The sequence below is a fragment of the Panicum virgatum genome, chromosome 2N (genome assembly GCF_016808335.1).
Source record: "Panicum virgatum strain AP13 chromosome 2N, P.virgatum_v5, whole genome shotgun sequence".
NCBI lineage: Eukaryota > Viridiplantae > Streptophyta > Magnoliopsida > Poales > Poaceae > Panicum > Panicum virgatum.
In genome coordinates, this window is record NC_053146.1 from 50,829,414 (window position 1) to 51,055,273 (window position 225,860).

Consider the following 225,860-nt stretch of genomic DNA (forward strand, 5'->3'; position numbering starts at 1 on the left):
TTTGCGAAAGTATTTGGATCTCGCCACAAAACCACAATGCAAAGCATGTACACGTAGGCCCTAGAGGCTAGAGGTACAGTACCTTCTATAAATTCGGTGAGCACTCTTCTCACAATGCATGTCCGCCGCGTACACGGATCGGACTTCATCCTCTGAGCTCGAGGGTTTTGCTTTGGCTCTCGATCTTCCAGCTCTCCGCTCTGCAACTCGATCCCATGGCGCGCCTTCTCGTCCTCGCCATCGCCGCCCTAGCAGTAATCACGGTGCGGCTCGACGCCATATCTCAGATCACCGGAAACACAGCTAACAACCTTAGATATTTCTGGCCAGCAAAAATTGAAGCACGCGTCTGCGTCTGTGTTTCTTGATCGTCAGGCTCCTCCGGGGAAGCAGCTGATGATGGCTCGTGTGTGTGACAAAACCGTCAAGTGAAATCGGCTTAATTAAATGTAATGGTCATTATTTGAACACATCAGACACATTAACTTAATTAAACGTAACTTGATAGCCTGTTTCAATCCACGGCCCGATAGAAAAATCACCAGTACTCTCGCATAATGGCAAGCACAGACCCAACATGACACAATTTTACAAAATAAGTAACAACATAAATATTTACAAAACAGCTTTAAATTTCGAATTTACATAAAATAATTGACAGCAGCGGAAGAGAATATAACCGTACCTAAGAGGAGAAAATTTGATTGAGAACCAATAAAACAAAACGTAACTACGAAAACATGAGGACGTCACATCAAACCCACCGATATTAATCCTGATTAGCTTCTATACCTGAAACAGGGTAAACAACAAACCATGAGCAACTACTGCTCAGCAAGACTTACCCGACTATGGGTATACTTGGCCCATTATCAATACATGCAAGATTTTTGGCTGGTGGGTTTGTTTTGCCAAAAAACGACTAATAGTGGATCCTTATTTTCAACATTTTAGCTCAAGATTCTATATAGATAACTCATCAACTAAGATTTGCATAACTAAAGCAAACATGGTAAACATTGAATATTAATTCAGAATAAGCATTTCTATATATCATTCATGTTTCATTTCATTACAAGGATGCGGTGCTGCGATCAAGGTGCTCATATCTGAGAGCGACTGACGACGAATCGATCCGATTTAATCTTTCAAGGTGGACCTAACCAATATGGTATGTATTTGCCGCGTCGGACTATACAAACCAATCATGTCCCTCCCCGCCTCGAACTACAGAACCGCCCCACTTGCATATAGTCAGCCGAGCCCCCACGAGAGACCACCAAAAGTAAACAATGCATCCCAATTCTCCGCGGCCACTCGACTACCCTAAGGGGTAGGTAGAAGTCCTGTACTTTCGAAGTGAGGCAGTACTCAGCTTATCGGTTTCGACTACCTCCTACTCCCAGCATGTGGTTAGTACAATATCAAACTCGATCAGCAGTGCCAGACAAAGAACGGTCCTTAGCCGACACAGACGGGACTAGACACCAGGAACCCTGTCCTGTTGTCATATCCTACAGCTCATCATTATTTCCCGCCTGGTCTCAAATTTCCATTCTTTCCATCTTGATTCCAATAACTCATATGCTAAAATATAAAAACATCCTATGTCTCGCGAGTAATCAGAAATTACTCGACTTCTACCCTATAGCTCGCGAGTGACAGGAAATCACTCGACTTCTACCAAGACATATTAAGCATAGCAGTGCTATTGACCTACACATACTAGTATAAGACTCAGGAAACCTAGGGATCATGCAACTAAGATTCCAAACAATTCATAAAAATATAATGCACAAGTAATAAATATATAATGATTCATAATTTAAAACAATAGGTTATGCTCCGGCGCTTGCCTGAGGTAACACTAAGCTAGTGTTAATGCTATAAAGGCCTTGGACCCTTCCGACCTCGGGCCGGTTCCTCGCGAGTCTCCTGTTGAGTTTGTCCAGCTGCACTTGCGGCTCCGCGATCACTTCGGACATGATTTTCTCGGTCGTGATTTCTACACGTATGTATATGATATGAGAAATGCCGACATAATTTTATAATTACAAAATAGCCAACGCCCAAATATAAATACTAACGACTTATATCAATGCACGTCCAACAGTTCCAATGAAAACCGGTAGTACCGGGTTACCAAACTAGTGGCACTGGTTTTGGCACTAGTCAAGCAAAAACTGGCGGTACCGGTTTCGGCCAGCGGCGCGCAGCTTGGCGTGCGGCGTCCGGAATGGAAGAAGGAAGGGCTGGAAAGGTCGAGGGGGATGCCGTGATGCTTACCCCCATGCTCAGTTTGCACGGAGAAAGGCCGGAGGACGAAGCACGACGCTTGAGGCGGAGCTTCAAGCGATGGCAGCCGTGGAGAAGTGATTTCGGCCAGAGAACTCCTCAAATGGGCTCATGGATGGGTGGAGGATGAGGTGTGGCAGGCTCTCGGGGGAGGAATTGAAGAACGGCGGCCGGAGACGGCCGGGATGGCGGTGGGGGCGGCTCCGCTCGAGCTAGGGCATGGTAGGAGGAGGAGGAAGAAGAAGGTAAGTCGAGGACGGCAGCGCGTGGGGATAAGAAAGGCGAGGGATGGCAACCGTAGCCCAACCCAGATGCGCTCGCTGGCGCCAGTGCTCGATGCGCGGACGCCAAGATGCATGCCCTGCACTGCAGATTGGCGGCGAAATCCAGTGGCACTAGATTTCAAAACCGGCGGTACCGGTTTTAGCCGGATCCAATCTAATCTAAGCCAATTTTATATTTTTTTATTACAGTACCTGTCAGACCGGTCAGGCTAAGCCAAATCAAGTTTTTGACAATATTTTAAAAAGTTTTGTAAATTCAAATTTCTATTTTTACTTACAAACCATAGTGTTTTAAAAGAGAATTTATCGTCATATGTGTTAAAAATACTCAAAAAATTTAGCTGATGGTTTTATTTATGCAAACTTAATGCTAAAGATCATGTTAATTATGTGGTTAATCTAAACTACAGGTGATTAACGGTGTTACAGCGTGCTGCCCGGCCGTCGCCGGCTGAGTCCTTCTGGCGCGCCGCCAGTCCCGACGCGCTCATGCCGGAGGCCATCTGCGACTCCTACACCCTAGTGCCGCTGCCGCAGGTGATCAAACAAGATAGGCATCGCCGGCTATGTGCCCTGCACTTCGAGAGGGTGTCGGGGCTGGCAGTACACATGCTCGACTGTGATTTCTAACATTCAACTTTTTCTAACATCCAGAGAATTCCTGAGGGATTGGGACTACTAGCTGGTTTTACTGTGCGACGGACCCGTACACCAAAAAAAGGCCGCTAGCAGGGTGGAGCCAGCATGGGAGCAGGGGGGCTCAAGCCCCACTACACCATGTTATCCATTGAAGCCCCCACAAGCGCCCCCCCCCCCCCAAAAAAAAGAAATTTTGGCATAGTGAAGAGGAGGAAGTAGGAGAAAAGAGGAAGAGGAAGGGAAAGAGAGAAGAGAGAAGGAAGAAGAAGAAAATGAAACCCCCTCGGTCCAAATTCTGGCTCTGCCCCTGGCCGCCAGGGTGGTTGGAAGCGTCGGCGTCTTCGTGGCCAAAACACGAGATGCTAATGTTGGTGAGAATTTGTGGGGAATTCGATAGAAAGTTCAAGGATCTTTTGTGGAATGAGGTTGCCAATCTCCATCTGTGGAAAGAGGTTGCCAGGTAAAACTGCTGCTCATTTGTAGAGTTGTCTCTCTGGCATAGGGGCCCAATGCTCATTTGTGTTGCTGCATTTATGAACTGAATAACTAATAATGATTGATTGTGAATTTCAGGAGACACGCGGTTTGCATGAACAGTGCTCATGGTGCCAGGAGGACCGCTGACGATTGCCGCGCCAAAATGGACTTTCTAAATTGGCGCTACCGGGTTTGCGACTTCGCGCAACTCAAGCACTTGGTGGCTGTACCGGATGAAAAAGCATAATTGGAAACGCCCGTGGAGATAGCTTGGGGACGCACATTGATGAGTCGATTAAGAGAGACCTTAAGGATTGGAATATCTCTAAAGAAATAGTTTTGGATAGGAGCGCTTGGAGACTAGCTATCAATGTGCCTGAATTTTGAACTTATTTCTTTCGGATTTCATCTCTAGCTTACCCCAACTTGCTTGGAAAAAAAAGTTATGTTGTTGTTATTGTTGTTTAGAGACGCCCGTGGAGGTCCCCGAGCTGCTTGTCTCAGCGGCGCTGGACGGAGCATCAGCGGGCAACTCACCATTTCACCAAACAAATTAAATACCCTTCTCTCCCTCCGCATGGTACATGTCTTTTTATGTCTATAGCCTTCTCCTGGCATTTGTTTTCTCATGTCTCAACACTACTAAAAAACGAGCCATGGGAACCGGTTGGAAACAGCCTTAGGCACCGGTTTTCCAACCGGTTCCCCCAAACCGAGACCAATGGCGTCTTTCTAAGACCCCGGGTATTTAATCCGGTGCCTTAGGCATCCATTGGCACCGGTTGGAAAGACCAACCGGTGCTAAAGAGGCTGCCATACTGACGCAAGGTGGCAGTCCCTTTGGTACCGATTGGTCTTTCCAACCGGTACTAATGACTTTTTTCTTTTTTTCCCGAATTCCAATTTTATATGTTATATTTATTACTATTTATTCTTTTATAATTGCTAAACGCACTCGAGCTATACAATACTATATGTTCATTGGTTGTACGTACGTGTTCATTTTCAGAGAATATTAGAAACTAATTAAAGGTGAATTGCGAGCATATAATTAAGCTAATTAGATGAACTAATATATTTACAAATATATAAACATCAAGGCATCACGTTTAGAAATATTTACAAATGTACAAGTCATGTTTGTAGTCCAACTACTGGGCCCCTCAGGAGGTCGATGGAAGTCCTCTATGGATGTGACCGTCGTGGTAGAACTCGTCTCTAGGATCCAGGATCTCGTTCAAAATGAATCCGGCGAGCTGCTCGTACATGGCATTGATCTGATCAGTAGAGTAACATTCATCCCCCATTTGAGACATCTATCATTTAGGAAAAAAGGTATGATATATTAACATCATGTGCGTTAGTATAATTTTGAAAATGTACTAGTGAACGGTTTGGACGTACTCTCATGTCCTCCGTAGTAGGCTTCCCGCAAGTAGTCGCATACGTAGTACCCGCACCAATCAGTTCATTGTTGTTGTCTCGCACACTTAAGGAGAAATAAATAAATTACTCAATTTAGAACAATTTGAGATTACTTAACTAGACAAATCTTTATGAATCAACATACCGGATAATCCATTTTAACGTTCAGTTCGGACCTCCATTGACCACATCCTTTGTTCTTTTTCACAAATTTTTTCTAAACCCTCCGCTCAAAATTAAGTTTGATATTCAGGAATTGTTATTAATAGAAAAAAGATTTGATTGTGCAAACTGAACTTACCTGTTTAAGGGGTCTATGATATGTTGGATTGCGGACTTTGGATTTCTCATTGAGTCAAAGACTATAAAATTGCCGGTCTCTACGAAAAGTATGAGTAAAATCTAATGATAACAGTAGATATAGATAGGATATATATATATATACATACATTAGACGATTTAGTATTTATTTCGGCCAAGGCTTACCCAAAGTTGTATAGTATGAATATATAGGATTTGTAATTTTGCCTAGTCAACGAATCGTACATGTTTTGGCACGTTTCCGTGTAATTTTCGTTGAGCATTTTCTGGTTGACTAGCAAAGGAGACATGAAGCCGATCTGATGGTGCCATCCATATTTTTGGCTTCTTTGGGTCTCCTGTCTAAATGATACAATAGAAATTTTATGATGCATATATATAATTATGCTCTTGTTAACAAAAAGTATTAATATAGAGGTAAGTGATATTTACAAAACCCAAATTGTGATGATAGAGGCGTCGAGGGCTTGTCGATGGTAAATGTGATATAAATCTTCGAAGTACACCCAGAAGTCGTCCTCCCCGTGGAAGAAATTATGGTCACGATACTTGACTCCAAACATTTTCCCTTCGTCATTCGACATTCACAGGTACTATCTATGCAAATTGAACATCTGTGTGCCTAGACTTTTTTCCTCTTTCTCAGTGATAAAAGGTTTTCCATGCTGGAATGGAGTAAGAACGGGAGCGACAGGGATTTCCGTCTCCACTTTCCCCATTGCCTGCTCTAGTGTTAATCCAGTTTCAGAAAAAAAAATATTGCGGCCTGTAGGTCCGCCTGGAGTTGTATGTCCGTCGGGTGTAGGATTTGCAACCCTGGCACCCGGAGGGGCTCGAGTTCTTTTTGTTGTGTGCCAAGCTGAGGAACGGTCTTGCCACATTTTTTCTTCACATTTCTCACCTTGTGTGCCTTTGTCAGAGTACGTTCATAGTCCGAGGGTAAACTTTTCGGTTGTGGTGGATTATCTAGGCTCGCGAGAAGCTGTTTCCCTAATTCTAGAGGTACCTTTTCCCTCAGCGGGGGGACTTTAGGCTTCAACTGTTCTTTTATATATCGAACAGTGTCCTCTTCCAACTCCTCAGCGGTCTTCTCGTAGGTCAATTTTCTTTCTACCGTTTTCTGCTTCTTCTTTGAGGGTCCAGCCGCTGGGAGGGATGCAGTCTTTTTCTTTCCTTTTTCTGGTGCAGGAGGAGTTGGAGTACTCGTGGCCCTTTGTGCTGGCGGAGACAGTGGTGAGGGAGGTGGTTGTGGGGACGGCGATGAGGGAGGCCGCCGAGACGGACGATCGGTCAGCACGGGAGCCGTTGTGCTTGCAGTAAGTTTGATGTCAGCCTTGCGCCATAGGACGATCTCGTGCATTGCGTCTCCCAATGTCTTCTCTCCATCCCCTCCAATGAAGCCGAGCTCAAGATCCTCATTGTTTCCAACTATCTGCTCGATTGTGACGGAGGTGTAGCCAGGGGGTATCGGCCTTCCATGAATTGTAGTACAAGGATTCAGGGGCAGGGCTGACCCGTATGCGACATGAATGGATATATTCTTTGCTCGCACATGAAGCTCACATGGTGTCGGCCTGGTGACATCATCCACTGGATACCTCTGGTCATCTACCGCCGTTGGCTCAATCTGGAGTTGATGTTCAGCTTGTATGTTGGGTGCCGCCGTGGATGCACAGCTGCTGCGTCGCTGAGAGGCCGGGCATATCACAACATCCGGGTGCGACCCAGCAGTGCCCCTTTGGCTCAGAGCTTGCGCAATTGCCTTATTGACCCTGGCGTCCATCTGAGATTTCAAGGACGCAACCTTCCTATTCATCTCTTCTTGTATGGCACGGAGTTTCTCTTCTTGTTCGGCTTTGCTCTTTCGGTGAGTCTTGTAAAAGGAATCTCCGGCCCAAGCAACTTTCTATGGGACCACGCCGATGCCACTGCGAATGTTGGGAATATTCTGTCCACCTTTCTCCACTGCGACCCATCAGCGGTGTGTCTCAACATATTGTCTTGCTTACGTTCTTCTTTGTGCCATCGCATCAATTTAGCATTTGTTTTGTTCATGAACAAACGTTTCAGACGTGGTATTAGAAGGAAATACCACATCACCTTGGCAGACACTATCTTCTTGACACGCATCCCCTCAACGTCGCCTGGATCATCTCGAGGGATCTTATACCGGCATGCGTTGCATACAGGGCATGAATCCAAATTTTCATACTCACCTCGATATAGGATGCAGTCATTAGGACAAGTATGTATCTTCTGTGCCTCTAATCCTAAAGGACAAACAACCTTTTTTGCCTCGTATGTTGTCTCCGGCAAGGTGTTACCCTCAGGGAGTAAGTTTTTTATAAGTTTCAGCAACTCCTCGAATCCCTTGTCAGACAAACCATTTGATGCCTTCCATTGCAACAATTCCAATGTGGTACCCAATTTCTTTTGGCCTTGTTTGCAATCTGGGTACAACAATGTTCTGTAGTCCTCTAACATACGCTTCAGATCTCTTGATTCCTTTTCTGTTTCGCAAACTTCCTCAGCTTCGCACAACATCTGACCCAGATCGTCTTCTACAACATGTCCTTCAGCATCTTCTTCAGGCTCACCCATTGCAGTGTCATCGAAAAATGCATCATAATTGGCTTCAAAATTAGGAATCCTGTCCTCTTCTTCATTATTATCCAGCATAATTCCTCTTTCTTCATGCTTGGTCCAAATATAGTAGTTCCGCATGAAGTCACTATTGAACAAGTTACTATGGATGGTTCTTGATGATGAGTAATCCTTCTCATTCTTACAGAATTTGCATGGATAACGAACGAAACCGCCATACTTGTGTTTCTCGGCCGTTTCTATGAATTCATGCACGCCATCAATGAACTCCTTTGAACGCCGGTCGGCCATGTACATCCATTGCCGACTCATCTGGGTCCACAATATATTTATATACATCATTGTAGTGTACAAATAGTTCATTAATATTACCAATTTATAACTAACATTGAATACGCTATTAATAAAACTTAACTACAAAATTATGACTAACATAATTAGAATGTAAAAATAATTAATTAAATAACAATATGTGTTCACAATTCATTTATATACATCATTAAAGTGTCAAAATAAATCATTCATTACAAAATATAAATTTTAAACACCATCATATTTCCATACAAAATTTGAATTCAAATATATAATTGATAATGCATATAACTATAATAAATAGATACTATTCACTTATCAAATAAATTGATAAAACATATAAATACAATAATTTGATAGTATTCACATAGCAAATAAATTGATAACGCATATAACTACAATCAGGTGCTACAACTAAAAATAATTATCATATGTATAAACTAAATTAAGTGATAACTTCTTCTAAAAACCAATTGCTAAGTTATGGAGAAAAATAACTAACCTTTTTTGAAAGAAAAAAACAAAAATTCGTCTCTCCTCCCCTCACTCAGCTGCCATGAACAGTGAGTTCACGGCAGCTAGGAGGGGGAAGGGGTTGGGGTATTTATAGGCGTGGGCCAAAGGCACTGGTTGTTGCTCAACAACCGGTGCCAAACACTAGGTATAAGCACCAGTTGAAGTTATCAACCGGTGACTTTGTGGTGGGCACGTGGCGGCACCGGATCATGACAAAACCCGGTGCTATTGTCCGCTCTTTAGGCACCGGTTGGTGGCACCAACCGGTGCCTATATTGGGATTTTGGTACCGGGTGATGCTTTAATCAGGTACCAAACTCTTTATCTTTGAGCGCCGCTGGCCAAAGGTACCAGCTGCATCAGTACCGGACTTTTGGCCCGTTTTCTAGTAGTGCAAAGGTAGGATTTTTTTTTCTTTAAAAACAGCTTCGTCTCTTCTGTATGCAAATCAATGCTTGGAACTAGTTTGTCCTTAACCAAGCATTGTTTTTTCAACACTATAGATTCTCTTAGCCACGGGCAAAAAACCAGACTCGTGCAACCTATACTACCTATACAATCCATGAATAATGATAGAAGTACATCAACGGCAATGGCGTGCAAGGAGGAGGTAGCTTGGGGTTCTGTTTCGTGTCGGTTTCAGCCATGCAATGCCATTGGAGTTCGCAGCATCTCCAAGATTTTATTCCAAGACACAGCTGTTTCGTGCTAGGGGCTAGAGGTACAGTACCTTCTATAAATTCGGTGAGCACACTCTTGTCTTCTCACAATGCAAGTCCGCCGCGTACACGGATCGGACTTCATCCTATTCCAAGACACAGCTGTTTCGTGCTAGGGGCTAGAGGTACAGTACCTTCTATAAATTCGGTGAGCACACTCTTGTCTTCTCACAATGCAAGTCCGCCGCGTACACGGATCGGACTTCATCCTCTGAGGTCGAGGGTTGTGCATGCTTTGGCTCTCGATCTTCCAGCTGTCAGCTCTGCAACTCGATCCCATGGCGCGCCTTCTCGTCCTTGCCATCGCCGCCCTGGCAGTACTCACGGTGCGGCTACTACAGGGACATTTGTCCCGGTTCCATTTTTGACTGACACATGGCTTTCTTGCCAACTCATCTAAGTAGTATATGTGACTCAGTAAAGAATAACTTTCTTTTGAACTATCATATGGAGGGGCTTTTTGTCCGGGTTGGTAACACCAACCGGGACAAAAGGGTCCTTTAGTCCGGGTTGGTGCCAACAAAAGGGTCACCCTTTAGTCCGGATTGGTGTTACTAACCGGGACAAAAGGGTTGGACCTTTTATTCCGGATGGAGCCACCAACCGGGACAAAAGACCTCTGTCCCCCTGCTGGCCTGGCTAGCCGTTGGACCCGGGACAAAAGCTCAGTTGGACCCGGGACAAAAGCCACATTTTGTCCCGAGCCCAAAATCAGTCGGAACAAATGGCTTGAAACAAAGACATGTTCTGTACTAGGGATCGTGGGCGGTGGAAAAGGTCAGCCCAAATGCGAACTGGACGGAAATGTGAGTCCAGTCACTGCGATTACTAGCGATTCATGCTTGATGCCGACGAGTTGCAGGTTTGCAGCTTAGATTTCCTGGAACCACAAGAATCCTCTTATAATGGGATTCCATGTGCCTCCATGGGCCTCCGGCGACGACTGTGGTTATAAACTTATAAATCTTTAAATCCGGGAAAAAACATTGAGATTGGTAATTGCAAAGCCCTCTCTCCCAGTAAAAAGGGGGATGCCGGATGCATGTGCAGGTAGCAGAATGCCTTTCAGAGCTGGAGGTCTGAGTACACCACAGTCCACAGGTTTGGTAGGTGCACGCAGAGCATTGGGACTTGGAACTTGGAAGCAATGCATACCCGGGCAGGCCACCGGCGGTGCCGATGGCCAGGCGCACCTCGCGTCGCCGGAACCGACCGCGCGCCCTGGCCGGCCGGCCTCGGATGATGGATCCGTCCGTCCGGCGCAAAAGGAGACGCCAGGAATGTGGTCGTACGTTCGCCGGCTTGGCAGGAGGCCCCGGCCGGTAGTCGCGTACGCCGCCGGCCGGCAACCTGCTCGATCGATCGCGCGCGCGCCGGATGGAACATGCATGTCATTGGCATCCGATGTGAATGTGATTGCACGCATGCACAGTCGGAGCTGCTAACACCTGCCCGGCTGCCCTTGTGCGAGGGCGACTACGGAGTACGGAGTACCTCTACCTGCTGTGGGCGCCCGGGCATGGCATGTGGCCTCACATGGCCGCCCTGACACCCGTGCCGTCCGCCCGCTGACTCACTCCCCCCGACCCTGACCGCCGGCCGGCCGGCCGGCCAGCGGTCACGCCACGCAGGCACAGCCCGCGCTCTGCCGCGCCGTGCATCAACGCTAGCTACACTACGGCGCGCGTACCGTACGGTCCACCGGCCGAGCCCCCATGGGCACCAGCACCGTGCTCGCACGAAGCACACATGCCTACACCGTGCTCTGCCGCGCGTAGTGGTAAGCGACCTGGCCTTAGCGGCTCAGCCGGCTCTCGTAGTTCCCTGCCGAGCGAGCTGGGAGCTACCAGCTACGCCGCTACGCGCCGAGACACACGTAGCAGCCTCTCAGGCTTTAGCGGCGGGCACGGCCGGCCGGCCCCCGCGCCACTGGCCGGTGAGGACCTGATGACTGATGAGGGACTCGCCAGTTGCCATGCCAAGTCTAATCCGTCCCCACGCCACGATCCTACCTACCTACCCGGCCGCCGGGGCGGCCAGAGCTGAGACGGCCGGCCAGCCGGCAAAAAGCCGCCGCGAGGCAGGAGGTCCTGCCTGCAGCAGGTTGCAGCACGGGGCGCTGCCGCCGCAGCAGCGGAGAGCGCGCGCGTGCAGCGAACCCCGAAAGCCGTTGCTCGTGCCGGCGGCCCCCGTCGGGCGCGGCAGGTTCTTCGCCTCGGACGTGCCTGCGATTGCGAGCCTGTGACTGTGAGCGGCCACGTACGGCTCGTGGTGGCCGCTGCCGCTGGGCATGGCGCGGCTGCAGGCCGCAGCGGCGCGCATTGGGATGGGCGCTGGGCGCTGGCGCGCACCGTACGCCTACGGGTACGGGAACGATACGAAACGAAGCGAAGCTGGCAGGGGAGGAGGCAACGCCGCGACGGGATGGCGACTTGGCGAGCAGGTGTACGTACGGTTGCTGTGCGATCGAGAGCGCCGTATCGCGTATCCTGCGGTCTGGGTGACGACACACCGAGTCACCGATATAGGACGCACGCAGCGTCTGCGTCATGTATTCATGTCGTACCATGAAATCGTGGTGAAATCTGGTTGTGGTGGCAAAACGATCGAATACTCCCTCAACTCTAAATTGTAGATCTTTTTTATTTTTAAAAGAGAGTTTTTGCAATGCATTCAGATATATTATATTATATTATATTATATTATATCTAGGTGCGAAATTAAAACCACGAAGTTAAAAAAAAGCAAAGTGACCTGTAATTTTAATTGATGGGGAGTGGGTTTTTTCTTTTGAAGAAACTCCGGGGCGCGTCTATACATCGTTGCAGATGATGGTTAGGTAAAGCACAGAGCGAACCAGTGTTTTGGACCTCAATTAGGCTAAAGAGAAAAGATTTTGTACATGCAAAGAGAACTGGGATGATAACATCAACCACATGCATACTATTTTGAAACTAAAAAAAGCTATAAGTATTAAACCGAGCATTCAGATTAAATTTGGATAGCACCATTATCTTTCTTATGACAAGAATTTGAAAATAGGACCAAACTTACCTATATTTGCATAATATTTTTTAAAAATATTTTCTTTTACACTAATTAATTAATTTTAGATCATGTAAACAAATTATTTAACAACACAAACAAACAATCATTTTGACGAACAAAAAATCAAGCTTAGGTTGCACTTACCTTATTGTTGGAGATGCTTTTGGTATTGTTTGCTTTCGCAGGTTTAGGTTGCACTTGGAGCAAAAGCAAGGTTTGATACCAAGATAGGGCTTACGGGCCTTAACAGAAGCCCAAATCAAGAGGAAACCTTGTCAGGATGGCCCATAGGGCCATAACAACCCCTCTGCTGCTGGCTGCTGCGACCGTTTGACCTCTCACCACCATGTACGAGTACGAGTATCTTCCTTGGAGAGAAACCGCCGGGCGCTGGAGCGTTCGGAGAGAGCAGCCGCTGCTGCATTGCCCACCAGGGCAGGGCCATCATCTTTCCGCAGCCACAGCCATAATTGGCGTCCTTGACTCCGGCCTCCGGCGCGTGGGTCCATCGGCAAGACGACAAGCAGTCGTGGCAGAGGCAGAGCTCAGGCCAACAGGCTATCCACAACGGCCGGAGCAAATTTGCTCCTCCTTCTCCTCGTTTCCCACACTCCCTCACATATTTACTGTCTACAGTGTGTCTACAGTACCAAACAGTACATTTGCTCCTTCGTTTACTCTCTCCACTGTGGACGGTGGCACCATGCGGCAGGCTCATCACGGCCGCAGCAAAGGGAGCATTCCAAACAGGAAGGCCACCTGCAAATCTGTCCACAGGCCGAACACGGAGCTCACCAACCAAGAGTCCAAGAGGCCGGGCTGGGGCGCCGGCGGGCGAGGTCCACGTCCAGCCCCAGCCCCCAGCACGGCCGTGGACGGTGGGACGCATGCCACCGGACCCGGCAAGTGCTAGCCGTGAGCACGTGCCGCTCTGCGCCCGTACTGAAGAGTCACATGCCCTGATGCTGATGCCCCAGCCCCCAGGTCTCGCATTGGCATTGCTCCATGCCCGGACTCCACGTTCTTCCCGATGCGAGAACATACGTACACAGGCAGCAGGTTACGTGAGATCTGAGGAGTAAAATAGAAATAGTCCGGCGCAGCGGGTCACTGCACAGTCACGGGGCAACAACGACAAGAGGTCATTTGGTATCCCTGTTACAGCGCCAGACAAAACGCTGGACCCTAGTTAATCCCTCCTACTGCGGGCCCCCCCCTCAGTCTAATACTACTGCCCTGCCAGTGCAATCAGCGAGTCGGGCCCACGCCAGCCGTGAGTTTGACTGGAACGCTAGGCACGCTCACGTCGTCGTCGGCCTCGGAAAGCACCGCCGGCACAGTCCCCCGGCTCCGTCGCACGCCAGCTAGCAAGCATGCTGCTAGTGCCTAGCGCCAGCCCGGTCCGCCCGACGCGTCTCGTCTCTTCCCCGACGACGGGACGAGACGGCAGGCCGTGCCGCTCTGCCTGTCCGCTGGGCGCTGCTCGCTCTCGATCTCCGTCGCTCGCATGTCGATGCGGATTCTCACTGTTCACTCCGTGGCTTCTCCCGCTCCTTTTCCTTTCGGCCTTGGGCCGGGGACGAGAGTCTAATCATTGGGGCCTGTTTAGTTCGCGAAAATTCTTGAGTTTGCTTACTGTAGCATTTTCATTTTTATTTATTAATTAGTGTCCCATCATTGACTAATTAGGCTCAAAAAATTCATCTCATCATTTCCGGCTAAACTGTGCAATTAGTTATTTTTTAAAACTATATTTAATGCTTCATGTGTCCAAAAATTTGATATGCTGGGAAATCTTACAAATTTTTGAGAACTAAACATGACCTTGTTCTGCCGATTGAGAGAGAATCTCTGCCAATTGGCTCTCCGGTTCCATCTGATCCACGTAAAAAACCTAAAAAGCAATGGTCTTGTTTGGAACGTGCTAAATTTCTAGTATACTAGTGAATAATGACATTTTGACCATTAATTATGGTGTCAAACAAAATCAATTTACAAAACCAACTTCAAAACCCCCGCGCTAGCGACCCTGAAGAAAATCTAATAAGGTTTTTGACCACACGATTAGAAGATGACGACTGTAGCAAATCATCGATTAATTACCGTCATTAGATTCGTCGCGAAAAATTACACACATTCCTGAAAAAAATTTGTAAATAAACATCATTTAGTACACTATACATGTGAGATTCTTTTTTCAAAAAAACATGCGCCCTAGAATTTTAAAATGGCAAACAAGGCCAATGTTGTTTCGTCACGATACCAGCAGTTCGACGTCGTCTGATCTGATGCTCTTCGAGCCTTTTCAGCCTCCGGGCGCATAAACAATTATGACACCGCGGCGTGGGTCGCCGTGCCGTGCCCGGCCCGTGAACGAGCGAGCGTGGCGTGGGCGGGTTGCAGTTGAGCTCGCCACGCCCATGCCCGTGGCGAGGACGCGACGCCCTCGACTTGAGACTTGAGAGGACACGGTTGGATCGACCGATGCGACAACGTCGCAAGCGAAGCGAGCAGGCGGCAGGCGGCAGGCGAGACACTTTTCCTAGCGCGAGCTCCGGCGCGGCGTGACGCTGAGGCGGTCCCGCCGGACACGTACGCCCGCGTGCGCACACGAGTCACCGCGCGCCGTACACGCCCGCACGCCGCCCACGTAACGGCGGTGCGGGTACTGGGTACATTACATACGGACTCATATAAACAAGTCGTGGGTCAGTGATCGGCGGCCACTTATCTGCCTTTCCGCTCTCGCAGTCGCCGGAGAGGGAGGGAGAGAAACGGAGAGGCCGCCGCCCGGACGGCCGGCCGAACCGCGGCTGCAGCTGCAACCGGAGGAGCTAGCAGAGGGCAGGTAAGCTGCTATCGCCGGCTGGATCGTCCTGTGGTTTTGGTGGTTGGATTCTGCGGTTGGTTTTACGGATTTGTGTGTGGTACTGAAATGGTAGTAATGGGTATGGGTGAGAGTTGGGCTGATTTTTCATGTATTTTCTTTGGGAGGTCCTAGGATGAATAAAGGGTTGTACAGCCAAATCCCTTTTCTTTGGAAGAGACTTTACAAACTTCTTTCTAGTGCTGTTTCCTTCAAAAAAAAAAACTTCTTTCTAGCAGTAGCAGCCAATGCAAGTCTTTCTCTAGCAAAGTTTGAACTGCAAACTCTATTTAGAGGTGGGAAAGAGCGCACCTGCCCCCAAGAATTTGTTCTTTTCCTCTACTCTGCTCCAGCTTTCAGCCTGTAAAAAGATGCCATTTTTGTAGTTCTTGCCGGTTGCCTCGGTTCCCTTTAAATAAGATACTACATTTCTCTCCTAGATACATTCAAGATTGGCCGGCCATTTGATCTCGAGAGCTCAGGTACTGCGCGCGAACACGAAATCGGACTCGGAATCACAGCAATGTCAGGTAACAGCCGCGATTCTTCTCCGCAAAGCTGGTATGTTTCTTGCGGTTCTTGGCTCAAGCAGTGGAACTGACGCCGCGCTGCGCGCTCTGCAGTGAGCCATGCCGACGAGCACGAGATTTCGCTGTGCGACCCCAACTCCGAGGACGACCGGCGCCGCCGGAAGATCGGGTCGTTCCGGCGGAAGGCCATCCACGCGCTCCGGAAGAAGCGCGGCAGGCGGCGCGTCACCGACTTCCGCTTCCCCGCCGCCATCTCCATCGAGGACGTCCGCGACGCCGAGGAGGAGCGCGCCGTGGCCGCGTTCCGCGACCGCCTCGCCGCGCACGGCCTCCTGCCCGACAAGCACGACGACTACCACATGATGCTGAGGTTCGATTAGAGAGGGGAGAAAGAGAAACCCTCGTTTTTGCAATTCCCTAATTTGCCACTAGTAAGTTCATGATCAATGCAGGTTTCTGAAGGCCAGGAAGTTCGATTCCGAGAAAGCGACGCAAATGTGGGCGGAGATGCTGAGATGGAGGAAAGAGTTTGGAGCCGACACAATCGTGGAGGTGATCAGAGACTTCGGAGTCACAATTTTGTTTCACAAGTTGACATACCTCTTTGATTTTTAGTCTGTTCATGTTCAATAACAGGGGTAAATTCTGTCAGGACTTTGAATTCGACGAGCTCGATGACGTGCTCCGGTACTACCCTCAGGGTTACCACGGCGTCGACCGGGAAGGCCGGCCGGTCTACATTGAGAGGCTTGGCAAGGTTGATCCAAACAAGCTCATGCAGATCACTTCGGTGGATCGATACATCAAGTACCATGTGCAGGAGTTCGAGAAGGCTTTTAGGGAGAAGTTCCCTGCTTGCACATTAGCAGCCAAGAGGCACATTGATTCCACTACTACCATATTGGACGTCCATGGCGTGGTATGCTAATGGCACAGTGATCAGTCCACAACATTCAGTTTTCATATGTCAGTGTTGTTGGTACTGTTGGATCGGACATCGATTTGGTTTCTTGCTGCGGTTTCAGGGCTTTAAGAATTTCTCGAAGACTGCAAGGGAGCTTGTTCAACGTATGCAGAGAATAGACAGTGACTACTATCCTGAGGTATATTTGCTTTTCAGTGGATGTGGCTTTTGTTTTTTTGTTAAGCAGCCTTTCTAACTGAAGATAATTTGCAGACACTACATCAGATGTATGTTGTGAATGCTGGTAGTGGATTCAAGTTGATCTGGAATAGTGTTAAAGGATTTCTTGACCCGAAAACTTCTTCCAAGATTCATGTAAGCTCCATAGCTCAACATCTAAGGTGATCCATGTTTCATGGACTATGCATGCTACAGGAAAAAGATTTTAGTTATTATTCATTTGTTCAGGTTCTTGGCTCAAACTACCAGAGCAGGCTAATTGAAGTTATTGACTCAAGGTCAGTGCCAACTTATTGTGCCCAGGGACATGTACGTTTAAATTCTTAAGACCCCGTGGTCAGTCTACAATTATTTGAGAATATATTTGTGTTCTGGCAGTGAACTGCCAGAGTTCCTTGGTGGTTCATGCACATGTAGTGAGAAGGGTGGTTGCCTCGGGTCTAACAAAGGGCCATGGAATGATCCTGCCATTTTGAAGGTACCTCAAAATTGCAAATCCATGTCTTATGTATGTGCCTGCTTTTTGAATACATTGTTAGGGCCTGCACAACATAACTAGTGAAATGTTTGGGACAATGCTTTGATCTGGCAGGGGATATGTTTTGTCTCAACATTCAAGTCCTCTTAGAGGACAAAATAGTATGATTGACGCAAGACTTACAAATATGAAATTCCCATTTGTAGCTGATACACAGTATGGGAGGCGGTGGTAGTACGAGAGAAACCAAGCAAATTTCTGACGGTTACGAAAGAAGTGGATCTTCCCTAAGGGCAGAAAACCTGAAGGCAAGGTTCTGAAATTCCAGTTTCTTACACCATACGACTTCTAAAGAGCTTACTACTTCTGAGTTTATGAGGACACTGATGTTAACATATAATTTCTTCTGGTAGCAGGGCTTGCTGAGTGACGTATCAAATGCTGAATCTGAGTCAGATGTTGATGATGTTGGTTTGTCAGCCATTGAGAATAGTACCGACCACAGCTTCCTTACCCCAGTTCATGAAGAAGTATGAGTCGTGCTAATTTATGGAATCGTTCTTTACCTTAACTAAAATGAGCTTTGTTTTATTTGTCCCGGTTGCTGTATTATCTTGTATCAACGGTACCTTCTGTGAGCTGATTTTGTTATCAAATGTTTTCTTAGGTTAAGGGATCAGATTCTTCAACCTCTTGTAGTTCTAATAGTAAGCATCTCCTGGATATGAATCCTGGATCTCCTCAGGGCAGCCAACAATTGGAGAGGGTGTCCATTCAGTTGACCTGTCAGAATCATTTTTCCACCTTTGGATGGCTGCATAACTTAGGTACCTGATCTCTTCTTTTGTACTTTGTGATATAAGGTTTGTGCCAGCCAAATATAATTGCTTGACAATAATGGTTGAACTTTTCACTTCATCTTTAGAACAGTAAAATTTGTCCATTTATTTGAACTAATGTTTCTTGATATAATTCATATCTGAACTTGTCATTTCTTCCCGCATGCTATTCTTACCTTTGTTTTATTCACTGCTGGTTTCTAACTTTGTTTGCAAACTGTCCTTCCTCTTAATTTCAGGGAACATTTTTCTTATTCTGCATGGCACATCTGCTGTAAGGACTTTGGAAGATCTTGCTAGAGGACTGGCCACAGTCTTGGTCAGGATATCATCCTTATTCCACTTTTTTGTCTGTAGACAAGAAACGATGACAGGAAATGTCCATTCTTATGCTGAAGGAGAGCAAGGAAACCCTCAAACTGTAAGAGACGGAGACATGAGTGCTTGTTTACAACGCCTTGAAAAACTGGAGTCACTGTGCAATCATATGATGAGCAAACCTCCAGATATGCCACAGGATAAAGAACTTGTACTGTTGCAGTCTTTGGATCGGATAAAATCCCTTGAAGCTGACCTGGAGAGGACAAAAGCAGTAAGTTCTTTCTCCTACTAGTTATCTGCAGATGTTTACGATATGAATGGCAGCAAATACACTAGGTCAGTAAAAACCTCATTCCTAGGCAAAACTGCTCTGTCACAACGATTCCCAATGCTTATGCTTTGTTAATCTTCTAGTTTTCACTGCGATCACTGTCAGTGTTAGTAATGATATCTCTATTACATTGGTGTATGATTGATAGGACATGCACATTAATTCATGTGCTTCAGAGGAACTGTTGTTTTTGGCTTGCGCCATTACTCAATGGAGCAAGAAATCTACCATCCCTGAGAGGCCCTCAACTAGCTATGCTTTTTCTTCCTTACTTCTAATAGCTTCTCAGCTTTCTCCACTGATCCTATCCTGTCTGCATCACCGGCAATTGCGTTACAGTCACCTTGTGCCTACAGAGAGATTTATTGAACTCATCAGGCTGCATACCATGGCTGAGGTTTCTCATCATCGGTGGTAGATGCAGTTACAATTCTAACTCCTGCTGTTTTGTTTGTCATCAGGCGTTGCAGGCCGCCATGGCAAAGCAAATCGAATTGGAGGAGACTCTTCAGCGCCGGTCATCTAGTGTTGTTAGGGTAATTCCCTTCTGAACTTAGATCCTTTCTTCTAATTTTGTTACCGCAACTTGCCTGATGTTATATTTGGTGAAAACTGAATATAGCATTCTGATTGCTTGCGCAGAGGAGATTTTGCTGTTCATAGGAGTAAGATCGCCGTTAAACCGTCTCGATTAACTGATGAGGCTGAAGCTGGCGACCCCATTTTTTTTTACTCGAGTTCTTGTCAGCTCTGTGCGCGAAAGATCAGGCGTGTTGGTGTTGCTGTCTGTGGACGCACATGATCGATCGGCTTCTGTAGTTGCTAGCACTAGCGTCTGATGCTACACTTGTGATCTCCATGGGCTGTAAGAACGAGCTGGATGACACAAAGCTTTTGCACATTCTCTGTAAACGCAGCAGTTGACGCCATTGGAGGACAGAAGCTTCTTCACGAACGTTTCTGACCGTCCAAAGACACCTGCTATTTTTGAAACGCTCCGTGCTAATTTGGACGCCCTCTGCGCGCCGGCGCCAAATTCTTGCACTCTTGCAGCGTGCCTCCGCATGTTCCTCCCTCCGCCTCCCGCACGCCCGCGTCGGTTAGCTCCTCGCGTCCTCCGGGCCCATCGCCACACCTTCCTCCTCTTCTGGCTTCTCCCTCCCTTCCTCTTCCACGGACACACCGGAGGAGGAGAAGGACCGACGATCCGGTCGGGGAGGAGGCGTGGCCAGCGATGGGTCTCCGCAGGGGTGTCGTGCTGCGCGCGGCCGTGCTCGCCGCCGTCCTCGGCTTCGCCGCCGCCGGATTCATCTCAAGTCGGTCGCATTCCGTTACGGCGTCGCTGATCTGATTCCGGTTCTCGGTTGATCCACTAATGCCACCGTCGTTTCGCCGTGGATGCAGATGACGCGCTGCTGGAGCACGGGCACGACACCACCGGGCGGAGCCTGCTGCAGGCCAAGAAAGGTGAAGACCGCGCTGCCATCTCTGGCGTCTCTCTCTTCTCGATCCGTGTTGGCTGGCCGTCCGTCCATCTGATCTCTGGGCTTCTATACCACGAACTGTTGATTCGCCACTGCAGATTGCCCGGTGAGCTTCGAGGACGCCAACTACACGATCATCACGAGCCGGTGCAAGGGCCCGCTGTACCAGCCGAGCCTGTGCTGCGACGCGCTCAAGGACTTCGCGTGCCCCTACTCCACCTACATCAACGACGTCACCACCAACTGCGCCGCCACCATGTTCAGCTACATCAACCTCTACGGCAAGTACCCGCCGGGCCTCTTCGCCAACACCTGCCACGAGGGCGACAAGGGCCTGTCGTGCCCGGAGGACACGCCGCAGGTGCAGCCGGGCCAGAAGGCCTCCGGCGCGGCCGCCGTCGCCGCGCCGGCTGCGGCCGTGGCGGTGGCGGTGGCGGCCGCACTGGCCGTGTCATTGATCATGTCGTGCAGCTCGTGCTGAGACGAGGAAGGCTGTGGAGGTGGTGACTGTGTAACCAACCGTGTGCTTCTGTACCCTTTTTCTGCTGGATGAATGGGTTTGCAGTTATATGCATGTGTGAATATCTGAATTTCGAGAAGGGTGGTAGACAGGTATTGCTAGTCCAACTCTTCTTGCACCTCCTGAACATGGTAAAATTCCTTCAAATGAATGATGCAACACGCGATGGTTACAAAGGCTGAAGATTTGTGTGGTCGTCCCTGAGGATTTACTTTTACAGGGGCTCATGCCTATGATTAGGCTTAATTTGCGAGTGCGGCCCCTTCTGAATTTTTTTTTGGCTTTATAGACTGCCAAATTTCACGTAAAGTCCATTTGCTTTTGTTGAAATAGATTAAGGACAGTTAATCCCAGCAAAACAATACTTCTCAAAATGGTCACTATATATCCAGAACATCTGGGCCATGAGCTTTCTGCTTCGTTTGAAGTTCTGAACAAGCTCAGCCAAGTAATAAATGCAGCGCTGCACAAATGCACAGGCACCGCACTCACCTCCCTGGCCACCCAAGTCGCTTGCCAAACGCAACGACGGTGACATTAAGGCTGTGCAAAAAAAATCGATAGAATCTTGCTAATTTGAAGTACTAAATGAAGTCTATTTACAAAACTTTTTGCACAGATGAGTTGTAAATCGCGAGACGAATCTAATGATGCTAATTCATCCATGATTAATCCATAATTAGCGGATGGTCAATGTAGTATCACTGTTGCAAACTATGAATTAAGTAGGCTCATTAAATTCGTCTCGCGATTTACTTCTCATCCATGCAAAAAGTTTTATAAATAGACTTCATTTAGTACTATATGCATGTGTCCAAACATTCGATGTGATGTTTTTTTCGTGTTTATAGGGTTTACGGGTTGTGATCTAAAAAGCCCTAAGTCATTGGCTACTGCAGACGAACAAGTTCTGGCTCGGATACCTTATCCGGCTTCCTCCAATGGCCACACGCCATGGCCACGCCGCAAAATCCTCGCCTCCTCCACCACTAACCTCGCATTCCCGCGCCCCTACCATATCTGCCAAGTCAGAACCCCGCTATATACCCAACTCCACTAACCAAGCAGCACGTTAGATCAAGGACACCGCCGCCCGAGCCCCTCCCCGATCCCCAAGAGCAGCAGCAGCAGCGAGCCATGGCCACCTCGACCGCCGCCGCCGTGCTGTCCCCGCCGTCCGTGGCGGGGCTCCTCCTGGCGCCCTCGCCCAGGGCGCGCGCGTCGTTCCGCGCGGCGCCGGCGAGGCGGTCCGTGGCGGCGCGGGCGGAGCTGAGCCCATCGCTGGTGATCAGCCTCAGCACGGGCGTCTCGCTCTTCCTGGGCCGCTTCGTCTTCTTCAACTTCCAGCGGGAGAACGTGGCGAAGCAGGTGCCCGAGCAGAACGGCAAGACGCACTTCGAGGCCGGCGACGAGCGCGCCAAGGAGTTCGCCGCCCTGCTCAAGTCCAACGACCCCGTCGGGTTCAACCTCGTCGACCTCCTCGCCTGGGGCTCGCTCGGCCACATCGTCGCCTACTACATCCTCGCCACCTCCAGCAACGGATACGACCCCAACTTCTTCTGAGCGCCGGGGCGGTGTTCCTGACAGGCCTGCTGTAATCTACGACTCGGTCACTGTGTTGGTGTTGCTGCTGCGTTTTGGTGATGTATCTGGTGCCGCGGAAAGATTGGTTAAATTTGGACAAGTAGTGCAACTGCGTGTGTACATTGCCGCATGAATTTGATCTTCATCTGTGTCTGTGAATTCAGCTACTTCCACGTTCCACCTTTCCAGTATGTTTGCCAAACTCAGTTAAGATTCATATGCATGACTTGCGAGAAACACACACGCCATGGAAAAACAGCGGAAGTAGCATTTCCAGAATCTGGAAAGCCAAAGGTGGATTTACATTTCCCTGTTAATCTGTAACAAAATTCCTAAAATGACTTGGTTTTTTTTTTCAGGACGGAGGGAGTAGAACATAGTCACAGGATTCGGGGTCGATGCCTCGTCCCTCGACCCGGGAACGTCGTTCCGATTCGAGGGTCGGGGTTGAAGAGGGTCAGTGTCCCATTCAAGGTTGGATCGTGTCCCGGTTTGAAAGGGGTCGCAGCCCCATTGCTAGCAGATTTAATTGGGATAAGGAGGTTAAGGATAGTGGATTGATGTGGTTTTTATTAGACAATGAGCTGAGTACGTATTGCATGATCTAAATGTACTTTTTTATATATTTCTTATATGCTTGTGCAGATTAGTTTCTTCATTAGTAGCATATATATAGTTTTTATCTTTATCGACCCGAAGTATCGACCCCGATGAATCAGGGTCGCGTCCCACGTAATAATTTATCGTTCCATAGATGTATACCCCTTCGTACCATAATTTTATAAAGTGACGACCCTCGACCCCGTTCCTCGACCCGGTCGACCCAGAAACTTTGTGACTATGGAGTAGAATACAACATAACAATAACGAAAATTGGTTAGGGGTTTGTACCCAATAAATTACAGTAAACAGTTCTTCATGACTGTGTGAAAATTTCAGGGCTGCCACATAAACCTATGTGTTTTTTTTTACTTTAGTCACTTTCAGCTTGGGGTGTCAATTGGTGACCCTTAGTTGCCTCTCCAACCCTCTTTAGTTCAAAGTTTTGTACTAATTTTCAAAACGAGATCTCAATTTGGAGAATTAGTACAAAATTATGAACTAAAAAGGATTGGAGGTGCACCTAAGGGTCACCAATTTGCAAACCTACTTTCACCATGTATATTGTATAGCAAAGTTATATTATGGAATATGACTGGCAAACAAAACATAAAAAAGAATGGTAGATGTCAGCATGAACCACCAGGGTGACGGGATCCCTTCGTGAACATTATGTAGGCCATGGAAAAGATGCACAAGTGGCATTTACAGAATCCACGGAACCCAGAAGAAGTACAGTAAATTCATACAGAGATTGCTAGCAAAATCAAGTTGATGTTACATAAACGAAAATTTGTAAGGGCGGTTGACGGCTAATAAATTACAGTAAACAATCTTTCAACAATGTCTACACAAAGGCTGACTGGCAGAATTTTCTAACCTCAAGTAGGTACAATCTCCGGAGAAGAGGGCAGGAAGCGAACGAGGAGGGTCCCCATGGCTATGCAGAGCAGCACAAACTGGACGGAGCAGAACAAGGATGCTCTGCTGGCTCTGGCCTGCAGCTTCAGGACTTCTGAAGTCTCAGAGAGCTCCTTGCACTGTGACTCTAGTTTATCCACCATCTCCTCGAGCATCATCGCTCTGTTCTCGGTGTGCCGCAGCTTAGTTTCTAAGGATTTGCGATCCCCTGTCAGGGATTTCTGCGTCTCGTAAAGAGAAAATTGATCCTTTATTGGGGGTACCCAATCCTGTGAAGCTCTTGTAAGGATAAAGCACTGAATCTCTGCCTCCATCTTCTCCAAGAGCAGTTGATCTACATCAGACTGCAGAGACAGCAGATCGCTGTTACATGCCACGGTATCCTGTGGTTGTATCTGGCTGAGTGTATCCAGTTTAAGTATTTTTGAATCCCGCTCATTGATGAGGATGGTCGCTTCTTCCAGTTTTGACTCGAGTATCTTTATCTTCTCACTTAATTCTTCTACAGATTCGTCAGGATGGGGTGAGTTGCTCCATTCTGTTTCACTGTGGTGAGTTGTGGAATTTTCGTCAGTTTCCTTCCTGATCTCCACGAACTTTTGGATCTCTGCAATATATATAGCAGCAAATAGTTATTGTAAAAACACTTGGCTGGGGCAATAGAAGATATTCTTAGGAGAATAAACAAGATTTTGAAAGAAATGAAAAAGAAGGTCTCAGAAGATCATAAAAAAAATATACTGATGGATTATAATCATACAGCAGTGACATGATTAGCTAGCATACACAAATTAGATTTCTCAGAACAGACACAATAAGAATGATTTGTTACTCTGTTATAAGACCTGCACAAGTGAGGACAGGTAATTTTTCAAAGTTATAAAGGGTTCTGGAATAGCTAACAGAAAAATGCTAGCTGAAGACAATAAATACCCCACTTCTCAGGAGTAGGAGATGAGGCAAGTCAGATATTCAGTGTCAGCTGAAAATTCTAAAGCGTGCAGTGTGGCACAGCACAAGTAAATTCAGAAGACTTGTCATAAAAATTGAGCAGGCCAATAATTGTGGTGATTAATTATCATTGCATTTGTATTCTTGAATAAGAAACAACATAGCCTTTGAATTAATTAACTGCTTGTTGGCTGTCATATGTCAAAATAGCAAAAGGTCTACATTTGCTTTTGAATAAAGCAAGCATCACGTTGATAAACTCATCTCACAGCTAAAGAAACCAGCAAACAAGGACCATTTGGCAGGATGTCCTCACAAAGTATATGTTACTTCCTACAACTGGTATGATAAACTCTTCTGCAGCATATTCATTCAACAGTGCTGACTTATTGAATTAACCACCACTGTTTATGAAAGTAGCATAGAGCAACGTGAAATAAATTTTTCAAAATATTATCCTTGGCAAGCACCATTCCATTATTTGTTGTCCCTTTCAATCAATGATCGATCAAGGACAATAGTAACTCGTTTCATCCCAACAAATAGAGTAGGCCAATTTACGAACCTGAACTAATGAATCTCAAAATGCAAGTGCTGACATAAATGCAGCTCATAGTATCTGAAGATGCAGAACTTAATCCCTAACTGAATTAAAAAGTGGACTTTTTGTCCTCCCAAAAGTACTAGTGAACAATTATGACAATTAGATCTTTTATTAAGCATGCATATCAAACAACAATTAATTCATCTCTTCAAAGTTAGGAGAAGTTCTACAAAAAGCAGAGTTCCAATACGATTTAATTATCTCCAATAGGAAACCTTTAAAGTAATGGCAAGTTCACAAGTTAAGCTGGTAGAGAGGAATCTGATAATACCATTCTCAAGTGCTTCCTGTGCTGATTGTAGCAATGCAATCGATTCAACATACGGATCAAGACCTGAATGAGTCCCTCCATTCTCAAACTTGCCGACATTGTTGGCATCGGAATCATAGTTCCCCAATCTCCCAACTACACTCCCGTTCTCCTTGTAGAAACTTCCTGTGGTGTACCGCACCCCCTCGCTTGGAGGCTCGTCGTCACTTTGATGGTCATCAGGGAACAGAACCTTGTGAACACCATTGCTGGTGATCCCTGTGCTGGATCGCCGTCCATGAGCAGCGCTGGAGCTGCGGAGGTTGGACTCAACGCTGGAGCGCGAATTCTCGGGTTCCCCAGGGGAGGCAGCAGCGCGCGCACTGGCGCCGCGCCCGCGTGCAGCCCGGAGGTTCTTGCCGTGAGCAGCGCCGCTGGGGGCACGAGATCGCGCCCTGTCGCGCTCCCGGCCGAAGCCGCCGGACGAGAAGTCGTGGCGAGGCGCGCTGGCAGCCGTGGAGAACTTGCTGGTGCGATCGTCGCTGTTGTCCGAGTCGGCGCCGCCCGCGCCCAGCGAGAATCCGGCGGTGGCGATGAGGAGGCCGAGATTCGGGTCCAACCGAGTCGGCGCCGGCGGCGGGGACGCCTCCAGCGGCACGAAGCTGGACTCCACGGACGCGACCGAGCTCTCCACTTCCTCGACGAAGGCGTCCTGCTTCCCCTTCGGCGCATCGGCGGGGGGGCCGAGGCGGCGCTTGTGGAGCTGCGCCGCCAAATCCTCACCCGCGCCCGTGGCAGCGCCGTTGCCGGTACCGGCGGTCCCGGGGCTCGCCGGGGACCCCTCGTGGTGCTGCTGCTCGCGCGGGATACGACGCCACCGGCGGAGCCCGCGGCCCTTGGTGACCGGCTCGGCCGGCCTCGCCTCCGGCTCCGGCGCCGGCGCCGGCGCCGGAGACTCGCCCATCGACTCGCCAACGCTGTTGGCGCCGGAATCCATACCGCCCGCCGCCGGGATTGGCGCCAGAGGCCGCGGCTTCAGAAGCCGGATGGGATCGGGTGCCGCATCGGAGGGCGGGAGGCACGAGGCCTTGGGATCGGTGCCAGCCCGTGGTGGCCGGTGGGGGCTCTTGGGATCGGAATTCTCCGGCCCAGGGCTTGGAGCTGGAGATCCAGGGAGCGGAAGGCGAGAGGAAACAGAGAGTATCAGTAAACAAACCGAAAAAGATTGATTTTTTTCGTTCCCCACCCCTTATCGTCGTCGTGAGTTCCGCCGTTCGCTGTACGTGGTCAGTATTTGGTGTGGGACCCGCGTCCTAGCTGGCGGGCCCTACAAGTACACCTAGCCTGCGTCATGTCAGAGTTCCCGGGTCGCCGGCCGCCGGCGCGACGCTGTCATCATATTCGGGCCGCAAAGCTCTAATGTAGGCCCAACTCCAGACGCGAACTCGTGGCCCAGGCGGAGTAAAGGGTGCATACCAAGATTTTTGATATACCTGTCGCAGGGAATCCAATCGGATTTGTTCTAGAATAATTTTTTATTGTTGGAACAATTAGCAACAAAAAATTGTTCCCACGATAAATGAAAAACAGAAATGTTCCACCTTGTATGATTATTTGACTACTAATTATATGTGTTTTTTTAGGGTCAACGGGGGGAGCATCTCCACCTGATTCATTTCATTCCATTATGGCCCCTAACGGCCCGCACCGTGAAGAAATTTTTTTTACATCATTTGATCTCTTTTACATTGCCAAACTAAGTACTGCACCCCAGGAGTCAGCGACCCTCACTAATTATACGTGTCGTGTGACTCATAACATTTGCCCTGTCGAACGCCACGCCACGCCACGCCACGCCACATGCCTACGCCCATTTCAAACGAGCTACAGCCCTAGAGCACACCTGCCACCGCCCACCGGCAAGAAGAAGCCGGGCTGGCATGTGCCGTCGCCCGGACAGCGGGGCAACAGACTGAACAAAGATTATACGAACAGATTGAACATGACGACGCACGCAAGCGCATCCGCGATTTGGAGGCTGTTTGGTTGCCAGGATCCAGCTGGGGCGGTCTCTCGGCATGCAATGTTTGGTTGCCTGCACCGGCAGCCGAGCCGAGCTCCCGCGGGAAATGTAGGAATGGAGCGTTTTCGTCGGACCAGGCTGGCGCGATGCACGCTGAGGCAGCGGTGCAAGAGCAATTCATGTGCCCAGGCAATCAAACAGGGCGTGTTTGGTTACCTTTTGGGTGCCGCCTGGCTCGGCTCTCGGGAAGCAGGCTCTCACAGGCCAGCAGCGAGCGAGCCAGGCTCCGGAGAAACAAAGTCCAGGTTCGTTTCCCGGGAGCCAGGCTGAGCGCCGATTTCTGCACGGGAAGGCACGAGTCAGATGGAGATGCAAGCAACCAATCTCCCGTCAGTTGCATGCGCCGAGCCTGGCTCGCAGTGTTGCAGCCAACCAATCACTCATCGGGTGCATGCGCCGAGCCTGGTCAGACCGCATACAAGCAAGCAAACACGCCCACAGCTTCCCCGCTCGGTCATGCTGCATGCGCCCAGGCTCGGCGGATGCGATGATGCAGGCTGGGATATGCGGAAACCAAACAACCCCTTATTTACACTGGCAATCAGTCCGTTATTCAAAACGACGACTATTTTCCAGTACAAGCAAGTGTCATCCCAAGCAGTCAGGCACAGCTCTTCGTCTCGGGGAGGGCAGCGGACGCTGGTGATCAGGCGACGCGGCGGCACAGCGTGAGCCCGTCGGCGATGGCGAGCTGGCAGACGCGGACGCGGCGGTCGGCGGCGATGGCCGCGTTGAACTGCCTGGTGGCGGCGGCGAGCGGCTCGTCGGGGGTTGCGACCACCGAGCCGCCCCACAGGGTGTTGTCGTAGGCGATGAGGCCCCCGACCCGGACCAGCAGCAGCAGCCGCTCGTGGTAGTTGAGGAAGTTCACCTTGTCCGCGTCCACGAACGCGAAGTCGAACGCGCCCTTGTTCCCCTCCTGCAAGTCCCAAACCTCAGCGGCATCATCTCAGGGGTCGCGTTCTGTGCGAAGGGAGACGAAGAGGGATTCCATCGATCTCACATCGGCGACCATCTGATCCAGCACCGGCAGCGCGAGCCCGACGCGGAAGTCGATCTTGTGCGCGACGCCGGCCTTCTCGATCACCGGCGATCCGATCCGGTCGTAGCTCTCGCGGGTAACGTCGATGGCCACGATCTGTCACCGAGCACGGAGATCGATCAACGACAGGCTCATGCCGTGGGCGCGCATGTTTGCAGACCGTGCACCAACCTTGCCATCGTCGGGGAGCGCCAGGGCGGTGGCAAGCAGCGAGTACCCGGTGAACACGCCGACCTCGATGGCGTTCCGGGCGCCCAGCATCTCGAGCAGGAGCCCGAACAGCTGCACCTCGTCCGGCGACGCCGCCATGGCAGCCCTGCAGGGCGGCTCAGCTCATGGGGGAAAAACGTCAAACACCTACTGTGCAAGAAGCGCTCAGAGGCACGCCAGCGCACGCACGGAAGGAGCGGCTGGCGAAACCGAGGACGGCGTGACTCACATGGGGTGGGAGGCGGTGGCGAGGCGGAGCTCCCGCAGGCAGTCGGGCTCGCGAGGGAACACGGTGGATTCCAGGATGTACTAGAGGGAGGTGATCGGTTGGGGACGAAAGGGAGATCAGAAGAGTTAGTCTCGTCGCGGGGTGGAGGATTGGTGCCGGTGATTTTAATGGATTGATTACCTGGTACAGGGGTTCGCTCTTGAGGAGGGTCTTGCTGTGGAGGTTGGCCGACCCGGCGGTCGCCTTGTTGCCTTCGCCGGCGCCGGTGGCGGCCATCCTGCGACCGCTGCTTTTGCTCGCCGGCGATGCTGTCGCCAGCAGGGTGCAGGCCGTCTGCTTCGTGCAACAGCCAACAAGGGATGTCTCAAATCTTGAATGCTTCACCTAACTTCCATTTAACTACGTATGGCCGGGATGCCACGTTAGAAAACTGGAAACTGACGCGTAAGCGGCAGGAATCAAGCACTGGTAGTGGTAGGGTTGTTTAGTTACCTCCCTAAAAATTTTACATCCATCACATTAACCATCACATTAAAAAAATTCTTGCTATTTAGGCGTATTAAATAAAATCTGTTTCGTACAAAATTTTAGAGAATCTTGCTATCAAAGAAAATTTTATTTTGAAGAATTAGTATGAGTTTGATCCTCAAACCGATCTTATTATTACTAACTGAAGGCTCCTTTGGAGCTTTCACATGAAGCCACCTAGAATCCTAGGTGGACACTCTGAAAAAACAGAAGCCACCTAGAATTTTAGGTGGACACTCTCAAAAAACAGAGAATTCCTATAAATTCTCATAAAAATCAGAAACATCCAGCCATCAATCCAACAACTATAATTATAATAACCATCGGATCTGTTATCTTTCATAATAAATTACTCACCTCTGCCATTATGAAAATGGACTAAAGTAACCCCCTAAACATGTATCTAAATTACCCACATCTGCCATTATAAAAAAATTTAAAATAACCCCCTAATCTTTGTGTAAATTACTCACCTATGCCATTATAAAAATAATATAAATACCCCATAAATTTGCATATAAATTATCAATTATGTCATTATTATTATAAGTTAAATTACTCATAAATCTAAATTTAAATTATATAATTGCAATAATATACTAAAGTGCACCAATATAAAATTCTAAAATTACTATTTATATCATTATTAATATATTATTTATATTATTATTTATATAAAAATACTACACACGATATATGTCACCATATATTCATGTATGATGGAAGAGATAAGAACACTAATTCACAAACAAATAGTTCAACTAAACATAAATTGAAGGTGCACAAAATAGAATCTATTGTAACTAAATAATAAATATATATATATTAGAGTATGTGTTAGAATATTTAATATATGAAAAGGACGTGAGATGAATAATTATAATTATTGATTTTATTTTTATATTAATTCTAATTAGCCCGTGCGGAAGCACGGATTGATAGACTAGTTCTTGTCTAATCTGAAAATGAAATATCACATATGGTTAAATGGAAAATCCTAGCTTCACCAAAGGGAGTTGGGGACTGGGCGTTACAGATACTAGAGCGATGAATATTAATGTTGGGCTAAACGCTAAACGGTAAATAATTTGGTTATCCAACGTTCGGCAAATAGGCAGAATGCATGACTGTTTAACAATCTTTTAAATGGTCGAAACGGCTTTACATAACTAATCGCCTACATGACTATCTATCGAGTAGTGTTTACATGTTGTGTAAAACGGTGTAAACGTAGGCGAACAATGATGAATATATGTTTGCTTGCAAATTGGATTTTTAAGATAGAGAGAGTGGTGAAACTAGCATGCGTTGCAGTCTGTTGATGAGATCACCCAAGCTCTTTCAACTGCCCAAATAGAGTATTAATCTATGTTATGCTTAGACTTGTAAGTTGTAATGATGCCGGTATGAGATGGTAACCCCATCGAAATATCCGTGGTTTCTAATAAACCAGGGCCAGGCAGGAATGGTCTTCACTCCGTCACCGTGATATTTGTCATTGAAAAAAAGTCTAATAATTACGAAATTGCTGTTGAAACCCCTCGCTCAGGTCTGTTTGCCATTGCTAACGTCGCCCAAGGACATGGCAGACGGCGGCGCCGCCGTCGGCGACCGAGACTCTCACACGCCCTCGGCCCTCGGTGCGCGGGTGCTAGCGGCGGTGACTAGCAGGCAGCGGCTGACACGGCGACACCCACCCAGGCACCCAGCTGACGAAGAAAGTGAAAAATGGACTGTACTTATTCGGCTCGGTAGGTCATGGGCCAGGGTTTACCTTACCGCCGGTAACCGATTTCCCGCCGTTCAGCGGTATCGGAAAATTTTAGCGGTAACCGGTGGTAACCGTCTTTTTTTATTTTAAATTTTTTTGAAAATTTTAAATTTCGGCGAAATTTTTTGAAATTTACCGTCGGTATGGGTTACCGCATAGTAGCGGTATCGGTAAATTTTGGCGGTAACCACCGGTTTACCGGCGGTAAGGTAAACCTGGTCATGGCATATGATGGGCTTCAAACGGGATGTGCCAAAAAGGTGACATTCACAGTTCCTATATACCTTCCCGAAATATTTTTCATCACTTTAAATATTTGAGATTCGTACAAACAATGGATGTGTGTGCGCCTCCCCAACCTTCCTCCTCTCTCCCGGCTGCCGTATGTGTGTGCGCCTCCCCGCCCGCCGCCCGCCACCATCGTGTGCTGCGTTGCTGCCTCCAGGGCGCGACTGCGCGCCGCCACGCGACGAGCTAGCTGGTGAAGAAGCGTCTTCAACATTTTGATTTTTGTTTTTTCAACATTTGGCGTTTCAAATTTTCAACATGTTTAAGGAAAATTGAGTTAATCTTATCAAAATGTTGAACATATTTGCATAGTATAATTGGGGTTAAAGTGGGCTTTAAAGATGAATAGATTATATATCTCCCATGAGATGGATAGGGACCCCCTTCGAGACTTCCCCTCTGGCTCTCAGCTCCACTCCACCTAAGGACCCCGAGAGTTCTCCCCCTCGCTCCTTCTCGAGCGTCCTTCCCCTCGCTACAGTCTTCAAGGTGAACAACAGATGATTTCTCAATTCTGGCCCGATCCTACCGATTCCTTCCGTCCGGTGCCCTCATCGACGTCGAAGGGAGTGGAATCGGTGAGGAATCGTGGCCACCTGTCCATATCTACTACATATATATAGCTGTAGTTTATAGTTTGATATGTTAGAGTTAGAATTCTTCATGACGATGTGTTCGTCTTGGAACATTTAGTCCTCTGTAGCAGCAGCATCTTCGATAAAACTACAGACGGAAGGCTGCTTACCTTTGCAGCGGCTTTGGTGGGCGACGCCGTCGATGTCAGAAGGACGGTATGACCTCCTTCGACATCTCTGGCAGCTTCACGGTCTTCGTTGGTAGTGGGTGCAACAAGTTCGTCCGCCAGCTCATCTCGGGTTGGTTTTTCGATCCCACCTTTTTTGGTGGTTTGTTTTCCCTCCAGGGAGTGCCTTTGCTCGGGTGTGATGGGGGTCCAGGTGACTCTTGTGGCCTTGGATCTCTATCCTTCCGGCAAGGTGGTGGCCTTGGGCGAGGTGACGACCTTTGGCATCTTTGGCGGCCTCGGCGTTCAACGGTGGTACGGTATGTCGCGAGTTTCGACATGCTACTCTTGGTGCCAACCAAAATCCTTTTGGTGTCTTGTCGAGATGGAGGTCGGCTTCAAGCTGTAGTAGGATGCTCCGGTCGCCGGTGACAAGCACGACCGGGGCTGCTCTTGCAAGGACCAGATTGTAATTTTTGTTCCTATCAAAGGTGTCTTTGTAAGGTTTGAAATGTACTATAAGGATAATATATGGTTTCTCCAAAAAAAAAAAGAAGGTCACGCCCGTCTGAAAATGGGAGTTGTGTTCTGTCACAACTTGCTCATGCGAAGCTTCTTCCTGCATGGGAGTACGATACTGCTGTACCAGCACTGTAGCAGCCTGAGCCATGCCCATTCTGTGAGGGTAGGTGGTGAGGACAGTGTCACAGCCGCCTCATTTTGCATGGCATCTGCAGGAGCAGTCCATTCACGAATCACGACTAGCTACAATCTCAAGGCCAATGGCCAATGGCGTCTCAGCGGCCAGTGCTCACTGGAAATTCTTGCGGGTAACCAACAGATCAATCGAGCAGACGGATCCATGTCACACGTAGTGCATTCCGGCCGTGGCAATGGCATATATGCCGTGCCATCTCCGTGGCCGCGACTAGCCTGCTGCTACTAGGATAGGAACTTAATTAGCTGGACATGGATGTGAGCTTCGTGTGCTCAGGGGAGGAGCCCTTCGAGATGGAGGTGGGCTTCTTCGACACCGTGCAGGACATCAAGGAGAAGCTCCAGAGCCGCCGGGCCTGGCCCGCCGCCGCCATGTCGCTCCTCCACAACGGCGACGTGCTCGCGGACGACGGCGGCGGCATCGAGCGGCACGGCATCGTGGAGGGCTCCGTCGTCCAGGGGCGTAGACAGGGGGCGGGCAGGGGCCTAGCCCCCTTATGGCTCCAAAATTTATATTGAAATTTTGAATTTTAATTAAATTATTATATAAATTAGTATAGTTGGTCCTCTTTAATAATAAAAAAATAAATTCCTAGCTCCGCTCCTGGCTCCGTCATCCACGTCTCCCTCGTCCTCGACGGGCCGCGACGGCAGCCGCACCGGGTGAAGCGGGGAAGACCGCCAAGCAGGAGGCGGGGCGAGGAGGAGGGCGCCGCGCCGCCGCGGGTGACCGTGGTGTCGCGGTGCGGCGCGGGGCGCGTGGAGGTGGCCGTGGCCGCGCGCGCCGTGGTGTCGGCGCTGCGGGCGGAGCTGGAGCGCGCGCGGGGCCGGGTTCCCGCTGCCGGCCAACGGCGCCTACTTTTTCATCCACCGGCAGAGCGTGATGGACGAGGCGCGCTCCTTCGAGTGGCACGGCGTGGCCGCCGGCGACGAGGTCGTCGTGTTCGACGGTTCCGTGACGAGGGCCCCAGTGTACTGAGCCGAAAGTACGGCATGGCACCGCCATTTAACTCGAGTTTACAGCCGAGACAGCACAGAATGGACGGCAACTTTAGCTGCTGTTAACTCGAGTTTAATTACAACTAACTGGGAGATCGATTCCTCATTTGCTTTCAGTTCTTGTGTACGCATGCATGGCTGCTGGACACACATGGAAGTCCACCTCGTGATAGGCGACGAGCTCAAAATGGGCGGCGCTTGCACACGTGCGCGCCGTCGCCGTTATCCGAAGCGAGCAGCCGTGCGACTTGCGAGGCTCCAGGTTCACTTCTGATTTGTGCCCCCAAGGAGACAACACAGTCTTCAGGCAGGCTTCAGTAGCTCTAGACTTCTAGGAACAAGGTCTTTCCTGAGTCATGATTGTTGGAGTAATGGGCTTGGCCCATTTATTCTAAACCATTAAAAGAATTTAAAGCCCACTATTAATGCTAGGGAATCAATGTTTAATTCCATACCGGGAATTGAGGAGGATCTCAACCGACTTAAAAGGTGGACTTCTTGTACACCACTTGTGAAGCCGGTAAGAGGAGGACGGTGAACCACACGCGCGCGCGCGCTCGCTCGCTCGCCGGGCCGGGCCGGGCCGGGCCGGGCCGTGCCGTGCCGTGCCGTGGCCGAGGCGCGGCGCGGCGCGGTGTGATGGCTATTTTGCCGTTGACAGCAATTAATCGTGCGATTAAACGTGCAATTAAATCTGTAATTAATGGCCATAACCGCATCACCTAAATGACTCTGATGGTGTCCAGGTTCAACGAACCTGAGCACCTGAGTCACTATATAAGGAGTGCCATTCCCCTCATCCATCCTGCACCAGAGCACTGAGGCAACTCGGCTCCTATATAAGGAGTGCCATTCCCCTCATCCATCCTGCACCAGAGCACTGAGGCAACTCGGCTCCTCTCTTCTCCCTCTCCAGTTGCAACAACTGAGTTCCCCAACGCTAATTTCTGCGCGCACAGAATTAGCGTGAGCAGGCGAAACCTTGCTCGCCTTGAGATCCTGCACGGGATAGGCGGGCAATCAGGTTTTTGGGTAACGCTTTGGCGTGACTGCTCAAAAATACTAAGGCTTTGCCCGATTGTACGACTACTTCCTGGTGGACGAGCCGAACGACTACGTCGACTACATTCTGGTGGCCGAACGACTACGTCGACTACATCTTGGTGACCGTTCGTGGGACTGCACTGCGAACTTCTTCCTGCACCGATTTAGTTCGACTACTTCGACTGAGGCCAACCGAGTAGATGTCTACTCCAGTTGGTAACAGCGCAGCCAATGCCTCCGGCAACGGCCCCGCTTTAGGGTACTCCCTGAAACTTTGGTTATTTATATTGTTTATGCTTATATGTGTGATAAGTATAAACATATTCACATGTTTTATTTTACTCCTTAAAGTCATAGAAATATTGCTAGTTTATACATTTAATTTTGGAATTAAAATATACCGAAAATTGCCTAGATTTCTAACAATCCAAAAACCTGATTATGTTAATAGGCTTTCGGTATCTAGCTTTGCTGCATCAATCAAACCATCACCTTTTGATGGTTCAAATTACAAACGTTGGCAAGAGCGGCTTATACTGTGGTTAACACTATCGAGAGTGATCCATGTGAAAGAGGGTAAGCCTGAACAATTCTCTCCAGAGGAAGGGAGTGCGTTCGATGAGGCTGATATCCTCTTTCGAGGCTTGATCATTAGTGTTCTCGGTGATAACCTGGTGGATTCTTATATCCGGCTGCCAACTGGCAAAGCTTTGTGGGATGCTCTTGAGGCTCAATATGGAGTATCTGACGCCGGGAGTGAGTTGTATATCATGGAGCAGTTCCTTGAGTACAGGATGGTCGAAGACCGTTCTGTAGTGGAACAGGCTCATGAAATACATACTCTGGCAAAAGATCTCAAAAATTGCAGCAAAGAGTCCCCATGTGTGTTACCCAATAAGTTTGTGGCTGGAGGTATAATCTCTAAGCTGCCACCTTCTTGGAGGGACTTTGCTACTTCTCTAAAACATAAGAGACAGGAGTTCACAATAGATGGACTCATAGGGACTCTTGATGTTGAGGAGAAGGCGAGAGCAAAGGACATACGTGGGAAAGGAGTTGTTGGTGCTTCAAGTGCCAATCTTGTTCAGAAGAACAACTCCAACAAGAACAAGAAAAAGCCACCGCAGAACCAACCAAAGACTAAGAAGACAACCACTTTTAAGAAGAAGAAGAAGACGGGAGCTTGCTATGTGTGCGCTAGTACGGATCACTTTGCTGCAAAGTGTCCGAACCGCAAAGGCAACAACTCCGCCAACATGGTTATTAGCGAGCCTGGAGGAACTTCGGGGTACGGTAATTTATTACCTACTGTTCTTTCAGTCTTTGGTTCACCCGAGTGGTGGGTTGATACTGGTGCTAATATTCATGTTTGTGCTGATGCTTCTTTGTTCTCTTCTTACCAGACCGGCGGGACTTCCTCCTTGCTGATGGGGAACGGATCACATGCGCGTGTTCTTGGTGTTGGTACGGTAAATCTGAAGTTTACTTCGGGGAAGACCGTGCAGCTGAAGAACGTGCAGCATGTCCCCACCATCAAGAAGAATTTAGTCAGCGGCTCTCTACTGTGTAGAGATGGTTTCAAATTAGTCTTTGAGTCCAATAAATGTATCTTGTCTAAGTTTGGTACTTTTGTTGGAAAAGGTTATGAAAGCGGAGGTTTGTTCCGTCTTTCTTTGTCAGATGTTTGTAATAAAATTGCATACAATGTTATTAACGTTGATGAAACAAATGTTTGGCATTCGAGGCTTTGTCACGTTAATTTTGGTTGTATGATGCGCTTAGCTAATTTGAGCTTAATTCCAAAGTTCACTTTTGTCAAAAATTCTAAGTGTCATGTATGTGTTGAATCAAAACAAACTCGTAAGCCTCATAAGATCGCGGAGGCAAGGAGCTTGGCACCCTTAGAATTAATTCATTCCGATTTGTGCGAAATGAATGGAGTGTTGACAAAAGGTGGTAAAAAATATTTCATGACTTTGATTGATGATAGTACTAGATTTTGTTACATCTATTTGTTGAATTCAAAAGATGAAGCTTTACACTACTTTAAAATCTATAAAGCTGAAGTAGAAAACCAACTTGAGAGAAAGATCAAAAGAGTTAGGTCAGATCGTGGTGGCGAGTATTTCTCAAATTTATTTACTTTATTCTGCGAGGAACATGGTATTATTCATGAGAGGACGCCTCCCTATTCACCTCAGTCAAATGGGGTTGCCGAAAGAAAGAACCGCACTCTAACGGATTTGGTTAACGCCATGTTAGATACAGCGGGACTTTCCAAGGAATGGTGGGGTGAGGCTATATTGACTGCATGTCATGTCCTAAACCGTGTTCCTACAAAGAATAAAGAGATAACTCCTTTCGAGGAATGGGAGAAGAAAAGGCCAACACTGTCATACTTACGTACATGGGGTTGTTTGGCAAAAGTGAGTGTGCCAATAACCAAGAAACGTAAGCTTGGACCTAAAACTGTGGATTGTATCTTTCTAGGTTATGCTATTCACAGCGTTGGATATAGATTTTTAATAGTGAAATCTGGAGTACCTGACATGCATGTTGGTACTATAATGGAGTCCAGAGATGCTACATTTTTTGAAAACATTTTTCCCATGAGAGATGAAACAAGTTCATCTAGGCAAGAGTTCATCAAGGATGATGGCTCTGCTGAGCCGATAGAACACAATGAACATACACTTGTAGAAAATTCTGAGGAGGATAACAATGATGCTCCGAGAAAGAGCAAGAGACAAAGGACTGTAAAGTCTTTTGGTGATGATTTCATTGTATACCTCATAGATGATACACCCAGAACCATTGAAGAGGCATATTCATCTCCTGATGCTGACTATTGGAAGGAAGCAGTAAGGAGTGAGATGGATTCTATTATGTCTAATGGAACCTGGGAGGTCGTTGAACGTCCTTATGGATGTAAACCGGTTGGATGCAAGTGGGTGTTCAAGAAAAAGCTTAGGCCAGATGGTACTATTGAAAAGTACAAGGCTAGGCTTGTGGCCAAGGGTTATACACAAAAAGAAGGAGAAGATTTCTTTGACACTTATTCACCAGTTGCCCGATTGACCACAATTCGAGTGTTACTTTCCTTGGCAGCCTCTTATGGTCTTCTCGTTCATCAGATGGACGTTAAGACGGCTTTCCTCAATGGAGAGTTAGAAGAGGAGATCTATATGGATCAGCCGGATGGGTTTGTATCAAAGGGTCAAGAAGGAATGGTTTATAAGTTGTTAAAATCTTTATATGGTCTCAAGCAAGCGCCTAAGCAGTGGCATGAAAAGTTTGATAGAACTTTGACCTCTGCCGGCTTTGTTGTGAACGAAGCTGACAGATGTGTGTACTATCGCTATGGTGGGGCTGAAGGAGTGATTTTGTGCTTGTATGTGGATGACATACTGATCTTTGGCACTAGCCTTAATGTGATTAAGGAAGTCAAAGAGTTTTTATCTCAAAATTTTGAGATGAAGGATCTGGGAGAAGCTGATGTTATCCTTAATATAAAGCTGGTAAAAGAGATCAATGGTGGGGTGATTCTTACACAGTCTCACTATGTGGAGAAGGTGTTAAGTCGCTTTGGTTATAGTGACTATAAACCTGTCTCAACACCATATGATGCCAGTTTAATTCTTAGAAAGAACAAAAGGATAATGCGAGATCAGCTGAGATATTCTCAGATCATTGGTTCATTAATGTATTTAGCGAGCGCTACAAGACCTGATATCTCGTTTGCTGTAAGCAAACTGAGCCGGTTTGTTTCAAACCCGGGAGATGATCATTGGAAGGGTCTTGAAAGAGTAATGCGCTATCTGAAGGGGACAATGAACTATGGAATTCACTACACCGGGTACCCAAGGGTACTAGAAGGGTATAGTGATTCAAATTGGATTTCTGATGCTGATGAGATAAAGGCCACAAGTGGATATGTGTTTACACTTGGTGGTGGAGCTGTTTCCTGGAAGTCTTGCAAGCAGACCATCTTAACGAGGTCAACTATGGAAGCAGAACTCACAGCATTAGATACCGCCACTGTTGAGGCTGAGTGGCTTCGTGAGCTCCTTATGGACTTGCCGATAGTTGAAAAACCGTTACCGGCAATCCTAATGAACTGTGACAATCAAACGGTAATTGTCAAGGTGAATAGTTCAAAGGATAACATGAAGTCATCTAGACATGTGAAAAGGCGGTTGAAATCTGTCAGAAAATTGAGAAACTCCGGAGTTATAGCCCTGGACTATGTTCAGACGGCTAAAAATCTGGCAGATCAGTTTACAAAGGGTCTTTCACGAAATGTGATAGACAATGCATCTATGGAATTGGGCTTGAGACCCACGTGAGTCATTCTATAGTGGAAACCTGTCCTATGTGATCGGAGATCCCGTGAATTAGGATGGTGAAACAAACTAAAGTCTGACTGTGAGAAGAGAACCTTTGTGAAAAGGGCTCATTCCGTGTATAAGGTGCATTTCTCTTCTAATCTGTATGGCAGGTTGGTCTATACCTTAATGTGTGCCAGGTGGTTTCTTTTAAACAAATGAGTTGTTTTCTTGAAACAAAGATGTTGTCCTACAGAACATCTGAAAGGAACACACCTATATGAGTTTGACCACTGGTCATGGTCTATGAGAATTGGGTATTCTCTAGAAACTCATGAAGGGCCTGGAGTATGACTTATAAGCTCCAAACCGCGGGGATGCTTTTGCAGCCTAGTACCAGTGTAGGGCTCTGGTCAAACTTGTTTGCACAAAACTGGCAATTCAAGGCATAGTCCATTGCACAGTTGTGAATAAGTGTAGCCTTTGTCCTAGATGGAAGTTCAACTTAACAGTCTCTGTCGAATACTGGTATATCAATGAGAGAATGAGGGTATTTCTAGTGTGGCTTGAATTTCTTGGTGGGGATTGTTGGAGTAATGGGCTTGGCCCATTTATTCTAAAGCATTAAAAGAATTTAAAGCCCACTATTAATGCTAGGGAATCAATGTTTAATTCCGTACCGGGAATTGAGGAGGATCTCAACCGACTTAAAAGGTGGACTTCTTGTACACCACTTGTGAAGCCGGTAAGAGGAGGACGGTGAACCACACGCGCGCGCGCGCTCGCTCGCCTCGCCGAGCCGGGCCGGGCCGGGCCATGGCCGTGGCCGTGGCCGAGGCCGAGGCCGAGGCCGAGGCGAGGCGCGGCGCGGCGCGGCGCGGCCGGCCGGACGGGCGGTGCGGTGCGGCGCGGCGCGGCGCGGCGCGGCGTGGCGCGGTGTGCTGCGCGCACAGAATTAGCGTGAGCAGGCCTCCGAAACCTTGCTCGCCTTGAGATCCTGCACGGGATAGGCGGGCAATCAGGTTTTTGGGTAACGCTTTGGCGTGACTGCTCAAAAATACTAAGGCTTTGCCCGATTGTACGACTACTTCCTGGTGGACGAGCCGAACGACTACGTCGACTACATTCTGGTGGCCGAACGACTACGTCGACTACATCTTGGTGACAGTTCGTGGGACTGCACTGCGAACTTCTTCCTGCACCGATTTAGTTCGACTACTTCGACTGAGGCCAACCGAGTAGATGTCTACTCCAGTTGGTAACAGCGCAGCCAATGCCTCCGGCAACGGCCCCGCTTTAGGGTACTCCCTGAAACTTTGGTTATTTATATTGTTTATGCTTATATGTGTGATAAGTATAAACATATTCACATGTTTTATTTTACTCCTTAAAGTCATAGAAATATTGCTAGTTTATACATTTAATTTTGGAATTAAAATATACCGAAAATTGCCTAGATTTCTAACAATGATATCAGAACGACGACCAGCCTGCCAGATCCAAAACTGCATTCAAAACCAGCGGCACGCCGGCACCTGATTTGTTGTGCACGAATTTTCTTTGCTGTTTCAGGCGCTTCGACTAATTCTGACCGCACCGCACAATTCCATCATCTAAAAAACGACTGACATCACAATTTGAGCACATAGCATTCACAACCAGAAGGTTTGATTGATTTCCAATTGTAGGACCGAGAAATGCGACCAGAGGGGGGGTGAATGGGAGCCTTCGAAAATAATCGCGATCAAAAACTTCGGCTCACAATTCTAGAGTGCACTCCAACCCCAGAGTTCTAGGCGATGTGCAGAGTAGCTACAAGGGAGCTACACTAACACAAAACAAGCCTAGGAACCAAAGCGATCAAGCACGGAAGCAATTGCACGAAAGCAGTGCAAGAACCAAGCAAGGTATATATCATCGGTTGATCCGACGCACACGTTTGAACGACGTCGGTTAAACCGGTGATACAGAGCCTGCAGCAAACAACCAGTGAGCACCGGTTGAACCGACGCTGGGTTTTGAACCTCGTCGGTTAAACCGGTGATCGAACGTCGGTTAAACCGACAAAATCGCAAACTCGCGTCGGTGCAGTTGTCCAGAGGATCAACAAAATGCACCAAACCAAGCAATGAACACCGGTTAAACCGATGCTCAAAAACCTCGAGCGTCGGTGCAGTTGTCCAGAGAGACAACAAAACCAAAGTAAATGAACGCCGGTTGATCCGACGTAGGCAAAACCCTATACGTCGGTCAAACGCCCAAAACTGCAAACCAAATTAGTAACGCCGGTTAAACCGACGTCGGGGAGATCAAAGCACCGGTGCAATCACACAAAACCCCAAAAACCCTAACCCGTGACAAAAGCACTCACCGGTTGATCCGAGGCACACGAAGGCTAGCATCGGTTCAACCGGTGTTAAGGAAAAATCTGCCCGAGCAGAGCAGAGTTTTTCAAGCCCGCGACCTGAGAGAGATTTGACGTTTGAAAGCCCAAATCAAGTCGAAATCTAACCAAATTTCGCAGGCACGCTCACAAAGACCTTGTGAACCTACCCACCAAAGGAATCGACGATCCACTCCATGGATTGTGAGGAATCGACGAAGAACGAGGCAAGAACGGGGTTTTTCAGAATTTTCCTAAAACTGAGTTCTTGAAGGCTTGCGATCTAGATGAATTCTAGTACTTGGTTAGGATGATTCTAGTCGCCAAGAAAAGCCTTAAGAACCACAGCAACAAGTAGTAGAAACACCAGAACAAGGAAATCAAGAACTAGGATGATTCATGCATGTAGAGCTCAGATGAACATGAAACGAACCTTGATTTCAAAGCCCCGAGGGCACAAGGAGGGATGGGCCTCCTTTCCCACAAGATCTCCTTACAAGTTCTTCAAAAATCCATTGCTAGAATCCTAGAGATGGAAGGGGATAAGAAGAACAGGGAGAAGGAAGGAGAGGGCGCCAGGGACATGTTCTTCTCTTTTCTCAGCGCAAAACAGCCCAGGGAGAGGCGCCTCCCTTTTTGTGTCCAGGCAGCCACCACCCCCTCCATCTCTCCCATCCTTTCTTCCACTCCAAGTCTCCCTTTAAAAGACTAAACTACCCCTAAGTGCTAGACTAAACTAGAAGGCCCTTAGGGGCAAAACCGGAAAAGATACATTGAAGACATCCGACGGCCGCGACGACTCGGAGAACCTTGCTTCATCTCGACGCAATCCCCTTGATGTCGCCACGCGTCCTTCTGGAATCTTTCGGGGGCAGTTTTTGGAAAACTGCCGAAACCGAGTTCGGTTGCGGTTTTGGAGGGAACCGCGAACCCTTCCCACACGATGTTTCCGGGCACACCCGCCAAGCCCGACGACGCCACGTGTCCGACCTCCCGCCGAAACCTCTTCGACTTGGCCGACGTCGACGCATCCCGCCGTTGGTTTTTCCCGAGGTACCAACAAACTCCACGCCGTCCCGCCTTGGCGCCAGGAGTGGATCGCCACGCGGCCCAGCAGTGGCCCAAGCATCTGGGCCGCCCTTCTCCACCGCACGGTCGTCCGGTTGGGCCTCCAACGCCACCGCAAGGTCTCCCGCCTCCGCATGGTCGTCGAGCTCCCACCACCGCAACGCCGCCGCATGGTACATCGGCACGCGCCTCGCTCTTGTCCAAACCATATCGCTGCCACCACGCCATCCGTGTACCTGCACACCACAGACCAAGAAATCGGCGCAATCTCCACAGAGTCGCGACTACACCACTGTCAGTCCACTCCACGTGTTGGCAATCACTCATCACACTAAGGAGCAGGCCTCCACTGCCTCTCACCAATTTCCATAGACGATTACATGGCGATAAGGTACCATCCTCAGCATTCTTTGCTTCAAAGAAATGTGCAAAGGGATGAAGAAAAAAACTAGAACAAAGCAATGTTGCAGCGTCGTCACTATCATGTATACAAGCTGAAGCAAATCTATCCCTTTTCCTCTTTCCTATTATTTACATCTGATGACCAAAAGGAGGCCTGCTCATCATCTGTTGGTAAGCTGATGGGGCTGCATTTGCTGTCGGGAAGCCCGGTTGCGACACTGGCTCTGCCTTCGGTTCTGCTGGCATCATGAGGCCTGGGTACCCCCCGCATAGCTGATGAATTTCCAACCATCTTTGTTGGAGCAAGAGATCCTAGAGAGGGCATCGGAATCGCCATGCCAGGTGGAACCATCCCGAAGCGGAAATTGCCTGTTGCTGGTCCCAAATGACCAAAGGAGCCGAAAGGAGGGCTAGCACCAAAATGAGCAAAGCTGGCTTGTGCTGGTTCGTGCCTACGGTGAGAGCTACTACCTTGTGAGGCAGATGGAGCATTGGCAGAACTAGAACCAGCTTGCCCACTGTTTCTGGCTGCCGGGACTTCATGGTTGTGCTTTCCCTCATATGTTGTGATGACTGATTTCAGATCATGAGATGCTCTTTCCACATGCTTGCGCACTGAACAGCCAGGGTGCGTACATTTGTAGTAGCTCCTGCAGACAAATTAAATGAAATGATGTTACTAATTTCTGGGGATGGAGGATACCATATACACAGTCCATTAGCATAAGAAATGGTAGTGAATGGGTGACCTCGGATTTGGATTTCCTTTAACGACCTTCTGACCATACTTACGCCACCGATAACCATCGTCAAGAATGTCGACCTCGCTTGTGGTCTGAACAACCACCCTAGGCTCCCGGACAGCTCTAGAGGCTGCAGCACCCATGTCAATGGCACTGGTGGCAACAGCAGTAGCAATAGTAGAAGTTCCTGAAGCATCCAGCTTCCTGAAAAAGTACCAGTGAGCTTAATATAACTGCCTGCAAGCTGTTTTAGGTAGTTAAGTGGTGGATAATATTAACCTTCTTTTGGATTCAGTCTCATCCTCATCACCCTCACATTCTATAGAAACGGTGCCATGAGTTGCCCTCTCATCCTCCTCGTTAGACAGCGTTGATGAGACATCAACTGCATCTTGAGAGCCCATTAGAGACGCATCACCATGAGTTGATACAGGGAGGCAAGCAGCTGTTCTAGCCTCAACACCTTCGCCTTGTGCATTTTGGTTTGTCTCATCATCTTGCTTTTGGTCAGCTGAATTGTGACTATTGCCAAACATGGAGTCAGATGCCTTCGCTTTAACAATTGTTGCATTAATGTTATCCTTAACTGCAGGAAAGCTTGACTGAAGACTGGATTCCTGCTGATGAATATTCGACACCGACTGGTTTTGATGGTAAACACCGTAATCCTGTAAAGCAAAGCTTTTTCAGGCGCATGAACTAATAAAAAGGTATTTTTATTGAAAGAAACAAAAAAAAGGAGATTTGGTGGTGAAGTTGGCAGCAAAAGGAAGCCAAATACTACCATAAAATTGCAAGGTAAAAGGAGGGAAAATGCTGATAGTATACATCAAAAGTCAAGAAAATAACCATTTCTGCAGTAGAGAAGCTTGGTTGTTTAGAACCCAAGTGTGGTTGGAAAGAAAAAACATCATTATCAAATGTAGAATCTTCAGTTATCTTAGCAGCTGGTGGTATTGTTGACTTATCACTCGTTGCCATAAAAAATGGCAATGTGCCAGTAGTTGGAGAAGGCTGTGCCTGCAATTGACCGTAAAAAAATCAGCTAAATTCACATGGCAAGCATAACAGGGCAAGCAAAGGTATGGGGTTGCAAGTGTTATCTAAAATTAGCAGCTATAGAATCAAAACAGAAGCCAAGCTTCTAAGACACCGATCAGAGATCTATTTCTAGTATGACAATGTTTTTGCACAGTAGGCAGAAATCAGTTTGTAGCCACATGCAGAAGTGAGTACTGCACAAACCCATGTTATACACAGTACAGTAGGCACCAATCAATGTTCTTATATAATGGACAAGGATCAGGAAATTTCACCCTAACCCCTAAGGTGAGACAAAAAAACAACATTCTCTCCCCCTTGTTGACAAGGCACACGTCAAGGAAACTCCCCCTGCCTAGATGCTCCCCCTGGAAATATGCCATGAAGTGCATGCGTGCCTAAAAGCTTCCAAGTACAGAACAAGAGCATTTGCAAGGGTCAAATCAGCACAGCATATGAGGGTGCATATACAAAGACAATGCATGGAGAAGCTCATAAGAATATATCTATACAGATCATGAGCAAGCATTTGTCATTTGTAAAAGAAAAGCATCACCATAAAGGACCTAGCATACTAGAAGGCAAGCAAGCATGCTAGAGCTAGCAAGAACATACAGGTGAGCTACCCAAACCATATCACAGCAACTACCACTCAAACAGCCTTGATACCAATTGAAAACTTTCAAATTTCGGTGCCAGGGGTTGAAAGCTTGCAAGCGCTTAACTTAGCGAATGTGCCAAGCCTAGGTCAAGGACCATCAGAAGCTTAAGACACCACTCTCAGTCATCCACAGCCTTGTCCAAGTTCTCCAGAGGAGCAGTCTCGATACAAGAACAGTGGTGCAAGCATTCCCACCTGGATCTTTTCACTCAAAGCAACCCAAGATAAACCAATTTGTTGGACTTTTTGAAATTAGATACCAATTAAACTATTCCAACAGAAAAGAGGGCATCTTGTTGCATGTGAGAGCAAGGGACCTAGCCACTAAGCATGATCAAGATAGCATAAGCATACAAACCTACACATGCTAGTAGCAGACCCTGAAGGTGACCATGTTTTATGATTTTCAGAGAAGAAAATAGCTAAGCTCAGAGCCAATATACAACATATTCAAAGGAGCTAGCTACTCATGGTCAAAGCATATATACAACTCATAGCATAGCACAAGGCACAAGCAAATGCAGATATCATACATGAGAAGCTTAGTACAACTCATAGCATAGCACAAGGCACAAACAAATCCTAAACTACAAAAATAACTACCCAACTCAAAATGGGTAGCACACGCCAAGCTCTCCCCGCAAGCGAGCATAGGTGGCTTGTTCTAGGGGCTTGGTCAAGATGTCGGCTACTTGATTTTCAGTGGAAACATGGGTCAGCTCAACATCACCCTTCTCATAATGATCTCTCAGGAAGTGGAACCTCACGTCTATATGCTTGGAGCGAGAGTGTAGGACGGGGTTCTTGGCTAAGCTAATGCCTGAGGTGCTGTCAATGAAAATGGGAACTCTGCCATAGGTTAGGCCATAATCACTGAGAGTGTGTCTCATCCAAAGGATCTGGGAGCAACAACTAGCAGCAGCTATGTATTCGGCTTCTGTGGTGGAAAGGGCTACACTAGTTTGCTTGCGGGCAGACCAAGACACAAGAGAAGTTCCAAGAAACTGGCAAGTGCCTGAAGTCGACTTGCGATCAATCCGACACCCACCATGATCAGCATCAGAGAAGCCAACCAACGCAAGAGAAGAGGAAGAGGAGTACCATAAGCCAAACTCAGGAGTGTATCGAAGGTACCTGAAAATCCTCTTCACAGCGTTCCTGTGAGAAGTGCGCGGAGAAGCCTGGAACCTCGCGCAGAGACAGACCGCGAACTGGATGTCGGGTCTGGTGGCCGTCAAGTACAGGAGCGAGCCGATCATGCTCCTATACTCCTTCTGGTCCACAACAACACCTTCAGTGTCCTCATCCAGCGCCGTAGAAGTGCTCATGGGAGTCGGCATGGGACTGAGGTCCCCGAAGTCGAACTTCTTGAGCATGTCCTTGGTGTACTTGGCCTGGTGGACGAAGGTGCCATCCCGGGTTTGCTTGATGTGCAACCCGAGGAAGAACTGAAGCTCACCCATCATAGACATCTCAAACTCCCTGCTCATGTCATCAGAAAAACTAGAAACAAGAGAGTGAGAGGAGCCACCAAAGATAATGTCATCCACGTAAATCTGAACCAACAGAAAATCAGCACCACGCCTGAGGAGAAACAAAGTCTTATCTACCGATCCCATGACAAACCCCTGTTTAAGCAAAAAGGCTCTCAATCTCGCATACCAGGCTCTAGGGGCTTGCTTCAGACCATACAAAGCCTTTTGAAGCTTGAAGACTCGGTCTGGAAACTTGGGACTCTCAAAGCCAGGAGGTTGCTTCACATAGACCTCCTCCTCTATAAACCCGTTCAAAAAGGCACTCTTAACATCCATCTGATACAGCTTGAACCCCTTCGAAGCTGCAAAGGCTAAAAAGATCCTGATGGCCTCTAAACGAGCTACAGGTGCAAAGGTCTCCTCATAATCTATCTCCTCCTGCTGGCTGTAACCCTGAGCTACTAACCTAGCCTTGTTCCTCACAACCATCCCATCCTCACCCTGTTTGTTCTTGAAAACCCATTTGGTACCTATAGGGTGGCAATCTGGTGGAGGCTCTACAAGGACCCAGACTTGGTTTCGCTCAAAGTTTTCTAGCTCCTCATGCATGGCATTGACCCAGTTAGAATCAGATAAAGCATGTCCAATATCTTTGGGCTCAAAGGAGGCAACAAACGCTGAATGAGCAAAGCCAGCGATACTTGTTACCTTGGACCTCGTGGTTCGTTCGTTGAGGTCACCTAACATTTGTTGAGGTGGATGACGACGCTGAATGTGTCGTGGTGCTTCTCTTGACGAAGTCGCCTCGCCACCGCCCTCAACATGGGTCCCGGAGGAAGAACCTTGAGCTGGACGTGGATCGGCCGTAGTCGAAGCTGTGGGGAGCGGGCCGCCATCGTCGTCAGAACTCGAATCTCCAGGAAGTGGGCCTGCAGCCGGCGCAGGGACACCACCATCATCCTCAAAGGCCTCAGGCTCATCCTCATCCTCAAAGATGTCCTGGCCAAACTCATCATCACCTGCACACTCCAAAGAGGCAAACAAAGAAGGAGTGGACTCGTCGAAGGTTACATTACAAGTTTCGACGATCCGGTTAGTCTCAAGAATAAGAACACGATAGCCTCTGGATTGAAGAGCATAGCCAAGAAGAATGCCATCAGAGCTCCTAGACTCGAACTTATCAAGATTTCCCTCCTTCAGAACAAAGCATCTGCAACCAAAAGCACGCAGGTGGGACACTCTGGGCTGTCGACCAAACCGCAACTCATACGAAGTCTTTTTCATGAATGAGCGAAGGAAGATGCGGTTGGCAACATAGCATGCGGTGTTGATCGCTTCGGCCCAAAAACGCCTAGGAGTCCTATGCTCATCGAGCATCGTCCTGGCCATTTCCACTAAGGTCCGATTTTTGCGTTCAACCACGCCATTCTGTGGAGGAACATAAGGAGAGGAGTATTGGTGATCAAGACCAAAGTCACGACAGAAGTCATCAAAACGAGCGTTCTTAAATTCAGTTCCATTATCACTGCGGATAGCCCTCATGGCATGTGGAAGCTCGTTCTGTAACCTCAAAGCAAGATCACGAAAGTGCTGAAAAGTCTCATCCTTAGTCTCCAAGAAGAAAACCCAAGTGTACCGAGAGAAGTCGTCAACGATCACAAGAATGTACCACTTCCCACCGACAGAGCGCACGCGAGCAGGACCAACGGTGTCCATGTGAAGAAGCTCGCCAGGGTGCGATGTCATCACCTGATTTACAGGTGGGTGCGGAAGGGAAACCATCTTCCCGTGACGACACGGGTGACACACAAGGTCCTTGTCCATCTTCAGCTTGGGCAATCCTCGGATCAGACCAAGTGAGCTGAGCCTAACTAGTAGATCAAAGCTCAAGTGACCAAGTCTCCTATGCCACCTCCAGAGCTCAGAGGACTGACCAGTCACCAGACAGTGAGAAGTGCTCGAAGAAGATCCAGAAAAGTCAATGCGAAACACACGACCAAAAGGAACAATGCCGCAAACAAAATCACCTCTGGAATCAAGAACACACGAGCAACCTCTCTTAAAGCTCACCTCAAACCCATCATCAAGAAGTTGCGAGACAGAAAGCAAATTAAAACCAAGTTTGTCAACCAAGGCAACCTCTCTCAAGGTGAAGTTATCAGAAATCCGAATAGCGCCAACTCCACGTACCTTTCCTCTGCTGTTGTCCCCGAATGTGATATATTCCTTGATCGTCATCGGGGTGAGGCTGGAGAACCATCTGTGACTCCCGGTCATGTGGCGCGAACAACCGGAGTCCATGAGCCATATGTCCTCCAGGCCTCGAGTGTTCTGCTCAGTAGGAAGAAGAGCGGGCAAATGGCCCGACACTGGGGTTAGCACAGTAAGAAGCAAACCAGTGTCGTGCCATCTACTCGAAAGCAGGGTAAGTATCCTCAAACGAAAACTGTGGCTGGCGACCACCACGCTGAGGAAAACGTGGTGCGCCTCCGCCACCAAAGCCTCGGCCTCGCTGACCACCACCGAAGGCACGGTGTGGAACAGGGCCGGCGAAACCACCAACAGGAGCGCGGTAACCACCACCGCCTCCGCCTCCTCCACCTACACGACGTGGCCTGGCTTCCCGCCTCTGCCCACGTCGAGCTGGAGTGTGTCCACCTGCAGACTGGTGGAACGCCTCCAAAGCGCGCCTCTCAGGCTGCCTGCGCTCAAACCTCAACCTCCGGAAGCAAAATTCTGCCAAGTGACCCTCCCTTTCGCACCACTCACACAGGTAAGGCTCTCTCTTGTGTGTAGGCTGTGGTGTAGAAGCTGGGGCTCTCTGAGGAACTCTGGGGGGCTGAGTCCTCACCTTGGGCTTAGGAATTGGCTTACCACTAGGAGGGAGTGTATCCAGTCGGTTCTTGAGATGGTTAGGCTTGGGAACCCACACTGGATTTTTAGGTGGAGCTTTAGGTGGCTCAGTGAGGATTCCGTCCTTAACTGGTGCTGGCTTAGGAACTGGTGAAGCTGTGGAAGAGAGTACATTCACACTCGGCTCAAGTATCTCACCAATCTTACCATAGGGTTGGACAAAATCAGCAGGAGTAAAAGCAAAACCAACCCCAACACCATCAGGACGCTTAAACTGCTGAACCATCATGCCCAACTGAGGCTCACGGGCGGACACCCAACTGAGAATCTCCCGAAGGTGGGAGTTCTCCTCCTCCATCCGGGTCTTGTCCTTCCGTGCCTCCTCAAGCTCAGAGATCAGGCTTGGGCACACAGTACAATCAGCAGAGCAAGAGCTAGAAACTGCGGATTTCTCCAACTTCCTCAAAGCAACATTCTTCTCCTTAAGCTCTTCTCTAAGTGCTGGGCACTCCTTGCAAGCACCCAAGAGGGTAGGCCGGGACTTGAGCTCATCCATGGCCTTCTTGCCCTCCTCGAGCTTGAGCAAGTTCTCATCATACTTGCTCCTGAGCTCGGACAGGTCAGACATCAAACCGATGCACTGACTGCACTCATCCTCCTCAACACACTCCTCCACAATAGGTGCAGACTGAGCAATTTCTAGAGCTAGCTTAGCTTCCTTCAGCTCCTGTCTCAAAGCTCTAAACTGCCTCTTTGCATCCTTAATGATCAGATCTTGATTATCTAGAGCAGTGTAAAGATCCTCCAACTCCTCAGGAGTGGGGTGCTCAGGACGTACCTCAGAGCTTGACTCTAGCTGAGGTGCAAGCTCTGCAGTAGTGGAAGGAGTTCCGTCGGCGTCGGAGTCGATGGCCATGGTGCAGAGACCGGCCGCCTTCCCAGCATGGAGGCAAAGGCCAGTGAAGCCCTCTGTGGCCTTCTTCTTGGAGCTCCGCTTCTTTTCACCGCGGTGGTGTGAGTCGGAGTCACTGGAGCTGGATGAGGACGAAGACGTCGAACTCTGGCTGGTGGAGGAGTGATCCTCGCTCTGGGCGACGAACGCCTGCTTGTCCTTGTACTTGCCGACATTCTTCTTCTTCCGCTCGTGGTGCCGCTTGGAGCGTCCGCCATTCTTCTTGTGGGAGTGCCCACTCTTGTGCTTGTGGCGGTGCTCGCGGTACTCCTCGTGCCTGGAGCGGCCGTCATCATCCCTGGAACTCTTCTTCTTGGGGCACTCGGCGGCGAAGTGGCCGGTCTTGCCGCAGTTGAAGCAGGTCTTCGCTCGTGCTTGTCTGTTGTTGAAGGCACGCTGGAACTTGTGGATGATCAATGCAAGCTCCTCGTTTCCCAGCACCTCCAGCTGCTCATCTATCACAGACACAAGAGAAGACAAGCAAAAACCTCCAAGAGAAGGGTCAGAGTTAGCTCCAGAGGTGCCTACCAGGGCCATAGACTTGGAGGCGGAGGCATCAGCATGATTGCCTTCCATCTTAGCTCGAGAGAGCTTCTCCACCTCCGAAGCCTTGAGCTTACTGAACAGCTCATCCACAGTGAGGGTCTCATAGCTAGCAGACTCTATGATAGTCTGGACCTTCACCTCCCAGACCTTGCGATCAAGAGCATAGAGAAGCTTCATAGCCTTCTCATGATCGGAGTAGGCCTGGGTGCCCTGTGGCTGGTTCGCACGCACCTTGTTCACAATCGACTGAAAACGACTGAACATGGTGTCGATGCTCTCACCCGGCAACTGAGAAAAGTTCTCGTACTCCCGCCGGTGAGTCTCATACAGCCTCGACTTGACATGGTTGGTTCCTTCATGGAAATTGGCCAACCGTGTCCAGATCTCCCGAGCTGTGAGAAGGTCGCTGACACGATCGAACTCAGGACGAGAGAGACAGGCTATGAGAGTGTTGTACGCCTTGCTATTGACCTCATGTCTCCTAACCTGAAGCTCGGTCGTGCGGACCGCAAGGTTCACATAATCAGGGTCCACGCAAATCTCCCAGACCTCGGAACCTAGACTCAAAAGATAGGCACGCATGCGCACCTTCCAATAGTCGTAATCGGATCCATCGAAGATCGGGGGTTTGCCCGGTGAACCCATGGTCGCACAACGGTTTCGAACCGAAGAAGGCTATAGAGAAACCGTCCCGGCTCTGATACCAATTGTAGGACCGAGAAATGCGACCAGAGGGGGGGTGAATGGGAGCCTTCGAAAATAATCGCGATCAAAAACTTCGGCTCACAATTCTAGAGTGCACCCCAACCCCAGAGTTCTAGGCGATGTGCAGAGTAGCTACAAGGGAGCTACACTAACACAAAACAAGCCTAGGAACCAAAGCGATCAAGCACGGAAGCAATTGCACGAAAGCAGTGCAAGAACCAAGCAAGGTATATATCATCGGTTGATCCGACACACACGTTTGAACGACGTCGGTTAAACCGGTGATACAGAGCCTGCAGCAAACAACCAGTGAGCACCGGTTGAACCGACGCTGGGTTTTGAACCTCGTCGGTTAAACCGGTGATCGAACGTCGGTTAAACCGACAAAATCGCAAACTCGCGTCGGTGCAGTTGTCCAGAGGATCAACAAAATGCACCAAACCAAGCAATGAACACCGGTTAAACCGATGCTCAAAAACCTCGAGTGTCGGTGCAGTTGTCCAGAGAGACAACAAAACCAAAGTAAATGAACGCCGGTTGATCCGACGTAGGCAAAACCCTATACGTCGGTCAAACGCCCAAAACTGCAAACCAAATTAGTAACGCCGGTTAAACCGACGTCGGGGAGATCAAAGCACCGGTGCAATCACACAAAACCCCAAAAACCCTAACCCGTGACAAAAGCACTCACCGGTTGATCCGAGGCACACGAAGGCTAGCATCGGTTCAACCGGTGTTAAGGAAAAATCTGCCCGAGCAGAGCAGAGTTTTTCAAGCCCGCGACCTGAGAGAGATTTGACGTTTGAAAGCCCAAATCAAGTCGAAATCTAACCAAATTTCGCAGGCACGCTCACAAAGACCTTGTGAACCTACCCACCAAAGGAATCGACGATCCACTCCATGGATTGTGAGGAATCGACGAAGAACGAGGCAAGAACGGGGTTTTTCAGAATTTTCCTAAAACTGAGTTCTTGAAGGCTTGCGATCTAGATGAATTCTAGTACTTGGTTAGGATGATTCTAGTCGCCAAGAAAAGCCTTAAGAACCACAGCAACAAGTAGTAGAAACACCAGAACAAGGAAATCAAGAACTAGGATGATTCATGCATGTAGAGCTCAGATGAACATGAAACGAACCTTGATTTCAAAGCCCCGAGGGCACAAGGAGGGATGGGCCTCCTTTCCCACAAGATCTCCTTACAAGTTCTTCAAAAATCCATTGCTAGAATCCTAGAGATGGAAGGGGATAAGAAGAACAGGGAGAAGGAAGGAGAGGGCGCCAGGGACATGTTCTTCTCTTTTCTCAGCGCAAAACAGCCCAGGGAGAGGCGCCTCCCTTTTTGTGTCCAGGCAGCCACCACCCCCTCCATCTCTCCCATCCTTTCTTCCACTCCAAGTCTCCCTTTAAAAGACTAAACTACCCCTAAGTGCTAGACTAAACTAGAAGGCCCTTAGGGGCAAAACCGGAAAAGATACATTGAAGACATCCGACGGCCGCGACGACTCGGAGAACCTTGCTTCATCTCGACGCAATCCCCTTGATGTCGCCACGCGTCCTTCTGGAATCTTCCGGGGGCAGTTTTTGGAAAACTGCCGAAACCGAGTTCGGTTGCGGTTTTGGAGGGAACCGCGAACCCTTCCCACGCGATGTTTCCGGGCACACCCGCCAAGCCCGACGACGCCACGTGTCCGACCTCCCGCCGAAACCTCTTCGACTTGGCCGACGTCGACGCATCCCGCCGTTGGTTTTTCCCGAGGTACCAACAAACTCCACGCCGTCCCGCCTTGGCGCCAGGAGTGGATCGCCACGCGGCCCAGCAGTGGCCCAAGCATCTGGGCCGCCCTTCTCCACCGCACGGTCGTCCGGTTGGGCCTCCAACGCCACCGCAAGGTCTCCCGCCTCCGCATGGTCGTCGAGCTCCCACCACCGCAACGCCGCCGCATGGTACATCGGCACGCACCTCGCTCTTGTCCAAACCATCTCGCTGCCACCACGCCATCCGTGTACCTGCACACCACAGACCAAGAAATCGGCGCAATCTCCACAGAGTCGCGACTACACCACTGTCAGTCCACTCCACGTGTTGGCAATCACTCATCACACTAAGGAGCAGGCCTCCACTGCCTCTCACCAATTTCCATAGACGATTACATGGCGATAAGGTACCATCCTCAGCATTCTTTGCTTCAAAGAAATGTGCAAAGGGATGAAGAAAAAAACTAGAACAAAGCAATGTTGCAGCGTCGTCACTATCATGTATACAAGCTGAAGCAAATCTATCCCTTTTCCTCTTTCCTATTATTTACATCTGATGACCAAAAGGAGGCCTGCTCATCATCTGTTGGTAAGCTGATGGGGCTGCATTTGCTGTCGGGAAGCCCGGTTGCGACACTGGCTCTGCCTTCGGTTCTGCTGGCATCATGAGGCCTGGGTACCCCCGCATAGCTGATGAATTTCCAACCATCTTTGTTGGAGCAAGAGATCCTAGAGAGGGCATCGGAATCGCCATGCCAGGTGGAACCATCCCGAAGCGGAAATTGCCTGTTGCTGGTCCCAAATGACCAAAGGAGCCGAAAGGAGGGCTAGCACCAAAATGAGCAAAGCTGGCTTGTGCTGGTTCGTGCCTACGGTGAGAGCTACTACCTTGTGAGGCAGATGGAGCATTGGCAGAACTAGAACCAGCTTGCCCACTGTTTCTGGCTGCCGGGACTTCATGGTTGTGCTTTCCCTCATATGTTGTGATGACTGATTTCAGATCATGAGATGCTCTTTCCACATGCTTGCGCACTGAACAGCCAGGGTGCGTACATTTGTAGTAGCTCCTGCAGACAAATTAAATGAAATGATGTTACTAATTTCTGGGGATGGAGGATACCATATACACAGTCCATTAGCATAAGAAATGGTAGTGAATGGGTGACCTCGGATTTGGATTTCCTTTAACGACCTTCTGACCATACTTACGCCACCGATAACCATCGTCAAGAATGTCGACCTCGCTTGTGGTCTGAACAACCACCCTAGGCTCCCGGACAGCTCTAGAGGCTGCAGCACCCATGTCAATGGCACTGGTGGCAACAGCAGTAGCAATAGTAGAAGTTCCTGAAGCATCCAGCTTCCTGAAAAAGTACCAGTGAGCTTAATATAACTGCCTGCAAGCTGTTTTAGGTAGTTAAGTGGTGGATAATATTAACCTTCTTTTGGATTCAGTCTCATCCTCATCACCCTCACATTCTATAGAAACGGTGCCATGAGTTGCCCTCTCATCCTCCTCGTTAGACAGCGTTGATGAGACATCAACTGCATCTTGAGAGCCCATTAGAGACGCATCACCATGAGTTGATACAGGGAGGCAAGCAGCTGTTCTAGCCTCAACACCTTCGCCTTGTGCATTTTGGTTTGTCTCATCATCTTGCTTTTGGTCAGCTGAATTGTGACTATTGCCAAACATGGAGTCAGATGCCTTCGCTTTAACAATTGTTGCATTAATGTTATCCTTAACTGCAGGAAAGCTTGACTGAAGACTGGATTCCTGCTGATGAATATTCGACACCGACTGGTTTTGATGGTAAACACCGTAATCCTGTAAAGCAAAGCTTTTTCAGGCGCATGAACTAATAAAAAGGTATTTTTATTGAAAGAAACAAAAAAAAGGAGATTTGGTGGTGAAGTTGGCAGCAAAAGGAAGCCAAATACTACCATAAAATTGCAAGGTAAAAGGAGGGAAAATGCTGATAGTATACATCAAAAGTCAAGAAAATAACCATTTCTGCAGTAGAGAAGCTTGGTTGTTTAGAACCCAAGTGTGGTTGGAAAGAAAAAACATCATTATCAAATGTAGAATCTTCAGTTATCTTAGCAGCTGGTGGTATTGTTGACTTATCACTCGTTGCCATAAAAAATGGCAATGTGCCAGTAGTTGGAGAAGGCTGTGCCTGCAATTGACCGTAAAAAAATCAGCTAAATTCACATGGCAAGCATAACAGGGCAAGCAAAGGTATGGGGTTGCAAGTGTTATCTAAAATTAGCAGCTATAGAATCAAAACAGAAGCCAAGCTTCTAAGACACCGATCAGAGATCTATTTCTAGTATGACAATGTTTTTGCACAGTAGGCAGAAATCAGTTTGTAGCCACATGCAGAAGTGAGTACTGCACAAACCCATGTTATACACAGTACAGTAGGCACCAATCAATGTTCTTATATAATGTACAAAACCCATGTCTGGAAACTGCAATATGCAAATCTTAAATGTTTTCAATTATGACTTATTGCAACCTAGACTAATAATCTAACATATAAATCCTGAGAGCACAAGCAAACTAATAAAGGAAATATTGCATACCATCTTATTGTAAAGAAAAACAGGTGACTCAAGAAGTGTAGTTGGACTAAGACCAGGTGGAATTGACACGGGTGACCGAATAACTGCAGATGAACCAACTCGAGAAGTATCAATTTTTGGAACACTGAAACCTGCTCTTGCAGCCCTGCGCTCCGCCAAACCACCATGTGAGTTTGATTTCTGAGTACCACTGAACAAATTTGGCTCCAGGGAAAAACCCTTTTGAAATCTGTCTTTGACAGCTTGAGCAGGCACCTCCTCGCTCAAACTCACAAGTTCTCTGCTCTTTTCGCATTGATCATGATGCTTGTTGGTGCCATGTTCACTGAAAAGATTAGAGAATGGACCAGAGCTGAATTCTTCGTTCAGGAAGTTTGGCATGAGTGTTCTTGGGCTTGGTGTGAGGGGCGGGAACCATTCCTCCATGAGGGATCCATGGTTGCCAGTGCCGGCCATGCTTGCCAGTAATCTATGTCAACTGAAATAATTGTTATGTAATACCACATTAGTCCTGTTGCAATATTAGATTGCTTGATAGTGGAATTGAGCAAAAGCCTTTTTATTCTTCCGCTCTTTACATAGGCAGAAAAGATAAACGTTGAAAACCAGTCAGGATTATACGGCAGAAGAAATAAGCCAAAGGCAGAGCACGTAAATGAATTAAATCATATATGGCGAGTAGTACTAGACTACTAGTAGTACACAGACCAACTTAACACAACAGTTTGTAGAGATGAGAAAAGTCAAACACGGGAGTCGAACAGTTGAAAAATCAACTAGAACAAACGGCACACTTTACAAATTTTCACCAAATTTTGACCCAAAACATAAACAAACAGATTGGAGAATCCAATCTACTGCTCAAGCAAGCAAATTGGAAACCAAGCTGCAAACTTTCCCCAACAAAGCACTCAATCCCCGCAACTGAAGAAAATTGAAATGACAAACAAATAAAAACCAAAGACGCGAACTTAACGATCCGAAAACGATCTCATCGAACATCAACAACTCTGAAACACGCAAATATTCGATGCCAACCTAGCCGCCTTCATCATAAATATAGACACAAGGAAAAAAGCACAATCAACAAAACTAAAGCAGGAATGAAATTCTAACTGGCACCTGAACTGGGCTGGACGACGTCTCCAAGACCAAATGATTTGCCTTCCTCTTCTCTCCCCAAAAAGCGAAGCAGCAGCAGGGTGGGCGGAATGGAGTAGAGCGCGACAACGCCGTCAGGAACAGACGCGGATCATGTGAACCGAAATTCCACCTGCAAGAACACGAAGAACTAAAAATTGGGACCAAACTCTGTAGGTTCCCTTTATCGATGTTCTTCGCACTTTCACCAACCTTCCAAAAGGCTACACACGAGGGGAACGACGAATATCTCGGGGGCACAAATGGGGATGCCGAGCTTCCATTCCACCCACCAAGAACCCTAAAAGAACAGAGGAAAGAATTCTCAACAAAGTGAGATTTTGCTGCCTCTTTCCGCCTCTCTTTCTGCAGCCTCTCGGTTCTCCGGGCGCTACTTTTTTTTAGAGAGGGAGAGGGAGAGCCGGAGAGGGAGGGGGAGAAGAGTAGGAGAGAGAAAGGCGGTTTGACCGAGGAGGCCGGAAGAGGTGGGAAGGGAGACTCGGAGGATTCTTTGTGCTTGTGCCAGCGATGGGCTCTGAAATGGGAAAATGCTGTCCTCTACTGGCTACAGCCTTCGGGCTTCAGTTTCAACTCTCTCTCTCTCTTTTCTTTTCATCTTCCGATGGACCATGGAGTTGGAAACAGTTCTCATTTTTTGCGGTAGTAACAAACTTATAATTTTTACAGTAGAGGTTTTTTTTTCTTTGTTTGTTTTTTTCTCAGTCGACTTAATCTACACCATTCTCTTCAGTAGACATCATTTAAAGTAGTCATAGGACTCGAAACCATGGATTTATTCGTGGCCATACAACCGTTGGCTCACTAGCTTTGATCCAAGCTGTGAGCTCATACTCGCCTTGACCACCATTGTTGCCTCACTTTTATCCCCATTGCGAGCTCGTACTCGCCTTGACCATCGCCTTGACCATCGTCGTTGCCCATAATTCGAGCACTTCAATAGATTCTCCGGCTGTCGTCACCGGCCAGACGTGGTAGCCAAAACTCAAAATCAATGTAACAAAACATTAGGAATTGACTCAATATATCTCAAGAATCATTGTAACTAACAATGTGTGAATATTTTTAGAAAAAAAGTATGCGATTTCTTATGGACAAAGAGAATAATTAAAAATCAAGTACGCTGATAAAAGCAAATAATTTAGAAATCTAACTAGCATTACTTTGGAAGCATCACTATTGATGGCTCCGTAATGTGAATAAATGAAAGGCGCGCTCAACATCATTTCTAAAAATGTCAAATAATGCATGCCCAATGCTACTTATTTACGAGCATACGCGAAGGTGTAAAATTTGACCGCACAAAAAACTGGAACCGTATTTTGTTGGCTTGGGTGAAAACATGTGGCGCCCAGAATAAGCTCAATTATCTCTGCAGGATAATAACCTCTTGTGAAGTCATAGTGATGTTTGCGAATGTGGAGGTCCCTTTCAGATATGTGTTTGTCCAAACGCGAAAGGAGCTCTCGTGATTCCGCGACAAGTTTCAGCAAATTAGGTGGGGAAAGTCCCTCTTTGGGTCCATGCCTATGCCTCCCTCTTTGGTATGGAAAATAAGTCTCTTGGCATGAGTACATGGTTGGTGTGACTTAGCAACTTTTTGCAGCAGGGAGTAGGTGTCATGTTTTGGGAAGACAAACACTAAAATGAAATTATGTACAAAGACATCGTTTTTCAGATTAGTTTAATACTTAAGGGGTGTTTTATTAGTGAAATTTTTTTGTCCAAGAGTCACATCGAATGTTTGACCAGATGCCGGGAGAGATTTTCGAGCACCAATTAAAAAACTAATTTCAGAACTCGTTTGGAAACCGCGAGATGAATCTTTTGAGGTCTTTGACCGCATCATTAGCATATGTGGGTTACTAGCACTTATGGCGAATCATGCACTAATTAGGCTCAAAAGATTCGTCTCATCGTGTACATCCAAACTGTGCAATTAATTTTGTTTTTAACTACATTTAATGTTTCATGCATGTGTCTAAAGGTGGCACAAAAATTTTTGGGTGAAATTTTTTTGTAACTAAACGGGACCTTAGTGAGCCGAACTCTCATTCTAGTTTCCTACTCTCCGTTTCCAATTGTAAGTCATTCCAACTTTCGAGAATAGTCAAACTATTTTTATATTTGACTACAATTATAGAAAAGATTTCAAAGATTGTAGCACCAAATAGATATACTACTATGAAAGTACATTTAATAAAGAATCTAATGATACTTATCTGATATCATAAATGTTAGTATTTTATTGTATAAATTTGATCAAATTTAAAATATTTTGACTCTCCAAAAAAGTTAGAATAACTTAAAATTTGGACGGAGGGAGTACCAACTAGGTTTTAGACATTTACCAGTCATTTAAAAATCTAATGCTCATGCGAAAATTCTATGAGCATGTAAAAACTAAGATATGGAGGATAAGTGTCACGATCTCTCAACCCTCACCCTATCCGTACACAGTGCCCGTGACCCGTGAGAATGGACGCGTCCCGCGCACACGGAGGGATTAGCTATCAGAGATGGACCCAACTATGCTTTGACCATGGGACGGGCTAGGGAATTTTTTTTGTGCAACACCAGGGTTCAAACCCGGTCGGCTGGCAGGGACGCTTGCCCAACCAAGCCCAGTTTGCACTAGTGGATTGTAACATGTTACATGCTGGCATGCCGCCCCGCCTTAATTAACCCTGCCCAAAGATCATTTGCCAAACTTCGAATGAGAGAGACAGAATCAGATGTCATGTACCGCCGGGCGCAGCTCCAGCTCGAGACCTGAAGCAGAGTTTCTCTGAGCTTGCAGCGTGGAATTATTCATGTCCAAGCAAAGTGCGCTGCCGCGGCCTGCACAGTCGGCCAGTCCCCAGCTCGACTACTCGAGCTGTTTGGCCTGTTTAGTTACCACTCCATAAACCCGGTAAACGAAAAAAAAATCTGTCATATCGAATGTTTGGATATATGTATGGAGTACTAAATGAAGTCTATTTACAAAATTTTTTACATAAATGGGATGTAAATCGCGAGACGAATCTAATGAGCCTACTTAATCCATGATTTGCAACAACAATGCTATAGTACCATCCGCTAATTATTGATTAATCCTGGATTAATTAGCATCATTAGATTCGTCTCGCGATTTACAACCCATCTATACAAAAAGTTTTGTAAATAAACTTCATTTAGTACTTCAAATTAGTAAGATTCCAACGCAAAATTTTTTTTGCGTTGGAACTAAACAGGGCCAGTCTCTGACCGTGATGACATTAAGGCCCTTTTTAATTCCCACCCCATAAACCCGTAAACGCAAAAAAACCGTCACATCGAATGTTTCGACACATGCATTGAGTACTAAATAAAGTCTATTTACAAAACTTTTTGCATAGATGGGCTGTAAATCACGAGACGGATCTAATGAGCCTACTTAATCCATGATTTGAAACAGTGATGCTACAGTATCATCCGCTAATTATTGATTAATCATGGATTAATTAGCATCATTAGATTCGTCTCGCGATTTACAATCCATCTGTGTAAAAAGTTTTGTAAATAGACTTCATTTAGTACTTCAAATTAGTAAGATTCTAACGAAAAAAATTTTGTGCTCCAACTAAACAGGGCCTAAAGCGCAAAGCCTGCAGCACATGTGATCTGACTGGGACAACTGAACTGAACTGAACCTGGGTTCCAATCTGTCACTCGGAGTTCAGAAAGAGCACAAAGGGAATAAATCGTACTGACAAGATAAAAGTGCTACTGGGTTTCAGTTGATGATAAAAACCCTTTGGCTTGCAGTCCAATTCAAACTACACCTCTGAAAACTCTGACAAATTTCTTATCCGATAGTAGCTATAAAGGATGTGTTTAGATCCGTAAAATAGTTGTAAAAAAGTCACATCGGACACTGTAGTATATTATAGTATTTTTCATTTGTTTGTGGTAATTGTTGTCCTACCATGACCAAACTATGCTCAAAAATTTCGTCTCGTCGTGTATATCAAAACTGTATGCAATTAATTTTTTTATTTACCTACATTTAATGCTCCATGTAATCGCAGCCGCTAGGTGGAGGACAGGTAGATGGAGCCGGACTCTTTCTTTCACCAATCGATGGACGCGCACCCCCCGCGCAAGGCAACAAGGATTTGCCGGAATCGCGACCCGGAATCCGGGCGCACGAGCGACAAAAAAGCTAAACAATTCGGCCTTGTAATCCACGCCTAATCTTCCTCGGAGGCGCCAACCCGATGGATCCTAGGAAGGGCAGGAACACGCACGCTGTCTGAGATTTCTTTCTCTTAGGTATCGCGCATCAGGGAATGAGAAGGAACTTCCTGCCGATACCTTGTCTGATGCGGCATGGATACTCCTCCATACGCATGTAGATGATCCACTCTGCAACTCTGAATCGGATCATTCCTCCATACGCATGTATATACGCGTCAGTAATCTGCAACTATGAAGGACCGTTTCGTACGGATTCACCCAAAACGGTTTTACAAGCGAAACTAAGGTCCTTTTTGGAGGGCTCCCGCCGGCTCCAGCACTGTGGCGCCACTGTAGCGCGAAGCTGTTGGAGCCGTCCAAACCCAGCTCCACAGCTTCAAATGAATAGTGCCGCGCATCATTGAGACAGGAGCCGCTATAGTATTTTCTACAGTCGAGTTGGAGCCGTTTGGAGCCCTCCCAAACGGGGGTTAAAGCTGATGAAGCTAAAAAAGACTGACTTCATTTTAGCACGAATTTATAAAAAAAAACAGGCTCACGTCTCGATTTGCGAGAAGCAGGCCAAGCCGAAGCAAAAAATAAGGGGGTGTTTAGTTGGTGAAAAAGTTTGGGTTTGGCTACTGTAGCATATTTCGTTGTTATTTGATAATTAATGTCCAATCATGAATTAATTAGCGTAATTTGATTCATCTTGTAGGAATCAGTTAGACTATGTAATTAATAATTTTTTTCAACTGCATTTAATGCTCCATGCATGTGTCCGAAAATTCGATTTGACATGTACTGTGCAAACTTTTTTTGGAAACTAAACGCCCCCTAAGACATACCAATCGGACCCTGAATAAGAGTTTCTCTGATATAAGGGTCTTGTTTGGTATGCTAGGCCACGCTAGAAATAGTAACATTTGACCGCTAATTACAGTGTCAAACAAAGCCAGTTTACGAAATCAACTTTAGAACCCCTGTGCTAGTAACCCTGAAGAATCTAATGAGGCATTTGACCGCGCGATTAGAGAATGGTTACTATAGCATCACGGTGGCAAATCATCAATTAATTACCGTCATTAGATTCGTCGCGAAAAATTACACTCATCTATGAAAAGATTTTGCAAATAGACTTCATTTAGTACACCATATATGCGAGATTTTCTTTTCCGAAAACGTGCACGCTAGAATTTGTAGAACCCCAATCGAGGCCAAGGATGATACGAGTTGTCTTGTAAAAGTCACGAGATCGCCCGATGTGACGGTTCCCTTTGGTCAGTCCAATTGGAGAGCGAACACATGGAGGGGCAGGCGCAATTACCTGGATAAAGCTGAGGGGAGAAAATCTTAGCTGATGACTTAACCATCGACTATAAAGATCATTATCTTGCGTTTCTTCCACCCGGACAACTCCGGTATCCGCCGAAGATGACGCGCTTAGGTTACACACAGGCATCGCCCTAAAAGCAGGCGATGATGCACTGAAGCAATTAAGCTAACCCTCCTTTTGGTCAAAGGGAGATGATCTCACGTCACAGGATATTCAGGAACTGAACACGACCGAGATGACCTGAACCCAACCATGCATAGATAGAGCAGTGAAAAATTATATTCATAACAAACCCAACCACTCGCAGCTCCTGAACCTGCTCTGGTCTTTGGAAGCACTGCGAGCAAGATATCGCCTCACGTGGTGTCACATGCGCGAGCAGAGACTTGAGGCGTGACCGTTTCAAACCGAGACCCTACTGTAATGGCGCCATTAGCGATGCTACCCCAACGGGGAGGAGGACCAGCCAAAAGCCGCGTCTCGTGGCGCCTCTCGTTGGTTATTCCCGCGGAATCTTGTTTTGGCCTGACATGGAACCGGATCCTCGCTAATCTGGCCGACAAACCGAGCCTAGCCTGAGTAAACAAGTGCATGCACTGGACCTGCAGTCCTGCACCGAATTATTCAGAAGCAACCTGACGAGAGGGAGAGCCCAACCGCAGCAATGATCCTCTATTCTCCTCCCCGTGCAAGGAATTCAGCTCAATGATGCGGTCGGGATCGCACGGCTAAACTTTTTTAAAAAAGGGGGGGGGGGGAGAGAGAGAGAGAGAGAGAGAGAGAGAGAGAGAGAGAGAGAGAGAGAGAGAGAGAGAGAGAGAGAGAGAGAGATAAGGGTCGTGATGGTACTTTGGGGGCGATTAAGTGAAGATTCCTTCCCTCAACACACCACTAACCGTATGATTAGCCGTGAGCCCAAGGCATCATCGAGCTCTGGAACTGGTGGCCTGGTTGAGAGCCGGAGAGAGAGGACCACAGCAACGTTGGACCCCGGACAACAGCGACGCGCCGCCGCTGACAGGACAGGTCCGGCCACCAGTAGTGCAGTCAGTGCACAGAGGGGTTATCATTGATCCCGAGAGCGATCATGGCGAGTTGGACCTTGCAGTTCCAGGCAGAGGCAGGCGAATCTGCGTGGCCCAGACAGAGACGGCGTCTGCTCCGTCCGTACCATCCGTCTGTCAGATGCCAGAGTTGCATTGCTGGATGTTCCTGCAGCGCCATGGCGGTGAAGTGAAGTCGGATCAGGTTCAGTTCAGTTCAGTCTAGTTGCGCGCCATGACAGTCAGGCAGCAGCCGAGGGATGTTCAGAAATGCCTTTGTTGCAGAGACTTTATGGTACCATCCCCGACTTCCTCTGATGTGCATGGCAATGGTGGTGGTGTCAAGGGGAGAAAAAGAGTACGGCATCCATGATCCACGCCGAGCAGTTTCAGTCCAAGATGTTGATTGACTATAGCAGATTTGAAATTTGTGTGGGCATCTCTTGTTTCTTGTGAGCAACTATAGCAGGCACAGAATCTTCAGCGGACGTGTCACTTCGGCGCCGAAATGCGCACTCGCTGTTCGGCACTCTGCAGCACCATTGCCAGAAAGTAAAAAGTTCACCAGTCTGGTCTGGGGACAGATTATTCTGCTAGCTGCGTGTACTTGATAACAGCAGATTCCAACTTCTCCGAACCAAACTGCTGCTTTCCCATTGGTTTTCTATATGCAAACCAGGAAAACAAGTAACTGAAATAGAAAGTGGCTAGGAGTTGTAAATATTTGCTCCTCAAATAGACCACTGATGCCTAGATATTTTACAAGAACGCTGAACGTTGGTAAGCCAAGTGGCAACCGAGATTCGCAATGCAAGTTATTTTTTGAGCTCAAGACAATGGGAACACATTTGCAGTTGTGTTCTCATGAGTGTGTTCATAGTAGGTCAGAAAGGATCCATATACATAAATACTCAACAGACAGGGTTTCTGGAGCTCAACACGGATTGAATTTATGAACAAAATCATGGAGTAGGTGCTGAAAAGGTGGGAGGGAATAGGATCAGAAGAGGCAAAAAAAAAATCAACGAATGCAGAAGAGCAAAATGTCGCATATTGATGTCAGTAGGAATGAAAACGGAATTACCATGACGCTTGACCGCTGAATTGCTGCTAATGCGCGAGTTGACTATATTTGCGGGCATATTCTCATCCTGCCAATTGTCTACCGACATCACTGGACAAAATCAACAAAGGACCGTAATGATGAAAACAGTATTTCAAACAATATATGATGATCACAAAAACTTCAGCATATCATTATTTTGCAAGACAGTGGTGACTTAAATATATAATCAGTGGCAAGAGTGCATCATAGCTAGACCCTTTTCAGACACAAGATGATGATCCTAGAAAGAAAAACCACTAAACTTCTCCAAAGGTAGGTCCCCGCAACAATACCAGGCAGCTGCTTCTTTGTAATACTACAGTAAGCACCTACAAATAATGGATATCTGCAATCAATGGTAGCTGGTATAAACCAAACCATATAGGAAACCACAAAACCTGAAACTGGAACTGTGACCATGAAAGAAAGACTGCAACAGTCAGGTCTAGTACATTTGGCTCTTCAAATTCACTTCGCAACTTCAGTTTTTTTAGGAGAGCTGCCCGTTGTATTAGTAGGAAGAGACTAAAGCCCAGCGGCTACAAAAATGAAAAAAAGAAACTTTACTAAGAGAGCCAGCACTCCAAGAAAAGACTCTAAAAAACTCAAGCTCTACCAATTAGGCACCCCAGGTGCTTTGCCCCAGCCAAAATCCATGCTGAAGCATCACTGCCTCACCCTTAATCATTGTGGTGTAACCCTTAGTCATGTGGCAAAGTTTGTTTGGAATGCTGTCTTTTTTACTTTTGGCATTGTTCCTCCTTGTAGTGTTACCAATCTGCTAGGACCTTGGCTAAGTGGTTTTTCTCTGAAATTTAGAATGCAACTGCTAATATGTGCATCAGCTATGTGCTGGGCCATTTGGTTAAGCCGAAATGAACTTGTGTTTCAACAAGGGTGTCCTAACTCGTATTTGCAAGTACTCTTTAGAGGGACATACTGGGCAAGATGGTGGTTGCAGCTATCTGAAGTGGAAACGGTGCAACTAATGAAGAGCAACTGTCAGCGTTTGGAAGAAGTGATAATGGAACTCTACAACAAGTGGGGATGGAATTTTAGAAACAGATTATAGTTATGGTTTCTCTTGCGCGGCGTTTGTTTGGGTCAGGTTAGTTCACCTCTGTTAAAGTTCAGCAAGTTTCTGTTGTGTGTGTTGGATTGTTCAGACCAGCAAGGTTTCGGTGTTTGAGCTGTTGCTCTGTAAGCCTACGTGCTGTAGTCCTATTTGTTGGTTGTAGTCATTCACTTGTGAATGATCAAGGCCGGAACTTTTCCTAAATCTAAAAAAAAATTCAGTTTTTGACATTGGCAATGGTGAATGTTCTTGTCACATGCGCCACAGTGATGCTTGAATTAAGCAGAGTTCATGTGTTTACAATTTTTAATTTTGGCATTACAAGATTAATTGTGCAGGAAAGGTAGCCTCCAAGAAGAGGGGAAAATGGTTAAGATAGGTTTTTCCTGAACATTGTAAGTGCTATAAAGTAGCCCTCATACGCTTCTTCTAGTACTAACTCTGAGGTCTGAAGACTGAAAGCTGTGTTCCTTTTTCAAGAACCTGAATTGGCAGATGCTGATAAATCACAGGACTGAACTAACTGTGATCATTTCATACCTCAGAAAGCAGCCGGGCTATCATCCAATTGTTTCTCGTCCTCTATCTCCACTTCCAATATTTCCTGCCCAAACAAATAACCTCATGATCACCAGCTTAATTAAAACTCTCCTAATCTCCAACACCGGCCCTCACTCCAGAATTGAGAAACCCTCACCGGGATGCGGTTCTTGAGGTAGTTGCCGATCCTCGCTACCACGGTGGCGCGGGTATGCCAGAACTTGCCCTTGAGCCGGAGCTTTACGAACGGCCCGTCCAACTCCGCGAGATCGACTTGCCCTGCAACCACCAACGAAACAATTCACCGAAAGGTGAAGTCACAATCACAATCGCAAACAAGATCTTGATTCAATTGGCACTGCGGCGTAGGATAAGCGCTTCACCTGTGATTCCCACCGACGTGTCGAACAGCTGCCCAAGCTGAAGCGCACAAGACCAGCGACGGCGTTAGCTCGAGGCTGCAACGGCATGTGATGTCCATGGGGGGTTTGAGGAGAGGGAAAGCAGTTCAGTTTCCTTGCCTCGGATTTGGCTTCTTCTAGGGCGAGCCTGACGTTGTCCTCGGTGAGGTCGAGCGACGCGGTGATCGCCGCGGCCGCGCGGCTCGGCCGGCCCCGTCGCCGGTACCGTACGGCGCGTGCAGCTGCTGTGAGGCGAGGTACACGGGCGTAGGACGAAGTGGCGAAGAATGGCGGCGGCGAGGAGGCGGATAGCCGAGGGGGCACCGCGAGGAGGCCGGCGCGGAGGACGGCGGCGAAGGCCATGGCCGTTCGGATCGAGGATGCGGAGAACATTCGCTGCCGGGTGGGGCCTCCTTATCTTCTTTTTGTCTCTCAAAGGGAATCGAAATTTGGGCTGGCCCAGGTTGGGGTGGACTGATGGTTGATGGGCCGTGCTTTTGAGGAAGCACGTGGGCTGGACTTTCGTTGGCCCAACCAAATTGTAAATATGTTTTCACTGGATTCTTGTCCGATTTTTCTTCTTCAGAGAAACTACGGAGTATATATACTATAGTATGTAGAGTAGAACCAAAATAAACATCTACAGATTTTTTTTTAAAAAAGAGAGAGATGTACACAGATAAGTTTCTGAACTTTTGGCATTTATATCTCCAGATCTTCCCATCGCATTGTTTTCTTGAAATTTATGCCAGTTTCACGAATCACGATTACAGCAACCCAGCAAGATTACGAAAGCTGCTCAATGTACAACGTCACACTCGGATAGAAACCTGCGTCTCCGAGAGTCATCCCCAGCTGCTGCTGACCGTACGTCTTCCTTGGGTAGCTCCTCACGAGCTGGTAGCGTCCGATGCCTGGTATGCCCAAGGAGTCCACATACCTGTAGACATCCTTGACGGTGTCCGTGTGATGGAAGCTCTGCTGCCTCCTCTCACCGTTGGGAAACCTTATCATGATCTGCACAAAAAATGCCACAGTTCATATCTGACAGCACAGGCCAGATGATCTGTAAACATAGTCAGGTACTCAGGTGTGACCGTACCTTGGTATTAGGTTCAGTTCTTTGTGAAGCTGCAGTTTCCTTCTGAGGGGATGCTCTGATCTGGGTCGGCTTGGTAGGTTGGCGTGCTGCCTGGCCAGGATGTCTTGCGCGAAGCTGGTTACCTGCCCTCGGCTTGGCAGCTCCCTCTTGCAGACTCTTGCGGGATCTTTCTTTCTCCTGCAGCCAACAGAGTTCAGAAGCTCATCCGGGGATGGATGGATCGATCATGGATGTTCAGAGCACTATGTTCGACCTCGGCCTGGCCTGGCCTGGCTGACTACCCTACCTGATCCCGCCGAAGCGACTCAAGGTAAGCTGCGTCCTGCTCTTGTCGCAGTCGCAGAGCCGACCTTCTCCTCTCTTCTTCCTCGGCCGTTCTGGCGGATCTGATGGCCGCAGCCTGCTCATCAGGCCTGGAGGCTCGGAAAGCCGCGCCCTGCTCGTCAATGGTGCGCTGCAAGATCTCCACCAGCTCTGACGGTGACACTGGTCCCTCCACCTGCACAGAGATCATAAGGTGCGTGGCAGTGCTTAGTGCAAACACAGAACAGGTTCAGTTCGCAAATGTTTAAAGGGGGAACAGAATCATGGTGGAAGATGTGTATTGCAAACGATCGATCAGGGAAGACAGAACGGGACGGTACTGACTACTGACTACTGAGATTCATAATACCTGCTGCAGGACTGCGATGCTTTCGTCGGAGACCGGAGCGACGATGGCACAGAAGGGGAAGCTACCGGGCTGCAGCGACGCCACCATGCCCGGCCCTTCCCCCGTGCCGCTGACGGCTCCCCAGGACACGAAGTTGGCGTCGAGGAACTCCACCACCACGTCGCTGCAGAGCGTCCGCCGGCAGAAGGGCTCGGTGTAGGGGTGGCCCGGGTCGTGGAGGTACACGAAGACGAGCTTGCCCTCCCTCCGCGCGGCCCTCAGGGCGTCGGCGAAGCGGCAGGCGTAGAAGAACGGGTGGTGCGCGCCGTACTGCTGCTCGAACACGCTGAAGAAGAAGAGCTCCTCGGGGACGAACGGCGGAGGAAGGAGCGGAGGCGCTTGCAGAGGTGGCTGGAGACGGTGGGGGATAGGGTGGTGGTGGCTCCGACGGCGAGGGATCGACCTCGACAGGCCTTCCATGATGCTGGCCGGCAGCCGCGCCAGGGTCCGGGCGAAGTCGTTGCAGGAGTTCCGGAGGCTCTCTCCCGCGCTGCTGCTGCCGCTTCCCCTCGCCGGACCTGAGGACATGGCTGGATTCTCCGGCGATGTCCGCCGGCCTCCGCAGGCGTTATGATCGGTCAGGTGGTGCGCTCATGCTGGGGAAGCATCTGCTTGATGTGCATTTGTTCTTGCAACTGGTTCGAGTGGCCGGCAGCCACGACACCGGGTTAAGAAATGGATTATGCTTTGCTTTTCTCAAAGCAGCAAGGAAATAAAAGGTGGGAAATCGGGATGCTTTGAGAGCTTTATGTCTTGTTCTTTGATGCAAAGAACATATGTTTCTTGGCAGACGTGTAGGAGTTTCTGCTTTGGAACAGTGGTGGTGAGCAAGCTATTGAGTGTACCAGAAGCTAGCTACAGACGCCACTGGCCCACTGCAGGCAGAGCTTCTGCCTTTGGTTTTTCTTTCTTTTGTAAAAAAATGTTTAGTGGTGAGAACTTTTGACTCACCATAGAAAAAAAAGTATATGGACTTACTCTCTGCGCGTTAACAAGAGGAAAGTATCAGAATTTACCTCGGGTAAGTTATTGCTGCTACTCATTTGTTCTTTGGGAGGGAAAGCACCACAAGTTAATGCTATTAAGCTCAAAGGCTCCCTCCATCCTAAAAAGAATATAATTCTAGCTTTCTATCAAGTCAATCTAATTCAGCTTTGATCAAATATAAAAAAGATATCTATTATCTTATTATTTGACCAACAAACTAAATTCCTACGTTAATCGGGGAAAATAACATAAATTTATATTACCCACCGTAGCCATTACAATAAAAATTAGCCTAAAATAACCGTGTGCCTAATTAAAAATCACCCACCAATGTTATTAAAAAAATTAAATATAAAATACCATTTAGCTATGTAGCAATTACAAACATATACTATTAATAAAAATTAAAGCTAACACCAATCAATTAAAATAAAAATAATGTCGGTGTCCTGACCCGGTGGCCCAGACCCAACCAGTAATGATGTTGTGTATTCCTCGTCCCAGATGTTGATGCAAGAGGCAACACAGTAACGCACGGGTTTATCCTGGTTCCGGCCGTGGGGCCGTACGTCTAGCAAAGGGGTGTGCCAGAGCACTGTACTGTCTTGCACCGGGGGTGCCTGTAGTAGGGGGTACAAGCGAAGCGAGAGAGGGAGGAAAGATCACAGGTCTCTGCTAGAGGAGGAGTTGATTGAGGTGAGTGCCAATATCGGGGCTCGGAAGAGCGTATGTGTTCTACCGAATGGGCCGACGACCCCCTTAAAGGAAAGCCCGCCTCCTCCTTTTATAGACACAAGGAGGGACGATGTACATGCACAGGGGATCACGGAAGTCGTCGTCTTCTCCCCGAATCGCGGGAGCGCAGTGGCCGAGCACTGTGGGAAATACACTGTGGGGCATGGCGCCGGGCGTGTCAGTCGTCCTGGGCGTTGTCCTTGATCTTGCGGATATAGTGCCGGCGTCCTGGTGGCTCCAGTGGGCGGCATGGTCGTCGCTGTGGGAGGTACCGTCCTCCTGGCGTAGCGTGGCGGCGTTCCGAGGGTCCTGCAGGCCAGGGTCTTGTCCTGGTCCAAGCCGGAGCCGCTTCCGAGGGTCGTGCCCATGCCGTTCGAGGGCTCCGCGGAAGGGAAAGTACGAAGGAGGTATGAGAAATTGGCAGTATAGTAGCTGGAGCAGAGCCGAGCATGTCTTGCACTGCGTCGCAGGTTCCCACAGTGTCGCCACAGCGTCCGGAATGGTGGAGCAGTGACCGGAGTTGGCGGACAAGACTCCGGTCACAGCACTGTGGGGAATGGCGGCCTGACGCCGCCTGACCCGGACGCTGTGGAGGAGTGGTTGGCATTAATGCCTCCGTACGGCAGGCGGGTGAGCGGAAGGGCCGTTTGTCCCTTCCGTCGAGGGGTGGCCTCCAGCGAGGCGGAGATGGTTCGCCCTGTCGAGGGTAGTTTCGCTACCCTCGAGCGAGGCGGAGATGATCGGCTCCTCCGAGGGTAGGCTCGCTACCCTCGAGCGAGGCAGAGGCGCGGGGCTCTATCGAGGGCTTCGGCGAGGAGCCCTTGAGCGAGGCGGAGATCACCCCGCGGGTCCGAGGGGGGTGCGGATGGGCTGCATTGCGTACGTGGGCCGCATGTTGGGCTTCTTTGAGTCATTTCCTTTCTTCCGGATTGGAAGGAGACTGTAGGCCTTTGTGGGCCCGGTTGTCCACCATGTGTTTGCGTTTTTCGGGCGGTTTTGGTCCCATGATTAGGGTGCCCCTAATCATGGTACCCGACAGTAGCCCTTGAGCCTTTGGTTGAGTCAGGGGATTCGGCCAAAGGGTATTTTGGAGATTTTTCCCCTTGATGTGATCGATTGGCGTTGCGCTCCCGCCAGGCGCATCCGAGTGCTGGTCTGGCGGATGCGACAACTCGTCGGTCGGGATAGTGCTTCTGCAGAAAAAGTGCTCCGAGGCGCGTGCCTTCTTCTTTTATTCCGGGGACGAGACGCGTCAGTGTGCTGGGCAGGCCAGGGTCATGATGGCGCCTGCTGCTCTGCAGCTGGTGTCATTGCCGCGCTGTCCCGCACTCAGGGCCTCAGCCCCGCTTTCCCTGGTCGCCTTGCGGCGCGCCCTTCGAGGGTAGTCGGCCATCGCCAATGCTGCGCTGCTCAGCGTCCAGGGGCTCGGCTTTGCGTTGTTTGGTCATGTCTCGACACGGTAACCGAGGGCATCTTTCGCTCGTGGAGTGCCGCGCCGTCACAGGCGGTCCAAACCTTCTCCCTGCGACAGGCTTGAAGCTTGGCGCCCGACGCGGCTATAGATAGGGGTCGTGGGACTCCCTTTCTTCTCCAACTTCCTTGCTCCTTCTAGCAACGCCTAAGTCTAGTAATGTTTCTCTTTGCCTTTCATGGTCGTCCCCCGAACGGGGTGGTCTGGCTTCTTTAGGCTTTGATGCTAGAAGAATGCTGGAGAGGGCGTGCTCACCATCCCTCGGCTTCAGTGGGATTAGCAGAAGAACATTGGGCCTGTGGGGCCCTGCCTCTGCGATGTCCCTCAGCCTGAAGGGGCGTTGAGACACCTGATCATGGCGTCGGCGCCAGGTTTGGTGGCCATTCTTCGCATTGACCCTCTTGGTGACAATGTCGCTTTCGGGGAGATGGTGCAGAGGGTGCTGTCCGCCAGCTTGCCCCCCGTAAGGTCTTCGGTGGAGGAGACGCTAGAAGAAAGCTTGCGATGAGGGCATCCCGCCAGACCCGTGCGGTCTGGGGGTTGCTCCTCGTAAGCCCGAGCATCCTAGTCATGATGTCGGCCAAGGACTCGGTGCTCTTCATCGGCGCTCACTCCTCCCCAAGACAGGGAAAATTGCCACGCAGGTGGCGATGCGTTTGTACTTTTCGACGGCTTCGAGCCGGTAACCCTTTGTAATCTTTGTTTGTAAAGAGCAATGAAGTCTCCTTCTCCTTCACGGAGAGGATGACCGAGGGTGTAAGGGTGTACATCAGCCCTGTAGAGGCTTAACCTTTCGAGGGCGTAACTCGGGTACTGACCGCGGTGGCCTTGGTTTGCCCGGTGGGGGCGCAACGGCGCACCGGGGAGCATAGTTGGAGAAGTGCAATCTAGGGCCAGGGTTTGTCGCTGGAGAAGCAGTGAGGTGGCCACTCCGAGTTGTCTATGCAGATCATAGTCGCCTCGAGCACCATGGTGCCGCTGCTGGGCACGTCGACGTCGTGCTGTCGAGGGCGTTCGAGCAAGCTTGTATAGGATTTTGGTCCTCGAATGTGTGAAGTTTCCTCCGTGGGGGCGCGCCAGCGCACCCGCGGGTGTAGCCCCCGAGGCCTTGGAGGAGTGTTTGCACTCGTACAAGGGCTATAAACGTCACCCTGCTTGGTTACTTTACTAGTGTGGCCGTCCAGCGTCTTTTTCAGCCGCCATCGGCATTCCTTTCAGCCGGCCTCGGTGTTTTTCGTGCTGGCGCAACGACTCAGAGTCCTGCTGAACCATCTGGCAGGCGCGCGTTAAGAGTGGCGGTTTTGGTTAGACACGTGGAACTTCACAATCGACGATCGTCGATCCATTCGAGGATGACGCCTGAGCCGCAATGTGCGAGGAGCCCCCGAGCCCCGGCCTACGTGAAGGCGTTTAGGGGACCCTCGACTTTTATTACGACCCTCGTCGCCCTTCCATAGGGAGGAGGGGTGAAGCGCACCATGCTACCCATGCCCGGGCCGCGAGCTATGGCTGCTTCAGTAAGCTGTTATTGGGTGGTTCAAGTGGACGCCCGTGCCCCGTTCGATAAGGGTCGGCTCGTGGTCCATGGACACATCACATAAAGTGCTCGCAAAGGTTCGCTAGGCGGGGCTCGGACCCGTTCGATAGGGTCCGAGGGCTCGATGCTCTCCCTCGATGTGATCCCCCAGCTAGGCACCCTCGACCGGCCTTGAACACTACGTAGGATGTCTCGAACTCCGCGTTCGAGGGTAGCTTGTATGACACATCCATGCAGTCCCTGACTCTGGTGATCTGGGGCGCCTGTCGAACCCTCGACGGGTCAGGCTTCGAACCCCTGATCAGTAAGGCCTCGTAATAAGATTCCTTCGAGGGTGAAGAGCCCCCGAAAGGAATATTCCGTCATGGTTCGCAAACGACGTGGAGTCGCAGGTCATGCGCGTGGGTCTTCCGCTGGTCGTGGGCGACGTGGCCCGGTACCTGCGGTGCACTGCGGGTGCGCCTTTTCAGGCGGCTGCCTCGGGTAGGAGAAGCGGCGTGGGCGGCGGCAGACGGATGGAATAGTGCCACAGTTGCGCCGTGCCCGCCGGTTACCGCGCCGTAATTATTGCCAAGTGCGCGCGTGGGAGACTCCGTGGTCGTGGGGCCCAGCCGTCAGCGATGGCAAAAATCTACCACATTCAATGCGGTGGATTCGGGCTGTGGCGGCGAATCCGCCCGTCTCGATGGATAAAAGCGGGGAAGGGGGATTGTTTGGGGCTTACCTGGCCACTTTGCCTTTGCCTTCCCTGACTTCTCCGCCTCCCCTGCATCCTGAGCCCAGAGTCGAGACTAAGAGGAGGAAGAAGGAGGGAGCGAGAGCGCACCTTAGCCACCATAGAGCTTGCCTTCCCGCATCCCCCTGTGGTTCGAAGCAATGTCGGATGTCCAGGAGCCGTTGTCGTGGAGGAAGTCCACCGCCACCGTGGCGGTTTTGGAGCAGCTGGTCGCCGACAGGCTGCTGCCGGTGAACATCAGCTCGGAACAGCCGGCGTGGATTTCCCCGCGGCCGGAGGAGCCTCGTACGACTCCACGAGTGGGGATTCGGTGTCCCCGTCGGAAGATTAATGAGGGCGTTGTGCAAGTACTACGGAGTGGAGCTGCACAACTTCGGCCCCAACTCCATCTCGCAGGCGGCGGTCTTCGTCGCTGTCTGCGAGGGGTATCTGGGGATTGAAGCACACTGGGATCTATGGATCCATCTGTTCCACGGCGAGCTCTTCATCGAGAACGTTCGGGGCCAGCCGAAGAGGTTCGCCCGCGTCGGCGGTCTGTTGCTTCACCTGCGCCCGTTTCGGAGGAACTAGTACATCCCCAACAGGAAGACAACGAACAACGCCGGGCTCGAGGTGCTCACCGACGCATTGCGGCATCTGGCGAGGAGGGGGTTGACAGCGGCGGCCATCATCACGAACTTTCACCGGCAGAGGGTGATTCCTCTCACGGAGAGGAGCCTGCCAATTTTTGACCTCACCCCCGAGGCCCCGGCCTCGGGCTCGAGGACGTCGCTCATGCTGCTCCCCCGTGACGTCGCTTCCCGAAGGGCGAGGAATGCGGTAGCGGAGTTCCCCGACAACCCGAGTGATCTCTAGGAGATCAAGATGTGCCCCGAGATGGGGTATATTTCCGTGGTAAGTTCTGGTTTCAATTCGTTGCCGATTTGTGCTTCTTCTCTCCCCACTCCCTGATTCTGATTTGGTTATGTTTTGCAGGGGGTGAGCCGCAAGTGCTTCATTTTGAGGCCTCCGTCCCGGAGGAACTCGAAGTCAACCGCCTGCACGCAGAGGCGGTGAAGAAGCAGAAGGACACGGCGGAGGCGGCTGCCGCCAGGAAGAGGAAGGTGAAGCACGATAAGGCGTGCAAAATTGCACACACGGAGGGAAAGCCGTAGCCCACCACGCCCGAGTCCACCGAGGAGGAGGAGGGCTCCTCGGATGCCGAGATCAAATTCTCGGATGACGACGAGGCGGCGACAGGCACGGGTTCCCCGCCGGTCTATCAAGGGGCTGCCGAATAGGATGTGCCCGTGACGCTGGGTGAGGCGAGGCTCATGCCAGGGTCGTTGGTGGATCCGCCCCTCGTAGAGGCAGAGCAAAGGTCGCCCACGCCAGTGGCGGGACGAAAGTCTCCCACGCCAGCGGCGGGCGGGACATCGTCTGCGCCCATGACAGGGCGGAGGTCGTCTCCACCGGCGATGGGTAGGAGGACACCTGCGCCCGCGGTGTCGACGGGTGGTGGCGGGTGCAGAGACAACTGCGCAGATAGCTACAAGGCTCCAGGCCGATCCGAGGACGACGCCCTCGGGTCAGTCGTCGAGAGGCATCAACGTGCTGCGGTCCCGATGGAGCGGCTCGGGCAAGCGCAGCATGAGCGCCCGGTCAGGGTAAGTGATTTTGACTTTAGTTTTTTCCTCGCGTTCGTTTAGTCGACCCCCCAATCCTGCTGACTTCAGCGTTTCTTCTCCGATTACCAGCTCCGGGACCATCACCAGGGATGCAGCCCCGCTTGCGCCGACCAAGGCCCTCAAGACCGGGGCATGCGCCACGCCACACACGGCACCGCAGCCCCTGCCCGTCGTGGACATCATGGCGGAGGCCGTGAAGCTCCAGGAGGCGATGGCTCGAGGGGTCCAGAGGGCCCAACAGGCTCGAGCGCTGGAGAGCAGGGGCAACGCCGGCCAGGGCGGCGCCGTAACGGCCGCTCAGGCTGACGCCGAGGGGGTGGTCGACCGGGGCGGCGCAAATGACGCCACCCGGCCGGGCGTCGGAGTCGAGGCCGGTCGGGGGGACGCGGGTAGTGCCGCCCGGCTGGTCGCAGGAGAAGGAGAAACTGACGGGGGCACGCAGGAGCGCCCCGCCAGCCAAATAGAGGTGGAGACCCTCGTCCTCGAACCCCAGAGGGCTGGGGTCGAGGGTGTCGCGGAGGAGGAGTCGGCGCCAAGGGCGCCGGCAGTGGAGGAAACCCGTGTCCCGGAGCCTGCAGAGGCCCGGGACGACGGTGCTGCAGTGGTGACGGCGCAGACGGCGCCGAAGAGCATGGTGCCGGTGGTGCAGCTGCCGGAGAGCAGCGAGGAGTACGGGGACTCAAGGGACATCGACCCTGCTGCTGCTGCCAGTGCCGCCGACCGGATTGCCGAGTTCACGTCGGCCTCCGAGGAGGTACTCAACGCTGGGATGTCCGAGGGGCCCCGTCACAGGACGATCATCCAGTCCGGGATCCCCTTGGAGTTTCTCCGCAACGAGCAGGAGGAGGAGGCCGTCTGGAAGGCACAGTTCGAGGCCGGCTCTCAGATTCTGAGCCACCTCGACCGTGCCTTGGAGATCCATAGGATGACGGATTTCCAGATCAGCCAGGTAAGTGGCTCCCTCCCCGGAATCGTTTGTATTTGGCCTTGATTTTGTGCGTTTCATTCACGCTCTTCCACTTGCAGTGGCTGAGGGAGATCTCGCGCAGAAAGAGCGACGAGTTGAACCGGCTGTACTCCCAAATGCGCTGGCTTGGGCAGCACAACGCCGACTTGGTGCTTCAGAACATCGACGCCAACACCAAGATGACAGATCTGGGGGCGCGTAAACGGGCACTGGAGGAAGAGCTGGCGCGGATCGCCGACGAGCGTGACATCCAGAGGGCCGCGGCGGAGCAGAAAGCTCAGGAAGCCGAGGCGCAGACTGCCGAGCTGCAGCGTTTTAGGACGGCACTCGAGCAGAAGGAAGCCGAGCTCCAGCACAAGGAGGCCGAGCTCCAAGGCAAGGAGGCCGAGTTCTAGCGCGAGAAGGAAACCATCGCCATGCTCTCCGGGACCCTCGAGGAAAAGGAGGTGGCCATCCGGAACGCGGAGGCCGCCCTCAAGGAGAAGGAGGACTCCTTGTCCTCGCTCGAGGAGGCCGCTCGAGTCCAGCAGGAGGAAGCGCGGAAGAACATCGCGGGTGAGTGCTCGATATTTTCGATGTTGTTGGATCCTAATTTATCGCAGCTTATCTTGATTCCTTTGATCAGAACTGAGGCAGAGAGTGGCAGACGAGACTGCGGCGAAGGAGGCAGTCAAAACCACGCTCATGGCGGCGCAGGCCGAATACGCTTACCTGGAGCGGACAGCTGTGAGCGTGTGCCAGGAGCTCGAGGGGGAGGGCGCCGTGTCTGGTAGATCGGTGATCAGCCGCCTCCGAGCGCTAGGTGGCCGGATCGCCGAGCACGCCAAGTGCACCTTCCGCCTTGGTGTCCTGCGAGCCCTCGCCGTGGCCTCGACGCACTACATCATGGACCTCCAGAGAGTGTCGTCGGGGTATGTGGTCCCCAACGACGCTGATGCGGATGCCGCGTCGGCCATCATGGATGACGCCGATGCATCCGCTGAGGAGTTCGCCACTGTCCTGGCCGGGAAGCTCGAAGCCGACATCCCCCCATAGCCGAATTCGATGCCGTAGGAGACCCGCAAAGGGGGGGATGATAACCTGTAGGTAGTCTGGGCCTCGGAGCCCATGTAATAAGTTAGTACTTTATCGTAACAGTACTCGTGGATGTAAAAAATTGGTAATTGTAAATCGGCAGTGTGGCCCATCGAGGCCTAATGCGTTCGAGCCCTCGTTTTTCTTACTCTATTTCTGTGTTCTCGTATGCGACTTTGGTAAACTTCTGCGAGGAATTTCGCGTTCATAAGCGACTTAAGCGTGAGGTGGTGAGGGGGGTGCCGTATCCCGGAGGCGTAGGCGGACCCACGACTCGGCCGGCCCGTACCGTAGTTGCTCATGCCTCGCGTCCGTTTTTCCCAAGTATACGAGAAACTTAGATACAAAATTTTTGGGGACATTCGGGGGTTCCCCCCTAGTAGCCCCCGAGGGAGGCTTGGCTTTGCCGAAGGTAAAGCCAGGCGTACCTTAGTGTTCGTGCGCATCCGTGCCCCCGAGGGTCCGGAAGGTTCCCAAAAAATAAACAAGTAAAGCGTACCCCTTTATTGTTTCGGGAAATCGTAAATGCGAGTATAAACGATGTACAAATAGTTTGGAATTCTAGGGATAGAAGCGACGTAGCTGCTGTATGTTCCAAGCATTGGTGAGGACTTCGACGTTTTTGTTCGCCAACTTGTACGTGCCGGGCTTGAGCACCTCGGCGATGATGTACGAACCTTCCCATGGTGGTGAGAGCTTGTGGCGGCCCCTGTTGTCCTGTCGAAGCCTCAGCACCAAGTCCCCTTTGTTGAGGTCTCGGTGCCGAACTTTCAACGCTTGGTATCTTCGCAGGGACTGCTGATAACGCGCAGAGTGTAGGAGCGCCACGTCTCGAGCCTCGAACACTTGATCCAGTGAGTCCTCGCGGACTTGTTGGTTCTGCTGCTCTTGATAGGCCTTGAGCCTCGGTGACCCGTACTCCAGGTCCGTGGGGAGCATGTCCTAGGCTCCATAGACGAGGAAGAACGAGGTAAAGCCCGTGGCTCTGCTTGGGGTCTTCCTTAGGCTCCAAATAACTGAGGGTAGCTCTGTGAGCCACCTCCGGCCAAACTTGTTTAGCTTGTTGAAGATCCTTGGCTTCAGTCCTTGGAGGATCATGCCGTTGGCACGCTCCACTTGCTCATTTATCTGTGGGTGCGCCACAGCCGACCAGTCCACGCGTATGTGGTATGTGCCTCACGGCGCAGGTTGCTCGATGAGTGCCTGTGCCTCGCGACACAGGTTGCGACACGGAGTCGTCGATGGCTTGGGCATTGCTTGGAGTAGGTAGGCCGCAGCGACGAGTTTTTCGCCGGCCGTTTTCAGTTTCGGAGGTTTGTCGACGTTGTCATAGGCAAGGATCCGCTCCCGGGCAATGCGTGCCGCCGCCTGGGCATGTGCGCCACGCGCGGTGCGCTGTTGCTCGGGTGCGGTTGATTGAGGCGAGTGCCAATATCGGGGCAGTTCCTGTGTCTGCCGACGATGCTCGTCGAGCTTGGCTTGAAGCTTCTTGAGCTGCGCTAGCTGTGCCTGCCGCGCCGCCGAGCTTGACGAAGAAGAAGGGGTCACGGCCGAAGCCCTCGAAGCAGGTGAGGCAGTAAGCCACCGCGAGCTGGAACGAGCAAAAAGCGTCGGGGTCGCGGACCCCGGAGTAGTCCTCGGCCGTGAAGTTTTTCATGAAGAAGCTGATGTCGTCGGCGATCGAGCTCGCCGTCTCGAGGTAAGAGTCATCACGAGATGATGCGATGAGGTTGCGGATCGACAGAAGGTGATGACCCGGCAGATCCTCATACTCGGTGAAGTTGGTGCTGGACGAAGAGGTGTAGGTGGTAGTGTTGCGCATCCCGAAGGGAAAGGGCGACGGCACAGTCGCCCCCCCGGGGGGGCGCTGGAGCTGCAGTCGATGATGGTGCCGGCGTAGATGACGCCGAGGCACGTGATAACGAAGCGGTGGCCCCGTCGGCCGCGACACTGAGCTGCGACATGGCAACCTCAATCCACGTGGGGGAGCTGAGGTGTGTCGCCCGGCGCCGCTCCATGCGCTCTTGCCGGGAGTGCTGGCCTGAGCGCCTGTTGCGCTAGGCTAGTGAAGTCGGAGCATCAGGGTTGCGTCTGGGCGAGAGGAGCTCCATGAGGTAACCGTTGCCGGTTGCTTTGAACTCAAGACCCCGAACCAAATCACGTATCCCGCTGGGAGCGGATCCGAGGCGCCCATGGGGAATGGGTTGGATCTGCTCGCCATCCCTGGAGATCAAATGGGAACAAAAGAGAAATGTCACGCAACGCCCCTACCTGGCGTGCCAACTATCGGTGTCCTGACCCGGTGGCCCGGACCCAACCAGTGATGATGTTGCATGTTTCTCGTCCCAGATGTTGATGCAAGAGGCAACACAATAACGTACGGGTTTATCCAGGTTCCGGCAGTGGGGCCGTACATCCAGCAAAGGGGTGTGCGAGAGTACTGTACTGTCTTGCACTGGGGGTGCCTGTAGTAGGGGGTACAAGCGAGGCGAGAGAGGGAAGCTCCCAGGTCTCTGCTAGAGGAGGAGTTGATTGAGGCAAGTGCCAATATCGGGGCTCGGAAGAGCGTATGTGTTCTACAGAATGGGCCGACGACCCCCTTAAAGGAAAGCCCGCCTCCTCCTTTTATAGACACAAGGAGGGACGGTGTACATGCACAGGGGATCGCGGAAGTCGTCGTCTTCTCCCCGAATCGCGGGAACGCAGTGGCCGAGCACTGTGGGAAATACACTGTGGGGGCATGGCGCCGGGCGTGTCAGTCATCCTGGGCGTCATCCTTGATCTTGCGGAGATAGCGCCGGCATCCTGGTGGCTCCAGCGGGCGGCATGGTCGTCGCTGTGGGAGGTACCATCCTCCTGGCGTAGCGTGGCGGCGTTCCGAGGGTCCTGCAGGTCAGGGTCTTGTCCTGGTCAAGGCCGGAGCCGCTTCCGAGGGTCGTGCCCGTGCCGTTCATGGGATCCGCGGACGGGAAAATACGAAGGAGGTATGGGGAGTTGGCAGTATAGTAGCTGGAGCAGTGCCGAGCATGTCTTGCACTACGTCGCAGGTTCCCACAGTGTCGCCACAGCGTCCGAAATGGTGGAGCAGTGACCGAAGTTGGCGGACAAGACTCCGGTCACAGCCACTGTGGGGAATGGTGGCCTGACGGCGTCTGACCTGGGCGCTGTGGAGGAGTGGTTGGCATTAATACCTCCGTACGGCGGGCGGGTGAGCGGAAGGGCCGTTTGTCCCTTCCGTCGAGGGGTGGCCTCGAGCTAGGCGGAGATGGTTCGCCCTGTCGAGGGTAGTTTCGCTACCCTCGAGCGAGGCGGAGATGATCGGCTCCCCCGAGGGTAGGCTCGCTACCCTCGAGCGAGGCGGAGGCGCGGGGCGCGATCGAGGGCTTCGGCGAGTAGCCCTCGAGCGAGGCGGAGATCACCCCGCGAGTCCGAGGGCGGTGGGGATGGGCCGCACTGCGTACGTGGGCTGCATGTTGGGCTTCTTTGAGTCATTTCCTTTCTTCCGGATTGGAAGAAGGTTGTAGGTCTTTGTGGGCCCGGTTGCCCAGCATGTGTTTGCGTTTTTCGGGCGGTTTTGGTCCCTGATTAGGGTGCCCCTAATCATGGTACCCGACAAATAACAAATCAAATTGTTATTATAGTAGATCATATTTGAATTGTTTTAATTAACAATAAGACATAATTTATGATAATGAACAGGGTGATGTATGATAATGAATAATATAATCTTTTTGAAACAGTAAGGATACAGTGATATGCAAATTTTTGAATTTTCGATACTAGTCGTGCACATGCGTGAACCATACGCCTAGTTATTCAAGATACTGAACGATTGTAATTAGGTTTACCATTGTATGTTTTAATAATTTACATATTTTGAGTCATAAACATTGACAGTAATTTTCTACAAATTAGTTGAACTCAAAAAAAGTTTAATTAAATCTAAAATTTCAATTTTCCTCGTGACAGATGTAGTAGGAGAGAATGTAAATCTTGTTACAATCGTCCTGCTGCGATTACATTTTTTTTGGAGGGTGCTGCCTGCTATTACTGTTAGGGTGTGTTTAGTTCGCGAAATTTTTTGAGTTCGGCAACTGTAATATTTTCGTTTTTATTTGGTAAAAAGTGTATCCAATTATGGATTAATTAGACTCAAAAGATTTATCTCATCATTTATAGCTAAACTGTGTAATTAATTATTTTTTAAATTATATTTAATACTTCATGTATGTGTCAAAAAATTCGATATGACGAAAAATCTTAAAATTTTTGGGAACAACATAGCCTTAGCGCCTCAGCCCGTGCTACCCGGCCGCGCTTGCCAGCCCAAGGTTGTTGGCGCCGGCGGGCTTGGCCCGGCTAAAGCAACCCGGGTTGGATTGGAACTGGGCCGAGCTGGGATTCTAGAGTGGACTAAAGATCGAGCCGACCGGTGTAGTAACTTGTTCGTCGCCGTCGGCACGTCGCCGCTGATCGAACGGTCCAGCTTTGCGTCTTGTCTGCTAGCGCGAAACGCCTAAACCCCACGGCAAGACTGCAATCCTATTATTCTTCGATCTCCAGCTGCAGGGTCGATCGTACGCCTGATCCCGTGCCCTCCCCGAACACACGGCACCAACCCAACCCTGCCTTGCTGCTAAGCCAGTAAGCCTCCCCCGCCGTAACAGAAGTTAGCTCAGGGGTGGCACTGGCGGAGTCGTCAGTCGTAGTCGCCCCCGCTTTTCCTTGGCTCCGTTTCATACCCGTAGTGGGGTCAGACTGTGCTTCCAACATCGGCCGTGCGCAGTCATCACTCACCAATCCGCACCGGTCGCGACAACGTGACACACAAGCTGGTCGTCCCTCGCCTGATGACCTCCCGACACCTTTAAACGGCATTTTGTCCCCCTCATCCGACTCGATCCGATCCAACCCGTCGTCGCTCGGGACCAATATAAGTCGCGTCAACAAAGTGACCGATAATCAAAATACAGGAGCTTTTATTTATTTATTTATTAGGGCGACCGACCAGACTTTACTTTGGCCGTGCCACTACCTAATGAGGTTGCAAAGGTTATTCCTCGCCATTTTTTAAACCAGATTTACTTTTTTTAAGGTGACTTATTTCTTGTAGTATTTGTGTAAGTCGATCGCGAGAGCCGTTCGATCTATGGCCAACCGGGTCTGGCTTTCTCTGTCCTGCGCTGTACACCGAGTGGGCTGGTGGTAAGTAGTTATCTGTTTGCTTGGTGTCCATTCAACTAGTGTGCCGATCCACTCTCTCATCCTCCCGTTCTTATCCATTCCCATTTGCCTCCATGCGCCCTTGCCGCTGAGCCGAGCCGAGACTCCACCCGGCGCCCCCTATGATGCCCCCGCGGTCCCTCCACTCGCAGCTCCTCATGGCTGCCTCCGCCTGTTCTGTCGCCGCCCCGGCCGGCGGGAACTCGGGCCTCCTCCTCGCCGCGGCCGGAGAGAAAAGGCCACGGCTACAAAGCCGCCCGCGCCGGCGGCGGCAGCGGCCGGAGCTTGGCGGAGTACTCCGGTGGGTGTACCACCTCGGTCTCAACTACATCGGCCATGCGTACCTTCCTCATCAACTTCTTCCTCTCCCCTGTTCTCTTGTTCCTCTCTCGTGAGGAGCAGTTAGACTGATGATTTGGGATTTGTTAGGGTTCAAATCGAGATTGTAGGTGTTCGATGTTGAATTGAGATGTATGTGGCTTGGATTTGAGGATTATCTATTGATTAGGGTTCCAAGTTCAGGGTCTTTGTAGTTGTTGAACTGAGATCGACGAGTGGGGTGTCAATCAGAGGCCTAGGCTGTTGTGTCATCGACCTCGATTGCAAATAATCTCCAGCAGTCAGGTTTTAGATGTTGGGGATTCTCTTCCCCTGTGTCTGTCCATTACCCCCCATATTATTTGACGAGTATAAGTCCTGTTGTTCTCTCAGCCCCCCTTGTTTTTGGAAATTTGATCTTTGTTTTTGGACGCTTACTTCAGAGTTGTTTTTTCACTGTTAATTCACACATTCGTGTGCTGTTTGTCTTATTTTCCATGCCTTTAAAATGGCATCACCGTGAGCATAAACCTATTTCTATGTGCATTTAAATATTATTTTACTTATGTTCAGGATGTGTATGGATCGTTTGCAAGATGTGCACACCTCTCATTGCGGTTTTGGTTAGTCTTACATGTGGTTTTGAATCCTGAACACCAGTAAACCCTAAACCAATGCTTGTGATGCGCTAACTGATCTTAAATATTGTATTTAATTTATCCAATTTCAATTTACATTTTGGCCACCTGATCACCTGTGCTTGTAATGAACCAACATTGGCCTCAAATATCTGCAGTCTGATAGATGTTGTCAAGGTTGTAGTTCTATTTGCCTTTTGTTTTCATCAGACTAGAAGTTGTCAAGGTCAGAGTTTTTATCTGCACTGTTACAGTTTTGGCTTAGAGAAAGTACCAGGTGAAGTATGTTTGCCATCTATTTATCTCATACCCCTACTTGCATTGGCTTGAAATATCTGAAGTGTTGTATTTAATCTGTCTAGTGGAATTTGATATTTTGCCAAGCTGCAAGCTGTGTGTAAGCTGTCTATTCTTATTCAACTGTTATCTGTGAGAAATGTTGTCAAATAGACCATGGAATTTGATGTTTTCTTTTGTTCAGCTATCAAGCTTCTTAAAAATACACTTGGTGTCTCTTGTTTTCTGACTGTATCTCACAATGTATTAAGTTAAGTAAAAGAGATTTTTTTGCAAAACTTCTTGCATAGCTATTACTATCGCTACTTTGCCACCGGAGAGTGTTCCTTTCGGCAGCTAGATTTTTCTTGTATATGCTAATTAGCAAGCTATATCTCTTAGATTGGGCCCCTCTGGATGACTTCAGGGTCTGTCACTTATCTAGACTAAACATTGTTTCATCCACCAAGCTACAAGGTAACATATATTTGATTGTTGGTCTAGTAGTTTATAAGCTGAGGAACTACCAGGTCCAGTTTTTTTATTTGGCATCTATGCTTGTGATGCTCCATCTTTTACTTGGATTATCTGCACTCTGATATGAAATGTTTCATTTAATCTGGTCAGTTGCAATCTATATATTTTTGCCATCCTTTTGCTTTCCGACTCTGAGTGGGGCTTCGTTAAATGTTGACAAATACAACAATGTTTACCTAGACTTGAATTGATGTGATATATATAGATTGCTTGCAACTTCACTTCTTTCTCAAATTGTAATTACATCCAGTGGATCGTTTACTCTATTTTGCAATATATAGTTTGTACATACAATTAACACTATAGTTTGCCCTGTCTGATTTCCTGAGTCATCTAGTACTACTGCAATTAGAAGTAGAGCATTTTGGTCCATGTGAACTCATTCAAATACGCTACTCTATGACTGAATGTTTTTCCTTTCTTGCCTGTCCTATCTCTTTTATTGGTTTACTCATTCCAGGTTGAAAGCGTCATTCATTGAAACTTTGAATTACAAATAGCTTATACTAGAATTACAACCTGACTCATTATTGTAGTTTTCTTGGTTGTTACTGTAAAATGATAGAGCAGCTTGTATTTTGGTTACTGTAATTTTCTCACATCAGTTCTTCATATAGCTGTATTTGGGATAGGTTGTGGAAACATGATTGTTGATATATCCAAATCACATTATGGGAGAATATTTGAAGTAGGGCCAATTACATTGCTAAATGTTCTTTCATATTAGCTTATTCAAATTGACTTTTTGCAACACTAATTTCCTATTTATTAGCAATCTGACCATTCTCTGTGTTCCATAACCTAACAGATTGGTTCCTCTTCCTATGTCCATTATATTTTTATGACAGTAACCCATGTCTCGTGTTAAGTATGTAGTGTCGAGTCTTTGTGTATCTTTCTATTTTAATTCAGTTAGCAGCTCCTAGTCTTTAGGGAGTGGAGTCAGGAGAGCTACTTGTTCTCCTCAGGATGTATCCTCAGTTTTTAGAGGCCATCATGGCCATTAGCATCTTCCACTAAGGCCTTCTTTTACCGTTCTATATGTAAGAGAACAAGATAATACCAAAGCTGTGGTTGCAACAAAAATACTAGCGTGTCTTACTCTTTTAGTTTGGTGAGTTGAGAGCTTAAGATTTATTGTGGACTCAATCTGCAAATACACCCTCCTTAGTGTTGTAATTCTGTAGTTTGTTACTATAAAATATAATAGTGAAATACTTCACTAGAATTTTAGATGCCAAATATACCCAAGTATTTTAGTTTCTCCCTGACCTGTTACTTTCTAGGATTGCAGGAATGGAGTTGATGAGATGAGGAGAACTCAGGTGAAGAACTCTCTTTCACTGCAAATATTCATCTTAGAATTTAGTATGTTTTTTAATATTATATGAACATACTTTGAGTTTAAAGTTTTTTCTGCACATACTTTAGTTTCAGAGTTTTGCATTTCTATTTTGGTTACCATAGAAGATTTTTTTAGAGGCTAGGGGATTATTAGTTTGATATATTTACTCTTACTTTTGTTAATGAGTAGTATGGTCTTACATACAGTATTTGTTCATTGTGGTTGCTGATTGGTTAGTTTTGTTTTTGGTTAATTAGCACTCCTGATCAATGTCTAGAAAACTACAAGTAACTTATACTATAATTACACTCACATTTAATAATATAATTTTCTAGTTTAATTATCAAAATTGTGAATTAATTAGGGAGCATTTCTGTCTTATGAAAGTACAAGTTACCCTTTATTGTACACTGATTTTCACACTATATTATATTTGTGAGATATAATGGCCAACCTTTATAGTAGATTCATTATTTTTCAAGTGTTGCAGCGCTCTTGTGTCTTTGGTTTGGGAGCTATCAGCTGTGCTTGCCAGGTGTTTGACGAAATTCCACATTTCCAAGGGGCAGGATAAAGATAGTCTACCATTGGTATGCCCATCATGCACGACTTGTTCTGTATGCTCTCATGGTCTTATTCTTGTCTTCTTTGTGAAAATAAAAACTAATAGCAGAATTGGCTGTCTATTTGTATTGAGAGGCATTGGTCTCTAGTATTCATAGGAATTTTTTCAGACAATGTTTATCCCCTTTATGATTCTTCAAAGTTGTCTGTGTTCATGTTTTACTTCGAAGGTACTCACTAAGTCTGTATATGTCTTGGCTAGCAATAATCTTTGTATTACTACACAAAGAATCTTCTCAAGTCGTAGCATTAATAATTATAGTCCAACTGAGAAAAAAAATTACTATAGTATGTTGTGCTGTAATTTCATAAATGCTTTTGTGTAACTGCAATATTTTTCTTTTCTTCATTAGTTTGATTGTTATTTTTTGTGCTTTATTTTTTCTAAATAAATTACTCATATTGCTTGTGCACTCTTTCCATGGTTATCAGTCCTTGCAATCATATAGGATAACTAATATATTATGGAACCAGGGATCTCAAGTTTTACCATTGGCACTGCAGAGCATTATTAGTGAGGTGAATTTTGATTTCTTAAATAATAGACAGTTTTTTTATGGTTGCTATAACTTCCCTTTTTGAGTAACATTTGTTATTATATTGCTTGCAGGGCTTTGCTGTGGATATACATCTAGGTATTCCATGAATTCAGAAGACTAAATTAGTTCTGTCATGTAAAAATCATATATGATTTTCAGTATAATTTTCTCATTTGTTACTGTAAATATGAAAGTCCAGGTATTTTGATAGGCATGTGAGATCTATATTTTTCTCATTTATTACTGTAAATATGAAAATCTAGGTAAAAATGATGTCCATGCGTGTGTGTGTTACTTATGTGCACTCATCAATGTAAATATGCTAGGTTTTTTTGTGCACAAGTTAGTGGGTGAGGTTTCTCATGTCTAGCTTTTTTATATCCAGAAACTAATTATTAAATGTTGAATTTTGTTACTTGTTATTTCCATAGGTGCTCGTACGGATATAGTCTAATATGACTGCTCCATTTCTCAGTGCTACCATGGCCGATGGTGTTGTCATTCTTGGTCATGGCCTTCCTATGTTGTGTGACAGTAAGGTGAGTGGTCACTTCATTTCTGTCCCAACTACTTTTGACCTAGACTTCTAGAGCTGGACAAGCTAGTATGGTAGTGTCTCTGTATTGTATAATTTTACTTGGTGTTCCTTTTTATTTCATTTTATCTCTGAATGCACAGACATAATTTTAGGCTCGTTTTTTATTCAAAAATACTATGTGTTAATAGTACCTGGTACTGACTGATTGGACCACAATTGGCCAGTCTATTATTTTTCAAATTTTCATTCAAAAGATATGAACTGCATTGCCCTTACACTATTGTTGGGTCTATTGCCAACAGATACTTCATAGCAGCCTGAATAAATCTAACGGGTGCAACACATTATATAGCGGACCTGTTAGGGACAGGCACACACTATAGGAATATTAAGACTTGTATGCGGAGGCAAGCACTCTACAGGAAAGATGGGTGACTTACAGGAAAATAATATATAAGTCATTTTATGCAAAAAAAGACAGTGACTTATACATAAGCAAAAGTAAGTCACTTGACAATGTTTTTGTCGATACTACTACTCTCATCTTCCTATCCTTCACTCCATATTTATTGTTCTAGAGTTATTGCGGGTGATCTCGAGTTGTCTGTGATCGGCTGAGGATTCTTGTTGATATAGAGTTTCAGATTGTGATCTCTCACACATACATCACTTTGAAATCCAGATGGGCCGCCGTTATTCATTTAACTGTAGATTTAGTTTTGCTTTATTGATTATTGGCTCTCTAGTGAGGATGATACACTTTTTGGAGTTTCTGTTGTAGCTTACTATTTTTGTTTCATATGACTAGATCTGATTACTTTCTGGGATTTGTAGGATTGGAGTTGATCAGTTGAGGGAAGGAGAACTCATGTGAGGAATTTTGTCTTTTCATGGAAATGTTCATTTTACAATTTAGTATGCTTATTTGTAGTTTGTTCAATACTGTTAATTAATGTTTACTTTGAATTTACAGTACATTTGTACTCTGTTTACATCAAATTGTCTTTGTGTAAATTATGTATGTAATGCATTTAATTTTTGGATGCGGTCTGTTCGTGCTCCGGAGAGGTTAGTTGGGTTTCGCAATGTTCGAGATTACTGTGTTGTTGTTGATCCAGATGGCAACTTTGCATTCATTCTATGCCCTGAACATGTTGATGCTGAGGAATTGAGGGCTAGGTATGTCATTGTTGGCGACACCAAGTTCTTCTTCGAGTTAGTGAAAAATGTTGTGAAGATGTCTTACTATGATGATACCAACCAGCACCCAAGGGCCTGCAACTGAGTCGGACAGTAGTTTAGTTGTATAGTAGTTTGATTGGTCTCTTATTTTGGATGGCATAATGTCAGAGTTGGTGAGGAAAACACCTGCTTTTGAAATGTAGTTGCAAACTGATATTCTACTATCTACTTTTGGCAAGCAACCATATGTGTAATATTTAAGTATGAATTGAAATCAAATCTGTTCAGATCCACTAAGTGTGGTTATTTTTATTGTTGGAATGTTTTTCTTTAGTCAATTATCATTTTTTTTTTGGTTTTTGGAAGCCTTTTATCTAACCAGATCCACTAACGATTGTGGTTCATGGTCTTCTATCTTGAGGCAAAATTGTTTCTGTTTTGTTTATATAACTTTTAGTTAACTTATAATGACATTAAATTTTTGTTATTTTGGCTGTCCATATTTGGGGATTACGGTTATTAATACACGTTTCTGCTCTGCTGTCTTGTAATTTGAATTCAACACTTACAAAACAAAGTGAAGTCCAGCTATATTTTACGGGGGCTACTCACTTGATTCAGAGCTGTTCCGCGCTTTTTTGTTGATTAAGACAGTCAACAGAGAGTTCATAGTCCAAAAATCAGTCCACCACAGACCAACAGCTAGCCTAGAGAGATCACAGTCCAAAAACAAGTTCATCTCGGACCAACAGCTAGTCCAAAATAGTTCAAAGAATTGTTAACGGGCACAGTACCAAACCAACAGTCAATAGAGCCCACAGGTCAATTAAGACCCACCAGAGACTAACGGCTAACCAAAAGCAGTTCAAATAATAGCCCACGACAGCACCCAATCTGGTTTTGTGCAGCCCAAGAAGTGACTTACACATAAGAACAAAAAATAAGTCAATCAAAGAAAGACAGTGACTTGCGCCTAACAAAAAATAAGTTACTGAAAAAAAAATATAGTGACTTATGCCTAACAAAAGACAGACCCTTTTTAAACAGATAAAGGTAATCATCCATTATTCCAGGATCCACATATATAATCAGCGTCCGGCGCGGCGTCGTCGTTTATGGGAGCATGGCTTCACCTTCACGGTCGTCGCGGTGCGCTCCGCCTCGCGGAAGCTGCCTCGCGGCTGTCCTCGCGGTAACAGCAGCGCTCGCTGCCTCTCCTTCCCGTCCCGGCGCGGCGGCGGCGGCGGAGGCCGGCGGGCCGGGCTGGCACGCCGTGAGCGCTCGCTCGCTGCGGCCGAGCACGGCCTGCACGCCTGCGGAAGGTAGGGTCACCCTGACTCTGCCTTATTTGCTCTCTCGCCTCTTATTAGAGCTGATAGCTTGGTCTTAAAAAAAAAACTGACATGGTGCGCGGCTAACATGGGACACCCAGAGTGCAAATCTTGAAGCACATTGTTTTTTTTAAGAAACAAGAGGCGTTGCCCCCCTACTGTCATCTTGAAGACACATCGTTGGGTGCTAATTTTGGGACTTTGGGAGGGAGAAGCATCCTAGTTCAATTTAGGGATGGTAAAAGGCCTTTAAAGTTTAGTATATACTCCCTCCATTTCAAAATATACATCGTTTGACTTTTTTATCATAAGTTTGACCACTTGTTTTATTCGAAAATTTATGTAAAGTATTGCTTTTTTTATTGTGGCTTGCTTTATCAATATCAGTTCTCCAATAATGATTTAAATTTGGCTGTGTTTGCATAAATCTATTAGCTTATCATTTGGCCAACAAACGGAGCCTCCACGTTCGCTCTCAAGGTTTAGAAATTCCCACGTTAATCGGAGAAAAAAAAACTAAAATTACCCACCACTGCCATTATAATAAAAATTAGCCTTAAATACCCCTGTGCTTAATTAAAAATCACCCACCAATGCCATTATGAAAAAATAAATATAAAATACCATTTAGCTATGTATAAATTACAAACATGTACTGTTAATAAAAATTAAAGCTAACAACAATAAATCAAAATAAAACGAAAATAAGAATAATTATATGCATAATATTATTAAAACTCAACAAATCAAATTTTTATTATAGGTAGATTATATTAGAATTGTTTTAACTAATAATAAGATATAATTTACGATAATGAACATGGTGATGTATGGTAAAAAATAGTATAATATTTAAATAAGAATACAACGAGATGTAATTTTTTGAATTTTTAATACTAGCCGCGCAAATGCGCGGGCTATACGTCTAGTTTTTCAAATAAGACGAGTCATTAAACTTGAGGTTAAAGAGGTCAAACATCCTATAATTTGAAACGGATGCAAGTGGGTATATACATGTACAAATAAATGAGCATCCAATTTGAAGTTTTGTGAATTACACGATGATGATCCAAAGAAATCAAAATATGCATCCCTGATCCGTTCACTTCGCATGTGGCCCGCAGGGGCCTCAAACTCGTCGGCTCTCAAGGTCGTGCACCGCCACGGCCCGTGCTCGCCGCTGCGTTCACGCGGCGCCGCACCGTCTCCTGTCGAGATCCTGCGCCGGGACCGGGACAGGGCCAACTCCATGCTCCGTAGGATCGCCGGCGCGTCCGCGACCAACGCAGCCCGAGCCTCGAATGGCGTGCGCATGCCCGCGCACTGGGCCACCGCAACCCTCGGCACCAACAACTACGTCGTCACGGTCGGCCTCGGGACGCCGGCGAGGTACTTCACGGTGGAGTTCGACACCGGCAGCGATCTGTCGTGGGTGCAGTGCAAGCCCTGCAAGGACTGCTACGAGCAGAACGACCCGCTCTTCGACCCGGCCAAGTCGCCGACGTTCTCCACCGTGCCCTGCGGCGCGCGGGAGTGCCGGGAGCTCCACCCGCAGAGCCAGAGCTGCTCGCCGGACAACAGGTGCCGGTTCGAGTGCGCGTACGCCGACGGCTCGCAGACCGACGGCGACCTCGCGCGCGACACGCTGACGCTGACGCCGTCCGACGCGATCAGGGGTTTCGTCTTCGGGTGCGGCCACCAGAACAGCGGGTTCTTCGGCACGGAGGACGGGCTCATCGGCCTCGGCCGCAAGAGCGTGTCGCTGTCCTCGCAGGCGGCGGGCAGGTACGGCCCGGGGTTCTCCTACTGCCTGCCGTCGCTGTCAAGCGGCACCGGGTACCTGGCCCTCGGCGGCGGCGCGCCCGCGAACGCGCAGTTCACGCCGATGGTGCCCAGCCGCGCCCTGCCGTCGCTGTACTTCCTCCGGCTCACCGGCATCATGGTCGCCGGCAAGGCGGTGAAGGTCCCCGCGGCCAGCATGCTGATCGACTCGGGCACCCAGCTCACCAGCCTCCCCGACGGCACCTTCGCCGCGCTCTGGTCGGCGTTCGCGCGCCTGATGACGGGCAGGTACAGGAGGGCACCGGGCCTGTCGTTCCTGGACACGTGCTACAACTTCACCGGCCACGCCGCGCTGCAGGTGCCGTCGGTGGCCCTGGTGTTCGCCGGCGGCGCCACGGTGAACCTCGATGTCAGCGGAGTTCTGGTGAAGTTGGGTTCGGATGAGCCAAACGTGGCGTGCCTGGCGTTCACGTCCTCCGGCGACGACACGCCCACCGGCATCCTCGGGAACCAGCAGCAGAAGACGTTCGCCGTGGTCTACGACGTAGCCAACCAGAGGGTCGGGTTCGGCGCCAAGGGCTGCGCCTGAATTTTCCCTGTGATTGATCCTGCACGATCACCGGCTGTAGTGTGATTTCAGAAATGGAAATTACATGGCACCTCTGCCAGAGATTATACGGAAGAGCAGCACGCAAAGGGTGGCTGGAGTGTGGAGTGGGTGACCCCGTTGCCGTTACCGTCACTCCGTCAGGCAATGAGGGCTTTGTGCTGCCACCGGGAACACTCCCAAAGAATGTCACCTCGCCGGGCGAATGTGGGGTGCCCGCTTGGCGCCCCTACATCATATGGCACAAGGGACTTAAAATATGCTGCCTTCTGAATAAAAAGTTATTACCTGTTTTAAAAGAATAAATTTTTGAGAGTAATCCATCTGAATAGGAGTGTCAATTGGGGAATAGATCCTATGCAGTCAGTTTCCATGACTACTCCGGGCAGTCAGCAACATCGTGCCATCCGCTGCGATCGAGCGGTGATGAGCTCTCACGCGCTACCCCCTATGCACACGTTATGGCCCAACAAGATGGCGTTTGTATATTTTTAGAACTAGACGCATAGCCTGCGCATTTGCGCGGCTAGTATTGAAAATTTAAAAATTTGCATGGCGTTGCATCCTTACTTAAAGATTGTACTATTTTTTACCATATATCACCATATTCATTATCATAAATTATGTCTTATTGTTGGTTAAAACATTTCAAATATAATCTATCTATAATACTAATGTGATTTGTTGAGCTTTAATAATATTATGCATATAATTATTCTTATTTTCATTTTGTTTTGATCGATTGTTGTTAGCTTTAGTTTTTAATAATAGTATATGTTTGTAATTGATACGATATTTTATATTTAATTTTTCATAATGACATTGGTGGGTGATTTTTAGTTAGGCGTAGGGGTATTTTAGGCTAATTTTATTGTAATGGCAATGGTGGGTAATTTTTATTTTTCTATTTTTCTCCGATTAATATAGGAATTTTTAGACATTGACAGCGAATGTGGAAGCTCTATTTGTTTGCCAAATAATAAAATAATAGATAAGGATAAAATCCAGCCTCGCATATCTAAGGGTGGACGGTCACAACCAAAGTTGCAGATACATAATGTAGCACGAAGACTAACTCGTCCTCTGATGAAAACAGAAAAAAAATTCAGATTACCAGCTGCCTATGCAGCCCAGGAAAGAGGGAACAAACCGGAGACACAGCATGATCCAGCATCATCCGGAGACACAGCATCATCCGCCTCGGCCCTCGGGACGCCGGCGAGAGACCTATGCGTGGAGTTCAATGCAAACCCTGCAAGGACTGCTACGAGCAGCACGACCCGCTCTTCGACCCCGAGGGGTGGTCGTCGACCTACGCCGCCGTATCCTGCGGCGCGCGGGAGTGCCGAGAGTTCTGCTCGCGGAATTGCTCCTCTTCATTTGACAAGTACTGCCGGTACGAGGTTTCTTACGGCGACCAGTCGCGGACCGTGGGCAGCCTCGCGCGGGACGCGCCGGCTCTGACGCCGACAGCAGCCGTCCCGGGCTTCATGTTCGGCTGCAGCCACAGGGACGCCGGGGTGTTCGGCGAGGTCGACGGACTCGTCGGCCTCGGCCGCGGGAAGGCATCCTTGATCTCGCAGGTGGTGGCCCGGTACGAAGCGGGCTTCTCCTACTGCCTCCCATCGTCGCCGAGCACCGTGGGGTACCTCACCTTCGGTGGAGCCGCATCCGCGCCAGAGAACGCGCAGTTCACGGCGATGGTGACCGGCCAGCAGGACGCGTCGTCCTACTACCTCAACCTCACCGGCGTAAAGGTCGCCGGGAGGGCGGTCAAGGCCCCCCCGGGCCGCGTTCGCGTCGGCGGCCGGTACGATAATCGACTCGGGCACGGCGTTCAGCCGCCTCCCGCCGCGCGCCTACGCCGTGTTCCGGCGCGCCATGGGCGGCCGGTACAGGAGGGCGCCCGCCCCGCCGCCCTTCGACACGTGCTACGACCTCGCCGGGCACGAGGCCGTGCGGGTGCCGTCGGTGCCGCTGGTGTTCGGCGACGGCGCCACCGTGGTCGACCTCGACCCCAGCGGCGTGGGACAGCGCGTCGCAAGCGTGCCTGGCTTTCGCGCCCAACCCCGACGAGGCGTCCCTGGGCGTGCTCGGGAACGTGCAGCAGCGGACGCTCGCCGTGGTCTACGACGTGGGCAACCAGAAGATCGGGTTCGGCGCCAGGGGCTGCGCCTAGTGGTTCATACTTCCATAGTCCGTCAGTGGCTGCGGTGTGACGCAGCGATGGAAACGAGCACTGTCCTTGATCCGGCCAACTCTGTAGCACCGCCGCGCCGCCGTGCGTGTCCGGCCACCGCATCTGCTTTGTTCGTGCAATTCTGTGGCCCGGGCGCAAAACGACGGCAGGCTTTGTCCCTGTCCGTGGCGCGGCACCTCCGCCTGAGAAGCGCAGCTCCTGCTCGGCGGACGGGCGCACGCGGTGGCGACGATCGCATCCCGCCGGCCTGGCCGGACTGATTTCAGCCATCCAATCACGCCGTAGAGCGACTCCGTGGCCCGTGAGCGCGTGCACCGCGGGAACCGAGGAGCATGGGGCCCCCGCGCACGGGTTCGGGCCGTCGTCGGGCTGCACTACAAGGCGGCCCAGCACGTTTTTTTTGTGCGTGTGTACTTGTACTGTACGACGAGCATGGCAACTTGCAGTAGCAACCTCTTTCGGATGCGCTTTTCTTCTGCACTGATCTCAACAGATACAAAAATTTCCGGCAACAAATCATATCGTACATTTTTTGTGGGTATAAATCAATGTTTTACAGTTATCCGACTAGTTGCGATAAATCATGGTTAGCCGGGCATATCGTTTCCATGGCACCGATGAGGAGCAACGACTAGGTTTGGGAGACTATAATTCTAGTCGTCCGATTAGTCATTGATTAAGCACGATTAGTCATCTAACTAGGTAAGAAAACAATCAAATTTGCAGTAACGGACCACGTTCACTATGATGTTGGCTACTGGGCTGGCAATCTGGCATTAGGCCCATTAGATTTTAGGAAAACGATCAAATTCTGTTTCAGCAGAGTAAGGTTATGGAGTATGGGAATGTAATAGGAACATGGAGCTCTGGACAGCTCACTCATCAAATATCACAAGTAAAGGACCAACTGACCATCATAGTGGTGTTCATGCTTGGTATATACTATGTAATGTATAATATGCATATTATATCGGTCCTGGTATGGTAGGACGACTATACTAACCACTAGGCTCGCCTAATCAACTTGATCGATGGCTAATCTCGACTAATCACCTTTATTGATGTCATGGTGACAAGGTTCGACTAGACGACTCTAAAACATTTGTATAAATCCTATCGTGCATGATCTTAATGATGTGAGCCTTTTTCAGGCTCGCTCCTCTGATCATGACATCATGCATGTCTCGGTTGCGTCGTTCACTAACCAAAAATACCAAATGATATACTAGTACGTACACAATGACAGGTTAGTACTAGAAGCTTGGAGCACCTTCCCCACCATATCCCTCAAGGTGCGATTACGAATCTAATCATCTCCAGATCTACTGGCCGTACAGTACTCCAGTGCTGGCTAGCTAGTCCAAGTAGGCCCTTTGGCGTTCCAAAAAAAAAAGTAGGCCCTTTGGCGGTTAGGTACAGTTGCTTTTTGTAGCCCGATTTGTTTTGGGCAACTGCAGCCTGATTGCCTGATTGGATGGCCCAGCCCCTGCCATGGCAACCACAAGCAGGCGCCGCTTTCCCTGCCCCACGCTGTCCATGACCATGTCTGACCTCTGACGGAACGCGTCAAACGCTCACGTGCTGATAATCCGGCTCCGCCCGATGATCACACAATCCTATTGTCAGGTTGTTACCGCACGGCTGCGTTCCGGCCGCCACGCGCGCGTAAACTGCACTCGCCTGTCAGGCAACCGATGGGCACCGGCACGCTCTCGTGTCCGGTCCGTCGTCCCGTTCTAGAAACGCATGCATCGCCGCATCATCAAGGTGCGGTTGCTCACAATCATCAGGTCGCTGTCGCCGCCGCCTATCATTTCGAGCTGTCGCGGGTCATGTCGTGGTCAATGGAACCGCTCTGCCTGCACTGCGCCAGGGACTGACACTGGCCCACTGCCCGTCGTCCCTCCCTCCGCAGTCTCGGAGCCATGACGATCTGCCTCGCCGCTGGATCCGTGCAAACACGGCGGCGCATCGGCGCTGGTAGAGCCGGCCGGCGGCCCCCGGCTGCCAGCGCTGCACGCACGCTAGCCCTTTTCCTACCTCGCGGTGCGCGACAAGGAAGAAAACTACCTCCATCATCGGCCCGCCCGGCCGTCCCACGCACCACTCGATCGCCACCGGCCGGTTGCACGACGGGCGGTACGTGGGCGGTAAGTGGTGTCATTTCCTCCTCCTACCCCGTTCCGATCTACCCAGATCCGGGCGGCGAAAGAGCGAGTGAGAACGGGCCGGGGCCGGCAGACTCGCCGTCAGGTGTGGTGGGGCGCGCGCGCGCGGACGACGACCGCGTCTGGTGCGTCTTCGTCGAGCCCCGCCGCCGCGCCGTCTCGTCCGGCCGGTTCGCCCTGCTGCGCGTCGGTCCGTCGTCGCACCGTGGCGCGGCGGCTGCTCCTGTGGCGCACTGCCTAATTTTTCCTCCACTTCCACGGCCGTAGACGTAGACTTTGACGCGGTGCGGGTCACGCCGCACGAACGCAACGCGCTGCCGGTCGCGCGGCTAGCCTAGCCTGGGCAGCGCTCCACCAGCCCACCACTATATAAGCAAGCAGCGGCGCGCCCGCTTCGTCCCTCTCAAGCGCGCTCTGATCACCATCATTGGAGCGGTTAGCGACCGAGCGAGCGCGTCAAAGCAGGTGTGCTCAGCTAGAGAGCAGGCTCCCATGGCGCCCGCGACGCGGCGCGCTGCTGCTCCGTCCCGTGGCGGCTGCCTGCTGGCGGCCGTGCTCGCGCTCGCGGCTCTCGCGTCTCCTGCCCGCCTCGGCGCGTCTGCGGAGCGGAGCAGCGGCGCCCCCGACTGGCACGTCGTGCGCGTCGGCTCGCTGCTGCCGAGCGCCGCCTGCACGGCCGCGGGCGCCAGAGGTAGGGTTCGTCTCGTCCGATTTGGTTGCGCTTTCGGGGTTGAGTGTTGACAAAACTGATGGCCGTGTTTCTCTCCTCCTTTCCCCGTCAATCCAAAGAATGGTAGGTTAGCAGCGGGATGATGCGTGGAAGGAAAAAGAAACAATAAAAAACAGGCTATACAGTTGACACGAGGACGCTTATCAGTCACACATCGACATCGGTGCTATCTTCTTACTCCTAGTCCAAAAGATTAACACACAGTAGTTTTTTTTTTGAAAAAAGGATAACCCTGCTTTTATAGAATGCCATAAAAGTAGTTTCGTACTAACTTAACATACAGTAGTTTTGATCACTAATTTTTGATACCAGGGTATCTTGCGACGGAAAGGTACTAAACTGTGGGTATATTGGTCCCGTGTTGACTGTTTTTAAGCTGGATTAGTGATCGACTTAGGATGTTTTCTTCGCATGACCATGTTCTCTGTGTTCCAGGTGGACACGTCAGGCATAAATGCTGTACTGTGGAATAGCAATCCTACACGGAATTCCTATAGAAACAGGTCAATCTAATACTCCCTCCGTCCCAGAATATAAACATTTATTGACTTTTGCTGATCACATTTGACCATTCGTTTTATTTAAAAAATTTATGAAAATATAAAAACAATTATAATATACTTAAAATATATACGATAATAAAATATGTCATAACAAAATAAATAATATTTTCATAAATTTTTCTAGTAAAACGAATGGTCAAACGTGAATCGCGGAAGTCGATAAATACTTATATTTTGGGACGGAGGGAATACGCAGGCCATACAGTTACTGGGAATACGCCGAAGTCAACAAAGGGTGGCATTTTGACGAGCTGTCTGTATGACACATTTGCGTTGGCGTTGCACTAACACTACCCACCGCTGTTCGGTACGCTAATAGTAAAAAGGAAACGCACAACAGTCGACCAGGGGAATTTCTTGATGTGACGACCAGCCAACCGTAGAACCTGCATGGACTCCCAAGGAATTTCAGACGCACGAATTTTATGCCGCTCGGTTGGGTGCCTTGTTTAGTTAGCTGAAACAATGACCACGATGCCCCTGATAAGCACCCCGAGCGTATCTTTTAACAGCTCAAAAATTCTCGTCTGATGAAGTGCACGATTGGAAATACAAAAATACTGGACTAGAAACATATTCAGATGTCACCCCAAACGTGCGCCGGCTAATTTTTGTCGTTCGTGGTATCTCGCAGCAGCGTCCAACTCGTCGGCTCTCAGCGTCGTGCACCGCCACGGGCCGTGCTCGCCGCTGCTGGCTCGGGCCGGCGGCGCGCCGTCCCACGTGGAGATCCTGGAGCGGGACCAGGACAGGGTGGACTCCATCCACCGCCGGGCCGCCGGCGCCGCGTCGTCGGCGGCGGCGGTCGACGCGGCACGCGCCTCCAAGGGCGTGTCCCTGCCGGCGCGCAGGGGCGTGTCCCTCGGCACGGGCAACTACATCGTCTCGGTCGGGCTCGGCACGCCCAAGCGGGACTTCTCGGTGGTGTTCGACACCGGCAGCGACCTGTCGTGGGTGCAGTGCAGGCCCTGCAACGGCTGCTACGAGCAGCAGGACCCGCTCTTCGACCCGGCGCAGTCGTCCACGTACGCCGCCGTGCCCTGCGGCGACCCGCAGTGCCGCGGGCTCGACTCGTGGACCTGCGCGTCGGGCAGCCGGTGCCGCTACGAGGTCGTCTACGGCGACCAGTCGCAGACCGACGGCAACCTCGTGCGCGACACGCTGGCGCTGGGGCCGTCCGACGCGCTCCAGGGCTTCGTCTTCGGGTGCGGCGACGACGACTCCGGGCTGTTCGGCAGGGCCGACGGGCTCGTCGGCCTCGGCCGCAACAAGGTCTCGCTGGCCTCGCAGGCGGCGCCCAAGTACGGCGCGGGGTTCCCCTACTGCCTGCCCTCGTCGTCGGGCGCCGTGGGGTACCTGTCCCTCGGCGGCGCCACGCCGCCCAACGCGCAGTTCACGGGGATGGTGTCCCGCGGCGACACGCCGTCGTTCTACTACCTCAACCTCGTCGGCATCAAGGTGGCCGGCCGGACGGTCGGGGTCCCCGAGGCCGTGTTCAGGGCGCCCGGCACGGTGATCGACTCGGGCACCGTGATCACCCGCCTCCCGGACACCGCCTACAGGGCGCTCCGGAGTGCGTTCGCGCGCTTCATGCTCAAGTACAAGCGGGCGCCGGCCCTGTCCATCCTGGACACCTGCTACGACTTCACGGGGTACACGACGGTGCAGATCCCGTCGGTGGCGCTGGTATTCTCCGGCGGCGCCACCGTGAGCCTCGACTTCAGCGGGGTGCTGTACGTGTCCAAGGTGTCGCAGGCGTGCCTGGCGTTCGCGTCCAACGGCGACGACACCAGCATCGGCATCCTCGGGAACACGCAGCAGAAGACGTTCGCCGTCGTCTACGACGTGGCCAACCAGAAGATCGGGTTCGCCGCCAAGGGCTGCGCCTGATCGAGCGAGGAGTCGCTACTCTTCTCTAGTCAGGTGGTTTGGTAGCACGATTCATACACGATACAGGGCAGATCGATGATCACGAGTTGTTATGTAATGTAATGCGATCCTGAAAGGAAATAAGCATCATCAAGCCGGAAAATCTGCAGGAAATCGCGTGTGTTCTCCTTCCTTTTCTTGCTCCCCATCTCTTGATCGTCCCTATAAACTTGCTCCCCGAAATGATCCCACTCCATCAGGCGTCAGCAAGCACACATCGATCTCAACCCAAACACAAAAATTCATCCTCATCATACCAATAATCCTCCTTTGCGCGACGACCGGGTCCTCCTTCCCGGTGCTGATGCCTTCCGCCGCCGCGGCCACTCCGAGGAGCTCCCTCGAGGCCATGCTGGAGACAATAAGGAAGCGCGACGTGCAAGCGGAGGATGCCGTGCCTTTCCTCCCGCCGCTGCCGGCGCGGCCGCGATGCCGTGGCCGGCCGGCCGCTTCAAGACGACGGTCGCTGCCTCCTGGGTTTAAGCTTGGAAATGGTGAGGAGGGCATAGGTGCGGGTACCGCGTCAGTTGATGAGGCAGCAGATGTCGCCACGGGCGGCGCCACCATCACCACGGACGGGGCGGCCGCCGGCGTCGTCCACCCGGCCGTCAAGATCGCCGTCGACGATCCCAGGTCGCGGAACTCTGAGCCTCCACTTGCGCGCGACCGCGAGATGTCGGGCACCGAGCTGGAGCCTGCCCGTGGCAGGTGGTGGAGGTGCTTCTGATGCGTGCCCTGCTTGCTACACGCTCTGACGCTCGGCGGCGGCCACCTAGCCTGCACGCCAGAGCAGAGCCAATCGCTCTGCAGCGAGGATCCTCATGTCTAGTCCAAGTTGAGAAGCGACGAGAAACAGTTTTTTGCCTTTTTGTTTTCTTGTTGATGTTGTTCTCGCCACGGGCGTTCAAGATTCAGGACAGGCTTAAGCATGATGTTGGGACAAAGAGGGTGGTTAACCGCTTATGCATTTCTCCGATGGATCTTCTATCTAGGATGAAGATCGTAATGCAACATGTGAAGAAATAATATCGAATAAAGAACAGTAATTTCTAAAGTGTTATGATTCGGTCAGAAGTTCAGTAAATCTTTTGCAAGTTTGGCCCATTATTTTCAGTCGCAAACCGGTTTATTCTTGCACACTGAAAAACACAGACACACGCTCATTCATGTACTATGCCGGGTGTGCATCACCCAAAGCCCGCACGCACTCGAGGCATCCAGCTGAAAGCTACGGCACGCCGTGGCGGTTGATGACGTACGTGGACGCGTCCCCGCCGTCATCCTTCCATGTCCCTCTCTGCGGCTGCGGCTGCGGCTGCGGCTGGACGTCGTCGCAGCCCTTCGGCCTCGCCACGGGGACGGCGGTGCCCGGGACGGTGGGCGCGTCGGTGCCGGAGCCGCCGTGGGGCACGTCGGAGACCGGGAGGCGGGAGGTGGCCCTGCGCGCCGTAGCCGCGCATCTTGTAGTCCTCCAGGTCCTCGTACCGCACGTACGGGCTCGTCTCCGTCGGCAGCTGCCCCGCGTCGCCCTCGTCGGCGGCCCTGCGCTCCCGCCGCTCCTTGGCCGCCTGCATCGCCATGGGCTGCTTTGCTGGCTGCCTGGCTCGTGGCTCGCCCCGCTTGCAGGCTTGTTTCTTCTCTCCACTCCTGTGGATTAGCTTCGCTCGCTCGCTCGCTCGCTCGACTGTGATCCCAATAAGACGGAGTCGCGCCACGATTTATAACGCGTCCGTCACGTGAGGTAGGAGCCTCGAGCTGCGCGCCACGGCCACCTCGCGAGTTCACGGAGCGACGTGCCGAGTGGGCTGGTGCGCTCCTTGCACACGTGCCCTGCAGCTATCCGGGACACGGCGCGTCATCGCATCCGCTCGAGGCTACGCTCGTCTCTTCCTTTTTCGGGTCTGGGAAGACCGGAAGAGTGCCTTCCGCCCGTCCCATCACAACGCTCGACCAGCGTTGTCAGGAGGTGTATATGCGTCACAACTCTGATTTTGACTTGGTTAAAACAGAGTGGTGATTTTGAACCCTTGATCAACTGAGAATAGAGCGCCTGACTATGTGAAAACACGAATGATCAGCTCAGCACCTTCGACAAGGTCAACTAAGAGCAGTGTTGAACGGTTGATCTGTTCCAAATTGTTTGGAACTTTGAATGGTGGAGAGCCTAGCTTGTTCTAACTTCTTGTAGTGTCGATGTGAAGATGTCGAAGTTCCGACGGTCGGCACAATGGGGCCATACTTACCTGTGGCAGCACGGACAAATGGACAAATAACTCTTCTTATCTGGCTTACAGTGACCGTACAACTATTTTTTGTAACTTGCACTTCATCCCATTCCTATCAAAATATAAATCCATCTAGATTTATCATAAGCCTAAGTTTTTAATTTTGTCATCAATATCTTTATTTAGCTTATAAAATTTAGGACCAATTCAATTGACGACTAACCTTCCGATGACTGCAACCCATTTTTTATTGATAGCATCCATGAGATGAATATCCTCTAAATATTGTTTGGCCTAGTATTGACACACCTCCTATTGTTCATCACCAAACTAGACTTCACCTGCCACTTCCTTCAGTTTTGCCTCTCACTTCGGCTCTTTTGGAACGCATAATTGTTTTTTGTCCAATCCAAACAAATTTCTGTTGGGTCCACTGTCGTCGTGGCCCCCGGCAAAGTGCTCCATCCAGTCCGTCAGGCCAGCAGAAAAACGCATCCGTGACCGTTCGTCTCCGCCTCCCCTCCTCGCCTCTCCTCCGTTCGGCCGTGTCCAGGTCTCTCTCCCCAGTCCGCAACGGAAGGAGAGGAGGCGTCGATCGCGTCACCGTAGACGTCGAGCGAGAATCGCACGATCCCGAGGCGACCGAATCGTCGGAGAGGGAGAGGGGGGCAGGCACGCGGGGAGGAGCTCGAGAAGGCGTGGGGGGGATGGCGATGGGGTTTGCCGCGGCGGCGGCGCCTCCCGTGGTGGCTTCGGTCACGGGATCGCCGGGGACGGTGGACGAGCAGAAGGCGGCGGGGGTGGGCATCCTGCTTCAGATATCGATGCTCGTGCTCTCGTTCGTGCTCGGGCACATACTCCGCCGCCGCAAGTTCTACTACCTCCCCGAGGCCAGCGGCTCCCTCCTCATCGGTGCGTACGCATATATTCCACCGCCCGCCACCTTGATCGATCCTCGGAGGTTTTGGCAAATGGCTTGTTAGGATTTCGAAATGCCGACCAGCACACTTGGAGCTAGGGATTCTAATTCCTATTCGTGCACGATCACAGTGGATGGTGCTAGTGCTACCGTGTTGTCTCAGTTCGCTGGTGGCAAGTTGCGATTGCGACGTGAAGCGTTCGGCCAAAGCCAATGTTCAGTTGGCATAGGAGAGGCTTTTTGTTTTTTTTCCCCCTTTTCGAGAGACAACTGGAAAGTGTTTTGGTTTGCCCCTCCAGTTCTACTGCCATGGCGTGTCACTGGCTGTAATTTGTCAGGGCTTGCAAAAGAGCCTGCACCTTGGCATTATATTGACTTAAATTTTTGAAGTATATGAATTTTGAGGACCTTTAGGCTGTAGGAGCTTTTGCTTCTATTTTGTTCTTTTGATAAAAACCAATGAACTCCAATAGTCATGTTATCTTAAATCAATATAATGAACTGTTATACTACACGTTTCTTTTGGTATACTGAAGCTTTCTGGATTTCACCGTGTCTGAGAAATGAGAAATCCAATATCTTATTGTGACAGGGATGATTGTTGGTGGGCTTGCTAACATATCAAACACTCAGAAAAGCACCAGGTCTATGCTACATCTCTTTTACCTTTTGGTCGACCCAATCGCCCCCACGAAGTGTCGTTCTTGTTATTTCTGAAAACCATATGATGTTTGTTTTCTTTCTTTGTTAATTCAGGAGATGGTTTAATTTTCGAGAGGACTTCTTCCTTCTCTTCTTACTGCCTCCAATTATATTATATCCTTGATTCTATTCTCTTCTGTTTCTTAATTATTACTTATTGTGAAGTTTGTCATGTTTTACTTGACTGCATCTTACCCAGTCCGGATTCAGCTTAGCACCAGTAAGTGTTGGATTCTTAAGCCCCTTAGTTGCCTACTATATTCAGTGTAGTTAATCATAATACAATTTTCTTTTCTTTTATAGAAACCATTTTTTTCGAACTTTGGTGCTATCATAACATTCGCAATCCTTGGGACCTTCATTGCCTCAATAGTTACAGGTCTTCTTGTGTAAGAACCGTTTCTATTTCCTTTATACATACTCCCTTCTATTCCCTCCATTGATTAATGAAAGTAATCTAATTTACACTTCTTGTGGCAGCTACCTTGGTGGGTTATTATACATTATCTACAGGCTCCCATTGGTTGAGTGTATGATGTTTGGCGCTCTTGTGTCAGCAACTGATCCTGTAACAGTTTTGTCAATATTTCAGGTTTTTGCCACTGCTTCTTAAATAATACTAAAAAAGAATGCTTGCATGCTTTACTTCTATATTGAAACAGATGACTACACATTGCTCATATCTGCTGCTATCTTAAAAAGGAACAATTACTCAGTGTTTGTGGTATTGCAGGAACTTGGCACGGATACAAATCTCTATGCACTGGTTTTTGGAGAATCAGTTTTAAATGATGCTGTACGCTGAAACTTTTCTTTACTTAATATCCTTTTTTTAAATTAATAAATTAGTTCTGCTCATGCTTACATAAGTCTTTTGCCCTTTTATGGTCTGTCAATTAAGGTGGCTATATCCTTATACAGGTGCGGATATAATTTCATCGATAAATTTGCCTTGTGCGTTCTTCTAAATCTTCCAATAATCATATTTTAAATAGCTTTAGCTTTCAGGACTATGGCATCTATGAGGACACACCCTTCTGGACAAAACTTTTTCCTTGTAATTCTAAGGTTTCTTGAGAATTTTGTCGGATCAATGTCATCAGGTATTTCATAACTCTTTATTCATCTTAGCTATATTATTCCCTCTTTATTATTTTTATGATTGTCTGTAAACATTTATATATTGCTTCGTTTCTTATATTTCAATGACATTTTTTTTCTCTTGTAGGCATTGGTGTTGGACTCATTTCTGCTCTCATATCCTTTAATCTAACTTTACTTCATGAAAACAAACATGATTAGTCATGAAAGTTGTGAGGGAGGTTTGGCTTCTTTCATAACCCTGGTTCAACCGTCATACTCATGGGGAAGCTGCAGCTTCCCTGTGAAATGGGCCGAGGGCTTGTACCCTGCCAAAATCTGCAGATCTTAAATGCCGCCACCTACCCCAACACCCACCCTTTTTGTAATTTTGTCAAGTCACACCTCAATATTGCTACTCCTTAATTCTGTCAAACCTCTTCAAGTATGCAGCACTGGGCGTTGAGAAGTAAGTAAAAGGTGTCACATGAAATTTGTTTAAAACCCGAGCTCATCACTTAGACAACTAAACTTTGTATCATTTTCAGCCTTCATAATCTGGAGAGTTGCTTGTTTGTGCTTTTCCCATACTTCTCGTAAGCGTTATTTGAACTTCCTTTAGTCTTACGTTTCATTTAAAAGTTTCTATTAGTTACCCCCATTTATACTAGGTACATGCTAGCTGAAGGCATTGGTCTATCCGGCATTGTTTCTATTCTCTTCACTGGTATTGTAAGTTCAACTCTCATAAGGTTTCCTTGAATTATTCGAAAAAAAATGTTGCCTTGAATCCTGTTTGACTCAGAAAACGCTTCCATTTATCTTCCAAGTTTGTAACTGCAAATTCAAGTTCAGTAACCAAAATTGACTAACTGGATTGCTTACTAAAGAATTTTACTTCCAGGTGATGAAGAGATACACATTCTCAAACTTATCAGAAGATTCTCAGCGTTTTACAGCTCGCTTTTTCCATCTTCTTTCATCACTGGCAGAAGCTTTTGTGTAGGACAAACTATAGTTCAGCTTGCATATGTAAACAACTCTAGATGATGAGTTGGTTGTGCTTCTATGCAGGTTCATATACATGGGATTTGATATTGCAATGGAACGCCAAAGCTGGTCACATGTTGGATTCATATTTTTCTCAATTGTATCCTTCCATTGGATTAAACCACCAAACCTCTACTATACACACTGTTTCATGAAATATGTTTACATTCTGTTGCTTCCTTAATCTCTTATTTGTCAATGACATGCAGATCTTCATACTACTTGCAAGGTACATGACCGACTGAAATATTCCTGCCATTATTTGGCTTGGTTTGGTTGTGTATCATCGCAGAAATTTTGAAAAATACTTTCCATTTTCTGTCTTTATGCTGCATAGCTATATTAAATTGTTAGTTTCTCATCTCCTTTCATTTTGAAGGGCTGCGAATGTCTTCTCTTGTGCATACATACTGAATTTGGCACGACCACCGCATTGCCAAATACCTAGGCAATATCAGCAGGCTCTTTGGTATAGTGGTATGTCTGCCGTAAAATATGTTCTCTTTTGATGAGTCTGCCATAAACTATCTCGTCTTAATTTTCACGCTTCTAACTACTGACTCTTGCTTATTAAGGGCTTAGAGGAGCTATGGCTTTTGCCCTCGCTCTTCAGTCTGTTCATGATCTTCCTGGTGGACATGGCGAGACAATTTTCACTGCTACCACATCTATTGTTGTTCTAACTGTAAGTTCCTGGATGTAAATCTCTCCACAGTATATCAAAATTAACTAATAATGTCCATGAAAACGATTTGGATGGTATGCCTCAGAATTATATGATCCTACAACATCACAAGGCCTTACCTCAAATGCAAGGATTTTTTGCTTGATACAGACCGAATTGATTCTTGTGGAGTTCTTTCAAAATTCCTGCTGAGAAACCTCCAGACCGGCCATAAATAACTCTCACATGGTAATATTTAAGGTACTACTTATTGGAGGCTCAACTGGAACGATGCTTGAAGCTCTACAAGTAGTTGGGGACAGCAACCGTTACCACCAGCTGTACGAGGTAAGTTCCTTTGCAGTGTGTAATAACAAAGATAAAGCAGTTTTGTTCTTCTGCAAAAGGTATACCCACATGGCAACATTGCAGTCCTTGGGTCTTTGCACCTCACCCCTTGTAGTTGGAAGTAGTGCAGAGGGACTCTACAAGGATGCACTTGTCATCTGTAGAGAAATTTACAAACATTTCAGGGGCTGTAATCACCATGGAGTGGATTTATTTTGGTGCTTACAAGTGGACCACATGGCCACTTGTATTTCATCTTTGTACACAGTACACCATGAGGGTTACTGATGGTTTGTGTATTATAATTGGCCTGCTTGCTGAATGCAGGAGAATTCTGACGGCAACGACGCTGGTTACATGGGACAAAATTACGATGAAGGACCATCCACTTCAAGCAAATTCAAATCGAAACTTAGAGATATAAGGAGAAGGTGAACTAATTAGTTCCTATCTTAATATATTGATTGATTGCGTGAACCTATCACCACAGACCAAGCGCTTCTTCTCACCCTGGTGCACTTCAATTTCTGTTTTGCAGCACCTCATCTTTCGCTTTACTGGACAAAAATTACCTTACTCCCATTTTCACCTCGCGAAATGGGGACCACAACGATGAGACACCGGATAATAGCCCCAGTAAGAGAATTTGTTCACTTTATTCACATTCCTTACTCTCCAGCATCTAGAAAGTCGACTTTACCTTTTTTTAAACGATAAGTGGATCTTAATTCATGTGTTCCTTGAGGACTAACTGTAACTCTTGGATGCAAGCGCAGATAAAGAATTGACGGTATCCAGAGGTCCCAGTGATTTGGAGGAACATGATTAATAGTTGCAGATATGAGAAGTGGTCATCTTCCAGGAATCTACACAGTACCTTCCTCCGATTACCAAAAGTCGGGATACAAAGTGGTTATTTTCGAGGAATCTACACAGTACCTTTCTCCGTGTCCGAAAGTCGAAAGTGCAACTAGACATTCGGAAAGAGCTGTATAAACTGAATTAGGATAGTTAAACATAGGATTCTGAACGTACGTAGAGTTAAACATCTGCGGAACCTACCATACTTGAAAATTCTGTTCTGGTTCGTTCCAAATGAGACTGTGCGTACGGATGCATCTATGTTCTGCAGGTTCCTCGAAACTGAATATGTCCAGATCTCTAATCATGCCGCGAACCCTTCCGTATCTTGTTGTATGTCCGCCAGTTGCAGGATGCGTCATTTTCTCTCTTTCCACAAATCCTGAGCGAACGAACCTTTTTCTCCTGCTCCCTCCCTCAAAAGAATACAACTCTTGCCTCTCGAGAAATCTAATAATTGTAAATTTGATCAAATTTGTAGAAAATTCCTACTATGTTTATGTCTTCAAATAAATTTAGTATGACAATATATTTATATGATTAATCTAATTTAATGATATTTAATTTGTGATATAAATTTTAATACTATTTTATATAAATTTGGTTAAATTTGAGATGGTTTGACTCCTCAGAAAATACTAGTTGTATTCTTTTTAGGATAGAGTACGTGTCCATAAACTTTGTTTTGAAAAATTCCGTATCTCGGAGAGTCCCTCAAAAGTCAGATCTAGATTTGTACAAGAAAATACCAAATACGTACGATTTTTTGCTTCAACATTCAACCAAAAAATGTTGAGAACCGGCGTATTTAGCACGCGAAATTATGTAAGCACAATACTGTGGTGGGCCAGAAAGAACGCAATGCAATGACCACCATCCAAAAAAGACGCGCGCAGCACATGGTCGCGCGATTTTTTCTTTTTTATATTAAAAAAAAATCAAAATTTCAAAAATATATGTCTGTTTTGAAAAATTTCAAAAATATACCCCGGTCGCCCTAGGGGGGTGACATGCCATAAATGTAATTTTTTTCTTCAAATTTGCAACGAGGTCCCTGGCCGGGGGCGCGCGGGTGCAAGGGGGGCCTGTCGCCCCCCCGGGCGACCGGGGGGCCATTCACAGGCGCGACAGGGGGGCCTATCGCCCCCCCCCGCGGGCGATCGGGTCTTACCACCCTATATAAGCATTCTACCCCCATTCCCTCCTCATTTGAGCCCAAAAATTCCACCAAAAATCCAGAAAAAAAGAGAGGGGTGAGGAGAAGGGAAGCGGCGAAGCCCTGCCGGATTGCGCACTTGTGATCTGCATGTTAGTATATTTAGCTTATGTATTTTTCCATTGGTATTGTAGAGTAATTTAATTTAATTAGTGCTATAGTATAACCATTTAAGTAGGAGTTTAATGATACTTTAGTTACGTAGTAGTAAATTAGTTTAGAAAATTAGTACTACACGTTTATTATTACAATTACAGTACTATTAGAGACGTGTTTATAAATTAATTACGATTTAGAATAGAATTTCGCATATGCAGTATAGAATTTGAGTGTCATCACGTAGTTATGAATACTTATATGTTGTAGTTGAAATGCATACTTAGTTTTTACGGATTATTGATTAATGTAGTGAAGTAAAGAGTATAACTCGATAAGTATTCTGTGATATACAGATATGTCGAGTTAGATGCAGTTTCAAGTATTTTATGGTGACTACAATGTTTTGTACGGGCCAAATGGAGTAGACATTTCTGCCTTTAAGTGCACATCTAGCGCCATAGATAAACCTCTGGAAAGGAGTTTTGGTTCCATATGTAAGTGGCTGCAACGTGGGTTCCGTGTTGATTCGTTGACACATGTGATGACCGTCCAGTCTCTTGTTAATTGGGAGGTAGAAAGTGATTTATGGGAATTGATGATGATACACAGCACTGATGACTGGCAGAAGTACATGCAAGCAGCTCTAGAGCGTGGGTGGCCTCTGGCCATTCTTGTTCAAATCCGGGAGAAGACACAAAATAAAATCTAACATGGTGCAGATCAAGCAACTCCGAGTATTCGAAGAGAGACCAACTATGTTGAGCAAGATGAGTCAGAAGAGATAGAGAACCAAAATATTGGACCACAGGGCCTTACTGATGAGGGAGAGAGGATACATAGTATTGTGGACGAGATGGAGGCAGAAGACCAAACCGCAATAGAGTTGGAAGAATATGAGGGCTCATCTGATGACGAGCAGTACTCATTGCCAAAAGAGTGGAAGGAGCATGGTTTTGGCAATCATGTCGCAGAAGACGTACGAAATCAGGAGTGGGAGTACAGAGGGAATGAGATAGTGCAAGGTGCAACATATCCAAACATTGAAGCCGTAAAAGATGCTGTGAGACTATGAGCAATATCATTGAAACGAGAATTTAGAGTCGTAAAGTCTGACAGTAAATAAATATGAGGTGAAGTGTGTGAATGATGGATGTCCATGGCGAATACATGCATTCAAGGGAAAATGGAAGTCGAACTGGAAATGTTCCATTGTGACAGAGCACACTTGTTTGCTGTCAAAAGTTCTTCTCTCGCATCGCAATATATCATGTGACTTCGTTGCAAAGCAAATATATGAGTTGATTATGGACAACCTAAATTATGAGCCAAAAATGATTGTTCGACACATTGAGCAGACTTACCAGTACACCATTAGTTATTTGAAGGCATGACGGGCTAAACAAAGGGTGTTCGAGATGCGGTTCGGCACATACGAGGCATCATATGATAACCTACCTCGTATGTTATCCCAGGTTGCTGCTAGAAATCCTGGAAGCTTTTATGACACATACCTCGTACCAGCCGTGACTAGGGGGCAAAGCATTCTGCAACGAGTCTTCTTTTGCCTAGGTGCCTGTGTTAGGGCATTTCAGTGTTGTCTTCCGGTGATCTGCATTGATGGCACATTTCTGACTGGAAGGTATAAAGGTCAGATACTCACCGCAATCGGGGTAGATTGCAACAACCAAATAGTTCCGCTCGCATTTGCATTTGTTGAGAATGAGAACTTAGACAGTTGGTATTGGTTCCTTGAACGAGTGAAGGTTCATGTTGTTGCTGAACGTCTAGATGTGTGCCTTATTAGTGATAGGCATGCAGGTCTGCTGCAATCAATACTGAAATTGCAACGTGGAACTGTGACAATGCCTCCATTGTGGCCCGATGTCCAAAACAGGTGGTGCGTTAGGCATATGGGTGCAAACTTCTATGACCACTTCAAGAACAAGGATCTTAAGAACATGTTTAAGAGGTTGTGCACCCAAAATCAATAGAGAAAATTTAATGCATTATGACAGATGCTTGATCATTTGACTACAGAGCTAGTGAAGGTAAGGGCATCAGGAGCAAGCACGAGTCAGGTTGCAGAGGCTAGAGATTCAATTGAGAAGCCATTTTCACACTGGATTCGAGGTGCACCTAAAGAGAAATGGTCATTCCTTTATGATACCAACGGAATACGGTATGGTATTCAGACAATGAACCATGCAGAGTGTTTCAATATGGTTATGCGTTCTTGTCGTGCATTTCCTCTTGTGGGAATTGTTGAGTTCATCATGTATGGGTGCATGAAGTATTTCAGAGAGCGTTACACGGCTGCAAGCATAAACATCAGCAACCCCCAAATTCAGTTTTGCACAAGAGTGACACAATATATGCAACAGAAGATTGAAAATGCCAAACTGCATCGCGTCATATCGACAGGTACAATGGAGCATAGATTTGAGGTTCTATGCAAGGATAGAACTGGTCGTGGTATCCGTAGAGATAGGGTGGTACACGAGAGTTTGATTACAGTAGATGGCAAAGCCTTCTGCTCCTGCATGAAGCCTAAGTTATTGCATTTGTCATGCTCGCATCTCATTGCGGCATGTGCAGAATCTGGGTTGCAGCCAGGACTATTTGTTTTACCTTACTTCAGAAAGAAAGCAGCTGTATCCACCTGGGGACATGAGGTATACGGGATTGAAATAGTGGGATCTTTCATTCAGGATAATGAGAATAAGATGTTCATTCCTGATCCAACCACTAAGAAAGGCAAAGGCCGCCATCAAACACGTCGTATTCGTAATGGTATGGACGAGTCCGAAGCAAGCAAGGCACAAAAGCGTTGCAGCCAATGTGGAGTATTGGGTCACAACTATAAGAAGTGTCCTCAGAATGCACTTCACGATGCTGCTGACTTCGGTCCTTCCGGAAATTCCAGAGATGGAGCACCTCCTACGTTCAGACGTCCATCGGCGAGAATTGCTCGTGGAAGTCACTCGGTGTCATGATCCACCAGTGTGCAGTTTGTATCTATATACTAATCGTGCGTGGAGTTTGTATCGAATATATCTGTAATATGTAGTAATCGTACATCCAGTTTGTATGGAACATATCTGTAATGTATAAATATCGTGCGTGGAGTTTGTATCAAACCTATCTGTAATATGTAGTAATCGTGCGTGGAGTTTGTATCAAACCTATCTGTAATGTATAAATATTACGCGTCCAGTTTGTATGGAACATATATGTACCCATGTGTTTTCATATATTTTTGAATGCAGGTATGGAGATGGACTCCTTGCTAGACCCAGTTATCGACTCGAGCCACATGTCTTACTTTGCAGCAGTTGAGCACCGAGCCCTAGAGGTGCTACGTCCTCGTCCACCCGGGAATGCGGTCTCTATACACCATGATTGGGTTGACAGGTATGTAATGAAATATTATTATTTATCACTTATGTATTCGTCAGTATTCCTTTGTTTCGACAATTTTCTTTATTGCAGGTTACGTGAGTCCGGTCTACTGACTCTGGGCCGTCTTGTCGAGGGTGGGCCTATTCAGCTCGACCGATCCCTCCTGACGGCGCTCGTTAACAGATGGAGGCCGGAGACACATGTTTCACCTCCCGTGTGGGGAGATGACTCCTACACTGCAGGACGTGGCCTACCTCCTCGGCCTCCCTATCGTCGGGGAGGCTGTAGGTCCGCGTGTGGTGGCGGCCTCGTGGAAGGATGACCTGGAGGCCCGTTTTGCCCTGGTTGACCGCGTGGAAGAAGCAGGTCCGATCAACACGCACCCGCGAGCAGCACGTCCTTCGAAGACCTGGTTCCTACAGTTTACAGTACGTATTCATTGCATATTTAAGTTTAATTGTTACAATTCACATGTTGCATTGTCAATTGAAACCATTAATCTTAATTGTTTATGCAGCCTGCCCTGTTGGCTGCGGATGCCGACGAGTACAGTGTGACCAGATCACTGGAGGTGTACCTACTTTGGTTGCTTGGTTACATCATGTTCAACAACACTCATGGCAACTCGGTCGATAGGATTCTCCTTCCGTATGCACAGGAGATTGCGGATGGGGACGAGGACGTACCGGTCTACAGCTGGGGTGAGGCGGTACTTGCAGCTACTTACCGTGGACTCTGCGATGGCTGCATGAAGACACATGGGAACGCTATCCTAGCGGGGTGCCCACTACTGCTACACCGCAGCCCCTTTTACGTCCTGAGCGACAGGTGAGGTCTCCGGATCATCACACCTACTCCGAGGGCCGTGTCCGTGCCCAGCAGAGGGCTAAGAGGGTCTGACGCCCTAGGGGTGGTTAGATATATCTGATGTTTATATCTCTGATGTTTATTTGTAATGAGATAGCTGTGGACCGGTTATTTGTATCCGATGTTTATGATTATGGTAGTTTACTTGTCATTTGTTTCTATAGATACTATTGATGTGAACTTGTTATGTTTGTGGGTTCCATAATGCTCGTGAAATAAGGGAAGTTCTTGCGAATTTTTTCCGTGATTTAATGAAGGACAAGTTAGGTGCGGTAAGAGTTAGCGGCCGAGATCCCGCCGACGATGATGACGACTACCACATACAGTGTAAACTTCGTGACACGCTCGAATAGCTCAAAATAGGGACCATAGTGTATCTAGCTGCGAGTACGAGATCACAGGTTGCCACTGCTCAGCACGGCGATCACGGGTTTCCCACATGTCGCATTATTTGCCCAGACATACGTGACAAAAGACGATAACCCAATAGCAGTGCCCTTTCACCATTTCAAAAAGATGTGACAACACGGCAACCACACCAGCTCACCTTCAAAGCAGTCTCTCTGGCGAGAACGACGGACCTGTCATTCTACAGCGAAGGTCTATGGCGTGTAGTGGGGAAGGCGGCATCTAGGCGTGATCGACCAAACGGCATCAATGCAGTGCTGTGAGTCTGCATGCACTTAGATGCTCTACATGCACAGAGATGCATCGAGTAGTCAGTTCGAGAATCGAATCTAGCCTTTTCAGTGTTAGGTCAGCTAGCCTCTTCACTGTGTTGTCATGTAGGCTTTTCAGGTGCATTTACACTCCACACTCCGGGTATCAGACCTTTGTGCGCCTATAAATACTCAGAAGTTTGTGAACTCCCAGCAGCACTCAAACACCAAAGCTCATTGTATACCCAATGTCTGGAGGTGGGTCCAGCGAGAAAAATTACTACGGTTTTGTGAAAGGAAAAGGGGGAAGAAAGGGAGACCCCATAATATGGGAGGGGCCTCTTGGACCTGATTCCTTTCCGGAACCAGTGTTTGAGTTTCCGCCACAGCACAAGAGTGAATTTACCAATGAAGCTCCTCTTCGACAATATGATAATCATAGAGAACCGTGGCCAAAATGCAGACATGGTGAGGACTGCTTAGTGCAGATGTGCACCGACGGGATGGATGGCGGTCGGCGTTTCTTTAAATGTCCACACGCATGGGTAATACTCGGTTGTTTCATTTCTTTATCTTCAATGAGACACCTTACATGAAATTTATTTTGCAGTCTTCCGATGCTCCAGAAAACTGTGGTTTTACTAGGTGGGTCGATCCTGCACCAATTGATTCAGTTCAGGAGTTCATCGAGTACCTCCAGATAAAGATCTTTGATCTGGAATGCAAGGTGAACCATTATGAGGAAGTGAGCGAGGGTAATAAAGACGACGAAGATGATGATACCAGCAATGCTGCCGATTCACAGGATGAACCATGCACTATTCCTTACTGCAACTACCCTTGTCACGAGAAGAAGGGCCATGCGCCTCCGGCACCACCGCCTGCACCACATGCAATGGGTGGATACTGCGGAGAAGGCTCAACGCAGTTTGCTACGTGGGGGTACGACTACTAGGACTACCCTAGTGCTAGTGACATGATGCATTGTTATGTTTGTTGTGTTTTTTTAAATTACTTAAGGCATGTTAGGTTAGTCCAGAATCTGTTTACCGTAGTTTGCAACGGGTTCTGCCATGCCACTGCATGTGTGATGTGTGTTTCATTACCATTGTATCATGATGTAAACTTGATGGTTCACATTATGTAATGCATTTCTTAGTTCATATTTCTTATCGTTATATTAATTAAATGTGTGCTTTTTAGTATTCTAGTGACATGAAAAGCTCCGAAAATATTAAGGACAAGTTCAAAGATTTCATAGATTCCCGGCTACAACTACAAATTAATGGTAAAAGTTACAACACACAGAGGCAAGCTCTCAACTGAAAACATAAACAACTAATTGCAGTGGCATGTGCACGCGATATGGTAATTTCTTGTTGCATCTAAACCTACCGTGCCTTATGGAATGTAAAATGCCGGGATTACATAGTACTACTCTACTGAGTGCACTGAGGATATTTGCCCTTCCTAATTGCTTCGGGCCCGGCTTCCTTCGCACGGCGTGCCCTCTCTCGCTTTCTCTCCCTGTCAGCTTCACGTTCCGCCGCCGCCTTACGATCCACCTCCTCCATCCTCTTGCGGATCCCTTCTTGCTCTTTCTTGCGCTTCTCCTCTTGCTGTTCCTCGTGCTTCATTCGGCGCCAACGTTCTGCAGCCCACCTTGCTTGTTGTTGCACAAAGTCCTTTGCCTGTTGCGACTGCACGGTGTTGAACCACTGCATAAAATCACAAAGAGGCGGATGAGACTTTATCCAACAAAAGTTAGAATCATAACTCAATGTTAGGTCACAAAGAAAAATAGCGTCTGTTGTCCTGCTACCTTGGCCCGGTCTTTGCCGTATCACTTAGATGGATCATATTCGTAGTTCTCACACATAAAGAATCTCATGCCGTAGTCATCTCCTAAAACCTCAGATTGCATGAACTTGCATAACGAACCGCAGAAACACATTGGCACATCAATTCCTTCGGGTACGGTGGCTTCACACTTGCTCCACGGAATGTAGGTTGATCCTGACGAAGACATTGGCGCTATAGTGTGGTGCGCCAAATGACGAATAATGATTTCAATAATGCACCTATCGTATACCAAATCGATGCGTGAAAATATAGGTACTATCATAATTTTATTGCCTTATGCTGCAATATCAATAAGGTACTGTCATAATTCTATTCTAATTCATAATTAATTTAAAAACAAGTCTATAATAGTACTGAAATTGTAATACTAAACGAGTGTTCTAAAGCACCAAATCTAATTTAGCTAATCCGCTAATTAAATTAAATTGTTATACAATATCAACGGATTCATACGGAAGTTACCGGTAGATCTCAAGTGCGGAATTCGGCAGAGCTTCACCGCTTTTCTTCTCCTCACCCCTCTCTTTTTTTTCTGAATTTTTGGTGCAATTTTTGGTTTCAAATGAGAAGGGAATGGATGCCAGAGCTTATATAGGGTGGGAGACCCCGCCCCTAGGGGGGCGACAGGCCCCTGTCACCCGGGGGGGGGGGGGGGGGGGGGGGGGCGACAGGCCCCCTCCCCCGGCCAGGGACCTCTTTGCAAATTTTAAAAAAAATTACATTAGGGTCCTGTCGCCCGTTGCTTGGGCCTTGGGCGACAGGACCCCTGTCGCCCCTGGGCCGGGCGATCGGGGGGTATTTTCGAAAATTTTCAAAACGGACATATATTTTTGAAATTTTTATTTTTTTTAAAAAATATAAAAAAGAAAAAGACGCCATGGTCGCGGCCGCGAGGCCCAAATGGCCACGACACGAGCGATGTGCTGCTCTGGTCTCGACAGCTTCTAGGCCCATGTAGAAGCTTCCAGAACCGCGCCACCACATAAATAGTGCCCCACCCCGCTCCTAGGCATCCCTCTCGATCCGAGAACCCCTCCAACCTTAACCGCCTCCTGCAAGCTACGGAGCTCAGGAATCGGCATCCATGGCAACGGAGATGGAGACCTTCGCCTTTCAGGCCGAGATCAACCAGCTGCTCTCGCTCATCATCAACACCTTCTACCCCAACAAGGAGATCTTCCTCCGCGAGCTCATCTCCAACTCCTCTGATGTAAGTACCCCCGAATCCACAAACATCATTTATACCCTCGCGCCTCGAATCTGTATGCATCTATTCGTTTTACTGCTTGACGTGTTGACTCGTAAATATGGTGTGACGTGAGCACTGAGAGAGTTGCGGGCTTGCTGTTATTAACCCGTCCAAATCTATGAATCACGCGAGATTTGAAATTAATTCTTAGTAAGCAAAAGCAAGTGGCTACATTTCTGATGCCGATGTATGTGTGTGGTTGGGGTCTAAATTGTTGCGGTTTGTTGTGATTTTTGCAGGCGTTGGACAAGATCAGGTTCGAGAGCCTCACTGACAAGAGCAAGCTCGATGCGCAGCCAGAGCTGTTCATCCACATTGTCCCCGACAAGGCCAGCAACACGCTCTCAATCATCGACAGTGGCATCGGCATGACTAAGTCCGATCTCGTTAACAACCTCGGGACCATCGCCAGGTCTGGCACCAAGGAGTTCATGGAGGCCCTCGCCGCTAGCGCGGACGTGTCCATGATTGGGCAGTTCGGTGTCGGTTTCTACTCTGCCTACCTCGTTGCTGAGAGGGTGGTTGTGACCACCAAGCACAACGACAACGAGCAGTACATGTGGGAGTCCCAGGCCGGTGGTTCGTTCACAGTGACTCGCGACACATCTGGGAAGCAGCTTGGCAGGGGCACGAAGATCACGCTATTCCTGAAGGATGATCAGGTATGCAGAATCAGTCTTCGCTCGTTACTATGTTACATATGTGATTAGAGTACTATCATTTAATCACAATATCAGGTTTGAAATTTGATTGTCTGCTTGATACTAGAATGATTATTGCTAATATTGATATTATTCCGGACAAACATTTAATTGTATGGTTTGGTTTATAATAATTTATTGGCTTGGGCTTTAGTGTTTGATGATGGGTGCTGTTCCTCGGGATGCCAATCTACCTGTCATTTACTCGTTATTTTATCTTAGGCACCATTGTTTTAGATTGTATGTGCAACTATAGGTTGTCATGCACTTCTTTCTGGCACTTCTACTGTATGGAGGAAAATGAATTCAACATGCACTTTTGCTATTTTTAATCTTAGGCATAAAATAACAGTCTTATCCCATGGAGATGTTTCCCATTGAATTACCAATTCCATATCATGATTAGCATCCAAGTTTATAACTGTGTTACATAAACTAGTTGGCACTAACATATATGCATTATGCTGAATTGCACATCAATGCTGAGGTGTCTTAGTATTTCGGGATATGCTAATTTTTGTGCTTATTTTAGTTTTTCAATATGCATTACAGTGCAAACCACATGATCTTATTCTTCTGTCAATTTTCCCATTGAATGAATCAGTAATATGCTTGCTCGTATTGTGTAATAATGTGCTTCTACTTTAATCCTTCCTGTGTTGCTTGACTCATCCTTGAACTGTTTACTCGCAGTTGGAATATCTTGAGGAGCGCCGCCTCAAGGATCTGGTCAAGAAGCACTCTGAGTTCATCAGTTACCCCATCTCCCTGTGGACTGAGAAGACAACTGAGAAGGAAATTTCTGATGATGAGGATGAGGAAGAGAAGAAGGATACTGAGGAGGGCAAGGTTGAGGATGTTGATGAGGAGAAGGAAGAGAAGGAAAAGAAGAAAAAGAAGATCAAGGAGGTTTCTCATGAGTGGCCATTGATTAAGAAACAAAAGCTCATCTGGATGAGGAAGCCAGAAGAGATCACTAAGGAGGAATACACTGCCTTCTACAAGAGCTTGTCAAATGACTGGGAGGAGCATCTGGCTGTGAAGCACTTCTCTGTGGAGGGTCAGTTGGAGTTCAAGGCTGTCCTCTTTGTTCCCAAGAGGGCCCCCTTTGATCTGTTTGACACCAGGAAGAAGCAGAATAACATCAAGCTCTATGTGCGCCATGTGTTCATCATGGACAACTGTGAGGAGCTGATCCCTGAGTGGCTGAGCTTCGTGAAGGGTATTGTTGACTCTGAGGACCTGAAAGGATCTTTGGATGTCGCCTAGAGGGGGGGTGAATAGGCGTTCTTAAATTTCTGTAAAACTCAACACTTAAAAACAAAGTCAGTACACAGACCAGTCAGACCGGTCAAGCAAACCGGTCAGACCAGTCCAAGACTTAACCGCAGAGAACAGTAGGCAACCGGTCAGACCGGTTTATGTGACCGGTCAGACCGGTCCTATGCAGAACCTGCCCAATATCAGAGTTTCTTCCCTCTTTTGACTCTAGCACAAATGTAACTTGGTGTAGTGTCTCTGCAGATGATATAAAATATATTTCAAGTCTCTGCACAAACAGAAACAACACAACCAAGTAGATCGAAGCGGAAGCACAAAGTAGAAGCTAGAGAAATGAGTGGCGAGGCAAACCACAAGGAGACACAAGGATTTGTTTCCCGAAGTTCAGATTCACCAAAGTGAATTCTACGTCTTCGTTGAGGAACTCGTTGGGCTTGAGTCTCTTGCAACTCGATCTCTTGAGTTGGGTCTTTTTCAACCACTCCTCCTTTCCACTATCTTGATCCTTTCCACCAATGGGGCAAGATCACGCCCGCACTGACTTGCCGCTGCTCACCACACCGTCGGGAGCTAGCCGGCGACGCCTAGCCGTCTAGGAGGCTCACCTCCAAGAGTAACAAATGCAAATATGATTTTTTGACGGAATCAAGAGTGCTCAAGCTATGGTTGCTCTCAGCTACTCGAAATGCAGCTCTCACAAAGGTCACTTTGCTCACACACACTCAATCTCTTAATCCAATCCAATGATATGCAATCTAGTTAGCACAACTCACAAAGAGTGTTGGGGAGAGCTAGTTGGTCAACAAAATACCTCAAGAAGCTCAGGAATATGCAAGGAATTAGCAGCCCCCGCAAGAGAGGGCCAAGGGGTATAAATACCCACAACTCAAAAACTAGCCGTTGAGACTGTCAGACTAGACCGGTCAGACCGGTCCTCCAAACCGGTCAGGGCCAGAGAACCCCAAACCCCTATTTAAAAGACTCCTCTTGATCCACCAAGTCAAGACTTGATCATTCAAGTATTTCTAAGTTAGTTCTCAGAGGTTTTCTCTCAGGATCCTCACTTGGTGAACTATGAGCACTTTTGACCGAGTCAAATAATCAATGTTGCATCTCTCTTGATAGTACAACATATCTATACTCAAGATTAAATATAAAATACAATTCAACCACTTGAGCTTTGAATCACTCTAGTCTTGCCATACTTTGACTTTGCCAATCTCGGGATCTCAACATTGCATTCTCTTTTCTTGAACAAATCCATACTTGAGCTAGTGACTAAGGAATTCCAACTCATAGAAAAATATGTCCTTGAATCCAAGTCACTCCATAATATACTTGATGCATTGTATTGCTTCTCCCAACATAACTTAGATATGATACTTCGAAAGCCCCACGGATACTAGCAACTTCACCCTAGCAATTCGCACATGGTAAGCCGTCACTTCACCAAAGCTTGCTTAGTTCCTCGCACTAGTCATCTCGGTTGACTTCTTCATCACTTACCTTTGCCACATTAGGTTAAGCTTTGCACATCAACAATGAATTCCACTTGAACTTTCTATTTGATTGCTTGAGCTTGATCTCATATATAATACTCCATATCTCAAGCTTCCTCCAAACATCAATGACTTGAATAAAAAATAATCTCATACGTGTGTCTTGCTTTGCAATCATTCTTTTAATTAAATACTTCTCATATTATGCCAAGCCATATAAAGAAACCACTTAATGTCATTGCATGAACACTTGTTTCTTGTTTCTCTTCACAACATGCTTGATTTTCACTAATATTTGCCTTTTGTTTGATTCTATATCACATGAGCTAATGGCAATAATTGATTTGCAAATAAGTCCCTGCTCATGACAACTACAATAAAATAGTTAGTTCTTTAATCATGTTGTCACTCAACTCATCAAAATCCATTAGGGCCTAGATGCACTTACAGGACCTTCCCCTCAACATCTCACGTGAGACGCTCCAGCAGAACAAGATCTTGAAGGTTATCCGCAAGAACCTCGTGAAGAAGTGTGTTGAGCTCTTCTTTGAGATTGCTGAGAACAAGGAGGACTACAATAAGTTCTACGAGGCCTTCTCCAAGAATCTGAAGCTTGGCATCCATGAGGACTCCCAGAACAGGAACAAGATTGCTGAGCTCCTGAGGTACCACTCCACCAAGAGTGGTGATGAGCTGACCAGTCTGAAGGACTATGTCACCAGGATGAAGGAGGGGCACAACGACATCTACTACATCACTGGTGAGAGCAAGAAGGTTGTGGAGAACTCTCCCTTCCTGGAGAAGCTTAAGAAGAGGGGCTATGAGGTCCTGTACATGGTTGACGCCATCGATGAGTATGCTGTTGGTCAGCTCAAGGAGTTTGAGGGCAAGAAGCTTGTCTCTGCCACCAAGGAGGGCCTGAAGCTTGATGAGACGGAGGATGAGAAGAAGAGGAAGGAGGAGCTCAAGGAGAAGTTTGAGGGTCTCTGCAAGGTCATCAAGGAGGTGCTGGGTGATAAGGTTGAGAAGGTAGTGGTTTCTGACCGTGTTGTGAGTTGTGACTCCCCATGCTGCCTTGTCACTGGCGAGTACGGCTGGACTGCCAACATGGAGAGAATCATGAAGGCGCAGGCTTTGAGGGATTCGAGCATGGCTGGCTACATGTCGAGCAAGAAGACCATGGAGATCAACCTAGAGAACGTCATCATGGATGAGCTCCGCAAGCGTGCTGAGGCTGACAAGAACGACAAGTCAGTAAAGGACCTCGTGATGCTGCTCTTCGAGACTGCACTTCTCACCTCCGGCTTCAGCCTGGACGACCCCAACACCTTCGGCACCAGGATCCACCGCATGCTCAAGCTCGGCCTGAGCATCGACGAGGATGAGTCTGCCGAGGCAGATGCTGAGATGCCCCCGCTGGAGGATGACGCTGGCGAGAGCAAGATGGAGGAGGTCGACTAAGCTTTTTATGCTTCGTTTATCTCTATAGTTACCAGCCGTATCTTAATCTTGACTATTGTTCGAGTTTTTTTTTGGCACGTTATCGGTTCTCTTGCTGGGCAGGCGGTGAGTTTGGTTCAGCTGTTATGGTAATACTCTGTCGAACAGCTTGCCGTTATTATTCGTAATGCTACTAGTACAGTATGTTTTCTATATTGTGCTTTTTTTTTTAAGATTCTTTTTTTACCTTTGTGCTTGGCATATTTTTTTACTCCGCCTGAGTTATTTTGACCGAGCAATAAGGTGCCAATGCGCCTGCCGTACTGCCATTCCACTTGGTTTATACCATACGTCTTCAGGCGGGCTGCATTGCACACCCCAAGCCAAATGAATGTAGGCACCTCAACACTGTCACCAATGATAGGATGAAGCAACGTGGAAATTAGCTTCATTTTCTATTTGAATCCACATGGATTGTGTGGGAATCAGTTTATCTGGATCATGATTCCTTCAATCCTCATGAACTGGCATTGTGAGGGATTGAGTTTATCCAAACACAAATCCGGGGCAGATTCCTTGCTTGTAGTTTCTATCGTATTGTCCAAGGCATAGTACCGCTAACATCTTAGTATATGAAACGCAGTAAGCATAGATGGTATCAGCAAATAGGACATTAAACCATAGGTTTATCATATAATTTGGAAATGGAACTTGTGCTCCTGACGACTTGGACCAGTACGACGAATTCAGTAATACATGTTCTGCAACAAGGGATTTGGCATTTGGCATGCCATATATTTGGGCAAATGTACGGATAAACTAACAAGTTAACTTGAAGTAAATGAGTACTTGTGTGATAGAAAATTGCAATTTCAGTAGTAAACAGATATTTTTTAGTGCACACGATGGAAATTATGTCACAGAGTCACATGATATGGACGGAACATAAATCTGAACCGTAGCAAGTCGCCCAAGTCTAAGCACGTTTGAGGAGCTTCTCATACGTTTCACTTACATGTGCCTTGCGTTAAGAGTTACTAAGCTGTTAAGAACAATGAAGATGTTTCATTTATTGTAAGATTCTTACAATTAGGCTTCTTTAGCTGATCTTCCACCTGCTTGTCTACAACCTAAATACTGGGATATTCTTATGTTCAAAGGATAAAGAAGAATATAGCTAGTCCAATGCAGAGTATAGCTTAATATATCCTGATATTGTTTGTGATTACTATTGCAATCAATCATTGATGAAGTCATCGACGACATACCAAATTTTACTATGGCCCTGTCTATATGCTAAAAGTAGAATTTGTGCTCCACTGCTCCTGCCCACGTGGACTAATAACACTTTAATAATACTAGTACACGCATTCCATGACCTATTCCATATTGGCATGCCTTGTATTTGGACCAAAGGGTAAAAATAATAGGACAATCTTTAAGTCTTAAAGAGCTCAATTCACGCTAGAAAATTACAAGTTTAACGGTAACAAAAAAAACTGTGTATATGCAATGGAACTGTGCCATGTTACATGCCCAGAAAACATACCTCAACCATATCAGTCCAAATTGCTTGTTAAGTTTTCCGGTGGCAGACGCATACCAGCCCCATACATACAGTGATGCAAAGGCAAACCTTCAGAAAACATGTTTTAGGCAATAGGCAGGGATAGTGAAAACAATATTACGAGTTGGGTATACGAATTCCTTCAAATCTAAGAGGCTTCCACTTGTTAAGTATTTCACTGCTCTGCAATATAAAGTTATGAAGGGCAAAAGACAGTAAGAAGTACACAACAACAATGTAAGGACGTTGGAGAAACCTATACCTTGGGTGTTCTGTTTCTAGGTATTATCCTTTATGCAGTGCATAGAAGCAGTGGATATCCTATGGGCTCCCTGCTTCACTTGGACTCATGACGGACACAGGTAACGACAAAAATTCATAGTTGCATACTACCAGTACCATCCACATTTTTCTTGTCACAGTTCCAAATAGCTCTTCATATGCTCCGCTACTGCCTTGGTGAAGTTCCAAATCTAAACAAGAGTATCATGATTGACATGCCTAGGTGGCATAAAGGAAAGCAAAAAAAATGACACGCAACTCAGAAACTATCTTTGAATTTTACTTTAAAAATCAATAGCCTTGACAAAGCCAATCCACACCAAGTGACCTCTGGCTCTTTCGCACATTCTTTGCGGTAATCACTGTGGTTTGTCCTGGTTTGACACGACCAAGGTTTGTCATAACCAAGTCTACAACAAGCAAGTTACTTCATTTCCATCGCTCATGTTACTAAACAAATGCACATGACATATCTATAAATGCTTTTACCAGAACACTAACATGAACTGCTCAAGGCATACTATCATTCACGAGGGAAAAGATGGGCTCACAGAGCTGTGGATCTTGCTATGTCAAAGCAATTCTGGGCAGGATGAAGCCCACATGCCTGGAAGGGAAGCCACAACACTGTGAAACTAGCACAGCCAGGGGCAGAGCAGAAGCAAAGAAAGACACTCTTGAAGACATCCTGTATTCTCCACAGAGCATTGAAGCCGAGGCAATTGGGGCACCATCTCCTCGGAGGCATTCTCCAAAGGTCTGCCCACTTGACATGGACTGTTCTTATGAGAACTCTCCTGCTGTCAGGGAGAGCTTCTCCATCGATCGAATGTCCCTGAGGAGCCAAAACAGCATAGCCAGGAGGGTTAGCTTCAGATTACCTGATGAATCCGACATCTTCATCATCCCAGCACGCAACGATCCTGATGAGCACTCCACTGATGATGAGTCCATAGAGGACGCAAGTGAAGAAATTGGTCAAAAGAAACCTCATTATGTAATAACCAGATACTACTAGGTTTGCTCTGCTGTGCAACATCAAGATGGCTAGAAGAAATGAGTACCACAGAGAAGGTCACTGCATAGATGGCTGCTTTATCAGGAAAATTTACTGTGCCATTTTAGAACTCATCATATTCCATTCCATGCAGGAAAGAATGAGTATATGTACTTTTATATATTCCACCATCCAGTTCTCCAAAGTATTGTAATAGCTTCCACCATGTTCTGGAAACTGGAGATATCTAAGAAAATGTTCTATATTTTACAAATCTCATATGTGTCCAAGTATACAAAATACTTATCAGCATGATATCCAGATCTCATATGTGTCCAAGTATACAAAATACTTATCAGCATGATATCCAATCAGCTGTACAAAGTGATGATAGGAAGAGTACGAAAGATAATGGAATTACAAGTGAGCACACTGCACAAAAACAGACATCTATAAGTAGATCGCTTTTTCTTTAACAAAATAACCAGTTCCTGTGTTAACATACACTCAGTTAATTTTAGGTCAAGACCGACAAACACCAGATGCTCTACTTATATACAATTATCTATATTCAGATTTGAAACCTTCAGTCAGAGCAACAACCTTTGAATGTAACTTAGGTTGTAGCCTGGAAACAGCCTGTCGAATATCCTACAAAAGTATCGTTTGCGTCAGACTTGTTGATCATTGACAATGATTTGATAGGTTGTTGGCTCATACCTCAAGACTATATCGATTTGAGAAATGAGTGAGTACGATCGTTTCGTTTCTAAACCACTGAGAATGCTCCATTATCTACAACATAACAGGTGTAGTTTAGTGACTGAACCACCAATCATGTCTGTCTTCACAATTTTCATAAGGCTCAGTAACATGTGAAGGGAGTGTCAGCATGTGAATTTTCACCTCAGATAGATGCATGTGGCCGTGCTCCCTAGCATGCTCAACATCAATGTGGTCATCTAGGAAGGTTGCCTGCATGTGAAATTATGTTGGTACTAAATAATAAAAGGTTGAGAACTTCATGTTTGATATTTGAAGTTTGAAGCATTATCTGATGAACAAACCAGCAAAGTTCTTTTTATTTACAGTTTGTAGCAACAAATACAGTACTATTGGCTTAACATAAACAATACTGCAATGGCAACCAATTACAGATATATTTTTTTCTAAAAAATGCAGGAGAGCTGCATGTCATTGCGTTAATCGCAAGAGACTACAGAGCATATGTATTTGTTGCTATTGCTCTGTAACCAATAGTCTCTAGTAAGTTCTAACATATACTTTCAAGTCTCTAGTGATATTTGGTGAACACCATTCTCTGTTTCTTAAGCGATAGAAAGAGATTGAATCCCTAATGGAAAGGGAGGATTAGGGTCCAATTCCCTGGAATCTTGTTCAAATTTAATCTAAATCCTAAAATTTCATGAGCAGCACCTCTTCTAAACTAGCCCTACATTGGAAATTTTCAAGAATTTTGCATGTTCTGTTAATTTATATTTCTTCAATAATACACACTCGAGCAACAATACCTTTTACATATTCCTGAGCAAGAACAATAAGCATGCTTTCAGGTGGAACAAAGAACAACCTAGGCACAGGAACACTAGAGGTGCAAAGACAATACCTCAGTTATGAGAACCTTTGCTCTCAGGGCATCTGCATTTCTTGGGTCAAGAATAAAATCAGAATTTGTATCTCCTGTGAAGGCAACTTCCGGGTACAGTATGGTATCCGTAATCTAATATCAAATCATGTGGTCAATAGCGTGCAAGAAATATTCCTAATGAAGAGTAGGCCAACTCGAGAGAGCTCACCTCAGTGCCTGATTGCTTCAATTTCATTATCTGACTACCTTTCAAATGAGCATACTGCTTTTTCAACTTTCTTCGAATAGAATAGATGACATACCCCTTTACAGCGTTGACAAACCACATAGGGCAAAGATGGACAGTGTCCGTAAGCATTAAATTATGATCAATAATCACACATGTCTGCTAACTCTAATAGTTTGATTGACCTCAGAGCAGTACCTGGCTTGGTATAGCATGGTAAGTTTGAAATGGCCTGGCAACAAGATCATTACGTATTTCATACGTCTCTCCTGAAAGAAATTATTGCATCATGAGGAACAAGCAAGCAGAAAACATACAATACAGCAGTGAAACAACATCCATACCCAGATCAAGTGCAACTAATTCAACATTCAGTTCAATTTGACTCATTCTGCGATGGACCTGAAGCAGCTCCTCAACATCATCCCTGATGCATGGTGGTACAAATACAGTAGGAGGCTTCAAGTTATAGAGGCCACGGGTAGCTATGTACATTGGGAGACCACCCTGAACAACAACCACAGGAAAATTGGTGCATCAAGCGTTACTGATAGTTTCATAATTCAAGTAGACACGGATGCACTTAAGATGACATGATTTTTCTTCCTACAGGTACTGCAACATTATTCTGGGATAAGCTATTCCTTGTTCTAACAGACCTGTAACAGCTTCGCTTAACAATTTTGCATCTAGAACATATCTAACCAAGCCAAGCAAAAGCAAAATTAGTGTCTAGGCAAAACAGAACATGGTCCAGGGTCCTCACGATGTGGTCGAGGTGGGCGTGGGTGATGAAGAGGTAGTCCTGGCTGACGGCGAACTGCGGCCCGCGGCCGATGTCGAACGCGACGTTCAGCGACGGCACGGTGATGCAGGTCTCGTGCCCGCCCACCGAGATGCCCTCGATGGCGTACCCTTCTACCTCCACGCCCTTGCGCTGCACCTGAGCCCGCGCGCGCCGGTACTCTTCCTCTTCCGCCAGCGCCCGGTCCAGCACCGACAGCAGCCCGCCCCCTTTGCCTCCGCCCCCGCCGACGGTGGAGGCCACCGGCTTCCTCGCGGCAAGCGTCTGGAAGCGGGACAGGCGGGTAGCGGTGCGGGAGAGAAGGAGGGTCGAGGGGGCAGAGAAGAGAGAGACGGCCGCCATGTCCGGCCAGCGAAGTGGGGAGCGGGATGGACGGTGGCTAGTGGCGGGGCGCCGCCGGGGTTCTGGGTTTTGGTGCGGTCGGCTGGAGGATAACGAGATGTATTCGCATCGGAGCCCCTGAGAGTTTTCTCACTGTCTGCTTCGTACTGTAGCCGAAGGCAGATGCAATGGCTACTGAACTAGTGAGGAGCTTTTTGTAAAATGCCAGACAAACAAGCAAACAGTGTAACCGCATATTGCCAAGGATTGCTGATATCAATAACAACGGCTGGCAACAATACAATCATACAACAGCATAACTGGAGACTTCCAGGTGAGAGCAAAGATCAATAAGCTGCTGTATTGACTGGTCATATCATCATCATGATTACAAGCGAAATTCAGGTAAAATTACAAAACCAAAAGATTATACACAGTTGTGCATATTATATACAGGCACCTCGATAGTTGTTCATTGAAAGAGTGATAGGTTCATAGTGCATTACAACTACCCACTTCTCTTCAAACCTAGTGTAAGTGTAGCAACTCAACCTAAGGACTGCTTGTACGGTTCTGCATATAAACATATACATTGCACAGTTGTTTACATTAAAAAAAAAGAAATGTTACATTGCCATGGCATTACTGTACGATTTGCTACAGCAGGAGTCTACAATAGTAGTTCCATGGTGGTTGCCATGCTTTTGCTGAACCAACATTATAGGATAAATCTTCCATGGGTCTGGACAGGGAACAGGGCCTCTGGTTCAATGAAGGTGACATCGCAGCTTACAATCAGTTTTGAGTAAGAAGTGAGGATATATGCATCTCTGATGGAGAAACCCTTGATGATGGGCAACGGAAAGCCTTTCTCGAGATATGAGTTCACATAAGGCACAAACAAGTGTTTCAGGAAAATTCGTAGCACTGTCTGCGGATATAACAAAAGTTGCATCACATTAGACATCTTGAAGGCAAGATACTAAGTTCCAGCACAAGATGTTCAATGAACTCTGAAATTTACATATGCAACTCAACGAGCCACTGGTACTTGGTCCTAGTAATAACTAAGTTAAAAGACAATGATACATGCTGTAAAAACTACAACACCATGTTGTTCCGTGGAGCATTTCAATTTTGAAAGATTGCAGCCTATGATGGGATCCCCAAAACCTCTATAAGAATATTTATTGGATTAGTACCATGAACCTTATTGGAAAACTACGTAAATTCCAAAACATAGTATCACAATTTACCATAACTTTCCTCTTGCTATTATGATCTCGAAGCTGAACTTGCTTAAAGGGTGTGGTGTGTGCAATTGAAGGCCCTGCACCTAGGAGACAAAATAGGACAAGCAGGAAGACAACATAAATATATAGTTCAGCAAAATCACCTGAACTAGAACAGTGTGGAGTTTGCCAACTTGACTCCACTTCAATGTAAATGAGAAATAATCCAATTCCACTCTTCCACCAAGGTTATTCCCTGATACCGCTGCGGCTCCAGAAACAGCAACTGACTACAGAAGCAAAAGCCATGTACGGTAACCACAACAGTACAGTTTGGAACACTGGGCAATGCATATATGGTCAGGAAGATACAGAAAAAATGTTGAATCTAATGAGAGTTTACTTGACGGACAATATATTGAGCATATCAAACATAACAGTTTAGTAGGCAAAATCAGAAAATAGAAAATGTACTAACAACATTAGTTTTCAGGTAGTGGAATCCAGAAGCTAGCTATAATTAAAAGCACACAAATCTCTAAAAGAAAGATGGAAAGAACCTCACCACTGACATGCAGGCAACTGGAATTATCTTTCCAGAATCCAAAACATTAACTGTGACATCTAAGTCAACTGTGGCATCAATTCTGCCCACATTAATCCTCACAGAGGGAGGCGAAATTGCAGAAATATTAAGTAGCATATTATCATCTGGATATTTTTGATACAGTTGAGGAACCAAAAACCTCCAGCTAGCAGTGTTCAAAAGAAACTGATTGGGAATCTTGTCCACCATCCTTCGCAGCAAACCAGCCTGAAAAATTAGAAGTGTTGTAACAAACAGAATATACCAATTGCAGTTGAAACAAGAAATCAAGGTCCAAGTCCATAACCACACATTGACACAGTCAAGAAAATATTATGCTAGTGGCAAAAGAAAAGGAGCATTTACTTGTCACCATCAACCAAAGTAATAGGTCCCATTTAAGAGTTATATCAAATGTATTCCAACATACCCACAGTCAAGAAAATATTATGCTAGTGGCAAAAGAAAAGGAGCATTTACTTGTCACCATCAACCAAAGTAATAGGTTCCATTTAAGAATTATAGCAAATGTATTCCAACATACCTTGAAGTACAGATCTGAAACAGAGTTGAAAACATCTTCATCCAATGAAATCCAAAGCATTTTTGAGGAACTCCCAAGAGGTAATGTGTATTTGATATCTCCAAGAATCATGTATCTTGGAACAGCAGTTTCATCAGATGGGATAAATAAGCCGTCTATATCAAACTCAACAGAGGAGCTCTTGAATAGTGGATCATTAACAAAAGTCACATTCATTGCAGCAACACTATCAAGATCAATTTTCTTTGGAAGGTTTGCGAGGAGCGAGTCAAGCTTCAATGCACCTTCCATTATCTTTTTCGTAATTGCATTTTCCACTGATGATCTGATATGATTGCTGGAAGCATCTATAAACCTAGAAAAAAGTAGACAGAAGAAACATCTCACTCATTACTCATATTGTTCAAATAAGATGCCTGATGAACTGGAATTCAAATAGAAAGAACACAGCTTGATTCACTTCAGAAACAAGTGGAGGTGCTCAAGGGGACACTAAACAAATTGTTGTCTCCTGACATAAAGAGACTAAAGCTGAAAACTTTGAATAGAATTTGAAATGCAATGATATGTGTTTCATATTTACTGGTTGCTGGTGAAGGAAAATTCAATTTACTGAGCCCCTTTCAAAGGAATAAAAAACATAGTGCTTGTAGAACAAAATTGTGAACCACGTACACTTGATAGAACCAAGATGCTCCTCCATTTAACGTTATGTCTAACTCCTTCATATAACAGCCACATTCCATAACAGTCAGCTTGAGAGATCCATTTTGATTCTTGATGCCCATGGAAACCCCAACCTCCATTCCTTCAACCTTAGCGAAAAGTATTTATGAATACACCTTGTGCCTTTGTATACATACATGTCAAAACTGCAAATACTACATTAATACAGTTAAAGTTACCTGCTAACAACAGTATAGCAACTCACAGATAATAAATATAAATCTATGGAGCTGAAATTGTATGCTAAACAACATAACCTTGGATCCATTTAACTTTGGACTTGTTTTCAGCACTGGTTTCACAAAGTGTACATATTTGAGATCTTTTGCCTTTGATGAAAAGAACAATCGGCTTATCATCAAAACAAGGATTGAGGTGCATATAGAACATCTAAGTCACTGAAAAGCTGTCGCTATCTAGGTGCTTTGTATAATCGAGTTCTTATAAATTTGTAAACTCCATTGAATTAAGATGCTGCAGTTTTGATCAAATTTTATCTTACAAGCTTACAGGTTGTGTGAAAAAGATAGCAGTTTGGACAACCTAGAGTTAAAGCGTAAGCATAACATCATGCTGCTAATGAAAGAAAGAAAACCAATATCCAATATCTTAGATTTAGTAAAAAAAGCAATGGACACTGAAGAAGACTCATAAACCACTCCATTCCGTATTTACATAAAAGGCACCCACATACCACTATACCCTAAGGAGGTTGAAACTTGAAAGTACCTTCAGTAGTCTGTACCACTCAATTTGGCAGCACACCAGATTATAGACTGTATATAATTGCCATTAACAAGTCTGAAGTAGTTCACTTCTCAGACAATTGGTTTTACTTCTGTAACTGATGCCTAAAGATTTGAAGGATGACCATCGACCTTTCACTGATAGAAAATGTGCAGCTCATTGTTCGAAAAAAAAATGCGCAGCTCTCCTTCGTATACTCTAAAGACATGCTCCATCGGCCAGAATCAAATTATTCAACTAGAACAGCTACCAATCAGCAAGCAGCGCCTCTCAAGAATATATACAATCCAATAGCGACCACCGACCAAGCACACGAGCCCCGCCATTTATACCTGAATCGAAGCATTCCCGGAGTCAGAGACGGTCACGACCCAGGAGCTGTACGAGTAGCTCCACCCCATGGTGAGGTTCGCTCTAGCAAGCGAGGCGGCCACGACGACGCCTTTCTCCCCGACGGCGACGGTAGAGTTGGTGACGTTGAGGCCGCGTAGCACGATCCCGGAGGCGGTCATGCGGACGGTGCCGACGAGCGGGATGCTCATGGATTTCTCGATGTCCGGCACGCTGAGGGGCGTGAGCGTCTCCGCGGCGTGGGACACGAGCAGGTCCTTGGCGAAGTCGAGGCCCGACTGGGAGATAACGGCGGAGATGTGCGGTGACGCGCCCGCGGGGGAGTGGGCGTTGAGCAGCTGGAGCACGACGAGGAGGGGGAGGAGTGGGGTGCCCATGGCGGCGACGAGCCGAGGAGGCTAGCAGCTAGCCTAGCCGCCTAGGATTGGGGAGGTTGGTCGCTGGGGTGGTAGTAGTGGCGTGAGGGGGAAGAAGACGCGCGGTGGCGATGCTTGCGGAGGTGTCGAGCTTTGGCCTTTGGGGGAGGAGACGTGGAGTGGTGTTGGCTCGCCATTGCTTACGTGGCGGAGACGTGGCTGCTGCCTGCTGGGCTGCTGGCTAGACCGTAGTGGTTACCAACCCTTTTCACTGACATGTGGAGCCCATTAGTCCAACTTGCCCTTGCCACACGAAACCTGGCAGGTCTCCCGGTCCAGGCGCCCTCCTCGCCCTGTGAAGCTTTCCCCTCCCAGAAGCTTCGCACGGCTGTCTTCCTCCTCCTCGTCCTACTCGCCGCCGCCGCCGCCGCCGCCGCCGCCGCCTTCTAGAACCATCCAGAGGCTAGCCGGAGCAGCGCGAGGTCGGTGGGTCATGGCGACGCAGACGGGGGTCGCGGCCTCCAAGGTCCTCATCCTCGTCGGCGCAGGTCCTCTCATCACCGCCATCGTCCCCATCAAACATTTTCTTCGATTGGCTGCGACCTGTTGCTGTTTCGACCCCTGATGTTATGAATTGGTGCCTGTGCAGGGATGACGGGCTCTATCCTGCTGCGGAATGGACGCTTGTCTGATGTATTGGGGGAACTCCAGGTCGGTAGAATTTTTCCCCATCTTGATGTTCAAATTTTATTAAATACGTTGTCAAGCGGTTTGGCCTATGCCTCTGCCTTATTTATTGTCTTCGCATTACTGAACTTTGTTAGCCGATTCGTTAATGACGTCGCCATGGGTAGTAAAAGCATTAATTTTGTCCATGTGTGATTAGAAGCGTGTTGTAAATTGCATCGACGACTTAGTTGTAGTGACTCCTCATACACATCATACCGATTTTGATGATATGCTCTCTGCAACTTCGCCTGCAAATGTTTATTTAAGCACATCTTATGTGTTTAGGAGATTATGAAGGGTGTAAATCAAGGAGCTGCTTCGGGCCCCTATGACATTGCCCTTATTCAAGCTCAGGTATGCTTTTTCTACATATGGAATACATCTTACTGTCAGCATCTGCATGGAGGTTACTCTTGCTTGCCTCCATCTTGATAGAATTATTTATCTTAACTTTGCATGCTGATGATTAAATTAGATTCGGAATTTAGCCCAAGAAGTACGAGATTTGACATTATCAAGGCCTATTACCATACTGAATGGCAAATCTGACTCAGGAGGTTTGTACCTGCTTCACTGTCTCTTCATTCTGTTTCCTTTATTTACACGTTTGTGCAAATAGCCATTTCATGTGAGTCTTTAGTTTCAATTCATATAGTTCCTCTTATGAATGTTCACAGAAGTTTAAATAACTAGTTATTTGTATACACTTCTAAATGTCTATATCTATAAGGATATCATCCACATAGTAGTTCTCTGCTAAAAAAATCATGAAAGCATGTTCAGGGCTGAAGTTAACAATTATTTATCCATGATGAAGCCAAAATACCTACAAGCTGGCAGTTTCATACATGTAGATTCTTAGCTTGTAGCAGTTTATTATAAATGGGTAAATGGCTAAATGCTGTTGGTATATTCGCCCCTTTGTATTGTTTGTATAATTTTCTTAGTTATTTGCGTATTCCTTTTGCAGGCGGTTTATCATCCTACGTACTACCAGCTGCTGCAGTTGGAGCAATGGGTTATTGCTATATGTGGTGGAAGGTAAGATGCAAAATTTATGCCCTTGGTTAGTTGATTATAAATTTTATTTATTCTCTCCTCTTTTTCTCCACAAGTTGTTTGTGTCCTTTAAATTTCATGATAACCTTTTTATTGAGTTAGTAACTGAATAAAAGAAAGCAACAATTGTTCCCTGTATTACTATTTTAGCTATTTGCTATGTTTTGTAGTCAGTGGATACTAAAGAATTTGCTATTTGTGTTCTAAATAAGAAATTAATGCATGATTTCTCACAGATGGTACCACATTTAGTTCTACCAGGGTTTTCTGTGAATGCAGCTGTAAAAGTAAATAACTGGTACTCATCCATGTAGAGACCATGGATGAATTTTCTATCTTAATTTGATAATAATGTCATGCTGATTGGCAATGGAATATCCAATCCAAGTTTCATCTATTCAAGTTAAGGGACAATTCCTGGTTCTACTAATGACATCTCCCTAATTCTTTAGGATTTAGAGGCAAGACCACTAGACATTTCAAATCCTAATGACGGCCCAGGTCAAGAATTTTCCATTGAATAGGATGTGAACTGCTAGAAGTAAACCAAACACCAAGAGAAAGGTTGCCGTCAGAATAATCTTTTCACTATTCTGGTTTGTATTTCTTACATGATAACCTCATGCAGGGATTGTCTCTCACAGATGTCATGTTTGTCACAAAACGTAACATGGCTAATGCTGTTCAGAGCATGTCAAAGCAGTTGGAGCAAGTTTCATCAGCATTAGCTGTATGCTTTATTCCCAACTCCATTTCATGTTTACTTCAGCAGTTGTTATCTCCGCTGATCTTTAAGTGCAATTAATTTCAGGCAACAAAAAGACATCTAACTCAACGGCTTGAGAATTTGGATGGAAAAATGGATGAACAAGTAGAGGTCTCCAAAGCCATTAGGAATGAGGTTGGTTCAGTTGAACAATGCTATTCCTGATTCATGAGTATTAGTATTATGATATTTGCTTGATACTCACATGGTCCTCCTAAAAGGCTGTCCTTTGGTGTGGCTGAGCATCCATGTTCGTTTCTTTTGATACTATGCCTGTTAGATAAGTCTCACATATGTGCGTCTATCTATCTATAATATTACTCCCTCCGTCCGGAAATGATCTACACATGAGTGTTTTAGAGTCGTCCTAAATTGATCTTCACATGAGTAGTAGTCATGCATGTATTGGGTGTCTCTTCAAATTCCATAGCATCCATTGGCCTATTCATGTATTAACTGCTGCCCCTTGGTATTTGCGAAGACCTTCATGTGTAGATCATTTCCGGACGGAGGGAGTATATTATTACTAAATAGGGCTAGGTATAGCCCCCCCCCCCCCCACACCCCCCGGGTGATCTCGATGGGATCACACGGAGGATTTTCGGGCCTCTTGTGGCTGCTTAGTAGCATATTCCCTAGAATATGCAGTTGGAGTATATATATATATATATATATATATATATATATATATATATATATATATATAAGACTGCCCCTTGGGCTTTGTGGGTTGAGAGAAACAGATTTCATTTGGGCCAACAATGCCTGCATCTGATCAGCACTTCTTAAATGTTACTAGCCAGAGAGTAGCATTTGAGATAAATGTTAAAGAGATAATAGTGATCATGAGCACTAGCAAATTTATATTTTATTTTGTATTTTGTTAAACTCTGTGATTAGTTGGCCTATGCCTTTTTCATAAACCAGCATAACTGTAACATACTAATATGTTCATTGCTTGCTTAATTTTGTTCTCTTATAGCACCAGAGACATTTTTTGTTCTTCCTAATTTATGCAGAAGCTTTTCAAGCATTTGCTTAGTGTAATGTAGATATCATGTGTGTGTAGCTGTAAAGCTATGAAATATATTTAGTATCCTTGTTTCAATTCATTCATATAGTTTTGTTCTATATGTAAAGGTCAATGATGTTAAAGTTGACCTGTCTCAAATTGGATTTGACATTGAAGCGATTCAACAAATGGTTGCTGGGTTGGTGAGTTTGATCATTCTCTTAAAGTTTTTCGTGAAGTGCTGTCGAAATTAATATCATAACCTTGGTTTTTCTTAATATCAGGAAGGAAAGATCGAGTTACTTGAGAACAAACAGGTATCTTAATTTACTTTTTAGTATTAGTGACCCATGCCATCCTCTAATTATCCTCACCTTAACCTCCTGTGTTTATTGAACAGGATGTGGCTAATACTGGTATATGGTACCTCTGCCAAGTAGCAGGTGGTAGAAAAGATGGAATAAACACCAAGTTTTTTCAGGTGAGCAGATTATTTGGCTAGTCAGTGCATGATAAAATGGTTTTGTTTGTTCGTTCATGTAAACATAATATGTAAAGAGCATCTATCTTTGTTCATGTGTTATTTGTTGATATTTTGTTCTTATGATCCATCACTGTTTTTTATTCCACAGGAAGCCACGGAAAAGCTCAAGCTTCCACATCCAACCCAACCTGAAACCAAGCCTGTGAAGGTACATGTCCCTTTTTTCATTTCGTTGGCCTCCTTCCAGGTATTATGACTTTATTGATGCTGAATTTCCTATTTGATGGTGTGGGTATTCTAGGGACTTGAATTGTTTTCGGAGAGCGCCAAGGAAACCAAAGTAGCTGACTCCAAGCCAATCATGTTTACGAGCGATGCGGAGAATGAAAACCCCACGAAAACTGCTGCTGTGAAGGGCGCTGCAGTGCACAGGTCTATCAGGTTCTCATTTCGGAAAGAAGGCCTTGCTTTGTGATCAAATCCTCTCCGCTTGAGATGTACATTGCCTTCCTGATCGCTTTGCCTGATGGTCAGAAGACATAGAAGAATAACCTGCATCTGGAGTGTCTGAATTTTCCCAGAGTAGACAGGTGTGAGGTATTTGGTCTGATTTGAGAATACCTCCGATTCCACTCCATTTTTTTGCCCCTGGATTTGATTCATGTATGGTTTGATTTGATGTTTTGTGTGATTTTGTATACGAGGGATGGTAAAGAATAAATAAAGCACAGCCTTTTGGGGGGTCAAGTTTTTGAGAAATAACTGGCACACATCAGGGATTGCAGTGGCCACACATGGCTTCCAATCCTGAGAGTCCGTGCATGCCTGGCAAATATTGATTTGTGCGCATCCGAGTTGCTCTATGAAGCATTTCGCTGCTTCTGCTTAACCTAGTAACGTTTAATTAGGGGATCTTGCTACGGTTAGATAGATCTGAATGATTATTATCATTCGGGGAGGTAATAGGATTTATATATTTTTATCTTAAGAAAAGAGGAAAATTAGAAAAAAAAATTCCGGCATTTTGATTTGTTTTAAATCAGAGCTTTTCACGATTTGTCCCTGGTGCATGGTGGGTTTGCTTACAACTGAACACCTCATCAACTCTTCTTTTGTTTCTCTGACGTGCCATTTTACCTAGACAGCTAGACTTTTAATTAGCCAAAGAAGAAGGCTGACACAAGTTCGCCATACAGTGTCACAGGCTCGCGGTGGCAGCATCCACGCATGTCATGTGTGCAGCAGCTCACTAGCTCAGGGCCACACTAGAAATACTCTGAAATTCTTTTAAAAAAAGAAATACTCTGAAAACGGCAAGGTCTCGAAACCTTGCGCACACGGCACACCTGAAACAGGTTCTGGCCTTTCCACGAGGCTAATTACTGGTTGCAGACCCGCAGGCAGGAAGTCAATCACTGCGTTCGGCAGGCTGGAGTTGGAGTGGTGTGAAAGAAAAACATTGTTACCTGACTGTTGGTTGGATGCAGTGTTGAAGCGATGTGAGAGAAATATTGTAGGGCTGGAAACTGGTGCACCAGCCGAACACGGTGAATGTGTGGCGCGATGCAAGCCGCAGATTTTTGAAAGGTCGCCTACCATCTGACACATAACACCAGGAGATCGAATACTTAAAACAATTCCCTGACCGACTGGGCGAAGCAACGAAGCAGCTGATGCATGCAGACTTTTGCGAACATGTATGTATGTTGCGTACACACCGCAGGGGTTGGAAAACTTTGCTTGAAACCATCCGGAGATTTACTAGTGCCTCACGCCAGGCCAGTAGCTAGCGTCAAAGCTTGCGTCCCGGACACCGGTTCTCATGGCACGGCACATCATGGTATGCATCTTGGTGCCACCGCCGCCAAAGTCAAAACCAGCAGCTCAAGGCAGCTGACCGCAGCCATCGGCTGTCCGCTTAAACAAACCAAACCCAAGCAAAAGTTTAAGGGCAGTCCCAATCCAGACTTTACCATGGAGTCTAAGTCTCATATTTATTGTGTTTTGCTGATGTTGCAGTATATTTATAGAAGAGAGAGGGAGAGAAATCAAGACTAAAAGGCTTATTTGGACTCCAAGTCTTCACGCAAATCAAGAATGAATGTGAGAGAGACAAGTGAGCCATATAAACCAAAGTAACACACTTTGCATTGAGAAGTATAGTTTTTTGTGATGGAGTCTTTGAGGTTTAGACTCTATGAGTGCAGCCTGCATTGGGACTGCCCTAACACCAGTAATACGACACTGGTGTGATTAGCAACACCGCTAACTGCTCCTCCGATCCATAATAATGACCCGTCTTCCTCGATGCCGCCGGGAGGCCCCGCGCGCGCGGCAGCGTTTTTTTTTTTTGTTGCTGAGGGAAACAGCGTTTTACTAATTTCGCGGCACCGTACCCCACACGTGCCGCTGCGGAGAGAGGGAAGGGATCCCGAGGACTCGCAGCGGATCCCCGCCCGGTTGCGGTGCAGGGGACGACGTACCCACACTGGACATTTGTGCACGCATATGTTCCAAACACACGACGATTCACACGGAAGACCTTTCTCCCAGCTCGTGCACGACGTCCGCGGTGGTTTCCCTGTACCACTCGTCGAGAGAGGCGGCGATGCTGCTGCTGCATTGCTGCTAGCTAGCTTCCGAATCAGCGGTAGGTGAAGAGCTGCTAGAGTTTCCGACGGCGGCCACCTAATCTCACCCACGAAGAAGCTCAGCTCGCAACTGATGGTAGCTAGATCAACCAAGCATAAGCATTGTACCTGCCGTGAGGCAGTCAGGAGAGTGAAGGCTGCACGCCGACGGCACCAAGCAAGGACAGAACAGCAACGACACGGAAATGATTGAGGGAACGGTGGGGCTCGCTATCCATGCTCCAATTAATCAATGGCTCCTCAGAGGACGGACGGTCGAGATCTCCGGTGCGTTTGTTCGTTGCGCACGCGCGCGACGAGATGTTATCGGAACGTTTCCGCTGTACGTGGATCCTCTGATCTAGATTTAGAGTACAGCGCGTAGTGTACCGGAACGGCACGCACGTGTAGCTAGGCCGGAGAGTACGTGTGAGCGGCAGAGCCGGCCGGCAAAAATGTACGGTTAGCGCCAATAAACGGACCGGTCATAACAACGTGGATTGATTCGACTTGCATGCAGGTTGTAGTAACTCGGTCCTTCTTTACGGACCGAGATTCGGTGACATGCTTATGGCATGTCACAGTGTAACATGCTGTCCATCTGGATCGTTGAAAGCAAATCTAAAGGCTCTCGCTTCATGTGCACTGTTTCCACCCGACAGGTGGGACCGCGCCCCGCACGCTCCGTTTTCCGCCGTGAAACAGCCGTTCGCCAATCCCACCCTCGCCTTGCGCTCCCAGTCGACCGGAGACGGAGGGCCCCGGGCCGCCGCCGCCGTCGGGCGGCACCGTCGTGGGAGGCAGCAGGGTCGCCGCGCGCATGGAGGCAGCCGCCCCTGCCCTGCCGTCGTGACCGGAGTGGAAGGAGGCCAGCAGTCACGTAGAGGCCGGCGAGCGCCTGGAGACGGCCGGTCGGCGAGAGCCTGACGCACTGCGGGCCTTGGAAGAGCGCTTCAGGAGCTTTGCTCACGGAAAGCGATGGCAACCATGGTGGCGTCGGCGACAGCGCCCCCGACCCCGATGTTGTGTTGCACCGAACACAGCAAGCTCTTTATTTGCCCAATTTGAAGCAGGGATCATGAATTCAAAATGTAATCCTTATTGATTAAATAAGCGAAATTCGGGAGGGATAGAAAATACAACAAAACCAATCCCACCGCAATTATACAAGCAAAATCTGTCTTACTAGCTCTCGCTATGATACACACCGAACGGCAGAAACTCTTGTGGGGAGAGAAAGCGAGCAGAGCAGCAGCTTGGAGGCGACGACAACAACAGCGGCGTCTATACGAAGGCGTGCTTCACGAGCAGCTTGAGGACGTCGTCCTGGTTCTTGAGTTTGGCCACATCGATGGGCGTCTTCCCGTCCAGGTTCTGCAGCATTATGATGAACACCACGAGCGCTCGCCGGCCGGCCGTCTCCAGGCGCTCGCCGCCCTCTACGTATCTGCCGGCCCCCTTCCTCTCCAGACGCGACGGCAGGGCAGGGGCGGCTGCCTCCATGCGCGTGGCGACCCGGCTCCGGCTGCCTCCCGCGACGGCTCCGGCGGCCTCCCGCGGCAGCGACCCGGTTGCCTCCCGCGACGGCGCCGCCCGATGGCGGTGGCGACCCGGGGCCCTCCGTCTCCGGTCGACTGGGAGCGCGAGGCGAGGGTGGGATTGGCGAACGACTGTTTCATGGCGGAAAACGGAGCGTGCGGGGCGCGATACCACCTGTCGGGGTGGAAACAACACGCATGAAGCGAGAGCCTTTGGATTTGCTTTCAACGATCCAGATGGACAGCATGTTACACTGTGACATGCCATAAGCATGTCACCGAATCTCGGTCCCTTCTGTACATGGGGACAAAAGCTGTGTCTTTAATGGAAACAACGTTTGGCATGAAAAACCTAGATTTTTGAAAACCACATGTGTTTTGGGTTTATTGTACATACTAGACATGATTCTTATAACAAGAGTAAAATGCACTAGAGGTCCATGAACTTGTAAGAAGATACGGTGTTACTTAGGTTCATCAACTTTAAAATTGCATTTCTGGGTCCACAAACTTGTAATTTGTGTCATTTTGGTCTACAAACTCTAAAAATCCATTTCTAGTCTACAAGCTTGTAATTTGTGTCATCTAGGTCCATACCCCTCCACCTAGTCTTTATGCATTGATATTGCACCAACATAAATCTATACAGTGCCAGCATGTTGTTGGAGTTTCGACAAAAGGGTGAAATTTGAACTCCGATTTTGAATCAAGTGCATAGGGAGAGGAGAGGGGAGGGATGAAAGACTTAGCTAGTTTGGAGGTTATTGACATGTATTAGGATTCGAGAGGGGGGAGCTTACAAACTGTCATTGGTGAGTCCGGAGCTTAGATCTAGGTATGACATTGTAATATGGGTGGGGAGGAAGGGGTAATGGCTACGGAAGGATAGGGTGGAGGAGGTCACAAAGAGACTCAACAATGTGTACCGTGATAGGGGATATTATATGTCCTCCGTGGCGCGGGTGGCACCAGGTGTTGTGGCAAAAAGAAAATCTCGTGACCACATTAGATTTGGGTCAACCTAGAGTGGTTCTCGGTGAGGGGTTAAAGATATTAATGGACAGCGATATTGGGGCGACCTAAAAATGATCATGGATGAAGTTTGTGGACCTAAAAAATGCATTGGGGGGTATGGACCTAAGTGACACAAATTATAAGTTTATGGTCCCAAAAATACACTTTGAGGGTTTATAGACCTAATTTTTCAAAGTTTATAGACCTAACTAACTGACAAAAGTTACAAGTTGATGGATCTAAAAATATACTTTTGAAGTTCGTGGACCTAACTGACACACTCTTAATTACGAGTTGATGTAGGGTGTTTCTGCTATTTGGATAAATTGCCTTGCCTCCTTAAATAAGGTTATCATACAGAATCTAGAGCAATCTCCTTGCAGGGAATAGTATGTGAGATAAGATTGTCACTATTTAGATGATCTAGGCCAGAAAATCATGCTACTTCTTTTCTTCACTGAACATTTTTGCTTCTTGGATTTGAATTAGTAGAACATGAGTTAGAAAAAAAATGCTTTGTTGATGTGTATTCTTTATACATTATTACTAACACTTCAATATTATTTCAATTGCTGAGTTGAAGAATAAGGTCCAAACGATTTTAGTGGCTGCAAGGGATAGGAGAGGAGGTGGCAATCGGCATGGGTGCTGGGAGACGGATGTGCCACTCATGGTGCTGCGAGACGGTAGTCCAAGATGGATGGACAGTGAGCGAGGATCTGAACCAATAGCGAGTGAGGGCATAAACCAGCAGCTTACAGGTATACCAGTTTGTGGCACCTGGTTGCTTTTGCTTCTTCAATACTCTGTACATATGGATATGCGACATGATGGAGCAGCATGTCGTGCATGCACATTTTGTAAATAATTAAGATGAATTAATATACTTTCTTCTATTGTTACTGGTGTTTCCCATTCAATAAGGAAACATATTATTATTCTATAAATTAGGATATTATTATATGTCTCCTGCAGCTAGATATATTTTTCTGGTCACATGTTTTATTGCGGAATCTTAATGGATATCCACTTAAATTTTGCATCAACCATTGAACCAAGAAAAGTTCTCGATCTGATATTTGCATTTGTTAAAATATTGTTATTTGTTGATCTGTCCATTTGATGCTCATGAACACGTGTGATATATATTCTTCATGATGTGCCTATTAGTTATATTCTTGATGAAATTCTTATAATATGGACTACAATAGGTTTTATGTATATATATGATATTTGTTTGAATTCCTTAAATTCTTTTAATTTAATTACTGATAAATAAATCCTTCTAATTGTTGATACTACTTTTAAACATGAGCCTGGACACGTGCATCCCACTATTATTTACAGAATCCAAAACTTTGCATATAAAAGCTACACTTCCTTCTTTACTCATAGAATGATTAGATCCCACTATTCTTTTAATATTTGATGAGTTTTTTTTCATTTCGAGACATTCATGTATGAATGAATTTGATTTGTTTATTATCCGTAGCAACGCATGGGCATACAATATATTAATTTTATTTTGTTGGTCTATCTGTTGGGTCCTGACAAACACGTGATATATATTCTTGGTCTGTCCACTTGGCAGAACTCTTACATCATGGAATATATTATGTACCTCCATAGAGTTGATATTGAATTAGTTTCAAATACGTGCCTGGGCACGTGCATAACCACTGGTAGACCTAATTTTTCAAAGTTTATAGACCTAACTAACTGACAAAAGTTACAAGTTGATGGATCTAAAAATATACTTTTGAAGTTCGTGAACCTAACTGACACACTCTTACGAGTTGGTGTATGTAGATCTCTGGTACATTTTACTCTTAAAACAATTAAAGATGCATGGCATGGCATCTTTAGAAACGGCGACATGGAACAACTAACATACCAGCACTGGAACCATATGCTGTAAGAAGGTGCCGTGAACATGTGGCATGGTAATATAAATTGTTGAAATCCTCGGGCCAGCAAAAACAAAAAAGACTTTCTTCCCTCCTGTGCCATTACTTGAAATTTTCCTTCTAGTTGCAACAAAACTGATGGTAGTGGCACACGGTACGGTGGACGAAGAAGCCTTTTCGTCCACATAAGCATACTGGAATTTACGACGGCCGTGGTACACAGTCACAATTGAATGAAAGGTTTTGAATGGGATGATGGAAGATCAGGGATCTTCGTAATTCCTTTTGGTATACAGAACTAGAGGATTAGTACTCCTCAGGAGGAAATCACAGAACGGCTCAACGACGCTCTCTTTCCCCACATCCGCTCTGCCCCCGCGTCGCCCCGAGGGCGACACGGGCGGCGCCACCCTCCTGCCCACCACCGGATCTCGCCTCCTCTACCGTTTGGTCCCCCTCCCTTCCCACCTCTGGCATCATGCCGGAGGCTGGAGGGAGTTGGGATCCATCTCTTCTAATAGTTTTTGTTAGATAAAGTTTAAATTAGGGTTAGGGTTTCTCTATGCCGCGTTTCGTGGTATGGGAGATTTGTTTCCTCCTCCTCTCCGTCAACGGTGAAGAGATAGGATGGTTTGGGTCTCTCCATGGCGGCTCCAATGAAGGAGGTGGCGGCATCTACAATGTCGGCAACTTGCTTGGAGCGACGACATGGAGAATTAGGCTTCCGGATGGCGTCATCGAGGCGGGGATGGTGCTGTCATCCTGGAATAATTTTCTCCGGCCACTTCTCCGTTTTGCCGTGGTTAGATCCAACCACGGTGAAGGGCTTGTGAGAATAAGTCTGTCATCCAAGCTGATGCCAATCGGTCTTGGATCAGATAGATTGGGATCAGTCTCTCTTCTTCATCGGTGGCAGAAAGAGGAAGAAGAAAGACGCAAGAAGGAAGAAGAAGATTGTGCTCGTTCCAACCTACAGGGATGTTGGTCGCCGTTCTTTGGGTGCTTGTTCTCAGCCTGCTTGCTGAGCGTATGCCTGTGTGGCCTTCTATTTGATTTTTTACATATGTTTGGGATTGAGATTTGGAGCTACTTAGTGCGTGAGTACTTTGAGAGTGTTGCGTGTATCTTGATGATGTACTCAGTTTTGATATAATACAATTCTTCCTTAAAAAAAAGAACGGCTCAACGACGTACGTAACCGGCACAAACGGGACAGTGCAACGCAATACAGAAACTCAGTGCCGGCGCACCTCCTGATAGTGCAAACAACAGTACTAGATATTTTTTTTCGAAGATACTACTAGAGGCTTAACTGGATAGCTGGATATCCATGCAATTCCACTACTGGAAAATAAGCCAAAGATCCAGGCCAAAAGTACCAGCTCATGTTGTAACCGGTACTAATACTAAGCATTGGTACCGGTTGAAACATCAGCCGGTACTCTTGGCCTGCGTCAAGCGCCGGAAAGTTACGCAGCGTCAGAAACCAGTACCAATTAAATATCAAAGATACCGGTTAATACCATGAGCCGGTTCCGATTGGTCCAAACATAAATGGAACCGGATAATAATAAGAACCGGTGCCTTTGGAGCAGCCATTAGCACTGGGTCAAGTCATGACCCGGTGCCAATGCATGCCTTGTCCGATATTTCAAAGTCCTGGCTGTCGGCACTGAGCTCTCATCTCTCTACCCCCTCATTTTTCTACCTCTCATCTCTCTCTCCCTCATCCTCGGCGCGAGGGTCTCCGCGGCGGCGAGGAGCTCCGTGGCGGGCGAGCAACTCCCGGCCGGCGAGGGTCTCCGGGGTGGCAACCGGCTCCACCTCCCCGGTCACTCTCTCTCTCCTCCCTTCGTCTCTCTCCCACACGCGCCACCCCTCCCTGCTCCGGCCCCTCCCCTCCTCCCTCCACCGGCGAGCACCCGCGCAGCCTCCTAGAGTTCACCGTCGTGCATGGGCCGGCGGCGGAGGGGCAGGGCCGAGGAGCGGCCTACCCCCGACGGCGGAGTGGCGGGCCGAGGAGCGGCGGCGGCCGGCACGGGCGTGGGGCGGGGCGAGCCTCCCCTGCTCCCTCCGCGCCGCCCCTCCCCTGCTCCGGCCCTGCTCGCCGCGGCACATCCACCGGCGAGGTCCCGGAGGCGGAGCAGGGGACCTCTCCTCCCTGCTAGCCGGCGGATCTCAGCGGCGGAGCACATCAAGGACACGGCGCAGCACGCCAAGGACCGGGCGTCGGACGCGGCGGGCAAGGGCCACGACGCCAAGGAGGCGACCTAGCAGAAAGCGTCCGACACCGGCAGCTACCTGGGCCAGAAGACCGACGAGGCCAAGCACAAGGCCGGCGAGACCACCGAGGCCACCAAGCACAAGGCCGGGGAGACCACCGAGGCCACCAAGCAGAAGGCCGGCGAGACCACCAAGGCCGCCAAGCAGAAGACCGCCGAGGCCACCGAGGCCGCCAAGCACAAGACCGCCGAGGCCCTCGAGGCCGCCAAGCACAAGGCCGGCGAGAACGCCAAGGAGAGCGCCGTCGCCCGCAAGGACAAGACCGGCAACGTCATCCAGTGGGCGAGCGAGAAGCTGCCGCCGTGGGTGATTTTTTTCTTTTTTTTCTTATTTTTTTGGAATAGAGATGCATATCGAATTGTATGGATTGTATCTAGTGATCGATTCTTTGAATGATTTGCGGAATCTATGAATTGTATCTATATTTTGTAGTTGATTTTTTGAATTATTGGTGGGGGGTGCGAGGGAACGGGAGAGGATGCGAGGGAATGGGGAGTGGATGCGGAACACCCGTGGCGGCCTTTGGTACCGGTTGCTATTTCCAACCGGTACCAAAGAAGACTTTAGGCACCGGTTAAAAAACCCAATATCTTAGACCAACGCCTTTGGTCCCGGTTTCGGGGTACCGGTTCGAAATCCGGTACCTAAGCCTCTTTCAAACTGGTGCCCATGGCCCTTTTTCTAGTAGTGTTCGGTAACAAAACATTGCAAGCACAGCCACACCACACATCATCCCCAACATTTCGTCAGGTAGCATATAATATAAACATAACGCGTCAAAAAATGCTCATCTGGTCGGTGATTCTCGAGAACATATGCATTAAGTACTTAGAATCTTACAAAAGGAGAAAGAGAGAGGGAATACGAAGAAACCTTCTTAGCAATCTGTATCATCGCACCTCGAGGAAATGCAGATACACATACTCTACTATTTTGATCCCCAATAACGACGACCTGCTTCTAAGGCCTAAACGATGATCAGTCCCCAATCAGAGAGACAGATGAAAAGGTAGTACAAATGTAAAATGCCAAAACAAAAACAAGAGCAATTAACCATCACCATGCGTGGAGAGGAAAGCTAACGGAAGGTGTACTTGAGCTGCGAGAAAATGCCTGGCTTTCCCATGTATGCCGCCGGTCGACCGAGACCATCACCGCCGGTTAGCTATAGCTAGCTTCGTTCTTCAACCTTTAGTCGTCTCCGATCACCACCAGAACTCCCCTCCATCCCTTGGCCTGCCCCGCCGGGGACCATCACCGTCGTCCCCCGTAGGCCGCCGCATCCTACACGCCGAACACAGGAACGGGGGCAGATCATCACCGCCCGCCGAGCCGGCGGCGACGAGCGGCCGTAGGGAGGCGGCGCCTCCTGCACCTCGCCGGAGACGGCGCCGAGCGGCGCACACCATCCCTGCCCATGTCGCAGCTGGGCTACTAGCTAGCTGCAAATGTGAATGCACGCTAGCTCGAGGTAGTAGGTAGCTGCAAAAGTGGAGAGGCCCGAGAGGCTGGGCGAGAGAGCTACTACGCCGGGAGAGAGAGGAGGAAGGAGAAGAAAGGTTTGAGATGCTAGCTTGGTAGCTGCGGCTGCCCTTGGCCTCGGAATATTTCAGGGGCTTTTTAAGGACGGGGCAGGAGAGCGGAAGAGGCGCCGGGTCAGGAGATCTCCACCCCGGCCCCGAGATCATCTGCGCCCGCCCCGCGTGCTCGCGCGGTTGCGCTGCGGCCCGGCACGGCCTGCACGGGCATGTCCTGCGCTGCGCGCGCGTCGCGGGATCCGCAACGGGCGCGTCGGTGTCGAACGGACCGGACCAGCTGCCTGTACCCTCGGCTCCCTTGGCGTGGCAGTCTGGCAGCCGGCGTACCACCGGCCGTGCGCGTGAAATTCCTCGCCGGCCGGCACCCAACGGCCGCGCCTGCCAGTGCCACTGCCAGCCAACGACGACGCGTAGACCGCGGCGAGCTGCACGGACGCCGATGGCGGCAGCAGCAGCAGCAGGAGGAGGAGGTTTCCGTGCCAGGATTTTTCTCCTCTCTGGAAAAATGTTTCGCTGCCGAGATGAGAGAGAGAGAGAGAGAGAGAGAGAGAGAGAGAGAGAGAGAGAGAGAGGTTGAGGCATGCCCACATCAAAGAGCGACGACGAGGGACGAGGGGTCCTTTTTTCCACAGTGAAAGGGAGGAAAGGGCTTTCTCCTGCCGGTGGTGACTTTGGTTATGTTCGTCGAAATCGTTGTCCTGCAAAGCGTGGAACGACACGCATGGGCTGGCTCGGCCGTACGCCGGTCCGGGCACCGGGGCCGCCCCGTGGGGAGGCGCAACCACTACCACGCAGTATCATGATCACGCTTCTTTTGATCCCTCTGAGGTTTGTCAGGGCCGGGGATCTTTATTCTTTGGCCAACACAAGCTAAACAAGTGAACATTGTGCTTTTCGTGTGACCTTTTTCAGAAGGATGCCTAAAATGGGAGTGCATCTTTCGTGGTTCTTTGTAAGAAAAAAGAAACAGAGGTGGTGAACTTTGTGCGAAAGGACGATCACCTCGTGGTCCACAGTGCACAGCACCACATGCCTCACGGCGGTGGTGGGCGCCGTGCCGGTCGGGTTCCGGTGCTCCGCTTCCGCGGCGCCGCCCGGCCCCGGGCGCACGGGGGGCACCCGTGTGTTCCGTCTCGCGGCGCGCGCGGGTGGGGGGGCCCGGCCCGGCGCCTCACGTGCGGGTCTCGCGGGGGTGGGTGTTTTTCCCGGGGAACGAATCCCGCGCGCGACATCGGCCCGGCTCTTGCGCCGATGCCTCCCCGTCCGCGGCGGCTTCTATTCCGTTCGGAGCATTCACCGCCGCGCGCCGATCTCGATGCCGCCTCCGACTCAGCGTCAGCGGCGACCGGGGCCTACTTCCGGCCGGTCTGGATAGATAGGCGTGTAGCCCGGCCCTTCTTGCCTGGATTCTCTAGGCCGACGACCTTTGTAGCCTGTCTGATTTGATGGGTTTGGTGGTTCTCCATGCGATGGATTCGGAAGGGGCAAGGCATCTCCTTCCTTTTCGAGTGGGAAAACAGGTTCTCTGTCAGAAGACTGCGAGGAATCTGTGCGACGAATGCGACTGCGTGCGCCGCAGGTTGACATGAGGCTCCTATATATTGAAATTGGAAGATAGATAAGTCATCTATATTTAAAACATATTTAGCCCAATTAAATATTAACCGCTGCAAATATGTTCCATATTTTGATAAGATTAATTTAACATTTTTCTTATACAGATTCAATGTTTGATTTTCAAACAGTTCATACTAGAAAGACGAGACGTTGAAATTAGAAGCACGAAATGTTAAGCAGGTGCGCGCCTTCTTCTCCGGTGAGCTGGTCGCGTGGCGCGGTGGCGGCAGGCGCAGGCGGTGGCGGCGGCAAGCACAGGCGGCGCACGCAGGGGAGAGAGGAGAGGTAGGTTGAGAAGGGAGAGAAAACTAGAGAGTTTGGGGATGAATCCAACTACTGTGGTTGCTTACACGAATCTCAAATATTAGATGGGAAGGTGTGTATAAGAGAAAAGCTTATGAAAGATATACTCCCTCCGTATTAGTAAAGAAAGCCGTTAAGGACAGCCACACGGTCTCCAAAACACAACTTTGACCTCTTATTTTTTTAAAAAAATATTTGTATAAAAGTGATATACATAAACTTTTATGAAAGCATTTTTCAAGACAAATCTATTCATATAATTTTCACATTTGTAAACTCAACAACTTAAAAGTTATTGACGATTTATATTCCCAATGTTTGACCCAAACCTTGTCCAAAACGTTTTCCTTTACCAATAGGATTTCCCGGTTGACATGGTGGCGTATGCGGTGGATGTGACAGGACGGCCCGTCGTAGCCAGGCGCGCATGTAGCCCGGCAAGGCAATGTGCCGGCCCATGCTGGAGAAGTGGAGAGCGCGATTTTTTTTATTTTTTATTTTTGTTTTTTACAAAAATATTTTTTCGTTTTCAAAATTTACAGAAATATACCCCGGCCACCTCGCTGCAGGGCGGCAGGGGCTTTTCTGCAAAAAATTTCATGGAGAATTTGCGCTGAGGCCCCTAGAGGACTGGTCGCCCGGCAGCGGGGCGGCCGGCCCAGGCCGCCTGGCAGCGGGGCAGCCAGCTGCCCCTCCACTATTTAAGGGTTGGCTGCCCCCCTCCACCCCTCATTTGCATCACAAAAATTCCAGAAAAAAGAAAAGAGAGGGAGGCGAAGCCCTGCCAGATTTTCAAACCGGCGACTGCAGATAATCAAAATTCTTCTACGCTTTACAAACAGTTTATGTTGTAATTATTTTTGTTGATACAGTAGATTAGCAATCAGTTTAATGAATAGCATTATTGTGTGGCCAGATATATCGAGCAAGCTTCGTTTTCAAGTTCATTATGGTGACTACTATATTTCTCATGATGTGTATAGAGTAGATCTATCAGCTTTTGAACGCAGAGAGTGCGGAATAGATAAACCGCAAATGGCTTCACGAGATATTCAATGTGAATCCAAATACCTATATCCTAACCGTTCAGACTGTAACGAATTGGGCAACTGAAGGGGATTTTTGGGAGTTGATGCTTATAACAAACAGCGAAGAATGGCGGACTTACATGCAAGCAGCTCTTGACCGTGGGTGGCCTCTTGTAATGCTAATTCAGATTCACCAGAAGGCAGGTCATTTCGGTGAAGGGTCCACAAGTACATCATCTTATATGAACCAATCAATGGAACAAGAAAATAAAGATAAGAACATGCATGTCATAGAATCTGAGCCGCAAGGTATAGCTGATCAGGTAGGAGAAAAAGAAGATCAGAACGTGCATGTCATTCAACCTGAGCCGCAAGGTTTAGCTGATGAGGGGGAGCGGATACCTGGAATAGTGGAAGCTGTAGAGAATGAAGACCAGAAGGCTCGAATGATGGAAGAATGTGGGGACTCATCAGACGATGAGGACTACCCGTTGCTAGGTGAATGGCGAGACAAGGATTTTGGAAATCCAGTGATACAGGATATTAGGGGTAATGAATACGAATACAGAGAGAATGAGGTTGTGCAGGGGGCAAAGTATCCTAGCATTGAAGCTGTGAAGGATGCTGTGAAGCTTTGGGCTATATCGTTGAGGAAGGAATTCAGAGTTGTGAAGTCTAGCAGCAAAGAATATGAGGTGAAGTGTGTCAATGGTGATTGTACATGGCGAGTACATGCCTACAAGGGCAAGTACAAGACGCACTGAGAGTGTTCAATTGTTACACCACATACATGCAGATTGACTGATGTTGCGCAAAATCACCGTAACATCACATCCACTTTCGTGGCCAAGAAGATGTATGGGGTGATTCTCGACAAAATTGATTATGAGCCAAAATTGATAATTAGGGATATAGACGACCATTTTCAATACAAAATCAGCTATGCAAAGGCTTGGCGGGCAAAACAAAAGGTGTTTGAGATGAGGTTCGGCACATATGAGGCATCATATGATAACCTGCCTCACATACTGTCAGCAATTGTGCAGAGAAATCCTGGAAGCGCGACTGATACCAACATTGTACCGAGTTTATATGGGGGACCTGGGTTTCTGCTTCGTGCTTTCTTCTGTCTTGGTGCATGTGTGAGGGCATTTATGTATTGTCTTCCTGTTCTGTGTATCGACGGCACATTCTTGACAGGAAGATATAAGGGGACAATACTGACAGCGATTAGAGTTGATTGCAACAAGCAGGTGGTTTCCATCGCCTTTGCTTTTGTTGAGAATGAGAACACAGAAAGCTGGTACTGGTTTCTTGAACGTGTGAAGATTCACGTTGTTGCTGCAAGGCCAAATGTTTGCCTCATCAGTGACAGGCATGCAGGTCTTCTAGCAGCAATAAGGCAACTACATGAAGGAAGTCGAGGACAACCTCCTCTATGGCCAGATGTTGTGAGTAGGTGGTGCATAAGGCATATGGGTGCAAACTTTTATGAGCGCTTCAAGAATAAGGAACTTATGAATTTGTTCAAGAGGTTGTGCACTCAGAATCAGCAGCGGAAGTTTGATACTTTGTGGCAGGTGCTAGATAACATGTGCGCCGAGCTGCTACAGGAACATGCCTCAACCTCCAGCCGGAGACGTTCAGGCGGCGGACCTTTCACATAGTGGATTAAGGATGCACCTAAGGAGAAGTGGTCAATTCTATACGACACTGGTGGGCGTCGTTATGGGATCGAGACAACCAACCACGCAGAGTGTTACAATATGGTAATACGCCATGTTCATGGATTTCCTCTTCTTGGCATAGTTGAGTTCATCATGTACGGATGCACAAGGTACTTCAGAGAGCGGTACCAGGCAGCTGATGTCTTACTTAATGATCCAGAAGTAGTTTTTTGTAATAAGGTCACTAAATACATGAAAGAAAAGATTGAAAAGGCTCAATATCACATAGTGGTCTCCATGGGCACAAAGGATCAAAGGTTTGAGGTTTCATGCAAGGACAGGACAAGTCAGGGTGTCCGCAGACAAAGGGTCGTTCAGGATTGCTTGATAACGCCGGAAGGCAAGGTGTTTTGCAGATGCAAGAAGCCACAGCTTCTTCACTTACCATGCTCCCATGTCATTGCGGCATGTTCAGAATCTGGGTTGGAACCTGGGGTTTTTGTTTCAGAATATTATAGAAAAGAAACCGCTGTGCACACTTGGGGCCATGAGATATGTGGCATAAGCAATCTGGGATCATTCACTACACCAAATATCTCTCCAATGTACATTCACAATCCAGATGCTAGGAGAGGGGTAGGTCGACGGCAGACACTTCGTATTCATAACGGAATGGATGAGTCTGAGGCAGGAAAGAAGAAAAAACGATGCAACCTGTGTGGAGCAGACGGTCACACTTACAAGAAGTGCCCTAAAATGCATGAAGATAATGCTGGTGCTGAGGTTGGACCTTCTGGGAATCCCACCGATGGATTGCCTCTGGATTTTGGAGCCCGTCGCGTTTAGATTTCGTTATGTGTGGATATGTATTTGAACCAGATGTATGGATATGTATTGCCACCTGTATGTGATAATTACATTTCGTTATGTATGGATATGTATTTGAACCAGATGGTAGCACGTAACATTACGAAGGTATTTGTGTAGTAAGATTTCTTGGTTGCAGTTCTAAATGTGTAGGTTGGTTGAATTAGATTGCTCACTGAATATAGTGTACTGAAAATAGAAGGGTAGTTACGAATCATAAATTTTCGGTTTGCAATACAATTTTGTAAACAATGCTACGATTACAAAGCTGAGGCCTAAGGCGTTCGTACTACTAGGTACTTGAATAATGAAAAGCAGTGGCATGTGCAACACGATAACCTCATGTTGTGAGTAAACCTAACATGCCTTAGGAAATGTAAAATGCCGGGATTATATAGTGGTGCTTTACTGAGTGCACCGGGGATATTTTCCCTTCCTAATAGCTTCAGGCCCTGCTTCCTTAGCACGGCGGGCCCTCTCTCGCTTCCTCTCCTTATCAGCTTCACGTTCCTCTGCCTCCTGACGTTCCACTTCTGCAATCCTCTTCTGAATCTCTTCCTGATCTTTCTTGCGCTTCTCCTCCATCTGTTCTTCATGCAGCATTCGTTGCCACCTTTGTGCAGCCCACCTTGCTTGACGCTCAACGTGGTCCTTATCCAGCTGAGATTGCTCAATGTGGCAGAACCGCCTGACATAAACCTGCTTAAGTGCACTAACCATCGTTGCAAAGGCAATTAGGTTTAACTCACACAGCAGACAGAGCACATCGGTAGTCTGTCGGGTAAAATCCCGATGAAACCACTTAAACCTGGATCGAACAAAGCAGCATAACTCACGCGAAGGTGACTCTAGAGATTACAACACCTCACAATATATTACACCACAGAGTTTAACATAATATTAGAATTACAAACCAAGTTCCATACGTAACAAAGGACTTTTTGTAGCGCCAACATAAAAGGAATCCACCAGAGTTCTTTATTGCAGCGGATACAATACACGATATCTAACGACGGTATGGGTGTCACGATGAAGCCCGATTCGTGACATCACTCGTTCTTGTCATCGCCGGCCGGGGACGTATCCCACTCCACGGACCAACCAGGCAGGAGAGTGCAAGGCCAGGTCAGACTGGCCAACATATCCTCAAAAGTAGGCTTTTGGCTTGAGGGGTTTGTTTTGCCAAAAAACAACAGAGAGTAAGTCCTTACTTTAAATTTTAGCTTCAAGATTCTAGTTCAATTAACCATTCTAGGTGAGGATCTATCCAATAACATACATGGTAGAAAACATTTATCTTTCATCAATCAACCAAATTCATCATCATCATCATGTTTCACTTCTTACTCTATGTGGCAAAAGGGTTAAGCAGTCTCAATAACCGGTGAGAAACGGACGATTCGAATCGAATTTGTTAACCTGGCCAGGCAGACCTAAACACACGTCACGTGGTTACTCCCAGAGTCACACATGCAACTTTTCTCTTCAATTCCCGCTTCACGGAACAGGCCCACCGCCCTCGACTACAGAGCCCGGCTCTGCACCCGTCATTAGCTAGATGAGAACGACGTCAAGATGGTGGGGAGTATATTCCAGCCGCGGTTCAATCCAGTACTTAAGCTTACCGATTATCATATTCTCGGCATGTGATTAGTACGTTCAAACGCTTAACCACTACTACCACACACTGCGGCCTTATCACTTTTCACTAAACAGACGGGGCATCCCGAGTATCACGACCCCGCCCGTAGACCTTATAGTTGTAGCAAGTAGTAAACAACCAACTCCTATAATTTCTCGCGAGTGACAGGAAATCACTCGACTTCTACCGAACCATTAGCATAGCTAACTAGCGACCTACACATACTAGTGTTCAAGCATCGGTACCTAGGATCATGCAACTAAGGTTCCAGTTAACTCCTGTAAACTTAAATGCACAAGCAGATAGGAACAATAGTAAGTTGCATAAATTTAAAATAGAAGGACATGCTCCGGGGCTTGCCTTCCTGGGCGTAGCTAGTCTTGGGCTCTTCCAGATTCGAGTTCGGGTCTTCAGTAGCTTCAGTTAGATTCACTTGAGCTTCACGCTGCTCACTCTCGGAGTCGGGCACCAGCTCGTATGTTCCGTCAGCGAGAGTAGTAGTATCTATATGAGATGCACATGGGTGAGTTGTGGTGATGGTAATAATTTATGATTTATTTCACAATAAAGGTGTAATCCAACAAGACTCAAATTAGAAAATAAAACACTATCATTTTTCTTTCATTGGGCAGTCATTTATAGAGTAGAAAACAACATTAGTTAGTTCATAAAGTCAAAGTGGGGTTTTCATCATATACCAAAACATACAAAAGTTGTTTCCTTTAACAAAACTAATGATAACATGCTTTGTCCAAAACTATAGTTACACATCATTTCTGAGGTTGAAATTCTTATTTAGTGTACTTCATAAAGTATAGATCTTGCTGTAAAAATTTGAGGAAATTTTCATGCAGCAGAAAAATTATGAAAAATCATATACACAGCCACTGCTAGGATATGAAACTATTTATACAGATCAAACCATGTAAGTAATGGTGACAAAAAATTTTACTGAGTCGTGCCACACTTATGAGGAGTCCACTGTTAATTTTTCAAATTTTATGGAGCAGCACACAGAGCATGAAAAATAAGATAAACTTTACCAGCAATAATGCAAACTTATTTCTACAAAGGGTTATACTTAGTTTATGAGTCTCAAATTTTTACAAAGGAGTCTACATACGATTTTAAACTCACTTTAAATTTATTAGAATTTTTTTAGACATAAAACAGGAATAATAAAATTGACAAATTTAACTCACATATAACCAGACTAATTAGTACAGAGAGTTATAAAGTGTTTTTGGCTCTCAAAGTTTGTATGCTAGCTTATCTTCTGAAGACCAAGCCACGGTAAATTTTTAGATTTTTCCAGATGCAACAACTATTTATCACAATATAGCACCATTTTTAAGGATTAATTCACAGAGCTAGCTACACAAATCTAAAAATAACGAAACTTGGACAGTGGTGTTCATCTAGTATTGTAAGTACACAGAAAAAGTTTCATTCACATGTCTATATCAGAACATCCATAACTAAAAAGTAAATTATTCTACTAGATCTAGCCAAGACTAGTGTTTCATCTAGTTACAGGTGTTAACTGGTGCTCAAATTTTTACACAAAGCTAAGCATGGCATGAAGTAGCTACCAGACAAAAATCACCCATAGATGCTGAGTAGAACTCCTAAAATAATTATAGTCTTTGTAATCTAATCTTTTTCCTAGATTAAAATATAGATAGAAAATAAATATGTGCATGTAATTAAACTTGTAGATCTTGTTGTAAGGATTCCAAAACATTTAGATTTGCAGTTTTCTGATTTTTCTACGAATTTCTAGGTATTTTCAAAGTTTGCTATTTTGAGTTCATGGCGTTTTTACTCTTGGACCCCTGGAGTTTTGGCTCCTTCTCAGGGTAAGCCCCTGACCGAAAAATAGGGAAGGGCCGGCGGCGCCGTTTCCGGCGAGCAGGGTCACCGGCGGTGGGGCCCCAAAGGGGAAAAGAGAGAGAGAGGCTCACGGGCTACCTCTGGAGGGTCTTGGGGCTCGCGGACGCGGACGGAGGTGGCCTCGCCGCAGAGAGGGGTGGCCGGCAGCGGTCTGGACCGCGGCGGCGGCGTTCCGGCGGGAGAAGAAAGGCGGGGCCGGGTGCAGGAGGTTCAGGGCGGCGAGGGGGAGCTAGCTGGGGGGTCGTTCGGGGCGGAGGGAGGCTGGAGGGGTGAGCTCCACGGCGGCTATGGAGGGGCGGCGCTAATGGCGGGCGACGGGCGACTCTGGACGCCGTGGGAAGCTCGGCCTGGCGCTTGGAGCAGGGAGGGGAGTAGAGGGGGGTAGGAGGCTTGCTTGCGAAGCAAATGGGAGGGAGGAGAGCAGGGCAGAGGGGTGAGGCGCAAGTAGGCCGGCTCGGCACGTCGTCGCCGTGGCGGGCGGCGGCAGGAGCAGTGACCGCGTGGCACGTGAGCAGAGGCTGAGAAGAGCGGTGGCGAGGCAGGTCGACAGCTGGTCGGGGAGCTCGGTTGGGGATGGGCCTCGGCCGGGCCTGCACGTGGCCGGCGGCCTCTGCTCGGCCGGGCGCGGAACAGGGGAGGGTGAGGGAGAGAAGAGAGAGTAGAGAGAGGATGAGAGGTCAACGCATTTGACTCGCATTTTTCTCAAAAATTTCTTTTGAAACATGGAAAACTTTGAATATGAAAGTTGTAGAGAATTTCGAATTCTACACTTTTCGTTTCAGGCACCAGTTCGTTTGAGACTTCGTTCAAAAGTTAATTTTTTAATCTTTAGTATATTTGAACTTGGTCCTGTTCGACTCGGAATTCAAAATTTTCTTCCATTTTTGGGTGGCACTCGGAAAAACCATCAACATGGAAGTTGTTCAACATTTAAAACTCTACAAGTTTTATTTCAGGAAAATGTTCAATTAAGCCACGGTTTGAAAGTTATTTTAAATCTAACACAACTAAGATTTTGAATTCCTAATTATTTCATGTAGACCGGCAAGACACTAAATTATGAGTGTTTTTCTGTTAAATACTTTTAATGACAAGTTGAGCATGAAATATTACAATCATATTATGAAATAGTCTTATAAGCACACACCTAATACACATGCACATACACATATTTCGAAACTTACTGACAATTATGCATGATGCTGTATACATGACCTTGATTTAGCAATTTTAAACACCTAGGGTATCACACTCGGTGTCTAACCACTGCATGAAATCACATAGATGCGGTGGAGTCTTTCCCCAAATCATGTTAGAAGTCATTACCAGATCTGAAAGTGGCAAACTCTGATAGTATTTTGTAGTACCTTTGCTCGATCCTTGCCGTAATGTTTGGGCGGGTCATACTCGCAATTCTCGCACATGAAGAACCTCATGCCAAAGTCGTCTCCCAAAACCCTTGATTTCATTAGCTTGCACAAGGATCCACAAAAGCACATATGCACCTTGACTCCTTGGGGGACTGTTGCCGTCACCTTACTCTATGGAATGTAGGTGGATCCTGAGGATGCCATGGTGTTGAGCCCTGGCAATCACAAGTGCGCAATCAGATTGCTAATGTATTGTATCAACGCTTGTATTAAACTGCTTGCTAATCTACTATGTCAATAAAAATAATTACAACATAAATTGTTTGTAAAGCATAGAAGAATTTTGGTTACCTGCAGTCGCCGGTTTGAAAATCCGACAAGGCTTCGCCTCTCTCTCCCTCCCTCCCTCTCTTTTCTTTTTTCTGGAATTTTAGTGATGCAAATGAGGGGTGGGGGCAGCCAACCCTTAAATAGTGGAGGGGCAGCCGGCCCCCGCTGTCGGGCGACCGGTCTTTCAGGGGCCTTAGCGCAAATTCTCCGTGAAAATTTTTGCAGAAAAGCCCCTGCGCCCCGCAGTGGGGCGACCAGATCCCGGCCGCCCGACAGCGGGGCGGCCGGGGTATATTTCTGTTAATTTCGAAAACGAAAATATATTTTTGTAAAAAACGAAAATGAAAAATAAAAAAATAAAAAAATCGCAGTGGAGAGCAAGGGCAAAGCAAGCAACGGCGCCCCCTTCCGGGCCCTGCTCTCAAACCCTGCACCGGCGACGTGAATGTGCGAGGCCCGCACCTGGCCTGGCCACCCGTGTCAGTGCCTGCTCCGGCGGCCCGGCCGGCGGACGGCGTGGCGCGGTGGTCTCCGCCGTTGCCACAGCTGCCGACGAGATAGCCGCCGGGCAAACCAATAATAACCCGATCTGCCTGCCACTCGCGGCGGGTGCAGCCGTGCGAGCGCGGCGTTGCGGCCGCTGCTAGTTATCACCTGGATCCGGCTGCTCCCTCCCTGTCGGGCTCGGGCGTCGCAGCGCACGGACAGGATCGCAGCACTCGCAGGACGCGCACGGCACTTCCCTGCGGTAAAAGTTTTGCCGTGCATTTTTTTTTCCAGCAGGGATCTTGTTTAAGGTACTCCAGGTTCTTATGGGCCCTTTTCGAGTTTTTTTTTACGACCGTATCTATGCACACATTGCATTAAGAGGAAGAGGCCCTCCGTTTCGAGTTCACCAAATGATGGCCAATCGCCATTGCAGCTGCAACATTTACAGGGGCTTCAGCAAACGTCCTACCCCAAAACACCAAGCCATCACAATTCAGAACCAGGCACAAATGTCACTGGACTTCGTTTCAAAAAAAAAAGGAAAGAAATGTCACTGGACTGTGCAAATTATATGCTCATCATACAGTCCTACTGCGTGCTTTTGTGCAGATCGAAGCACCAAAACAAGATCGAGTGGTGCCTACTATGCTCGAACTGACTTCAGAAACGTTCTTTTATTCCTTTGATTATTTGATTATACTAAATGCTAGTACACTGGTTGCCATGCCTTCACCATTAGGAAAACAAACACATGCTGCTAAGCTTAGATAATTAAAGTAGTTAAAATTATTCGGGGTCAGATGGAGAACTGAATAAATCGCCTAAGATCTGAGACATCTTTTACTGAATACAGATTCTTCAGACCAAAAATTAGTTGCGTGTGGTAACAGCGAGCCATGCTTAATGCACATGTAAGCTTCAACTATTTCTTTAGCCATGCCAAAGGCAAGAACCACCCGAATTTCAAATACCGAATAAACTATTGTCTTCAGCATATGCATCATGAATCAGCTTTTCTGTTCCGTACAACCACGCTTAAACGAACAAGTTGTGATCTTGAGCATGTTGTTTCTGCCAGGAACAACTCATCAGTGTAGACCCAGCCTCTCATAGGGCCATGTCTCACGTGCCCGTGGGCATCGATAGGTTGATGGGTGAATCAATCAGTCAGAGGTGAGGTGCGTGTTGCAAGCAGTTTTTGTTCTTTTTTTTGAACAACTATTGATGTGTCTTTGATCAGTGATCACCAGCTGCATAGAGAGACTAGAAAAGAGAAGAGTGCTAGCAGTGAAAACTTTTTTTTTGTATTCATTCAATCATTCATCCATCAAAAAATGATAGAAATTATGAGAGTAATGTGACGTAAAATACTCCAGTTCGATCCTAACGCCATCTACCATATGTCCAAAAGAATGACTCCATGAACCAATTCAAAACGAAATCAAGTGTGGCGAAGCACGGACACTCTGCTCAGAAAATGGCAAGAACCCTCAAGTCTCACCACAGGAGCATCAAGCACCCTGCAGCGGCTAGCAGCAAGGAATTGGCAACGCTGACGGCGCCGACGTTGTGCGTGCCGCTCGTCGAGTCACCCTTGCCGCCAGTCAGTCCGCCTGCTTTGCCGGCCGCCGGGCTGGGGGCGTCGGACGCCCCGGAATCCGGCGCGGGCGCCGGCGCCGGCGCGAGCGGCGGGTCCTTGCTGAAGAGCTGCATGGGCAGGAGCACCTTGTTGAGCGCGTAGATCGCGATGGGTTTGGTGGCGTACACGCTGCTGGCGATCTTGGGCCTGGACCACATGGACTGCACGTAGATGCTGCCCATGTCGTCGGTGAGGTTGAGCGTGTACGGCGACCCCGCGAAGGTGTTCACCGGGTTGAGCGAGCTCAGGTTCTTGAACTCGGCCAGGGAGTAGAACTTGGGGAACGCGTGGTACAGGAGCAGCGTCTTGAGCTGGTCGGAGGTGAGGTTGGAGAAGGTGGACTTCTTGAGCGCCGCGAACGCCGAGTCCTTGGGGACGAAGATGGTGATGCCCACCTTGGTGTTGTTGGCCTGGCTCTGCAAGGTCTCGATCACGTTGGTCTTCTCCAGGTAGTTGAGGAACGTGTGGAACGGGCCGGCCACGCTGAGGAGCTCGGCGAGGTCCATGTAGTGCGGCGCCGGCGCCGGCGCTGGGGTCGGCGCGAGGGACATGGGCGCCGGCGCGGGGGGGCTGCTCGTCTGAGCCAATGCCGGGGCGGCGAAGAGGACGGCCAGTACGGCCGTGGCGAAAATTGCAGCTTTGGACCCCATTATACAGCGTTTGCGTACTTCCTCTTCCTTGTTGATACAAGCCCCTGATGATATCACGCAGAAAGTATATGTACCTTTAGAATTCAGAAACGGAAATGCTGGATACTTAAAGATTTTGATCTGATTAGTCAAGGAGAGAGTGTGTGCGTTTTTTTCAAAAAAAAGAGAGAGTTGGTGGTATGCTGGTGATTTCATCGCTGTCAGGAAAAAAATGGTTTAATCTCTTGATCACAATGACCAGAATTATGCTAGAGTTTCAGTGTTCAGGCACGTTCGCGGAAGAAAAAAATCAGTGTTCAGAACTTCAGATCAATGGTGTTATGTATTTGTACCGTTGCCCATCTACTTGGAAGCATGCAGTTTGAAGCAAGTTGCCGATCTACTTGAAAGCATACAGTTTGAAATTTTGTTTTTCATTCATTCGCTATCACCAGGGGAAAAAATCATTTCAGATATGAGAGGGGTAATCAGATCTAATTAGTCTAGATGGCGCGTTGTAGGAGGGCAACCGCCAACCAAATCATGACACTACATGTTGCTTGATCAAAAAGAAGTGGGGAAAGTTTCACATCTCAGCAGTCACACCAACACAAAAAGGTCAAGAACCAACCAACTACACATAGATAAACACTCAAGAGGTTACACGATCTTCGCTTCGACTTGAAGATGAAGAAATATCATAGTGTGCTATATGAACTTAAAAATGTTCATGTTCCGGAGATCGAGCATGAGAAAGATAAACAAGCGTCAGACTGCATGCAAAACTTGTAAATCCCAAGCAAAACATTGAACTAGAACTGGCAACAGATGAAAAACAAGCTCCTAATCGCGTAATGATATCGCATTGCAAATGCAGGAGAACAAGAGAAAATCAGGGGTAGCAGACCTGACTACCTGAGCCGAGCAGGGAAGAGAGAACGAGAGAAGAAGGGAGGCCAGGCAGCAACACGCAGGAGCTCTGAGAAGAGGAGGCAGCTATATAAAACGGTGGTGTTGTTTCGTGTAAGGCGGGAGAAAATATTAAAAATACAAAAAAAAAGAGGTGTTCCATATGAGTGGCAGCTGTTGTTGGCGGGGGGCAGTAGTAGGTGCCCGCGCGCTCTCAAGGAAGATGGTGCGTGATGAAAGCCGGCCGGGTATCTGCTAGCTGCACTTTTCTGCTGCCTGTCCGGCCAGCTTTCTGTTCTATTCTTGAGTAAATTACACTGCTTGTTAGTGGTTGTACAATTAGACCCCATTTCAGAAATGATTTTCAATCATGCAAGAACAATATGCATTGTATTGTTTACTGTGAAATCCATCGAAATTTCAGTATTCCAGGCAGGCCCTTTGTGTATCATCTGGCCAATAGGGTACAGGACTTCAATTTTACTGTAAGGTCAATTGCAAACTGTCACTCGGTTGCATGCAGTGCTTCTGACTTTCGTCGAGTCCAGTGGTGCATTTTGTGCTTTCAAACCGTTCTTTAGGGAACCCCTGTGCAGAGCCACAAGGTGTATGAGGATAGTAGGTTTGTTTTATTCATTGTCTGACACCAAGATTCGTTAGACTCAAATAGCTTTTTGCAACATCTTTGTAAGGAAAAAAAATTCATAGGACAAATAGGGTTGCAAACGTGATCAGCAGTAACAGTGTCCTCGCTCAAAGAACAGAGATTCCTACTCTACAAAAAAAAAGGTTTAGAGACTCTTCTTATGATAGGTATCAGGATTTCATCGGAGCATAGAGGACAAACTAAAGAAACTCCAGTTTGAATCGCTGTTGCTTTCTGATCTGGAGCCTATACCACATGTACAAGTACAACTACAAAAGTCAGTAGCAGATCATCAGCAGTTAATAAGGCTATTCATGGAAGACTTCAAGCCAGCCTAGTGCATCGGCGTGGTTAATGAATCTGACAATGTAACCGATGCTCCTTTTTCTATAGCAAGGATTCTTCAACTTGTATGGCACTAAGTACTAATACCAAACTAATTTTTCGTAAAGTAAACAAGCACGTGACTACGTGAAATGTCACACATTGCCACCAGCTACCTTTCTAGAAATGATGGGTTGTTAGTTCTTGATTAGAGTTGAAGGATTGGTAAAATTTTTGTAGAGGCCTCCTTCTTCATAACTGAATATTTATTCCATTTTATTATCTGCAGCGTCATCTGCATACAACATTTTATTCACTGAAATGAGTTACTATGTGCATATATAATAAATGAACTTCAAAGATATGAGGTGTCAACTGGATTTGATAATGTGAACCCACTGCCTGACTTGATTTTGCAGTGTCGGTGAGATGGCCACTTGACTCAGTTGACACAGTTCGTATCTGGTGGGATCGATTAAGCATCTCATCCCTACATCAAGGCTAGAATAATAATGGTCCAGCGGTAGGTATCAACGCCTTAATCATCAGAGTGGAAAGGAAAGTTCATTTCTTGAGCTGTCATACTCAAATAAGTTGCCAAAGGAAATCGTATTCAGTACCATTATTAACCATGCCCAATCAAGTAACATGTTACATGTTTAATATCTGTAGACTGCAAAAGCAATAAATTTGAATTTCTTTTTTGAACGAACAACACTCGACGAGTATGTTTCTATTAATATAGCTTTAAAAAAATACAATATTAAGGCCATATAAGATTATGACTGCATGAATTTCATGTGCATATTAGTACTTTAGCTAAGTCTAGTAAGAAAATTCAAAATTTTAAGAAAAGAAAGACACGATTTTGTGAAATAACACATCTGTTATACATCTCTGCATATTGAGCACATTCCATTTGTTGGACCTACATTGAAGTTTGTTCACTTGTTATCACACAAAGTAAAAGGTCCAGCAGGAAGCTAATGTGAACCAACACATTTCTGATATATTTCAATAAAAATTACCAACCGTCACAGATATTTTCAACTTTACTTCTTGGTCTGGTTTCACTTTCCAGGACAATTTGATAGTCTTTTCTTTCACCCTAAGTATACTATGAAAACTTAGGTCCTGTTTGTTCTGGAATTGCAGGTAGTTAATGCCGCTCCTTTCGCTATAAACATGGAAGTACCCGTACCTCCTTTAACTTTTGATGACTTCTCTAATGATCTCTGATGAAAAGGCCGTGTCAGTGGTTGTTCCCCCTTTGAAGTTCCACGTCGAGGTGGCTGACTTCATCTGTTTGTCAGGATGATTTTAATAGGCATATTCACATATACCCCAATTAGTACCCCCCCCCCCCCCCATTGCAACCATCAATTGGTGGAGCCATATGATTTTTCATGCCGAAGAAAACTTTTGGAGACAATGGCGCTGACTTCAGAAGAAGCAGAGCTGAAACAAATTACGAATTCGTGTGGATAAGTTGAAATAAATTTGGGCCGCAACATATACGAAAAACAAGAATACTGATGCATAACGTCATGACTCCTGCTAGTTGGATGCTGTTTAACTGGTAGGTATTACTCCCTCCGTTTTTGATTATAGGGCGTGCGCTGGTTTTCTGCTTTTCCATATATGTAGGGCGCCGCTTCTCGGTACTCATCTCTGCACCGCAACCTCATTAATTCCCGAAATCAATCGCCCCATGGAAACAAACAGCTCACCAATGCATGCCGCCATGCAGAACGATGCCGTGTCTATTTTTGCTGCTGTTTCTCGGGCTGGGCAGGAATGAAGCTTGCATGCTGACATGCAGATGATGCAGCATTTAAAACTAGTGTATGCTGCCGATCTCTCTTTGGTCTCTGTGCTTCACCGCCATGCGCCTTATAATCGAAAACGGAGGGAGTATTGGACAAATGAGGCTCATCTCCAGACGACCTCTTCCTCCCTGCCCTATTCGCTTCTCTCTCTCTCAACCAGTTAATATAAGAAGTTTTATGGTCTACGCCTACTACTGGCTGCAAGAGTGTGAGATTGCCAAGCATGGTGGTGGACCCTAGCAGCATTTAATACTTGTCAGTGAGAGCATGAATGGTTTCGGCCGGCTCCGAGTGGGCGTCTCACGAACCGCCTACTTCACTCTCTCCTACCTTCTCTCTCCTAAACATAGGCCATGTTTGGATGGTGGGGTAAATGAGCAAAAGAGGTAAATTTGCCTTCCATTTACCCCTAAAAATCCAAACATGTAGGGTAAATGTGCCTCTTTAACCATTTGCTCTCTCTTTACCCCTTTACCTCTTAGAGGGTGTCAAATTGGGGTAAAATTAGAAACATGAGAGGCATTGATTGCTATTTTCAACTACTTTTATCCTCATTTTACCTCTAAATCCAAACACCCCATGGGGTAAATTAGTTAGAGGCAAACGTGAGGTGTAAAACAATTACCTTTGGGTAAATCTTTACCCCTAAAATCCAAACAGGGCCATAGGATCTCTCCTACGTTTCACCCACCCATAAGAGCTATCCGCCGCTCAAGCCGGCTAGGAGGTTCTGCATGCACTTTCATTGGTTGAAATAGTAAACCCCACCATTATCATTGCATTTCTCTCCGCCGGCTGCGGGCGTGGCTATTAGCCATGCTCTAATACTTACTCTAATAGAACAGCCTATTAGGTTGGCTAAGAGAGTCATTGCATTTAAGAGCAAGCAGTTAATGCAAGTATATAGATACAATGGTCATACATCAAACAGCACAATACAAAAACTTCCGTAGTACCTATGCGAGCCCACACAAAGTCTAAGACACCTTCCTTTCCTATGACAGCTAGGTCCCACTCGTCATCCCTAACCTCCGTTCCCCGTCTACATGGTTTTCCCTTCCCCTCCTAAACCTGCTCCTGCTCCTGCTCCTCTCCATCCTCCCCGCGTCATTGCGCAACAAGGAGAACAGCTGGGCGCTCACGGCGCGGGCACTTCACCCTATCGGCGGGTCCTGAGCTCCTAGAACCTCTCTGGCGGCTCCTAGGCCGAAACAGTCTGCTTGTTTGCAAGCTAGCAAAGTATCAGATCAAAGCTTGTAGCATCTAAAAAATACATGCAACTCAAAAATCAACTCAATCGGCTACTAAAACCGAAATTGAAGGGAAATGATTTGATGCCCCTCCCGATTTGATGGTACAAGCAAAGCAATTGAAGAACAGATCAAAACTAAAGGGGAAGATGAAGACCAGCACAGAACTTGCTCCCTTGCCACCAGAGGATGAATTTGGGATGTCGTTAAAGAGTTAATCGTTTGGATTCATCGCCGATTGCTCAGTCCTCCTTGTCGAGCCCTCGTTTTTATTTATTGGTAGACTCAAGTGTTCCTACGCGGTTGAAGAAAGGCAAAATTGGCTGTAAGACACTGTTAAAATGTGGAATTTGCCCTAGGCCATTAAAAAAAAGTTGTCTTTGCCACAACAAACTGTAAATCTGTGGCAATTTGGTAGGGGACACTACACCTATTATTATGCTAGTTTTTAATGGAAAGCCATGTAAAGTGACTATTATACCCCTCCGTGTCTCTTCGAGCTCTGCTCCAGTGCTCATCCATTCGCAGCTTCTCTCCTGGCTACTCTTGTGTGGGTCCTCTTGTGCTGATCCTCATCCTTGCTCCGCCGAGACTACTCCTAGGTACCTGGGGCTGCGCCGCAAGGCCTTGGCCGGCTCGAGGGCGTGCCTTAGTAGGAGGACGCTTGACAGGAGGGGGCATTGGGCACAGGTAGAAATGTCCTGTCCCCAGTCGCCGAGATGTGACAAGGACGTCGGGATGCCGGCCGCGGCGAGCTCGGCGAGGACGCCGGGAGGAAGCCAGATGCGGAGGGGCGGACAAGGGGGAATCGATGTCGGTGCCGGTGCCATCAAGGTCTCGTCGGCGTCCATGGCAGCGAGATCAGGGGTGGGTGGAAACAGAGAGGGAGAAGGGAGGAGGGGCGCACCGTGCCGAGCGCCTCCTGCCGTCCTGCGGCGTGGCCCTCCCCCGTGCCGAGCGCCCCCTGCGGCGCGACCCCGCGGCGAGCGCTGCCTGCTGGCGCAGCGAGAGGGGCAGCCGTTGGGGCCCGCCGGAGCCAAGAGAGGAGGCGACGGGGATGGAGGATGGGAGGCGTCGGGAAGTTGCAGACTGAGTTGGGATGGTAGGAGATAAGGGTATAATGGTTATTTTGCATGGCTTTATATTAGAAACGAGTATAATAATAGGTATAATGTCTTACACCAAATTACTATAGATTTATAGTGTGGTGTGGCAAAGACATTTTTTTTATGGTATGTGGCAAATTCCACATTTTAACAGTGTGCTGGAGCCAATTCTGCCTTGAAGAAAGGGGCACAAAAGACTGACTCGTGCTGTTGCGGAGGAGGTTGCGCTCCTCAGACCTTGTGGTGACAAAACAGGCTAATCCTTCGGGGCTGAAGAGGCCTGAATGGCTTCCCTCGACGCTGGTGCAAAGATCCTTTTGATTTGACCCGCGTGAGCGATCTTGTGCGTAGGGAGTTGATTTGGTGGGAGCCGGAGGGGAATTTTGCTGGAGGAAGAAGAAGGGGGGGCGAGATGGCGCACGGGATCGTGAGGAAGAGGATGAGCCTGTTTGAAGTCGCCCGCAGCTGGTTGGAATGGGCGATTTCACCTCGGGGCTTGTGATTTAGGGCCTGTTTGGTTCGATGCTTAGCGGAGCCAGGCTCGCACGGAGTCAGCCAGGACAGCTTTGCCCAGACCGTGTGCATGCGACAACACCTTGTTTGGTTACCTGAGTCATTTCAGCCAGGCCAGTAGCAGCTGTTGTTTGGTTCATTGCGTCCATGTATCTCTATCTCACGAACCGTGCAAGGATTCAGGCTCACTTGCACCAAGGGAGCCAGGCCCGGTAGATACGGCCGATTTCTGCGTTTCTGCAGAGCCTGGCTACGAGGGGAATCTTGCACGCGCGGAGCTAGGTTCGACAGACACGCAAACCAAACAAACATCTGCTCTTGCACGCGTAGAGCTTGGCTGAGTGCTGATGTAGGCAACCAAACAGGCCCTTAACCGAGCGACTTACCAAACGCCCGGCCCATTCTTGTTCCTTTTTTTCTCACTCCTCCACTCAGAATTTAGATGACTTGAACATCTATTTAGCATGCTGACTGGGCATGAGCATCTCTAATAGATTACTCATCTCTCTTCCCAATGCCAAAAAAATTGAATTTGGTGATGCAAGTGCTCCAACAAATTAACAATCTGATCCCCATTACCTATAATTTTTTAGTAATCGCCAAAACACACCTTTTTCACCTAAATGAAGATGATTTTCCCTCCAGGGGCGGATACAGGAGGGGGGCTAGGGGGGCTCAAGCCCCCCTAAGCTCCCCTAATTACACGTAAAACACTGTAGCAAGACATCCAAATCACCATTAAATCTTCACACAAATCAACATCTCTATTGTTTCAGCCCCCCTTGCCTCCAATCCTGCATCCGCCACTGTTTCCCTCTATCCTATTTTTGATGATTGGATTTTGGTAATATGTTGCAGCAATCATTACTTAAAATACAAAAATAACTATTGATAATGAAGAGGGAGAATATTTAAGGTATAAGATATGAGTAATCTGTTGGTGATGCTCTTGCTATACTTGCTCTAACGGGAAAACCACCGCAACACGGGAGACGAAATGAACATGAGAGAGGAAACTAGTGACCTGGCGTTGAACGCGGGGGAAGAGCGATGGTCGCCATGTCGTCCAGGATAGTCCAGGCACCCGCAGATCCCGCTGGCCGGGCGTCAACGTCGGCCCCCACGCGAGCGAGAGCCTAAGCCTACAGAGGAAGGCGAGGGCTAGCGGGATGGCCGCGAGACCACGGTGCTAGGACTGCCGGGACCCACCGTCCAAGCCCAGCTGGAGCCCGCTTCGCTCGACTCGACAAAGCTTTTTTTTTTTTTGAATGTTCGACTCGAAAAGCTGACTCCACCAGGCCGCCGCTTGTCGCCAAACTCCTCGAGGAGAAGGCCCCAGGCCCAGAGCTTTTGACTGGCATAATTGCAACGCAGGTTATCAGAGTTAATCTAACACTCCACTGCTGTTGCAGAATAAGGATTATTTGCAGCTAACTGTTACTCCACAGGGCACAGCAAACTGAAATCACCATATTTTCCAAAAATAGCAGCCAGCCACCACGGAGACTATTTGCAGCTCATCGTTACTCTACAGGTTACAGCAACCTGAACACCAATTACCACCATTCAGACCCTGGTTGGTTCAGTTACAGCTATTTCAGTATTTCCATTGCTGCAGCGCACCCCTTATCATGATCACTATTCAATCTGATGCCAGTAAAAGAGATCATAGGCAGGCTTGACACCAATTGCTGTACTGAGGTGAACAAAGTCTTGGAAGTCAAGCAGACCCGAGTGGGGCACAGCTGCTCCCAGTTTTTTAGCATACCAATCCTCCCCAAACCTGCCACAAATCCCTTCATCAGCGATTCTGGAAACAAAAGTTGTTTCTCAGTTTCCAAATGCTCCACATAACTGCAGAGCTGCACATATTCACCGCAGCATGTTTTTTCTCACATAACAAGAACAAGTTTTCCACTACAACCAGATTAACCATCTTAGCTAGGTCTGCCCAGACTTGCCCACCAAAAAAAGGGTGACGAATGGACTCAGATCAACAACAGAAAAGACATGTTGCACCCTCTAAATCTTGTCTCCTTAGCACATTATCTTTGGATACAGTTTATTTTTTATAATAGCCAAAAGAAGACATGTACTGGGTGTTAATTCATGCTTCTTTACATGTAAATTCATGGCAACATACAGTATATGTGATCAGAGCAAAGACTAGAGACTACAGAATAGTTAAAATTCCACTAAGAATAGTAAGGACAATGTATCAAACAGTGAGCACTGGCTGTGCTGTACCCTAAATAAGCACTGGTTGTTAAAAATGAGTTTACATACAGGACATTCTCCTTGCAAAACTAGGAACCCAGCCTGATTTATTTTTGAAACAAAGGAGGCAACGTGATATCTAGTCAAACATCAGAAGCGCTTACTTTAGACGATTATCTGATAACTGTTTAGAGTAACACAATGCATGGTACAAATCAAATTTTCTCCATAGTAAGGAATGGCCACATTAAAATATTTGAAGTCAACGAAGTGCAGAAATCTGTCCATAGCATGTGATTATAAGCAGGAAGATTTAGAATATAATTTCAGAAAATGGTACCACTGAAAATATCATGTTTTGTGTGTAGCAAATAGCCTTCAAAACTACAATAGCAACGTACAAGACCAAAAACAAACAATATTCAAATTTACATGCATTGACAATGGTTAAAGGTCTTCAACAAGAAAATTTCCTGTGGGCAGCTTTGATGATTTGCATAAGCTTTGTCTATTTTACTCTTTTCACTAGAATTCAGTAGCAGATCTATTAAACTTCAGAAGAAAGATTACAGGAATTGAACTTTACCATTTCTCTGTAAACAAGAATTTCGAAGTGTTCGCTTTAGTGTGATTGTCCTATGTCCAACACGGAAGGCAGACTTCAGTTTGAGGTGACCGCCTGCTAGCTCAACCCTAACTTTTCTACCATTCACAATGAAACTTGTACTTTGCTGCATAGCTGCCACAGCATCTTCTACATTTGTTCTGTACCAAGTGTATGCAATAAACAAAAAAACATAAATAATATTTAACAGATCAGGTAAATCTCTATGACCAAGTGCTCATCATCAGAGAAGCACTTATATAGTTATATATGAACAATCATAAAATTGGTACTGGAACGTTTGCCCAGCTACTACTCTACTTCTAAGCAGCACAGAATTGCACGTGCTAACTCTGGAAGTGATCAAATAAACTTACTTACGCCCAATTATTTTGCAGTAGTTAGCTATCAGGCGTTAGTTCATAGAAGATCTAGGACCACATCCCCAAATAAAGAATGCTCTAGGAGAACTTACAGGTATACCAGCCCCCTGGTCCTCTTGCAACCTGCCGAGAATCAACGAACCACCATAATAAGCAACCCTAATTAATCTCAATCCAGCAAATCGCTCCCCCTAACAAAACAGCTACGGCCTCACCTCTCTGTGGAACAAGAAGGCACCGGTCCACCGAGCACACCTGGCCTACCAATTTATTGAGCTGCGCTAGCGAAACAATAACGCGTAAACGCACTCTCATCAGAAGAAATGCGAGCAGTAGAAATATACGGCGCTTACTCTGGAGGCCGTGTAGCCGTGTGGAAGATTGGATACGACTACAACCACTCCTGTGGCTGCGCCGCCATCGGTGTCAGCTCCGCCGCCGCCGCCGCCGCGCTTTCGCTTCATCGTCGTTGGTAGTGGGGAGTGCAGGCTGACCGACTGGCAACACGGCTTGGGTCTCGTGCTCCCGGTTTCGTGGGTATGTTGGGTTTAAGTAGAGACTAAACCCTTGGGCTTCGGTGGCAAGGGGAAGGCCCGGCCCGTTGAGCAGCTTCGACAAGTGAACCCGACTTGTGCTCAAAAAACCTTGTCCTCAAGTTTTTTTTAATTAAATTAGTGGAGATATACGTGCCACGGTCTTTCTTCTATCAAGCAATGATATTATTTATTTTTTCTTCCAAAAATTATACACATCTTTTTTCTCCTTCCATAAACAATGTTAATTATTATCCTTCTCTTTCACAAAAAAAATATTATTATCCTTCTTAAACAAATAATAACGCCAATTATGGGTGAATTCATATGCAAAGAAAAGAAAAGTGTGTGCTATAACAAAGTAATACGTAGGTACAATAGGTGGGTATAGAAAATTGCTAATGTAAAAAGTATTAGAATTTTGATGGAAAATATTGACGAAATAAATTTCGTCCTCCTTTCGTTAAATCTTTTGGCCTCACAAATAGGACCTCTGTAAAACGTACAGTAGGCTTAATTTTGGTGAGAAAGAATTTATTTTAAAAAAAAATAATAATACATTGAAGATAGATAGACTTGCAGTGTTTGGCATCCGTACTGCTTCCTCCATTCTAAACTATAGATTATTTTAATTTTTCTAAATACAAAATATTTGCTATACATATGGATATAGTTATATCTAGACATCTTAAAAAAAACTATGTATCTAAAAAATTAAAATAACCTATAATTCCGAACGGATAAATTACATCATTCAGATCAATGATTAAGAATTATAAGATAAGATGTAGAAGTAAAGATCGGGAAGAAGCAATGCAATATAATACCCATAGGAATGATATTGATGACATCCTTAAAATTAAACTACCGAGAGGACATAATAAAGACGCAATTGCATGGCACTATGAGAAGACAGACTGCTTCTCGATCAAAAGTGCTTACAGGCTAGGCATGGATTGGAAAAGAGAATGGAACGACAACCAGCTCGAGCTCTAATACCAATGGAGAGCAAATGGTTTGGAAGAAGCTGTGGGCTTTGCAGCTGCCACCAAAGGTGAAGGTCTTTGCCTGGAAGCTTGCGCATAATAGTTTAGCTACACAATCAAACAAAGCACCTCGTAGAATGGTGAACCAAAGCACATGTCTGATATGTGGGGCAGTGGGGGAGTAGAGGATGGACACCATGCAGTGCTTACGTGTCCGCATGCAAGAACTTTACGTTCAGCAATGAGGAAGTTCTGGAAGCTTCCATCGGAGGACAAGTTGTTGTATGCAGGTTTTGAGTGGCTGTTACAACTGGTTGATAATAATGAGGCTAAAATAATGGGGTACCTTATCCTAATCCTTTGGAGAAGTTGGTTTGTTTGTAATGAACTAACACATTCCACTGGGGTTCGTAGGACTTGATCTCGGAGAGCGGCTGAAGTGGCCTTGGGGCCTCAAGCACCTATGAGCTAGCTCTCTCTGAATGACCCTAATGTCAAGCTCGCCTCAATAGCCTAGACCGATGCCAACACTGTGCGTGGCTTGGAGCGAAACAATGAAAAAAAAGGAAAGTCTTCTAGGCGCTGAAGAGAATGCAGTGGACGATGCAAAGAAAGAGAAATGTAAGGAAGGAAAGGAGAAAAAAGAAATGCGTGATTTGGGGTGTGATTGATAGCGTGGGAAAAAGGAAAGTCTTTTGGGCTCCGGAGAGAAAGCAGTGCACGATGCAAGGAAGGAAAAACACATGGAAGGAAAGGAGAAAAAAAGGAATGCATGATTTGGGGGTGGGATTGATGGCGTGAGAAAAAATGAAAGTCTTATGGGCACTGGAGAGCAAGTAGTGGACGATGCAAGGAAAGAGAAGCAAGGAAGAAAAGGAGAAAAAAAGAAATGCGTGATTTTGGGGCGGGATTGATAGCATGGGAAAAAAGAAAGTCTTCTGGGCACTGGAGAAAAAGCAGTGGACGATGCAAGGAAAGAAAAATGTAAGGAATGAAAGGAGAGAGAAAAAAAGAATGCGTGATTTGGGATAGCGTGGGTACACGGGTGGGTAAGAATTTTTCGAGGTGAAAAAAGTAGTGCCAAAACGACAAAGTATTTCGCTACATACAATTTTTTTCTTATTCTAGAAAACTTCCCCCACCCTAGATTTGACAAGTGGGGCCTTTGTGAGAGATACAAGGATGTTTTTAGGTGGGAAGTGTTTTTCAATTGTTTTGTTTTTTTATAGTGTAGAACTGTAGATAAGAAGGTACTTACAGGGTCTGTTTGGTTATCAGACCAAGTCTAGCCTGTATAAAATTTTAAGCCCGGCTTTACCAAGCCTGACTTCACAGATACAATAGAACATGTTTGGTTGCTTGACTTAGATAAGCCTGGTCTAGGTATGCCCATGTTTGGTTGCTTGGTTTAGTTGAGTAGCATCACCTCTTCTTTGTAGCGGTGACCATTCACCTCCCACCTTTTGTTCTTTCTCAGTTATGGTTGGAATTATCTGTTGTCACAAAAGGAAAGAAAAAAAGAGACTGTTCGCATGGAAAAAAAAAGTAAAAATAGAAAGGAGAAGAACAGGAAGATTGATTCCATACCAAATTCCTAATGCGCAAAAGGGAAGAAAAAAAAGAAAGGAAGAAGAACATGGAAGATTGTTCGCACAGAAGAAAATCAAAAAAGAAAGAAAGGAAAAGAACAATAAGATATCCCAAATTCCTAATGCGGGTGGGCACCTTGGTGTTCCCTGAAGGAGAAAAAATGGAAGAAAAAAAGAGCATGATGACGCACTGCTAGCTGACGGTGAAGAACATGCTCCAGCCGATTCCTCTGCCCAGCAGCGATGGTGATGGCGAATCACTGGACCAAGTGACAGCCCTGCTACTGCCACCGCCCATCGTGCTTGCCCAATTGGCGTGGCCGCATCAAGATCGCAGGTGGCCGAATCGAGCTCCGTGTGACCGTATTGTGGACCAGGTGGCCGAATCAAGCTCGGCATGGCCGGATCGAGGACCCAGGCGGCCGAATCGAATCGAGCTCTGCCGCTTCCATCACAGTCGTGACCTCGAGCTCCAATGGAGATGGAAAAGCACGGAGGCAAGAAGTAGTGCGGTGCGCGGTGAGCACCATCTGTCTGCGACCTTGAGCTCCAATGGAGATGGAATGCACGGAGGCGAAGCAGTGCGGCATGCCGTGAGATCCATCCGTCGGCCTTCTTCTTCTCCTCCTTCTTCACTTTCTTTGTCGCCGCCATCTCTCTCCCAGCATCCTTCTTTGTCGGTGGGATCCCTCCTTCTCCCTTCTCGCCACCAGCTGTACGGAAGAGCTTTGTCGTCGGGGCCTCGTCGCCGGCCAGGCGGGGGAGCTCCGCCATGGGGAAGGCATCTCCGGTGAGCAGATGACCGGGGAAGATCGATGGGCAAATGGGGAGGTGAGCAGACACCGGGCTAAAGCTAAGCCAAACCTGGCCCCTCTTTGCATTAATAGAGTCTGGCTAAGAACCTTAAACAGACAACCAAACATGAGGTAGCTGTATTACTGGAGTCTAGCTAGGACTTGTGCAGGCAACCAAACGGACTCATATGCACTCTGTTTGGCTCGCTGGGTTGGAGCTGCTGCCCAGCCAGCCAGCGCCACTGCCGATACTCTTCCTTCTCTCTCTAGATACTCTTCCTCTCTTTGGATTTGGATTCGGCGCCGGCGCTAGCTAGCTCCAGCCCAGCCATTGGTTCCCTGGATATAGTGGAGTGAGCCTCTCGAGATTCAACTTTTCAGTGATTGGTTGCTTGCACCGTTACTCGGGCTAGGCCCCCAAGATGAAAGCACCCTTCCCGCCCTGGCTCCGGCGGTGCGGTGAAAATGACCATTTCCGCTAAGCCTGGCTCGGCGGAGCGCAGCGCAGTACAAGGATTGCTCTGGCATGTGAAAAGAGTGGCTAGCACTGGTACGTACATGCACCCAATCAATATCTTTCTATATCCTGGCTAGAGTAAATCAATCAACCAAACACTTGTACTATGCACACGTGAGGCCTGGCTCCCGTCCTAGATGCTGGCTAGGCTCCGGTGAGAAGAGAACCAATCGGGTTTCTTAAAGAGAGGTGGCTCCTCCGCGCATGAGGGGGTTTTGGGGGTACGGCACGTGTACAACAGCAATCCTCAGCATGCCACGTCATTTGGAGTGCGCTACAGGTCGCCGCGGGTGCTCCGAGCAGCGGAGTAGCTCTCCCGTCGCATGCCAAAAAGGCTGCCTCATTGGTCAGCGCCAGGATTCGCTCATCCGGTCAAGCGTGAGAGCGTGAGAGAGCGAAAAAAAAGGCCGTGGACTCCGCAGAGGCTGGCCGGAGCTGCTGGTTGGTGGACCTTGCAACAATATTGGCCCCACTGTCAGCTGTTGTGGTTAAGGAACAGACGGCATGGCTGGGTCTGCGCAAGGGCAACCGCCAACGTGACTGCCGCGCGTCCGCTACGGCCCTCTGCTTTCTCATCCTTGCTGAACGGTGGGCCATCGATGAGCAGGCTCAGTCACAAGTACCCGAGAAAAAAAAAGAAACGAAGAGGATAGTAGATAGGGGCCCTGTTTATTTTAGCGCAACATGCGCTAAATTTTTTTTTATGTATGAAGTACTAAGACTGTGTTTAGTTCATGAATTTTTTTAATTTGACTACTGTAGCACTTTCGTTGTTATTTGGTAATTAATATCCAATTATGGATTAACTAGGCTTAAAAGATTCATCTCGTCATTTTCAGTTGAACTGTGTACTTAGTTATTTTTTTCAACTGTATTTAATGCTCCATACATGTGTCCAAAGATTCGATATGACGGGTACTGTAGGAAAATTTTTGGGAACTAAACATGACCTAAATAAAATTTATTTGCAAAACCTTTTCACAGATGGATGTACCTTTTCGAGATGAATCTAATGAGTCAAGTTCCACCATGATTTGCTATAGTAATTATCTTCTAATCATGCGGTCAAAGGCCTCATTAGATTCGTCTCGCGAAGTAGCGCAGGGGGTTATAGAGTTAGTTTCGTAAACTGCTTTTATTTAATATCCCTAATTAATGGTCAAAATTGTCTACAGTAGCTTGTGCTACTAAATCAAAAGGAGTGAGGGTCAGAGTAAGTATTATAGCAGGCTATAAACAGGCTGAATGATGAGGTAGAGGAGAAAGGAGAGGAGAGAGGGGGAAGTGGGCTGTTAGCTTACAGCCGGCTCGACACAAGAATCAAAAAATCTTGTGAGAGAGACACGTGGGCCATGTATTAATGATGAAGAACTAAACCACTATACGAGTAGGCTGAGAGGTAGGCTACAAGAATCTTTACAGCCAGCAGTTGACTAAATTATTAACCTTGCTCTCATGGAGCTCGGGGTGTGCTAATCCGCGCGCGCTAGGAAGGCTCGCAGCGCGCGATCTCTGACAGGAGATTTTTTTCCTTTTTGGGAAATATTTTTTTTGCACAATTTGCTATTTATGGAAAATTATAAGTTATAAACATAATTTTCAAGTATAACTTTTTATAATATTTTTTTATGATAAATTTTTTATAATAACTTTTTATGATGTACAAAACTTTTACATATAACTTTTTCTTAGCAACTTGAAGAATAATTTTTAGCACAACTTTCAGGATACATACAAACTTAATGCATAATTTTTGAAATGACTTATAGAGGACAATTGTTTTAGCAAAATTGTATGAAGACATTATCGAGAAGATTTTCATATAATGATTTATGTACAAATTCATCACATTACTTCTAAGTATAATCCTTAGTATAGACATATAGAAGGTAGAAAGGAAAATTTTGGGGGGGGGGGGGGCGGAATGATAACACTCCTTGGTCCTTGCTGAACAGCCTTGCGTGGACCCTCCCACCGAGTCTAAAGAGAAAAGGATAAAAAAGACAAATGGTGAAGAGAGAGAAAAAAAAGAGACGATGCATTTTGCTTTGGTCACGTGGACTCATGAATAAAAAAAATTAAATTAAGAATGGGATCACGCAACGGAGTGCGAGTCGCACCGGTCGAAATCGAGCGCCAGGAGGTTCGCTGGCACTCGCGCGTAGGATTGGAATCGCCATGGAGCTCTCACTCTGAAATTATTCTAAATCTCAATTTAATTGCGGACCATGTAAGAGTTATCTTAAATCATTAATAGACTATTGTCGGTAATTAACATATATATAGCATCACTCTTCTGCGCAATGACCAAGCAAAATGATCCACTTTAGCTTTCAAAATGCAATCTGTGCAACCAACAAGCTTTGTGCTCAGCATTATATAGTGACTTCGGAGCTAATGTGAGCTGAACGCACTATTAGAAAATATAAGAAGCGTAACGGCTGAAATAACATAAAAACTTGATTATTCTAAAACACTTTGACAGTGCAGTGCATATGAAGAGCTATGACAATTGATACCCACCGAACTCAAAAACAGATGTACTGCACTATTTGATTTCCTGTGTAAAATTAAGACCACGTCATGCTGAATGGAGCCTGAAAATATTGCCAAATGCTGTAATCTTGACTGATTTCAAATGTAGCAAAGCACACATCAATTGATACCAAATGATGCAATATCTCAATTTAGTGAATGATGCTTCAAGTTAGTTTTCATGATAATAACTTTTTCTGTTTCAGATTTATCGTGGCTCTTGGTGGGCGCTGATGCAAGTTTTTATGGAGCCTTATCCATACCACCTCGGCCAATACTTTACAGACTTGCAGCCTATTGAAAATCTGCAATCAGATCATACATACGACATGATGTCAAACATACAACATCTTTAGCAATTAGATCAAACATATTAGCCGCCTCTGGTCAGGAAAACAGTGGCAGTCTAATTTATGTTTGTTGTATGTATGTGATCTTTTTAAGTGTAGTTATATACCATGCATTAATGTTTCAATCCTGTTATAATCTAAATACTTGGATATATTTTATTCCATCTTCAATATATTTTAAACATGTGTTGAGATGTGTGTAGTCCTATTGCTAAGGATACTGCGCGCAAAGTTCTAATCAAACCCTAAAGCGCAGCCGAACAGGCTGCATCAGCTAGGCTGACATAGTCCATGGCGCAGTTGGGCCGACCTCGATGAGCCCATGCAGGGGTGGGCCGAACCAATCATTTCGGTTACGGGGAACGAATGACTCGCTTTTTGAGGGATCTTATGCAATTTTGCCAAGAAGGAAAAAATCTATTCGACTACAAACCCTACCTTAGCCGAAATAAAACGCGGCGCGGCGGCGGCACCGGCACCGCGAACTATTCTGATACGGCGGAAGGCGCGTTACAACAAAACAGGCTTCGAAGGTCATGGAGGATCACCACAAAGAACTCGCCAAGTATGAGGCTAAGCGCAAGATATTCAAGCGCTCCCTCTTCTTTGTGTTTTTTATGCCCATCGTCTCTCTCACATACCTGATCTGCCCTTTCATCTTCACCGAGATGGCCCAAGATACCAGGTTAGTATGTTGGGTGGCCGCAGCGGTCGAATTTATAGTATCCGCGCTATTCATCCGTGGACATCTCCAAGAGTACGGCTTTTGCGGTCCCCTTCTCATCGATGAGAAGAGGGGCGATCTGATGCGCCGCGCCGACCACTGCTGAAGCCTGAAACGGCCGTCCGGCCGGGGTGCATGGATCATTGTGAAGTGATCGGATATATATAGCAATAGTGCTACCTAGTGTGATAGTTAATAATGGCAGGTGATCTTTGTTTTATTGTGGGGATGGTAGGATCAGGAATGTTTCACTCAATAAGGACGTCCTTATATTGATCTGGTAGATAGCAATTAGTGCTATCTGATGTAGTAGTCAGTAATAGTAGGCGGTCTGTGTTTTATGTTTGGATGGCAGGATTAGGGATGCTTGACGCATCCATTTGAGACCGCCTGCTGCCTGATGTCTTGGTACAACCTGCTTGTTTTATGAACTACCTGTGTTGGAATTGGTTGTATTGAGATACTTTCAATTAAGTTAGTTACTTGAATAAATGTATCTGTTATTTTGATTCTCTGCTTGATATGCATATATTTAGAATTCTGACTTGGCAGTACCGAACAATTAATCAATTCTTATAGCAGTGTGTTCATCTTGAATGCCAATCAACTTGTTTTTATTCTCTAATCCCTGTACCTAACCTTTGATGTTATTATTGCCAAACAAGTTATCTGTTAGTTCTGTTGGCAGTCTTGAGATGATTATGCTTAGTTTACTTTATACTTCATCATGAACAGATTAAGGCAAAATAATGAAAACTCACGTCCTGGCTGTCCGATCATTTAGTTGATCTGTACTGAAAACCTAAGTTTCTAGACACTGTCCGATCATTTAGTTGATCTATATTGAAAATCTTAGTTTCTATACACCAGAATTCTATGTTACAACCAAAATCAACCTTTACCTTTCTTTGTGTGGTTATCCACAACCTGGCTGCTGCATAGGTGTGGTGACTTCCCAAGGTAAAAAATGTGAAGTAAGAGCATCTCTAGCAATGGCCCTCAAATCAGACCCTCTACTTCTTGAGTAAGGGTTCCCTCTATTTTCTGAGGGCTAGTTTTTTAACCTCAACTCCAGCAGTAACCTCTAAATCTCACTCTCTTCTTTTAATATAAAGGGTAGGACCCATTTGTCAGTGGATAGGGAGCTCCCTAGAGACCCTCCAGGAGTAGAGGGTGGCGGAAGAAATTTGGAGGCCTCCCCAAAATGGGGGCTTTAGTAGAGGGGCTACTGGAGTGTGGTTGTTTTATTCCACCCTCCAAATTTAAGATGGGGGCTTATTTAGAGGGTCTGCTGTAGTTGCTCTAAGGATTTCCCATACATATGAAACTATGAACCCTCCTCGGCTAAGGTTGAATCAGATATAGAAGAAGCGGAAGTTAATTACGCGATGCCTTCCATTTGTGCGAATCACGATCATACCACGCATGACCAGACGTAGAGCCAAAATTCACTTGCATGCTTCCTCAAAACAAGAGTTCAATGGGCGGTTTTTCATAAATCTCTTTAAGCTATATTTGTGTTGCCAACAGCTGTTTGCATACAGGGGGTGGCACCATGGGCTTGTCTAGCATGATTTAGTGCCATATTGAAATTGAAGCTTCCACAAGATTTGCATAATTGGACACTGTATACATTTTTTTTTCATATTGCAGTTGGAGCTTCCACTAGATTTGCACAATTGGACACTGTATACATATTTCCTCCCCTTGAAGGAGATAGCTTTGTTTTTCATTAGATTAGAGTTAGGTGGAGCTTCAAATATATGCCATTGAGAATGCATATTATATTACAGAGTTTGACTGGCAGTTGTGATTGCGTTTGGATACTGAAAGTGAAAGCTGGTGCAGTTGCCCTCATGAACAGTTGCTGAACAAGCAGTATTAAGTGTTCTGGATCCATGATAGCTCCTGTTGGCATCAGCATTTGAGTTAAATTTTTGCAGTGGGTGCAAGTGGAAGTTATATTTGAAAACAGGAAGCATTTTACATTGAGCAATACTAAGAGCATCACCAAGGCAACCATTGTGTGCATCTACCGCTGGAGGCATCTGAACCTGCACACATGCGACACACCCACTACAGCCAATCCCCAGACCCCAGCTCTGGTGGTTGTACCTCTCATTGTCAAGCAAATAGGTCTTCTGTCTGCAGATCTCTTTATCTTAAGCTAGTTGCATTCCAGTGGTTAGTTCTACATCATTTCTTTCCTTTTTATTTGATTGTGTTTAATGACTGCAATAACTTAAACATGGCCTTGTGCTTGCTAATTGATTGTTTTCTTGGTGGAACTGAGACATGGAATTGAGTATGTAATTAAGATATCTTAATTTACATTCGTGTTTCGGTTGTCCTGTTCCCTGGTCATGGCTAAAATTTGATCTCTTTCCTTCAAGCAGGAACCAGCTTGTTCTAGTAACAGTGTGTACTAATTCCCCTTTATTGTTAATATCAAGACAAGATGAGGTGGTGCAACCTTATTGAGTGCAAAAAAATTCTTCCCATTTGTGGCACTTATGTTTTGTCAGGGAACTTCCAGAACGACCTATTACAGTAGCAGTGATTTGAGATTGTGTCATCTCCAGGCAAGATTAGTTTAGTGTAGTCTATTTAGTGAATGTTGCATAGTTCCATGGAATTTTAATCTGATCAAAGGCATATGATCTGGGCAATGTTGCTTGTGCTATTTTGTTCAAACTTGCATATAGAAGAGTACAATTAGTTTCTTCAGAACTTTGTTTTACTGAAACTTGAAAGAACAATGATGCAAAGGTGGTTCTCAAAGCATAAGACCTTACATTTTGCATAAGTTTCTGTATCACTTGAATTTTACTGCTTGCACACTACTTGTGCCTTGCATGCTCAGAATTAATACATGTTTAAAATAATTTCTTAACCTTTTCCTGATTGTTAAAGCTAGATTTTGTGTAAGCTTTTAGTTAATAAAAATGCATTCCTAATGTGGTATTTGTTTCCAACAGACAACAGTACTAAGGTTATTTTTAGATGGAAAAAAAATGAATGAGAAGAGAAGCCCTCATCTATATGTGATGCACAAATAATAGCAGATCATTCTTCAGATTTTGTCTTCACCTTTGTCAAGTGTTGTAATATTTCCATGTGTTGTAATCTTCTATTGTCATGCTCAACAAAAAACAATGCCCAGATACATGAATCCAAGTTAGCCAATAATGTAGATGTCGCATTGGTTCAGACATGGGTGGACCCAGGCCCGGCGACCTTGGGCACCGGCCCGGGCTCCGCTAGCAGAAGTTCATATGCTTGTGCAAGCTCAGTTGAGACGGGTAACAAAAAATAGAGTAGCAAAGTTAAGAACAAAGGCACAAAGCACGTTACGTAGTGCAGACTATCAGCTACTATTCCTTGCACTGTTGTACAGTTTTCGACACAAATCTTACTTGCTTTAGAAATATATACATATGTTCATGCAAACTTCTTATATATCAGATGTGACATTGGCCCGGGCTCTAGAAAATTTCTGGGTCCACCACTGGGTTCAGAACTGCAGTGGCGAGTACCCGACTACCTGAGTGGCAACGGTGCATCCATGAGTACACCTCACGAGCTCACAGGCAGGGGTAGGGGCATGAACAAAGAAACCCAGGAAAACGATAATTAAAAAAACGAAATGTTAGTTCTTCCTGCTATTTTGTTTTATTATGTCACTGGTTTTATTTATCTTTATTGTCTGCTCATTGTGCTTGTAGTCACAAGTCAGAACTCATTGCTACTGTGAATGTTTTGGTTACAAGATGCACTCTGGAAGGCTAGCTGGTTGGCCCTCAGCATCTTCTCGGGTACAGGACACGGACCAGGACCACATGGTGGCCCTTTCGTTTGGAGATGGCTTGGTTTAGGTGTTGAATTTATACTATTCTTTAGGTGTTAAAGGACAAAACTGTTGAGGATATGTGAGTATCCTTTTGGAAAAAGGAATTGTAAATATTACCTAGAAGTAGTCATCTTGGGGTTTTAAGACCAACATACATGTGTGATAACAATGATTTGTGCTTTATTATACTAAATCAATCTGAGAAGGTGTAGTTCGTACTCAAATTTACTGCTGAATTGCTTCTTGTTTCATGGAGTTCTACTGAAGAAGTTCAGCCAGCTACTTCCACCATTCAGGTAAGTCGCATTGCTGTATATTAATTAATTATTAAAGCTACAGGCACAGGCGATATGATGTTATTTCATTTTGAAACCTCTATCCAGATGATGCATTAATCTTCTTGTCCCTGGTTAAAGAGGTGTGGCTCTTGCCTCTTGGTACTATCCTGCGCTGGCTCTGTGGTTCGGATCCGGCAACTGAGCTGCCCACTGGTGGGGCTCCATCATATTCCAAATCAATAGCTCTGTCATACAATAGTATTGTTTCATGTTAAACTCCAGCAAATTCATACATCCAAAATATTCACACCTTTAGCGAACAAGACTTGGTTATGTAACCTAGCAACACTGATCAAATTCTGTAAATTATGTTAGGATGATGTACACTTTGTTGTTTGTGTGCGAGCACGACCAGCTTCAGCTATTGTTGATTCATTTAGAATTATGTACACTTGGTTGTTTGTGTGCAGTTGGGCTGTACTGCTGAATGGGGACTTTGAAGGTACAATGTGTTCTTTAACTACTCTCTGTATTAGTAAAGTATAAATCATTTTGAGTTTGTCTTAAATCAAACATTTTAAATTGACTATAAAAAAAATTTTAGGGTTGAGTTTGAAAATATAAAAGCGACGTAAGTAGATTCATCTTGAAGTATAATTTCCTAAAAGTATGTATTGAGTATATTTTATAAGTTTTTTTTATAGCAAAACGATAATAGTTAAAGTTATTTTTAAAGACCGCGTCAATTTTCGAGACGAGTACACTGACTTGTCCGAATCTTCTTGATGAGAGACACAGCAACATTACTGTCCAGACACGGTTCCACATGAGTTATGTTCACACAAGCACCTATACAGTATTAACGTATGTGCAATATTAAAATGCATATTCCAGAAACAAATGTGAGTACTATTACTCCCTCCATCTCAAATTATTGCTTTAGCTTTTCTAGATGCATAATTTTTACTATGCATCTAGATATATATCATATCTAGGTGTATAATAAATCAATGTATCTAGAAAAGTCAAAAGCGCTAACAATTTAGGATGGAGGAAGTATTAGTCACCCGCATAAAAATAGACGGTGTCCAAAATAATAATAAAAAAGAACAGTCACGGGTCAGGTGATCAGCACCAGAGCTGTATGAAATATAGAAACAACAGTGTGGATAAACCCCATAAGTTGACTGGCAACGTACAAGAGACCACATTAACTACTTGAGCATCTGACATAACAAACGACCAACTAGTGTTTATAATCTCCACTAAAGTCAGATGCAGTTGCCCACCAAATAGGACTGCCCTATGCAGTTCCATCTTGGCCGATATATCTTGGGGATATAATAGTAATACTATGTAAAACCATTTGCTACATTTGTACAACTATTCGATGAACAATCATTTAGTGGGTGATAACAGAAAAGAAATGGCCAGGTTGATGAGGTCCAAGTATAGTGATATTGCAGCAAAGATGTCCTCCTTGTATTTGTGACGCTTGATCAGCAATTCTATGTCATGGACGATGAACGCAACGAACAACATGGTGACCAAGCAACCCAATATGGTCATATTGGCGCTTCCCAGAGGACAATTGACCTAGGAGCGACATATTTAGACAGGCATCATGCAAGAAAGAAACTATTGAAAGAATTAAGGAAGAAACTGCTAAAAACATTATGTTATACCTGAATGGTCAGGTAGATCACAAATATGAGGAGATGGTTGATCAGGAAGGGGAACAGGAAGGTGACTTTGTAGTTTCTTATGGCTGCCCAGAATGTGTAGATGATGAGGTTAATCATAGCAACTTCTGTAAGAATCATAGATTGCAAAACCATGGTACCTGTTGACATAAAAATACAGTTCATTACAGAGACACAAATAGCATTTTAGCATGGCAGGTCACACAACCAAATTTTGAAATCTACAATTGTTTAAAGATGGACAATGGAACATGCGACCCCATGAGTTTCATCAACAAAAGTCAGCCTAGACAAACTCAATACTTAACCTGTAAATTGTTCAGTTGTAGAGTTGCTAAGGAGATCAAGACTTAATTCATCATCTAAATTTGAAAGTTAACTTATTAGTTGCTGTAAAAAAACTTCCCTGATCAAGATTTAAGTATCATCCAATATCTTCTTTTACAGGGCACGGCATGCCTTTAAGACTTTTAGCCTGACAGTAAATATTTGGTGTTCTTATGTCCCACTCCCAGTGGTCCTTACAGCACACCAGTGGTCCTTAAAGCAAACACAGGAACATCCAGCCAATGACAATGAGGGGTGAAAAGGCTAAATGATACATTCTGTTTGAACCATCACATAGCCCCACTACCACATCTGCTGTTAACAATCTACAGGACAATTAACAACACGACACGCATATCACCTGAAAACAAGGCAATGAATCACCAGCATCATATCAGCAACTACTGCAAGGAGATGGTTACTTGATCCTGGATCCAAACTACTACCACCATTGTACCACAGCACATAAAGACATCAAACTCCACAAGACGGAAACGGGGGATAGGAGAATGTGCCTATACCGAATTTGGTGAAGATGGAGGTCATGATGCCGATGCTGAGGCTGAAGCAGAGCGTGACGAGGCCAAGCAACAGCAGATTCACCGGGTGCTTCTCCCTGTACTTGAGCATCGGCCATAACGCTGCGCAGATTGAGCATACTAAAATTAACGATATATTACAAAACTAGGGCGAGGATCGGAACATAATAATTGTGAAGAAAGCAGAGGCGCACCGACGAAGGGGGCGACGATGGCGACGATGGCGAAATAGACGGCGACGTGGGGGGACTTGAAGAAGCGCGGGACGGCGGGCACGAAGTAGGTGATGGCGACGATGCCCCCCGCGAGCCAGTACTGCAGTAAGATGACGGCGTACACGTTCCGCACGAACGCCCACTGCTGGCGCGGGGTCCCCTCCTCCACATTCTGCGGCGGCGGCGTCACAGCGGCGGTCGCTGCGGGCTTGGGATCGGCCTCGGGTTTTACAGCCGCCTTCGCTGATGCGGTGGCCACGCCGGCCTCGAGGTCAGGTTCGACTTCCGCCATGGCGGCGTTGGGTTTAGGGTTTTGCGGCGTTCGGGATATTTAGATGGGTGTGTTGGGATCGATGGGACTTGCGGAGAAACGAAGAGGCACAGATCTGAGATCTCTACATATTTAGATGGGCCTCGAGTAAGGAGGAGAATAGGCTTCGGAGTCGGTTATGCTACAAAGTTAGTATATCTTAAAAAAAGAACTCACAATAATAAAATACAATGGTTTTCCGATTTGTAAACCTATTTATTCTGTGTTTCCATACAATTTCTCATGATAAAGCTGCTAACTGTTTAGATGCAAAAACTTCACATTTCAAATGGCTTTAAACTTTACATTCCAAAACTTTACAGTTTAAATAGCTGTAAACTTTACATCAAATATTTGGAGACATGCAAATATTTACTAATGACGAATTAATTAGGCTTAATAAATTCGTCTCGCAGTTTACAGGTGGAATCTATAATTTGTTTTGTTATTAGTCTATGTTTAATACTCAAATGTGTGTCCATATACTTCAAAAATTTTGCACCCTTGGAACCAAAACTTTACAAAGGCCTGTTTAGGTTCAAAATTCCAAAAAGTGGTCCAATTTCAAAAGCTTTGGAATTTTGGGTGCATCTAAACAAGGGCAAACTGGTTTTGATTGATTGGTTCTTTATTTGGCACGCTTTAATTAGTTTGGTGGAAGACGGTTTAAGTTGTGTGACAGTATGGTTCTGTTGGGGGTTTAGCAAAAAAAAAAGTTTAGTTCGGTGTGGTTCAGTTTGAATGCGGTTAAAGTGTTGCAGTTACCGTCGCTGGCCCGGGCACTCGTTCACGTCTGCGCAGCACTGTGCCCATTGCCGCCGCCGCGTGCCACCGACGAATCCGTCGTCATGCCACGAGCCATGTCGCCGCTTGCTGCGCGAATCCGTGCCGCCGCGCCGCGGGCGAGACCATTGATTGCTGTGAACGCATCACGGCATCAGCCTTCGACGGCGCGGCTGCGACGTTCTCCCCATTCACGGGTGCCCAAGCTGGCCGGTGCGCCACCGGACACGGTACGTGCCCAGCGCCCACAACACTCTGCGCAGGCCCTTGCTGGAGGTCACGAGGTGGTACTGGCAGAGGCTTAGACCACCAGCGTTGGCTCGCTACAGGGTCTGGAGCGCCACCGCTCTTGTGGCTATTTTTTTTTTCGCTGTCGTCTTTCTCTCGTCCTGCTTCCTCTTATGTTTAAAACCGTGGTTATAAAAAGCGAGAAACTATGGTCCTGCATCTCGATGGGTGCAGGCCGGATCAGAGGGGTAGGGGGTGACGAGGGGGAGCGCGTGCAGGTGCAGGAGACGGGAAGAGAGGGCATTGAGGTGGGATGAACTCGTTCGATGGTTTTTTTCTGAGCGAGTCCGTTCCGGATCTGAGAATATATTTCTTGATAAGGGATGAACCCATTCCAGCTGCTCTTCAACCAGACACTATCAAAAGTGGGATGGAATGGCTCCATCCTAGTACATGTACATCCTCCCAACCAAACACTATCCTGGAGAAGCAGCATTATTAGAAGCACAAACTATAACAGCAGCAGCGCCGAATCTCAAGCAGCTAAGTAGTTGATGGGAATGTGAGCTCTCCTGGAAACGACTGCAAATACACCATTCTCATTCAGGTGAGAGGAATGTACCTTGGCTGTGTCTGCACTTGCAATAGCCGATCAGATGTTCCCTGAATGTATTGAATGCAATTGCCTTCATCTGCTGCAAGCATGCATACAAGTCATCTGCCGCCATCTGATGCCTTTGTTGTTGCTCTCCAGTTCACCTCGCACCCATTTGATGCTCAGGTGAACCTTCCTAAGCAATGAAAGAGAGTCACCAGCCGAAAGTTAAATGCAGAAGCTTCGCAGAGAAGTTCACCGTAGCATATGTTCCTCGGTAGGATACCATACTCTGAGTACTATGACAGTTTAACAGCATATCACAACTTTCCCTGAACAAAATGCTGGGGACCGAATCTTGGCAGCTCGTTGCTGTGTTCGCATGGTTTCTGTACACGTGAGAACGTGATATACTGAAGAGTAGACAAACCATTATTCATTTTTTTTTCTGGTGCTAAATCTTAATTCGCAGATCAAATCAGCAAGTCGCTCCACATCACATTGCTTACTGTGCAAACAATACCTTGCCGGGTCAAGTGAGGGGGAAACAACCATCATCACTCATCAACCCAATTTACCATACAACGGTTTTGTTGTAATATATCGTAGTCCATGGACTCTGCAGGTTAGACGCCTCAGGTTAGACACCTCAGGGCTGCAAGCCGGGCAGTTATCTCCTCTCGGAAATCAGCGTCGTCATCAACATCCTCAGCAAGAGCTTGTCGCTGCAAAACGTGCACAACCAAAGTCATCAAATTCATAACTAAGATCATGTTTTCCTTGTACAAAGAGCACTTTAATAGCATATGGTGAACACTACCAGAGTACCGGTAACTCAATTTGATTTCCCTCCTAAAATTAACCCTACAATGCTATAATGGACAATTTAACTCCGCCCAAGTAACATTCCATACAATACCTTTACCCTCTGCACGCTTCAATGGTCATAAACTAGATACTAATGCAAAGAAACTGCAAGGCAAAGCATTTACCTCTTCTGGAACAACCTTGTTTGTTGAAGCTTGTTGTATCTTCTGTGTCCTGGCAGCATCTGGTAGCTGGGATGCAGTCTCCCCTATTACCGAAGCAAGAACCTTGTCGACCTCCTCAATTTCCTTTTTCATGTCCTCAGAGTCCAAAGCTGAATCAACACTCACCATCTCTTCCATCTTACCATCCTAGAGTCAGAATGCTAACATGTCAGCAGATGTTTAAAGATATTTAGATTTGACGGAAAGGTTTGAAGTCTTTGAACAGGGAAGACAAAATGGAAGCAATTGCTTTATATTTGGGACAACTTACACAAGTACTGATTATTTACAAGTTACTATATTACCTTCGCCATTTCTTTGATAAATTCTTGTATCGTAGCAGCCAACTCTGGAGCTTTCATTGTATCATTAACAATTTTCATCACTTCAGCAATCTTGGACAGATGGCCCTGTGTTCTTGCAGTTTCTGAAAAATTGCATGCACATAAATTAGTTGTATACGTATTGTAAAATAAGGAAATAGTAGACATAAACTGAGAGCACTAATCCCTTTAAACAAAGGTGAATGAAACAGGATACAAGTTCAGTGCATATAAATGCAAGTGTCGGAGTCGGACATGGACTAATATGTTGTCAACTGTGATTTTGCTAAACTACAGGTCCTTTATTCAATCTGTGTGTTCACTGGCTATTGGACCAACCAAACTTACAGAGGAACGTGCCCAAATTCAAATAGCATACTAGTATGTGATTTGATTTTGTGAAGTGCTGCAATCACAGGAAGAACTGTTAAAGATAATCTGGAATGTGAAAGCAGAAAAGGGGTGACACTTTTAGTGGCATATACAAAGTTCAGTGTGCAAAACACGTCAATGCTTCCCAGTATTACTGCTACTCTGCTCTACTCAGTGCTCTGATGAAAACGGCAGTAAGTTGGAATTCAGATCGAGTAGCAATTGGATGTCAACGGAATTCTTTGCTGGACTGCTGATTTCATGGTTCAGCACCACCAAGTAGCAATTCCAAATGCCATGTTCCTTACAACATGTAATTCTTTGCTGGTAGGTGTTGTCGACGCGTTCGTTGGCAAGCATTACAGGCGGCGCAACAAGCAGCAACAGAATAGCGCTTGACGTGGGGGATTTTCAGTTAGCCGACGGGAGCAAGTTTAGCTAGTTGGTTGGTTTGTTAGGAGATTTATTTCGGATTGTTAGGCAAGGTTGTTAGCAGCTAGCTTGATCGGGGCCTGGTCTATAAAGGTCACCGCCTAGCTTGTAATCAGATTCATCGAAGAATAAAGCTCTCCCGTTCAGGGTGCGAGCTGGCTTCGGTCGCCGCCGAGGAACCTGACCTCGCCGGCGACGAGCTGACCTCGCACCGTCCCCGATATCCCCTCCGTTCCCTTCCACAATCCTCCCTGCTCCTGAAATCGCCCCTGCGCTCTCCTCGCCGTCCCCGACGCCGTATCAATCTGGTATCAGAGACCAGACCGGGAGCATCGTCAGCCATGACCGGCTCCGGCCCGACCCCGGCGAACGACAGCGAGAAGTTGGATCAGATCCTGGCGCAGCTCACCACCATCAACACGCGCCTCGACTCGCATGATCGACGCATCGCCCGCACCAAGAAGTTCCAGCGTGGCGACCAAGATGACGAGAAGGCACAAGACGACGGCCTTCCCTCGCCCAAACGCCCTAGCGGTCGGCATCCCGGTGGGGGGGGCGGCGGTGATAGCAGCGGCAACGACTCGGACGCCGGCGGCGGTTTCCCCGGGGACGTCAAGGTCGCCGTGATGACGATTGGCGGCGCCCGCGCCACCCCAAGCTCAACTTTCTGCACTTCGACGGCGAGTCGGACCCGCTGCCGTGGATCAACAAGTGCGACCACTTCTTCCAGGGCTACCGGACCATGGAGGAGGAGAAGGTCTGGACCGCGACGCTGCACCTCGACGGCGTGGCGGCCGAGTGGTACTTCCAGCTGGAGCGCGACGTCGGTGTTCCGTCCTGGGCACGGTTCGTGGAGTACGTCAACCTCCGGTTTGGCCCACCCATCCGCTCCAACTCCCTCGGCAAACTGACGAACCTCCGCCGCACCGGCTCGGTCGAGGAATACCGGCACCGTTTCCTCGCCCTCCTGTGCCGCTGCACTGATCTAACCATGCAACACCAGATCGATCTGTTTACTACAGGCCTCGGTCAACCACTATCCTCCGACGTTGAGTTGCAGCGCCCCAACAACCTCCAGATGGCCATGAGCCTGGCGCGATCATACGAGCGCCGTGCTCACGAGGCAGCAACGACCGGGGTCGCTCGCGCGCCAAGCAGGGCGCGGGCGCCGTCTGGCCCCGGCCACCAGCAGCTGGCGCTTCCGGCGCCCGAGGGCGCGGCCAAAGTCGACGACCAACCACGTCCGCGGTTTTGCCGCCTCTCGCCGGAGGAGATCGCTGAGAAGCGCGCGAGCGGGCAGTGCTACTTCTGCCCAGAGAAGTTCTCCAAGGATCACAAGTGCGCTACCAAAGGGGTGTTCCTCCTGGAGATCTCTGACGAGGAGGCGCCTACCAGCACTGATGACGACCTGGGCGTCTCGCTCGCTGCTCTCACGGGCATCGCAACGCCGTCCGACGCCCAGTTCACCATGAAGCTCCTGGTTCGCGTCCACGGCGCCGATCTGATCGCTCTCGTCGACACCGGCTCCACGCACACCTTCGTCCACGACGAGGTGGCCCGACGCCTGGTTCTCGCCATGACTCGGCACCCGGGATTGACGGTCAAGGTCGCCAACGACGATCGTGTGCCAAGCCACGGAGTCTGTCGGGCGACGCAGGTGGCCATCGATGGCGTCCCCTTCGACATCGACTGCTACACACTCTTCCTTGATGGCTTCGACATCATCTTGGGCGTTCAGTGGCTGCGCACCCTCGGCCCGATCATGTAGGATCTCAACAAGCTCACCATGGCTATCTGGCGTGATGGCCGCAGCATCGTTTGGCGTGGCGTGGGAAGCCCGGGACCCTGCGTCAACGCCCTGGCGAACCCGCGCGACGTCCTCGACAGCTTGCTCGCCCAGTACGCCGACGTCTTCGCCACGCCACGGGGCCTTCCACCGCAGCGCCGCCAAGATCACCGGATACATCTCCTGCCGGACACGACACCGATCGCCGTCAGGCCGTATCGTTATCCCCAGCTCCTCAAGGATGAGCTGGAACGCCAGTGCGAGGACATGCTCGCCCAGGGGATCATCCGGGAGTCCACATCGCCGTTCTCCTCCCCGGTGCTCCTTGTCAAGAAGCCGGACGCGACACGGCGTTTCTGTGTCGATTACCGGGCTCTCAACGAGCGCACGGTGAAAGACAAGTTCCCCATCCCGGTCAGCGACGAACTCTTCGACGAGCTCAAGGGGGCCAAGTTTTTCAGCAAGATCGACTTGCGCAGTGGCTACCACCAAGTGCGCATGCATCCCGCCGACGTCGAGAAGACGGCCTTCCGCACCCACCATGGCCACTTTGAGTTCTTGGTCATGGCGTTCGGCCTGACGAATGCGCCGTCCACCTTCCAAGCGCTGATGAATGACGACCTCAAGCCTTTTCTCTGCCGCTTTGTACTTGTGTTTTTTGATGACATATTGATTTATAGTGCATCATGGGCGGAACATTTGCAGCATGTCAAGGCAGTGCTCCAACAGCTCCACGAACACCAGCTGTTCGCGAAGCAGTCCAAGTGCTCCTTCGGTGCCGAGTCAGTGGCCTACCTGGGCCACATTGTCACGGCTCAGGGTGTGGCCATGGACCCCAGCAAGATCGAGGCGGTCGAGGCATGGCCGCGCCCACGGACCGTGAGGGCGCTGCGGGGCTTCCTCGGGCTGACCGGCTACTACCGCAAGTTCATTGCGAACTACGGCGCGGTGGCGGAGCCGCTCATGGCTCTCCTCAAGCGTGAGGCGTTCTGGTGGTCCGACGACGCTGAGCGTGCCTTCCTCGACCTCAAGAAGGCGCTCACGTCGGCGCCGCTCCTCCAACTACCCGACTTCTCCAAGCGGTTCGTCGTCGACTGTGATGCGTCCGGAGCGGGATTTGGCGCGGTGCTGCACCAAGGTGATGGGGCGCTTGCGTTCTTCAGTCACGCTGTGGCGCCGCAGCATGCCAAGCTGCCGGCGTACGAGCGCGAGCTCATCGGTTTGGTCAAGGCTGTCCGGAACTGGCGTCCGTACTTGTGGGGGCGGGCGTTCACGGTTCGCACGGACCATTGGAGCCTCAAATACCTCCTCGACCAGCGGCTCACGATGATCCCTCAGCATACGTGGGTTAGCAAGCTTTTTGGCTATGACATCTCGGTGGAATATAGGCCCGGGAAGCAGAACACGGCGGCCGACTCCCTCTCTCGCCGCGACGAAGATCCTTTGGCAGTCCACGCGTTGGACCTGCCAACGTTCACCCTCTACGACGAGCTGAAGGCCGAGATCGCGGCACATCCGCGTGCCCAGGAGCTTCGCGACCAGCTGGCATCTGGAACTGTGCCGGCCGGTTGGACGCTGGCTGACGGCCTCCTCCTGTTCGACGGTCGGGTCTTCGTCCCGTATGATTCCGCCATGTGGCCGCGCCTCCTGGCCGAGGCTCACGACATGGGCCATGAGGGGATCTAGAAGACGGCGCAATGCCTGCGCGCCGCGTTCTTCAGCCCACATCTGCTCCGCCATGTCCGGGACTATGTGCGCGGCTGTGGGGTGTGTCAGCGCAACAAGTCGGAGCACTTGCACCCGACTGGCCTACTGCAGCCATTACCGGTGCCGCAGACGGTGTGGAGCGACATCTCCATGGACTTCATCGAGGGATTTCCGAAGGTCGAGGGCAAGTCGGTAGTGGACCGCTTCTCGAAGTTCGCCCACTTCATTCCTCTCGGCCACCCCTACTCCGCCAGCTCCGTCGCCCGCGCATTCTTCACCGACATTGTGCAGCTCCACGGGTTTCCCACATCCATCGTCAGCGATCGGGATCCCATCTTCACCAGCACTTTTTGGGCCGAGCTGTTCCGCCTTGCCGGCGTCAAGTTGCTCCTGAGTTCGGCGTTCCACCCGCAGACGGATGGGCAATCGGAGGTCACTAACCGCACCATCGCCATGTATCTTCGTTGTTTGGCAGGTGATCGTCCACGGTCCTGGCTGCAGTGGCTGCTGTGGGCTGAGTTCTGCTTCAACACGTCGTACCAGTCAGCCCTTCGCACATCGCCGTTTCAAGTTGTCTACGGCCGCCCGCCGCCCACACTTCTCCACTACACGCTCGGCACGGCGAAGGCGGCTGTAGTCGACAAGCAGCTGCGTGACCGTGATGAGTTCCTCCAGGAAGTTCATGAACGCCTTCTGCTGGCCCAGGAAGCCATGAAGGTGCAGCATGACAAACATCGCCGGGAGGTGACGTTTGAGGTTGGCAAGTGGGCGTGGCTTCGCTTGCACCATCGCACAGCTGCCGGCATCACCAACGTCCGCGCCTCCAAGCTCGCGCCTCGCTTCTACGGGCCGTTCCAGGTCGTGGCGCGTCTCGGCACTGTGGCTTACCGTCTCCGCCTTCCCGACAGCGCGAAGATCCATGACGTGTTCCATGTGGCCCTGCTTAAGAAGTTCCATGGTGAGCCACCGGCGCAGATTCTGGCCTTTGCCGCCCTTGGTGCATGGGTGGGTCATACCGACGCCTGCCAAGGTCGTTCGTGCGCGTTTGAACCGGGGCGTCTGGCAGTTGCTTGTGTAGTGGGTTGGCCGGCCTGCAGCCGATGCGACTTGGGAGCCCCTGCTGGAGTTCGTCGAGTTGTACCCCCAGTGGCAGCTCGAGGACGAGCTGTTCCTCGGGGAGGGAGGAAGTGTTGTCGATGCGTTCGTTGGCAAGCATTACAGGCGGCGCAACAAGCAGCAACAGAATGGCGCTTGATGTGGGGGATTTTCAGTTAGCCGACGGAAGCAAGTTTAGCTAGTTGGTTGGTTTGTTAGGAGATTTGTTTCGGATTGTTAGGCAAGGTTGTTAGCAGCTAGCTTGATCGGGACCTGGTCTATAAAGGTCACCGCCTAGCTTGTAATCAGATTCATCGAAGAATAAAGCTCTCCCGTTCAGGGTGCGAGATGGCTTCGGTCGCCGCCGAGGAACCTGATCTCGCCGGCGACGAGCTGACCTCGCACCGTCCCCGATATCCCCTCCGTTCCCTTCCACAATCCTCCCTGCTCTTGAAATCGCCCCTGCGCTCTCCTCGCCGTCCCCGACGCCGTATCAGTAGGAGTGTGGGTTGGAGAGAATATATCTGCCATGTAATGCTATGTAATGGAATAATGGCGATTGTAATGGTCCGAGTTCCCTATGTTTAAGTGAATGAAAAATGGCAATTATTCATCCCAAAGAAATCTGTGTTAATTATGCCAATTGCCAGAGACCATGAGAACATTATCTTTTTTTTTCAGAACACGAAGGAGAGCTGCGAATCTTTGTATTAAGAAGAAAGAATAATCCAATTACAGATCCCAAAGCCCACCTTGGACCAGGAATGGGGTTGGTGAAAAAACTGTTTAGGAAATAAAACTATTACAGGATTTACTTGAAGGACCTGACCACCAAAGCACCAAGCACAAAGGCTAAACTACTGAAACCACCCGTCCAAGGCCAAGGGCAGTTAGGCCCTTTGCACCAGACGACTACCAAAGATCTAACTCATCTTGAAAGCCCTGGAGGGCTCTCTGAATATTGGGTGTAGTTCCATGAGAACATTATCGAGAGGCAGGTCTGGTTCGCCATCACTAGTGAGCAGATACATATACCAGCTCAACTTCAGGCCTCAAGGACCAAAGACATACAGAGGATATAGAAGTTCTAGTAACCATTTAGGAAGTACTGCATCAAGAATCCATATTGCTATGTTAACAAAAATTGAACTCCCAGGACAAAATCTTTCTCGGCAAACTTATAAGGGATCATCCTACGCAAAAAAAGAAATAAGATCATTTTGTCCTATAAATAGAACGAATCCAAATACTCTGTACAGCTATAGGAATCGCATGGAAGAACCAGGTTAAGCAAGCTCATCTTTTCTCTTCATAACTGGCTAAAAGGCTCCGTTCATATGTCTCTAAGAGCTGGATTTCGGAAGTTGTCTGCAGGGCCCTGGGCCTGGCAGCGAGTGGCTCAGGATCTCAAATGGTGGTTGCTAGGCCCTGGAACTGGCAGCTGGTGGCTCAGGTGCTGGTGGTGGCACGTGGGAAGACGAACCCTCACCTTGGCCAGTGGCAGGTGGGAGCACGGGATGGGCTTTGGCGGGCTTCTTGAACACAACGATCACGATGGTCATGTTCTTTCCCCCTTTTTGATGTCTTTCATAGTATAATAGCAGCGACTTGCAGATGTAACTCAGGTCAACACCCTGAGTCAGGACAAAATCGGTAGAAAATGGTGAAGATGCAAAGATTGTAGCTGGTAGTTGTAAACCAGTCAGCCAAAATAAGAAGGCCAAATACCCCACTATCCATAGAGAGAAATTATCTACAAAAATCAACTAGTAGATTGAAAGGAGAATACTTTGCATGTATTGTATATGCTATCAGTATAGCAGCACACGGCACCCACACTTTTCTTAATCTGTTAGCAAATTTTCCTCTTTATAATGCATGTTTGTCAAAGCGAGTAGACATGCCGAGGGGAGAATACTCACAGCTTTTAAGTATGTCTTAATATAATCAACTGCCTGTTGGTTTGTCATTAAATCCCTACAAAAAAAGGACATTTACAAGACGTGTGTGAACATAGAGCAAACAATGTCAAGAAATTAATAACTTCATTGAATGTATGAAGAAAAACTCAGGCTAGCCAGGGTCCTTATCATAACTTCACTACTACATTTCATTAAGCCCAGTGTATGTAGACCCAGTAAATTAGTTCAAAACAAACCAAACATATCTGATGATTGTTTTCAGCAAACGGTCGTGTTAAAGCAGACATAGCACCGTGCTGTAAACATTAGCACACAGAGGATTGGCAAACCTAGCACCGTGCTGTAAAGTCAGTCCCGATCTGACCCCAATCTCATAGATTTGAAGGAAGGACTTATATCCGGCCGTTTGGGAACCATGTACTGATGAAATATACACGATCATGAAGAGCCCAGTCCAAAGCAATTCATATTTAACTGAACCAAAAATCAAACTCCTTGACAAATACTATTCTATTTTGGAACTTGCAAGACAGAAATGTCTGGAAGATAAATTTCATTTCAATTGATGTATTCTGCATGGAATCATGAATACAAAAGCAAATGAGAAGAATAATTCATCTCTATTTTTAGCTAAGAACTTACCAGAATTCACTACATGCTATGACAAGAAATTCAGAGTCTTCGGTTATTGTTTCCTAAAAAAAGGACAATTTCCCATCAGATGATATAAAGTTGGGAAAAAATTACACTTGCAACACGATTTAGCTACGCTTACAGAGTGCACTTCTGGAAAAGGAATCAATATTTGATCCTGGGGAAACAAGCTGATACTCTGCTTGCATTTAAGGTCACCTGAAATATAGGAAAGTGAAACATTGACTGCAACACAACCAATTGAATAATCCCACAATGAACCAAAAAGTCATAGCTAGAACTATATACCTATAGATCTCGAAGTCTTTCCATCATCAATTTGAGGGGCATTGCCTCTAACTCGATTAATTACAGTTGCATTTCTTGCTTTGTCAATTCGCTGCCTTTCAGCTGGAATGCACGGTCTATGATCTGTGGATAAAGCGATAGCCTTCGTGTACAAGTGAAATAAACAGGATGTTCAGGCACAAGTAATATGCAGGCAAACAGATTACAAAATAGGATGCTGACACTTGATAAGAAAAGTTGCACCTGGCCATTTCTTGAGAGTACACAACGTGAATCACCAGCATTTCCAATTATAATTTGGTTGCCCCTAATCAGAGCAACACATGCGGTGCATCCATCAACTAGTGGTCCTTTATAGGGAGGTCGCTAGTAAAACACCAAGATAAAGTAAATATTACATGCTTTCGTATATTAGATGTTATAAAGAAATACTAATTGAGTTAAAACCTGTACAAAGCATGGCAAGATGTGGCTCATGCAAAGATCCTTTTTAAATTTTCTCCAGTGCCTGTTACCTCCATACTTGGATAACTCCTTTTCAAAATTCCTATCCCTCAGCATAACATCAATTCTGCAAGAAGTAGAAACAATAATTAAATATTTCTTGTATGAGAAACAAGTTCAACTATCAACCATGAACAAAGATTAAGGTAACATATGAACATTGGTCCTTTGCTCTCCACTGTAGTAACAAAGGGAGATTACTTATGTGGTCTGAAACAGATATATTATGTGCGAATGTAGTGAGCTACAAAAATAACCTGAAGAAAGTTCTCTCAATTGCAGAAGCGAGACTATCATGAAACCCTCGATGATTGAGAAGCTCAGTGTGTAGATGTTTGGCACAAAACTTTGCAACAGCAGGCCCTGAAACAGAATATAAATAACTCAAATGGTTATATAGCAAATCTCACAGTAAATGGTACCAGTTTCTGAAAACAAAAGGATGAGTGAACAGTCAAGTACTCTTTGAGTGTATATAATGTTATACGTCAAAAGAATGTAACGTATGAAGCAAAATCTAATAGCCAAAGGATGATGTGGTTGTATCAATATCTTCCGCTACTGCAAACCGAATCACGTGTCAATGAAGTCAAATGGCAATATGGAATGATGTGTTTCGAATTTGATGTTCATAAGAGGATTAGAAGGCAAACCTCCATGGCCATCATAAACACCAAAGAAGAGTGTATTTGTATCAATATCTTCTGCTATGGTATGCTGTAAAATGAGAAGACTACAATCAGACTTCATTGTTCGCAGAAACTACTCAATTCAATAATTTTTAATTCAGAGAACAATGCTCCCAATGATTCTTAAAAGGCTAGTAGGCTACTCACAGAGTCCTCCATGTTTTCACAATATCCTTGTATTGCTGATACAGCATACTTGAGTCTTTTATTTTCACCAGTTTTGGTACATTTTAATGTCGCTGGCATGGCGAGTGCCATAGTGAAGCCTGACATCCTGCGACACAAGAGTATCTGGAAAAAAAATCTTAAAAATCTGTATCAAGAAAATTAATGAATAAACTGACATCGCATTACACTATTACAGATCACCCATTATAACAGGAAGAATTGATGAGATTAAAAGTAGAAATCCAGTAGCTAAATAGTTTTTTTCTCAAATACTAGCTAAAACTAGAATATACTGTTGTACATAACACAGTAGTATTCTGCGGCAGAAAAGTAAAAATAGATAATCAAGAAATGAAGTGAACTATTATTTCGCGACAAAATACAATGATCCCCAAACCTAAACCACAATACAAATTACCAATGCCAAAGAAGAATTCAAACTCATGTGAAATTCGAGGACCGGTACTTCAGCATGCCCAATAACAAACTAATCGTCCAGGCACTCTATCTTAATGAAGTGAAAACAGCAACATGCATATTTTATTTCTAGAGAATTTAAATGGATATAATGCCTACGTAATGCATACCAAGGGGACAATACACACGACCCTTTGCCAAGAAATTTGTAGTAACAAGGCAAGAAAACTCCATCTAGTCTTGTGTATCATGAAATGCCCCCTAGAAAATGCAAAAAATCAGGGAACAGAAAGTATTAAGCTACACTAACGCCTGACAAAGAGCCATCAAACACAACAGAGCAAAAGCAAATCCCCATCAAGGGCCCGATCTAAGAGATGGATCATATCTGCAGACTGCAGCACGCACATTGACGTTGAGAACATCAACAGAAAAAACGATACGCAAACCCTAAACCCGAGAAACAATAATCTCCCAAACATTCAGAGGAATAGAGGATAATAGATTCATTATCGACGTCTGATTCGCATCAGGAACGCAGCAAACAAAAGAAGTCCGAGATCCAATCTGAGGTTAATCGCAAAAGTCTCCTAGATCGAAAGGTCTCAAGATGATAAGCTCCCAAACGAATGTGCTCACACAAGAACTGATGAACTACCATGAACAACGAGGGAAGCCACCAAAATACCGCAATGACAACAACTAACCAGTTCTCCGAATCCCAATTAGAGAGGCGAGCGCAAAATCACCACATAGCCGCAGGTGCACGTTAGCTTCATCGTCCTTATTTTCACCAACAAAACTACAGCAGCAAAACCAGCATAACCGAGCAGCAATAACACATCAGGTCGGACAATAAGAACAAATCCGCTGGTTAATTATACCTCGAAATGCAGAAGCCTCAGCATAGCAAGAATCATATATTCTCCACTAAAAAGAAAACAGCAGAACCATCAAAACCACCTCATATACTCTACGGGTGCAGGACGAAATCGCAGCGGGAGGGAGACGGAATCTCACGGGATTCGGAATCGAGTTTTGCGAGAGAAAGCAGACGATAATAGAAGAGGAGAGGGAGAGGAGAAGAATCGATCTCACCTTACGACTTTACGAGCCTTCCTTCAGAGAGAGAGAGAGCGAGAGAGAGCGGTTGTTCCATGCAAGAGAAGGGGCGGGGTGGGGGGTACTTTTCATCCACTCCGCCCGCGCTCCGCGGGCGCCGCGCCGATGGGGCTCGCCCACGCCCGTTCACGCCGCGCGGTACTTGCAAGATGTCGTCTCGTCTTGGCTGCCAAATCTTTTTTCCCCTGCCAAATCATGTACTAATACTAAGTGGCTTAAAGAAAAACATCATTCAAGCTTGAACAGCGAAAGAAAGTGGGGCATGGATGCTCCCTTGTCCAACACTGCCAGGCCTTCCTTTTGACCGTGACAACAGTTGCACATCGTCATTTCCCCTTAATTTTCCTTTTCGGGTGAATATCAGCGAGGAAGATCCCGTGGAAGAGAATCAAATGTAATTGGAGCCGGTGTCGGAATGCAACGACACTACCAATCAAATAGTAACGGCAAGAAAAAAAAATACGAATTAAAACTTCTCCAGACTCCAGGTAGCGTGGGATTGGTGTCGGAGTACCTGGTGTGGCCCCGATTTCGCAAGTGTGGTGCGCGTGCAGCGAGACGCCGCGGCGTTGGAGGCACACGGTCGCCAGCGGCTGCGCGTGCCGCCGCCGCAGCAGTAGGAACGGCTCAAACGCTGCACTGATCGCGGTGCCAGCATCTGCAGCTAGCTCCCGTGACTGCCCGAGCGGCCGGGCATCATCCATGGCGATGGATCGAGCGAGGTTGGCCGGCAAGGCAAGCCCTCCCTGGCGGCGTTCCGTCCAGCCAGCCCGAGCGTGCGGTGCCCCGCATAGGCTACGGCCCAACACTCGCCGCCCAGCTAGCTGGTCCCGCCGGAGGGGCGTGGAGGCGGAGGTGGCGAAGTGGGACGCCCACCCCCGCACGTGGCCTCGGGCTTCGACGTTTCCCAACGGTGGGCCCGAGTTTATGAGACTATGCGTCCGCGGCGACCCACATGCCAGGGAGCGGCCGATGAGTCCCCACCGTACGGCGCATTTGTTTGGAACGCATGTCAGCCCAGCCCCCCTGCGGCCCTGCCAAAGTCGGCGCCGTGGATTGGAAGACGCACCCACCTGGCGAGCTGGTTGGAGACTGCAGCTCATGCTGGTCTGCTGCTGCCAAGGATGACTCTGCTGGCTACGGCTGCTGCTTCTTGTCACCTTGCCTGCCCCAGCAAGCGCTGTCACAGTGAAGATGACATTGCCCAATAAGACCCCTGAAAGTGGGCTGTAGTCGTTGCTTCCCATCAGTAGCACATATACAACTGTTCAGGAGGTAGGCGTAGGCCGCGTGCAAGGGACACACATTGCTACTAGTAGTACTTGCTAGATACGCGGAGCAGCACCACACGTGCGCAACAACATGGCAAGGTCCGCGTGAGGCCATCAACAACATGCCTCTCTCCTGTGGGGAGCTACGAATGCAACCGGCCAAGCAAGGTCCGCACGAGGCCACACCATCAGGGGCAGATGCCGTTGACTTGGAGTGGGATGAGGCCCTCGGGTGTGTAGAACAACATGCCAGGCCAGGGTAGGCTGGCACTCAACATGATTGAAAGACGAGTCTGCCGACCAACGAGACACCTCCAAACTTGAAATAAGTCACCCGGAGAGGGAAAAAGATTAAGAACAATTAGGCCCCTTGATGCCTTTCTTACTAAGAATGTAGCGTATTTCCAGCTGAGCTACCAATTATACATGAACGAAATAAGGCATTGCAAACAACCTATGGCATGAAGCACACATCACAAAAGTTGCTGCAACTAATAGACACAAATAACCACATATGAAATTAATCATGAGATGACAAATGATAATATTTTATTATAATAAGAAAAAAGATCCATAAGATATACATGTATCTTTGCAGTAAAGTCCAACCTCATATCATCCTTAAACACATGGAAATGAATCTATAGCATGTAGAACTTGCAGCACTTAAGATATAATTTGTCAGGTCCCATTTCATATCATCCTTAAGCATGTAGAATTTGCATATCTTAATATGTAATTTGTCAAGTCCTAATGACACTTCTGTAAAGTAAAGTATTCTCGATCTTAAATCCTTAATTCCAACTGTAACAAACTATCTATTGAAGGTTGAAGCATGAAACGATGAAAATTTTGTCCATGCAGAAGTCATGCGTGATAGAAAATTATGCTGTGGGCATAAATGTGATCTCTAAGAATGGCACAAAAATTATACTGTCCCTTAGCCTTAAAAATAACACACACATCTTGAGGTCAGGTTTCAAATATGGTTTAATGAGGTAAAACGAGGTGGTACAAAAGAGCCTTATTCCAAATTACTACACAAGTTCAATGTTGTGCTATATTCAGATGGAAGACACTACTGGATAGTCTATATAACAAAAAGCTGACACTTTATTTGCCTCATATATCATGTCCGAATCTTGCTCCCTTCCACACTGATAAGGTCTAAAATTAATTATAGATTAAGAGATGATTTTGGTATCTGCATTACTTACTCAGATCCATAACTTGTGCATTGCAGCATAGGTATTCAAGATAGCAAAATCAGGCAACAAGATATCTAAAATCCTATTGTTGAAGAACAATACAAGGTTTTAGCTCTAGTGAGATACTACGGTCCACTAGAAACCAGGACCTTTGGCAAAGTGGACCAGCTAGAACAATTGGGAGCAAGAGCCAAGTTTCAATATTCACTCAACAATAACTGATCTTTCATAATTGGACTAACAGTCTCTAGGACTCCAGGAACATCAAGAATTCAAGATAGGAGCAAACAAATAAAAGTTAAACAATCAAAGACGTCTTCACAGAAAATTATCACATGGACATGCCTTAGAGTTAAGCTAGCATTTTCATACCAACATACATTTATTCTGCAGACCACTTTAGATTGTTAAGCATGTGGTAGTCAAGATGCCCATGCAGTGGCGGAACCAGAATGTATTTCAAGGGGAGGCCAAGAAGCCAGGGTCGACATGTATGCAGTGTAGAATACGACATGTATGCAGTGTAGAATACAACGACTAGATGTACTTGACATCAAATTTGGTCCGGTGTCGAGACTCGCGATTGCACTTGTCACCGGGGAGGGCGAGCAGATAGCCAGCAGCGACCATGCATCTGCAGTCCGCACAACCTACCTGTCCGCTCGATTCGTATAGCATTGAAGAGATTCAGGCCCTAGATTCCTTTAATCCCTGGAGTAAGGGCCTGTTTGGATCAAGTGACTAAAAGCAAAGTGATTAAATTTTAGTCACCCTCTATTTGGATCGAGTGACTAAAATGATGGGGAGAGAGTAATAAATGAGGGGCAGGCCCACTCAACTCCTCCTTTTAGATATTATTTTGGGGCTAATAGGATTAAAAAGTTTTTAGTCACTTTATTTGGAACTAGTCGCTTTGCTTTAGAAGGTGGGATCCAAACAGGGCCTAAAGTTTAGTCCCTACTCTATTTGGATAGAGGGACTAAAGGTCATTAAACCAGTTGTACAAAGACCATGTGGCCCCTATTTAATGCACAGAATCACAGATATCGGATATGGTTGGGGAGGGGTAGGAGGTGGAAAAGTGGCACTTTAGTCCCCTTTAGGCACCCCTCCTAGGGACTAATGAAATAATGCACTTTAGTCCTCTTTTAATCCATATGTTTGGCTCCCTAGAAACTTAAAGGGGTGACTAAGTCCAAATAGAGCCTCGGAATGTTGTTTGTTGCTGCTCGGCTATCTACTGGGCTCTAACTGGGAAATGCAATGTGGGCTGCTGGCCATTTGAGCTTGCTGCAGAGTTACCCGTCCGCTGCAAAGAAGAGGGGGGGTTAAAAAAATTTTGGGTTCCGCTGTTGTGCCCATGAGTACAGAAACGGCAAGCTCAGCACAAATCTGTGACTTGATATCCTGGTAAATATATCCATTCACTTCAGTTTTATGTTCTGAAGGTGCCGTGTGAAAAATCCCAGAGTAAATTTCAAAAACCTACCAGTATTTTGAGCTAATAGTCACAAACCTACCATATTTTATGCCTATTTACAAACCCACCGCTATTTTGGGTTGTCTTCTCATAAATTACAACTTTGAGATTATTCCCATTTTATGGGCGGCTGGGTCCACATATCAGTATCATGTTCATGACCAGCTGGGCCCACTTGTCAAATGTGATGTGCTACCTGACATGTGGGCCCGATGCCTTGAAAGGGGAATATTCACAGAGTTTATGAGAAGACAACCCAAAATAGTAGTGAGTTTGTGTAATTGCTACAATATGAGGTAGGTTCGTGAAATTTACTCAAAATTCTGATTGCAAGGTCAAACAGCTAGTATGTGCCAAAGTTATAAGGATAGTCAATAGTCCAAATGAAGGTCCAGCTCTAAAATAAATCTCATCCTTAAATAGTTACGAAAGGCAATGCAACACCTAACCCATTATACGTTATTGTGTGCAGTATTATTTACTCCTGAGAGTGGGGTACTTTGCATGTAACAGTGGCGATTCATACCCCCTTCACCAATTCACTTTGTCCTAATGAAATAGTGTGTGGACTACTGGAGGGTGAGCAGGTCGGACCTATGTCTCTTTAGCACAGAGTGGAACCTGAACCAGTGTATGCATTAAACCCTAGTAATAGAGCTTTATGCAGTCCTCTTTTTTCTTTTGCTTTGTGACTCTGTTCGCATTTTTTAATATATATAATCAGGAAGCTCCTGTTGTTTCTGAAAAAAAAAGAACGAGAAACAGAACAATACATTTAAATAGAGGAAGAGGAGGATAGGGAAATAGTTTGATATTGCTTAAACTGAATACCCCTGATTACAGCAAATAAATAATGTTCTCTCTAACTGATTTGGAAGGCAATCGCTAAAATTAAGGCCCTCATAAAGCCGGCTAACAGACTTGCTGCGTGTGCAGCAATCACGTGCGCCAACGGCGCGGCCGCGGTGGCGTTGCGAGCCTCCCTGGGCGCGTCCCCGCGGCAGGCGTGGCATGTGTAGTGCCAGCCCCACATGACATCCCCCCCCCCCCCCCTCAACGAGCAGTTCGAGGTGGAAGGTTGGATGCCGGTCGGTGAAGCTGTCAACGTCCTTCCATGTGGCCGAGGATGCCGGCTCACCCTTCCATTGGGTGAGCACCTGCCGGACGCCGCGGGCCATTGGCGGGGTCAGTCGCCAGTGAAGCAGCGCAGGTACATCGACGTGGTTCGCCACTTCGGTCTGACCATTGGACTGCGGGTGAAATGCAGTGATCATGTGGAGCGTGGTGCCCATCAACCTCATGAGCACTCACAAGAATGCCGACGTGAAGATGGGGCCGCGGTAAGAAACCAGCGTCTGGGGTACGCCGTGCTACCGTACGATGTCTGTGAAGAACGCTTGTGCCACCGATTCCACCGTGTATGGGTGGGCGAGATGGATGAAGTGGCAGTACTTGCTGAAAGTCGACCACCATCAGTATCACAGACTTGCCCCCTACGCGCGCGGCAGGGCCTCGACGAAGTCCAGCCTGAGGTCAGTACAGACAGCCGATGGCACGGGGAACAGTAGTAGGAGGCCTGCCGGGTGAATATGCTCTGACTTGTAGCTTTGGCATGTGGAACATGCCCAGATGTAGTCTTGGACCATGCGGCGGAGGTTGGGCAAGTGGAAGTCCCGCAGTAGACGGTGCAGGGTGCGCTGCACGCCTTCGTGGAAGGCAGCCAATGCAGGGTCAGCGTCCAGCGCCTGGCGGAGCCGGAGGATGAAGTCGAAGCGGGGTTCGAAGATGGCAAGGATGGAACACTTCTCAGTGTTGCACCTAGATAGGGCGTCGGCGACGACGTTCGTTGCGGCCGGCTTGTACTCGACGGTGAAGTCGAAGCCCAACAGCTTACCCACCCAGTGATGTTGTGGAATCGTCACGAGCCGCTGGTCCAAAAGAAACTTCAGACTGAAATGGAAATGATCAATACGCACCAGAAATCGGCGACAAAAGAGGTATGGTCTCCAGTGGCAGACGCGTGGACAAGGCCAATCAGGTCTCGTTCGTAGGCGCCGAGGGAGCGGTGGCGAGAAGCGACCAGCCGGTTGAAGAACGCCACCGGATGCTTGTCCTGCAGCACGACGCCAAACCCGTAGGTTGAGGCGTCGCATTCGACAACGAAGTCCAGGGAGAAGTCAGGTAGGCACAGCACTAGGGTGGATGTCACCGCGAGCTTGAGGGCCTGGAAAGCCGCCATGGCTCCTCCATCCAGAGGAACCCGTCCTTGCGAAGAAGTGCGGTGAGGAGCGTTGCGATGGAGCCATAGTCGCTTCTGAACTTGCAGTAGTATCCCGCCAGGCCGAGGAAGCCATGGACGGCACACACCAAGTGGGGCTGCGGCCAATCCCGCACCGCCTGCACCTTAAACGAGTCCATGGCTACGCCGTCGGTAGAGGTTATGTGCTCGAGGTACTGGATGGAGTCAACGGCGAAGGCACACTTGGAACGCTTGACGTAGAGGCAGTGCTGAGGGTGGTGAGGACGGTGCGCAAGTGTCGCAGGTGATCATCCCATGAGTCACTGTAGATGAGGGCGTCGAAGAATACAAGCACAAAGCGACGAAGAAAGGGGCACAACACCTCGTTCTTGAAAGCCTGGAACGTGGTCGGGGCGTTGCAGAGGCCGAATGGCATGACGAGCAACTCGTAAAGTCCGTCATGGGTCCAGAACGCCATCTTGGTGATGTCTGCTGGGTGCATTCATAGTTTCATATCTGGTGGTAGCCCGAGCGGATGTCGAACTTAGTGAAGAACGTGGCGCCACAGAGCTCATCGATCAGCTCAACCACCACCGGGATGGGAAACACATCCTTGACGGTGATGGCGTTGAGAGACCTGTAGTTGATGTAGAAACGCCAGGACCCATCAGCCTTCCGCACCAAGAACACCGGCGAGAAGGCAGACAAGCTGCGGTGAATGAGGCCCTGCTGCAACATGGTAGCGCACTGCCACTCCAATTCGTCCTCGTGGGTGGCCGGGTAACAGTACAGTCAGGCAGCCACCGGTTGTGCCCTGGGAACAAGGGTGATGCGGTGGTCGTAAGTGCAGGCCAGGGGAAGGCCCTAAGGCTCGACGAAGACCGTGGCGAACTCGGCGAGGAGGGCGTCTAGGAAATTGTCGCCCGCGCAGGCACGAAGGGAAGGTGAAATCGGGCCGTCCACGTCGCGCCAACCGACGAGATGATCCCGGTGCCACAACGTTATGGTGAGGGCGCCGAAATCCCACAGGATGGGCCCAGCGTGGCAAAGCCACTGGGTCCCAAGGATGTTGTCGCCAGGGGTAGCGAGAAAAAGTCCCAGTCAAACGACTCCCCGTCGATGGAGCACGCCGAGCGACATAACATGCCCAGGCTGGGGATGCGTTCGCTGTTGGCGACCGTCACCTTCATGCTGCCGCGGCATTCTAGCTTGTGCTCGCTGCCTTGGGTTGTCTTCTCGAAGATGAAATTGTGTGTAGACCCTGAGTCGAGGAGGGCGAGGAGTGAGGCGAAGCCGAGCTGAAGGTGCACTTGCATGGTCTCGCCAGTGTGGACGTCGGCGATCGCATGCAGCGAGATCTAGGGTTGGTCGTTGGTGGGTTCCTCGAGCTAGGTGCTGGCGTCGTTGTCCATCGCCAGGTCAAGCAAGACGATGCGCTGGCAGACTTTTTTGTGACCACGCCTGAACTTCTCATTGTAGTTGAAATAGAGGCCGAGGCAGCGCCGTTCCTCCATCTCCGCCTGGGACAGGCGTTTCACTTGGCGGCTCTCAACAATGACCGAGGTTGGTGTTGGTGCATCCGGTGGTGGTGGCGCAGGCAGCGCCAGTCGCTGCGGCGCCGAAAGGATGCCCCGCTGATGGGGACACAATGGGATTTGGGAGGATGCGGAGCCACAACGCTTTGGTTGCGGAGCTCCAATTTGCGGGCGAGACTCATGGCAATAGCCAGCGTCTGCGGGTTGTGGATCTCAACATCGAGGCTGAGGGGCGGTTGCAAACCCACCGTGAAGATCTGCACCTTCTGCGCCTCTGTGAGGGTACCCGCGCGGGGAAGGAGGGCCTATAATCGGTCCTTGTACTAGACGGCTTGATCCGTGCGCTTGCACGCCATGAGCTCGCCGAGGGGGGGAGTAGAGTGGGGCAAAGTGAATGTGCAACAACTCGGTGAAATGACACCATGGCGGTGTTCCCTCGTCGCGCTGGACTTGGATGTACCATAGTTGGGCGCCGGCTTCCAGGTTGTAGGAGGCCATCCAAACCTTCTCCTCCGAGATGCGCTGCTCATGGAAATAGGACTCGCAGCGGTTAATGAACGCTAGCGTATCCGATTTACCATGGTACTTTGGAAAGAATCGAGGAGGGCGATCGTTCTGGTGTTCGCCGGAGGACGACATCCTAGGTTCGGAGGATGCGGACGCAGGGAGCTCTTGTTGGAGCGTGTCGAAAATGACTTGCAGTGCCTCAATGGTCGATACGAGGGTCTTGATAAGGGCCGCGAGGTAGGCGATGGTAGGCTCGGCCATTGGGGTGTGGCCGATGACGAGGGAGATGGCGGCATGGTGGTGTCGAGTGGCGGCGGAGTTGCTATGGTAGGAACGCCTGGAGGCTGATACCAGGTTGTCAAGGGCGTTGGGCCCAAGGGTAGCCAGACCACGACTACATAACTTGTAGTCCCGATGGATAATGGCGTCAAGGAGTTTCCCAGGACGCCCAATGGTGAAGGGGATGAGATTGAGAGGAGGAGGAGGATAGGTAAATTGTTTGATATTGGTTAAACTGACCACCCCTGATTACAGCAAATAAATGGTGTTCCCTCTAACTGATTTGGAAGGCAATCGCTAAAATTAAAGGCCCTGATATGGCCGGTTAACAGACTTGCTGCGTGCGTAGCAATCATGTGTGCCATAGGCGCGGCAGCAGCGGTCAGCGGTGGCTTGCGCCTCCCTGGGCGTGTCCCCGCAGCAGGCCCGGCGTGTGTAGTATCGGCCCGACATGACAGGCAAGCTTCAATTTAAAATGTTAAAAGGTCAGGAAGAATTCAGAACTGGGGAAAGCATATTAGGGACTGCTCGCTTCAGTTCTTTGAGGCTGCGGCTGCGGCTGCAGCAGGTAACATCTACAGTAAAATTTACTTGCTGGCTGCTGCAGCCGCAGCTGCAGCCAGCACTACCGAGCAAAGTGCCCTTTTGCCATGACCAAAAAATAAAAATCAAACAAATAAACTCATGTTTTGCAAGACTATATTCTCAATTTCTGATCACCAACCTTCTTGACCAGTGTGTGCTTTGATATGATGCAAGCAAAAGCATGCCAACATTGATTATATGGCAAATATCGACAAACCAATAAAATACAACCACTTGTCAATTTGTTAATAATTTGCTCCTAGCTATTCAAGATTAAGCAAGAGTTTATTTCATTGGACACTGATGAATACATTGATGGTAGCAGACACTTTAAGCATAACCAAGCACCGCTTCAGATCATTTGACAAATCAAGCCAAGAATAGAGCTCCCATAAAGGAGAACAAGACAGCAACAACCAGGGTAAAAGTGTCTCTGAGGATTAAAAATCAGTCAAACAAGAGACCCAACTCCCAACCTGACGTTACTGACAATTTAAATAACAGGAGCAGAATTCAAGGTTACATGATTCGCCATTATAAAGCATGGTTGCGATTGCATCAGTCACAAACTTTTCAATCAGGTACAAAACATAAAGTATGCCAATTTAGTCGTCATGTGCAGCTTGTAATGCATTCTGAGCTCACCTGAGCACGAGGAGGGGGAAGGCTGAAATGCCGTCAACTGGCCGGGATGATTGTTGTAGTATACCGCCAGGATGATGTGCTTGAAGTCCACGGTGAGCGCGAAGTCGCTGTAGTAATCAATGGCGGTGCCGGAGCAGCAGCCTCGACGAAGAGCACCTCCCTCCCCATTGTAGCCGATCTCCACCCTTCCGTCCTCGTCCCGCGTGAGCCGGCCCGCAATCGGATCGAACGGCACGAGCGCCTCCGCCGGAGCGTGCCGCATCCGCTCTCCGTCGAAGAACCTTCCAGCGCGGCTCGGTAGAGATAGACACTCGGCTTGCTGCGCGGCACCACAAGGTCGAGTTTTTTTCCCCTTTTTTTAGGACTCCACAAGGTCGAGGTTGGGATTCCACGGCTGTCGCCGTTGCACCTCCCGCTCCGACAACACCATCGTCAATCGCCTCACTGTGATTGCCATCTGCATTCACCGGCATTCCATTCGACCCAGCGCATAACCGCGCATAAGCACCCAAAATCGCGAGATCGAAGCCTAGGAGAAGCAAAAGATGAAAAGAGACCAACCTCAGCGAAACGCGGCACGACGGGTCAGATCTGCGGCGGCGAGACCAGCAAAACTCTAGACGAAGCTAACGGGCGGTTCCTCCGGTTAGGTATTTGGCCGCAGCTCTTGGTGGCCGCAGCTCCGGTTAGGTACTTTGACTGGGGATAATGCGGAGAGCTCGGAGCCGGCGAGCGGTCTTGCTCTTGCACAATGCGGTGCCGGTGCCTTCGCAGCTGTTTGGATGTTGTGGTTTTACAAAGAGGAAAGTCTATGAGCCAGTTGGTTTCCATCAGTTTTTTTAGACTATGCCACATTAAAAAAATTTTACCATTTAGAAGTATCAAATAAATTTGTTTATAAAATTCTTTTGACAGATGAGTGCTAATTTGCGATACGAATCTAATGAGCCTAATTAATGCATGATTTGCTACAGTGATACTACAATAACAATTCGCTAATTATAAATTAATATACCTCATTTGATTCGTCCCGCAGTTTAATCCCAGAATCTGCAGTTAGTTTTGTAAATAAACTTCATTTAATTCTAATAAATATCAAATTCTTGTTGATGTGACATAATCTAAAGTTTATCTCCGGAAACCAAACAACCTCTATATTGCCTCTTGAATTTTGTCACAGAGTTTAAAAAATTCCACTTAACTTCAAAACCGGATATTATCCTACCTCAAAACTTTTGAAACCGTTTCATTTACTCTGGGAGCCAAAACCACTCTAGTCTTCGCCACACCAAAGCAGTTTTTCCTTTTTTTTTCCTCCCTCGAAATTTATAGCAAGAAAAAATAGTTAAATAGTTCTAAAAATTATAAAATTTTTTAAGAGGTAGAGTAGGTGCTAGGAAAATTATTTTAACTATTGTTTTTAGCTACAAAGAAAAAAATTTAGAAAGATGAAATAGCTGGTCCAACAATTACATTTCAGAGGTCTGGCACCACATTGCTTTAGAGTAAGATAAGGAGCCTACCTAACGTTCCATAAGAGGAAAGGCATCTAAACAAATAACACATACATAGGATGAAATTCCATAGAGGAAAATCCAATACTTAACTTAATAAGTGAAATCGAAAAAGCAAACAGTAAGCGTGAAATCTACAAAGCAAGAAAAGTCAGTCGGTTCACTCTCCTACAAGCTAGGATTTCTACTATTTAATTTAGTTAAGTGAATTCCGTTTGTGAATTCCGCTTTCTCTTTTAGGCTATGAAGCACTGCTATTTCATCCTTTTTATCAGCTCGAGTAAGCTTGACTTTCCTTTCCCCTTGGTACAAAAGAAATATAAATATTTAAATATTGATAAAATTTGAGTTTCATTGAATTTTTAGGGCTCCAAAATTTACCAAACTTGGAAAGTAAGGTTTATTTTCAATTTACTTTATCATATTAACATTATTTGACTGATGTTCCTTAGTAATATTTTAATTTTGTCCTTAAAGGGCAAATTTGAACCAAATTTGATTATTTTAATAACATTTTGAACAATTTTCTAGAGCATGAGTAAAATAAAATTAATATAATAAACTAAGTTTCAAAATGAACCTCAAGTTTCAAATTTTGATAAATTTTAGAGCTCGTTTTGAAACCCTAAAAATTCAATGAAACTTAAATTTTACACATATATATTTCAAAAAATTTTGCAATCCCACTAAAAATATTTAAAATGGTTTCCCTATCAGCTAGTCTACCTCTGCAAAAAATTATAATTTTTGAACCTAGTTAACTATTTTTTTTCTTGCTATGAAAGTTGGAGAAAGAAAAAAAGGAAAATCACTTTGTTGTGGCAAAAATTAGGGTGGTTTTGGTCTCAGAGTGGGGGTAAATCAAATGGTTTCAAGAGTTCGGGGTGGAGAATGTTCAATTTTGGAGTTAGGGGGTTTTTTAAACTCGGTAACATGTTTGGGGGGCAATATAGACTTTTCTTTTTTAGAAAATAGTATTGATTTTATAATTTAAAGATATGAAAAACCATATTTTTTTAGGAAAAAGATATTTGGAATGGAATTTCTAAAACACCAAGAATTCAATGATTTTGATAGTATTACAATTTTTAAAATAATAAATTTTGTTGCATCCAAACACCCACGAGCTTTTAAAAACCAATGTATTTATAAAACTATAGTAGTTGTCCATTATCCAATACTTTAAAAATACTTTGTATCCACAGAGAACCTTAGTCATGTTTGGATACACAGTATTTTTGGAGTTTTAGAAAATTACCTTGGTTTTCTAAAATACCTAGGTATTGGAAAGCATTTGTACAACTAAAAGTAAATAAATATAAATAAATAATGAAGCAATATGACGTTTGCGGAGAGTAAAGGATGGAGGATTTTTATTTTTGTCGTTTGTTTAACCATTCGGCATCTCTAGTTGCTAAAAAAACATCGGCATCTCTTAATACTATTCATCACAGACCACGTCGCCTATTTTCATGACCATTGGATTGACCGTGCGGAGTTTTTGTAAAAAGGCCTTTATCTTTAATAATTGAAACCTGGTCGCACCCTATCAGTAAAAAAAAAAACAGGCAGCCGTTGGATCGCCCGCGGACGGCACCGATCGACTAATAGAGGTCCGATCATTTTGCAAAAAAGAAATGAACATCTCACAACATCCATCCAAAGACATCTCTCAAGAATCTTTCAACCCCCCCCCCCCCAGCTTCATCGAAATACAACCCACCGTCCACCAACCTCTCTTATTGGAAAGTTTTCATAAAACCCCCCGAACTTTGTTGAAATACAACCCAAAGTCCACCAGCCTCTCTCACACAACTTTTTAGAAAACCCATCCACCTTTCATGAAATTACAAATACGCCCTGCCAGTTTGTAAAATACAAAGAAAAATATAGAAAAAACTATATGAATTAGATTTTGTTTGCTTTGTTAGGATAAGAGTCATCCAATAAAAGTATAAAATCTAGGCAATGTCTATTCTACCCTTACCAAAACAATAAAATATGCATACAATCATGTCAATTTTAAAGTCAACATGCATAAAAGGAGCCGTAACATGCAGATCATACACGCAAATTAACGCAGCCATGACACGATAATGAAAGCCATAAATATTCTCGCCATGGATCCCATGGCAACTAATCAACTCCATTTCTCAGCATGAACATGTGAGCGAAGTGTGAACTCCATTTTTACAATGACTGAAATGACAATTTCTTTTCAATTAACTCACAACTAAATGGACCAATCATGATCAATCAAGAGCAAAGTATGATATGACAATTAATATATCTAATCTAATAGTATATTTACAACTTTTCCATCTCACATGTTGGAATATGAGATAAGTCAGCCATCATGAACAATAACAAGAACTAAAACATTCATTATATCCCCCTTTTTAATAAATATTGCACACCACCTACTAAATATAAATACACATTCATAACCTTTAGATTATCACAAATTTTATCATAAATATATTAAATATTTAATAATACAACAACAAATAAAAGGTGGGCTACTTTAGTGCGGCGATGCCGCGCATTGTTCTAATATTTATTGAAAATCAACTCACATTTCTAGCCCCTCTTAGCATTGTTTGTGAAAAATCCCTCGAGTTTCACTTAAATCAACCCGCAGTTCAATCATCCCGAATTTACAGATAAACTTTTTTTTTTGTAAAATTGCCCAGCCATCCTGGTCCTCTCATAGGATTTAAAAAAAATCTCTGAATTTTAATTAAATCAAACCTCAACTCGTCCCATCATGTATACCAAGAGGTCTTCGGTTTGATCCCCCCTTCTCACTTTTTTAGTCGAACTGACACTATAAAACACTATTGGAGTTGGACACAAGAAATAATACCGAAACCATGGTCAGACCATGGTCAGGGGCGTAGACAGGGGGCTGGCAGGGGCCTGGCCCCCCTATGGCTTCCAAATTTACATTGAAAATTTGAATTTTAATTAATTTTTTATATAAATTAGCATGGTTGGCTCCCTAATAATGAAAAAAACAAATTTCTGGCTCCGCCCCTGACCATGGTATACTTCTGTCGCTGCTACCGCACTGTTAATTTTTCAGGCACAAGAAAACTTTTGCAGACAATGGCGCTGAGTCCCGAAGAAGCATAGCTGAAACAGATTACGAATTCGTGTGGATAAGGCCCTATTTGGTTTGAGGGACTTTTGTTGAAGTCCCTAGGATTTATGGGACTTTTAAACCAAACATGTGGGACTTTTAGGGACTTTTTTTAGGGTAGAGACTTTTTTTGAAGAAGACCCTCATGAGGAGCTTTTAGGGACTTTTGGGCTACAATTCCACCTACTGCCCCCTACCCTATCCGCATGCATGTAGGGAGAAGGGGTAAAAATGTCTTTTGAACACACCATTTAATGAGATTTAGTCCCTTTAATCATTAAAAACAAACAGGATGAGACTTTTGTTTAGACCCAGGGTTTTTTAGAGGGGCTAGAGACTTATGGAAACCAAACAGGGTCTAAGTTGAAATAAATTTTGGACCGCAACATATATACGAAAAACAACATATATACTGCGGGCTGGGCCATCACCCATGAAGACAAGCAGAAGCTAATACATGACCACTTCTCTGCGATGTTGGCCCAGCCTGAAGCGCGGTCCAAAGACTCAACTGGACTGCCTTGAGCCTACCGGAAGTCGACTTGACTTCCTTGGATAGGCCTTTTGAAGAAGCGGAAATTCTACGTGCCATCAATCAGTTGCCGCAGGACAAAGCCCCGGGCCCGGACGGGTACACAGATTTATTTTTTAGAACCTGCTGGCCGATAATAAAACTAGATGTTATTGCTGCAATCAACGCCTTCTACGACCTGCGATGCGCGGATTTTAACCTCCTGAACAAAGCCAACATTGTTCTCATCCCAAAGCTGGAGGGAGCCGAGGATATCCGCGATTATCGCCCGATCAGCCTAATTCATGATGTGGCAAAGATCATCTCCAAAATTCTTGCACTGCGGTTGGCCCCCTTCTTGAATGCCCTCATCTCGCCATGCGAGAGTGCCTTCATCCGAGGCCGAAGCATCCATGATAACTACATGTATGTGCGCAACGTTGCACGCAGATTCCACGGGAATCCGCAGATTCCACGGGAATCGGACTCAAGCATTGCTTTTGAAACTAGATATCTCCAAGGCGTTTGACACAGTACGTTGGGACTACCTCCTTTCACTGATGCGGCACAGAGGCTTCCCAACACGCTGGCGAAACTGGGTATCTGCTACCCTGACATCCTCCTCCTCGCGTGTACTGCTCAATGGCGCTCCTCTGGATCCTATATTGCACGGCAGGGGATTGCGACAAGGGGACCCCCTCTCCCCACTCTTATTCATACTAGCGATTGACCCCCTGCACCGCCTACTTCAGGAGGCGACAGATCGAGGGTTACTCAGCAAACTAGGAGGCCGAACAGCAAGATTCTGACTCTCAATGTATGCGGATGCTGCTGCAATCTTTGTAAAGCCTACCGTTGCAGATATCAACAATCTCAAGAACATTCTGATCAACTTTGGGGAAACAACGGGCCTCCGAACAAACATACAGAAAACAAGCGTCACGCCAATTGCATGTGATGGCATTAATCTTGACAACGTCCTGGCAGACTTGCCGGTCGCCCGAGCAACTTTTCCGCTTAAATATCTTGGACTACCTCTAACTGTCAGAAGGCTACGGAAGATTGATTTCCAACCTTTGATTGACAAAGCTGCGGGCAAATTGTCAACTTGGCAAGGAAGAAACCTCACGCAGGCGGGACGTGTCTGTCTAACGAAATCGGTCCTCTCCTCACAACCGGTGTACCTCCTTACTGCACTGAAGGCGACAAAAGAGGTGCTGGAGGATTTGGATAAAATCAGGAAACGCTTCTTATGGGCGGGTGGCACTGAATTGATCGGGGGAAAATGCAAAGTCAACTGGACAAAATCATGCATGCCCAAAGAACTAGGGGGCCTGGGAGTCCTCAATCTTGAAAAGTTCGCTCGTGCTTTACGTCTACGATGGCTCTGGCATGACTGGGTATCACCAAACAAACCGTGGGTCTCCATGGATCTTCCTTGTGACGAGACTGACCGTCTCCTATTTGCCGCCTGCACCACTATCCGAATTGGTAACGGCCGAAAGGCAAGCTTCTGGAAGTCAAGCTGGGTCTAAAGGAGGCGACCTAAGGACATCGCACCCCTGCTATATGTCAAATCTAAAAAGAAGAATCGCATAGTTGCTGACGCCTTGCATGATAATAACTGGATCAGAGATCTTGATCATAGGACGGGGTTCACTGCTCAACACTTCATCCAATTCGCAACCCTGTGGAACCTCATACGTAACGTCCACTTGCTTGACAACCAGGATGACAGCATCACTCACCTGGAAGCTCACGGCCTCAGGAGTTTATACTGTAGCATCGGCCTATAGGGCGCAATTCCTGGGCTGTACAAAGGCACCTAGAATCTGCTCTATCTGGAAGGCCTAGGCGCTGCCCAAAGCAAAGTTCTTCACCTAGCTCATTACACAAGATCGCGTCTGGACCTCAGACAGGCTGGCTCGACGGGGCTGGGACCATAGTGTAACACCCAGATACTAACCCCCAGTAATTAAAGCTAATTATGGTCATTAGCGCCACAAACCATTAGAGAAGACACCTTTCAGCAGATTTTGGGTCAGTTCAACCAGACCGGTCTGACCGGTATGGGCGACCGGTCTGACTTGAGTTGGTGGATTGGGGCCCACAGCATTTAAATCTCTCTCACTCTCTCACCAGAGCATACTCTCTCTCTCACGCGTGCCCAGCCCCTCTCCCTCACTCTCCCGTGCTCTCCCCACTCTCCCAAACCCTCCCTCTCAAATCCCTCACCTCAAATCAAATCCAAGGCGTGGGAAGCTTCAAATCGGAGTCAAGGATCGACTCTGGCATGAACTTCTTCCCGGGGTGAGGTGGAATCCAAGTTCTTCGTAGGGGGAGGAGCCCTTTCAAGGTAAACAAGTTAGAGATGAGTTGATCTCCTTTTTCTAGATGATTTTTGGAGAATCCCTCTGGTCAAGCACCTCTAGATGTACCCATGAACGAGTTCCTAGACGCGTTTTAGATTTGGTGGGCGATTCGCGCTGCGCCTAGAGTTCCAGCGCCTAGAGTTCCAGCTTCTGGCTGGGTGGGACCGGTCTGACCGGTCGAAGAGACCGGTCTGACCGGTATCTCGCTGCGTTAAGTAGGACCGGTATTAGAGACCGGTCTGACCGGTATAGCAGGGCTGAGAAGGGTTCAATTAGGGTTTGTTGGCACAAATGGGTAGAAATGGATTCAGATGTTGTTTACTTGTAATTTTTGCAAGTCATACATACATTCTCTCATATCATATGCACATGCATACGTGTAGCAGCCGCGGCAGAGGAGGTCGTATACGAGGTGGTTGCGGAGCCACAGGAGCCACGGGGGCAAGCCCCGCAGGAGGAGGTTCGTGAGGAGTCGGCCCAAGGCCCAACTCACCCCAGTGTTGAGCAGCAGGCGCAAGGCAAGCTCTGGTGCATGTCCTATTATTTTATATTATGACTCACTATGTATATGTTTTATCTATTACTTGTGCATTACGTATTAGGGATTGATTGGAACCCTAGCTGCATAATCCCTAGATTTCCTTGAGTTTACTAGTAAGTCTAGGTCGATAGCGGTGCTAGGCTAAATAAGTCCGGTAGAAGTCGGGTGGCTTCGTGTCACTCGCGAGACACAGGAAACTTTAGAAGCCGAGTAATTGCCGGTTACTCGCGAGATACGTTATTATCTTTGTACATCAGTATTGTTGAAGTGGTTTGAAATGGTTATGGAGATGTGAGGCCGGGCGGGGATGATGATATTAGGTTTGGCAGCAGGACAGGGTTCCTGGGTGTCTTAGCCCCGTCCGTGTCGGTTAAGGACCGGTCATTGTGGCAGTGCTGATCGAGGATTGAAATGTACTAACCGCATGCCAGGAGTAGGAGGTAGTCGAAACCGGTAAGCCGAGTACTGCCTTGCTTCGAAAGTACAGGAACCCGCGCCCAACTCCTGGGGCGAGTCGAGTAGTCGCGGAGAATTGGGATGCATATGTTTACTTTTGGTGGTCTCACGTTGAGCTCGGCTGACCATATGTCGTTGGGCTGGTTCCTGTAGTTCGAGGCGGGGAGGGGAATGGTTGGCATGTATAGTCCGACGGGGCAAATACGTGACGTGTTGGTTAGGTCCACCTTGCAAGGTTAAATCGGATCGATTCGCCGTGTCTCGCGGATATGAGGGCTTTGATCTCTTTGTCACACCGTAGCGAATGAGTTAGGGTATTATAGATATAAAAATGGATATAAATTCTAAATCTTATTTGGATGCTTCACATGTGTGTAGACAGGCAAACTTTAGTGAGAGTCTAGTTATATAAAATATGCGGCTAAAATGTTGAAAGTAAGGATACACCTTTAGTTGCTATTTCTGCAAAAACAAACTACCAGCTAAAAGACTTGCATGTCTAGATATGTGGGCTAAGTTATACCCACTGGTCGGGTAAGCCTTACTGAGAATTAGAATACTCAGGGTTTGTTGCCACCTTTATTATTACATGACACCCGGACGTCGATTTCTGCCCCTGTTGTGTCAAGTTCATCCGCCGGGATGCAGAGGGGTGGCAGGTCGAGGAGCGGGACCCTTAGGTTAGAGCGCTGTCGAGTTGTACACTTGTGGGCTGAGTATGCAGCCTTTCTGTTTTGTGCAGACCGGTCTGACCGGTCCGTGGACCGGTCTGACCGGTGGAGTCGGCAGGCCGTGCCGACCGGTCCGACCGGTTGGTAGAACCGGTCTGACCGGTCTTGAAGGAGCAGAACTGATGGAAGCTAAAGTAGTGGTAGGATCTTTTATATTCGAACTTCAGGCACATTTATTGTAAAGTTTTGTAAATTATTTATGTTTTGAACTCAGCTTGTAAAACTAAATATTTCGTGTCATGATCACAATTGTATTTTCAAGTAATAAGGCGTGCTTGTACCATCTGCGCCCACCTTCGCGTGGGACTACCGGTGATGTTTCGATCGGGCCGTGGGTTGAGAAAGGATCGCCAAATTAAGCCGTTAAGCTAATGCGCCCGATGTGTTCAAATGACGGACATTACGCTTAATTAGAGTTTTAATTTGGCGGTTCCGTCACACATAGCCCCTCTTGCCCACTCTGCAGAGCAACAGTTGAGACATCGCACCACCTCATGTACGAATGCCGATACACCAGAAGAATTTGGGACCAAGCAGCTACATGGGTGGCGCTGCCAGGCTTACGCCCTTCCAACTGGAAGCCAAGTAGCAACACCTTGGAATGGAGGACCAACGTCACGACAACCCCAGCCACGCCGCGGAAGGCAATGCGAACGCTAACCATGCTTGTTATTTGGGAGGTTTGGAAGAAGAGAAATGCTAGAATCTTCCAACATAGTGAGTCAAGCGCGCTCTCCGTCTTTGCGAAAATAAAGAATGAGACAGCGGCTTGGATTCAAGCTGGAGCTGCACACCTTGAGTCGTTATTAGCGTGTCAATAGTTCAGGCATAGAAAACTTTTTTTTGTACTTCTCCTGTTAGCCGGACTTATAACCTCTCTTTTTTATCAATGAAATAAGCAATATCTCGTTCAAAAAACAATACTGATTGCATAACGTCCATGACTGTTTTTCTTTCTCTCTTGGACTGGAAGAACGGACGCAGAGATGTCCCAGGAGTCCCGGACTGCAATTATTGGCGACCCGGTGACTGGAGAACCACCACCCCCGGAGCCGGAGGCGAGATGAACACGAGAGAGAGGAAACGAGTGGCCTGGCGTAGAACGCGGGAGAAGAGCGATGGTTGCCATGTCGTCCGGGCACCCGCGGATCCCGCTGGCCGGGCGTCAACGTCCGCCCCCGCGCGAGCGAGACCCGAGAGGAAGGCGAGCCATGGGTGCCGTGCTGCGCGTGCGCCGACGTGCCGCGCTCGGGCGGCGGCGGCGGGAGAGCGGCGTCCACCGACGGGTTCGGTTCGGGAACGCGGCCGCCTTCGAGCTTCGGGCTTCGATTTTGGGCGGTCTGGGCCGGAACTTGGATTTTCGCTGCTGGGCTGCTGGAGATTGTAGATGGGCCCTGCGCAGGTCAGCTCCGGCTCGCTGCTTTGTGGACCAGACGTATGTGAGGTCCGTCAGGAAGGACTCGGTCCCTGTCGCTGTCTCGCGCACGGCTCTCGTGGTCGTCGGCTAATGCGACCGCTATTGAGAGAAACTAGGAAAATTGGCGCGCTTCGCCGCGCGGGGGCTGATGCTGTGCGTGCTGGTGTGTGTATGCTATCAGACATACTGATTTGTGCAGTCTATGCAACAAAAAGCAAATCTTTTTTTAATAGCTGGTAAACCAATGCATAGCTATTAAGTGACGTCAAGCATAGAACTCAAGAACTGGCCAGACCATGCAATCATTCATCGTAAAGACAAAACAAAAATAGATAAATTACAAAAGTAAATGATAAAGCATAATGACTGCATATATATAGTGGGTCTGAGCAGTTTGCTCAAGATACTGGCAATTCGTAGTTGGCCACCCTACTTTTAAATTTTTTTTTGAACGAACAACACTAGACGAGTGCGTTTCTATTGATATAGTAGAAAAATATAAGGGTATATTCCTGGGAAACCATAACCAGGAAAAAGAAAAAGAAACAAGACAACAACGTCGGCGGGTTGGATTGGGACATCAACACGAGCCGAATACAACTCCACTCAAACACTTCGGGCTGGTCGGATTGGGACGTTGACGCAAGCCACACAACACTCCAAGAGACAACAATGCCCGATCGGATTGTGCCGTCGACACGGACGATACCACTTCACTAGGGCTGCAGCTGGCAATAGTTTCCACCTCTTGTAGCCAACGACAATAACAGCCTCGCGCTGATAAAGGAAGAGAAAACCAGACCGCACCACACCGAAGAAGGCCACCGCCATACGGGACCCACCGCCGTAGTGCCGCTGCAACACTACACACCAACTGACAGGGTGAAACCACCGGATCCGGACCATACACAGGCTGTCTCGCAGTCGTCACCATGACACACAACGTGCAGGGGCCTCGCCACATCCGCCGTTGGACTCCACCTCACTTGTCGCCTCGCCTCACGCGGGGGCCTCGCCACGCTCGCCTCAGCACTTCGGGTCGCAAACCCATGTACAAATTCGCTGCCAAGATGAAGAATAGTGTTGCCCCGCTTCCAAATTTCCATAAAAAACAAGAGCCACAACCGCCGAACGACATCATCTTGTTGCACCACCAGTGCATCCAGCCTCCGCCATCAAGCAAGCAAACCAAGTTGTCGTCCGCGCCGTCTTTCGACGATATACCGCACCGGAGTTGCCGAGTGAGGCAGAGCAACTCGCCGCAGCCCGCTGCAAACCTAGTCTTCCCACGGTGTCGTTGCTGCGAGCGCCGTCCTCTGACACAGTCCCACACCGGACTGGCAGTTGCCAAGCAACGCCAGCCGCCACGGTCCGCTGCAAGCAGCCAGAATCGACAACCATGCGAAGACCCCTGGCCGCCGGCATAATTTTGGCCGCCGCCACGAGGGCTCGGCAACCCCATTCGAGCCATCCACCAACACCAGCCGCCTTGCCATGACCACGGCGACACCGGGAAAGCCACAAGCCGAGATGGGTCTTTGAAAACGACGCCTCCAAGGAGGTGATGACGCCGGAGGCGCCGCCGTCGCTTTTCCAAAGGCAGACAGGGCTTTCACCCAGAGAACCCGCGCAACAGGGATAGGGATCCTAGATGACGCCCCCAACGGGGAGAACGACGCCCTCGGACGCCGTCGCCATCGCCGTCAGGAAAGCCGGCTGGGCTTTCGCCCGGACAAACTGTCCACCGTACGCACTCAGCCGGCATTCCGGGGCCATAGCCATGGAGGCCCTCCCAGGTACAGCGCCACGGCAGTGCCATCGAGCCCCATCCTCTAGACAGCCGCCGGCCGAAGCAGTCTCCACCTCGTCTTCGTTGCTCGCGGCAACCGTCACACCACCAAGGTCGCAAACGCCGCGGCCACCGCCTTCTCCTCGCTCCTCGCGGCGGCGGCGGCTGCACTGCGCACAGCCCATGGCGGGCCCTTGCGAGCCACGGTTGCACGGCACGGCAGCCACCCCCGCGCACCCCCGTAGCTCCCGCCGATGCCGACCCCCAGGGCCGCACACAAGGGGGCGCCCCGCGCGCCAGAGCCGCATGGCCGCCGGATCCGGCAAGTGCCATGCCGGATCTAGCGCCAAGGGGCCTGCCGCCACCGGCCATCGTCTGCGCCGGCGAGCGCACGCCAGCCCCGCTCGCCAAGCGCGTCACCGTCGCCGTCTCCACGCCGGCGCCGTCGCCACGAGGACAGCACCGCGAGGGCACAGACGCCGACGAGCCTCCGGGCGCCTCCACTGCCGGCCACGGTCCCCGCTAGATCCGCAAGCACGGATGGGAGAGTCCCCGCCGCCGCCCTCCTAGGGAGCCGCGCGGACTTCCGGCAGCCCCCTCCGGTGACGGCGAGGAGGAGAGGAGGGGGAAGTGGGGGGACGCAGCGGCCGGGATCTGGTCGCCGCCCGAGTCGCCCAGGCGGGGGCGACGTGGGAGCCTCCACTGCGGGGATCCTGGACGTCTTTATAAAAGAGTTATACCTTACTTGTAAATTGATACCTGGAAAATGAATTAGTACTCAATTTTTGAAGAGACGGCACATTTATAGCATGAGATGAAAAACTATAGCGTTCTGTGATACATAGTTGCATGGTATACGTAACCATTCAAAATAATATGAAAAACCAAAAGCGGGTCTACAGGTGGGGCAAGGGGGATCAAGCTCCCCTACCTCCTCAAGATCCATGGATATCCCCCAAGCTTCCTCCTCCATTTTTGGTATAAAAGAATGAAGAGTCAGAAGGGAGGGGAAAAAAGAAGAGAATTGGAGGAAGAAGAAGTGAGTGGATATGAGCCTCCTCTACATTCACGGGCTAGATTTGCCACTGTGAAGAATAAAGATTACCACCAGAATTCTTAGAACCCAATGAATGTGAAACAAACCCAGCAATGAGAAAAGAAAAGAAAGTGAACCTTCTTCACCTAAAGGGCCGAACCTTTAGAATCAAATGCGAACTAATATATACCACGTACCAATTTCATTATTGCACCTAAAATTTCAAAAAAAAGAAAAAGAAAAAAGGAACTTGTTCATGGTTCAGCTCTTTGGAATTGTAATTCATGGGTTAAAGTCTACAAAAGAAAGTACACAAATGAAAGAAGTAACCCCTTTAATTATAATTAGTTTGAATAAAGGTGCATCGATAGATATGATTGCTGTTGGCGTCTCTAGCAACATTTCAAATATAATGTTTTAAACAAATAATCTAGTACTGCCGAGGCAAATGCGAGTGAACCCACCTCTATCTGGAAGAGGAGACGACGTGTACGACTACAGGTACCGGCAACGCCGGGGTTGCTGCAGATGGCTCGCCTCCTGGAGATGGGTCCATCACCGTGCAGAGCATGTAGAGCGATGCTGAATGAATGTTAGAGCGTAAGGAGGAATGTAGCTGTGGAAGCTTCAGCATGATGACCCACGCCTTTAGCACAAGTCGTTGCAGCTGCCGCATTGTGTTCTCCGCGTCCTTCCGGCCGGACGGGTCCGTCACCGTGCAGTCGCACTTAGAGCTCTGCCATGGACGGAGCGTTCAATTTGGATGGAGACGGAGGCACCGGCGCCGGCAATCAGAGCCGAGAAAGTAAGAGATCCGGGGCTGCCGTGTGAGGGTTGGCAGGTGGCGGAGGAGGACTCAGACGGCCAGTCGGCCACAGATCGAGCAGGGGCTCCATGGAGACAGGCGGCGGCGGTGGCGTTGGATGGCTGGAGGCAAAGACGGGGGTGAGACCCTGAGTC

The 225,860-nt window shown here is 47.5% G+C and overlaps 20 protein-coding genes, 3 long non-coding RNA genes and 5 pseudogenes across 39 annotated transcripts; 13 read left to right on the forward strand and 15 right to left on the reverse strand.

The window, feature by feature from the left end:
- The first annotated feature begins 15,327 nt into the window (after positions 1-15,327).
- Positions 15,328-20,155, forward strand: LOC120661024 (phosphatidylinositol/phosphatidylcholine transfer protein SFH8-like). Of its 4 annotated transcripts, XM_039939711.1 has the most exons (16): positions 15,328-15,488; positions 15,947-16,036; positions 16,130-16,406; positions 16,489-16,588; positions 16,689-16,955; positions 17,062-17,139; positions 17,214-17,315; positions 17,409-17,458; positions 17,559-17,658; positions 17,865-17,966; positions 18,075-18,188; positions 18,326-18,384; positions 18,448-18,485; positions 18,737-19,089; positions 19,611-19,685; positions 19,792-20,155. In XM_039939711.1, the coding sequence occupies exons 2-16, from the start codon at positions 16,030-16,032 to the stop codon at positions 19,810-19,812; spliced, it is 1,743 nt and encodes a 580-aa protein (XP_039795645.1). In that variant the 5' UTR covers positions 15,328-15,488; positions 15,947-16,029; the 3' UTR covers positions 19,813-20,155. The 4 variants fall into 4 exon arrangements, with proteins under 4 accessions (XP_039795645.1, XP_039795642.1, XP_039795643.1 ...); XM_039939708.1 differs by having other exon boundaries at positions 18,326-18,485; XM_039939709.1 differs by having other exon boundaries at positions 15,343-15,488; positions 15,893-16,036; positions 18,326-18,485.
- Positions 20,156-20,246: 91 nt separating this feature from the next.
- LOC120661025 (GPI-anchored protein LLG1-like) lies at positions 20,247-21,336 on the forward strand. Its single transcript, XM_039939712.1, has 3 exons — positions 20,247-20,465; positions 20,554-20,616; positions 20,732-21,336. The coding sequence occupies exons 1-3, from the start codon at positions 20,384-20,386 to the stop codon at positions 21,112-21,114; spliced, it is 528 nt and encodes a 175-aa protein (XP_039795646.1). The 5' UTR covers positions 20,247-20,383; the 3' UTR covers positions 21,115-21,336.
- A 782-nt stretch (positions 21,337-22,118) lies between these two features.
- LOC120661027 (photosystem I reaction center subunit V, chloroplastic-like) lies at positions 22,119-22,903 on the forward strand. Its single transcript, XM_039939716.1, has one exon. The coding sequence runs from the start codon at positions 22,291-22,293 to the stop codon at positions 22,714-22,716; it is 426 nt and encodes a 141-aa protein (XP_039795650.1). The 5' UTR covers positions 22,119-22,290; the 3' UTR covers positions 22,717-22,903.
- A 1,082-nt stretch (positions 22,904-23,985) lies between these two features.
- LOC120661026 (WPP domain-interacting protein 1-like) lies at positions 23,986-27,308 on the reverse strand. Of its 2 annotated transcripts, XM_039939715.1 has the most exons (3): positions 26,381-27,308; positions 26,085-26,350; positions 23,986-24,865 (listed from the first exon to the last, which is right to left on the reverse strand). In XM_039939715.1, the coding sequence occupies exons 1-3, from the start codon at positions 27,058-27,060 to the stop codon at positions 24,219-24,221; spliced, it is 1,593 nt and encodes a 530-aa protein (XP_039795649.1). In that variant the 5' UTR covers positions 27,061-27,308; the 3' UTR covers positions 23,986-24,218. The 2 variants fall into 2 exon arrangements, with proteins under 2 accessions (XP_039795649.1, XP_039795648.1); XM_039939714.1 differs by having other exon boundaries at positions 26,085-27,308.
- Positions 27,309-28,651: 1,343 nt separating this feature from the next.
- On the reverse strand, positions 28,652-30,005 carry LOC120658894 (caffeoyl-CoA O-methyltransferase 3-like). Its single transcript, XM_039937028.1, has 5 exons — positions 29,808-30,005; positions 29,628-29,707; positions 29,360-29,504; positions 29,150-29,284; positions 28,652-29,065 (listed from the first exon to the last, which is right to left on the reverse strand). Exons 1-5 carry the CDS (start codon positions 29,901-29,903, stop codon positions 28,793-28,795), a joined length of 729 nt encoding a protein of 242 aa, XP_039792962.1. The 5' UTR covers positions 29,904-30,005; the 3' UTR covers positions 28,652-28,792.
- Positions 30,006-33,925: 3,920 nt separating this feature from the next.
- LOC120662983 lies at positions 33,926-34,652 on the forward strand (annotated as a pseudogene).
- A 9,221-nt stretch (positions 34,653-43,873) lies between these two features.
- On the reverse strand, positions 43,874-45,900 carry LOC120661030 (probable WRKY transcription factor 2). Its single transcript, XM_039939717.1, has 4 exons — positions 45,487-45,900; positions 44,917-45,305; positions 44,644-44,841; positions 43,874-44,544 (listed from the first exon to the last, which is right to left on the reverse strand). Exons 1-4 carry the CDS (start codon positions 45,616-45,618, stop codon positions 43,998-44,000), a joined length of 1,266 nt encoding a protein of 421 aa, XP_039795651.1. The 5' UTR covers positions 45,619-45,900; the 3' UTR covers positions 43,874-43,997.
- Positions 45,901-51,056: 5,156 nt separating this feature from the next.
- On the reverse strand, positions 51,057-52,810 carry LOC120662728. The gene is made up of 3 exons (XM_039941814.1): positions 52,652-52,810; positions 51,110-51,982; positions 51,057-51,068 (listed from the first exon to the last, which is right to left on the reverse strand). The coding sequence occupies exons 1-3, from the start codon at positions 52,808-52,810 to the stop codon at positions 51,057-51,059; spliced, it is 1,044 nt and encodes a 347-aa protein (XP_039797748.1).
- A 2,212-nt stretch (positions 52,811-55,022) lies between these two features.
- On the reverse strand, positions 55,023-58,879 carry LOC120661028 (annotated as a pseudogene).
- Positions 58,880-65,297: 6,418 nt separating this feature from the next.
- Positions 65,298-68,477, reverse strand: LOC120661032. Of its 7 annotated transcripts, none has more exons than XR_005669801.1 (6): positions 68,193-68,477; positions 68,055-68,091; positions 67,829-67,950; positions 67,672-67,735; positions 66,036-66,125; positions 65,298-65,482 (listed from the first exon to the last, which is right to left on the reverse strand). XR_005669801.1 is itself a non-coding variant. In XM_039939719.1 (5 exons), the coding sequence occupies exons 1-4, from the start codon at positions 68,463-68,465 to the stop codon at positions 67,673-67,675; spliced, it is 495 nt and encodes a 164-aa protein (XP_039795653.1). In that variant the 5' UTR covers positions 68,466-68,477; the 3' UTR covers positions 66,150-66,385; position 67,672. The 7 variants fall into 7 exon arrangements, 2 of the variants coding, with proteins under 2 accessions (XP_039795653.1, XP_039795655.1); XR_005669798.1 differs by lacking the exon at positions 65,298-65,482 and adding an exon at positions 65,754-65,927; XR_005669800.1 differs by lacking the exons at positions 65,298-65,482; positions 66,036-66,125 and adding exons at positions 66,150-66,245; positions 66,298-66,385.
- A 267-nt stretch (positions 68,478-68,744) lies between these two features.
- Positions 68,745-70,660, reverse strand: LOC120661031 (plant UBX domain-containing protein 10-like). The gene is made up of 4 exons (XM_039939718.1): positions 69,848-70,660; positions 69,461-69,673; positions 69,175-69,351; positions 68,745-69,089 (listed from the first exon to the last, which is right to left on the reverse strand). Exons 1-4 carry the CDS (start codon positions 70,412-70,414, stop codon positions 68,859-68,861), a joined length of 1,188 nt encoding a protein of 395 aa, XP_039795652.1. The 5' UTR covers positions 70,415-70,660; the 3' UTR covers positions 68,745-68,858.
- Positions 70,661-84,401: 13,741 nt separating this feature from the next.
- On the forward strand, positions 84,402-90,068 carry LOC120661033. Its single transcript, XR_005669803.1, has 2 exons — positions 84,402-88,540; positions 88,632-90,068. It is a non-coding gene; the product is annotated as an uncharacterized LOC120661033 (long non-coding RNA).
- Positions 90,069-92,335: 2,267 nt separating this feature from the next.
- LOC120661034 (aspartyl protease family protein At5g10770-like) lies at positions 92,336-94,423 on the forward strand. Its single transcript, XM_039939722.1, has one exon. The coding sequence runs from the start codon at positions 92,723-92,725 to the stop codon at positions 93,980-93,982; it is 1,260 nt and encodes a 419-aa protein (XP_039795656.1). The 5' UTR covers positions 92,336-92,722; the 3' UTR covers positions 93,983-94,423.
- A 605-nt stretch (positions 94,424-95,028) lies between these two features.
- On the forward strand, positions 95,029-96,550 carry LOC120658895 (annotated as a pseudogene).
- A 2,220-nt stretch (positions 96,551-98,770) lies between these two features.
- LOC120661035 (aspartyl protease family protein At5g10770-like) lies at positions 98,771-101,700 on the forward strand. Of its 2 annotated transcripts, none has more exons than XM_039939723.1 (2): positions 98,771-99,059; positions 100,296-101,700. In XM_039939723.1, the coding sequence occupies exons 1-2, from the start codon at positions 98,861-98,863 to the stop codon at positions 101,549-101,551; spliced, it is 1,455 nt and encodes a 484-aa protein (XP_039795657.1). In that variant the 5' UTR covers positions 98,771-98,860; the 3' UTR covers positions 101,552-101,700. The 2 variants fall into 2 exon arrangements, with proteins under 2 accessions (XP_039795657.1, XP_039795658.1); XM_039939724.1 differs by having other exon boundaries at positions 98,782-99,059; positions 100,299-101,700.
- Positions 101,701-102,675: 975 nt separating this feature from the next.
- Positions 102,676-103,242, reverse strand: LOC120661038 (annotated as a pseudogene).
- A 1,179-nt stretch (positions 103,243-104,421) lies between these two features.
- Positions 104,422-109,721, forward strand: LOC120661036 (sodium/hydrogen exchanger 6-like). Of its 2 annotated transcripts, none has more exons than XM_039939726.1 (22): positions 104,422-104,727; positions 105,327-105,378; positions 105,491-105,550; positions 105,632-105,656; positions 105,740-105,825; positions 105,917-106,028; positions 106,170-106,232; positions 106,338-106,357; positions 106,445-106,539; positions 106,665-106,693; positions 106,954-106,985; positions 107,065-107,112; positions 107,188-107,248; positions 107,421-107,518; positions 107,591-107,666; positions 107,776-107,795; positions 107,946-108,043; positions 108,142-108,251; positions 108,492-108,578; positions 108,906-109,009; positions 109,117-109,214; positions 109,355-109,721. In XM_039939726.1, exons 1-22 carry the CDS (start codon positions 104,523-104,525, stop codon positions 109,405-109,407), a joined length of 1,632 nt encoding a protein of 543 aa, XP_039795660.1. In that variant the 5' UTR covers positions 104,422-104,522; the 3' UTR covers positions 109,408-109,721. The 2 variants fall into 2 exon arrangements, with proteins under 2 accessions (XP_039795660.1, XP_039795659.1); XM_039939725.1 differs by having other exon boundaries at positions 104,424-104,727; positions 109,349-109,721.
- Positions 109,722-118,567: 8,846 nt separating this feature from the next.
- Positions 118,568-123,748, forward strand: LOC120661039 (heat shock protein 81-1-like). The gene is made up of 4 exons (XM_039939727.1): positions 118,568-118,752; positions 119,031-119,453; positions 120,186-120,731; positions 122,723-123,748. The coding sequence occupies exons 1-4, from the start codon at positions 118,627-118,629 to the stop codon at positions 123,731-123,733; spliced, it is 2,106 nt and encodes a 701-aa protein (XP_039795661.1). The 5' UTR covers positions 118,568-118,626; the 3' UTR covers positions 123,734-123,748.
- Positions 123,749-126,802: 3,054 nt separating this feature from the next.
- Positions 126,803-129,701, reverse strand: LOC120661041 (tRNase Z TRZ2, chloroplastic-like). The gene is made up of 8 exons (XM_039939730.1): positions 129,160-129,701; positions 128,738-128,900; positions 128,592-128,662; positions 128,376-128,471; positions 128,186-128,299; positions 127,465-127,533; positions 127,279-127,353; positions 126,803-127,209 (listed from the first exon to the last, which is right to left on the reverse strand). Exons 1-8 carry the CDS (start codon positions 129,538-129,540, stop codon positions 127,120-127,122), a joined length of 1,059 nt encoding a protein of 352 aa, XP_039795664.1. The 5' UTR covers positions 129,541-129,701; the 3' UTR covers positions 126,803-127,119.
- A 165-nt stretch (positions 129,702-129,866) lies between these two features.
- LOC120661040 (putative BPI/LBP family protein At1g04970) lies at positions 129,867-134,194 on the reverse strand. Of its 4 annotated transcripts, XM_039939729.1 has the most exons (7): positions 133,687-134,194; positions 132,557-132,696; positions 132,166-132,236; positions 131,882-131,997; positions 131,317-131,565; positions 130,916-131,041; positions 129,867-130,450 (listed from the first exon to the last, which is right to left on the reverse strand). In XM_039939729.1, exons 1-7 carry the CDS (start codon positions 134,080-134,082, stop codon positions 130,238-130,240), a joined length of 1,311 nt encoding a protein of 436 aa, XP_039795663.1. In that variant the 5' UTR covers positions 134,083-134,194; the 3' UTR covers positions 129,867-130,237. The 4 variants fall into 4 exon arrangements, 2 of the variants coding, with proteins under 2 accessions (XP_039795663.1, XP_039795662.1); XM_039939728.1 differs by having other exon boundaries at positions 131,882-132,236; positions 133,687-134,193; XR_005669804.1 differs by having other exon boundaries at positions 129,931-130,694; positions 130,776-131,041; positions 131,882-132,236.
- A 172-nt stretch (positions 134,195-134,366) lies between these two features.
- LOC120661042 lies at positions 134,367-138,870 on the forward strand. Its single transcript, XM_039939731.1, has 12 exons — positions 134,367-134,609; positions 134,711-134,772; positions 135,076-135,144; positions 135,266-135,347; positions 135,761-135,831; positions 136,478-136,579; positions 136,661-136,750; positions 137,756-137,830; positions 137,912-137,944; positions 138,028-138,108; positions 138,260-138,319; positions 138,413-138,870. Exons 1-12 carry the CDS (start codon positions 134,555-134,557, stop codon positions 138,584-138,586), a joined length of 954 nt encoding a protein of 317 aa, XP_039795665.1. The 5' UTR covers positions 134,367-134,554; the 3' UTR covers positions 138,587-138,870.
- A 4,714-nt stretch (positions 138,871-143,584) lies between these two features.
- LOC120658896 lies at positions 143,585-144,240 on the forward strand. The gene is made up of 2 exons (XR_005668875.1): positions 143,585-143,641; positions 143,877-144,240. It is a non-coding gene; the product is annotated as an uncharacterized LOC120658896 (long non-coding RNA).
- A 1,938-nt stretch (positions 144,241-146,178) lies between these two features.
- LOC120662729 lies at positions 146,179-151,558 on the forward strand (annotated as a pseudogene).
- Positions 151,559-161,509: 9,951 nt separating this feature from the next.
- On the reverse strand, positions 161,510-163,577 carry LOC120661043 (fasciclin-like arabinogalactan protein 7). Of its 2 annotated transcripts, none has more exons than XM_039939733.1 (2): positions 163,403-163,577; positions 161,510-162,560 (listed from the first exon to the last, which is right to left on the reverse strand). In XM_039939733.1, exon 2 carries the CDS (start codon positions 162,514-162,516, stop codon positions 161,725-161,727), a length of 792 nt encoding a protein of 263 aa, XP_039795667.1. In that variant the 5' UTR covers positions 162,517-162,560; positions 163,403-163,577; the 3' UTR covers positions 161,510-161,724. The 2 variants fall into 2 exon arrangements, with proteins under 2 accessions (XP_039795667.1, XP_039795666.1); XM_039939732.1 differs by having other exon boundaries at positions 163,411-163,574.
- Positions 163,578-170,514: 6,937 nt separating this feature from the next.
- Positions 170,515-173,749, reverse strand: LOC120661044. Its single transcript, XM_039939734.1, has 5 exons — positions 172,630-173,749; positions 172,492-172,552; positions 172,369-172,399; positions 171,876-172,054; positions 170,515-170,855 (listed from the first exon to the last, which is right to left on the reverse strand). Exons 1-5 carry the CDS (start codon positions 172,738-172,740, stop codon positions 170,665-170,667), a joined length of 573 nt encoding a protein of 190 aa, XP_039795668.1. The 5' UTR covers positions 172,741-173,749; the 3' UTR covers positions 170,515-170,664.
- An 11,803-nt stretch (positions 173,750-185,552) lies between these two features.
- Positions 185,553-187,635, reverse strand: LOC120661046 (protein LIFEGUARD 2-like). The gene is made up of 4 exons (XM_039939735.1): positions 187,196-187,635; positions 186,984-187,103; positions 186,118-186,275; positions 185,553-186,028 (listed from the first exon to the last, which is right to left on the reverse strand). The coding sequence occupies exons 1-4, from the start codon at positions 187,506-187,508 to the stop codon at positions 185,831-185,833; spliced, it is 789 nt and encodes a 262-aa protein (XP_039795669.1). The 5' UTR covers positions 187,509-187,635; the 3' UTR covers positions 185,553-185,830.
- A 1,830-nt stretch (positions 187,636-189,465) lies between these two features.
- On the reverse strand, positions 189,466-200,773 carry LOC120661047 (probable protein phosphatase 2C 42). The gene is made up of 13 exons (XM_039939736.1): positions 200,083-200,773; positions 199,900-199,963; positions 199,504-199,609; positions 199,190-199,313; positions 198,986-199,108; positions 198,743-198,884; positions 198,576-198,652; positions 198,443-198,495; positions 197,801-197,855; positions 197,368-197,512; positions 190,469-190,590; positions 190,125-190,310; positions 189,466-189,857 (listed from the first exon to the last, which is right to left on the reverse strand). Exons 1-13 carry the CDS (start codon positions 200,206-200,208, stop codon positions 189,768-189,770), a joined length of 1,413 nt encoding a protein of 470 aa, XP_039795670.1. The 5' UTR covers positions 200,209-200,773; the 3' UTR covers positions 189,466-189,767.
- A 10,075-nt stretch (positions 200,774-210,848) lies between these two features.
- Positions 210,849-212,180, reverse strand: LOC120661048. The gene is made up of 2 exons (XR_005669806.1): positions 211,953-212,180; positions 210,849-211,848 (listed from the first exon to the last, which is right to left on the reverse strand). It is a non-coding gene; the product is annotated as an uncharacterized LOC120661048 (long non-coding RNA).
- Between the last annotated feature and the right edge of the window lie 13,680 nt (positions 212,181-225,860).

Coding starts and splice junctions, on each gene's coding strand:
- LOC120661024 (XM_039939708.1), top strand. Junction 17,140..17,213: donor ACAGTGACTACTATCCTGAG/GTATATTTGCTT, acceptor GATAATTTGCAG/ACACTACATCAGATGTATGT. Junction 17,967..18,074: donor TAAGGGCAGAAAACCTGAAG/GCAAGGTTCTGA, acceptor TTCTGGTAGCAG/GGCTTGCTGAGTGACGTATC.
- LOC120661025 (XM_039939712.1), top strand. CDS start 20,384: ATGGGTCTCCGCAGGGGTGTCGTGCTGCGCGCGGCCGTGCTCGCCGCC. Junction 20,466..20,553: donor CGCCGCCGGATTCATCTCAA/GTCGGTCGCATT, acceptor CCGTGGATGCAG/ATGACGCGCTGCTGGAGCAC. Junction 20,617..20,731: donor CCTGCTGCAGGCCAAGAAAG/GTGAAGACCGCG, acceptor TCGCCACTGCAG/ATTGCCCGGTGAGCTTCGAG.
- LOC120661027 (XM_039939716.1), top strand. CDS start 22,291: ATGGCCACCTCGACCGCCGCCGCCGTGCTGTCCCCGCCGTCCGTGGCG.
- LOC120661026 (XM_039939714.1), bottom strand. CDS start 27,060: ATGGATTCCGGCGCCAACAGCGTTGGCGAGTCGATGGGCGAGTCTCCG. Junction 24,866..26,084: donor ACAGGAAGCACTTGAGAATG/GTATTATCAGAT, acceptor TATATATTGCAG/AGATCCAAAAGTTCGTGGAG.
- LOC120658894 (XM_039937028.1), bottom strand. CDS start 29,903: ATGGCCGCCACCGGCGCCGGCGAAGGCAACAAGGCGACCGCCGGGTCG. Junction 29,708..29,807: donor AGAGCGAACCCCTGTACCAG/GTAATCAATCCA, acceptor ACCTCCCTCTAG/TACATCCTGGAATCCACCGT. Junction 29,285..29,359: donor CGCTCCCCGACGATGGCAAG/GTTGGTGCACGG, acceptor GCTCGGTGACAG/ATCGTGGCCATCGACGTTAC.
- LOC120661030 (XM_039939717.1), bottom strand. CDS start 45,618: ATGGCAACGAGTGATAAGTCAACAATACCACCAGCTGCTAAGATAACT. Junction 45,306..45,486: donor GCTTCTCTACTGCAGAAATG/GTTATTTTCTTG, acceptor TTTGCTTTACAG/GATTACGGTGTTTACCATCA. Junction 44,545..44,643: donor AAAGGAAATCCAAATCCGAG/GTCACCCATTCA, acceptor ATTTGTCTGCAG/GAGCTACTACAAATGTACGC.
- LOC120662728 (XM_039941814.1), bottom strand. CDS start 52,810: ATGGGTTCACCGGGCAAACCCCCGATCTTCGATGGATCCGATTACGAC. Junction 51,983..52,651: donor TCCGCACGACCGAGCTTCAG/GTTAGGAGACAT, acceptor GCACGAGCGAAG/ACCTGCTTCAACTGCGGCAA.
- LOC120661032 (XM_039939719.1), bottom strand. CDS start 68,465: ATGTTCTCCGCATCCTCGATCCGAACGGCCATGGCCTTCGCCGCCGTC. Junction 68,092..68,192: donor TAGAAGAAGCCAAATCCGAG/GCAAGGAAACTG, acceptor TGTGCGCTTCAG/CTTGGGCAGCTGTTCGACAC. Junction 67,951..68,054: donor CACGTCGGTGGGAATCACAG/GTGAAGCGCTTA, acceptor TGGTGGTTGCAG/GGCAAGTCGATCTCGCGGAG.
- LOC120661031 (XM_039939718.1), bottom strand. CDS start 70,414: ATGTCCTCAGGTCCGGCGAGGGGAAGCGGCAGCAGCAGCGCGGGAGAG. Junction 69,352..69,460: donor AGTCGCTTCGGCGGGATCAG/GTAGGGTAGTCA, acceptor TGTTGGCTGCAG/GAGAAAGAAAGATCCCGCAA. Junction 69,090..69,174: donor GAACTGAACCTAATACCAAG/GTACGGTCACAC, acceptor TTTTTTGTGCAG/ATCATGATAAGGTTTCCCAA.
- LOC120661034 (XM_039939722.1), top strand. CDS start 92,723: ATGTGGCCCGCAGGGGCCTCAAACTCGTCGGCTCTCAAGGTCGTGCAC.
- LOC120661035 (XM_039939723.1), top strand. CDS start 98,861: ATGGCGCCCGCGACGCGGCGCGCTGCTGCTCCGTCCCGTGGCGGCTGC. Junction 99,060..100,295: donor CACGGCCGCGGGCGCCAGAG/GTAGGGTTCGTC, acceptor GGTATCTCGCAG/CAGCGTCCAACTCGTCGGCT.
- LOC120661036 (XM_039939725.1), top strand. CDS start 104,523: ATGGCGATGGGGTTTGCCGCGGCGGCGGCGCCTCCCGTGGTGGCTTCG. Junction 107,249..107,420: donor CTATTCTCTTCACTGGTATT/GTAAGTTCAACT, acceptor TTTTACTTCCAG/GTGATGAAGAGATACACATT. Junction 109,010..109,116: donor CTTAGAGATATAAGGAGAAG/GTGAACTAATTA, acceptor TCTGTTTTGCAG/CACCTCATCTTTCGCTTTAC.
- LOC120661039 (XM_039939727.1), top strand. CDS start 118,627: ATGGCAACGGAGATGGAGACCTTCGCCTTTCAGGCCGAGATCAACCAG. Junction 118,753..119,030: donor TCATCTCCAACTCCTCTGAT/GTAAGTACCCCC, acceptor TGATTTTTGCAG/GCGTTGGACAAGATCAGGTT. Junction 120,732..122,722: donor AGGGTATTGTTGACTCTGAG/GACCTGAAAGGA, acceptor ATGCACTTACAG/GACCTTCCCCTCAACATCTC.
- LOC120661041 (XM_039939730.1), bottom strand. CDS start 129,540: ATGGCGGCCGTCTCTCTCTTCTCTGCCCCCTCGACCCTCCTTCTCTCC. Junction 128,472..128,591: donor ACCATGCTATACCAAGCCAG/GTACTGCTCTGA, acceptor AACGCTGTAAAG/GGGTATGTCATCTATTCTAT. Junction 127,354..127,464: donor GCCACATGCATCTATCTGAG/GTGAAAATTCAC, acceptor GTTATGTTGTAG/ATAATGGAGCATTCTCAGTG.
- LOC120661040 (XM_039939728.1), bottom strand. CDS start 134,082: ATGGGCACCCCACTCCTCCCCCTCCTCGTCGTGCTCCAGCTGCTCAAC. Junction 132,697..133,686: donor CCGGGAATGCTTCGATTCAG/GTATAAATGGCG, acceptor CTTTTCGCTAAG/GTTGAAGGAATGGAGGTTGG. Junction 132,237..132,556: donor GCATCTTGGTTCTATCAAGT/GTACGTGGTTCA, acceptor ACTTTTTTCTAG/GTTTATAGATGCTTCCAGCA.
- LOC120661042 (XM_039939731.1), top strand. CDS start 134,555: ATGGCGACGCAGACGGGGGTCGCGGCCTCCAAGGTCCTCATCCTCGTC. Junction 135,145..135,265: donor TTGCCCTTATTCAAGCTCAG/GTATGCTTTTTC, acceptor TGATTAAATTAG/ATTCGGAATTTAGCCCAAGA. Junction 137,831..137,911: donor AACAAATGGTTGCTGGGTTG/GTGAGTTTGATC, acceptor TCTTAATATCAG/GAAGGAAAGATCGAGTTACT.
- LOC120661043 (XM_039939732.1), bottom strand. CDS start 163,567: ATGGAACACCTCTTTTTTTTTGTATTTTTAATATTTTCTCCCGCCTTA. Junction 162,561..163,410: donor CTCTTCCCTGCTCGGCTCAG/GTAGTCAGGTCT, acceptor TGATATCATCAG/GGGCTTGTATCAACAAGGAA.
- LOC120661044 (XM_039939734.1), bottom strand. CDS start 172,740: ATGAAGCGAAAGCGCGGCGGCGGCGGCGGCGGAGCTGACACCGATGGC. Junction 172,553..172,629: donor ACGGCTACACGGCCTCCAGA/GTAAGCGCCGTA, acceptor TCGCTAGCGCAG/CTCAATAAATTGGTAGGCCA. Junction 170,856..171,875: donor TTCTTGTTTACAGAGAAATG/GTAAAGTTCAAT, acceptor GATTTGTGGCAG/GTTTGGGGAGGATTGGTATG.
- LOC120661046 (XM_039939735.1), bottom strand. CDS start 187,508: ATGGCGGAAGTCGAACCTGACCTCGAGGCCGGCGTGGCCACCGCATCA. Junction 187,104..187,195: donor CATCGTCGCCCCCTTCGTCG/GTGCGCCTCTGC, acceptor CAATCTGCGCAG/CGTTATGGCCGATGCTCAAG. Junction 186,276..186,983: donor CTCCATCTTCACCAAATTCG/GTATAGGCACAT, acceptor TTATGTCAACAG/GTACCATGGTTTTGCAATCT.
- LOC120661047 (XM_039939736.1), bottom strand. CDS start 200,208: ATGTCAGGCTTCACTATGGCACTCGCCATGCCAGCGACATTAAAATGT. Junction 199,964..200,082: donor GTGAAAACATGGAGGACTCT/GTGAGTAGCCTA, acceptor CTCATTTTACAG/CATACCATAGCAGAAGATAT. Junction 197,856..198,442: donor ATAGCATGTAGTGAATTCTG/GTAAGTTCTTAG, acceptor CTTTTTTTGTAG/GGATTTAATGACAAACCAAC.